Consider the following 281,376-nt stretch of genomic DNA (forward strand, 5'->3'; position numbering starts at 1 on the left):
TATTTAATAACTCGATGATGTACGGGCCTCTGATCATATTTTTACAAGCTTTATATTGACTTCATTCACTTGTTAGTATGTGTGGGACAAATCTTGCAACTGAATTTAAGACCAGTTCTCCTCAACCGATTGAGCTGAAATTTGGTATACTTATGTAAGTACGATGACAATGCAATATTATGGTACCATTGAGCTGGTCTGATAATGGAGTTGGGAGGTGGCCATAGGAACTCCTAAACAAAACGGCGGAAACTCATCGAGTTTGGGTTCGTTGGATTTGTCTTTTCGAGCACTTTAGTGTTAGATAATGTCCAGGGTCCTGAGATTAAGATATAACTAAAAAGTGTAAAATAATAGCGCAAACAGAGAAAAAGAGGAATAAATGCACGATACAAGCTTTCGAAATTCAGAATTAAAGCTTGTTTTTAAAAAAGTTTATTTTTATTATTATTTTATAAACTAACAAAGAACGACGATGAATGAAGGTACTTTTAACTTTATAAGCCCCTTATTTGCAAACAAATACAAAAATGTTCAGTTAATTTAGTTTCCAAAAGAAAAACACATTGGAATCGGTTTATCCGTTAACGAGGTATGATGAATTTCAGACATAGTTTTTATACTTATGTATATAATCATCATACCTCATCATAAAATGGTGCCAAAAAAACAGGAGTACTTATACAAGTACTCCTGTTTTTTTGGCACCATTTTATGGTTTCACATTTCCACCATCATCGCCATTAGGAATTTGATACGCAGTGTACCTACAACGATCTTAAAGTACACATACCCTTTATGGTCGTCAACCCTAACGTGATCACACACCGCGAGCGTTCGCTTGAAATGAAACAAAGTAATACAATTTGATTTTGAGATTAATTCTTTGTCGTAAAGCTCATTTTTAAAAGAAGAAAGTAAGAAATCACCTTTAAGTTAATAGCAGACTTATCAACTCGGAAAGGGATCAACACCATATCACATTTCGCGCGCTGTTATTGCCTTTCGCGCGCTATCAACCGCGAGGCAAGGCGTTTACTTTACAGTACGGATAAGCATGCGGTGCAATACGGAGTTTCATACAAAGAATACTGACCGCCTCGAGTTGTTTCGGTTACGATCCCTTTGCGGGTTGATAAATGTGCTACGTCCTTTATGTTCACACTATCATAACTAGAAAACATGTCAGGTGTGGAAATATTATTTCTCTCCTATAGATTAATGTTTGTAGAGCTTGTGGAAACATGACGGGCAATTTAGTTTAGGGTTTGTTTAGTTTGAGCCTCTACATTGAGTTATATCAATATAGGTACTTAGGTACTATAGTGATTGTTAGGACAGTAGCAGAAATGATAATTTTTAGCATCAGCATCGTGCCAATTATTTTTAGGGTTTTTTTCATGATAAATTCCTAATAACGGCTTCATTACCCACTTACAATTAATGACAAAATACAAATATTTCAGTACTTAGGCCCTAAAAATGTTAAGGGCAGACACGAGTATGTAACGTAAGTGCGCCTATTAACGACCCCCCTAAATTTGTATTCTATTACCGCCCTATTTTTCTTTCTTTCATAAAAGACATAATAACAGGTTCCAGAAAACACGTTACTTAAAAAATATCTAGATATGTTTATTGACTATCAAAACGATTAAAGTTTGTGTTCGTAAATAACCAGTAAACGAAGTTATTTCACATTAAATGGGACGCGCCCGCAACGGACGCACTTTTCATACTGACACGCTCCCAGCTACTTAAGGTGCACCTTGTTATTAATTAGCGATTTTAACACATTTAAAATGAGTATACCAACATGTTTTTGCATAACAATATTAATTCGTACTTTAGTTTCCTTAATAAACCCTCAATATAGCCCTCTTGCTGTATTTTTGTGGATTAAATACAATTTTAAATAAGGGCGGTAATAGAAACACTTTTCATAATTTGGTTTCTAATACCGACCCATGGCGTTGTTAGAATTTTGATTAAGTTTCTTATTTTAGTATTTATATCTTTAATTACGCATTTAACCTCCACTTTGTTGTCTTGATAGATTCATAAGAATATTTCACATAATTAAATCAATTAACGCCATATATTAATTGTCATAGGTTTGGCATAAAACTGCAATGAACATTAAAGAATATCTCTAATAATGTATGACAATAGATTTTATAAAAACCTGTTAAATTCTATTTAGTACTTATTTGATATAAAATAAAACCTAATAGAAATGATACTTCACTGATCACGTCTTCATTAAAGTAGATATTTTAGCTGGTTACTGTTTTTTTTTTACGGTCGGTAATAGAATAAAGTAATATTCATACTTAATTCTATTACCGCCTCATAACTATAACGCCACCTGCGAAGACTTATAAGCCTGTATTTTGTATATAACTAACATTTATGACATGACACCAAACCAATCATGCGTTATCACAACTACTATGTAACTTTTTAAGATCTTTTGGATTAATAAAAAAAATTAAAATAATTTTATGTATAGACAGTGTCCAATTGTCCATAGTTTAAATTAAAATACACAATTACACACAATTAAAATCAAAAACATCAGTCAAAAACGAATTAAAAATTATAGTCAAATGAAAAATAAAATATTAAATTTATTTATTTATTTATTTAAATGAAAATTATTTTTTATTAAAACTCAAATAAACATAGTTTAAATAATGACCCCCACTACTCACTAGAAGACCGGGTATCGCGTAATCAAGTATAATTGAGGAATTAATTATTCTACTATTTCTGCTTGATTATTTATTTATTTTCGAGAAGCGTGCCTTTTCTCTTTTAATAATAAAAAAAAAACTTGAAAAAAGAAAACAAATTTAACTAAAACTAAAAGCAAAACAAATTTAACTTGAAAAAATCACGTGGTTCCCGAGCCTGTGAGCGGGAATCGAACCCGTGCCTCTTGGAATATACCCAATTGAAGAGCAATATTCTTAGCGGTCGGTAATAGAAACAGAAAAAACGTTAATAGAAACACACCTCGTCTATAGGTCGGTAATAGAAACAACTGCTTTTTCAGATTAAATTGCTATTTATTAATTATTGTGTGATTAAATACTCATTGTTACTACTTGAATTCAAAGATTACTTCATCATTGTTATAAATAAATTAAAGTGTATTTTCTATCACCACGTCTTATATCTAATTTTCTAACGTTTATCCGAAGTCAGCTTAAACTGGCGGTAATAGGCGCATTTACGTTACCATCTTAGACTGCATCTCACTTAGCATCAGGTGCGATTTGATCAAATGCCTGCCTTACTACATAAAAAACCACCCCTCTTAAAATTCAAATTCGTTTACTGGTACAGTACCATCAAATATAATATTATGAAGTCAATGCGCAGTACACATTGAATGTCACATATGAAGTAACTCGCAGATAACTTAATATTAACAAAGTTGTACCCACAAATATTAATGCGTGTTATTCGTTTATTAGGTAACACGCCCCAGCATCAATCTAGATCAGTAATACATTTCTAGTTTTCAAAGGGCAATGACCCTAAATGGGAAAACTCAATGATCCACTTTTGGGGTAACTCCATACAGATGAGCTAATTTGTTGCAAACTTTTGTAAATTGCTTTAGGAATTTAGACATTAGGGACTTTGTTTTATTCAAACGGGAAGCTATGATACGCGCCACGTTGATTGGGTTTATAATCGCTAACTTTGCATGTCATGTTGGAATATTAAGTGGTATATTCTGGAATAAGACAAGACAAAAGTAAAATAGAAGGACACGGGTCTTAACTCTACATTTAAGTCATACATATTTAAATGTCGCGGTAAGACCCGGGTCATTCCATGACAAATGTTACCGAGGGTGAAAAACTAAATATGTTCTTTTCGCATTAAATCTGATGAATTTTGAAAGTAAACATTCCAAATTATAATGTGCAGCAAAAAAAATCTGAAAGAAACAAGTAATTTTTAAGTTATTAGTCTTCAAAGTCTATACTTAAGTCAACTGTCTGAATAATCATTTTCTCTCTAATTATTGGTGATACGATTTTTAAAAAACTATTAATCTGTGAAACGTTTTGCCACTATATGATTCGAGGGTATTTATCATAGTATTGGTAGAAAGCGTCATAGTCCCAAAAAAATGGATAATCATAAAGTTTTAAGTGTGTTTTCTTGTTACTTCGGCGATGTAACACCCGAAACAGAAAAACAGGTATTTGTTTTATTATTGTACCTTACACATGGATTAGGGTAACAATATTTGGTAAAAGTAAGGTCATGGTAGTAATGATTTCAAATAGTAACTAATATCTGAGCATGATACTAATTTAGTATGTTTCTTTCTTGATTAAAAACTGTAACACCCGAAACGTTTCGGGTATTACATTTTTATTTATATGTCGATAATGTGTGTATATTGCTTGGAGAAGTGAAAAAGTATTACTGTGAGGGTCCTTTGACCTCCCACTAGCGCTGACATCGGAAAAGGAGTCATATTTCTCAATTTAAGACTTTTTTGAAATGTCGACTTGACACTAAAATTAAGGTATTGCTAAAAAGTGTCGATGTTTGACATTTCCAATAAATATCGTAATTAGAAATTAAAGTAATGCTATTTCAAGCCAAAAACAATAGAAAAAGCTATTTTCTGAGGAAAAATTAAACTTGAACTTTGTATATTTTTTAAAAAAAGCTGCTTCGTAATTTCAAACCAGAATTCGCTCTATTTGTGTTTATTTGTTGTACTCCTTATTTTGTAGTACCTAGAGACTAATAAAACACCGATTTTATCTATAAAACGAGTTGAATTTTCGTACTCGTAACACCCGAAACAGAACCATTGTAACACCCGAAACAAAGAAAAAAATTATAAAAAAATAGTAAAACGTTTTATTTAACAGTGATTGTATGTTACATGGTTTGTAAATGTCATACTTTAGAAGTCCTGTAAGTTTTAGGTATGATTCCTTAAGAAAATTCGCTAAATTTCGAGTAAATGCAGCAACAGTCAGAACATAGAGGCAAAATCTCGTAACGCCCGAAACGCACACTTTTCGAATCATATTTTCGTTATCCTACATTCTAAGCTGTACAAACTTTATTATTAAGATAAAACAACAAAAAACGGACAGATTAAGGCACTAACAATATTAAAATACTATTTCAAAATACATGAAATTGTTGAATATGTGTGTACGAACGTAACACCCGAAACGATGGAATGACCCACCCGTGTCTTTTTATTTTAGTTTGAAATGGAACGCGAAAGTTTAAAATATTATAAGACAAAAGTAGGATTTATAAGTATCTAGTGTAAAACCTACTCGTAGCTATGTATCAGAGCTCGCTTATGATTATGATTTATGCAAATTATAAGAAGTTTCATGGTCATCAATTAAGGTTCATGATATAAAATAACCCAAAATTATGAATATTCAATCTACGAGTAACTTTAGATTTTTGTCGGTAATTTTACAAACAATTCAAGCAATCACAATATTAATTTATTCTAAAATTCTTAATTCTATTTTGAGCGTCGTTTCAGGATACGAGCCTAAGTATATTTGAGCAGTAATTTGTCTCGGGAGTGTCCATGAAATAATTACTGCTAAATATCGTTAAGGAGAAAAACTTTTACAGCCTATGAAATTCTGCGAAATATTAATAACATTATTTTACGGTGATTATTTTTATACTTATCATTGAAATCAGGTACGTAAAATGGTGTATAAATGTCGCAGGTTAAGTAGCTTTGTTTTAAATTTTCGCAGACACAGAATTTGGTCTAACTGACCCTTTTGCAATCTGTATAGGAAATTATAATAAATAAGGGGCGATTTTCTAATGTAATTTAGTTCAAGTCGATTCATCTTACATCTATACTACATTTTTTAACAATAAATTCTATTATGTCACTTTAAAAACTTTAATAAAATAATTTGTCTCTGACTTTTTAAAATATAATTTATGATAGAGGCGAAAAAAGAAAACCAATAAGTAGGTAATATCACTTGGACACGAATGAACCCACTATTATGTAAGTTAATTCGTTTTACTCAGCGAGTTAAATTCCCGTCTGCGAGTTACATGTTACTAAACTTTTAAAATCATTCAAATCCCTCGCTCGATCATATATCATAATCTAGACATGCGAGCATGAGCTTGTGGTAATAATCCGATTTGATCTACTAAACTTTATTTTTATTTATGCTAGCTTACAAACTGTCAGACTGAGCTACTTTCATATAATATGGTTAGTAGTGATATTACACGAAGTTTTGAAGGCGCAAAGGACGTAAGAGACATATTGTGAGAAAAGTTACAGCAAAGATAAAACAAATTTACTGGACTCAATCTTACAATCTACGTAATAATTATTTATCAATTGCCAATTAACAAACAGAGTAGTTATCAAAAGTAATCCCATTTTACATGGAAAAACACATTGTACATTAATTGGCATGACAATTTGATCATTGAAATCATCGTGGAAATCCTTGGGGGAGGCCTTTGTCCAGCAGTGGACGTCTGCTTTGATCATAACTTACGTTTCATTGAACTGTCAGTTTCACCAACTCGGCATTAAATTATTATTTTTACTCTTAAGCTTACCGTCATGTCATGATTGATTTACTGTCTAGTTTACCAACCCTAGATTAAATTATATTTACTCGTATACTGTTATGTTTGGAATCATTTAGTCCCGGTAATCGAAATATGGCGGATATTTGAATTACACGAAAACGTTTCACGAGTCTCCTGAATCACTTCAAGTTAACTTATCTTATCTTTTGCTTTCATGTTTTTGAGATTAAAAGAACCCGGTGAAGGTAATCAATTTAAAGATCAGTATTGGGTGCGGTTAAGTTACTTAAATGAAGGCGCCATGGCAACCAAAGACATAATATTCAATCTACCCTTTCCTTAATGGTTTGGTTTATTTTAACACTAGGTTTTACCCGTGACTTCGTCCGCGAAGATTTCGATAAAAGCTATAAGATAGTGTTATTGATTACCGAGAGTTTAATAATTTAGGATGTAAGTTACATTAAGATTTTTTAAATATTTTTCTCTGTTATAAATAAATTATAGCTTACCTCATAATATGACATTTGATTGTGAGTTACATAAACATAACTTCAAAACACTAGTTAATAAATTCGTAGTTAAAGATTATTATTATGTGGTTAAAGCTTTAACTGAGATCGACAACTTAATTAAATGTCCGTCATCGCTATAAGTAGTGGTCACTAGAGTTGTGCTGAACTGATTGAGGGTTTATTTTTAATTGCCAGATAAATATTTCTCTGAATCGTGTGTTCGAGAATAGTTCGATGGGGTAAACTTTACAACTAAAATAAACTCAGTTTGTAGGTTTCAATACAATGTTACCTACTAAACTTTTTTCTCCCTTCTATTACTATTTATTTTCTCCCCTCACAATACCCTTTTAAAGCGAGCCATTAAGTTTTCACTCGCAATATTTATTCATAAAGAAAAGTGTTGTAATTTTCTAAAAGGCTTCTTGTGTTTTTTGTCTTTTAAAAAATGAGGCAATATCTCAAGTTCACGTGAACACCAGGATTTGACGCGCAGTGTAATTGTTGAGTGATGGTCGAACAACCACGGTTATGATGTTTTATATACAGAGTTAGGGCATCAAACTTAACTTTTTTAGAAAAATAGCACATAACCACAGAATAAGACATAATGCAAGTCAGTGCCAAAGCACACGATGTAGAAATGCGTAAAATTTCGTCCAAACCAACACGTGCAGCTTTCGTGCGCGATGGCGATCATTATGTCGTGTATGAATTTGTAGCGATGAGTTTACATCAACGCGTCCTGTCATTGGTCGCGGCGATCTATACACGCGCAGTGATCGCCATTGCCATTGCCATCGCGGACGTGATTTGGAAGCTTTAATTAAAGTCCACGGATTACGCGTGTCGGCCGGTTTTATTCCAAGTAATATCTTCATAATTCAGACATCATCATCTCTAACGACGCATATAATAAAACCAAATAAAACAACATTTTACAGGCAAGGCACGCGCTCGCAATATAATTGACAGCCTTCAGCCTGAGTCCTAACCCTCATAATACTTAGGTTTATTCCATAATTTCACAAATAAGAGACACATTTCTACAAATTACGAGTTTCGTACGTGATAATTGCTTTGTTAGGACACTTATCACATGCCTCGTCTCACCCAATAATGTATGATTTTAATTAATTTTAAGCCTTTCTTAGGTAATCTACACCTACCTCATAATATTATACAGGATATTAATATTATTACTTATTAAAAATACAAATTACGAGAACAATCAAGTAATAAATAATTGTGCTAATTAATTTTGAAATTAGTTTCAATCCCAATTAGACTTGGATATTAACAAAGATGATAATCTTTATTAATTTGATGTTCTAATATTAATAACATGTTATATTAAATCTCATGATAATAGAGTCAAAATAATCGCGGTCGCAAAACTAAGAGCATGTAGTTACCAGATAATAACCTTTGTGTAGAAAATGGGTTAAGAACATAATTATGGTAGGTAGTTAAACGTAATTTTCTTATAAGCACAATGATATAACCGACGATTAAACTTATAATTCTAGATTTACCTAGATTAAAATAAAAGCATCTTGTAACATAAGAGCCACAAAAACCAGCGCCGTGGCCTTCGTCACCGTGGGCCACGGCATATGCTGAGTGGGGTCCCGTTGTAGTGGGCATCTTGTTGGTGAATGGGTGGCACTGCTCAGTTTACTCTTGTTTTTATTTTATTTTTTTCTTCCATTATTATGTGCCACTGTCTATGTAATTGCTTGTATTTGTGTGATGTCCATTATAATTTATGTATCTTTCTTTCTTTCTTTTAAAGACCGCAGATTACAAATCACTAATTATTTTGGTTAACCCCTCTTAGTAAGCTAAATAAATGCATGCGTGTGGTGATCGCTGGATACAGCATAAGAAATTAAACCTTCGAAGTCTTGACCAAAGTGGAAGCAATTATGACATGATTTTTCCACTTGTGTGGCTGTGTCATATTATTATCTAAAATCTCTGAATTAAGAGAGACGAACTCTCGAAGTAATAGTCCACTGGGATCCGATTAAGCCATATCAGGCACCATATTGCAGAACGGAATTCAAAATTCGATCCAATCTCAAGCGTAGAGTCTTAATATAATTTGTTAAACTTCAATGTGTAAACCGATCACAGAGCAAACCTATAACTTAGTTAAATCGAGGTTCGAGAACAGTTTTGTTAACGGACCTTAAACTTGTTACAAATCGCACGACACGGAAGGAAGGGTCAGTGCTTACAACTAAACTCCAAACATGTACCCAAAGAAAGTTACGAAATATCCGTCCGTACTTCCGTATTATTGTGAACGCAGAAGTTTGTCTGTTTGTGTTACCTTTTCACGCTTAAATCATTGAGATTTATATAATACTTGGTAAGGAACTGCTTTGAGACCAAGGGATAAACATACTACGATAATATTTTCAATCCAATAAACTCATAATTATAAAGCTGAAGAGTTTGTTTATTTGGTTGAACGCATCAATATCAGGAAACCCATTTGAAAAAATAGTTTTGTGTTGGATAGCCCCATTTATCGAGTCAGGCTATAAGGCTATACATTATGCTACGACCATTTTTGTATTTTTTGGAAGCTCTTGGCCTGTATCTCACCTGATGGTAAGTGATGATCAGGCCGAAGGTGGAAGGTGAATTAGGGGCAAAGCATCAATGAAAAATATTGCGAAAACGGGAAAAAATATGATGTTTCTGTGATATACCGAAACTCACAAGGCCAAAGTTGCTGGCAAAAGCTAGTAATACCATAATTCATTATGTGGCAGTCAGTAGCACATGCTGACGCGACGGAGGCGTGACTATAACCCTTTTCAATGAGCTGCGAGAATGATTAATCTTCATTTAGCATTGTGTATCGAGCAACAGAACGTATAATGAACTCTGGGCTTTCTGAATTCTATACGTGATAACAATAAGTAGAAGGTGAAGATGGAAATTATCATAGATCGGATCAAAAGATATTATGGGGAAAGACTGTTTATTTCAGTTTTGATTCGAATAAAAAAACCGCATGACTTTAAGCTGCAATTGCATAGCAAACTACCGTATGATGATCATTGTCTAACTGCTCTAGCTGTTTGTGTATGGCTGGCCTATTAAAATCATGTTGAATTAATATTGTATTTAAAATAATTTATAAATATTTTATTAATAAAAAAATAATTTATTTAAGGTGATTGATGAAATTACTTAGAAATGAAAAATGAGACTGGAAAATTTTTACGTCTTAAGCATTTAGTACCCAGTGTAATTACTATGAGCTTACCTTAAAATGTACCTTTACGAGGCTGTAAAAAACCTATTTCTATGCCAAAAACCGTGTTACGGTCGCTTTAAATACAGATTAGGGTGAAAAAGGTTTGGAATCGGCGAGTGTGACGTCACAAGTACTAGCGGCGTAAGGGGGGGCGGTGGGGGCGGTCCGCCCCGGGTGCCAAGCATCAGGGGGTGACACAAGTCGCGCAGATTAGTACTCACTGGCGCATCTGCTGGCTTATCTGCGGTCTATGTCATGATACGGGGGGGGGCGATTATCTGATGGGGGGGGGGAGTGAGATCGCTCCGGGTGTCAAAAGATGGTCGAAAACCTTTTATTCTATGGAGTTTCAACAGATTCGATTTTCGATTCGATCAAAAAGTGCCACTTGTCTAGACCTACAGGCGACACTTTGGTTACAGTATTCCAACTCGGCCATATTTTTGAAAATTTGCTAAACATAAAAACCTGTTACATTAATTTCAGGCGGGCGAAGTCGTGGGAAAAAAGTGGTATAAAACCAGCTTTTGCCCACGACTAAACTTGTATAAAACAATATAATTTTCATTTCAAATCAAACTGACTGAAAATGACTATTTTTGACAGTTATTGACTAGTTTTTGACCAAATTTACCGTAAATGACGGTCAGTCAAATTCAATCACTTCAGTCATTTTCAACACTAGGCCACCGACGTCTGTTCGGCACATTCGCGACACCCCCGACTTTTGCATCTCGAGCGCATCCCGAGATTTGAAATACGAAGGAAGCTCGCGTTTCGTCCGTTTATATGAAGTTACAATACTGTATGATATTATTACCGTGCTTTGGTGTCCTTTGATCACCCATGGATAAGAAGTCCACTTTGATCACCTAAGTGATCTTACAGGTGATCAAAATGCAATAGACCTTTCTCTTCAACCATTTAAGGTTTTAATATCAAATGTTTGAGATCTCTGAAACGAATTTAAAAGTTTCACAAACGCTAATGAAACGTGAGATGTGTTGACATTTATTAAATACAGGATTTTAATTTAAAGTTTACTCTTTGGTCTTAAACACAGATGTAGCTTTTACGACTCTGGCTTGTTACCGCGACGTGCGCGAAGAATGCTGTGTAAATTATATTTTTGGATGAAGATTTCTTTTATAAAGTATAAGAGTTACGACAGTCTAACATATTTCTGTTAGTAAAAATGTTCATAAAATAAAAACTACTCAACCAAATTAAATTTAATGTTTTATGGGACTAAATGGAAACTATACCGCGTGCGATTGTGGTCAAATACCTGTCTTGTTATGCATAAAAAAAAAAAAAAAAAAAAAAAATCTCATGAATCGAATCAGAAATCTCGACGAAATCGGTGTACATATAATATGTTACAGTCAAAACTCATAATCGGTTAAAACCTCTTTTAACTGCAAAAATTAGTCAAATGAGTTTTTCACTGAAGATGTCCTTGGTCAATATCACTTTTGTCTGATTTTTCCAGTCAAAAGTGGTTTTGACCAAGGGCGTTAGTCAAAATCATTTAACCAACAAATACCAACCGCATTGAGAACCTCCTCCTTTTGTTGAAGTCGGTTAAAATACACGAGTTACGACAGTTTTTGCTTTCTTCGAATCGGGATAATAAGGCTTTATTGTTGAACTATTCACGTGTCTAATATTTATTAGGTACTATTGACAAAGTAAGTATCGGCCGTTTGGTGTAGTGGTTCAGAACGGACTACTATGCCGAGAGGTCCCGGGTTCGATTCCCGGCCGAGCAGAAATTGAAATGATGAATTTTAATTTCTGACGATATTAATACTGACGATATTGAGATTTAATGTGACGGGTCTGGGTGTTTTATATGTATGTATTTAATATGTATGTATTTACAAAAAAAAAGTATTTAAGTATGTTTATATCCGTTGTCTAGTACAAGCACCCATAGTACAAGCATTGCTTAGCTTGGGGCTAGCGGCGCAGTGTAAAATGTCCAAGGATATTTATTTATTTATTTATTTATTTATCTTTAAGTTGAAAGAGGGCTGTAAAGAATCAATTTAAGACACGGTTTTGGTTCTCAGAATTTGCTGAACAATCCCAAATGTGTCAACAGCAGAGCCTAGACAATACCCAGTTTAATCTATTTTATAACGATCTCAAGTCTTAGTTTTTGTAACAAAGCCTGAGTTAAACAACTAAACAATAAACTATTGATTGAAGTTAAGCCTAAAGTTTGGAACTGAGAAAAATTAAATTAGATTTGGAGTTTGCATCTGCCAAAGACGGGTTAACACTATGGCTGAGTTGCACCACCTAACTTTAACGTAACGATAACCGATGTTTTTGTATGGAGTTTGACAGTCTGATGACAGTTTAACTTTCCCGCGGGACAAACTTTACCTTCATTGGTTGGGTTTTTATTGGCGGTCAAGCTGTATTTAGATCTTGGCTACACAGGAATTGCAGCGGTGGGAACGAGAGGTGGGAATAGTCCCGTAGACTTTTGACGTTTGTCAAAGTTAAAGTAAGATGGTGCAACCCAGCCATGTATTGAAATTAGTTTACATTGCAGTCTAGATATTGCTGTAGTCGTCGTATACTGGACATATTGGGAAAGTTTGACGTTCCCTATAACCGATATTTCTCCCGGGACGCTCAGTGTTTACTAAGATTAATGAATCCGTTAAGTTGTTGAAGAGGCGATAATGCCCTGGGGAAATAAGCATGCTTTCTGCATAATAGCCAATACGCTGTCAATGGCGGCCAGTAAGGAAATCCATGGTGGAGTTTATAAACATAGGGGTATTAATAGGGACGAGTGGTTTTCAATTAGATTATTCCTCTTCCCCCCGGACCACCGAAAGGTGTTGACGTGCCTTGTGCTCTGTTATTATTTTAAAAATCAAAAATAAATCTAAATCAGTGAAATTTAATTCGTCTACAATAATAGGAGCGCATAACAACTGAGGAGCTATTGCTGCGCCCCGTCGTTCCGGTTTCTAGTCACGCCCCTGCTGCGCGTGATTTGTCACTCGTGACACCGGACGCCGCGCCTACTGCGTGACGCATTATCCCGGCTGCTAATCGGTGAGTCGCTTGCGCAGTCTCCGCCCAAACGCATTACGCACGCATTAGTCACTCTACTACCTGCTCACTTCTGTTGCCCTGGTACTTCATTATGGCTTCGAAACACAACACAAATGTTGATGTAGACAGCGACATGTCAATCTGCATAGCGGAGGAAGAAAATACGCCGCCTAACTTTGTAACGCAACGCTCACAGAGGCGCGAAAATAGAGATCCGTCTAATGAAACAATGAGTGAACAATTCAACGATTTTAAGGAGGAAATGAGAAAACTAGTCACATTCTTTATAACATCACAAAAAAAAGAACTTTCAGACATTAATTTGACTCTCAAGGAAATAAAAGAATCGAATCAGAGCATACAAAGTTCAATCGCTTACTTAACAGATCAAAATGAGGATTTTAAAAAGAAAATTGCCTTAATGGAAAACCACATTAAGGAAGACAGGCAGTATATTGGGTTCCTCGAGGAAAAACTGGAAGATCTGCAAATCGGGAGCCGAAAATCTAACTTTGAGATGAAAAATGTGCCCAGAAAGGATAATGAGAATAAACAGGATTTGATAGATATGGTGCTCTGCCTATCGGAGACTATAGACTGCAAAATTAATAGAAGTGACATTAAAGATATCTACAGACTAAAAGGAAAAAAATCGGAACAGAAAAATACACCTATTATAGTGGAGACTACGTCTGCTCTGCTGAAGGCAGATGTTCTAAGAATGACTAAATCCTATAATATTAGAAACAAGACGAAATTATGCGCCAAACACCTTGGGTTTAAGACTAGTGAGGACACGCCCGTATTCCTGTCGGAGCACCTGACCCCCAAGGGTTCTCGCCTTCATTTCCTGGCAAGAGACTTGGTTAAGTCCAGGGGTTACAGATTTTGCTGGACGTCCTACGGGAAAATATATGTACGGAAGACTGAAGAGTCGGCAGTTATTCTAATAAAAAGTGAAGAACACATACACAAACTGCTCTCACAAGACTGACTATCTGTGAGTTATATAAGTTATTTATATTTAATTATATTTTGTCTATTACAGTGTACCCCTTGTCTGATAAATAAGCTTTTGCTATTAACTATCACTTTTATGGTTCACTGTATCTATTGTTTAACTTATAAAGCTATCATTGTAACACTTTTAAGTAGTGTCCTAATGTTTTTAACTTCACAAAATGAAACATATTTATTTCAAAGATGTCTGACTAACTGTCACATAATATGTAATACACTCATTTATTGTTTGAATAAATTTTTAAATACAATGGATCGTGCGCACAAACAATCACACACATACACATATACATACAAAATTACACACGCATACAACTACACATATCAAATAAACATATCACACACATATCAAATACACATATCATATAATGTTAATATATACAAATTGTCTTATCTTATACCATTCTCCACCCAAACCACCACATATAGATGCTCATATCATATTTCCGATATAAAGCTTACTTTATATTACAAAACACATCCTCTTTCTGATACTATGACTAGCTTAAATATTTCTTATCAAGTAAATGGGTGACGCAATAACTGTAAATAAAGAATTGGACGCGATAGAGATTGCACGTTCGTTTGAATGTGATGTCTCGAAGCTTAAGAACTACATTAGCGTTAAAAAAACGGACTTCACTATAATCTCCCAAAACATACGAAGCATATATAAAAATCTTGACGACTTTCTGTTAACGTTATCTAACTTTGAATTTGAAATAGACTTATTAATTTTTACAGAATGTAGAATCGATAATAACAAACCTATACCTCAAATTTTAAACTATCAATCATATCTTACGAAGTCGCAACTTAACCAGAATGACGGTGTTGTTGTTTATATAAATAATAACCTGAAGCATAAAGTCACTGAGATACAACTAGCTCAGGCGTCCTGTCTCCAGCTTCAAATATTAAATCAGACTATATTGTGCATTTATCGATCGCCTTCTAATGTTAATGCAGATGGTTTTATAGACTCTCTTGGTGCTCATCTAGAGACTATCAATTCTAGCAAATGTATTATAATTGCGGGAGACATCAATATTAACATTGCATCTAAGTCTATTGAACCACCACATGAACAAAAAAACCGCATGAGTTACATGAATATGCTGTCTGTCTACGGCATATTAGCTGGTCACACAATACCTACACGAGAAAAGAATTGCTTAGACCACTTTATGGTAAAAATTGATAGAACCAAATTCTGTGCAACTATAACTGTATTACAGACTAGTATTACTGATCATTACACGACCTTTCTCACTATAGGCAAAATTAAAAATCACCAAACTGCAAGTAAAACTACTTCAACTATAAATTATGAGGCTGCCATAAAGGACCTTAAATCTAAAAATCTCACAGAACTGCTTTACTGTACCGATCCAAATTTAGTGATTGACGGCCTAATATTTAAATTAACAGAGACAATAAAGGACAATACAATTATTAAAAAGATACCTAAAAAACATCGTAATATTAAGCCATGGATCACACCTGGAATTCTTCGCTGTATACGTAACCGAAACAAACTGCAAAAAAAACAAAAGACGAACCACACAACGACATACATAAAATAACATACATTAGATACAGAAATTATTGTAACAACCTTATCAAAAAACTTAAAAGACAATATGAACGAGAATTACTTAGTAAATCTATAAACAATAACAAGTTACTTTGGAAGAACATAAAAAATATCACTCACACTAGCAAATGTAACAGTAATAATTCGGAACTAATTAATGTCAAATCATCTCCAACTGCATCTGCAGATTTTGTTAACGACTTTTTTGCGCATATTGGTGAGCAGTTGGCTAAACGCGTGCAGACGTCTGATGATGAACGGAACACTTACTTACGCGACTTACCAAGTCAGCCTAACTCTTTTGTCCTATTGGACACAGATCAGGACGAGGTTGGTAGTATTCTGATGTCGCTTAAGTCAAGCAGTGCATCTGGCTGGGACAATATTCCTACTAACTTTCTCAAACACATAAGGTCTCATGTTGTACCGATTATAACCCACTTTGTAAACCTCTGTTTTAACAAGGGAATTTTCCCGTCTTCACTTAAAAAGTCAATTATAACTCCAGTTTACAAGGCTGGGAATAGAGACAGTGTAACTAACTATAGACCTATATCCGTCTTGCCAGCTATTTCAAAGATTATAGAAAAATTACTTAACTCTAGACTGCTTAACTACCTTAACAAATACAACATCCTATCCTCTTGTCAGTACGGCTTTAGACCGGGAAAATCCACTGAAGATGCAGTTTCTGCAATGAGTTCGTTAGTGGTAGAGCAACTAGATAATAACAAGAAATGCATAACTGTATTCCTTGATTTACAAAAAGCGTTTGACACTGTCTCTGTTCCCATACTTGTACGTAAGTTGGAAGCTGTTGGCCTAAAGGGAACATCACTTGATCTGTTTAAGGACTATCTGTCTGATAGGCGTCAGAGAGTGAAACTGGACACTTATACTAGCGGAGATGTTGTTGTGTCGTACGGCGTACCACAAGGGAGTGTACTTGGGCCAACACTCTTTCTCGTTTATATTAACGATCTCTGCACTATGAACATAAAACATGCCAATATCTTCTCATACGCCGATGACACTGCCGTGGTTTTTAGTGCTGATTCCTGGGACGCTGTTAAGTCTAATGCTGAGAGTGGACTTGAACTAATAAGTAGGTGGTTACGTAATAATTTATTGACATTAAACACCGCAAAAACCAACTATATCTGTTATAGCATCTACAGCAATAAACAGCCTTCTGACGATCTAAGCATAAAAATTCACAACTGCAATGCTGTTGATGCTGATAGGCTGAACTGCAGCTGCCCGAAAATTCAAAGGGTCGAGCAGACGAAATACTTAGGTGTTTATGTGGATCAGCGACTGTCTTGGTATCCGCATCTAGAACATGTCATCTCAAGAGTCAGGAAGCTGACATGGATATTTAAGACCTTGAGATATGTGGTGCCTGGAACGGCTGTTGATCTACTGAGCTCAAACAGAGATCTTTTCACAGAGATCTATATTTCGTTGGTTCAGTCTGTCTTAACATATTGTGTACCAATATGGGGAGGTGCAGCTAAAACCCGCTTCATTGATGTAGAACGGGCCCAACGTAGCCTAATTAAGGTTATGTATTTTAAAAAGATTAGATTTCCAACACAAATTCTTTATCAAATTAGTGGCCTTCTTTCAGTTAGGAAGTTGTATGTGCTTCACACAGTTTTGAGAAAGCACAAATCCATGCCTTATAACCCTGACTTCACCAATAGGAGGAGGAAAGATATTGTTGCACATGCTCCTAGATTTAAAACCTTCTTTGCAAAAAAGCAATATGATAGGCGTTCTGTGTATCTCTATAATTTACTAAATAAGGAGATTAATATTTATGACAAAAATTACTTCGAGTGCAAGAAACTTTTAATGAAATGGCTGAAGCCAAAATCTTATGACGACATTGAGACAATCTTAAACTAAACTAATAAAAAATAAATAAAAATAAAACACACATGTACACATTCACACATACCTACACTCACTCACTCACATACACACTCACACACACACGCACACTCACACAACACACACACACACACACACACACACACACACACACACACACACATACATACACTCACTCACACATACACTCACTCACTCCGCGCGCGCCATCCCCCTTACTTTGTTACTACAGATATGATACTTAGTATACCTAGTTGATATTATGTAGTATTAGTGCTTACTTTTATTTTTGTATAAGTACCTATTGAATTGTATTTACGCACACATAACATTCCAAGGAAGAGCGATGTCTCCTGGCACAGGCTTCTTTAAGCTTAAAAGGAGGCATCGATCACTATTAATTATAAGCAATTCCGCTGGTAATGAAATAAAGATTTTATTATTATTTATTATTATTATTATTGTTAAAGTACGAAGTACTTAATGACTTAAGTTATCCTAGTAATATTATAAACGCGAAAGTTGGAGTATGGATGTTTGTTCCTATTTCACGCAAAAACTATTGAACGGTTTTTTATGAAACTTTACAGTATTATGAATAACATACTTAGGCTTTAATTTATAACGAATTGAATTTCACACAGGTGAAGCCACGAGCAAAAGCTAGTTTGCTATAATAATGATTGGATACGCTCGTGCGTAACGGATTTTCTACGTACTTTTTCGTCGACAGAATTTGAAGTCTAGCCTCGAACTGAGTCGAAGTGCAGACAGCATCACAAATCAAATAAAATAGATCCAACTGGTAAAAGCTGTTACAATTCAATTTTGAAAAATGGGGTTTTCGTCAACCTCTCGCCGCAATCGCTTGCTGGAGCGAGGGTAACAAGATGAACTCCTATCGAAGAGATACGTAATAGAAGATAGAATCAGTAAGTTTACACAAATTTACTGATTCTATCTTCTATTACGTATCTCTTCGAACACTAAAAATTGAATCATTGATTTTTTTTGTCTTTCCCTATGTATAATCCGATCTTTTTTTTGTTTTTTTTTAATTTCTTTATTTGTATAGACTATAAAATAGTGCTTACAAATCCTCAAATATTTTGCTCTTAAGGAGCCTCTACATCTTTTTACCCTACCAGCGCTTCGAGACCAACATTTGGCAAGTGCTGAGAAGAAGCGCCGCAACAAACTCAGTCACCACTGTCTGCCGGTTAATATAAATAAATAGAAACAGCTTTAAAACTACCCAACGGATTTTGATGCGATTTTCAAGAGGAAGGTTTTTAAGCATAATACATTGTACCTGTGCGAAGCAGGGGCGGGTCGCTAGTTGATAATATTTTGGTTGGCATTAAGGGCAAAAGTGGTTTAGTTTATCAATAGTATTTGCGAATACACAAAATAATTTAATAAATAATTTCACTTTCAATTACCTATACGTAAAGCCTGGTTTCAACCTAAGCATACTAAACTGAGCGTTTCCAACTGTAGAACGGAGAGGTGATGTGGAAATAACGGTCACCTCTCCTCTCCTCCCGTCTTTGCTTTCGTGGAAACCGGGCCTTACTCAGTGAACTTTTAAGGATGGTCGTTGTCTGATATCTCATTTAGCCTAGGCGCTGATCAGTGACCACTGATTTTTCGTCGGCCGAGAGTTTAGTCGGGCAGTTGAACAGAATGGGCATGTATGGAAGTGCGCACATAACATCGATTGATATAAATTAGAATCGGGCCCAACTATCAGTCGACTAAAAATCGGTGGTCTGCTTCTAGGCTATAAAGATTTAAAATCCGCAACGAGGTCACTCGGCAGAAGATGAGGTCCTGGGTCTTCTGTCCCTACCTACGTCATGAGCCCTGACGTACAATTCACATGAAATACGTCTTTTATACCCTTGTTTTAGGGGATTGGGCCGAACCGGGGGAATCAATTCAGCTGCTGACGTATTTGGACGATTTTTCACGTCTTTTGAGACACCAAGCGGTAGAGATATCATCTTTTTAGTGTGAGATGCCGGCGTTTGGGGAAATTACAGTGTGTGTGCGATTAAATGCCAGTGTGTGCGCGATTAAGGATGAAATCTAATACTTTTAAGTTACAAGCTTTTTACTGCGCCTTTCTCAGAACAAAATACAAAAAATAACTAAGCATAACTAAATCATTAAAGCTATTTTGATGCCACAAGTATTTAAAAGTTTTATCGATATCGATCCTTTAGCTTATGCGTAAAATAGTACAAACATTGATTATTCGTTCATTAGGGTCTAAAAATAGTTTAAGACGTATTACTATGTAGTTTGTAATATAATTGTGATAATGACTGGGTAATGAAATTGAAATTCTATTTAGTCCGTTAGATAATAAAAAAAAATTCCACGTATTTTTTTTAAATAAAAAATCTACATAATATGCGTGACGTAACGCGCCATTTCAACTCAAGGTAGCAAGTTATTATTTAATTATGAAAGAAAATAAAAAATACGTGTCTAATATTTTCTAATTATCTGTCTGACGGACAAATAATTGAAATTTTGTCATCTAGCCTGGTTCGACAGAAGCTTGGATAGATTACTCTCGGAGATAAATGATCATTAATTTTTTACCTTTGAAGAAATCAATTGATTAAACCAAAGGTCAATGCGCCATGTTCAAGGCTCTTTAACTTTTTCAGGTCGTCGGTCCACCGCGAACACGATGCATGTCTGTGAGCAGTCTAGTAGACTGTTCAAACTGTTCATGTCGATAATAGGGGAGATTTAGGTACCTACAGAACTTTACGTCTGAGGTTGGAATGGTCATTAATCAACATATCTCCAACTTTCAAGTCGTTGAAGTTGAACAACTGTGCGACCTTCGTTGCTACTAGGGATTGCAATCCGGTATCATTTTCAATCCGGCCGGATTTCACCGGATTGACGCTAATCCGGCCGGATCCGGACGGATCCGGCCGGATTGCAAAGTAACTTGGTCTAGTATTTAGTGATTTTAAGTTTTGATAACAGTACATAAAAAGAAAAAGGAAATACGTATTTATGCAAAATAAAGTCACTTTTATTTATATTTTTCGGTATTAATTGTAATTTTTGGTAAGTAACTAATTTGTACTAATAAAATTATGAAAATTCTAAATAATAAAGTTAGTAATCAGTCTGACTCTCACTTATTGATGTATGTAAGTATCTAAAAGTACTTAAGTAATAATACTATTAAACTCTTATTAATAATCTAGGTACACAGACTTAAATCAACAAAACAGTCTTTTAAATTTGTACCTATAAATTCAACTTCAGTTCTTTTTAAGAAACAATCTGACTCCTAAGAAACAATAAAACAAGAAGCATTTATTTTTTGCAAAGGAAAATACAATGTAGTGTCGCGGCACGTCTAGCGATCTGGCAAATGCGCGCGCGCTCGAGTTTCCCAGTTCACGTTCGCGTATTTTTTGCTTTACCGGATCCGCCACCGGATCCGGCGCCGACTCACCGGATCCGGTAGGTCCAAAAACACACCGGATCCGCCGGATTACCGGATCCGCCGGACCGGATTGCAATCCCTAGTTGCTACTATTGCGGTACATGAATAACAATTTATAGCTACGAGTATACTAAGGAGGTTTCTATACAGGGTGGAAACGATAAGCCATGATCTCACTCGAATATTTATAAACTATACAAGATATCAAAAAACTACTTACTGATCCTGAAAGTGTTTCATGAGCTCTATCAAACGGTATCAATAATAAGGTTACAGAATAAACTGGATCTATCCGAAAATTCAAAGTTTCCAGTATTTCGGTATCTCGTATAATTTAGAAATAATCGAGTGAGAACACTTATCGTTTCCACCCTGTATATTATCTTTTTCGAATTGCGATATTATACCTACTCGTAGTAATAAATTTGTAAATTATTTAGATATTGCAATAATTGGATTGTTGACAACTATTATCCAATTATTCCAAGCCACAGCCTCTTTATTGCCTTGGAACGGAGATAGGTTAAATTTCCTGAAAACTCCAACTTTAAGGCGCTTTGAAATCAATTAAAGTTAGACAAATGAGTTCGCGAACTACACGGCATTGGTTCCTTTTGTTATACAAAATGCATGGTGAGTCGTGTTTTCGTACTTCGAAAAATAAGTCAATTGAATTTTCAATTCAATTTATTTATTTAAAGATAATAACGATCCTCAATTTTGCTGTCAAGTACTCCAATATTTAATATCAAAATACTACGTATTTTTTGGCGTAAACTTTTGTATCTATCTACTTGGGATATTTTCTCATACTCGTGAGCTCTCGTGATTAAATACTTTAGTTTCCGATCGCTAACTCTACAAGTCTTTTTTTTGGAATCTTCTACCTCTTCGATAACTAAATAAACTGGCCAGGCGTGTCAAAATAAGTTCTCAATCCCTGAGGGGATAGACATCTGCGATGGACCGGATTCCACACAAGCCGAGCCACAGTAAGGGTATAAATAAACTCCAAGTCGTAATGGCTACTTTACGCGTTTGCGACTTTGATCTACGTTAGCAAGATGTTTCGGTCGTTATACATCGTCCGGGTGATTAATTTTTACATAGCATTCTTATGAGCCAAGCACACGACGCGCTGCGGTGGCGGTGCGACGCCGGAGCGGTGTCGCTGCGTCGTCTAACTTTTAAATACAGTTTGTGAGGCGCGCTGAGCTTTGCATTTGTGTAAGTGATCACCAAAAGTAGAGTCAGACGTAAAGCTTTAAGAAAATTGCAAAAATGTATGTTTGTATGGTAAAATTGAACAAAACAACAAATTAAAAAGAATTAAACACCTTACGTTGCTACCGTACAAGCTAAAAAGCAGTGATACCTACTTATAAACTGTTACACCTACACTAGCCAAATGCAAAGCTCGGCTTATGCCTCGCGAACTAAGCCTTAGTGTGAGTTTACATCAAACTTCGTCACTAGCGAGCGCGTTAAAAAAATATAATATGATTTTAGTTCTTGAAAGTTCCCGCTAGGGGCGCTGTATAATCCATCATACATTTAATGTCACTTTTTTACGCAGTCGACATCGAATGACTTACTTGACTTAAGGTCCTATAATGTCCTCATCGAGTGGACATCGCACAAGTTCATCGCCATCAATAAAAGAAGAAGAAGAAGAGTCGACATCTAATGCGTTTGACGTAAACTCACACTACGCCCCCTGTATATCTGAGGTGGGAACTCAAGCGGTACAACGAAAACTTTGCGGTGCGGCGCCGCAACGCAACGTGTGCTTTGGCTCTTACATAGCTTTCTTAACGTGGAGAGATTAAATTAATACTTCAACATTTTATAAGCCTTTCGGAATCTGACAGCAGCTGGGTTTGTTGCTTTGCTTGTTTTTAATTTGTTTAATAAATTCTACTAGCTACTCCATTTGGGAATACCGTTTGCGTATGTTCAGGTGCATTTTTGCTGCCGCTTAAGAATAAAAGAAAAATTAATATTTCGAATAGAAGTTTAAATTGTTTAAATACTTACCTATGCAAAAACTGAACTCATGTAGACTGGTAGTACCTACTTATTTGAAAAAACATGAATGATATGTTATCTTGCATATCTAACCCTTGAGTTTTAAGAAAACTATTCCTAATATTAACCTTATCTGCAGTTTATACTTGCAAACTTGCTTTTTACTTACAATACCTTTAACATGCGGGCGAAACTTGCGCTTGGCTGGCTTTTCTGAAATTCGCGTAAGTACAAGATACCAATTTGTCTGCAGCTCTAGCGTTAAGGTATTTTTCGTTTAAAGCTTCTAAAGAGCTTGAGGATTTAACCTTTTACATGCATTTGTTTTAGTAAATACCCAACCCTTAATAATAAAGCAGCTTTAGTAATACCGTAAAAAAATCAATTTTCTAGATGTGCTGTAACATCAAAGATGTAATGTCTTGAAGATCTTGTTCGGTGTTATTTTTTAATTTTCTTGAGTTCAACATTAAATAATTATGTAAAATAGATTCGTGGAAAGGCTATAAATGTTATTTCTATTTGTGATGTATTTGATACTGTTTTCGACGAAATAATTAGTCACTTATGTGTATTGTTGTTAAAATAAACATGGGTAAGATGGTTTTCGGTGAAATGTTACATCGGGGAATTAAAGCTCGTACTTATTTCAGGCAATGCTAAGAATTGAAAATTGATTCTTTGTCTTTCGATTTTACGTGTAAAATCCTAAATGGTATGTTATGAATAATTTAGGACTTCATATGTACAGAACGTATTAAATATTAATAATATTCTACAGAATTACTGACTGAAATTGACTCTAATTGGGATAGAACCCGCGATGTCTAACAAAATGTCTCGATAAAACAGTTCACTGAAAAAATGTTTAGTTACTGCTTACACAAAAGTGATTTGCGAATTGAGGGTTAACCTATATCCAAACCAATATAGTTATGCCTTGTTTGCTGCCTTATTATGCATAATTAATATTATGTTAACTGTAAAATAGTAATGTTTAATTTACCCAAAATTTTATGTCTCATAACCAAAGTCAGAGTAAGTAGTTAGTAACCTCCAGTGTATAAACAGTTGTAGCCATATATCTTTTTTCAGTGTGCTTTTGTAACAATTCAATACATTATACATACCTACTTACATCATGTATGTAAAAGGGACACAGTAATCTCTATTTAATTTATGTTCATGGTAATGCTCCAGACAGCGACTCATACTCAAGTTATAGATTTCCCGTATCCCTCATGCGTCTTTATGGGTATTTTAGATGAAATGGATACCGCGTCTAAGTACCGATAAAAGATAAGTACCATAGCGTTTATTCTTCATAATATTATATTGGATTCATAAATCACAGCGGCCTGCAGAAAATGTCGACTTCTACGACGTATATAGGTACCAGAAGAGCATAGAGCATTTAGCTGAACAACATTACTGGGAAATTTAATTTTCGGCTGAGTTTCCCAATTAAATTACAAATATCTATAGGTAAGCCTCTCACTAGGGGAACAGACGATTTATTGAAGGTTGCGGGAAGTATCTGGATGCGGGCAGTGCAGGACTGGTCATTGTGGAAATCCTTTGTCCAGCAGTGGACGTCATTTCACTGAAACGAGCGAAACTATAGACAGCTTAATCTTCTCAGAAATGTTCTATGAAACGCTGTGCTGTGTATTTAAATAGAAAAAAACTTAGTGCGCCATAAACTGTGTTTATTCCAGAGCTTCACAATCAGGTCAATTAAATGTTCCCCGATTGAAATCTCAATCAAACAGAGGCAATAAACAGTGAATGTTTTTTTTAGTTTTTACAGTCGTGGCATTACTCTACTTTAATCATGAATATTGAGTTCCTTTTTATGGCAATCTATTAAGTTGATAGCTATAAAGTTACTATTATTATTGTTGTAGATATAGCTTTGTTGTTCTTTCTTTAAAGTGCGTGTGTGGACACAATTTCGTGCTTATCAAACCTTGCAGTTTCGATTTTAGTCTCCCTTTAATTCTATGTACCTACTTAATTTTTATATGCATATCTAGTTAATTCGTTTCAACATTATGACATCCACTGCTGTACAGAGGTGTCCCGCACGAATTTTCACAACGACTTTTCCTGTACTCATTCTTCTAATAATGCTGAGTCATTCGTCATTTCGCACGATTATACGACTTAGCAAAATTCGATTTTACCTAAATGTTTTAGCGTCAACTCGCAGACAATGAATAAAGTCTTTTTTGCACTTTGTAGTATGTGTGCGGGTTGACGACAAAAAATACATATTAAGTAAAAATGGGTGCCAAATCTTTTTCGTGCGAGATGACGAATAACTCGCCCTGTTTGATACCCCTTCACCATAACGCCTAACGAGTTTAACATAAAATTTACCAGAAATCGTTTTCTCATAACATTTCGCAGACGTAGGGGGTACCAAAATTACCGTATCAATATTAATTACCTCTCGTATATTAATCCTGGCGCCTAAGACTTTTCGGAGCCAAATCCAGCGAACATGTTGTTTAAAATGCTAATGAGTTTAATTTAAGGTGTCTAACGCGCGTAATTATAAACAGTCGTTAATTTAAAGTTGTAGGCATTCCTATTTTACTTAGAGTTTTGAATTAAAATTATTTTAAAATACTTATACTATCTTCTGCCCGCGACTTCGCCCGCATGAATTTCAACCTGGAAAATTTTTCAAAAAACTAATTTATTATTACCAACCAAAAGCTAGTGTTAGTCTTAGGTTGAGTTGCACCACCAAACTTTGACCGTAACTTTAACGATAACCGGTGATTTTTGTATGGAGTTTGACAGATTTTTGACGTTTGTTACAGTCAAAGTAAGATGGTGCAACCCAGCCTTTTTGCCAGTAAGAGAAATTGTTGATGCCCACAAACTTCCACCTTATAAATAAAATAAACATATCAGTCTCTGGGTCTCAATTTCTACACCAAAATCATAATACATCGGTTCAGTGGCTACAAAGACAGACAGACTTACTTTAGGATTCATAATATTAGTAAGGATGAACATAAGAGGCTTAATATGAGTTTTTCTCGAAAGCTTTTGATCGTTAAACACATTGTTGTTAATAATGTCAAATGAAAAAGTAATTGCTTTTCCATTAGACATAAATTAAGCGATTCATTAACATATCGCCATGCGGTCCAATCTCACACTCGTTCGCGTTAAAGCTCACACCAAAAGCTTTATAGAATGACTTTGAAATATTGGGCTGAGAATTAAGAGCCATCCTTTACGTACCTACTTCAATATTCATAGGCCTCTTGTTCTCCACATTTGAAAGCATTATAATTTAAATAAATTCATAGGTATTCGGTAGTTAGATTTGATTTAATTTTTTATTCGACTGGAGTACACATATTTTTTCAGTGTTGAAATTATAAGTAATTTCAACACTAAATTATAGGTAATTTCATGCTAGGGCATGACCTATTAGTTTCCTTCCCCAAGACTTGTCAATACTATACGAGTATACCTACCTAAAATTAAAAATAAGAATCAAATAGAGATTGTAAGGTTTTTCCTTATTTGATCTCATGATAGATCTAACAAACATAAACCGAATTATTATTATCATTAATAATTAATGAATGATTATTAATCTGCAAATCCTTTTGTTTCAGCGCACTCCATCATGAAGTAACGCCAAGGAACACTACAATGCCTTCCAGCACCCAAAATGACTTACAAGTGAAGTGAATGCCAAAAGTGAAAATGCCGTATCGAACATTCAATGCCAGCCTGCCCGACATGAGTTGGAACGAGAGTGAAGTATGGGGAGTGTCTCCCATAGACCTGGATGTGTTCTACAGACCAGATGTGGTGATTATAGTGTTGTACGTGGCAGTGCTGACGGCGTCGCTGTCAGCCAATACGCTGCTCATCTTCATTGTCATCAAGTTCCAGTATATGAGAAGGTAAGATGTTATCACAGATCACAGAAACTAAAGGGAGTGACAAGGGGGCGTGACCGGTGTCGCAGCAATATGCCCAAAAACAGAACACGTTGCTCGTGAAAGTAATGATGACAGCAGCGACGTCATAATGTAAATAGTTTACATTGTACTACACTAAAGATTATTCGAAAGTTGAGTACTGATATTTTGATTTTTTGATTTTAATGCGACACTGAGTTTCGAACTCTGCGCATAGTTGACACGGTCTCTCTGTATCCGTATGGTTGTTATAAACCTTTTTTGAAGAGACGGTGCTGACCGAATTTCAATTCTTTAATGAATTTTTATAACCTAGAGATCTAGTAGCACAGGAGTGTCCCCCTCAAGACGATTCAAGCGAGGATCGAGCGAGATATTTGACAACTTATTCACGGTTTGAATTAATGGGCTCCTCTTGGAAACATTTTACATTAAAATCTTTGTGGTGGGATTTATTCATTGGAATTATCGTTAAGTGCAATACCTAATACTACGAGTACATTACTGGTATACTGAATTACGTAGCTGTATTATTGTGGTCTCAAAGTCTCGTTAAATAAAACTTCATAAAGTTAGCTGTTTTTCTTTGTTATCATCCTTGCCATTAATTGAATTTAGCAAAGTTAAACACGTTGGATGCCACGCGGCTTACCGGCGAACAATAAAACTAAAGTGTCTCGGCAGTCAAGGACTTAAATAAATTGTGTTTTATGCAGCATTATTAAAACGCTTTTGTTCAATACCTAAAATGCCTTAATAAGTAAAACCAAATGCCGTCTTGAAATTGTATTTAGATTAGCGTATTTATCAAAACGGGGAATTCAGAATACCTTCGCGGCAATTAATAAGAACGGCGAGGTAATGGAAGCTTGCTTTTCTTTATTAATTTCCCTTCAGAATCCAATTTAATTGCAAAGTTTTGTGTTTGATTTATTTCTGTCGCTTGGAATTTTTGGGGAATGAAATGTGCCTACTCCAACTGGAAATTGGGTTTTCTTTTGCTTAATACCTATCGAATACGTTTTAGTGAAATATTGATACATCGTTTCATCGAAATAGTTATATTAAACTTCGTTGGAATCACTTCAAATCATTTACAAAGAAAATAATGAATGAATCTCATTAATGCTGTATTGGTGATATTATTATTACTGGAATAACTCTGTCAATGAGAGCATGAAATAATAAAATGAAACTTGATTTTAAATTTCTGGACAACATCACTTATCTATAATAATTTATCTTTGACACATTTATCTCAACCATGCCCAATTCTGTTTATGTTAGTATAGTATTTCAATTCCGATAAATTGCAATATACATTGCTATCCAGGCTATATTAACGTATTATTGCTAAGCTAAATATATCAGAACTAAATTGCTTACAACATGTCTCTAATATCAAACGAAATGTGCCACTTGAACAAACAATATTTGCCAAAATAACTCGGTAAGTAATTCGGATGAAAAATCACAACTTATGAAATAATATCAAAGTAAAGTACAGAAGCATGGCAACACATTTCGTAAAGTACTTCGGGCCGTTTGTGAGGTTCAATAAATTACCAAAAACGTCTTATTTCTTTCAAAGTAACACACGTCTTGAAGTAGTAGAAAAATGTTAACACAAAGTGAAAGAAGTAACTCGTAAACTTGTAATATTCTTCTTGTACTGTCTTGTGGGTTGAAAGAAGCATTAATGTAATAACTCTGGTGCCAGATAAAAAGAAAAAAATGCATTGTCAATTTTAGAGCTCATGTGCTAGTGCGGTATTAAATTAAAGCATTGTCAAATTAATCAAAATAGAATAGAATAATATAGATTTATTTCGGTAGGTTAAGATCCCGTAGTTCTTGTGTCAAAAGTTTTCACCATAAATACCTAATTTAAAGTGACTCCTATGGTGACACATAACAGGCATTTTGTTTTCATAGGGGCCACTTACAAATTAAGGATCGACGGTGAAAACAGGCATACCTAACACTCGTCAACCCTTCGCGTTTCCTATAACTATGACTTTAACTAGATGTCGCATAATAAACTACAATTACGACATCATCTCCACCGTACACCATAACCCACAGTCATAACCCCTTAAATTCCTCAACAATGGTCATAGTTATCTGTCAAAACAAACAACAGAAGGCGGCATATCAACAAATAACGGTTAATTATAGCTCCACGCTTCAGTAGGTACCTATTTAATTTCCAATGTCATTCAAGCGGCTTCCAATACAAGAGAGTGCCCGAAATCCAAATCAATTAAATCCACAATCACTTCCTACTTCAGTTTTGTTTATGGACAATCCTTAAATTTATCCACAAAATTTATCCACAACTTCCGCTGATTGGATCCTAGTCGGGAATAAATGGCAGATGTTTTAATAAACAGCTGTGCCACAGTCCAGTGAAAACGGACAGAACACAGCGTCCTTAATAAAGTACGTTTTATACAAGCACAACCTAATATGGCTGCATCTTCGTTAAATTGGATTGACTAAAAAAACGTCTATGCGATTGACTATAAACATTTTGGTGTCAATTTAAATTCGGTTAAGTTCAAACAAATACCTACATTAATCATAAAAAGACGAAATCTACATTCATAATTTGAGCTCAGTTAATACAATGAACAAAAATTAACCTTTCGTATGCTTTAGCATGGATATAACACAATTACTCTCGGATTGTGTCTGGATTCTCGTCATTCGATCGAGGAATGATTCTGAGTTTACATCAAACGCGCTCATAAAAAATATATGAAAATTTTAGTTCTTGAAAGTTTCCGCTAGGGGCGCTGAACAATCCGTCATACATTAAATGTCATTTTTTTTAATGTAAACTCACACTCAGCCCTCAGTTCATGATTGTATTATCCTAAGCCGTGACTTTAGATACTCTATCTAAATATTAAAGACTGGCTCTCCTATTCTATCTGTACTCCTAGGGTAAGATTTAAAATCCTTCTTAATAGCTCAGACGGTCAGCAGTTAACCCTCTTGAAACAAAGGAAGGTCTTAATAAATTGTCACCACGTATACGTGCATAAATTACACTGAGAATTTAGGGTTGTCGTTACACTATGGGGTTTTGTCATAGTCATTAATTTTACTAAAATTTTTTGTTGTATAAAATGTACAGTCTGAAAGGCTATTAATACTGTAAATTACTGCTAATTAAGAGAGTGGTGCTCTATAGAAAATTTAGATGTTGGTAGGATGACTGAAAAAATTTACGGTCTTGTACCTACTTACCTGGATTGCTATAACTTTCAGTAAAGATAGATAGTTATGAGTAGAACACACTTTATTACACAAGACAAGAAAAGAAAAAGAAAAAAATATATACAAAAGATAAGGAACAATTTAGGCGATATCTTCCAGAAAAGATAGTGGCTGTGTTAATGTAAGTACGGGCTAAATAATGCTTGAGTTTGAATCCTACCTAAATACGAGCATAAAGCCTGCTTTTTAATTAAAAGAATAAGAATAAGAATAAGAATAAGAATAAGAATAAGAATAAGAAATTTATTCATATTTAAAGTTACGAAGCCTTGAGCCTACTTGAGTTACATAACCTAGAGCTTGTTTAAGAACCGAGCTCTGAAAGTGTGTTTAAAGCCTAAATCTCTCTGTAATGCGGCACACTAAGAGTAGGTAGAACTTCACTACTAAATTGTATTAAAATTCCGCAGTTTAATTGGAGAAATTGTATTTTAGCCTCAGGAAGGTTTTCAATTAGAAAATAATTATGTAGATGATAAATCAGTAGTCGCAAAAAAGTCAAGAAAATATAATTAAAGTTAAGATAACGTAAAAATACTATTTACAAAAGCAAATAATATCAGAATTTATGGGTTCTTCAAACTTAAACCACCATAATTTTCTTCTACTAAGTAATACTTATTTGAATCTAATGAGAAAAATATGAGATCCGTAAGTACCTTTTCTAACTTTGTACATTATTCTAATGCAAAATTCTAGTAAGTCTTTGCATTTCTTCTCAACTTAAAATTAAATTAAAAGAGTCTCAGTTGTTTGATTGTTTTTTACAGTCTAACTTGTTTCGTAACACAGGATTGCTCGTGGCATTATTCTAATACTTTAATATTCGTTTTATAAGATGATCAATGAAACTTATAAGTAAAATGAAAGAACTTTTACATTAGTTACCTACGAAATAAGCATAATTTGAATAATCACGATTAGATACTGGATAACAAAACTAAAACATGGTTACGTAAACGTCTAGTTAACTAGATACAAATAATGATTTCTACTTATCATAATAGTTATCAACCACTATTCTTGGCGTGCAGTAAAATGATCGACAAACGTAACATTGCTTGTATTTTATACATACATACTTGGAACGTCCGAACTCTGGACTCTCGCATCAAAAGAGTGCAGCTGTCTAAACCAGTACACTGTGACGATAAAGATGAAAGTCAGCGGATGTAATTGAAACGTACTTATGTAGGTATGATTTTAGGTCAAGAACATGGCATTAAGCCAAGAATGTAGCTCCATTCAAGGAATGTAATGCATGCATGTCAAACAAACATTTCTGCATTATCTTTGGTAAACATTTACAAGTCCACTAAAAGATGAATCGTTTGAATAATTTCAACATTTAAGAAGTGTTCTATTTAACTTTAGTTTCATGTAATATTTTCAACTAAACTGGAGCCACACCATTTTACAATGCTTTGCTTCTATTATTAGTTGTAAAAACGAAAATAATAATTTTTTGGCAGATTGAGTATCATAGAAATCCAAGATAGCTCAATTTGATCAACTACTCAACACGCAATATTAAATCGTAAGTAATCATGTATTCGTATTTTTGGTGAACGCCTTGATATCTGAAATGTCGTAAACAAAATGCTCACAATTACTTAAAGTGAGTTCTCAAATAGTGACGGCAGAGTAGAATACATTTGTCACCAACCCCTACTCTTCCCGCGGGTGTCGTAAGAGGCGACTTAGGGACTACACATCAAACAGAGAATGGGCAGCAGCACTCTCTGAAAAACATCAATCTTTTAAACTGCGATCTCCAACCCGCCTGCCAAGCGTGGAGATTATGGCAAAACCCTCCACTATAGTGGAGGAGGCTCATAGTCCAGCAGTGGACTGTAAACGGCTGTCGATGATGATGATGATGAGTTCTCAAATAGTGAACAATTCCAGGATCTACATAATAGTCCAAATCACTAACAAATCGTCTCACATCGCCTCACTCTCCATCAATCAAGATTGATTTGAAACGCAAAACCCTGTACATACCGCGGAGAAAAAATCACTATGCGGTTTTCCCAATTCGTTCCCAGCATTAATCAAGCTGATTGCCCAAATCGAAACACGGTTCCGAGCTCCGGGGCAAGTTAAGCTGTAAGACCGGGTTTCCACCAAGGAGCAGAGCAGAGAAGTATTTTGAATAACCAATCAGATTCCATTATTTGCACAAATCTCCGTAAATTTCCACAAACAAGTGGAAACGGATCGAGCGGAGAAGAGCGGAGAAGTGTTGGGCACACTTGTTTTTCTATAATTTAATATCGAGTTCACATGTAATTTGCTTACTTACTTAGTTTTGAATTGTTTTAGTGTTCACTTACCTACCCATGTTAATTTATTTAAAAATGTTTTAGCAGTAGAATGTGTTTCTTTAATTGGCTTATGTTCAAGTTGTATCTTCCTGCACATGTATGTACAATTAAAGCTGGGTTGCACCATCTTACTTTAACTTTGACAAACGTCAAAAATCTGTCAAACTCCATGCAAAAAACACCGGTTATCGTCATAGTTACGGTCAAAGTTAGGTGGTGCAACTCAGCCTAAATGCTGTTGAAACATTGATAAATCTATATATATATAAGAACCGATTTAGCTGAAAATTGTCAGGGAGGTAGTTTAGAGCCAGGAGAAGGACATAGGATACTTTTTATCCCGTTCGAAATTAAAAAAAAGTCTGCTTATTTATTGCCATTAAGGCGGAACAAAGTTCGCCGGGTCAGCTAGTAAATAAAATAAAATATAGAATTTGACAGTGGCGTGGAGAAGAGTAGAGAAGAACGAAGAAGAACGGAGATGTGCAGTGTTTCATAGAAAGCAATAGACTGACAGCTGACAGCTCCGCACAGCTCACACATCTATTGTCTCCTCACCACTCCGCTTTTCTCCGCTCCGCTACGTGGAAACCGGACCTAAACCGTAACTCATTTACAGCCGAAACCGCTCGTAACATTAACCACGAGGTTATGAAGCAGTATTAAAATATCAAACTTTATAAATCGCACCGTAATTTGAAACACGGCGCTGATGGAAATGGCGGTCGACTAATTGACGTTATAAATCTGTGCTTTCAACTCGCCAGACTTGAATGAAGTCGGTTAAAAATGGGGTTGACTTATAGCTTTTTAATTAAGTATGTATAAGTAAGTATTCCAAGTTTCATAATGAATTTATATATAAACTTACGAGTATGTAGGAAAAATGGATTCAATACTCTATCATCACTATAAAACAAAGTCGCTTTCCTGTCTGTGTGTCTCTATCGCCCGTATTCACCACATTACTATGAGGTCTCACAGTGCGCGTGGACGCACAGGGTGACACATAAACCAATCACAGAGCTCTATTCAACGCTGTGCGATCGATTTGCTGCTTCACTTAAGCAAGCATCGTTTGTGAATGCGGGCGTACCTACATAATGTATGCTTAGATCTTTAAAACTACGCAACGGGTTTTGATGCGGTTTTTTTTAATGGAGTGGTTCAACGGGAAGGTTTATAAGTACTGTATTTATATTTAGCACCCGTGTGAAACCGGGGCGGGTCGCTAGTTGATTTCAATTCAAAGTGTGTACAAGGTCTTACAAATAATAATATTTTTTTGTCATTACTGTGAGCCGAATTGAAATTCTTCGTGGATTACTTTAGAAGACTTATGAATGTTTGTCTTATAAACAATATGATTAAATACGAGTAGTTTATACGTACTCATATTAGCTTTTTATTGTCGTAATATTCCTCTAGATTGTCACGAGGGAATTTGATCCTGAACTTCTAAATCAGTTTTGATTAATTTCGTATCGGGGTTCAAGTTTTGCTTCTCTGGGACTAATTTACCTTCATATTCATATTTTGATAGATTGTTCAAACACTATGCGAAGGTATTTAAAGCTGGTTAACTTTTAGGTCAAGTTTCTAATTTTTATACTAGATGTATAGGTTGGTACATACGTTAATATTTTTTTTACCCTATACTGTTAGTGACAACGTATTTAACAAATAAATGCCTACGCATTCCCTAAATTTCCAGTTGAGGAATTAGGAAAAAGCAATTTCCGGTAAAATACACCCGAACGATGTTTCAACCAACAATTTTCGCACCGCTAGTTCTCAGTGTTTGTTTTTAATCTACATTTTTAAATTGCTCGCCGCTTGAAATAAAATTACCGTGATCCCCTGCTTATCCTGTACCATTGGAAGATTAAATTGACAATTTGTTGCTACAAATTTTTACACTAAACTAACTTGAATAACTATTTTTCGGACTAGGTAATGAAAGAAGGGCTTAAAGCTTTCAGGCTGAAAATATATTAAATTAGGGCGTGCCGATAATGATGTTCTTGTAAGCTCATGAAATATTATAAGTAATCAGCCTAAGACCTGAACTACATAATTGCGACATTTATATTGTACGAGTAATTACTCACAGTAAAAAAAAAGCCCACAAATCTAAGAAAAATAGCACATTTGAATCAGTGTTGACATTAACATCAACCTAATGTACACCAATCATTGGCTAGCCGCAATGTACCTATTATAATTAAAATAATACAATCAATTGAAATCCAAATTCCATTTGGATTCCATTTCATCAAATTATCAGCGACATGACGAAAACTAGTGTATAAACATGTATACGTCTCAAAAAACGAGGTTATCCAGTATAATGGTGTAAATTCTGAAATAAAAAATTGACAGGGATCACATTATGCCATTATAGCGATAATGTTTACGTAACACCGTGATAGCACAGTATATTATGGTGATAGTGAATGAAGCGAAGTGTTTAGATGCCTAGATATAATCAATGCAACGCGGCCTCGATAATATATGGACTAAATTAATATAGGTAGGTTGACTGATTAACATGCACGTGCTTACTGCTGTCTGCCATTGTTGATATAATGCGATATCATTATTAAGCAAACTCAAATGATGGCATAAAAAACAAAATTAATAAATGACAGAAAACTAGGCAAACTATCTCCATGACTCTACATACTGGTTGTTTACTCAAACAAATTGTTATTGGTTAATAAACAAAGCGATTCCCGTTGATTTATATTTACAGATTTAAACCGCGGTAATTACATAAATAACAATTAATACCACCCACTAATTACGGTGCTGTAGGGGATATTTTTCGATTCTATAAAGAAGAATACATTATTTAGAATCTTTATTGCACACAAAAACACGGTACAAAAGGCGAACGTGATTCCGTGTGATATTCTTTACCAGTTAACCTTGCTTTTGAAATCTGTAACCCAACTTTTAAACTGTCTACGAATTTAAACAATATAGCTAGGTATATTCCAATATCGATCTGTACCTCATGAACAACTTTGGTCTTCGAATCGTTTGCGTATTCGACAAAATTCGATACTCAACCTTCGAATTACACGATAATGTGACAATTTTGATTCTCAAAATAAGTTTCGTGCAACCATTTCTCATACTAAGTTCACTTTACGACAAGTTCACAAGGGCGGTGTTGTAGTTTTCGTACTAAATCTTTTGATGGCGATTCGAATAAGCAAACGATTCGAACTCGAAAGTTTTTCGTGCTAGCCGTACTGATGTCGAGTCGATAACCAATTTTTCATTGTCTAAAGACCCAGCTGTCACTATCCAGCGGACACCGTCGTCAAATATTTAAAAATAAAGTAATTTGGGAGCGCGCCGGCGTTTGATTTTAACTTTAAACGACACGCTAATCACTAGGTGTACTTTGAAAATTCTTCACCTTCATTATCGGCTTATGTCCACAGACTGGAGTATAGTAATTAGCCAATCTAAGAATAAAGCAATCTTGTTAATAAGATGTGTTAAAATCTACTGAACTTCTGCGTGTTCTGGTGGTTAGGTCAAATTCTGAGATGAGACATGGATTATAAAATTACTTTTAAAATTAAATAGCCAAAGTTGCTTTTCTACCGTATTTTGACGCCAAGCGGTAGGTTTGACTACCGCTGGGGGCAAATATTATGCGAATATAAAACACTATAGCTAAGAGTATAAGCTAATAATTCGTGGGTCGAATCATGAAAAGGCATAACTGATTTTTATCAATTTTACAGGAGCGACGTTAAAAGATAATTTGATGGAAAAATCCATTCGGGCCCATTTTACCTGTCAATGCTGGTTTCCTGAAAATGAATTCAGTTACGATTTTTTGTGATATTATAAAATGCATGTTTTTTAATAACATGGGTATGTTAAGCCATTGAACGCCGAGACGCTAGACACAATGGAAATTGTATTGTTCGAGGCTCACCGGTGAGCCGCGTGGCGTCCAACGTGTTAAACTCAATATCGCCATTTTGTTAGATACGCCTTTTCGTGATTCGACCCACGAATTGATTAGAGTCTACCGTAGATGGGATACCTAGTATTGAAGGTCTATATGCTCTTTTCATTAGGAAAAACTCGACTAATGAGGATAGTTCCAGAATAACGGGAAATAGCGTTGCGGATATACACAGAAGATCCCAACGGGTTGAAGTGTTCAGTGCTATGTCATCGACCCCAAGGGATTCGGACTACGTTCAATCCGAATCGTCAAAATACGGATTTAGGAAACTACCAGAGAAATCATTTAACGGATATCGGATCTAGTGCGTAAACTAACATACAAATAGCTCTACCGTTATTTTGGATCGTATTATCTCGGATTCGGATCGGATTTACTGCCAAAACAAACTAAGACGATACCGATACAATACTACGTTGCTTAAAAAGTCTTTTGTATATTTATTTGTTAGGTGCGGGGGTATGACCTCATTATTTCCCCTGGCTAAGCCCGCCAGCCACACAAAAGCTGTTTAGTGAATTTTGGTTATCTCACTGTTGTTTATTGGCTGATTGATGGCCTTTCCGATCTGTTAAAGTTAATTTATAGCAGACGTTTATTGCCCGTTACACCACGGTTTAAGACCAAACGATATATTGTGTGTTTGGCGAAGAAAACTGGACATTAAAAATTTTCTATTTATTGGACAAAGGCTTAATAAATTACAACCTATCACGTGGGTGTAATTGAATGCAGCTCAGTGATTGTTATCGAGATTTCAATGTAAGCCCATTGGATCGTATTATTAAAGAGTCTTGAACTATTAGAGTCTATTTTTCTACTTCTTTCAACAATGTAAACGCTTATTTCTTCATATAAGTTATTGAAAATCTGCCCTATGATCTATAAGTTCCTTACAATATTGGAAAATATTTTAAAAGTTTACTAACTGATACATTATTAAGTTTGCTATGAACAATATTTCTAGTCACTACTTTCTGATATAATGTTCACCAATTATGACAGACAGTTTTAATTTATCCGTCTATTGGGTATTTAAATAGAGCTACAAGTCTTATATTTTAATTAGGATTGAAAATATTGTACTACGAGTACCTATCTATACTAATATTATAAAGCTGAAGAGTTTGTTTGTTTACTTGAACGCGCTAATCTCCGGAACAACTGGTCCGATTTGAAAAATTCTTTCAGTGTTAGATAGCCCATTCATCGAGGAAGGCTATAGGCTACAACATCAAGCTACGATCAATAGGAGCAGAGAAACAATAAAAAATGTTGCGAAAACGAGTTTTCACGCGTACGTAGTCGCGGGCACAGCTAGTTCATCATAAATAATGTAGGATTCTAATAGTGAAATATATTTTCAAATCGTTCTAATAGTTTCAGAGCATATTCAATGCAAACAAACAATGAAATCTTTCCTCTTTACAATATTACTGTAGATTTTCCTGTCTCAATGCTAGGAGGAAAAGCCGCTAACACGTTTGGTCTGAATAAAATCGACATTCGCGACACAACCGCTCATTCATTTGGGTTCAGTCGTCAGAGAAAGCCTTGACCCGCCCAAAACGTTCTGAACTATACAGATCAGGTTAGGTTATCTTTGTACGGCGCCGCGACACGACACACCCAGGCCGTGTATTTCTAGCCTAACTTACGAGCAGTTCGCCTTATTTTGACCTATTATTGAAGGTGAATTACAAAAGCTATAAAAACCAAGTCCGTTATGGATAGGAATAAAGATACAAGTACCAAAGTAGCTAGTGGTATTTAAAAGTAACTCCCTAAAGATATTATTTTGAATAAAGCCAGTATCTGAGCTAAGGATTTTTACAATGGTCCATTAACATAAATATCTTTACAACACAATACGATTGTGTTATATTTTTGAACCTAGATACAGTTAATTCGCAAATAAAGATTGTTATTATCATTATTTGCGTAAGTACAGTCTTCTTCAAAATATAATAATACATTCCTTTTGATCTTTTTACGAAAACAGTGTCATGTGATATCGTCAGCTCTTAGACGACCTATAAAACGTAATATTTCGAAATAAATAACGGCATGTAAGGCCCTCCGCAAACGAGCGAATGCATTAAAATTTGATTAGTGGAGTTAACGATGTTTCCATCTTTTAAATACATCACAAAAACCAACCGATGGTAACGAGGTCAGTGCCCTGAGCATGAAGAGCTCTTGTAATCGTATTCCTTCTAAAACGGCGGGGGCGTTATTTTGTTTTAATAAAAAAAAACATTACTCTAGTGATTTTTTTTTATGTGATAGGAGGCAAACGAGCAGACGGATCACCTGATGGTAAGTGATTACCGTCGCCCATAGACACCCGCAGCCTTTAAGGTAAAGATACGCTCTCCTCTTGAAAGCTTGCAGGTCGTATCCGTCCGGAAACACCGCAGACGACAGTCCATTCCACAGTTTGGTTGTACGGGATAACATAACGGGAACGATATTTGTTAGTGTTCTCGCTACAGTGTACGAAATTCTCTAGTAATCGTTTTCCTTATACAACGGTAACGGTAATAAACGATTACCATACCATAATAAGGAAAACGATATTTTATTCTCTCTATGGTTTTTATAATTATCATTGCTCTATCTTTTTTTACAAACGACAACATCTCAGTGTTAGTGTGGATTTGTTGTTTTTTCAGTAATTTTTATATAAAATACAAAAGTCTTTATTAAAATGTAAGTCATAGGATACATAGATCTAGGTCTTTGTTTTATAGATATAAATGGATAAAGTTTAAACTCTATAGTAGTTTTAGCAACTACAATAGCACGGTGATTTAAAATTTGGCCTGTTTTTGAATAATAATAATGAAGAGATGATATTAGAAGACGATTTACAATATCAAAGCTAACTAAATCTGTAACTCTGATAAATCCCTGAAAATTATTTCTTTAAAGATGACTTTTGTATTGTGTGCGGAGACCCTAAGTGTAAATACATGCTTCGTCTGTAATGATTGTGTGTATACCGTTTTAACATTGGTTGAGCTTCCACATTTTCAGGAAAATACACCTTAATTTTATTCAGCTAAGTACGATTTTATATTTTTGCAAACCGAAAGATGTCCCTAGATTATATCGAAATGGATTACATAATATTTGAAATTGGGGTGGGCATTTAACGGATTTCGATTTAATGACAAATGACTTTTAAAAATAAGGTAATGTTAGTTTTTAACTAGAATATGATTGGACATTTTGATTTTATTGAGTCTTATGTCTGTTGACCCAATGGCAAATGTACAATGCATAATTATCTTAGTTTGGGACTAAGGCTCAATTGCACCACCTAATTTTGACAGTAACTATGACGATAACCGGTGCTTTTTGTATGAGATTTGACAGATTTTTGACATTTGTCAAAGTTAAAGTAAGATGGTGCAACCCAGCCTTAGTGACCAAGTGCAAAATGTCAAACGGTAACAAATTGTTACCCCTATAAAATGTCACAATAAAACATTTTTCCTACTGAATAGAATTGCTGGAAAAAGCACAAAAACACCCATTTCAATTCACGCCGCCTTCACCGTATTAAACGTATTTATTGCACCGATTTATATTGACCCGAAACCAGTGATCCTTACCAATGGGTGGAACGATTAACCTTTTTAGGGCCAGTTCGTGTATGTACCCCAATATATATGCAAATAAATAACATAGCTAATGTACAGAATCAAGTGAAGGGTTGAGTTCCAATCGGAGTTTTATGAAAAGATTCTTTAGTGGGTTTCACGGGGAAACCCTTTGATGTGAATGTGTAACTCGCAAACCATGAGCGTAGTTATTACTCGTATGTGTAATTGGATACCTATTGCAAAAGGGCAGGTAATGTTTTTGTGAGTATTGCGAATGGGTGTGTAGGTATTGTTTTTTTACGTATTTCATGATCTAGTGGTTTGATGTAAAAAGGTTCGAAACCCGCCGCGCCGCTGCAATTTTGGTTTACCACAAGGGGTTACTAAATATTAGTAGTGTTTATTTACAAATTACTAAAATTACTAAATAAAAACGCTTTTTCTTTAAAAAAAATATTCATCTTTACATGTGCGCTTAAATATTTTAAGCTACCTACCTACGCAACGGATTATAATGCAGTTTTCAGCAATAGATAGAGTGATTCAAGAGAAAGGTGTTTATGTCTAATACATGCCACCCGAGGCCGGTCGCTAGTGTATTAATAAAGACAAGTGTTTGTCGCGAATGAGTTTTAGTTATTTTAGTTTAGTATACGTCACAAAAAGATATACCACCTTATTTAAAGTACCTATTACTCGAAGTCAGCCGAGAGTGGCGTGCAGTAAGAGATACGCTGGAAAATAACCGACGAGCAGTTCACAACGGAAGCAATGAAGTGTAAGCCGCTTATTGCAAGAACCTCACAAGTTCACTCGACCCTTAGAGGGCTGGTTCCTCTGATTAGTCCGGGATTACAGGGAGCCGCAAGTACACCACGTGCTGGGTGCAAGTTACAAGCTCTGACAAGTGCAAGGTGCAAGTTAAAAGTTGTAAAACATGCAAGGTGCAAGTTACAAATGTAAATAGATCATGAATGGCGTGTTCTAAGATACACGCTGGAGAATAGTCGACGAGGAGTTCACAACGGAAGCAATGAAGTGTTAGCCGCTTATTGCAAGAACCTCACAAGTTCACTCGACCCTTAGAGGGCTGGTTCCTCTGATTAGTCAGGGATTACAGGGAGGAGGCTTGGCGAGCCGCAAGTACACCACGTGCTGGGTGCAAGTTACAAGCTGTGAGAAGTACAAGGTGCAAGTTACAAGCTGTAAAAAGTGCAAGGTGCAAGTTACAAGCTGTAAAAAGTGCAAGGTGCAAGTGACAAACTGTGACTAGTGTAAGATGCAAGTTACAAGCTGTAAAAAATGTAAGATGCAATTTACAAGCTGTGACAAGTGTAAGCTGCAAGTTACAAATGTAAATTATATGCCATTTGTCCGTGGTGTACTATCTACAGGAGCTTGGCTACATAGGAGTTGCAGCGGTGGGAACGAGAGGTGGGAATAGTCCCGTCATCTATATCATATTCTTAAAAAGTTACCTAATAACTTTTTAAGTCATATGTCTCCCACTTGGCCACAGAGGGGGGTCGATATTATATTTCGATCTCCTCCTATATTCTTCTCATTAAATTCATTGGGGTTTTAAGACAGTAAGTTATCCCGGGACTCTACAATCTTCTCTCGTTAGGTTTTATTGGATGCCAAATTGTAGATCTTGGCTATACAAGGGTTACATTGCATGCAGTGGAGGGAAAGAGATGGTATTATTCCTGTTAAGCTGAGACAAAAAAATGCAATTGCTATTTGCATAATGTCGTCGCGTGTCCAAGGATAGTTTCACTTTCCCCGGGGCAAACTTGGCCTTTACTGTTTGGGTTTTTATTGGCGGTCAAGTATAGGAAGGGTGGAAAAGGTCCCGCAGGCTAAAACAGGATTTTCCTTTGAACTAAGTTTTCGTTTGACCTCAATACCTGATGGTTAATATCGATTGGGATTAAGAGTACGTTAAATTAGCCTATTAACTTCACCTTTTACTTTTAAAATAATTCAGTTTTGGATTGAAATCGGAAGCACTTTTACACGTCCTAGTATTTTTTGTAACCCTACAACGAATATAGGTACCACTAATATAACCTTAACTCTTCCAAAAATTATGTATTACCACATAAGTAAACGCGTGAGCATCATAAATAGCCCTCAGGTTCATTTATTTAACCACACAGAAGACTTTTAGGTACATTATATGTCTTGAACCGACTTGATCTTTGACTGAAGCGTTTGCTCAAATCTACATACAAATACGAGGCGAGATTAAAGCATGTTCTTAGACATTTGGCAAAATTATTTTGATAAAATATGTGCTATTATTGAAACTACTAAATTAACTAAAATATTATTGACCATTTCAGAAAACGAAATAGCTACCATTCAAGTAATCTATTTCATAAAGTAGGTGATGCACTGAGCCTGAAATGTAAGTTATAGTTACGTATCTTCTTTAATCATAAAGGTAGCAGGAAGGCGCTGTACTCAGGCCGCTACCAACCAGGCAACATGGAAAGCATTGGGGGAGGCCTATGTTCAGCAGTGGACGTCCTATGGCTGAGATGATGACGATGATGATGATCTTCTTAAATCACGAAAGAGTTACTTATAATCTCAAACAGGTTCGAAATTATCATGGAAATTTCACATGTAAGATTCCCAAGTCCTGTTCAAAACATTGGCAATTTCAAAGTTATCAAAATATTCTATTTCAAGCACGCTCCAAAAGATAAAAAAGGACAAAAGATTAATGACGATCCCTTAATTACGTCAGATTAAATTATTCCAGAGTTCAGCCGAATCGTCGGAGGAACGTCCCCCGAGATTTTACTTTGGCGGGTCAAGTGCGAGTTCATTTATTTGTTTAAATTTAATTAAAAAGATAAGACAGATTGGATAGACGATGTCAGGTTTGGAGGACCCTGCTTTTAACTGTTTTTAGATTTGATTTCTAGTCACATAAAGCAATAGTTATGAGGATTTTTATTTATTAATTAAAACTTTTATGCACATAAAACACGGGAACTTAATGCCAATAATTCTTAAATTATGACATCATGACCGTGAAAAACAGGAATTCATTTTTCACAAAACTTACAATTCTATCAAATAATGTCAGAAAATCTTAAAGTTACGACCCAAGTTTTTTCTGAATAAGCATTTTATTCAGAAAAACATTTTTTGGTTAAGTAAATGTGAATGTTTTTATTTATTTCTGCGGAACCCCATGGCTTAAAAATACAGTTTAACAAACACACCAAATCCGGGACATTGGGTTACAGAGAGTTTATGCAACGAGAGACACCTCGGACTTTTTTGTATAAAATATTCCGTAACTGAGGGGAGTGTAAATAATGCAACTTCATTTACATGAACGAGTAAAGTATGAATATATACGAGTACGTAGGTATTTTATATCCCTAAGTAGGTAAGTTAAGTAAGTTTGTTTTTATTCAACGAACCAGCGCCTAATCAGCGGTAGAGTATATAACTTTATACAGGGTGACTTTGCAAACAATTCGCAGGTGCTCATATCTTAAGTTTTAAAGGATAAGGCTATTTCCACGCACAATGTCGATTAAGTTTTGCAGTTAACTGTGTGCACGTATTTTTACATGAACGAAGTAAATTATCCACGTGTGCCAATTTTGAAACCAAGAGATAGAAATAATTAAATATGAAAAATGAATTTTTGTTTTGTTTACATAAATCGATTAAGTTATTGATTCTGAGTTGCTCCTAAAATTAGGCAACTGTTTGCAAAGTCACCCTGTGTAAGTACCTATAGCATTAAGGGGCAAGTACCCTATCTACAGCTAACCAACTCCTGCATTTCTAGGAGTTACAGATAGAATTATAAACAACGTAAAAAATTACATTAAATGCGTGACAGATTGTACAGCGCCCCTAGCGGCTACTTTCAAGAACTAAAATCTTCATAGATTTTTTGACGCACTCGCTAGCGAGCACATGTAACGTAAACTCATGTAAAGCACACAGAGCGTCGATGTGACGTCACGGCTGCCAGGTGCGCAGTTAACTCGACCAGGTTGTACCTATTCTAGATTTCCTTATAAGTTCGTTAATAATCTTAGTTTTACCATAACTTTGTGGCAACCAAGATTATGTTTGACATGTCGAAAATTAATTTCCAAGTGATTAAGTGTCTCGTCTCGAACTATGTCAGGCGCAGATTATCTCAAATTACCCACAAGTTATCGTGATTAGCTCAGACTAATCTACATAGTTTTAGAGGTTAAGGTTAATGGTTAAGGCTGGCAATTACTTTTCTAGGAAGATGTCTTACTTAAATTATTATCAATCAAGATAAGCTGTCACAGTAAATTTTAATTTAAACGTGTAGGTCTGCTGTTTTTGTACCTACGATAAAAAAATTCGTAGTCATATTAACCCTAAGTTTTATACGAAAGTCAGATCGCACATTCTTGTTCCTTGTTTGACATAAATATCGTGTTTTTTGACATGCAGGCAATCTTTCAGTCAATTTGTATTCCAGAGGCTCAAAAGTTTTATGTGATGACGCGTTTTTGAAGCATAAAGGTCATAGCAGACTTATCAACTCGGAAAGGGATCAACACGGTATCGCTATTCGCGAGCTGTTATCGCCTTTTGCGAGCTGTCAATCGCGAGGCCAGGCGTTTATGTTACGGTGCGGATAAGTGTGCGTTGCAGTATGGAATTTCATACAAAGAATAGGCTGACCGCCTCGAGTTGATACGGTTACGATCCCTGTCCGATTTGATAAATCTGCGACGTCCTTCACTCGGCAGTTAATCTGATCTCTAATCTTGCTTAATTTATAATTATTTTCAACATTAAAATACGAATGAGTTTACTTTATAGACATTCAGCCTTGTAGGTTAATGCCTTGATCACACGTACCGAGCAAACGGGCGAGACAGTGCTCTCGGCCGAGTACTCGGTGTTTATGAACATTACGCCGAGTGCTCGGCCGAGCGCTCGAGTATGTGACTCGCTCACCCAACTGTCTCGACCGAGTAAACTTTTTACTGTCTCGCCCGTTTACTCGGTACGTGTGATCAAGGCTTAACAATATTGAAAGCCATACATTTTAGGTTTACTCTACAATACGTGTTATTGAATCGGGGGAATCCAATAAATCGTGGGAAATATTCTAGCGCAGACAGAATTTTATTTATTCCGCTACACTGGATTTCTATTTTCCGTCGCTTATTTCCGATTTGGCTTTTGATTTGTGGTGAGACAGTATTTTCATCATGTTGGCAGATGAGTACACAATGTTGAAGTGGTGGGAATAAGAAGTGGGAATAGTGCTGGCATAGACATGCGTAAAATTCTTTATTCATTGTGTCAACGTACGTTCTGAGTCTTGTACAGATAGTTAACTTATGTTTAGTGGTATCTTACTAAAGCTGAGTTGAACCACCTTATTTTAACCGTGACTATAAATATAATTTAATATTATTATGGTGTTTTCAGTATGGAGTTTGACAGACTTTTGAAGTTTGTTCAAGTTAAAGTAAGATGGTACAACCCAGCCTTGTAGTATTTATACTTTAAAATAAACCAGGCCTGAGATATTTTTTGCAAAATAATTCTTAAAATTGAACAGTGACATTAAGGTTAGAATACCAAATAAAAGGGAAAATTTGAAATCCTATCAATTTGAAATGCAGTCACCCGTAAAAATCTCCTGAACAATTCAAACAAATTGGAATTTAGAAGGCTCACACTCAAATAATCAAATAATACGTATATCAGTCAAAATATAATTTAGTTACAAAATAACGCTCAAAACTAAATATCACGATTTTATCCTATTCTGTTAGTCTAAATATTGAAATTCAATCAATTACACCCCTCAATGCTTAAAATTGAATCCATTATAAGGTCTCTTCTCTAATACGTACCATTACGTAATCGTAGTACCTATTTAAGGGAGATACATTAAATATTATCTAACACAGAGATAACTATAATTTCTGTGCCTACTCCATTGTACCCCATGTGAACCCGTTGAATAAACCAGGATGGATTTAGACCTATTCAATATTGATTTGACGTTCCCAAAGCCAATGGGGCTCGTTAGCCAATAGATGAATACCCTCAGGTCAAATGGAGTGAAAATTGCATTTCTGTGAGATTTTCTCGCCTTATTTCGTAGCAATCCATTTTGAGAGTTGTTCTAATGAGATTGTTAACTTTGAAGATGATTTTTAGATAAAACATTTATTTAATCGTTAATATTGTTCTTCAAATCGTTGTCGCCGCTTTTATATGGACTACTACTATACTATACCAGAGATCGCAGGTTCGATTCCTTCACAGTATAAACTGCGTGCATGAATATATTTGTTTGTATCAGTCTGGGTGTTTTCTATCTACATATCTTAAGAAATCTACCTCTCTATTAAGTAATGTTTATATCCGTTGTCTAATACAAGCTACCTTTAACTATTTACCCATAGTACAAGGTTTGGAGACTAAAGCTGAGGTGTAAAATGTCTAACAAAAAAAAAATAGACTCCCCATTAGTAGACGGATCTCCCAAAAATATTCAAAAGAAGGAAAATTTGCTATACGTCTAATTTTGAACCCTACACATATATTATCAAACTACATTAAAAGCTTCCATAGTCAAAGCATAAATAAAAGAGCAATAGCTCACACTGCTAGTCGAGTAGTAGAATTATCCTAACGGTTTTCTACACACTACTGAAATAAATTACCGAACATACCTCGAAACATCAATTTGCGGGCAATTCTCGGCCCTCTGGTTTGGACTTATTGAGAAACATTTGCGAAATTCCCGAAGCATTATAGTCCAAATTTGGTTAATGGTTTCACATTTCTTTTGCCCACGCTCCTACTTGACCTATGATGGAACAGGGCATTGGGAATATAGTTGAGGACTACCCCAATATCGAAACTTATTGCTTTTTAACCTCGTTAGTCCCCTCGTACTCGTACAAGTACATACTAAGCATAGTAGTTCAGACCTGACATTCAAATTACAGAGCAAGAGTAACTGCCTACTGTATTTACCCAAGTACTAATTTTTCTACACAAAAACAGTCGTTTTGCTATATTTTGTTTTTGTAAAGTGTAGAGGCGATTATGCAAATAAATATTGTAGTGAGGTATTCCTTGAAGCGCACCTATTTTGAAGCGCATCTAAACTACTTATTCCTCGAAGTATAACCTAACCTACCTATCTATGCAAATGGCTAAGTAAGTCCTTACAATGCGTATATTATATACACGAGTAGACCTATTTTACATACGTGGCAGTTTTTATTTAAAATTTTGGGTTTATTTTGTACGATAAGTCTAGGTATAAAAGAAAATTATAACTTATTTGAGAAGACAATGACTGTCTCGAAATTTAATATTCAACATTAAATCAAATACCTAAATATCAATTAGCACCGAAACAGTCGCTTTCAAAGGAAACATTCCAAGTGAACCATTACAAAAGATGTTTGCGAAATAGGAAGAATAATTGTATCTTGCGTTTGTTTGAAAGAAATTAAGGTTATATGTCTAGTCAAGCAACGCTTCTTTGACGTTATGTCTTTAGAATTTGTTAAAATTAATTATCACCCTACTTTACCTAGCAACATATTTATTATTTCCTTAGATTGCCTGAAAGAGAGTGTGACCTAATTTCACCGTAAAATATCTACCACCTACCTAAGTGACGTACCTAATGCACCTAAAGTTTTGTTCGCGCACTGAATATTATCCTACAGATATGAAACCTGAAAACACATTTAAATGACACTTCTATGTAGAAAATAAAGAACTTTCATACCTAAAACAGCTTGCCACCGACAACGTCTCGGAAATGTGAAAACACTTACCTGAAACAAAAAAAAAACAGTATTATTATCAAGAAATCTTCCAAAGCACGGATATAGTAATAAACAGCACTGAATAATGACTAAAGCACGACAGAAGAAGAATCTTGCACAAACTACATACACAAAACTAGCAAAAAAAAATCTCTATTTTAGTTCAAATGGGACGCGAAAGTTTAAAATCTTATAACACAACTAGCACCTGCCAATTTAAATAATCTAACTACTAAAATAAAAACCGTAATCTAATTCTAATACAGTTCAATCTAACTTGCTAAAATGAAACCAATAAAATTCTATAGATTAACGAACGAATAAACACGAAAAAAGTTGGTTAACTTTCATTAATAAAGTCGTAAAGCGTAATTAACTGGACTGTAACGTCTTCACAACGTTTATGAGCGTCTATTTCTGCATTTTGTAGGTGTATCCGTTTTCCATGGCAATGTAAATACCAGGGCCGGATCTACCATGTGGCTTTTTGGGCTTTAGCCCGGGGCCCCGTGGATTCAAGGGGCCCCCCAGCTAAGTCAAGTCAAAGTCAAAAATAGACGATAATGCGAAAGAGTATAGTAGGTGGGCCCCTAAATACTCTTAGTATTAGCCCAGGGCCCCCTAAATAACTCACGGTCCGGCCCTGTTAAATGCGAGTTTTTATTCGCATGAACTGCGTTGATCATGTTGTACGGTTATTACGCTTTTGTAGTCGTTTGTCTGGCTTCACATTTTGTTTTTGGATGGACTATTGACGGGTCTTTTGGGTTATTTTTGTTCAATCATTTGTGTAAATAATCCGGAGCTATTGCAGATTTAGGGACAGGGTATTTGTTCGGAATTAATTGATACAATGTAAATGAAATTTTAAACTTTTTAATTATTATACCTTATGTATCGTCTATTGTGTACGCAAGTATTTATGTTCAGAACACATTAACACAGTGTATTTACACTTCTGTACAAGCACGAAAGAACTTTTGGTACTAGTTCAACAAACTGGTTACTGCTAAGTAATGTTTCTCGTATTATTACTTTCATTGTTAAAAAGTTGTTACAAAGTTACCATTATTCTCAGTAAAGGTAATCGAACAAAAGAAACCAGTGAAGAAAAGTTGTTTGAGTAAGGTAAATTAAGTAATATAAGTAATAACAATACTTTATACCTACGAGTACCTAGTTCACATTCACTTAATGGACTACCTAAGTTAGCTTATTTTTGTCCATTATTTTTGGACTACAGAGTTAAAATTATCACTTCACTTTAAAATATTATACAGAGTTAAAGTTGAATACATGATGAGACATGTTGACAGTATACTAGTAAGTACTAATTTAGTCCAGAAAACAAATATGTTTTTGATTCGATTTTGATAAAAGGCAACACGTATCAATCAGCACTTGAAAATTGCAAAAAATCCAAATCAAATAAAGTACTTATCTTTCTATATGTATTGAGCGCGGTCATGCAAGGGTTAAATTCCGTTTAGTCATTAATTAAATGGACTTTTTAATCATTTTGTTAGACGAGGGATGTAGCCTTAAACTTTTGACATGCATTAGCCTGAGTTTTTGGGCAGATAAGCCTCATTGTCAGGGTAGGGAAGCAAAATTCCCCATAAATAGGGGTTCTGAAATAGGGCTTTGCGTAAATTCATGTTTGAAACATTATCATCAATTTTTAAATGCTGTACGAGTAATTATGTAATCCTGTACTATATTATCAAGAATCCCATGTTATTCCAATATCTATTTATCATATCATCGTCTACTCAAATAAATACCAACATTTAATTCGCTTAGATCGGGGTCAAGTTAATTTCAAAAGCATGAACTTTATGACCGAAAATCGCCTGAACAAGGGTTGCCAACGTTAGATTTTCGCATTAAGCATTTGCGGTAATGCTTAATTAAAAACATGTCAGATTAAGCTTGTTCCTCTGGCTTTTCCATGAATATTGTTTTGTTAGTTCAATGAAAGTGTAAATCTCATCATAATAATAATATCATCATTATTAGTTTAAACGGAAACGAACTAAAGACAGACATAATTATTATGTGAAGAGAGTAATCAGTGTAAATATTGATCAATTTGATCAATCTTGAATGCTAAATGTTGTAAGTGTCCTTGTGAACGCAATCGTTCAGAAAACAGATGTGAAAATTGTATTTAACTCTATCATCAAAGTCGAGCTGGTCTGCATTAAATAAATATCGCAGACTGTAAACTGAATGTATCGATGCACAAAAAACCGTTCATTCGTGACTATTCAACGTTTTGAAACAGAATTTCCTGTAAAAAGTTTATTGAAAAGAAACTGACATAAAATTCATATTTACGTTAGCTAGTTTACTAATATTTTGTGCGTTTTGTAAATAGCAATGGAGCATTTTCCGACCGTAAAAGCTTTTATATGTTTCTGAAGTAGAAAAGTATTTGTGTTACACTTGATACATATACAGGGTGTGAACGATAAGTGATCTCATTCGATTATTTCTAAACTATACAAGTAACTAAAAACTGGTTACTGATCCTGAAAGTGCTTCGCGAAGTCTATTAAACGGTATCAATAATAGTTTTATAGAATCAACTGAATCTATCCGAAAATTCAATATCTTCCATACATTAGTATAGCCATAGCTGGGCACCGTTAATCAAATAGTTAACTTCGTTAATCGTTAAACCGTTACTAAAAAAGTTAACTTCGTTAAACGTTAAAACGTTACATTTCGGATGATTTAACGCAAGTTAATGTTAATCGTTAATCCGTTAACACGTGATAATAAAACGAAAAAAATAAGTGTATGCAAGGTTCAAATAATTTCGAAAGCTTGTATCGCGCATGGAATTTATTCCTCTTTTATGTTTGCGCTACAAGCTTTCGAAATTATTTGAACCTTGCATAAGTACAATATTTTTTTTCGTTTTAGTACAACTGTCTTTCAGAATAAAAACTTGTTTTTAAAAAAAAGTTTTTTTTTTAATTATAATTTTATTATACACTTTTTAGTTGTATCTCAACTCAATCTCAGAGCCTTGGTACAATTACTATACAATTTAGCACCAAAGTGCTCGAAAAGCTGCCTTTCAGAATAAAAACTTGTTTTTAAAAATAGTCTTTTTTTAATTATAATTTTATTTTATACTTTTTAGTTGTATCTCAATTCAATCTTAGAGCCTTGGTACAATTACTACAATGAAGAATGTTCACTAATTTTGTTTTTTAGCTTTCTGTATTCTCTGTTAAAAATAAAAAATGCACGTGAAAGAATTATTTCGATACGACAATTAGTTTCCAAGATATTGAATTTTAAAAGTGCGGGCGGCGGCCAGCCCGTCATTTTATGCGCGTGACGTCATATTACAGTGACTGGCTCATATTTGTATGGGTGGAATCTTGCAAGCTGAATTAAGACCCACTTCCAGGCAACCGTTTAAGCTGAAATTTCGCAAACACATGTGATTTGGATGACCATGCAATATTATGATGATATGGAGCTGATCCGATGATGGAGCTGGAAGGTGGCCATAGGAACTCTATAATAAAACAACTTAAATCCATCGAGTTTGGGCTCGTTCGTTTTGTATTTATGAGTACTTTAATTCTATATAGTAATCAGGGTCTAATGATGGAGCTGGAAGGTAATTCGCAATAAAACGACACAATCGCATCAAGTTTGGGTTTGGTTCAATTTTAATTTCTGTGATGGGTCTGGGTGTTAATATGTATAATAAGTTTGTATTTACAAAAAAAATGTATCTAAGTATGTTTATATCCGTTTTCTAGTGAGCGGACACTGTGAATGTACGTCACGCGGGGTCACGTGACCGTCGGCGGGACTCAATATTTAAGCGAACTTTGAATGCCTATAAAATCATAACTACTGGGTATTTTTGAATGAAATAAAAACTAATGTATTTGTAAATGTAAAAGCTTAACTGTAACATAGGTTTCAAGTGATTTTGCATACCTAGTAACATTCTCAATTTAGCACCAAAGTACTCGAAAAGGCAAATCCAACGAACCCAAATTCGATGCGATTCCGCCGTTTCATTTAGGAGTTTCTATGGCCACCTCCTGACTCCATCATCAGACCAGCTCAATGGTACCTACCATAACATTGCATTGTCATCGTACTTACATGAGTATACCAAAGAAGAACGGTCACGCCCCATACAAAAAAAAAAACCCAGACCCAACAGAAACAAGACATACCTCAGTTTTTTTGTCATGTCTTAATTAGTTAAATTATATATTTTTTATATTCGAAATCTAAGTATAACACCAAAATATTACCCTTTGTTTTTGTTCAGGCGTTATACAAAAACTAATACAAAATGCCTATTTATCACCAAAATTGGTAAATGTATGTACCTAAATGTCTATTACAGCTGCTATGGAATGTATCTAGGTGACCTGGAGATACAGCCGGATTATACAGGATGGAAACGACAAGTGATCTCACTCGATTATTTCTAAACCATACAAGATAGGTATCGAAAAACTAGTTACTGATTCTGAAAGTGCTTTACGAGCTCTTTCAAATGGTACCAATAATAGGTTACAGATTATGGAAGCGGAAGGTAACATTGAATTTTTTGATTTTGTAACTTATTATTGATACCATTTGATACAGAGGTCATGAAGCACTTTCAGGATCATTAACTAGTTTTTGATATCTTGTATAGTTTTAAATAGTTTAGAAATAATCGAGTGAGATCACTTGTCGTTTCCATCCTGTATAATCCGGCTGTATCTCCAGGTCACCTAGATACATTCCATAGCAGCTGTAATAGTCATTTAATTAGGCAAACAAAGGGTAATATTTTGGTGTTAAACATAGATTTCGAATATAAAAAATATATAATTTAACTAATTAAGACATGACAAAAAAACTGAGGTATATCTCGTTTCTGTCGGGCCTGGGACACAGATGACCGTTCTTCTTTCAGCTCAATCGGTTGAGGAGAACTGGTCTTAAATTCAGTTGTAAATAAACAAAAAAAATTGCATTTTTTTATATCGTTGCGTTAGTGATCTGTAGGCCTAGTATGCGCGCCGCGATAAGCGGTTATCACGCCATTTTATCGATTTTACCCATACATTTTGACGTCGATAAAAGTTATCACGGCGCGCATCTTTGGTCTACTGGTTACAAAAACTGTTATTTTGGGTTCTAGAAGTTCTGGAAGCCCGAACGTACTTGTCAGAATGCGTTTTTCAGCGTGCCTCTGTATCTTTTTGGTAAATAGTAGGTACTGGATTAACGATTAACGGACTTAGGATAATTTAACGGAAGTTAACGAGTCCGTTAACATTTTTTAAAGTTAACTTAAAAGTTAATCCGTTAATAGAAATGTTAACTTCGTTAATTAACGATTAACGGATTAACGAGTTAATGCCCAGCTATGAGTATAGCCACATGGCACTCATCTTTTGGCAATACCATAGCAATTAAAGCAAAACACGTGTATTTTTAATTTCCAAAAATAACATAAATTATGAGACGAATATTTCCACAATGCTATAAAGGCGAGTTACTCGTGTATAGTATTATTACTAAAAATACTTCAATGTATGTGACACATTAAGGCAAATAAGGATTCCCAGTCCTAATTTCATGTACAAACTCAATGATGAGGAAAACAGACACTCGTTAGTTAAAATACGTCATCATCATTACGGAATATATTTTGATCTTCAGACGCTTATTTTCCAGTCTGTCTGTAATTAGCAATTATAGAAATAAATGCTGGAAGGTTTTGTAATATTTCGCTAATTTGCGTAAATGATAAAATGAGGACTAGGTTCACGTACCGGATAATGAGAGCGGTTATAGCAGATTTGAGTCCCACTGGGGACAAATGTTGGTGTTGTTAGCTAACTAGCATTGTATACGGAGTTTAGAGATTATGGTTAATTAGTGGTTGTGTGGATGATTTGTGAGTTGTTGGAACAATATAATATACTACCAGCCGCCCGCGACTTCGTACGCGTGGATCCCGTTCTACCCCCTTAGGGGTGGAGTTTCGTAAAATCCTTTCTTAGCGGATGCCTACGTTATAACATCTACCAGCATGCCAAATTTCAGCCCGATCCGTCCAGTGGTTTGGGCTGTGCGTTGATAGATCACTATGTCAGTCAGTCAGTCACCTTTGAGTTTTATACATAAAATATATAGATTTACCTAACGTACATAATTATTTCAATAGCCCAACGATGTTAGTGCCGATTCAAGGGTCGGTTGTTCAAATCCGGTCGACCGAATGACTATTCTAGTGAGCCCACTCAACACAAGTATAAAGCTCAGCTGGAGGGACTATTCGTTCGTTTCAGCTGAAAGACGTCCACTGCTGGACAAAGGCCTCCCCCAAGGATTTCCACAAAGACCGGTCCTGCGCCGCTCGCATCCAGGCACCTCCCGCGCCACCTTCACCAGATCGTCGGTCCACCTAGTGGGAGGCCTGCCCACGCTACGTCTTCCGGCTCGTGGTCGCCACTCAAGAACTTTCCTGCCCCAGGGGGGACTATTACTTGGGATTATTAGCTTCGTTAGTTTCAGCCAAATGACGTCAAAGGCTTCCCCTAGGATTTCCATACCGATTCTTCCTGCATGTGCTGCCCGAATCCAGGTACTTCCTGCAACCTTCACCAGATTGTCAGTCCACCTAGTGGTGATCTGCCTTTACTACGTATTTCGGCCCGATTGTCTTATACAAATTGCTAATACTCTTAAAAAATAAATACATTTAATTATTTAAAAAAAACGTACCATCCCTAGTTTTCTCTTTAGTCCGCAGCAAGCTTTCGACCGACTTTGCGTTAGCAATCTCATTAATTTTTCCCTACTAAAGTACTTGAACAAACATTTTAATTGCTTGATGAATGCTCGGGAAAGTTCAGAATTGAACTGACAGTTTTTATATAGTGGAGTTCTTTTAGTTTTTTCTTATTCCTATCTTCCGTTCTTGATGAGCTACTTTGATATTCAAAGATTTTTTAAAATTATTCTAAAGTTTTTTATAACCTGCCTTCGACGTAACATAAACGCAACAAGGCACAGGCCACGCATAAAGTGATAGAACCTAAAGTGTGCCCTCAAAAACTTCTTGCAGGTCAGGTCATGTTTTATGTCCCCGAATTTTCGACAAAAATGAAAAAACAATATGTATAATGCGTCGCAAATATCTTTGTCTCGTAGAATCTTAGACGTACGAGTACACTGGAAATCCATTTAATCACTTAATTGACCCTAACTACTTAACAAAACTTACATTCTTACCGCAGACAATAAATCATATAAATTAGTGGGTAACCTAACTACTTTAACTTTAGAATTTAACTAGCATTAAGCTAAGCACTGAAAATTACCTTACATTAAAGTTTAGCACCTCTTAGAAGGTAAAATTTAATTTAAATACCATCTAATGTCCTTTTATGTTCTGGAATGGCATTACTAATGTTTTAGTCATAATATAATTACCTTTTACTACAATGATCCTACAAATTGTATTAAATGAGTTATTTCGTTAAGAATTCGACGAAGTTACACTGTAAATAAGATTGAATAACTTTAAAACTCACCATTACAATTTGTTATTAAATTTTCATTCAATATTAAGATTTACTGAATTCCAAAGATTTTTTAGATTCATAACCCTGTACCCAATTTTGTCTCGAGTTACAAATATTTATGTTAATTTATATAAATAAGAACTTCTTATAATTTGTACCATAATTAATGCCTAATGTTATCAATGGGAGAGCCTCGAGAGGTATTTATTTATTTACTAAGCATATTCTATTTACTATTTTTAGATTCAAAGAAAAACAATCGTAGTTCGTAACTCAGTAAATTTTTAAGTTGACTTGCGATATTAACTTTATAAGTTAAGACAAACTACTTCAGTTTCACAAACACTTTTCAAACTTATTGTCTAAACTTTTAAGTGAGACATGTAGTAGGAACTGCAGACATTACAGAAAGTTTTATCATTTATATTTTCGAACTGTGAGAACGAGTAGTTTTGACCGTATTTTAGATATTTTTGCTGATAGAAACGAACGTCGAACTTTAAAAACTAGGTTCTGCATACCAAAATATAAATTTTGCACGCGTACTTTCCTCTTCCATTCTTTTTTATCTATGGAAAAACAAGATCATAATTTTGCAAAGATTTCACTGACTTGGCTGTTTCTAGCTAAAGCCGTAAAATCTTGCGAAAGTCTAAGACCCTTGAGGTAAACAAGACTGATCACAACCCCTCAACGTGAATGAAGAGTTAGAACGACTTCATTACCCCAGCCGCGGTAATGGCGCTGTCCAAACGCCATTTACAATGCTGACCGAGAGTTCCGAGGCCGCAGCGACTAGTCATACCTAGACGCCGGTATTTGGATAAGGCAAGAGTGAGCGCGAGTAAGACAGTTAGAGAGCTAATTTCAATATACTAGAAAGCGAAATTTTCAGGAAAATTACAGCTATGTTCCTTATACATAGATTTAATCTAAAGAAACAGTCAAAACGACTTCATTTCACAGGCATATTTCACGCAAAGTAAGAGCGGGCGTGAGTAAAAGAAATATTATAATAGAGAAATTTTAAAACAGTTTTCTGAGGATTTCAGCTGCTTTTTGTATGGAAAAGCTATTTTTTTCTTTCGATGATCTTACAGTGATTTATTTTTTCAGTATGAATATTAAAAATAACCACGTGTACACAATGATATCATTTAAATAGAAGGCAATAACAAAAGGGTAAAATAAAGTAAAGCCAACTACGCTCTTGTCGCTTGTTTATTCGTCTTCTGTTGAAGTTTGATAACTGAAATCTATTGAAAATGAAATCTATCCTAAAGGTAAACTTTAGGACTAAACTTAACTTCCAAAACACGGAATCTTGTTTCTCTTCAGACAATTAGGTAGACTCAGACGGGCAATGTCCTAACCAAACTAGGAATAGTAAAATTACAAAGCGATTGTCCCCGTGAGACTTTGAATTGCTTTACCTACGACGCTACTTTATACTGATATCAACCTGAATAAGAATAGATTTTAATATTTAACTAGCAGCCGCCCGCTACTTCGCACGCGTGGATCCCATTTTACCCCCTTAGGGGTTGAATTTTGCAAAATCTTAGTGAGCACCTACGTTCTAAAAGGAACCCCCATGCAAAATTTGAGACTCTTAGCACTTGTAGTTTCTGAGATTTCATGATGAGTGAGTCAGTCAGTCAATCAGTCAGATCTTTCGCTTTTATAGATATAGATCTACATTTCTACTGAGTGGGTGACCTCTGCCTTAGATGACATTAAGAATTCGAAAAAAATGTTGTCAAAGACGTCACCCACCTCTTTGACATCTTTTTTTCCATTGTTGTGATGATTAATGTATAGTTCCAAAATACTGAACTGTCCTATCCATGACATTGACAGTGGAGCGCCACCGTCAATACCGGATCGCTGGTTCCGATTTTTGCCATGTTGGAAACCATATAGTTGAACGATGGTAGCGCCCCCCTGTCATTGAGTTTGGTGGGACAGTTCAGCGTGGGTCATCTATATGTGTGTATTATTTAGTTGTCAAACAATTATTTTTCTTTCTTTCTACTGTGTCCGCGCCTGCCTTAGACCAAAACGTCTGTCTGTTCGTCTGTTGCAAAACAGACCATTTGTTGCGACCACTTGATACATTATTCAAGTCTGTGTTCGAAGGGTTTCCTCTGTTGTGTAATATTACGACTACACTGGTACTGGCATATTGATGGCTGGTTATTAATAAACTGGGGAGTAATTATTGTAAGGTCATCAAGTAAAAGGTGCTTTAGAAATTGCTAAGATGCAAAAATAATTTTTGAGGGTCGCTATACTATTATTGATAGCTTCAGTAATTAATTAAAGGAAGAGAACTGTGCTTTAATGAAATATACCGTGATTTTTTTCAGCAGCTAATACATTTTACTGGCTCTAGGATCTAATTGTGATAACAATGATTTCGTTAAACAAACCTTGGGATGTAAATTATAAATTGAAAGGTAAAATTTACCTTTAATATTTAATATTACATCGCTAGTGTTACTAAAACATCTGTTATACAGATAAATACTTAAGTACTAACTTTCTCATTTCAATTGATGTGGTTTCTTCAGTTACTATTTTACTAAGTTACTTAATTAATTTTATAGTCTACACTGCACTCGAATCTAGAGCGCAGAACAATTTTCTCGGTTTCCAAATGACATAATTTATTCACCACAATGCAGTCTCGCTCTATTACATACTCACATTGCAAGTCAACGAACTATGGGAGCAATATTTTCCAGACAGTTTTCGTTCATTATAATATTTAGTTATTAAAATCGCGTCTGGCGCCGATGTTCGTAGCTTATGTATATTCATAACTGTTTATTTTGATCGAAAATTGTGTCGATCACAGAGAATTGATAATTAGTGGTGATGAAATAGCACTCTAATTGTACAAAGCACCACATCATTTATAATGCTCAAATGCACGATATTCCCTGCTATTTAGTGTTCGACCCAAATTCAGCCCAAGCTCAAAGTAGGAATAGTGAAAAGGCTATTCATAAGCTAGCTCATAACGTCACTTGCCTCTCTAACTGACGTAACTGACATTTTGAGGTGATTAGACAGATCGATTCGTCTTGCGAAATTGATTAAGATGGTGTAGATAACGCAGTTTAGAAAAAAATGTCAGATACGTCAGTTAGAGAGGCAAGCGACGATAAATTGCAAGCACTTTGCTGGTGTGAGTATGATCATGGGTTAAGTTTTTTTTTACATTTTTATGGAATGGACATGCAATAAAAATGTAAAAAAGCTTAAGCAAACGTAAGTGGTCTTTTTCTACCTAATTTATTACGTCATATTACATTATAAAGCAAGTACTGGCCGCTAAGATTTTTCCAAATGATAACTGACAGTCATTTGTTTTTTCTTCTCGAATATTATGACTTACTTGACTTATGGTCCTATGTCCCCTAGATGGGGCAGAGGGCGTCCACAACAGTCCTCCATCGCGTTCGGTCTTGAGCTATGTGTTTGATCTCGCTCCAAGTCTTGCCGATCTTCTTCGCCTCGTCTGCCACAGTGCGCCGCCAAGTTTGCTTGGGGCGACCACGTTTGCGCTTTCCTTGGGGGTTCCAATCCAGAGCCTGCTTGGGGATGTGATCGGGATCCCTTCGGAGAGTGTGGCCAATCCAGTTCCACTTGCGGCGCTTGATCTGCTGGTCGATCGGAATTTCGTGGCAGCGTTCCAATAGCTCGACGTTGGAGATTTTCTCAGGCCAGTATATGCCGAGAATTCGGCGAAGGCAGCGGTTGACGAAGACCTGCAGCTGGTGCGAGATGACCTTGGTGACCTTCCACGTTTCACACCCATAGAGCAGCACGGATTTAACGTTGGACCCGAAAATTTTGATCTTGACCCTTCGGGTCAGTTTCCGTGACTGCCATACGGGGCGAAGTTGTGCGAAGGTGGCTCTAGCCTTGGCAATGCGCGAAGTGATGTCCTCTTCGGTACCTCCAGTCTCTGACACGACGCTCCCGAGGTAGGTAAAATTGTGGACACGTTCCACATCCTCTGCACCAATCCGTAATGGTGTGCAATTCCTCACTCCAGATCGCATCTCTTGGGTCTTCCGGCAGTTAATTTTGAGCCCCGTGATGCCCGCCTCTCGATGTAGGTCATCAATTTTGGATTGCATATCGTGATGCGTGTGGCTCAGCAAACAGAGGTCATCGGCATAATCTAAGTCTTCTAAGACTCCGATTATACCCCACTCTATTCCACGCCGTTGGTTTTGATATGCACGACACATGACTCCATCCAAGACTACCAGAAAGAGAAGCGGCGAAAGCAGGCAGCCTTGCCGGACGCCCGCATGCACCTCAATGTCTTCGGAGATGAGGCCGTCGTGAGTGACTTTACAAGAATATTTCTTGTAGATGGCCTTCAATAGGTCGACAATTTTCGGCGGGACACCAATGTCAGCGAGTCGCGACCATATGCTTGCCCACTTTAGCGTATCAAAGGCTTTTTCAAAGTCTACAAAGGTAAGATAGACTTCCCTTTGCCATTCTGATGCCTGCTCCAAGATGATACGCAAAGTATTGATCTGGTCGGTGCACGAGCGGTTCGGGCGGAATCCAGCCTGATCCCTACGCAAAAGAGGTTCAACGGCCCCCGATAACCTATCCAAGATAATCTTGCAGAAAACCTTTGACGGTATCGAGAGCAAAGTGATACCTCTCCAATTGCTACACTGGCTTAGGTCCCCTTTCTTTGGCACAGTATTTAAAACCCCCTATTCCAGTCGTCTGGGAGTTCCTCTTCCATCCAGATGTTTTCGATGAGAGGTGTCAGGACGTCGGCGGCGGAGTTTACGTCGACTCTCAGCATTTCTGCGGTGACAAGGTCGAGTCCTGGGGCCTTGCCAATTTTGAGGGACAGGATAGCCTTGGCCACTTCGTCGCGTGATGGTGGTTCCACATTGATGTCGAGCAGCCTAGGTGGAGTAGAGGTGTGCTGCGGTGGCTCAGGCGTGTTGGTGGCTGCAGTCAAGGTAGGGCGGAAGACCTCCTGAAAGTGTTCACGCCATCGTTTCAGTTGCCCCTCAGACGTCACAATAAGCTGCCCGTCACTTGACTTAAGAGGCTTCTTCTTTGGTCTACTACTTCCTGCCAAGATTTTTGTCGCTTTGTACAGCTCTCTCAGATTGCCAGTGTTAGCAGCGAGTATCTCGAATATTATACACGCGCCAATTTCCGCGATTCTATTTTTGAACACGCAATATAAAATAAAATATTAAAACGGATACAGAGATGTCTGGATGCAAAACTCGCTATATTGATTTTCCAGGATAAAATTGTAAGGAAGATTTAATTTGGCCGCTGTTTCCCATAGGAACGCTCCGGAACGTTTTCGTTACCAATTTGTTTTCTAATTCTTTGCTATTGGACAAAAATACATTTCTTATTTTTAATATTTTATTCATAGATTGAATTTTGATTGAAATTTGATTTAGTCAGATCAAACAAAATAAAATGTAATGGATTATTTTGTAACATGAGATAGAAAGATAGAAAGGATTTCATGAGAAGTAAAGTAGTAAAAAGAACACATAAAACCAGTAGTAAAAAATAAAGAAATGCATAATCAAATCACAACTTTTCTCATACTATTTTTCAGCTTCATTCATGATACCTCAACTATGAACTCTTATGTAAAAAGTTAGGAAGTAAATTATTCCTCAGAGCTCTGAATGTCCGGATTAACAAGATTTCGCGTCATAGACGCAGGGTTTCACAGCAAGTGCTCGTAAAAGAGGGAGGATCACTTTGAATAGAGAACTTTATGTTACACAAGCATAATTTTCCAGTTATTTTTGGAGCTATTTTCCGTCTTATGGGCCTTGTATTTCTTTCATGTAGTTGATAGATCAAACTGTAGTTGATAAATCAAACTCCTAGTACCTAAATTCGGAAATTCAAAACCAGTTTTAAAAACTTATCATTAGAAGATAAACAGACGTGCTGATCTATACATAAAATTCTACAACTCTTAGTACTGCATTGAATGCAAAAATGAAATTCATTATATTTTTGTAAGTAGGCTCTTAAAGCACTCTTACATGTAGGGTAAAGGTTGCAGGTTTTGTACCCTCATAAATGAGAAATAATGTTATTAATAAATTAAGCATCGTTTTAGCCAAGCGCAATCCACAAGAACCAAAGAATAATAAACCTAAAGATATCAAATCAATCTGTTGACCCAATTACTTTCCTCTGCAGTCGAGCCGAGAATCACATTTCAAATCAATCTGCAGCTGCCACCCGACTGGCTAGAAATATCGGGATATTGACTCGGCTGTCCAATGCAGTACATAACTGCGACTGACGCGGGACCCTTATGCAAGAACTTATAGATTTATACAACGTGGAATAGAATTACAAATACTAGTAAAATCGTATAAGGCAAATAAAAGGCACTCTTACAAGGCTTATAAGTCGATGAAGCACATGATGTGCCCTGCGTGCTCAAACAACTGCACGCAGGAAGATTTAATGAATGCTACTGACAACGCCACTCTTGTAGCAGAGTTTTAGGCTGACACTTTGTAAGTTTGTTGTAGACACGACAAGAAGATAGGGCTAAGACGCTAAAAACTCGCTTTTGAGATTCGAAGTTTACTTTCAAAGTTTTATTTATTCAGTAAGACCCTTTTCAGGGCGCTTATACACGTCCTAAATAGCTTGCCCTAACTACCACTTCGGGACAACATACGGGCTGGTGCTGAGAAGTGTCGGAAGAAACTTAAGTAACCTTTGTCAGCCCTTTTTTCAGATCGAGCACAGATTCAGTACCTACTTGAATTGGTTCAATTTAGATACTTAGGTAACAGATCAATGCAGATTCTGCCATACAGAAGAAGAAACGGCCATGCATGTTCTTTGCTCATGCGGCCCGCTTATGAGCAAAAGAAGTATCCATCTCGGGCGACACATCATGCACCCGGATGAGATAGCAGATATCACGCTCCAAAGAATCTGGAAATTTATAGACTCAACGGGACTAAGCAGTGAACTCTAAAGACAAGGGCTGCCACAATAGATCAAACCTGGTCGAGCTGGCGCAAATGAAGGCCCAAAACCAATAATAATAATAATAACAGATCAATGCTTAATGCTAGAGAATTACACGTATTTATTTGAAGTCACAAAATGTATTTGTTTTTTATTTAAATAGTGTCGATATATTCAAGTAATTTATTACGTGTAGCTTTTAATCAAAAACTTTGTGGTCACTTTAATTAAAATAATATCAATATGCCCTCTGCATTTGTGTTACGAATCGAAAACAAACTTGTTCTGCTGGAAAATTCCATGAAATAATAAATCTGTAATGCCTTTCTCGTGAATGCTGTAAATTAAATATAATAAAATTATAATTGAATAGGACTTTTGTCACGTTTTCAATCGTCATTGAGAAGGCGCCTGATTTGTGATCTATTTTGGGACGACTTAGTAATTGTATGAAAGCTTCGGAAAGGCCGCGCGAAATGCGATTGTCAAGAAACGTATTTATTCGTGAATTGTATTCATTACAATTCAGTTGGTGTAAAAGGTTTTGAATGAAAGAGGTAGTGAAACCGTACTGTAATGAGATTAAGTTGAGAATGGGCCTTGAGCTCCTAGGATCAGAATTAACTTTGACAATAATAAATGAATAATACATAAAGATAGAGACAGTGTCGCCCATGGAGACGCGCCCCACTAATTTTTGGTCGGCGGAAGCGCGGGGCGGAATTTTTCTGAGTCTTACTAATACTAATTCTTTTAAAGGTCGATATCATAAATTTAAAAAATAACTTGATATTTCCATAGACTTTCCTTAGTTCTAAGCTATTTAAACAAAAAATAAAGGGTGTCGATTATTATACATTGACTCTCTCATTGTTCGATGAGTTCATCTGAAGCTGTCTTTGTTCGATGAAGACAATAAAGTGTTTTCCAACGTGCTAAAATCAGTGAATACAATGAATTCTATTATCATAACAAAACATTTTTAATTGAAATTTTTATTTTGTGCCATTTGTTTTTGATTTGAGATGTTACAACAGGAAATAATCAGCCGAAGCACTTGTTTTTGTTAATCCACTTGTCTTGTATTGTCCACTAGAGTAGAGTATTTCCCCTAACACTAAGCATGACAATAGTTATGTATAAATTCTGTGATATGACACTTTAATAACTTTAATTGTAAAGAACAGAAGCGAAGAGTTTATCGACTATAATTTTACGCATTCTTTTCAGTTTTTAATCAGCCTAATTTCTTGTAGAATCTAGGATTTGATACGATTATACTATAGTGAACTGGCTGTTACAATCAGGGTGGGTATTACCAGCCTATCATCGGAAATGGGCAAACTTCGATTGAGTTTCGTCAATAAACTTTTAATGAAGGCTAAATTGCGACAGGTGCTGTCCAGATTGACAAATTAAAGCCTTACAATGGAAATTTTGACGTGAATCTATCACGAAGATGAATATTGTTTTGCGTTGAAAGAAGAATCGTTAATTATAATAAAATTGTCATCATAAATGTATTAGAGAATTCAAGTAGAAAATAATAACACTACACTGACAAAGTTTGACTGGCACAAGAATAAAGACTTGCTCGTAAAAAGTATTGGAAAAACATCAAATTCTATAATAGGAAGACTATCCAAAGTTACAAATGGAATATCTTACAGAATCAAAAGAAAGATCATGTGTGATAGATGAAAAAGATGTACTAGATGTACAGTCAAAAGAGTAAGACACGGGTTTATTAATGAGTTACATTATGTACTCACGGCTTGACGTTTCGGCTGCGATGCTGCAGCCGTGGTCACAAGCAGACTGATGGCGGTTCGCGGCGTCGTCCGTTCGGGCGGGCTTGAAGATTTTCAACTACCCTCATATTGTCATTTGTTACACTACCACTAGTGATGTTACCACGCGAACGCGAAAGTTTAAAATCTTAGTCAAAAGAGTGATAATAATGGAACATCGACAATTCAAATAATGTAGAATATTCTTGGGTTAACATATTATACAAATAGCGTAATATATTCGGTCGTGAATGCGTCAAGCTGGCGTCTACAAAGTTCTGATGTTTCGGTCGCGACATTTGCATCTAATTTACATAGATAGAGCAGTTATTTGACTGAAAATCCACATTTGAATGGTGCAGTTTAACTAGGAAGTTTGTACATGAACGACTTTGAATTTTAACACAAGTAAATAAAACCTAACTTCCTCTAATATCATCTACGCACGAGGTATTGACTATAAATAAATATAGGTTAAAATAAATAATAGTGAATCAACCCATATCCACGCAAAGCTTATATTTTTTCTCAATTTTGATTTAAGCTCGCTAATTGGCTAATTAAATTTGTACACGAGTAAATAAGCTATTTTGAATAATTGTTTTACCTATTAAAAATACTACCTTTTAGTCGTAACTCGTAATGTGTTTGGACACCAAATTCCAGCAACATGTGCCAAGTAAACAATAGAAATACGAAAAGCCATCGTTCGTTTGTTTCAACGACAAGACGCCCACTCTGAATTGTCCCATTTCATCGTCCCAAATGAAAATCTTTTCTAAACGTCGTAGAATGGCAAAATGCTTCGTCATTTGTTCAGATTATCCGAATATTTACTGTACCGATATGATCTTTATACAAAACATAACTAAAGGACCAATTACTCAACTCATAAGACGTTGTAATTTATAAGGAAACTAGCGGCCGCCCGCGACTTCGTACGCGTGGATCCTGTTTTACCCCCTTTTCCCGAATTTTCTTTGCTATAAACCTCACGGAGCCCGAGACCTTTCCAACGAATGCAAAACCGTGGAAATCGGTTTGTGCGTTCTGGAGTTATAGCATCAGGGAGGAAAACCCGACTTATTTTTATATAGTAGATATCGATACCCATTTTTTGTTAGGGTTCGGCTGGTTTACTAAAACTAGGGCTCTTGTACTAAGAGGCACTACAGTATAATGTCAAAAGGGAGGGCAACCCTAATTAACTACGAGTATAAAGAGCAAAGTGGGCAGTTATTTGTAGCTTTATTTTCTTACTAGCGGCTGATATACTCGTAATTTGTCAACAGTGAGTAGCAGTTTTTCGCTATGATATTATTCTAGTATTTAATATTATTATTATTGAGTAAAGCTAACTTATTAATTATAAAGTTAATAGAAATTCAATGCCCATAATTTGTTGAAGAAGATACTAGTGATTAATAGATTTTAATGCCGTTATAATCATGCGTCGCTTCGCTTTATCAGAGTAACTTCACGAGGAACAAAGTTTTAGGTTGACAACCTTTAGTAGTTAGGATGATTGATAATTATTATTATAGTAGTCAGTTCTGAGAACACTACTAAATTCAGGACTCGAGAATATCAATCAACACCACAATATGAATAGGTATTCTACGCAGATGTCGAGACAAAAGATCAATTAATCGTTTGTCAGCTGTTTCTAAGGCTCTACAAGAACTCAATTGGAGATAGAATCTGCTTTTAGCTATATACTCAAATATGTAGCAAGAAACGAAATTCCCGTGTAGGTAAAGTTTGGAATATTATTATTTGCCTCGGTTTATTAAGGAGTACTCGAGTTTACAAGCAAGCCAATTAAAGCAATAGTTCAGTGTTGTAAAATAGTTTGTTGCTACGAACGTATTTGTATGAAAATATTATAACGTTGACATCTATTTACCCCTCTCAACAACAATTTTATGGAAGATCAAAAGAGTATAAGTTGAGTAGTTACTACTTAAAGAGTGACTTACAGACTTATAGCCAAACTTTTAAGAGCAACTTATTTTATAAGCAGTATCCGAAGAATTAAGCTCACTAAAAATAGTTTCCAGAATCCAAAGTCGAGTTATTTTTTAATATAGAATACTTCAGCTTTATTTATTAAATGCTACATCCCAATTTTCCTGTGAACACATTTAGGTAGATAGAATTTTAAATATAAAAAATATAAAAACTTTTAGGCCGTCAGAAGCCATTAGGTGCCGTAGTAGTAGTAAACGATAAAGCAAAATGGCATTTGTATCGTTTGCGTCATGAAATTGGAAAGCATTTTACGTAAAATGTGATAAAAATCTATTGAAATAACTTGTGAAACTTTTTCAACTGTAACATCACTTGGCACATGTTAACATAATTATTGCAATATTTTTTATTTTTATCGATTTGAACTTTAAATAGGTCTAGATAAAATATCATAATATCGCTTAGTAAGGAAAATCATGTACTTAATGTGTATGAAACTCTCGCCTACAAATAAAATTTGGCTTTAATTTCTCATTAAATTTTTACCTTGTAACTGAGCTTTATCTATTAGTTGTCAATCTGCCAACGTACTTACTAATGATACCAAGAAAAAGTACAGCTTTTTGCGTTTGACATCATCCGTATGTTTTTTTTTTAAAGTGCTCTATAGCCGAAGAAGGTTCTCGGAAATCCCAGAAAAGTTGTGTATTTTAACATTTTTGTGTTTTGAAACATTCTACAAATTACGTTTACTGTTTGTTTACAAAAACCCAGTTAAGAATATCGAATAGTCGGCCGTTTGGTGTAGTGGTTCAGAACGGACTACTATGCCGAGAGGTCCCGGGTTCGATTCCCGGCCGGGCAGAAATTGAAAATGATGAATTTTAATTTCTGTGACGGGTCTGGGTGTGACTATATATAATATTTATGTATTTAAAAAAAAAAAAGTATATAAGTAGTATATCCGTTAAGCTAGCACCCATAACACAAGCATTAAGTTGCTTACTTTGGGGCTAGCTGGCGCTGTGTGAAATTGTCCAAAGATTTATTTATTTATTTATTTAATATAAAAGTGAAATCGTGTTTACATTATTGCAATCAATGTCCATAAGTTTTATCACAAAACTATCCTACGTAGGTACCTACGTAATTAAACTTTGATTCAAGTTTATTTAAAAAATCTTTTAAAACTCGACTACCTTTTTCCGACGCCTTCGGTCTACAAACTTTTTCGTTTTTTAAGCCAATAGAAGAAAAGCAAATCAAATTATTCAGAATTCATTTACCTAACTTCCTATTCAGTTCAAGGCTGAATCGACATATTATTACATTACCTATTGACATGTCAAACTTCGATCAATGTTAGTAAAGTAAACGTTAGTCCTTTGAAGTTGGCGCAAGTTTACAAAGGGGTATTGGTGGTACAAATCAAACCAAAGTAATCTACTTACTTAATTTGGGTCAAAGCACAAGCTGAATGTGACTATTCTATTGAATTTATTGATTGTTCAGAACTTGGAAATGTCACTTTTAACATGTTGTAAAGAAAAGTTATGCAGTGAGGATACGTGCAGTCATAATTATTATTATCTGCTTGCACTGTTATGAACAAATTACAGGAATTGTAAAAAATTATAGACAAAGACTTTTAGGCTGGGTTGCACCATCTTACTTTGACTGTAACAAACGTCAAAAATCTGTCAAACTCCATACAAAAATCAACGGTTATCGTTATAGTTACGGTCAAAGTTTGGTGGTGCAACTCAGATTTAGTCTTGAACTAAGATTTTGATTGCGTATCATTTACCCAATTGCTACTCATTTAGAGCGGATGGAGCAGATGGTCCGTTAAAGTTTTAATCGAGACACTTAAGGTGGGTTGCACCATCTTACTTTAACTTTGACAAACGTCAAAAATCTGTCAAACTCTATACAAAAAGCATCGGTTATCGTCATAGTTACTGTTAAAGTTAGGTGGTGCAACTCAGCCTTATAATACTCATATCGATTAACCCATCAAACCCTAAACGGTTGCATAAGACCGCGTAAAAATTGATTTGTATTGTGTCTCGAATTCTCGATTGGCGAGGTTTGAAGTGTTAAGGAAACCGATAATTCGTTGTCACTATTTATTGTTCTTTAAGTTAATCAACCCATGCGCTCGGAATCATTTATTTCTAAGCAGTAGTAGACAATAGTAGCCTGTAATTGGAACCTATCGGAGCCTTCCGAAGCGTCTGTTCAGACAATAGCTGAATAGGGTTTATCGGGGCGTAGTAGATCTAGATTCTAGAACATTCCCTGCGATTGGCTGAATGACGTCTCATCTGTGAATGACTGGTACCCAAAGATACAAGCCTTAACCTTAGCCTTAGCTTAGTTTGGGACTAAATGACGCAGTGTAAAATGTTCAAGGATATTTATATTCTTATAGATGTTGCCCTCGACTTCAGCCGCGAAAATATTTAGCTCACGAAGGGTTTATGGGATTATAAGTAATTGGTATTTACAAATTGCTAATATTCTTTATAAAAAAATATTTGACGTCTAACCTAAACCTTCATCAAATTACTCTATCAATTGGTGAAATTTAAATTTTTCTTTAATCCTTTTTCGACTTTCCATTTCGATACAGGCAACATCAAATTCAAAGGTTCTTTGCTCTCCTTTAATTAAAGAGTCAACACCACTGAACCGTAGCTGTAAATTGGTTGGAGTAATTGATTTGAATGCTTTTTGAGGTCTCGACCGTTAGGACCGGCGAGGTGTTCGTGAAGTTCGGTCGTTACGCTCGATTTGACGAATCGCAAGTCATTGATATCGGTCTTGCTCATAACTGGGCTTGACCAATTATTTGAGATTTGTTAATTGCTAAAAATAAAGTTTGGTTAATGAGAAACAAATGACCTTTCAGTAATTTGCGACAAAAATGAATCGCGATTTTTGTTTTGGAGAGAAATTAAATCGACTACATACTTATTTTCACTTTGCTCAAAAGAAGGTTTTATTCCATTTCAATATTATACTCATATGTATCATTGAATACTGTACGGACGAGGAGCTATTGTATCAATGTTTAATTCCGTAGGCACTATTGAGCTCGGAAACGTGCGATTCAAAAGCATTGGTATATTAAATGTTACACTTTGGAATCAAAAGATACTTTGAAATGGTCGCTTTTTGAAAATAAATGAATATCTTTTTATTTATCTTCCGTTATGGGATGACATATCAAATGGGTATTACTTACATTTTACTTTACATAGGTTGGGTAACTTTAACAAACAAAAACACCAGTTATCGTTAAAGTTACGGTTAAAGTTAGATGGTGCAACTCAGCCTAAAAAGTGAATGACGTTTAAAATATGTACCTATGTTGAAACAATTATTTTACCACGTGATTATTATAATTATAATGTCAATATTACAAATGTTTACATAAATTCAAAACTAATAATCAGCTCGTACTGATTCTGGGAACGAACATTATCTCGATTAATGGAGAGAATGATTCAGAACAATACTTCATTATTATTCATCAATTTAGGTTATGCAAATTGGAAACAATCTAAGGATGTTAAACAATTTGGCCTATATTCAGCAGTGGACGTCTTGTGATCGAATTTAAATCTTATAATAATTATCTATAAATACCTATTAACGATGTTTTTAGGATTTGCGAATTAATTAACATTGAGTTTGAGCCTCTACTACGTCAGCTAAATATGAAATTGTTTATTTTAGTCTGTAATTTTGCAAATAATTTGTACTTAAAAATCAAAAAATCAAATCAAAATCAAAAATATTTATTCAGTTTAGACCACAAGTGGCACTTATGAACGTCAAAATATAGTAATTAATAAAAAAAGAAAAGTAGCCCTTATGGGGCACTTTACATATCTGTTTATCTTCATTCGTTTACCTACTGTCTATCTGTGCGTTGTAGCTTCTGAAATCATGTTTATGGACATGATTGTATCTACTTGCCCCTATTAATATAAAAATAGCTCTCCGGCCTTTATAGTTTCAGCTGGATAATATTTTGACAATCGCTTAGAAGTCAGAACCCTTGTCTAAGGTCAAACTTGATGGAGGGTAATCACGAATACCTTGGTAAGTCATGCATAATAATTTGGAGGACAATCTTTGACTAGTTATGTAGGTCAGTGATCATAAGAATGTTTTGGTGCAGTCGAAAATAAATTAAAAGAGGTAGAGACCTCCTCAGGCAGTTAATTTTTCAAGTGAAAAGTCACGATTAAATAAATAAACTTTGAATTCGAAAAAGAATTCAGCAACTTTCTTTGGGAGTTTCTCCTAGCTCCTTGGGGAGATTCAAATTCAATGTTTTTTTAAATTGACTCAACTTTGAAAGTAGACCTAGAACAAGGATGATGACTATCAGCTGTAAAAATAATCGTTTGTCTTACAGACAAAAAACTAAAACAACAAGTTTCCTCCAAGTGTATCTAGCTACCAGTGCTAAAACCTTTTTCATCTCATTTTAGAAAAAAGTTTAGCAATTGAAAAATACTTTACATTCAAGAAACGTAAATAAGCAAGGTTCAATTTGGGCTATCTAAGTAAGAATTTGCACAGCAGTGCCTTGAATGTCTGCCAGCGCTCATTACTGGCAAAATCAACTCTATCGAGTTCCCGACCCGACCACCTATTTTCGTTTTGCGATTGCAACGCCAAGATAAAACGGTTAATCAATAAAAAATTTGAGCTCATTCGATGTTTTAGAGTCGTGTTTCATCACGAATCACGATTCAGGATATCTGTAGGTCAAAATATTTGATAAGATTTCGAGAACGATAATATAATAACATATTATTGTACAAGAATGTTCCAACTTATGACTATTATTTTTGACTTTAGTAACAGTACTGTGGAATAGACCAAGCCTTGTATCAGTCTGTGTAGGTAAGGTTAAATCTCTTGGTAATAAATGTGATTCCTAAAAAATATAAAATGGTTCAAAAATTCAACCCATGGATAAAATAATTCGTTCAGTATTATCCCATCTTTATATGATGATGATATGGTCGCTGCAAATTTTAGAATCGTAAAAATATTTTTATGTGAAATACATTCCTAGGAAAAAATAGCTTGCAGTTAAGTATGGCTTGATTAACATTGTACAACTAGTCCTAAGTTTATAATATTTTGCATTGCTTAAAAATAAAATGTTTGTCAAGTTCTTATTGGGTATCGTTGCTATTATCCTTTGCTGTCCCGTCGGGACGATGAGTTTTTGATTACTCCTCAACCGATTTAAGTCGCATCACTCAAAATATTACGAGGTCCCGTTTTGGCTGACATCATATTATCAAGGTCATTAAGGAATTGAAAATTGCGAAATATTTTCCCAATTAAAATAAACGTTATGGAATATTTTTGGTTAAACTTAAAAACAATTACATTAAATTTTGAACTGGCTTAAGGAATAAACCCCTTGACTTGACATCCTTTATGTTCCGTTTTGTTTAAGTTTGTTTTAGATTATTTATAATTTTGCATTATTCCTTCGCAATATTCGCAAATTCCTGAAGTAGCAATGGGCAGGGCACATAGTACGCAGAACTGACGGCCGATGGGGCAGCAAGATTCTGAAATGGAGGCCGCGTACCAGAAAACGCAGCGTGTGACGTCCACAAGGTGGACCGACGACATCATAAAGGCAGCAGGGAAGCGCTGGACGTAGGCCGCTACCAATCGATCAACATGGAAAGGAAAGCATTGGGGGAGGCCTATGTTCAGCAGTGGACGTCCTATAATAGAAGTGCCCATTATTTCTCGTCAAATCAGATTATTAATAAGAAGAGGAATTCGGCGAATTGAAGCAAAAATAACCAAGCAGTGCTAGTCAGCGCTCTAATTATTGAGTAGGGGAAGCCCGGGCAGCGCGGATAACTTAAGAAACGTGGCAAAAAAACCACATAAATATGCAATCAACAACAGTCTCTTAATTAATAATTTGTATCTTAGGTAATCATCTTTGGAATTGTAAAGAATAAACTTAGAAACTTAAACAAATTCTACAATAAAAATGTCATTAAAAAAAAGTTCCAACTATCCATTTTGCCCGACCCCCCTGGGCAAGACGGATATGTACAGTAATAACTGCTTTAATCATTGCAATCATCACAATAATAACTGTTTATGCCTGAATATAAGTTACAATCATCGTGTGCCCACTTCTTGCATTGATTGCACTCTATCCAATCCTCGGTAGGTGGTTCAGTGTATTCTTCTGAGCACACAACATAAATATTTTGTTTTCTCCATCAGATTTTTGTTTTTGGTCATTTTTCCTCTTGACAAGTCTTGTTTGGAAGTTCTTGTTTTCAGATGTGTGGTTTTGTTAGGGCCTGCTATTCAGTTATGGCTGTCTTTACCTATCCGTTTTGCCCATATCCGTCTTGCCCAAAGCACCAATATTTAAAAGTTGTGTACCCACCCGTTAAATTTCTACCGGTGAAAAAAGCAACACACACAAATTAAACTTAATTTAACATGCAGTTAACTAAACAGAGTCTATAAGTCAACACTTAATACGTAATACAAGAAATCAACACACATACCTTGCCAAAAATCGTAAGAAAACAGCCAAAAATTTTGATTTCGAATTGACAAAAAGTTCACGCACGTATTGTTTTGGTGGAACTATCATGGCGTGGCTGTGTTGCTGTTTTACAGACCCGCAAACGTCCAGTAGCGCCATGTGTTGTAGGTTTTTAGTAAAATCGATTATTCTTCTTACCCACATTATGCTTCTTGCCCGGGCTTCTCCTACCCTTATTATATTCCTTCCATATCGGTTATTAATAACTGAAAAAGTAATACAACGAAGTATAAATCATAAGAATTCAATTATTTCAACATGCCGATAGTTTAAAACTAATCAATACTTTATATTAATGGTGTATTATTAACGACCCGAGCTGAAAGTTTCAAGGAATTCCTGACGCGCGCATTTGGCGTTTTGTTTCGAACCTGTTGAGGAGTTTTTAATTTAGTAGGCGTTTAGCCTGGAGTTTTAGTTAATTAGGGAGTAAGTTTTTTCATTAACAGTCTTTGGGCTGAGCCAATAATATAAAATAGTTAATCATTGTGTACTTTTAAATTGATGAATTAAGATTTCCGTATAGGGTAAAATAGTCAAAATCCAGAGGATTGAATAAAAGCATCTTCTACTAATATAAAAGCGAAAGGTCACTGATTGACTGACTCACTCACTCATTATGAAATCTTAGAAACTACAAGTCCTTACAAAACGTAGGTGCTCCTAAGACGGGATTTTGAAAAATTCAACCCCTAAGGGGGTAAAACTGGGTCTACGCGTACGAAGTCGCGAGCGGTTGTTAGTTATGAATAACATGATAAGTTAAATATGTCTACATTTTCTTTGTAGCTCAAACTCTTTAATGAAAATTGGGCACTCTAAAGTTAAACTTTCTTAATGAAAATTCGCAATTTTACTCGGATGTAATAAAAGTGATGAGTGTTTCGTAATCAGATCCGTTGTCTCAATTCTTTATTTTCCAATAATTCCTACGATTCGGAAATAAAACTCTTTCTGGGAATTTCAAAGTAATTAATTATACTGTTTATTGAGCATCCTAACGTATTTTGAAAGTATCTGTTTCTTGATCAATCACCAATTACCTAGCCCCAGGCAAAGCAAAACTCAAAAATATACAGGGTGACTTTGCAATCAGTATCCAAATTTTTAGGAGCGGCTTTGAATCAGTAACTTAATCGATTTACGTAAAGAAAACATTTTTTATTTTTTTTTATCCGCTGTGCGCGGTTTCAAAATAGGCACACGTGGATAATTTGCTTTGTTCATAGAAAAATACGTACACACAGTTAACTGCAAAGCTTAATACATAGACATAATTAATGGTATGCGGAAAATAAGCCTTAACCTTTAAAAAATAAGATATGGCACCCGCGAATTATATTTTCTATATTTCTTTTCGCGAAAAATACCACGATTAAAAATAATTAACATAAAGTTGTATTGTTAAATTGTTCAATTGAGCTATTTAAAAAAAAATTGGATACTGATTACAAAATCACCCTGTATAATGTACCTGCCTACATAAAGTCCATGATTTCTGGTACGTGCTAGTCAAACTAACATTTGCTCCCAGCGGAATTCGAACTGGCAACACAGCTGGCGATGTTTGTTGCTAAATGCTACGCGTTTGTAGTCCGTTGTATTTGGCAATTTGGTTGGTTTCGCATACGTGTGTTTAGTCGTATTTCATCGTTCTAAATAAACAAAATATTCAATGTGCGTTTAAATAGCGTGAATACAATCAGAAATGAGGAGATCCGTAGGAGAACCAGAGTGACTGACATAGCCCGCAGAATCACTAAAATCAAGTGGCAGTGGGCGGGGCACATAGCTCAAAGAGCTGATGGCCGCTGGGACAGGAAAGTTCTTGAGTGGCGACCACGAGCTGGAAGACGTAGCGTGGGCAGGCCCCCCACTAGGTGGACCGACGATCTGGTGAAGGTCGCGGGAGGTACCTGGATGCAAGCGGCGCAGGACCGGTCTTTGTGGAAATCCTTGGGGGAGGCCTTTGTCCAGCAGTGGACGTCTTTCGGCTGAAACGAACGAACGAACGAATAGGTATGTGATGCACCGAGAGCATTGTCTTGGATGTTACTTGATTTCATCATCATCATCAATATCATGTCCTTTAGTCTTCACTGCAGAAGGACAACCCCTAATACCAAAGGCAAAAGGGAGGATTTGGGCTACACTCCCTTTGCTGTCTAGATGAGAGACATGTTTTCTTACTACCTATTCATAAAAATTCAAAGAACAGGTTAAGACAATCCTTATGAAAAAAGGATACCTACTATAAAGTAAACGATTATTTAAATGACGAGTGCGTGGAATTTGCCTGCCTAGCTCGCACTTATTACGTGTCATGTAAGCTATAAATTACAGTATCTCATTGAAAAAGAGGCTGAAAAAGGTGACTGAGTTTCTTCTGCCACTTCTTCTCAGCACCAGCCCATAATGTTGTCCCGAAGTGGTGGTAGGGCAAGCTATATTTGGGACGTGTATAAGTGCCCTGGAAAGACCCTATGTACTGAATAAACTTTTTTATTTTATTTATTTATTTACTTTGTACTCGGAAAGAGTAGGGGTTGCCTTATTCTATCTGTCAAAACCACAAATTAAAATTTGTGCTAGCTTAACCTAACTTTTCACACACACGCGAACTTCGAACGGGCTCATGAACTTTATTCGTATTTTTAATGAGATTGTTACTTTGTTATCAGTAGTTAGCTCCAGTACTCGTTTAGTTTGAAACTAGGGTTGCGACCTTAGTAGTTAGCCCCAGACAAGAAAAAAAGTTCAATTATAGCTAATTGGTTTCGTTAGTGCGCGGAGAAACTTATGAAAACATGAAAAGGGCTGTAGCGTAGTAAACGAGATCTTTGAATGAAATTTTTGACTCTTATATAGCAGTCATTAGGAATACTTTTATCGAAGCAAAGTAGTGAATTAAGGGATTATTCTCAAACGTCCTCTATCAAATTAACGATCTCTATTACAATCTTTGTGATGCTAAACATTATAGGTACTATTGTACCGATCATCGCCTACGGTGTGTAAACAAAGGAAAACGGTTCAATATACAAACAAATGTATATTATGAGAAGACACAGGTTGTAACCAGTATGACGTCTTGATCGTTAAACAACGATTACACGTCACTGTGTAAATTAATGATGAGGCATAGATATGATAGATAGATGCTCGTTTGCCTCCTGTCACATAAAAAAAAAGTTCGCAATAAGTTGAAACCGTGTAAGGTACGAGTTGCTAGCTCTGAAGCTGAAGAGCTTTATTCTTAAGAACTATGGTCGGATTTAAAAATATATTTTTGTCGAAGAAGGCTTAAGGCTACAATCACCCTACATCCGATTGGGGCGGAGCTGTAAAATGTTGCCCAAAAGGGAAATATTACTCAAACTATTTTCTGCTAGTACGTTATAAAATTTATATTTCGGAAGAATTTTATCTAGTTATTAACAAAATTGACCAATTATGTTCATTCGATTTACATGAAGAAGGCACTGTGTGTATATCATACTTTTGTTATTGTGTTAACAATATAAAAAGTTAATTCCTAAAAGAAAATATTACCTATCAAATAATACTAAGCCAATAACCAAGTTTCTCATATTTTATTCTTTCTATTTCATCATATTTTATCCGATACTTCCAATTCTCGTGTGTATTTTATTAGGATAGACCAAATAAATTCAAGATGCCTTATTCCCAGCGGTTTATAATATATTATATTTGCTATAAAATATTCTTGATATTGTGCTACGCCTGTGTATAAAAGTTCAATTCATTTTAATATGATATTAAAAGGTCTAATCTATTAGCTCTCAATTTTTCAGGAAGAGTCTTCGTCGCTACTAGATATAGGTACGGTTTAATATAAATTTTACAACTCTACTCTCAAATATCATGAGTTTATATTTTGTAACGAAGTTATCCTATTACCTAGATCCACTCTATCTTTATAACTAGCGGCCGCCCGCGACTTCTTACGCGTTTTACCTCCTTAGGGGTGGAGTTTCGTAAAATCCTTTCTTAACGGATGCCTTCGTCATAACATCTACCTGCTTGTCAAATTTCAGCCCGATCCGTCCAGGGCTTGGGCTGTGCGTTGATAGATCACTATGTCAGTCAGTCACCTTTGATATTTAGATTTCATCCAAGAATCAACCACTGTTCGTTCAGTAAGAACTAGGTTTACGATTTCTGATACCTAAACGTGTTAATGTAAAAAATACTGTGTGAGATCAAAGTTCAAGCTGAAAGCTCGCATATTGGAAATTTATTCACAACTTTACTAGAACTAAAACGGCACGTACGAGCCACCCACGAGATGTTGTGGCATAAACGCCTTTATTTTGATGCCCGTAAATTTCATAATGGGACGTCAAGTTTGGGAAGTTTAGTGCTAAGTGCAACCAAGTGGACAGAAACTTTAGGAGGTAGTTCGCTCTAACGATCGTCAGCTTACAACGATTTGCGGTCAACGACTTTTAAAGCTCATGTGCTTTTAGATAACGTTGTTCGCGTATATTCTGGCTTCTTACAAACAAGCCTTATAAATTATAAGGCTTGTTTTATAATTTATACTATTATGTATGAAGTAGGTATAAGTATTGTATTTTGACGTTCATTAGTGAAAATTGAATAAAATATTTTTGATTTTGAAATAATTTCAGGCACGGATTTTAAAGGGGGCGCCAAATGGAATGAAGGGGTGCTTTGTGAAAAAAAAAGGTGTTTTAGCGCAAGTTATTCTATCGTTAGTTAATTTGAAACGCTCATGTCATCCCTTTGTAATACATCAAAGTCATGTGTGCGTTTTTTAGGCATCTCAAGATGCCCCAAAAAAAATTACCCCGGTTAAAAAAAATTGTTGATACGTGGCTGGTTATTTTATATACGCTTGTGCTTACGTCGTTCTGCTATTATGAAGGCTTGCATGACTGGAGTCACTTTGTCTGGAGGTTTTTGGTTCGATTGGCAGGTAGGGTAGAATACACAGTGCATAATCAGATTATGTCCCGATTTGATTATAACATTTCAAGCTTGAATCAATCGGGTTGTCCGTAATAGGAATGCTTCGAAGGGCACGTTAAGGTACACTATAAGAGATCAATATCGGTATCTTACAGCAAATTATTCATGTTAAATTACGTCATACCCTCCAAACGCGACGCCCAAAATATGTATGATTATTTTTATAATAAGTCAATAATTATTATAACCTTTATAAGAGGCTAGATACTTTATGTGATAGAAAAAAAGAAAGCAGATATAAGGAAATTGTGAATCAAACGAAGTGAATTCCAAGAAGAAAAGTTAATCAAGCTTGAGTTAACTTTAACTTCTAATATAATATTACCAAATCTGTTTTCCCCTCCTAAATAAGATTTCCTCAACAAGTATTATTTCCCGGAGGGAAAAGTTACCAACCATATTGATGTTAAAGTGAATAATCTGCAGATGGCATACGAGTAATTTGCTATTAATATGTTTAATGTAAGATATATCGGACTGTATAGTTACGGGACGCGAGACTGAGACTAGTGTTTTACTACTTTTTTCAGTGATTTCCCTTTATTGAGACCTGTTAACTATGGACATGTTTGGTATTGTTTACCTCTGATTAATATTAAGTATGTACAAATAAATCGCTAACAATTTACAATTAAGGTATCATTATTTATTGCAGTATCAGTTAACGGACCATTTAAAGCACCTAATTACGTCTGCTGTCATAATGTTATGTACCTAACCGGTGGCAAAACTGTTAATATTCTTGCCATGAAACCAAAACGATTTCTTCAACTGGAAATATAAACCAAGACGGGATGATCTAAACCCTTATATCGGGCCTTAACGCCGATAGTCACGCCTCATCGCACACAAACCTCATCTCTGAGACGTGAACAGGTTAACAGCTATCTTCTTTAATTTCTCGATCTAATCAAATAAGTAACACATCGATATTTTTACGATTTTGAAAAGCAAACATCATATTCCGAGTCAGTGACTTAGTAAAACTGGATTGCTTTTTGCGGCTTGCAGACCGAGAGCTAAACTGTTATTACAGATCAGGATGCATACCTACCTGACGCAGTTTTCCTTATGGGACGGGGTGATTTTGGGCGATTTTTGAAAGAGAATTATGTAAGTAATATCAAATATTTGGATATAACAATTTAACATAATATCAAATAGGTATTTGATAGAATTTATTGAACCAAAATGGCACGTACTCAGCGTGTGTCATGCTCTACTGAAATTGACGCTGCCTAGTAGAAACCATCTTGAATTTAGCTCAACTATACGACTACTAATGCGGAAACTTCTGCAGCTTTATTTATGTGAGCGAAGTTGAACTTTATTTATATGAGCTTTTGGTCTGTAACCCGAATTATACCTTTGATTTGGGAAAGAGTTGAGATTTTCAAAGCTAAATGACCGCGCAATTTGTTTTTTTTCTGGGACCATCAATCGAGTACGTCAAAGGCAATTCAAAGCGGTTTCACGGTGGGTTGTGTCATCAATCTCTTTGAACGATTTGGGATCTCTAACAGTTCTGCAGGATTATCTTATCTGTCATCGATCGAAATCACTGAAAGGTAGCGATAGTGATTATAGAGCGATTTCGAAATCGTGTCGTGGAAGTTTAGGGCGCTTTATTTTAAACGATTAATTGGTATTCCTACTTCTAGTTGTATGTTTTACAAGTTGCAAAATTTTTGTTACTACGACCTAACTATTTTGTGGTAAAAATATTCTTTGTTTGTACTTCATCGTTATATTTTTGTTCTAACTTTTGAATTCTAGGCGAAACTAATTACCATTTTGCTTTAATAAGAGTCTACAATAAATAGTAACTTTAAGCAAAACACTGCTGAAAACACACCATTCCTATACTACCACGCAGTTTGAAACATTTTCTGCTTGTTTCCTTTACCCAATTCCTTTGAAAATTGACTGTTACTAAGCACGATACGTTTTGTTCGACCAATTTAATTTAATTTTCAAGATAATTACTACAAGCAAATTCCGAATTAAACAAACGCTTCGTAATACACGCTCTACTTTTTCCTTCTATCTTATTTCTAAAAACAAGTATATTCTATTTTATTCCATTCTCTGCGGAGCGCTACCACCCTCACAGTAATGGCACCAGCATGAGACGCTAGTGTAGTTTGTCCATTTAAGTCGACTTTTGCAGCGTCATTTCAGAGAAAGTACACATAATTTGTCATTTAGTGTCAGGGTTCTTTTACTAAAAGGAATTACATGGTTGATAAAGTGATGCATAATTTTCTTTTATCATGAGGATGTTTTGCTTTCATCTGTGTTACCAGAAACTGATAATTATGGCGCAGTTACACTATGCGAGAAATTGATGGAACTTTTGTTCCATCGCGACCACGCGCACTCAAAAATAATTGAAGTGCGTGTTTTACACTGTATGTCTCGATCAATTTTCGGCATAGTGTAACTGCGCCATTATAGAAGTGTAGGCAAAAATTCATACGGTCCCCTAACATGGCACAAAACTCTTTGGTTGAAGACAAATATTATTCAGGCAGATCCAAATTATCACAATCCTCAGAGACCGAAAGTCTAAAGATAGACATTCGATAACAGTCTATAGCCCTTGGGTAATATAAATCGTTTCATAATAAGATCATCAATAATATTTCGTCTTTACTCCACAATTGATTATTCCGTATTACCTCAAGGTTGATTAACTAGTTAGAATTGATAATAAGCCTGCCTATCGTACTCTCTTCATGAAATAAAGGAAAAAAACAAACATTTTACTTTGTAAAACGCAATAATTCTAGGAATTAGTTTACTAAAGTACGGCCAACGAGAAGCGATACCAAATGTAAACAAACCCAATGTCATGGTCATTTGGAATAGCAGGGGTTTGATTTTGACATATTTTGGCGGGAGAACGAGACATTACGACAAATGCACAAGATGGGAAGAGACAGAATAGATTGTCATTTTGACAGTCGAATCGACCTTTTGTATCGCTGCTAGTTGGCCGTACTTTAGGTTTGGTACTATCGAATGATATAAATTGTAAAGTTGAGAATCAATCTAAAGATTTTATCACCAACCAACCAAGAGACCTGGAGACTGAAATTGTTTCCATAAAGGTGGACATACACTAGAGCATTTTGTCGACCATTTCTGTAGTGTAACTTTCCTACAAATGGTTCAATATAAGGTAAAAGATCAGTTTCTAAAGCACGTTTACATGGTTCTTAAAAGGTTAATGCAATAGATAATAGAGTATATCATGGAGCGGCTCGTTGTTCTGTTACAAGTAAATACTCTAGTCTAAGCTCACCTTAATTAAGGTTTTTATTATTATCGTATAAGTCGATGATAGGGCTCGGTGACGGTTTACTGCTAATGACAAGAATAAAAGTAAGTAGAAAATCGGAGACAAACAACAAAACGCCTCGTGTTCGTCACGAAACAATCCCGGGATTTATACCTCGTCCTTGATGAAAATATGGTATTGTTTATGTAAACGTAGTTACGAAAATTAACAATTACTAATATTATAATGCGAAAGTACATAATTGTCTGTTACTTTGAGTCCCGAGAAAGAACAAATGATAGTTTTAATCCCAGTTTTGAAACAGAGACACGCGCGTTAAAAATTATCTATGACAGACATTTCATGCGAAGTTAAAAATCTAGTTTAAAATAACACGGATCTGGAGGAGTGATCAAAATCGCAAGAAACCTGTTTCTACCATAATAGTGTAGCAAATATGAAGTTAACGTTAAATGAATAAGGATAAGCTTTAAATAAGAGAGAGTCTTCAAGGTCTCATGAATGTTGAAAGTCACGTAGTAGAACCCATTCTTAGGCGATTTAAAGCTTATTCTAAAGGTCTAGAAAATTCCCAAAGGTTCTGTGCACTTATTTTCGTGACTTTAATATTGCTAACGGGGTTATTACCCGTCTCGCTAAGCGCAACAAACAGTTGTTGCTCGCCTCATTTCCCACTATACAGTTGATACAGTGTGTTTGGAATAGGGCTAGCGATAATTTAAGGCGATGTTGTGATGTCAATGTTATCGATAAAAATGCCCCAATAAACGTGCCCGTCAAAACTGAATTAACTAAAAACTAAAATTCATTATTTTTTTTAAGTTTTTTGGTCATTATTTTTCATTTTTGTGTTTTTTTAATGACACATTATTGGCTAACATACTTATGCAATTTTTTATTTATCAATACAAACAATTTTTATGTAGAGTCACATAAAAAAATTAAGCCCCCCCCATTCCAAGAGGAGGGGGTGGGCCCACATATGGGGGCATTTTTGTCGATAAAATTGACATCACAACATCGCCTTAAATTATCGCTAGCCCTATCCCAAACACACTGTATAATGGCGTCTGCACAACACTATTCGCAAGGCAGATTGAAACTGATGTTTCTGGCTTGGACTTTAGGGATCTGTAGTGAAATTGAAGAGCAGATAAAATTTAGCATTTTTCCCTTCGGACTATAACAGGTTAGTGTAAGAGTACGCGTTTAACTCATGTATTATAAAATTTCATACTTAATAAAAATTCCTTACCAGAAAATATTAAAAGTGACTTTAGATGAAGTAATTGCTTGCTTCTAAAATATTATTAAGGTAACAACGTACAACTACGGAACCCTACACTGCGCGTGCCACGACACGCACTTGGCATTTTTTTATAAATGTGTTATAATAATAAAATGTGTACTGAACCTTAACCTGAATATCCTACTTCCTACTAATATTATAAATACGAAAGTTTGGATGTCTGGATGTCAGGATGTCTGGATGTCTGTTACTCTTTCACGCAAAAACTACTGAACGGATTTTGATGAAACTTTACAGTATTATTGTGTATAACCCAGAATGACATATAGACTATAATTTATGACGATCTGTGACAAACTAAATTTCACGCGGGTGAAGCCGCGGGCAAAAGCTAGTAGTTTATAATTAAGTAAACCTCTGAATCCATTCGCCAAAAGAAAATGGAGCCACATTCCTTGGATGGCCGCTCTAGTAAACATATTGCGTAGTTAAAACAATAAAATATCTTTGGATATTTTACTGCCATTTAATCATAAATTACGAGTAAGAACGATGTTATATTGAGAACCAGATTCCAGATAAATCTACCTAAGGATGACTTGCATACATTTTAAATTAAATAAATAATAAAATTGTGAACAATCTAAAACTAACGGTATCGATAAAGCTAATGAGCTGCTGTCATAGTGACATTAACGTAGTGTCAATGTCACACTAGAAACGTCAGGTTAGCGGTTAGAGGAACGCGCGTGGACGACTCCCCGCGCTTTTGTGCTAATTGATGAATTGTAATTTAAAATGAGGCAATATTGTATAGGTAATGTGAAAGTAAAGTATCCAGTGTTTTATTTATGAGAAATTGAGAATAGATCTACCGGCTCCTAACAGTTGTTTACGCTAAGATTGTGCGGGGAACGAACTCTAGAATTCTAGATCACTGGCATAGTACTTGAAACGCGAGCCAATAATAGGTCACGCGGCCGCCTAGTAATCGTTCGTTCGTTCGTTTCAGCCGAAAGACGTCCACTGCTGGACAAAGGCCTCCCCCAAGGATTTCCACAAAGACCGGTCCTGCGCCGCTTGCATCCAGGTACTTCCCGCGACCTTTACCAGATCGTCGGTCCACCTAGTGGGAGGCCTGCCCACGCTACGTCTTCCAGCTCGTGGTCGCCACTCAAGAACTTTCCTGCCCCAGCGGCCATCAGCTCTTCGAGCTATGTGCCCCGCCCACTGCCACTTGATTTTAGCGATTCTGCGGGCTATGTCAGTCACTCTGGTTCTCCTACGGATCTCCTCATTTCTGATTCGATCACGCAGGGAAACTCCGAGCATAGCACGCTCCATCGCTCTTTGGGTGACCTTGAGCCTTCTTATGAGGCCCATAGTAAGCGACCACGTCTCAGAGCCATACACCATCACTGGCAACACACACTGGTCAAATACTTTTGTCTTGAGACACTGCGGTATTTCGGACGTGAGAATTTCGCGAAGCTTCCCGAACGCTGCCCAGCCGAGTTGGATTCGACGATTAACCTCTTAAGTATTAAAGAGGCGATTGAGCGTAACAAAGGCTCTAAAGTGTTCGCTAGGGATCTGTCTGTTGGCCAAAGTCAACTGACCAAGCTGAAGACCGAGGATGGCAGAGACATCTCGTCGGGGCCTGAGTTATTGGAAGAGGTTGAGAAGTTCTACGGACAATTATACACGAGTGTACGTACACCTGTCACAAATCTAGCCGAAGACCCAAGAGCTAGACTGACCCGACACTACACCGAAGATATCCCGGACGTCAGCCTGTACGAGATTAGAATGGCTCTCAAACAGCTGAAAAACAACAAGGCACCGGGTGATGATGGAATCACGGCTGAGCTTCTGAAAGCAGGCGGAACGCCGGTACTAAAGGCTCTTCAGAGGCTGTTCGATTCCGTCATACTTGAGGGAAAAACGCCTACGGCATGGCACAGAAGTGTGGTGATACTTTTTTTCAAAAAAGGCGACAAAACCTTGTTGAAAAATTATAGACCCATCTCACTTCTGAGCCATGTCTACAAGCTGTTTTCGAGAGTCATCACGAATCGTCTCGCACGCAGGCTCGACGACTTCCAGCCTCCCGAACAAGCCGGTTTCCGAAAAGGCTTTAGTACCATAGACCACATACATACGCTACGGCAGATTATACAGAAGACCGAGGAGTATAATCAGCCACTTTGTCTGGCGTTTGTGGACTATGAAAAAGCCTTCGACTCGATCGAGACCTGGGCAGTGCTACAGTCTCTCCAACGGTGCCAAATTGACTATAGATACATCGAAGCGCTGAAGGGCTTGTACGAAAACGCCACAATGTCGGTCCGCCTCCAGGATCAGAACTCGAAACCTATCCAGTTGCAGCGAGGGGTGAGACAGGGAGATGTCATATCTCCGAAACTGTTCACCACCGCCCTGGAAGATGTTTTCAAGCTTCTGGACTGGAGCGGATTCGGCATAAATATCAACGGCGAGTATATCACACACCTTCGTTTCGCGGACGATATCGTAGTCATGGCTGAGACCGTGGAGGACCTAAACACAATGCTCGATGGCCTCAGTAGAGCCTCTCAACAAGTGGGTCTTAAAATGAACATGGACAAGACAAAAATTATGTCAAATGCCCGTGTTGTACCCACTCCTCTGAAGGTTGGAGACACTACACTCGAACTTGTTGACAATTATGTATACCTGGGACAAACAGTCCAGTTAGGTAGGTCCAACTTCGCCTAGTAATAAAATGAAATAAAATATTCTGTATTATGTATCTTCTAAAGTAATAATGACGGCACGTAAATCTAAACACCATTGTCTAAAGTTCTTGTAAATAGAGCTACTTTGGAAGAAAACAAAATATTGAACTATTCCGCTAAAGTCTGACTATTGTTCAAAACAAGTAAGTTTGAGGAATCGCCTTGATTTAAGCTGACAATTTCAGACTAATTAAATAATGTCAATCAAGACTTAGCACGTTTTAACAGAATAAAGGGATTTAAAACTTACTAGTTTGTTTTAGTTCGAAATCTAAGTTAACTCAAGTAAGTAGATTTAATTATTTGCATGGAAAATCTCAACACAACGTCGGAAGTAAATTGAATTTATTATCAGGTCTTTGAACCTGTCACGAGTCGCACAGAAAATGGATTTTAATTAATACGTAACCGCGACTGAAACCTTACTAGACGTAAGGTTTAAAACTTGGTTAGCCTTGATGTTTATGGTTAAATGTAACAAGCCCTTATATTTACATAAATACTAATTTTCTGTAGCTGTTACAAAAATACAATGTTACGAGTATGCTACGAGTACGCTACGAGTGCGCTACGAGTGCGCTACGAGTACGCTACAAGTACGCTACGAGCACGCTACGAGTACGATACGAGTACGCTACGAGTACGCTACGAGCACGCTACGAGTACGATACGAGTACGCTACGAGTACGCTACGAGCACGCTACGAGTACGATACGAGTACGCTACGAGCACGCTACGAGTACGATACGAGTACGCTACGAGTATGCTACGAGCACGCTACGTGTACGCTACGAGTACGCTACGAGTTCGCTACGAGCACGCTACGAGCACGCTACGAGTATGTTACGAGTGTGCTACGAGTATAGGGACACACCATTTTATTAAGCTTTATCACTTACCGTCAGGTGAGATACAGGCCAAGAGCTTCCTCGTTGTGGATAAAAAAAAAATCATCCAGTAGCACGTCCTAAAAACGCTTGCTTACGCGATCTCCACTCAACTTCGCTCTTCAATATTTGAGTGTAAAACTAAACTACAGTGGTCATATTATTATTAGAAAAGAGCCAGCAGCACAGCACATTCTTCAAGTTTTTGTTGTAAAATTGCAACTATTTCAATTAAGACACCATATCGTGGATGTGTTTCAATATACAAAGTCAGTCTAGCACTCTTGATCGTGACTCAGGTGGGTACCAAGGTATGGCTCCATTACCTACCTTCCAAACACTAAACGCGTAACTACTTCGGTTTAAAAACGATTTTAATTCTTGTGTATAGAAAAATGACGCCAAGATAGTTCAAATATATTATGAAAGACGTTGATCCAGAGTAAACATGATATGTAGCAGAGTCAAATTCACATTGATTTATTCTACTGTGTTGTTTTGTGACGTCATAAATACAGTTTATCACATCATCTACTGAGTTTTGTGAACTCTGTACCAGTTGCTTAAGAAACTTTGTCCTTATATAAATGTAAGTAGTGTATGTAAATGGTAAAAGTACAAAACAGCTTTTAATAAAATACATTGTATTTTGAGCGTGCCCAAACAAATGTTTCGACTACCCAAGATAGTGTCAACGAAGAGGGCCGACCCCAAATAATAGGAAAGAGCAAGGAAAAGAAATTATTTTATTTTGATACCTTTGGACCACCAATATTTAGCACACCCAAAATACTCGAAAAATAGTAAAGATATTCATTAAATAACTAATACACAAAGTGCGTTAAATTAACGACTAATTTAAAAGTTCGTGTTACACCGTAGTGTTACAGTACGAAAGAAGTACAAGACAAGGCAATAAATTATAACTTGGATAATCATAAAGGCATTTCTTTTAAAAACAATATTAAAATACATAATCCGATTCTCTCAAACAAATCTAAGTTTTTAATCTTTCGCCCGAATTCAAAGTAGGTGGTCTTTCTTTATCAATAATTGCTTAAATTGTGTTATACAAAGTTATTATACAGGCTGTAAGAGCACTGCACACTGACACGAAATATAGGGACGAAGTTTAAAATTGAGTAAAGTAGGTATTTTTCCCCAAACTTACAATTAAATAAATAGATCACTTAATAATAATTAAACTCATAAATCTACTAATACACGGCACAGGTGGAAAAGTTTACGGTGGCTGATGTCAAAAGTCAAATGCAGAGCTTACTATCCAGTACTTAGGTCCTTTCCAGGGCGCTTACTTATGTCTCAAATATAGCTTGCTCTACCACCACTTCGGGACAACATATGGGCTGGTGCTGTGAAGAAGTGGCGGAAGAAACTCATGAGCCAGAGCCAAATATTTAGAGTAAAGGAGTGTGAAAAAGAAATGCACAGAGAATTATGTATTTTTTCTTAAATAATACAATTAATTATATTGTGTTATCTACAGTAGTCTTCATTTAAAATGTTGCCCCTCACATCCTGTATATCCAAAAAATTGAATCTCGTTTCAGTTCAAATCCCAAATAACAGAGTTTCAGCCTGAACTAAGTGAAGAAATGTATTTCTAAGTGATCCAAGATAAATTGGTTTTAACTTCAGCCATTTCAGTGGTGTAATCTTGTAAGTTACAGTAATTACTTTTTACACTGATTCTTTCAAGTTTCATTCTCTCATTAAATTGAAAGATTAAGGTCTAAAAATAATACCGAGATAAAGTTTAGCTTAAAATATTTCTTCTTCTAATTCTAGCCATGACCTTCAACTAAAATAATATTTTTAGGTGAAAAATATAAGTAAATGTTAATGTTTCAGGTAAAAAGTGATACCTAATTAAAACTCGCACAAAAAATTTTACCTGACATGAAATATTTTTACGTAGCAACGCCCACACGATGGCACTGTGTGGTTTTCATCAATTTCTATTTGGGATTTTATGTTATAGAAATAAAATAAATTGAAATCTTTGATTTAGCATACTAGTGGTACTAGTGAAACCTGCATTTTATTCTTTGTTGGGTTTACATTAAGCTGTGCTCAAAATTATAATGTGCAATTACTTTGAAACCTTCTTTATTTTCTTCAACAGTCCCTGCCTTGTTCATTATTTTTCAGAAACGAAATTTTCTTAACCCTAAAAATAAACATTGTGTCTTGGGCTACAGCCTTAAATAAATAAAACTAACTGAGAATCTTTTCTTCCATTATTAAAGCATTAAAACCAATATTTGAGGTTTTTACGCAGTTTTTAGTTGTTTTCAACACCTCAAATTTAATAAAACCAACCTTCGTAGAAACTTGTCTGATATTCGCAATTCCCGGAGTAAAAGGCGCAAATAGAACATTTTTATTGGAGCATAAATTATTTCACGGCCAAATCTACTGTTAAGTTTTTATGAGGTTTTTTCTAAATGAGAATTTTCACCTTCTGTTAAATGAAATCGCTTTCATACTTTTCTAGATAAGATATAAGCTTGTTACAATAAAATACTCGTATATGGAACATTTAAAATAGAAAAATACCGGCCTCAACGCGACATTTTTATATGAGTTACATTATCCCAACTAATATTATAAATGCGAAAGTAACTCTGTCTGTCTGTCTGTCTGTTACGCTTTCCCGCTTAAACCTCGCAACCGATTTTGATGAAATTTGGCATAAAGATAGTTTGAGTCCCGGGAAAGAACATAGGATAGTTTTTATCCCGGTTTTTGAAACAGGGACGCGCGCGATAAAGTTTTACTGTGACAGACAAAATTCCACGCGGGCGAAGCCGCGGGCGGAAAGCTAGTGTGTTAATAAATGAAATCTTTTGTAGAGCATTTAGTTTTAACGAAACGACATCAAAACTGCGCTGGATTGAGTGCATGCTATCTACACTCGGCATCAAATAAATCGCACCTCCCGCGACAAGCACTTATCAAACGTATGCATCCCCACTTCCCAACAACATTGGTACCATTTGAAAGCCTAGTTCTAAACTTCATTTCATTAAAGGAAAGGTTTTTACCCCAAAAATGTGTTTAAAGAAGGATCCAGAGTCACTTCTTAAAAAAATAGGAAGTTACGCTTGAGCCAACTTTTATGGCTATAAAACTGTTACATTGGAATTAATTGCTAAGTTAACTGTCAAAAACGACACGTAAGATCATTATTTGGTTTTATAACCACAAAAATTGGTCTACTTGGTCCCAGAGGTGACCCCAAGTGAGGCCTTTTTTCAAGTCACATCTATGTTACCTGTTATTTGTTAATAAAAAAATTAATGTGTTTTTCTTTAAGTTTATTTATTGGGCTTTCAAATAACAACAATATTGTTGGGGCACCATGATTGTGTCAGAAGATAATCTTTAAAGTAAAAAAAAAAAATCGCGTCACGGATGGTGCGACTTATTTGATGTTGAGTGTAGTTCTAGGCTATTATGGTAGCTCTAAATTAGAGATGTGACAGCTGCGTCTGTTGTTAAAGACTTAAAAAGGACATGAAGTTTGGACGGCCACAAGGAGTGGCAAACTTTGGCTTTAAATGGGGATAGCTGTAGATATTATTTAGGATACCTTTGCGCAGCAGCGAATATAAAATAATGAATGAAAACATTATTATTTTTGCTACATAAGAGTGCCAGTTCCAATTTGTGTTAAAATATGAGGGCACTTATCATTTTGGTCCCCATGGCTTTTATTCTCCGTAAAATAATAGAAACACGAGGAAATTACAACAATTTATAACGTTTTTCTTCGCAGCACTACCATTAGGTATTACAAAAAGCTCTATCTTGATAATGAATAGCTTTTTGGTTTGGAAGGACTTTTATTTCGGATCGTGTGTAAATTTTTTGCAATAAGGCTATTAAAAAGCACTTAGGTATATGACCTAAAACTGTATTACTACTTCATAAACTTCCTAAATAAACTCTAATAATTATGCTTAGAAAAATCGGCACAAGAACGAGTTTCTATTGTCAGCTAGCTAATCATGGTCGAAAATTACTAAATCTACGAGTACTTTCATATGATACAAAATAATGACGTAGGCGTATCCTAAACTAATAGTTTAAGGCTGGGTTGCAACATCTTAATTTAACTTTAACAAACGTCAAAATTCTGTCAGATTCCATACAAAAAACACCGGTTATCGTCATACGATCAAAGTTAGGTGGAACTCAGTCTAAATATTATTGCCTGATGTTAGAGCTAAATTTGGAAATGACTAGTAATACAAACCCTTTCAGGGTTCAAATAATTGAGGGTTTTATCTCCAATTTTATGAAAATGTGGTCAAAATTTTGGTCGAACTATCTAGTATCATAGGGTCAGAGTCACCATTTACGAGTATTACCTAGCCATCTGTTGTTTTCCTAGTTTATCTAATGGCGTTCTAGATAAGACAAAATATTTTGCATAGACCTTAGATCGAGTAAATGAAATGAGAACATGACGTAGTGTTTTACCTTAAATAAGAATGTAGTAAAACAATCATCAAGTCCACTTTATAGTTTGTATAGTTTGTCTTAGTAATATAATTTTTTATGTTGTACCTTTTATGATTTTAGCATGTGAATATTTTACAGCTTTGAATTTAATCAAAAACAATTCCATAAAACTGCCTAAAACAGGACAGTTTTATCCTGGAGTATCTCAAAAGAATACATTTCGCATAAAGCAGATTTTGGTTTAACAACAATGTTTATAAAAATGCCCTGTAGGGATGCCTTACGTTTTTACACGTGGCAATCCACAAAGGGGTTGTAAATAAGAATTGTTCGTTCATAAAATGGCATACTCGTGAAGTGACGTAATCGAAAACGTGTAGACTTAGGCACCTGTCATGTGGGTGTGTGAGTGTATCAGGTGTGTTCGAAATTGAACATCGTCCCGAGTGGCTCTTTTAGACAAGTGCAGATCTTTTTCGACAATACCTACTAGTTAGTAGTTTTGGACAGCACGAACCCAATTTATGGAATTTTATCGAGAATTTAGTGCAAGTCTTAGGCTGAGTTGCGCTAACATACTTTGACTGTAACTTTAACAATAACCGGTATTTTTTGTATGGCGTTTGACAGATTTTGACGATTGTAAAAGTTCTATTAGGATGGTGCAACTCTGCTTTAGTTTTAAGCTTTTGGAATTCGCTCGTGTTGATTTCGTTCTGATAAAATGTTCGTAGCGTCCTACAATCCCAAACAATCTCACGAATCTAGAGGATTCACAAAAATATTAATTGACCTTTCACACGAGTATTCCTAAAGGATATGAACTTTTGGGTTTCAGTAGAAACATTTTTATTTTTCAAGTTTTTATACAAAAGGCTATCAATAACATATAAAACCGAAACAATGTACAGAAGAATATATTATTAAGCTCTTGTGGATGTAAAAGGTCTTCACGGGGTAACGGCCGCGGGCTAATGTTATAAACAACGCCTTCCGGGAATACCCTTATGTTTTTTCGAGCACAATACGCCTATTGTGAATAACAATTGACAACATTCATGAAACAGCGGGTGATCTGACGCAATAGAACAAGAGAAAAAATTATATACCTACGTGTCCATTTAGGTGGAGGTTTATTCACTAAGGCTGACCACATAACTTTGACCGTAACTATAACGATAACCGGCATTATTTGTATGGAGTTTGACATAATATTTTAAAGTAAGATGGTGCAACCCAGCCTAAGAGTATATTATGTACAAACAATCCTACTAAAGTTTGTATGGATTAAGTACGTGTGCTTGTTACTTTTCCGTGCAAAAACTGTTAAAACGGATTTTGATGAAACTTTTCAGTAATCTTGTGATGATGTGCGACTATGTGTGTGATAAATTGAATTTCATGTAGGTCAAAAAGATAGTGGTATCTAATAAATTCCACTTTTTCTATTTGTCACGTTTTTTGCACTCTAACTTCTGAACCATTTCTTATATTTTTGGATATCTTATATTTTTAGGGTAATTTAAAAATGATAAGTATTTATTAACTACCTAAGATAGCTATTGTTTAATTTGAAATGCCGTTGACCGGACTTATTGCTAGCCAATTACTAAAAGTCGCCAAGTTTACCAATTAAGAACTTGCCAATTTGAGATTCCCTAGAACTCAATGTTCTTTCATTAGCAAAATGTCATAAGTAGGAAAGTATAGCCAGTTTAGTTTCTTTCTGGAATTTGCTAAGAACGCCTAGCTACCGAGGAGAAAAAAAATCAGCCTTACACAAGCTTTATTGCCAATTAGCAATATTGGTAGCTTAACTCCTTTTCGATATTCGCCTTGATCTTGAACCTCACCAAGGTTAGAAAGAAATGTACCTACTAACATGAAGTTTTAGAAATACCTACATACTAAGTACCTTGGAATCTACCCTTCATACTGAAGACTGCCCCTAGTAGGGCTTATAAGGATTACGTGGTCTACGTAGTATCTGTAAAAAGTTGGGCAGAACTGTAATACAATTTAGACCTTAGCACATCACAAAAAGAACTAGAGCACCGCAAAAAGTCCGTGGGTATAATCTTTTTGTCGACGAGCCTCCGTGGACAAAGGCTGAAGTGGTACTTAGGGTATTTCTTCTGTGCTTCTGTTTAAAATAAACATTTACTCTTTGGGATGAGTAGAAACAAGTTTGGGAAATTGAGATTTCACTCAGAGATCCAACACTCGATATTTTTAGATCTAGTAAGTTGTGTGAATTTATGTATTCATTATTGCTTTTTGTAGGTGATCCTCAAAACACAGTCGTTTTGCTTTATTTTGTTTTGTAAAGTGTAGAGGCGATAATGCGAATAGATGTTGTAGTACCTACCTATGTTAACGGCTAAGTAAATCTTTCCATACATTGCGTATTACATACGAGTAGACCTATTTCACATACGTGGTAGGTATTTATTTAATACTTTGCGTTTATTTTGTACAATAAGTCTAGGTTAAAAGAATAATTTACCTTAGAAGACAATAAGACTTCTCTACTTAATGCACCTAACGTGACCTAAAGCACGGTAATAATATCATATAGTATTACCGTGCCTAAAGTTTTGTTCGCGCACTGAATATTATCCTACAGATATGAAACCTAAAAACGCACTTGAATGACACTTCCTATGTAAAAAATAAAGAGCTATCATACCTAAAACAGCTTGCCACCGACAACGTCTTGAAAATATGAAAACACTTACCTGAAACAAAAAAAAAAACAGTATTATTATCAACAAGTCTTCCAAAGCACTTCTTATTACTATAATAATCGGCACTGAATAATGGCACATAGTACGCAGAACTGACGGCCGATGGGGCAGCAAGGTTCTGGAGTGGAGGCCGCGTACCGGATAACGCAGCGTGGAACGTCCACCAACAAGGTGGACCGACGACATCATAAAAGTAGCAGGGAGGCGCTAGACGCAGGCCGCTAACACTAGATCAATATGGAAAACATTGGGGGAGGCTTATCTTCAGCAGTGTACGTACCTCCTATGGTCGAGATGATACTGATGATGATAAATTACTAAAGAGCTACAAGCACGACAGAGTGGTCATTAAGTAACAAGAAATAGAATAACCGATGAATTGCAATAGGGATATGCATCGATTTTAAAAGTTAATAAATTATGTTTAAATAAACACTTTTGTTGAATCATAGAATTTCTGGAAAACTAGTATTGAAACCGGACTGGAATCGGACCGAAATATTATTTCGGATTGAAAAATGTTGTTTACTAGTTTTTTTTTTTTTTTTTTTTTCATTTATTGGGGTCAACAAACAGTTTACACAATGAATGCTTATGAGCTATATACAATTCTAACTTAGATAATTGTGAAACCAACATAGTTAACCACATATTACTATAAGAGTACTTAATTAGTAAGTTGAGAAGCTATAATTAAAGAAAAACAATTATAACGTAACCTAGTCCAACATTCAAACCATTATGCCTTCTGTTAATTTATCTAATACAAGTTTTTTATATGTGCTGATTTTAGAAGAGAATATATCTATGTGATTAAAATACTTATTATATATCTGCGCTAGTCTATACGATGGTGAACGCTTTCCAGCATTAGTCCGACATATATCTTTAGCAAAAAGTTTAAAAGTACGGCAGGCTCTCATGCGTGGCCTACTCGGTACTTGATATCTTATCCTATCTGTAATACTGATACAATCATATTTATTATGACAAAAATCATAAAGCAGGGTAGCCTGCAATAACAGTCTCCTAGTTTTAAGGCAGGGCAACTCATACCTTTCCAATAATCCAGAATAAGGCAAACGGCCACGATAACATTTATAGTTCATACACTTTAGGTATTTTTTCTGTACTCTTTCTAGACTATCAGAATATTTATTATAGTAAGGATCCCAAATAGGTATGGCATATTCCAACTGAGAACGAATTAAAGATTTGTAAAGATGAAGATATGTAGCTGGTTTCCTAAAATTGTTAGCAGATCGCATGACAAAGCCATACATTTTGTATGCTTTGTTACAAATATTTTCAATATGTGAATCCAGCGTAAGTTTACAGTCTAGTGTAACCCCTAGGTCCCTAATTTGCTGTACTCTATTAAGATTGACACCACAAATTGAGTAGTTGTACTCTGTAAATAATCTTTTTCTTGTAAAAGTTATGCAGTTACATTTATTCAAGCTTAGTTTTAATTTATTTTTATTACAGTATTCCGTAAATCGGTCCAGATCTTGTTGAAATTTGAGGTGGTCAGAAGTATTATTAATTGTACGATATATCTTAAGGTCGTCTGCATATAATAAAAAGTTGCAATGCTTAAAGCAGTCAGTGACGTCATTAATGAAAACTACAAAAAGGAATGGGCCCAAAATTGAGCCCTGTGGGACACCAGAAGTTACAGAGACAGTTTCGGATTCGTGCCCATTGATTACCACCTTTTGTGCTCTATTTGTCACATAAGATTTGAACCATCTCCACAGATTCCCCCGTATACCATTATAGGCGATTTTTTCTAGTAATATTTTATGATATACCCTATCAAATGCATTTTGAAAATCGGTGTACACACTGTCTGTCTGTTTGTTGGAGTCTATATTGTAAAATAAATCGTTGGTGTACACTACAAGATTGGTAACGGTAGAACGTCTACGGACGAATCCGTGTTGTTGTGGAAGTATGTTATTGTGGAGAAGAGGATATACGATATTATGTATAAGCCTCTCAAACAGCTTCGCAAGAGTGGGTAAAATGGAGATAGGTCGATAGTTTGCGACGTCTTTCTTAGAACCGGCTTTGTGTACTGGAGTTTTAAAAGTTATTATTTTCTCAAATGCATTAGCGAGAAGGAGAACTCTACTACTAATGTGTTCTATGAAATACAGATACACTAGTGATTAATTTCTTAAATAATTTGTTTGGAATGGATGAAGAAAAAAGAGTAAAACTGCAAGTAACGAGTAAGATCCAATTAAACCTGTCTATGCAGCACGAAATGATTGCATATGTTACTTAATTTATTCGGTAATATCTTTTAATTTGTAGCTTGAATGGTTTTTACATGAATCAGATTGTAAACTTATTCCAAAGTAGTAGGTATATTAATGGTTTAAAGGGTAATATTAAACGTTACAAAATCATTTTGCACCCGTGTAATTTATACCGACAAAAAGAAAAGGATTGTTTTCACATTCAACACACATTGCACACTGGCGGTTGTGCACATGTGATGTGATGTGGGTTCCCATAAAACAATCCTCATAATCTCCTGCCCTCGGTTTTCCGTGTCCACTTTGGGTCACGGATTTTCCTAAATCCTTTTTAAAAGGTGACCCGAAGGTGGAACGTGTTTTATTTTGAGACATAGTAAAAGTGAAAGTAAGAATGTTCTTATTAACCGATTTATACACAAACATTTTTATTTTTATTTTTAAACGAAAAGTTTTCCTAATAAAAAACGTTGATGCTCTGTCATAGTCCCTACGTTTATTTGTTTAATCTTAGTGCCACATTATAAATTGTTGAATAAGGCGAACTTAATACTTTTGCCTGTTAAACTTCGGATGAAACAAATAAAATTCGTTACATACTTTAAAATTATCAGGGTAGATATGTACTACCCTAACATCAGGTGCGATTGTGGTCAAATACTTGCCTTGTTATGCATAAAAAAATGTGTAGGATATTGTTTTGTTACGACGAGTATAATCGTTAGCGTTCCGATTAAACATAACATAAGACGCTGTTGGAAGATGTCCTACTAAAACTTTCCTTTGACTATGGTCATAAGACCCAAGCCTCTCTTACTATCATTCACATTAGCAAGCTCTAACTTCGTGTCTTTGTTCCAGCGTCACCAACATATTCCTGGTGAACCTATCGGTGGCCGACCTGCTGGTGACGCTGTTCTGCATGCCGGTGCAGATCGCCAAGTCCGTCACCCTCATCTGGTACTTCGGGGAGGTTATGTGCAAGACTGTCAACTTCCTTCAAGGTACGTACTTAAATTTAAACTCATTTATTTTCGTAGAAACACGGTAGGATAAAATGTAGAACTCTTTTGTCGACAACTAACTATACCAACATTAAAAGGAAAGTTTTGTATTTTGTATGTTTGTAATGAATAAACTCGAAGGCTGAGTTGCATCACCTAACTTTGATCGTAACTTTGACGATAACGGGTGGTTTTTGTATGTATTTTGACTAATTTTTGACGTTTTTCAAAGTTAAAGTAAGATGGTGCAACCCACCCTTAACCTACTGGCTCGATTTCAAAAATTCCTTTACAATTAGAATGCGCTACCGAAAGCTAAGACACCTACATAAGATGTCCCAATGCTATCATTCTGCACATCGTCCCTAGCGAGATTCAAGCTGCTACACTAAGTGGCAGTCAATCTTAAATCATAAAGATCTAGGTAATCATCTGAGTAAGCTCACTCAATTCCCCCTGAAACAATGGCGATAAATGCGAGCCCATCCAATTAAACAAAATCAGGATTCATTGCAAGCATTAGTCTTGTGTCTGTTAGGCGACGTGCAAGTCTGAGATTAAAGTAGAAAATAAATCAATTTAGATGAATATGAATCCAGTAAGATAATTTAAGTTGGTACTTATTTTGTATTTATTTAGGTTTTTGTCTTGACCTATAAATCTATGAGTGTTACATAATTGTAGAGATAAATTGGGATATTGATAACTAGCGACCCGCCCTAACTTTTCATGGGTGCTAAGTTATACATATAAATCTTCCGCTCGAATCACTTTATCTATTGAAAAAAACCCCATCAAAATCGGTTGCGTAGTTTGAAAGTCCCTAAGAATACATAGAGACAGACAGCGGAAAGCGACTATGCCTACCTAGTGATAAGCAATAATAACCAAAAAAAGCAGTAAGAAGATTAAAGAGTACATATCATTAAGCTTTGTAGGTCGCAAAAGCAATTATTGTAGCAGCTGATAAGAAAAGAAATATGATATGCTTTTGTTTATTTTCCTCCCCAGCACCTTTCACAGCTAACAAAGGTTCCCATTAAGTGTGATATAATGTACAGGCGGAAGCATACTAAGATAAACACTGTGGTATCATTAAGTAGGCTTAACAAAGCGGTAATAGCCGAGTGACGAAGGTCTCTAAAATAAAATAAAATAGGTTATTCAGTACACACAACCACACTGTTAACTATCCATTTCCGTTTCTCTCTCTCGCTCTCATCAAATGGTGATTCTTTGCGAGACGACATGACAGGCAATGGATAGTTAACACTGTTGCCGATGGTAAATACGCCCTTTCCCCAAATATAGCTTGCCCTACCACCACTTCGGGACAACATATGAGCTGGTGCTGAGAAGAAGTGGCGGAAGAAACTCAGTCAGCCTCTTTTTCAATCAATACAGTAATTTATAATTTACATGGCATGTAATAAGTGCGATGGAGGTAAGGTCCACCACGCACTCTTCTCATTTAAATAATCGTTTCTCTGCCGCTATGGACTATATTTGAAACTGCCTAGCTCACACCAGTACATATCTTGTAAAATCTTTGAAAAGAGGCTAACAATAGTGACTGAGGTTCTAGCGCTGCTTCTTCTCAGTACTGACCCATATTACTGTCCCGAAGCAGTAGGGTTGGGACGTGTAAAAGTGCCCTTTGTGAGCCTAATCGCATAAATAAACAATTGGAATTTAAGGTGTCGTGAACTCGTGAACCGTCTCGTATCACAAGTATATTTAGCTTGCCACAAGAAATTAAAACATACGTGCTGTTTTATTACAACAATGTATGTCTGACGCCCTGCAACAATGTAGGTATGTACTTAAGAATCAATTTGAATCCAACAAGGTAATGCTAATTACTAGCAACAAACGAGGTCAAGCTTTGTATAAGCATTTAACGTAATTGCTTAACTTAACAATCCCGAGGACAGCTTTCTTTATCCAATACAATATCACATTTTATACTTTTTTATATTCAAAAAAGTTCTTTTGTATCTTTAGCTACTTTAATTTTCACAACACTTAAAAATATGATAGATCTAGGCACACACTACTCGAATTTAATTAGAAATGAAGTATCTATGTAACAAGTAATATTCTGTGGAAACAGCTAAAATTAGACAATAATGTGCCTTACATTTAACGTTAATTTTTAAGCAAGCAAAGAGGATATCACAATAACTTAATTAATTTATCTTAAGATTAGTTTTTGCGCCCTAAAAGAATAATAGTTTTTCCAAACTGACAACCGAAATAGGTACTCCACTCACGAGATACACAATTTATCCAGCAAAATATTTCAGCCTAGAAATAAACCAGACAAACAATTTTTGTCAGGTCGTGTTCAGTGAACAGACACTTCAATAGCGCGTTACTTGCCGACGACATTGACAGTGAATCAAACTTTAGTTCACTAAGTTGCCTGGCGCGTCGCTAAAGTTTGCTTTGGTAACTTTGGATATAATGAAAGTGACTATAGATTTATTTGTAAGTTTTTAATGTAAATGCATTATGATAGGGCGTCTTCTAAGTAGTATGTAGTAATACTATGACGTATCTATTTATTTACAAAAGATACATTTTATGTTTATAAATTCGTCACCTGGTATTGTAACACTTTTTTTTCTTGGCGAGATTGAATACTTACCGATTTCCACAAACAAACATTCCAACTGACTGTAAGGTCACATATTACAAAGTGTACAGTATTTCCTTTGTCACTTGATTGTGTCGTCGTTAGAGATTCACTGAATTTAGATTAACTTGTATTAAAAATTAATTACGTTGTTTTGGTGAACAGAGCAATAAATAACCTCACTTTTGAATGTCTCCGTTTGACAGATCAATGCGTTACGTTCCATTCTTTTAGTATAGAAGAAGTGTATAATGAAATTAAATATTCAACACTAAATTTTTATAAAACTTAATATTTAGGCTCTTTAATTTAAATTCTAGCTATTTCTAGTATTTTCCTCAATGTTTATATTAAAATAACATTGTAATGTATCTTGATCGATCATGGGTTCGGAACGTTCTAGAAATTTGACATATTCTGAGCGAAACGAAACGCGCGAGAGACGGTCCGAATACTATGAGTGAAGTTTCTTCTGTTTCTAAAAGTTAAATTAATTAATTAAATTTAAATCGGAGGAGCAGTTTTGTGAGTTCTCATATCGAAATTATTCAATAAGAGGCTGGTTGACTCAAATAGAACTTATTAGAAATAGAAATAAAAAATAAAAATGAAGAAACATTTTTATTGTTTGTTATTGTTGGGTTTGATTCGGACCACAAGTCACAGGTGATGACCGGCGCTTTTTGGAGTGTCCTTTCCTTTTTGCTTGGTTGTCCGTGCTCGCGAGTGGAGGTTCGGGTGTGCGTGGTGTCCTAGTGTCCCGATTCTAAGGGGTCTGAACCGTGCCGATTCCCAAATAAACGGGCAGGGCACGCATCGTCATCCTCAGCGAAAATAAGGGAATTCAGAAATAAATCCGAAAGCCCCGTAATTTTGCGGACCCACTACCACGTGCTACGCTTAGCCCCACACTTAATCGAGATTTTGGTTGGGCAGTGCTCGGTGGCGAGCTCTGCGCTGTGTCCTGCTTTAGCGGCTGTCGCCGGATTTTTTCCTCCGTTGAAGGAGGTGTTTGGCACCGGCTGTCCCGCAGTGCCAGACGCTTGCTGCGCCCGACGGGTGCGGAGGGGGTTGAGCCGAGTGGTGGTGACTAGCGCGCTAATTCCGTATTCTTAAGTATTTTTAATCCATACCAACCAAACGGCCCAACGACCCATCCCTTTTTTTTTTTTTTTTTAAATTTTTTGTGTCTCACCCACAATAAATTGTTATCAATTTAAATAATTATTTTTATTTTGCTCCGGCAAAAATTTCTTATTTACAGTATGTACCCTTTAAGTTACCTATAAGATTTGCTTAATTTGCAGTATAAAATATCCAAGGAATGTTTGTAATTTACAACAAAATTTTAATCGCAGCGACTGATTTAAGGGTTACAGGAATACTTTTAAAAACCAGTCACTAACTTCAAATGTAAACATACATTTTCAATACATGAATGTAACTCTACTTATACAGGTGGGTGAATGTAACTACACTTATGCAGCTGCTTTTTGTTTTGTTCTAAAATTGCCTCTACTTTTAGTTATGTCACTACTGTGAGCAAAGTGCCTAAAATCCAGTGTCAGGATTGAACTAGATTCCATTGTCAATATTCGCGCGTGAAATAATAATCGGTGACAGACGTAGTTCAACTTTTACGGGAGAATGGAACAAAACAAACAATGAAATATGGATGCCATGACATGGAAAACTTTCATAGAGCGACAGCGAGAAAAGTGAGAAGAATTTTTACTTCGCACAAGTTTCTGTAGGATTTATTTCTTTTTCTGAACGTAGGCTTTGAAATAAATACACACTTCTACAGTCATTAATGCGTATAAAGGGGTGTTTTCAGAAAAACTTTCCCTGCAATTTATTCCATATTTTATTCAAATTATGGACTATCCGTTTTTACGGGAGAATGTAACAAAACAGCAGAAACATGAATGTGCCAAACATGAAAAACATTTTTCAAGCGACAGCTAAAAATACTAGAACAGTTTTTACTTCGCAAGGGGTTCCGTAGAATCTGTCTCGTTTAATTAAAGTACTGTTATTTAAATACACACTCACTCATTATTACGCCGAAGGAAGTATATTTTACAAATTCTCTCTATTCTAATTAGATGTTTTTTATTAATATGCATGCATTACATACCTGACAGACAATATTTATATGTATTTAGTATCTGACTGACTCAAATTTTCTAATGTTGTTTTGCACATGGTTTTATGTGCGTGTCTAAATTATTCTCGTTTTCATAAACTCGACAGTGTTATTAAATTTTCAAAGTTTTTCGGGTTATAAATTAGATTGACCTTTAACAAGATTGATTTGAGTATTCACCGAGGGAACCCTAAATCCATCAATGGCGCGACGAGTTTTTCGCGCTAGAATAGGTTTAAATCTGCTGGGAAATACGCATACATCGCTTTTTTTAAGTATTAATTTGTTTAAGCACTATTTCGGTACACAACTTTTAGTAATACATAATACATCGTCAAAAATGACAACTTTTTGGTTCTATGACGAAGTAAGAAAAAAAAGTAGGTTAACAACTTTTTTCCATTTTTTTTTTCACCCTGCATAACGTCGTAAAAGCAATCATTAGATGTTTTTATGTTGTCAATAGGGCATTAAGTACTTACTTATAGAACAAAATGATTGGTAGTGTCACATCTTTAAAATATTTATTTTATCAACCATAATTTTGATCGCATAATAATTATTGTCTTGTAACTAAATTAATATTATCTATGTATAGCTGTTGGTTGGTTTCTATAAATAAATAAAATAACGAACTCGTCTATTTCCATCCAAGTATGTAGCGTCTCAACCAAACTTAGGCGGTTAAACAGCAGCCATGTCGAGTCATCCTACGCGACTTTCACCGCAAAAATGTAATAATGTGCCAAATAAGCCTTTGTGTTATTTGCGTAGTTTGCTGGGTATATGCAGAGCAAAGCCGCGATCACACACAGGCAGTAAAGAATGTAGGCATTAAAATCTTAGTGTTCGTAAACACGTAGTTCCCCACCCGTATACTTATAAGTGTCCTTTGATTATGTTTTAGATGGAAAATTAAGTTAATAGTACGTAGATGGTTTTTGTCCCTTTTGGAAAGTAACTAGCTTTTGCCAACGGCTTCGCCCGCATGAGATTCAGTTTATCAAAAATCGTTATAAAATACAGCCTTTATGTTATTCTGATGTATAAACAATAATACTGTAAAGTTTCATCAAAGTCCGTTGAATAGTTTTGGCGTGAAAGAGTAACAAACATAATAATATTATCCATACATCCTTACAAACTTTCGTATTCATAAATTAGTAGGATAAGCGGTTGTATAATACTATTGTATCTCAATATCATCCTCGTTCGGTTAATTACGTCATAGGCATGAATCACCTAGCCTGATAGCTATAGACGATCAAGCACGGAAGTGGGCAAGACGATCGAGACTGCTGTAGCCTGACATCACTACTTGAAAATTGACATTTTTTTTCTCCGGACATACTATTTGTAACACCATTATAACACCATATTAAATACTTGTTTCATGATTATTATTTTAATTCTAATGACATCATAACTATATATTTGACACTAATTGAAATTGAATTATATGTTTAGACGACCAATACTGCTGGAATTTATTTATTTTTTATTTTATTTTTTGTTTGTGGGTACGCGTGTAACGCTCTGAACAATATGGGTGAACTAAATTGTCTAATCGCGCGCAATCAATCATTCGATTGCACAAACCGGTTTTGCGGGCGTCGAGACACTCTTTACGAATATTACACATTAACACAATATTACTTTACCATTACTACACACACACCTATACAAACAGTTTTATCTTTTTATTAGTATTCTTTTCATTAGTATTCTTAATAAACGTAGTCTTATCATCCTTACCGATTTACCGCCTTTTGTATTTATCTGTGCACTAATATTACTATTTATGTATGTTTATCTAGACAATTTTATGCAGCTTAGTATTTTATTTATTTTACCGATGGTCCGTGACCCTCACTCGGCATGGGGCACACTGAAAACCAGCGCCGTGGCCTTCGTCACCGTGGGCCACGGCATATGCTGAGTGGGGTCCCGTTGCAGTGGGCATCTTGTTGGTGGATGGGTGGCACTGCTCAGTTTACTCTTGTTTTTATTTTTTCTTCTTCCATTATTATGTGCCACTGTCATGTCTATGTAATTGCCTGTATTTGTGTGATGTCCATTGTAATAAATGTGTCTTTCTTTCTTTCTATAAAAATACCAATGAGAAAAAAAAGAAAGATGAAGCATACCTATCAACCCGGAAACGGTAACCGTATAAACTCGAGGCGGTCAGTATTCTTATTTTTTTATAAATATCTTTATATGAAACTCCGTACTGCAACGCACACTTATCCGCACCGTAACGTAAACGCCTCGCCATTCCTACTATAAAGACACCACGAAATAAAACCTTTCCGACTAGGTACAACGACATAAATCCCATTTCTTTATGAGCCAACATGGAGCAATAAATAATTACAATTAAGTAATTAATATTGTTAAGAAACTAGCACCTTTTTCTAACCCTAATACTAGTAATTCATACAGACACGCACGGCAAGAAGAAACAGCTACTGAACGAAAGAACTTGGGTACTTGGAAGTAGTTATGTCATTGTGTAGAACGAAGTAAAGCATAGAAGAATAAATAAAATAAATAAACAAATAAATCTTTGGACAATTTCACACAGCGCCAGCTAGCCCCAAAGTAAGCAACTTAATGCTTGTGTTATGGGTGCTAGCTTAACGGATATACTACTTATATACTTTTTTTTTAATACATACATATTATACATAATAACACCCAGACCCGTCGAACATTTATTTTGAAACTGAATATTAACCAACAGGTAAAAAACGCTAGCGGGCTCTGCAGGCCTGATACTCGTATTTGTCTGAACAGTCTCCCTACGATATTCATGTGGTGTGGGCTTCAAATCGCCTTTTTCACCATCAATCCCTAATTTTAAGTGACCTCTATGGTAACTTCTTCTTCCTCGTTCCCTCACTGATGAGGATCGCGACCACAGATAGTGTTCCTCCACAGTTCCATGGTAACACATAACAGGAATTTTGTTTTCAAAGGGGTCACTTAAAAATTAGAGATTGATGGTGAAAACGGGCATTACTCTACTATTTTGGAACATCAAGTCAAAAAAAAGTTTCCTAACTTTAACACACAAACAATTAATAGACAGTGAAATCAAAAATATTTTATTCAATATTTACCACTAGTGGCACTTATGAACGTCAAAATACAGTACAAAAGGTAGCCCTTAAGGGGCACTTTACATGTCTCCTTATCTTTGGGCTCTACCAGACAAACAATAGTAAAGAGCAAATGGAGTGTCAATGATTATTAAAAGTAACTTTCAATATTGGAAATTGTGCGAGGATTAAAATACAAGGAATAGTCTTTATGAACAAATTAAATGTTTGACTTTGACAAATGATTGTCCATTAAAGAACCTACTTTGATTCATCAACTAATTCATCAAAGCCTATCTTGGTTCCGATCAAAATAAATGTTAGCTATCGAAATAAATCGACTATCATTGTTTGTTACAACGGACTGTTAATTATATTAATACAGATATTTTAATAATGAAATTTTAATAAATAAATAAAAAAGCTACTTGATGGACTGATTATGAAGTTAATAGGGGCCATGTAGATAAACGCCTTCTATGTAGGTAAGTCGAGTAAAAGATACATACAAATTACAACGTACCAAAATTACACGAATACTATAAGAGCACTTTCAGATTTAGGCGATTTCGCAGCGCGACAAACGCGCGACAGACGCGCTGCCGAAAATTTCATACTATGTGACAGCTGACGCCTCCCTTCACATTACAAAAACGCCGCTGCCGCGCTGCTGTCGCGCTACTAACGCCCTAATGTGAAAGCTCTCTAAATATTTTCCACACAGTTACAGGGCGAGTTCTTGAGTGGCGACCACGAGCTGGAAGACGTAGCGTGGGCAGGCCTCCCACTAGGTGGACCGACGATCTGGTAAAGGTCGCGGGAAGTACCTGGATGCAAGCGGCGCAGGACCGGTCTTTGTGGAAATCCTTGGGGGAGGCCTTTGTCCAGCAGTGGACGTCTTTCGGCTGAAACGAACGAACGAACAGTTACAGTGTCTACTGACTACCTATTTTTATTGCACTGTATCAAATTTTCAATACATGTAGATACAAGCAGGCCTGTTCATCTCCGCGAGTTTAAATCGAAAACAGAACACGCACGATGGCCCACCTACAGGATACCATTCGACAAGGCCTCACATACGAGCGAACATTGACTCACGCACGCGTATTCTTGTGTATGATGGAAGAAAATAAAGAAAATGGTGTACTAAATACTGTCCAGTATTTAACTGCCTAAATAATAATAAAAACACAGAATGTACTTTTTTAAGTTGCCTCAAGATACTGGGAGGTAAATAAGTCCTACCTAGTTAGGTAATATAATTCATGATAATTCATGCTAAATCATGTATTTCCTCCGCCATTTTCCGCAGTTTGGCACCTCACGTCACATCATTTTACCGAAGTCAGCCCTATAGCTTCGGCGCAGTGCCGATCACTGACATTTGTCAACAAAATGGTGCTTGACTCTTGAGACAGGCTAAATTACACCATATTGTTAATGACATTGAGCATAATTTTTTTTAAATACCTTCGCGAAGTAAAACTTCTGTACGTAGTACTTATTATTATTCTGTGATACAAGTAACAAAGCTTCTTTTGTGTTTTTCTCGTTCACTCTCCATTACTCACAACTGACCAGTAACTAAAGATTATAGCGCCCCCTAACAGGAATGGACCCACATTAATTCAATTTATGGGAACATTCTTACCACAATGTGATACGGGTTACTGCGGTAACAATAATGGTAACAGGAAGATAATGTAATGTTGGACGGGATCACACAAAGCGAGAATTAATCGTATCACACAACCTCGAGACACCTTACTGATGTAATATCGTATTACTTTTATGATATTTCTATTAGTAGAGGGAAACATTTTTTTATGATACCAAGATACAAACAACGGAACATCAAGGTAAGTACTGTAGCAACTTATGTAGTTTAATTAGTTATATTATGCAACGAAAATGGTTACTGTAGATTTGTAGACACTCGCTGAAAATTGGTGCCTAGTAAAGCTTGAAGTTGTTAGGAGTATACTTGTGTAACGAAATAAGTATGAATATTTTTTCTAGTTTTTCTGAGACTTTTCTTGTTACGAGATTTTAGTTTGGAAAAGCCAAACTGCCAGCTGGGCTGTGGGAACTAAAAGTGTATGGAAAAAAACACACCATTTGTCATGGTTCCTATCTCGTGAGAAACCAAATCCTTGTGTTACGAGACTTAAGTGACATAAGATAGCAAATTGTTATCACCCGCATTTCATTTGTTTTCCAGACGTAACATCAACTATACATACGAAAGCACATAAGTAAAGACTGTAGCATCTTACGTTTTGATAATAGGTGTATTTCTAAATATATATAAGTCAAAGGTGACCGAGTGACTGACTGACTGACATAGTGATCTATCAACGCAGAGCCCAAACCACTGGACGGATCGGGCTGAAATTTGGCCTGTAGGTAGATGTTATGTCGTAGGCATCCGCTAAGAAAGGATTTTACGAAACTCCACCCCTAAGGGGGTAAAACGGGATCCACGCGTACGAAGTCGCGGGCGGCTGCTAGTTGTAACATAAATGTATAGTCTTTGCAGTCCCACGCTTTACGATTTCTCCGGGTATATCCCCATATAGCCCAGAAAGCGCTTAAGCCGCGTTAGTGATGGATTACTACTCGCTACTAAGCTAAAGTGAGTGATAGTGTGCCCTAGAACATATTAATTTATCGAAAGGAAAACTGCTCAGCTGTAACCTTTTACTCTGGATTTTAAGTGATGCTTCCTTGTATGAGTTTTGTGAATTAAGAGCTAAGGTTTATTTAATTGAAGACATTTTGATTACAAAAGTCAAACTTTCGATATCACATAACGACAGAGTTTTAGACCTAGAATTATAAAAGTTGAACCTGAGATTTATCCGTCTCATGCCCGTTTTCACCATCAATCCCTAATTTTTATGTGACCCCTATGGTAACACATAACAGAAATTTTGTTTTCTTAAGGGTCACTTAAAAATTAGGAATTGATGGTGAAAATGGACATCAGTTTCCTAAACCATATTTTACCATGTACAATTAAACATAAGTTTGCTCAATTCTCTAGTTAGATACATAATAGCTTGGTGACGAAAGTTATTTATTTGTAAGGAAAAAATGCCAATTTTTATCGGCACGGTCTAGATAACAAGAAAATACAGTGACAGATTCTTTGCAATTTCGCTTAAAAATATTGTGTTTACGACCCAATAAAAGAAACTCGGGCGTCGAAACTATCGCCTACCCCCATTCTCCGGCAGTATAGATGGCCCGGTTTGCTTGATGGCTACTGGAATGTGACATATTTCGTCTTCTATCTAAGTACCTATAGAGATATACTTTTTGTGGTCATAACTCAGCCATAGTTATTTATTTAAGGAACACAGTGTATAGTACAAAGATTTGTAACTCTAATACATTTTTAACGCCGGTATTTACAAACGATGCTTGCTTAAGTGAAGCAGCAAATCAAACGCACAGCGTTGGATAGAGCTCTGTGATTGGTTCATGTGTCAGCCTGTACGTCCACGCGCACTGTGAGACCTCTTAGAATGTTTGTGAATATGGGCATAAAACAATTACCGGTGTTTTGTATGGAGTATGACAGATATTTCACGTTTGTTAAAGTTAAAGTAAGATGGTGCAACCCAGCCGAAGTCTCACAACTTACACAGATAAATAACATGTGTCCACGACACTTACAGCGAATATCTCTAGAGTATTCATATCATAGCGGTAGTATTTCAACTTAACAACCCACGCTACTACAATTGATTGAATTAATCTTAGGAACCGGCAATAGAAAGTCTGTTCAAACATTTAATTACAATCTGAATTGGTTAGCTCAGATTATATTTGCTCAGCCAATATTTGCCTCCGCTATCTCAAGGATGTCTAGGTATAAGGAATGAAGCTAATCATTCCTGAATTACTTTGTGATGTAATCAAATAAAGAGGACATTTATTGTTGAACTTTCTACGAATTGACACGTGTGTTTTCGATAATTATTATTGTAAAGTTATTACCTGTAATCAAAACAAGGTAAAGGAAATTGGAAACCTGAAGGTTTGGTTAGTTAGTAGACAATGCTAAATAATTTTGCGGTTCAAATCCTGCCCGGGGAAAATGTTAGTGTAAGGGGCACGAGCATTTTCACGAATGATAGTCTTTCGTGAATGTTCATTCATCTTACTATGTAGTACAGTAAAGCTGAGTTGCACACCAAACTTTAACGGTGACTATAACTATAACCGGTATTTTTTGTATGGAGTTGGACAGACTTTTGACGTTTTTTAAAGTAAGATGGTGCAACCCAGTCAAGTATGTTTACTCAATATAGCCGCCACAGTACAAGTTCTGCTTAGTTTTGGGCAAACTTATTAATAGTTTGTACCTACACACGGTTAGTATTCCTCAATAAATAAACACAAGAAACCTTATTGATAGGTAAAAAATAAAAAAAAGCTAGGGACTGTAATTCGCTGCCTGCTGCTGTCTTTCCTGAACACTATAATCCGGGCCTTTTTAAGGAGAGAGTGAATAGGCACTTACAGGGCAGATATACAGGGTGGAATTTTGTAATGCCACCTGGAGGGAAAGTACTAAAAATACTGTAGATAGAAAATTTTACTCAAAGGAAACATTCCTTTATTTTTGAAAAGAAAGAGAACTGCATTCAAAGATTTCTCGAAATTTTTTGAAAATTCACCACCATACCATACAATTTTCTGTAAATAATTAAAATAATTTAAGATTTTATGGTTTTCCTTTCATTTGATTTATCAAGTTAGTTAGAGAGATTTCATCCTTATACTTAACCCTAACGATCTATGCAATAAAAATACAGGGTGTAATTTTTAACAGATTTTAGTTGGTTCGATTCCCGGGCGTACCAAGCAATTTATTAGAAATCTTTGAATGCAGTTTTATTTCTTTTTAAAAATAAAGGAATGTTTTCTTTGAGTAAAATGTTCTATCTACAGTATTAAGAGTACTTTCCTTCCATGTGGCATTACAAAATTCCACCCTGTATACCATCCTAGACTGCATCTCACTGAACACCAGGTGCGATTGCGGTCAAATACCTGTCTTGTCATGCACAAAAAAGTCTACTTTGAGAGCCGAAATTCGCGTTAAGTTACATCATGAATCCAGAAATAACTTACAATCGAGTTGTGAAGAAGACTTCTCTTTGCCTGAAATTAGATCTGTTACGGGCAGCCTCATTTATTACGACGTTTCGCAAATTGCCTTTCGGTTCTAGATTATTTCTTGTTAGGCTCCAGCGAGAATCGTATGGTTAGGTCAAGTGCAATATAATATAATAAATGGAAAATTAGATAACGATTGTATTCCTTGGGATTGTTGGGATGTACGTGATGTTTTGACCTAGATATTAAGTGCCTATTTCGTTGATTGCTGATAATATTCCTGTATAGCTATCTTAAAAGTTGGCCTTGAACAACATAATTAATAACTTAGGCCCAGAACAGACGGTAAACGAAACTGCAACTGCTAGTTACTTTTGAGTTGCATCTAAGTTTCTTCCGAAGCGTCCGTTGAGAGACCACACATGACGCGACCAGTTTGAAACTTTCAGTTTCAGTTTCATTCATCAGAATCTTTAGATAGTTGCAGTTGCGTTTCACCGTCTGTTCTGGGCCTTATTCATCTAACTTGACAGTCTTTAGGAATCCCATAGTAGTTACAAAACACGTTTAGCGAAAAGTTTGGAGTCTTAAAAGTACTTTATCTACAATAAGGAAGCCCTTGGCCTGATGGAAAGTGATGATCATTAACCCTCGCCCACGGCGACTTTTTGTAGCGCTGCTGTAGCGCGTTAGTAGCGCGTTGGCATCACTTCTGTACTGCGTCGCAAATGCGACTAACGCGCGTTAGTAGCGATGCTGTCACTTGTTTACGAAACGCGCGACAAAAAGTCGCCGTGGGCGAGGGCCCTTAGTGCAAGTAGTCAATAATAATTATTTGATAGAGACGAATAAAAAATAACCTTTCAACAGGCAAACCTAATAATTTGTTATTTATAATGATCATTTATCATGCTTGTAACGTGTCTAAATCGTCAAAATAAGACGTGATCAATCAATCAAGTTCAGACAGCCAATAAAATTTAATTCTAGGTTCTAGTTTATTTTCCTATGCGTACCTACCCTACCTATATTGCTCTTGTGAGTTCGTGAAGGTGATTAATATTTCAATATTAGCCTACGTATGGTGAATAGTAAAACGGTGAGGTGTTCACAATTACGAGTAAGTAGCTAGAAACAGAGACTTTGAATGTATAATGCTATGTTTTACATTTAACTCGACATTGGCTATTTTCCAAGTAATTTAAGTTCAAACAACCGATTTGTATATTTACTACTATTATTAAAACTCATTTTGTGTGATTTTTTATTTTTTCATGTCCACATTTTAAGAGTCTGTCACTCGTATGCACAGAGAATATTCGCACTCTGCAAAAATCATATTATATTTTGCTTTTTAATATTTTTAGCCGTGAGTTACTGATCATTAGCATAAACATCTTTTCCAACGCATTGAGCAAATATTTTTCTTCAAAAAATCCGTTTTCGATCTAACCAAGCGTAAAAAACACTTATATTGCAAAAACCCACATCAGCCAATGAACTGGCATTAAATGAAAATATTTCTGAGATTTAAGTATTAAATGAAGTCACAAATCTGTCGGCATTAGATTTGTCAAAGGAGGTTCTCTTAGAACAGGATAAGTTGATTAAAATAGTAAGACACGGGTCTTAACGCGACGTTTATTAATGAGTTACATTATGTACTCACGGCTTGACGTTTCGGCTGCGATGCTGCAGCCGTGGTCACAAGCAGACTGGCGGTTCGCGGCGTCGTCCGTTCGGGCGGGCTTGAAGAATTTCAACTTCCCTGACCCATATTGTCATTTGTTACACTACCACTAGTGATGTTACCACGACACACAACACTCACAGTATCCGTATTCGTACGTATTCGTATTTGGAACGCGAAAGTTTAAAATATTATAGGATAAGTTGATTTTCTCAGAAGTCTGCTCCAGATTATGTAGATCAGAATGATCTGTCAGCCGGGCTCGGGAATAATAGCTTTGTTACAGCAGTAATCTTTTTTATTGGCGACCTAAGTGGATAAAAACATGGTGTTGCCGTCATTTTTACGCCAAAGATAAGGATATTTCGGGATTATTTTATTCCTTGTTGAGTCTTTGGCGGGTAAGCATTACGCAATCGTGTACAATACGGTAAAAATAAATACAAGTACCTATTCCCGCGAGTGTTCAATATAGTGATACCTTAAATGATCTACTATCTGAATCAGTATGGAAAGTACAGGCTCGCAGACTACAGCTTTGATCAATTATCGGCCGTTTGGTGTAGTGGTTGGGAACGGACTACTATGCCGAGAGGTCCCGGGTTCGATTCACGGCCGGGCAGAAATTGAAATAATGAATTTTTATTTCTGTGATGGGGTTTTGTGTTACTATGTATGTATTTACAAAAAAAGGTATTTAAGTATGTTTATATCCGTTGTCTAGTACCCATAGTACAAGCTCTGCTTAGTTTGGGACTGGCAGCGTAGTGTAAAATAGGGATATTTATTATTATAATTATTTTCAGCTTTATCCCATTTCATACCGCTGGTAGAAAACCACTATCTTGAGGTTGTGATTGTTTGAGGTGCGAGTATTGTCCAAAATCCATATTATTAAAATTATAAATGCGAAAGAAACTCTGTCTGTCTGTTACGCTTTCATGCCTAAACCACTGAACCGATGCTGATGTAGAGATATGAGTTCCGGGAAAGGACATTACATTTATTCTCGTTATGAAACAGGGACGCGAGCGATAAAGTATTTCTGTGACAGATAAAATATCACGCAGGCGAAGCCTCAGACAAAAGCTAGTGTAAAACATAATACGACGACCAACAAAGCCAATGTCTTCGCAATTGTTTGGCAAGGTGCTAAAGTTTGGAGGGGCTAATTTGTCAATTTACCGGTAACTTGGTCCCTGACGTCATTTGGGCACAGGTAGAGGGCCGCCATCGGCTAAATTTAGGACACCGGATAACTTTACATTGAATTTTTCCTGGAGTATGATTCAGCTTTGATTTGATGCAGTATTTTATGAGAATACTAATGTTATTGAGAAAAAAATACTGTATAAAAGTAGACACACTTGTAAATCTTTAAAAACCCTTCTGAGCGATTTACTAAATTCGCACAAATCCGGGGAATCCCGGCTGATGGCAGCTTTAGGTAGAGACAATAGACCCGAAACTCGCAATGCTAACCTTTCGGGGCAGCTGGGGTCACGTAGGTTAAATGAATGACATAAAACAAACAATAAAACAATGATTAAAATGCCAACCCTTACATAAACATTTCTATTATCTTTCTTTTCCTTATTTCTGTTCAAATTAAAGTTTATCAAACATAATGTTTGGGATGAGTATATCATTCTAAGAATATAAGTTTAATTTTTTTTTAAAAAGGTAAAAGTACAAAAGGTAAAAAAGTTAACATTGCGAATACCTATACCAGTGCAGCGACGGAAACCTTGTTGAAAACAAATGAATAAATAAGCAACGCGCTCACAAGTTCTACGAAATAAAGGCACACGGTGTTGATTGGCTCTATATTTCCGATGTAAATCTTATTTGTAAAGCCTTGGATACACTAGGGAATAATAACTGTACAGGATGTCTTATTAAGTATAGATAAAAAAAAGGTTTGATTCTACTGCTCAAATGTAACAATTTTCATGAAGAGAAGGAAGTTCAAATCTAAAAAAAAATTACACACAATATCATCACTAATCAGCTAACTAGTATAGATAGGGACGTCATTTTTTTTTGAGAATGTCGATATTGTTTCTACGGGAAAGTTAATGCATTTGAGCAGTAGAATCAATCCTTTTTGTTTGATCAATACTTAAAAAGAAACAGTTAAATAAATAAAATAAAAAGACACCCTTTAAGTTGTGTACTATAACATCGCTCAACAACGTAAGTAGACGTCTGGGGGGCAGGCTTGTAAAAAACGGCCCATATGTTTATATCAATACGGAAAGAGTTACTTCGCACTCGCCAGTGAGTGCGGTAAAAGGAGCACGAACCGGCCGTCATCTTCGAACCCACTTTCATTTGCTAGAGTTTATACGAAACACGTTTCGACACGTGTTGGGTGTGTAATCACTTAGGTCTAGCTAATAGAAGTAGTACATGTTAAATTAAAACGATGGTGTATTATAGACACCTTAATCCGAATCATCAGAGAGGTTACTAAGCCCTTTGGGAAGAAGTCGGAACTCGAATACAATTTTATTTTGACTACGAAATCGCATACCACAACATACATTACAAATCGTGTAAGTAATTCATAAGGTTTTAGCAATAACAGAGCTTATTCTTATCTTTTACGTCTCAAAAAAAGTGCCGTTTAAATCTAAGCCCTCTTTTCCGTCCATTCTTTGATTCACGGTCAGAACTCTATATTTTTGTATATCTTGTAATTTGTATGATCCTATCCAACTATCCTACTAATATTATAAAATGCGAAGGTTTGGATGTCTGGATGTTTGTTACTCTTTCACGCAAAAACTACTGAGCGGATTTTGATGAAACTTTACAGTATTATTATTTATAACCCAGATTAACATATAAGCTATAATTTATGACGATAATGTAACCAACTAAATTTCAATAAATAAATGAGACGTGGGTAAAAAGCGCCATCTATCGTCATTGGTTAAAATCTACAGCACTGGACAAAAAATTTTGACATTCGTAAATTATTCATGGGGGGAAGCCGTGAAACGCCATCTATCAACATCATGTGCAATAAATATTTATATCTCCTTCCCTCACAGGAGTGGCCGTAGCCTCCTCCGTGTTCACCATCACAGCGATGTCGGTGGACCGGTACCTGGCCATCACGCAGTCCCTCCGGCAGCCTTGGATGCCGTCCCGGCGAGGAGCGTGTAGCCTGCTCATCCTACTGTGGTTGTTCTCGCTGGCCATCTTCGCACCACTGCTGGCAGTGACAGCAGTGGAGAGAGAAGTGGTGCCTTGGCTCTCGAGGACGAGGAATGGATCGGTGAGTTTGACAAATTACTAATACTCCCGTTAGCCCCTCGTACAAAGCTAAATATGCTTGTGTCACGCACGAGTGAGCTTACCACAGTAGTCGAGCGGCAGAGAGGACCGAACCCGCGTTCCCCGGATCACAAGTCGGCCAGTCCGACCCCTTTACCATTCGGCTATCGTGGTATTGTAACACTTGACACGCCATCATGTGATTCATATCTCTATAATAGTCAGAATCAGTACATAGCTGTATATTCTGGCCATAGGAGTCAAAGAGAGACCAAGAGGAGGTAAGTCCCATTTAAAGTTCTTCTTTGGAACTTAATGGCTGTTCGCGCTGGCCATCTTCGCACCACTAATGGCCATGACAGCAATGAAGAGGGAAGTGGTCCCTTGGCTTTAAATAGTCTAAATTTTTAATGCAAAATAGCCTGTATTACAACTAGATAAGATGCCACCGTGTTTAGTTTGATGTGCTGTCGTTTGTAACTACTATGGTAACTGTATAATTTGTAACCTGACATACCAACTGGAAGCCTAAGTCTAAATAAAATTAAAGGAACTTGAAGAAAAGTAAAATTCGAGTGCTATCCTAGCTAGTAACACACACTTGTGTGTAGTAGGTACTTCAGCAATGGGGATAAGAATAATTCCAAATAATTGAAATAATCCCTTTTACAAACATCACGCTACAAAAATAAGATGATTAATTAAAAGTTCTCAGAAAAGATATTCGCTCAGTAATCCTGCCATCTCAGAAACACGTCTGAAGTTAATTTCAGCGAATGTCTCAGTGGGCTAATTCAAATGCATTTGTCGAGAGTAGAAATCGTCTGTCAAATAATTTTCTAGTAATCAATTTTGAACTGATTGTCAAGGTAATACAGTTGAAAATTGAATATCAAAGCCAGACTACGCCTAATGTCAGATCAGCCGATGGTAGATGCCAAATTTCCAATATCGCGTACGAAGACGGAGAACTTTGTCAATATAGTGGTACATAAGGGTCATAATTAGTGGATGCCGACGATTTTCGCGCTGTCATCTCAACGACTGCCCACCCTTGTCGTTAGAGCAGTCGACTGGATAGAAAGCATGGAATTAACATGGTGATTGATAAACTAGGTGCAAATAAGCATAGGTATTTTATAACCACAGAATGCTTTTTGCTTAAATTTGAAAATAAAGGATATTGTTCTGCGTCCATACATCGTTCGCCCCAAGACCCCCAAGCAATGAAATAATGATTTTTATATGTGAAATTACTTAACGATTGTCACCTTATACTCCACTAGCTTTTCGCTCGCGGCTTCGCGCGCGTGGCCTACATTAGGTACCTACATATTTTACGGAACCCTATTATTTTCCAAAATAAAATTTAGCCTGTTACTCGTGGATAATGTAGCTTTCGAATGGTGAAAGAATTTAATAAAAACGGTCCAATAGTTTTTGAGTCTATTCATTACAACCAAACAAACAAAGTTTTCCTCTTTATAATATTAGTGTAGATGTTACGGCTAAAGATAGGTGTGAACATAAACTTAAGATTAGCCGGCTAAACTTAAGTTTATCTTTGATGAGGTGTTAATGTTAGTTTCTTCTATCTTTAGCCGGCTAAACTTAAGTGTAACCGCAGGCCCTTGGCTAAAAATGTAGAAGGAAATTGAAAAGGAAACAATGTAATAATGTTTACTATTTTGACACGAAAACTTTAATAAAAATAATCACTTTGATTACACATGTACTTTTATGTACCTATGTAGGTATTCAAAATTACAATTATTACAATAACAAATTATTAATTACTTAAAACAATATCTACCTAATCATTAAAATAAAATAATAAGGAACCATTTGGTCATTACAGAATCTTCTGTAGGTATTTAAAATTACAAAATAAAAGTGCACGCGCGTTGTCTCCCCACCGCCCCCTCAAGCCCTCCGCCGGCCTGGCGCGCCCATCGAACACATTTTTAGCCGTTTCGTTTTAGCTAATGTGCACATTAGCCGGCTAAAGATGGAATATCACGACGCAAACTAACATGTTATCGAACTTCAGCTGCTTCTCGAAGATATACTTAAGTTTAGCCGGCTAATCTTAAGTTTATGTTCACAACTATCTTTAGCCGTAACATAGATACTTAAAGCACGGATAAGCGGGAGATTCGTTACAATAGGAAAAATGCTTCAGATTTTGAGGTTATTAGCTTAACAGAAGTACATTTCCATTTTCTATCTTCTATAGGTACTTATAATAAATCTGTAGAGAGGTCAACTCTGTACATGAAATATATTTTCAAAATAACTATCAGGGGGTGATACTGATGCCAAAAATGCAATCAGTAAAATTTTTGTCTGTCTGTATGTTCCTTATAGAAACAAAAACTACTCGACGGATTTTAACGAAACTTGGTACAATTATTCTTCATACTCCTGGGCAGGTTATAGTATACTTAGGAATTCCCACGGGAACAGGAATTAGCGGGAAAATCCTTTTGTATGAAAAATCTAAACCGCTTAAGTTAGACGCTTTAAATTTCGCACGTAGGTACTTTAGTAAACTAATTCCCACGGGAACTGGAATTCGTGGGAAAATCCCTTTGTATGAAAAATCTAAACCGCTTTAGTTAGACGCTTGAAATTTGACATGTAGGTATCTTAATAAACTTAAAGCTTAGTTACAACAGGATATTGCAAAATTCCCACGTGAACGGGAAAAAACATTTGAACGAAAAAATCTAAACCGCGTAAGATAGATGAAGGGGGTAAAACGGGATCCACGCGTACGAAGTCGCGGGCGGCCGCTAGTTGCTAATAAAACTATTTATTGTCAAGAATTATATGTATAATAATGCGAATTCCCGTTCCCGTGGGAATTAGTTTACTAAAGTACCTACGTGCGAAATTTAAAGCGTCTAACTTAAGCGGTTTAGATTTTTCATACAAAAGGATTTTCCCGCTAATTCCTGTTCCCGTGAGAATTCCTAAGTATACTAACTATAACCTGCCCAGGAGTATGAAGAATAATTGTACCAAGTTTCGTTAAAATCCGTCGAGTAGTTTTTGTTTCTATAAGGAACATACAGACGGACAGACAGACAGACAAAAATTTTACTGATTGCATTTTTGGCATCAGTATCACCCCCTGATAGTTATTTTGAAAATTATATTTCATGTACAGAATTGACCTCTCTACAGATTTATTATAAGTAGGTATAGATATGTAGGAGAGACGTCTTAATTACACTTTAAATCGTAGATCGATAAAGAACCCCTTTGTCAAACCGTATGAATAGCAGCAAATAGAACTTTGCGTACCTATTGGAAAAATAGGAATGCCTACGGAAAAGCCAAACATTTTTTAAAAAGAAGTTAATATATTTTACTTACATTTAAATCCAAAAATATCTTTATTCCGACCCAAGGGTAAGTAGGCAGTTATGTAGGTATAAATGAAAATACGTATGTAGGTACTTATTATTTATTAATGGTCATGTTCTACATTTTCTATTAAATATGGGCCCAATACATCAATGATGTCGCCATCACAACAAAGTACCATAAATGGTTTAACGAGATTCCGATATTTGTATAGGGAATAAGTTTTTTTTTTGGTATGCATAATTGCTACTTTTTTGCACATAAATGTATGTATGTACCATCCATGATGACAATAGCCTTTCTTTGTGGTAAATTGTTTCCTGGCTTCCCGAAAAGAGACTGGAACATAAAGGTTTCTTTGGGCTACTTCCTCTCTACTAATATGTTGTAACCCTAAATGTGCTGGTACGAAATGTTCCTCCATCATACTGCGTGCTTTCATTACATATTTTGTAAGAGTACTCCTTGAAATGCCAAGTAATGTAGCTATTCTGTCATCTGAATCACCGGTCCTCAGCTTCATTAAATAAGCACCAACTGTAGTAATTCGTGCTCTCTGATAGTATCTATGGCAAAGAAGATCTGAAGGACGAATCTGAAAATAAAATAAAACATCAGATTCACAGTTCAACAATAAGAAGAGCAATATTTATATAGGATTAACGACTTTTGTGTGTAACGGAATAGTAAGATGAGTGATGAAAGATAATTTATGATTTGAACGCTGAATGATGAGGAATGATTGGTCTATGGAGGAAACGAAAGGGATGAATGAGGAACGAGGATTGAGAGTGAGAATAGTGGTAGTTTAAAAGAGTAGTCTGTTGTTATGCAGGAAGTATAAATAAAACTTTACTGAGTTTATTTGGCTCAGGGAATTTTTAACTGGCTTTATAATAGTATAAATTATGTTTAATATTATGTAAGTAATAATATTGCAATATTTTAATAATATAAGTCTATTTGTATTATACAGGGTGGAAACGATAAGTGATCTATAACACTTTTAATATTGTGTGGCTGGCATACATTTAGTATGGAGGCTGAAAACATTGAATTTTCGGATAGATCCAGTTAATTCTGTAACTATTTACTGATACCGTTAGAAAGAGCTCGTGAAGCACTTTCAGGATGAGTAACCAGTTTTTCGATATCTTGTGTAGTTTAGAAATAATCTGTATGGATGAGAGTAGTGGCAGATTGAAAGCAATGGAAGGAGTTGAAGGATGGGAAGGCTGATTCGGAAAAAACCTTTTTTATTATTATAATAAACCGGCATAATTATTTTTATGTATTATAAAACTGGCAGGGCTCTTACCTCTCTGGGTTGAATCCAATTTCGAACAATGTTTAATATATCTTGATTATTCTCTGTATCCAAACAATGACTTCAAGTTCGCAATAATGAACAACCACATCCAACACAAACTTGTTGGTGACCTACCGGGGCACCGGTTGGCATATCTGGAGAGTCTTGTGAAGTAGGTGTGGTATCTCTTTGCAATAATGAGTGACAAGCCCCACAGATGTAGTCATTTGCAGTAACCTGTTTAAAAATAATAATAATTAGAAATAAGTTTAAAAAAATTATCAGTTTTTTAATGTCCCGCACTTAAATTATTTTATTTTAGTATTAATTTACAGAAACCAATAACTTTACAAGAATTAGACTGATTGTATAGCCAATAACATTTTATTAAATAAGGACTTTAGCGTGCATTACCTCTAATGGAGTTAGTCGTTCCACAATTATGTTCCTGATGTTAATATGATGTTGAGTGTTAGTTCTCAGGGACATGAGCTGATGTGAACGTGTTCTAGGCTCTAGTGTTCTACTGCAAAGCACACATTTTCTGCTAAGATTTGAAGTAGATGCATTTGTGTTGTATCTTGGGCTTGGGTCCAACATGTTGTGCATATAAGATCATGAGCTGTAACCTGTAAAAATAAATAGATTCATTGCATGCCATGCCACACATACTCCTGTGCGTTGAATAAATTGAGCCGCAAACCATAAAAAAATGATAATTCAATATTATGTGCTGTTAGTAGAATTTTGGGTCAGAGGGTAGGGTTAAACAGCTTTAGTAAATAAGCATTGTTGTTATAATAATTAATTATGACGTGTTACAAACTTAGTTACAAAAAATAATAATCTAGTAGTCTTAGTTCCAAAAAACAAAACAAGCTTTCATTGAGAGCAGGGAGATAGTGTCAAAGTAAATAATTCCTTAGATTTACACCAAAACCAGCTGGATTGTCAACATAATTGTTGTTTCGCTTATGCCTCCATTGCGCTGTACCATCGACTAGTTTCTTACAATCGAATCGGGCCTGGCTGTCCACACTGTCCAGGGTTGAACCACAGATAATAGCGGAACATTCATTTCAAGACAACCCGCCATGAGAATGGCAATTCAGAAGTTTGGCAAGGCTAGTACTTATTCATAAGATTGCAGAGCAAAATGTAGGTAGGTACTTACCGATCGAGGTGCTGCCCATTGTTGTGTATAATTAAGTTGCTCATTTTCTAACACCATAGAACCACCAGCCGAGCCTTGGCCGAGCCACACAAAAACAGTAAATCCCAGGCTGAGTATGTCGTTATTGCAATCAATCAGAGTCCGTTTGAATAGCCAAGTTTGTAGTTATTAAAGTTCCGAAAATAAAAGCTAAAACACAAACGAATCACAAAGAAGGATCAAGCAAGACAGCAACACAGCAAGAGTGAGTGAGAGAGAAAAGGTGATGCGAGTGAATGACAATTTGACTAACAAATAGGGATGTCCATTTAGAATAGACATAATCGATTAAATTGATCGTTTTTGAAAAATTTTATTTTTAAACATTGTGTTGCTATAAATATTTATTTTATTTATTTAATAGGACAACCAACAAGACATACACTGGAAGACAATCAATATTTACAACGTATTTAACTTAATCTAAGTGCTGCCTTAATTATAGGTTGCCACGGCATGCAATAGTGGACTTATACATAAACAGTGTCTACACTTAAAGAAAAGAGTAAATATGTAAATGTAGGTAAATAAATGTGATTAAATATACATAAAATGCAATAATCCACTGAAGCGCTGCGGGCGCGGCGGATCTGCGCCCGTCTAAAGGTCTAATGATTAGACTCTAGTCTAATCGATCATACCATTATTTACTTAAATCGAATTAAAAAAGCGCATCTCTGTCTCTGCTCTGTCAATATGTCGGTGACTTTGATTTCGTTTAAATACTTTTAAAATATTTTTTCGAACTGCAACTTGTCCGATAGGTTTGGACACTTGCAAGTAAATAAATAAAATATACATAAAATTATGGTACATACTAAGTCTTTGAAAATCTTAGGGCGATTTTTATCAATGTCCTTTGTCTGCTCGATTGCATTGATGGTAAGGAGCAATGTTTGGTATTATCTTTAATATCATTGGTAAGGAGGGACTGTTCTAAATACATATTATGATAGTTGAGATGGTTGAGAATATTTCCGGGTCGATCGCTTCCACCTTCGGCCTAGATAGTACCTACCTACCTACTTATACGCCAAACTATCTTATGATTGTTATGCATTGTTAAGTAGGGTTATAATACCTAATTATGATTGTTATGCATTGTAAGTAGGGTTAGAAATAATTATAATTTACATAAGCAGCAGGTCGGTTATTTTTATTTAGGCAAATGTAATATTTTAAAAGACAATACGTACGATCAGATATTAAGATCAAAGATAAAGATTTCTGCTGTGAAAAAAAATATAAAACAGCTAACTTCTATATCAAGTTCCAACGTCGCTATACGTACCTACCTACTTAATGCTACTGGATTATATTATACGTTCATAGCTCAGAAGTTTAGTCCTTTTTCAGCAGTGTTTAGTAAGAATATTATTACAAATGGGCTTTTAGGGATTTTGTTCACATGGAATAAACGACAAAGTTCTTAGTTACTTATCCAATAGGTAGTAGTAACATATATGTAGAAAACAGGAACTTAGATGCCAACGAAAGAAAATAGGCTATCAAATGTTGTTTTGGGGACTTACCTTTATAAAAATATCACATTTAAAAATTCATACCATTTGTTGTTATTTAAAAAACAATGTCAATTTTGACGATTAACTGAAAGTCTATTATCTATGAATATAGTAGCGATATATGGTATCCAGCGGCAATGGCAGTGCAAAATTTTGACAATGACTGTAGTTATCATACTTCGAGTTTGTCCATGGAGACGGCAAAAGTCCTTTAGTTGGCCATAAAGTAAACTTAACGGAAAATGTTACTTAATTGATACCGAGGCGCAACCTGGAAGCATTGCTAAGTGTGCTCCTCGTTACTGGTTCATCGTTCGTCATCGTCATTGTTCGTAAAAACCGGGTCGCGGCAGGCAAATAATAAAATTAGTCTTATGTCTTCTCCCTTATTAACTTCGATGGATAAATAGCTAAACCTCCTTGCGCGTAACTGACGTTTGTTGGAAAACCGATTTTTTCAGGCCATCGGATTTTAATTTCAAAAGTCATTGACCAATCCCAGTTCATATAATAACTATTATGACGTTTTCTATTGGCCAAAAGATTTAACTCTCTAAAAATCCGCGTGCAACCATATCCTGCTTAAATATTGTGCACTTTATTCAGCACAGATTAAACAAGCTAAATGACAAATAGAATAGATTGAAATGACAGATTGCACTTGAATTACCCTACAGGACGTATGATTTATTACTAACGACTAAAAATAACATTAAAAGATTAAGTATATTATTTTCGAAATAAAAAATAAATTGATGCCTGAATTTAGTTTATGAACTACCTACGTTTACAGCCCGTTTTCTTTGACTAATATTGATAGAAAGCAAAAAAACACTTTAAAGGAACCGTAAATTTTGAAGCTGAACTTATTTCTAAAGTTCACTTACTCCTTGTGCTTCAAATAATAACTGACAGGCCCGAAATTTTGTCAGTCATCAATTTTGTGAAAACGTTAATACGAAATTCCTAACACCTAATATTTCTCATGACTCTCCGTTTCTCTAACAAAATAACAGGAATATTATTTTTGAGTTTAACTGCTTTATGGGAAATATTTTACACGCATGAATACCTTTTTGAATAGCCACGTTGCTTCTACGAGTAGGTATACCAAAAGTACCTATACGAGTACTTATATGTATCATGTGTTAAGGTAGTTTCAGGGGTTGCCTTTTTCTTATAAGACCCTGCATATTTAAACTGAATGGTCCTGCAAAATCACTGGGTCACCCGAGTCACGTCCACAAGCACACTAAAGGGCATCGTGTCCACGAATACCAAACAGTCCTCCATGCCCAGAGCGGTATAAGCGTAAATATTGCGTGGGACAATACACAACACGTGTTTGTTCACACAATATTCCAGAAATACAAACTTCAATGATCTGATCAAATATTTTCTACGTAAGTGGGAAGAAACATAATATAGTTACTGTCAGTAGATTTAGTACAATGTAAGAATCGACAGTGGCGTAAATCTTTCTGTATTAAAATCATAATATGGCGAAAATCATGACTTAGAGTTACTTTCAGCTAGCAAGTACAGAAGACTGTTTGCAGTCAGTTAAGTTTCTTAAACTGTCTTTAAAAAAGGGGGAGATTCTCAATTTGTTTGTATGATTTTTATCATCATCATTAGGGTATTTAGTATCCATTGCAGGAGGACGACCCTCTTACCAGAGGCAAAAAGTAAAGATGTCAATTATCTAGAGATGTCAACAAGCGTATTTTAAGTGAATATGCAGTAAAGGTATTTCGCAGACGACCTCACGTAGGAGCAGCAGACGACTTGTCGGCGCGACACTGCTGGTTGCTATGTATTTCTTATGAAATTACCATTCCGTACTTAGCGTCACGTCGGCCGAAGGTATTTCATAAAAATGCATTGAAACCAGTGCGTCACAGCAACACGTCGTATACCGCTGCTGCGTAGGGTCAGCTTCAAAGTTGTACCTAAGGCAAAATGTAGTAAACGATTATCTAAAGCCTGGTCCGTGAGCACGTAGAATTTTGTCCAATGACCCCAAGCTACCCATCCTTATCGCTCGCGCGTAATTATGTTGCTGTCTCGCTCGCACACTCACTGCGGGCGCCCGTCGCACAGTCGCGACAGCAATATAAAAAATTACGCGCGAGCGATAAGGATGGGTAGCTTGGGGTCATTGGACAAAATTCTACGTGCTCACGGACCAGGCTTTAGTAATGTTAAGAAAAGGGAGCATGATTACTGGATCCTTACTGAAACTAATTACAATATTATTATCTTAGACCTCGTAGGTGGGGTAAACGTATTTGTACGGGTAAAGCCTAGAGCAATTTGTATGTGTCTTTTGTGTTACAGTTATTCTGTCTTTATTGACGGTGTTACTTCTAAAGACTACAAGGATTACTTACGATTTTAATTATAAAACTGGATTATATTACTAGCGTTAATGAATTAAATTTTCTTCAATAGATATTTATTTTGTCGGCCGTTTGGTGTAGTGGTTCAGAACGGACTACTATGCCGAGAGGTCCCGGGTTCGATTCCCGGCCGGGCAGAAATCGAAATGATGAATTTTAATTTCTGTGACGGGTCTGGGTGTTACTACTATGTATAATATGTATGTATTTAAAAAAAACAAAAAAAAGTATTTAAGTAGTATATCCGTTAAGCTAGCACCCATAACACAAGCATTAAGTTGCTTACTTTGGGGCTAGCTGGCGCTGTGTGAAATTGTCCAAAGATTTATTTCTATTTATTTCGAAAGCCTAGGATCAGATTTAATAATTTACTTGTAGAAGTTGTAAGAATTATTTGAGTATGTACCTAATATACCTTCACGAAAATTTATTATAAGATTACGAATGAGCTAAATATAGTTTTAACTAGATCAAATGTTTTTTACCTTTGTGTGGTTTTATACGTTTATTGAATCTAGATAATAATATCTATTGTTATGATTTGGGGTTTGATTCTCAGCTTTATACACACACTTTAGTAAACACACCCTATTATTCAACCGAAAAGAAATCTAGAGGTCCTCTCTGTACGAAGGGCATGTTAAATCCGTTCGTTTGAGCCACGTCAAACACAAACCTAGATCTTAGGATAGGTCTGATACTGGGGTGGCCTCGATTGTTATAACCCTACGATAGTATGAATAAAGTAAGCAAATAACATCAAGAAAGAGGCTCTTACTTGAGACCTAAATCTATCTCTACTTCTATACTAATATTATTCATGTGAAAGTAACTCTGTCTGTCTTGCTTTCCACTGACTAATTTTGATGAAATTTGGCATACAGATAGTTTGAGTCCCAGGAAAGGTCATAGGATAGTTTTTATCCCGATTTTTGAAACAGGGACGCGCGTGATATAGTTTTTCTGTGACATACAAAATTCCACGCGGCCGAAGCCGCGGGCGGAAAGCTAGTTCTTTAATAATGGCGTCAAAGCAAATCATATGGGACTTCAGTCTCGATTCTAATAATAAAATTAAAGTTGTAAATATACTAATTATGAATTTCAGCAATATAAAAAAATACATTATACAAATAAAGCATAGGAATAAAAGACACAAATGGTGAATTTTCACTAAAGTCTCTTCTTATCCATAGGTAGAAAGGTTCCAGGCCTGGTCATTAACGAAATGAACATTTCCAAACGATTTTCCTTCCTGATTCTTTTGAACAGCCTTTTCGTTGTAATTAAAAGGGAATGTTTTTTTCTGATAAGAAACCTGCTCCAGCTGCCATGGCTGTGATTTTAGGCAAGATTACTCTCAGTTAATAAAATTGAAGATATCTACCAGAGTAAATACAAATGAGTAGGTCATCTTCATAGAAACGCACGGGCGCGGTTTGTATGTGAGCGCGCCAACACGTATGCGGCGCGCACGCACACACTGACAAAACTTAGCGGTGATTAGCGGGGAGCCAGTCGTGGTTGCGCCGAATTTTGTCAGTGTGTGCGTGCGCTCCGCATACGTATATTGGCGCGCTCACATACAAACCGCGCTCGGTGCGTTTCTATGAAGATGACCTACTCATTTGTATTTACTCTGTATCTACCAACGACTTTGAATTTCCAGATCGGCATTTCGTTGTAATAACCGCTATTCCAAGAAAATTCCAACCTTAAGGGTGGCCAGACCACCCTTTAAGCTATTTTGGAAATATTTATTGAACGCCAGTTAACGCGAGTATCTCATCAATTTCCTTCCTAGATTGTATTGCCTTTTAAAGGTTTATTTAAGCTAAATTAATTGGAATTTTTCTATTAGCTAAAACAACAAATAATTTCTTTAAAAGGAAGAAATTAATAAACGATATTTGGTATTATTAATGCAGCGGTTTACCAGTGTACTTTAAATAGTAAGTTGTAGAAAAGTTTCAGCTTAGCAAAATTACAAAAGAAAGGACGCGTTTCGTACGAAACTTGGTATAAATATGGTAACGTCGATTGCTTTTAGTGATGAGTGTTCGAGGGATCAAAAGTCGATAGTTAATTGTAAATATTATATCTCAACAAATCTTGGGTAAAGAACAAACTACAACTATTTTATGATGAAGACCTTTTCATGGCACGTTTCAAACGATTAACTGAGTTCGTAATAACTTATCTACTTTTTATAAAGAGGGGGATAGAATCTTGTTTGATTACAAAAAAAAAAATTGTATCAAATATAATTTCTACCATGACTTGAATTTATTCAAACTTTTTTCATATTCTTGATACAAAATGTAGTCTTTTTACGAGTATGTAGTATATTGCCCACTGTAAACAATACTAATATTATATGTTTTAATTTCATCTTATTTGTCAATAAGGATGTTTCCTGGGTAAAAAGGCAAGAGTTTTAATTAGTCCGTCAGTTAGCTTATCAAAAACTACTCGACACCTATTTTTCACTTTTTAAAACTAATGAAAATGTAAAGAGATAAAGCGTGCCAAAGTTCTAAAGAAAAGGCCCATGACGTCAGTGAGTGCGTAAAAGTGCAGCACTTTGTGATGTCGCGCGGAACTTCAACGCACTATTACTTTGTAATTGTTTGTTTGATTGACAATTAAAAATATACGTGTCCAATATTTTTTTATATTTAGTTTTTTCAGGAAACTAGCCTATTGAATCTCATCACTAAGCTGCCTGCTCGAGAGAAAATAAACATTGCGGGAAAGCTTTCAAAGCTATGGAAATTAGTTGCAAGTTTCGCGCTGGCACGGTATTGAGTTGTTTAGTCTTGCACCAACTAGTTACTACCTAGACCGAGCTAGACGACAAGTTTTCTATTTAAAGTAAAACTTAAGATCTGCTCGCAGCTGGTACAGATTAAAAGTACCTAGTTGCTTTCAATTTGTTAATATTAATTAATAAATAAAATATAAATACTGTAAGTTTTGATTTTGTGATTCAAAGAGTTGGTTTAACCAAATACTAAACAACTCAATACTGTCTAGCCTTGAGTAAAACGCTGGTTAAACCTTGTCCAAGATGCAATAATATTCTGTGTCCAATTACCTACCCAATTCGTTTTAATTGATTCAGCAGATAACGTGCAAGTCTTCCTAACTACTTACCTCTTTTTATCCGACCAACCTAAAAAAAATGATAAAAATTAACCTGTCATTGACTATACTATCAGTCTAACTAACATTTTCAATGTATCGCTGTTGGTTTCTATAAAATAAAATTGTGAAGAGTTGGATACTTGGTTGTTGTAGATAGAGCTTCTTCGTAGGAGATACGTAGATAAAACACCAGACAATAGTTGATTAATATATTTGATGTTGTTCGTGCAACAGTGGTACAAAGAGTGAAGTAATAATTAATTGAATATAAAACGAAGACTAGTTATTATGATAGAATATTACAAATTAGGGATTGGTGCCGAGTGCAAAAGACAAAGAAAAGTTATTAGGTACATGATTAATCTGTCCTCAATATTTGGTACATACATGGTGTGATGAGTGCATAAAGTATGATGCAATCATATTTTATAATTAACTGAGTACAAAGTAGGCACAATATTCCCCCTCCTTTTTTTAAATTTTAAAAATATTGCAAAAACATTTTAATAATATTTTAAAATTGTTAGTATTAAAAAAAATACATTTAAGATGAGAAAAAAATTAATACAATTTAGGTCTCAAAATAAGATTAGGTAGAATATAAAAATGTTGTATAAAAATGTGTATAGTTAAAGTGATTAATGGTATAAAAAATAATTATAATATTTAGATTACATGATAGAGATTAATTAGGTACTAACGCAACACTTTTTCACTTTACATCACTTTTCACTTTTTTGCACAAACTTTTTTGGCTGCCCTCATCAGGCAACGGTGTAGGCAGGAGCGCGCGGCATCGGCTGCTCGGGCCCCCTGCGGCTGGCTCGTGGACCTCGCAGTTCTCGCCTCAGCATGTGGGTGAACCGTTTTTTGCAAAAACGGAAACCCAGGGCACATATTGATATGAGTAATATGCCCACGATGACTATGGTTAGCACGTCCAACTTGCTATGGGTGATTTCGTGGAATAAATTGGTGTCTGCTTTATTCCCAGCTCCATTTTGTGCTATTATAACTTCTTCACGGCTCTGACTTTTACCCATGATTATTTTGGAGGAGTGTAGTTCGCTGATCGAAAGATGAAAGCGTAATGAAAATCATGAGATGAATTGATGAGCTTGTTCATCCAGCCATAAATCGCACTGAAGGCTTTATTAGGCGTCCAGATCGTGTTCTATGCTGACTGTTTTGATTGTTATTGTTTTCCATACTGATTTTGATATTAGATTCTGAGCTTGGAATGCGTGGGCTGGACTTATTTGATTGAGCGGGTTGGGTTTCTGTATCGCTGTGTACCAAAAATGCAGGTTTGAGTCGATCTATTGAAATAGATTTTATTTCCTCTGATACCATAACTTTGAAAACTTTTTTTCCATGTTCAATGACTTTGTAGGGTCCACAATAGGGAGGTGTTAGAGGTCTTGTTACATGATCGCAGCGGATGAAGACATGTGTGCATGTTTCTAGAGCTGGGTGCACAAACATTTTGTTTTGTCTGATTGATTTCCTTGGAACTGAAGATAATTTACGTAAATGCTCTCTTATGTTACGTAATAAGGTTTCGTTGTCAGGGATATTCGGCGTCGTCGGCTCGAAAAAATCACCTGGTAGCTTGAGAGTCGTTCCATAGACGAGTTCAGCTGCGGAAATGTGTGTATCGTCACGTAGACTGTTTCTTAAACCCAGCAGAGTAGTAGGCAATTCGTGTAACCAATTTTCGGTATTTCCACGGGCCATTAAAGCTGACTTGAGTGTTCTGTGCCACCTCTCGACCATACCGTTAGCTTGCGGATGGTAGGCTGTGGTATGTATTTTCGATATTCCCAGGCGTTTAGCTAAGTTGCTAAATAAATGCGATTCAAACTGCCGTCCTTGGTCAGTTGTGATCCTAGATGGGCATCCAAATCTCGTAATCCACTGAATGTAAAGTGCTTCTGAAACGCTTTCAGCGGTGATGTCTTTCAAGGGTACCGCCTCTGGCCATCCTGTTGCTCTATCGATCATGGTCAATAAGTACTTGTAACCTTGGCAATACGTCAGCGGTCCCACGATGTCTACGTGTAAGTGTAGAAAACGATCACTATGCGGAAATGTTTTGAAAGGAGATATTGTGTGACGATGAACTTTAGATTTTTGACAATCTAAGCAAGTTCTTGTCCAGTTGTTGATATCCTTATTCATGGATTTCCAGAAATATCTACTTGTAATCATCTTTCTTGTAGTGCGCGTGCCGGGATGACTCATCTCGTGAATCGTTCTGAATGCGGTAACTCGAAACTCCTTTGGTAAGTAAGGTCGCGCTGATTGTTTTGATGTCTCGCAATAAATAAGTCCATTGCAGTTTGGATATTGAAATGTTTTGAATTGTATATTATCAGATTTTAGCAATTCTTGTAGCTCCTCGTCGTTTTGTTGAGCTAATGATAGTTTGTTGTAATTCAACGGTGATGGCATTTCAATTTCTTCGATTCGGGAGAGAGTGTCAGCGACTACATTTTGAGATCCTTGGATGTGTTCAATTGAGGTGCAAAATTGGCTGATATAGTCTAGGTGTCGAAGTCGTCTCGGGGTATCACTGGTGCTCGTAGCTTGTTTATGTAGCGCAAATGTGAGCGGTTTATGATCCGTGAATATTGTGACTTGTTGGCCTTCGATCATGAAACGAAAATGCTTGACTGCCATGTAGATGGCCAACAGTTCTCTATCATAAGCACTGTATCGTTGCTGAGCTTCACTGAATTTAGATGAAAAGAAACTCAAAGGTTGCCACTCTCCCTGAACTTTTTGTTGCAGCACTGCTCCTGCACACGTTCGGGAGGCATCTGTCATGATAGCGATGGGTGCACCGGTGACTGGATGTGAAAGTAATGCAGCTTGACGTAAACTATTTTTGCATTTCTGGAAAGCTTCTCTAGCTTCATCAGTCCAAGTTATTTTCGTTTTGTCTTTACGTTTCGCATTATGCAGATAGTTGTTTAATACAGCTTGGTCTTGAGCGGCGTTTGGTAAATGTTTACGGTAAAAGTTTAACATTCCCAAAAAACGACGCAGTTCTTCGATGGTGTTTGGCTCAGGAAATTCAGATATGGTTTTAACTCTGTCTTCCAACGGTGTAATGCCTTCTGTGGTCACTCGGTATCCCAAAAAGTCGATTTCGGATTTCCCAAAGTCGCATTTAGCGAGATTTATAGTTACTCCGTATTTATTCAAACGTTCAAAAACGATTTTCAGGTGTTCTCGGTGTTCAGAAATTGAGTTTGATGCAATCAAGGTGTCATCAACAAAATTGAATAAGAAATCTAAGCCTTCGAGGACGACATGATTCATGAAACGCTGGAAGGTTTGGGCGGCGTTTCTTAATCCGAAGCTCATGCGTGGGAATTCGAAAAGGCCAAACGGTGTGATTATGGCAGTTTTCTCTATGTCCTCCGAAGCGATGGGAATAAAATGGTAGGCTCTATGCAGGTCAATTCTTGAAAATATTTTCTTTCCCGTGAGCAGGTAAGTGAAGTCAGTTATACGTGGGATTGGATATCTATCTGGTTTTGTGATAGCATTCAAACCACGATAGTCGCCACATGGGCGTATTTCTCCATTCTTTTTGTTCACGACATGCAAGGCACTGGACCAGCAACTTTTAGAGGGTTGACAAATGCCGATCTGCTGCATGTAAGTAAATTCCTTTTTTACTTTTTCATACTTCTCAGGTGGTAGTGGGCGAGCGCGGGCGAACACTGGTGGGCCTGTAGTCTCAATATGGTGCACGACACTATGCTTCGGTGTGTCTTTATAACATACTGGTTTTGTGATATCTGGATATTCTGATAAGAGATCGTAGTACGGGTTTTTGATGTCGATTGTTTTGATCGAAGCGTCAGTGCAATTGACTATAGATCCGTTGACGTTTAGACTTGTCACCGAGTCCATAAGCTTGCGTCCGTGTACATCAACCAAAAGTTTGTGGTGGTCTAAGAAATCTGCTCCTAATATAGGTTGTTTGACGTCTGCCAATATAAAGGTCCATGAGTAAGGTCTTCGTAATTTCAGATTTAGCACTATGTTCTTGGTGCCATAAGTACGAATTTCAGTGCCGTTGGCAGCGTATAATTTATATTGTTCACTGTCATTGTGTTGGAAAGGCTTTTTCTTGGCGGGTAGAACAGATACATTAGCTCCCGTGTCAACCAAAAAACGTAGACCACTGTTTAAGTCGGTCACGCATAGGCGATGTGAAGGGGAGATGGTGCAGACATCCGCCACTGACTGCACCAAATCTAGTTTCCCGAAGTCTTGGTATTCATTTTGTTCCATTCGCACGGCTCTGTACATTTCTTAGCTCTATGGCGAAAACGCTGATGATAGTAGCACAGCTGCTGGCTCGAATTACTATCGGTGTGACGCGTCATTGACCGGCCTCGAGATGTCGATCGATTATTGTAACGATGTTTATAAAAGTTATTTTGCCTAGGTCTTGATCTTTGTAGTTCCAAAACTTGTAAACTCAACTGGGCGATGTGCGCTTGTAGTTGAGTGATGTCATTCGATGTCGAGGGCTGGTTGGTGGTTGAAACTTCTGATAATTGCAGCGGTCGTGTATTTTCCAAAACGGTATCCGCGATGGCCGCCAAGTTCTCCAGATCCTTGACTACACTGACAGCCAACACTGCTCGAATAGATGATGGTAGGTGGCTTTGCCACATCATGCTCAAAGTGTCGTCTGGTATTTTTCCCCTCGCCAAATCACGCATGTGACGCAGTAGCTGCGACGGTTTCTGGTCTCCTAGGTCAATTTCGCTGAGTAATTTTTGTAACTGTCGATTTTCTGACTCTTCATATACGGCTAACAATCTTGTTTTCAGAGCTTCATATTTCTTGGATTCCGGTGGTTTCAGTAAAATATCACTTACTTGTTTTATGACGTCTTTTCCCAGTTTGGTTACCACTAAGTTGAATTTTGCCTCGTCGCTAATTTTCTGTGGTGTCAAAATTGCTTCGCACTGTACGAACCATAAGCGTGGTTGATCGCACCAGAATTCAGGAAGTCTTGATGAAACTGTGACTGCTGATATTTCAGATGTTTGCGAGGGTGGTTCTTGATGCGCCATTTTGATGATGCAGTGTCTTGTATCCGTAGCTCTCCGGTTTTGAGTTGAATCCCCGTGACTATGCGCCTCTTGAAATCTCAAATCGGTGAGATCCGCTGGTGGAAGGCCAATTTGAGATGTGCAATCACGGAGATCACGTCGGGGTCACCAATGTGAAGAGTTTGATACTTGGTTGTTGTAGATAGAGCTTCTTCGTAGGAGATACGTAGATAAAACACCAGACAATAGTTGATTAATATATTTGATGTTGTTCGTGCAACAGTGGTACAAAGAGTGAAGTAATAATTAATTGAATATAAAACGAAGACTAGTTATTATGATAGAATATTACAAATTAGGGATTGGTGCCGAGTGCAAAAGACAAAGAAAAGTTATTAGGTACATGATTAATCTGTCCTCAATATTTGGTACATACATGGTGTGATGAGTGCATAAAGTATGATGCAATCATATTTTATAATTAACTGAGTACAAAGTAGGCACAAAATAAATAAATAAAATTAAAAAGATCTAATTTCCTAGTACTTGGGCTGAATATTAATCAAAAGTCAAATAAATCTATCCTCCTCCCTCGAAAGGATTATATTCGACCCTCCCCCACTTTGTCTGATTGGACGTCTGTGACTTCTAATTTCAAAAAGTAGTCAATAATTAATTTTGAAAGGAATAATTCGTAGTTTTTAATTAAAGTTGACCTTTGGTTCTTGTTTCTGGAACGGCGAAACAAGTTGTTGTTATGTAAAGTTTAGAAGCTTTCATTCATGAATTTAGCGAGAATTTTTCACTCAAATATTTTTTCGGCGAAAAGCTATTAGGTATATCTATTACAAAATACATCAATTGCCTAGAGCTAATCCCTAATGAATGGAGATCAAATTCAAATTCAAATTATTTATTTGCTTATAAATAGGATAAATACTTACATAAAATGTAATAGTATTTTATGCAAAGTGCAGTCCTATTTAGCCTATGACCTATGTCAGGTCAGTTAGGCTACATATTTTTTTAAAGGTTTCAGTGTTTTAAGTTCATAAGTTCATAAGTTTATTCCATTTAAAAACAATATTACATTGTGTTGGAAATAGGTACAATAATAAAATAAAATAAGCATAATAAATAAGCATGCAAAATTACAATTAATCAGAATCTATACCAATGTCAAAATTAACCATGTCAATAATTAATAGCAATATTATACTTGCAAATAAAAAAAAAAAAAATCAAAAATATTATCTTATACATGTCGCCCATTTGCGACGACACTGTGACATCTCGACATATACGATTTTTTGTTTTACCGAAATTCTGAACCGCGATCTTGCGTTCTATTATCTCCAAAAACAGGGTATTTGTTACTCCAAAAACAACAATACTATGAGAGAAAGAGACAAAATATTACGTTATAGCGCTGGCTCGTTCGGCGATCTAGTTGGCTTCGACACTGTGACAGTTCAGTTGCCACCTGCGCTTTGAGATGTGAGGTGCTCCTCGTTTTTAAGAAAAACGTGACATCTAGAGGATACCGCGGTATTGATGACAAAGGTAAGTTTTTAAAATATTTTTATTTTATTCGACAATGTGGCACGTCATACTTATCACAGTGTTCTTCCAAAACAAAAAGCAAAGTAAAAGATAAATTATTTATATGTCACGTTATTCTTGTAAGAAAATCGAAGTATCATCGGGACATCTCAACTAGTAACGTTGTAGATGATGAAAATTTTTCCTATATTAGAAATATGTTGTAGGTCATTTGTTGATGTTCTGTTATTGCAGAATACATGTTATTGAAATTGTATGGTATATCTACTTGTCACGTTGTATACGCTAAACAGTAATACTAAACTCCAGATATCATTACAGATGGGGACTAGCAATGCAAAAAAGCAAAGGTTAACATTTGTGGCGATGCACTGCCTGAAGGAATTCCACAACCTAATCCGACAACATGACTAACAGCGCTATGCGAGCGCTGTGAAAGTGTCTCTTTGAGCTATAATAACGTCGGAACTAATATGAGTAGATGTAGACTGATAAACATACATTCGTTTTGAAGAATAGTTCAAATACTAGAAATACAGTGCAAATAAAACATACTTATACGACTGTCTGTTTTTACAGACACAACAAGCAAAATATTTTATATTAACATACGATAGCCTTAGATTAGCTTAATCTAAGACGATAGCTAGCAAAATTATCTATTAGTAGAAGTATGCTAGAATAGCAATGCGTTGGATGACCCCAGATATTTATTTATTTATGTAATTATTCAATGTTACTTAGCTGTATTGGCTATGTTTTGCTTTCTGCAAAAAAAGTATTTTAATGTTTTAATATAATTACAGATAATCAGCAATTGGTGGAATTTTATCGCTTCTTGCCCAAATATACTTTGGCGGGCGCAACATTGTTTTGTATAATAACATTGCAATAGGTATAACTATTTCAGAAAAACTACGCCAGTAAAATGGTTACATTATTTATAAATAGTGGTTGTTATTTTTCACTATTAATACATTATTTAAATAACTTTTATAAATTTAATTTTAAATAAGTATAAAAAATTAAAACACCCTAAAAGTTACCAAAATGTCGTTTTTTTGCCATTTTATGCGCCGGAGACGGCGATTTTTGCTTTGATAATTTTAGGATTAAATTGTCATAACTAGTCAGTTAAAAAACATCTATTTACTAACCTAGTAGGTACCTACCTACAATTTTTTCTTCTGCATACATACATACTTAGTACAGTTTCTCTTACTGTGTTTATTTTTAACTAGTAGCTTACGTGGTTTTACTTTTGAGAGTTTTTCGTTTATTTTGATAAGCATTCGTTTTTAGAATAAGAAAACTTAATGTGAGCTTAAATATTGTATGTATACAACTGTCTGTCTACTTAGATAATATTTTTATAAGTGCAATTTAACATGGCAAAGCGAAATATTCGCCTGTTCCAAAAATTACCTCATTTTTACTGATTGTAATGTTATTAAAATAAAATAAAAACTTTCAAGATCAACGTGTTATCTAAATAATGACTTATATAAATATATTTTTTTACATCATCTACAACGTTTAAAACGTTTTAATTTATCCTTCAAAAAAGTTGTTTATTTTAAAGTTTCTAAATCAAAACCGTTGCTTTATCACTTGGCATATCTGTTGAATCGCCTACCTACGTACCTATTTTTATGTAACACCCAGTTGAAAAATCACTTTTTTGTAGAAAGTAGAGATCGAAAACTTGAATTCCTAAACGCCCGTGAAACCGAGCTCACGTATGTCAGCTAAAGGCTTATCATTAGGTTAAATGAAGTTACATTTCGAAAGTTTGAGAGCATAATTAATTAAAATTAGGGTCTTAACATGCGAGATGAAATCTAATCTTACGGGTAAAGCCACGTTTCATGAGCCTTCTTAGAGCCTAAAAACTGTCATAAAGGAGCTTCTGAATAGAAAACTTCAGTAAAAGATCGTATCACCAACCCTCATGATCTTAAGTGTTATGTTACAAAGAGGTTTTAATAATATTGAGGTCACAGAACTCTGAAGACTCCCCGCAAACTTTTTATTGGTTGATAGTTTGGTCAGACGAAAAAAAAAGAAGTCTGCGGGGACTCAAAAACTTAATTAAAATACCATACAGTGAAAGAAATGCCAAGGTAGGTATTAAATAACGTAATCTTATGTAAAACCTTATTGCCGTTTACAATAAAACTTACTAGTTGAATTCAACACTTCAATAAATTTTGAACTATCGTACTCAAAAAAGTTTTTGCAGATAATGTAATTAAATAGGATGATGAAAAAAAAAAAACAATATCAATTCAACGCACAACAAACGCTCGGACATTCTTCATTCCGTTGATATAATCACTATCCTTTCACGATCCTATATAAAAAGATGCCAACAATGACGTTTCACGCTTAGTCACGATTGTAATTACCCAGTATTTGCCGAAAATAAATAACGTGGGATAGCCTCAGATAGGGTTGCCATCTCTAAACTTTAGCAACCAGGATCAGACGCGAGAATACCCTGGATTTTGAAGCACAGAGCCCGAATAACAACAGGTTTTTATAAAACTTAGTCACGTCATCCGACATTTCGCACCCTTCCTGGAATAAGTACGCAAGTGAAAAATGTCAACTTTTCAGGAGCGTAAAAAAACTGTCCTAAAAATTTATTACCATTATTAAAAATATGTGTTATACATCAAAAGATAGCTAAAAATGTCTGTGAGGGGCCTATGTATTTATATTTAAAATACACTTAATAGGTTTTAAGAAAAACTTAAAAAAGAGCGTTGCGTACTTATTCCGCGAAACATATTTAACACCTTGTTGTTGTAATTATGAATATTGCATTGTTGACATGTAAAGGAATACATGCTGTTTGGTATTATTGCAGATAACCACTTATTGGCGTTCAGATTTAGTCGTGCATTCAACGTGTAAGTGTAGTTTACGTAGTTTTTCCTCGAACTATTCGTATCGAAATAAATTCGTAAAAAGGATAACGTACTTTTACCTTGTGAAAAATTACATAACTTATGGTTGTATTTAAAATTATAGCTTTATTCAAAATCAAAAAGTTACAATATTTTTGCATAACTATATTATAATTTTCGAAAATTGCATTTTTAGGGAGAGACGAGCTATCAAAAGGACTAATGCCCGTTTTCACCATCAATCCCTAATTTGTAAGTGACTTCTATGGTGATACATAACAGGAATTTTGTTTTTATAGGGGTCACTTAAAAATTTGGGATTAATGGTGAAAACGGGCTTAAAACTCATTTATTTTTGCAAGTAGGCTTTTATAAAGCACTTTTATAGTTTTACACTCCCCAGTATTAACCCAACCACTGCTTCAGGACATTTTTTTTTACGGAAGCAGTAGATAGATATTTTGTAAAGTTACCATTTAAAACAGAAAATCCACAATCACCATTTGCAGACACCAAACCGAGGAATGAACTGCCGTTTGCAGTATTTGCGGACCAATACGACCTAAAACCTTTAAGAGCAGACTCTAATACTTTAAAGACAATCAACGCACCTGTAACTCACCGAGGAGCGGGTGTCTATGGGCGGCGGGTAAACACTTACCATCAGGTGATTCATCTGCTCGTTTGCCTCCTTTCCCTTAAAAAAACAGAAACATAACCACACAGGTCCGTTCAATTAGAAAGGAAGTTACAGAAATCACTAGACCTAAAAAAAGATTAACGAACACTCAGATTTTTTTTTATTAAAAAAGATACCTACCTGAAAAAGAAAAAGAAACAAGACTGACAGTATACCTACTTACCTCATCATGCGGTCGTCTGGAATAATACGGAGACAACTCGCGCACGATTATAATATTTGATGCTTTGTGTTAAGGTTCGATTTATATTTCACTGAATAACGAACTGCTTGTAGGTTCCCAGCTGCAAGAAAACCCGAGAAATATTATAATGAGATGAAACGTGTTTGCTTCATAGATGACATTATGAAGATGGTCTTCAGATTTATGTGACAAAAAATGATTCGGATTACCGGAGTACGACCTTTTATCAGGAGTGGACTGGTCAATTGAAGCTATAATGCTATAATTTAATGAGAACTTACAGAGCAGATAATAATACATCTGATGTGACCATCCACCAGGTTACACTTCAGAGAATGTGCGAAGGAATTACTCGACCTAATTCCACCAGCCCCCTTCCATCATCAGACGCTGGTTAACGTATCATTCCTACATTGTCGACATTCCACCAGCTTGCACTAAGCGTTTCGATAAACTCTTTTATAATGCGAACAGGTCGCTGCCTGCTGCTGTCTCTCCTGAGCACTATACCGGACCTTATAGGCACTTACAGGTAGATATCTATCATCTTATACTGCATCTCACCTAACATCACATGCAATTGCGGTCAAATACCTTTTGCTACCTAGTTCTGCGTTGAGTTTATGAAGTCAATAGAAGACAACAAAATATAAGCTAGTGCCAAAGTAGTTTTAGGAACCTTGATGGAACAGTCCAAGCATTGGGTATTGAATGGAATTTGAGCACAGATTTCAATGCAATGTGAATATACCACAAAAAAAACCAACCATGAAACGTAATATTTTCTTATACATCTGATCAAACTTTTTGATCCCCTTGGCTGGAGCTTAGCGTTAAGTACAGTCATGGCTAAGATTCTAATGGAAATAGAATAGAAAGTATTTATTTGTTTCAAAACAAAACCTTTGGCTGATAAAAAACTAGTAAGGATGGAAAGATAAGTAACTCATTAGAAAAACATTGGATTAAGATACGGCAGGATTTGATTCACATTGACAAAATACAGATATAGGTTGGTATACTATCTATGTATAGATACAGAGAAAAAATACATCATCATCATTTCAGCCACAGGACGTCCACTGCTGAACATAGGCCTCCCCCAATGACTTCCACATCGCGCGGTTGGAAGCACATAGTACGCAGAACTGACGGCCGATGGGGCAGCAAGGTTATGGAGCGGAGGCCACGTACCGTAAAACGCAGCGTTAGGACATCCATCCACAAGGTGGTCCGACGACCTGATAAAGGTAGCGGGAAGGCGTTGGATGCAGGCCGAGTAAAAATACAATATAATTAATTTAGCGATGCCTCTGTGAGTGCAATAAACTGCAGCCGTTCACTATCAACTAGATGAAGGATTTGAAACGAAATTAATTGCTAAAAAACTCAAGTGCTCTCTAAAAACTATTTTTTTTACCACGTCTTGAGCTATGTGGTGCTTTGAGTAAACTGGATGAAGCAAATGAGAAGAAGTAATGTGAAGAATACCAACCTCACAGATGTTCGAACACTGTGAACAGATTTTTCTATTGTGATCGCCATAGCTGGGCACCGTTAATCAAATAGTTAACTTCGTTAATCGTTAAACCGTTAATAAAAAAATTAACTTCGTTAAACGTTAAAACGTTACATTTAGCAAGATTTAACGCAAGTTAACGTTAATCGTTAATCCGTTAACCCATTAAAATAAAACGAAAAAAATAATTGTATGCAAGGTTCAAATAATTTCGAAAGCTTGTATCGCGCATGGAATTTATTCTTCTTTTTAGCCAGATAGTTTTGACAGTTCCAACTCCTTGCCAGACAGTTTTTTTAGGATAGCTGCCAAAGCCACGATGACCCAAACTTCATAATCCACCAACATTCTAACCTATATTGGAAGCATACGCTGACAAACTTTCAGCTTTTATAAAATGACGTTGGTCTGGCGTTCACCAGCTCTTAGTCTATAGTATTTCAATCTCAGAGCCTTGGTTCAATTACAATACAATTTAGCACCAATGTGCTCGAAAAGAAAAATCCAACAAACCCAAACTCGATAAATTTTCACCGTTTCGCTTAGAAATTCCTATGGCCACTTCCTGACTCCATCATCAGGACCCTGGACATCATCTAGTACTAAAGTGCTCGAAAAGACAAATCCAACTAACCCAAATTCGATGCGATTCCGCCGTTTCATTTAGGAGTTCCTATGGCCGCCTCCTGACTCCATCATTAGACCAGCTCAATGGTACCATAATATTGCATTTTCATCGTACTTACATAAGTATACCAAATTGCAGCTCAATCGGTTGAGGAGAACTGGTCTTAAATTCAGTTGCAAGATTTGTCCCACACATACTAACAAGTGAAGTCAATATAAGCAGGCCTGTTCATCTCCGCGAGTTTACTTCGAAAACAAAAAAAGCACGATGGCACCCTACAGGAGTACAATTCGACAAGGCCTCACATACGAGCAAGCATTGACTCACGCACGCGTATTCTTGTGTATGATGGAAAAAAATAAAGAAAATGGTGTACTAAATACTGTGCAGTATTTAACTGTCTAAATAATAATAAAAACACAAAATGTACTTTTTTAAGTTGCCTGAAGACACTGAGAGTTAAATAAGTGGTTAATATTATTCATGATAATTCATGCTTAATCATGTATTTCCTCCGCCATTTTCTGCAGTTTGGCACCTCACGTCACACATTATTTTACCGAAGTCAGCCTGTGTGTGTGCTTGACTCTTGAGACAAGCTAAATTACACCATTAGTTAATGACATTGAGCATACAGCTCCACGCAACGCGTTTTTCTAGTGTTTTTCAACGTGCATGCTGTATCTTTTTGGTAAATAGTAGGTACTGGATTAACGATTAACGGACTTAGGATAATTTAACGGAAGTTAACGAGTCCGTTAACATTTTTTAAAGTTAACTTAAAAGTTAATCCGTTAATAGAAATGTTAACTTCGTTAATTAACGATTAACGGATTAACGAGTTAATGCCCAGCTATGGTGATCGCCTAGCTGTCTGGAGAGACGAATAGGTGGAAATCTATTGTTGCAAACCGCGTCGTGGAGAAAGTCGAAAACGTTTATAATAATTAATACTATAATTCATAAGAAAGCTGATACAGCTCCACATTTTGGATTATCAAGGCGAAACTATTGGCGAGAAAATACGTGCACAGATGTTTCAATTGTGCTAAATTGAATGCTACTGCCAAAGTACAAATAATGGTAGATTTACCAGAACAGCAAGTATCTCAATCTAGACAATTCATGAACAAGGGAGACGATTTTGAAGGACCCTTTTAAATTTTGATGTCCAAGGGAACAAAACTATAGAAGCCCATAATATAGTGATATTTATTGTCTGCATGACTACAAAAGCTACCCACATTGAACTCGTTGGTGACATCGCTTCCAAATCCTATAAGGTTCACACTCGATCAACCGGCGTGCAGCGATGGCGAACAATGCATTTAGGTCTGGTCGCCATCGCTGCATGCCAGCTGATCGCGCTGTGATCGCGTTGGTTTGGCCGAACCCTAAGTCTAATCGCCATCACTGCACGCCGGCTGATCGCTTGAGATTGCGTTGGTTTGGCTGAACCTATAAAGAAAGAAAGAACAGTTTTTATTTGGTCCAAAACTTATAGGTGCTTTTATACGCTTTGTTGAAGAGTGGCCGGACCTGTGAAGCAACCAAGATAGGAACATTGTCTGAGCCAGGAGTTTCATAAGGCCTGGAAATAAATGCAATTTACTGGACAAATAGCGTCAACACTAGGATAGGCACTACATTCCAGTGGCAAGTACAATCTGTGGAGGTCTGCGGAAGGTTGGCGTCCGGTCGATCAAGTACCACCTGAAAAGAATACAGTCAGTATTCCCTCATCGTACATACGAAAAGATGGCAACAGTTTTGAATCAGGTTGTTGCATTTTTAAACGTCTGACCATTACGAGTATGTCCTTTTGATTACAATAATCCTTAAAATACATATAAAAACTTGTATCATTCTATAATTGGGGACACACCGATTGTTGCTTACTGCTCCAAAAGACGTATAGATACATACCTTGTCACGCTGGCAATACACGCATAAGCTGATAAATTAACTCATGCGGCTCTGGAAAGTTGAAAATTTATCACGATAACTACGATAACGATTCACTGAAGAGAGAGACAGAATTTAAAATGGATCTTGTACTCATAAAGACCGATAATTTTACCACGTGGTAAGTAATCATTGGGACGAATTTTTGATAAACACACAGTCTTACAGGGGTATTTAGTGCAAAAAGTAGTGGATTGGATACTTAAATGACTGAAACTTAGTTAATTTGTGCTTTGTTAATGACTTAATTACATCTAAATAAATGTATCAATATCGGTATAAAATACAACATCGCCAAAAGTTTCGCAAAATATTAGCAACTAGACTTGCACAAAGATATCTACGTATAAAATAACGTATCAATTGTTATATATTATAATGCGAATAAAAGCTTCGTGGAAGAATTAGGCATCTAGACTTGCACAACGTAATGTGCACAAAAGTTTCGTGGAAAAACTACGCAACTGAACTTGCACTACTATACCCACCAAATAATATCCTAAAATAAGTATGCAACAATAGATACGCGTAAATGTTTTTTAAAGTCTTCGTGGAAGATGTATGTAAATATTAATATGCTATTATTCATACGGAACTTTATTAAACAATTAAATGCAAATATATTTCCTTCGTTTTTGCTATGGAAATTTAGATATTTTAATGTTGCAATATTTTACATATTTGTACATAATTTCTTCATTTTTAAGAGAAATATTATGAAAAAAATTGACAATATGTATTACTTCCTTCTCGATTTTTTGGTGCAATAAAAAAAATATCGCACAAGTGGACTTGCATACTTCTTCCAGGGGGGGTGCGATTTGCCTAAGATTTAATTTTTTATACCCGGAGAACAAATGAACCCCGCCCAGACGCTTCCCGGACGCCCCCTAAACTAGGACAAGTCCGGGGAAACCCGGACGGATGGTAACCCTAGCCTCAGACAAACGTATCGCAATAAACTCTGTAAGTGCTTGTCAGGGACCAATATTGGGCCGAGGACCATTCGAGTTAGCGTTGTCTAACGGAACGTTTTGTTTTTACGTGTGCTTTGCTCATTGAATGTTAAGTGTGATTTAGAAGGTGCTTAGAAAAGGGACACAACCTATTGCATCTATAAGAGAACGTATACAACCTACATTGCAGCCAAAACACAATACTATGACATTTTACCATGTCGAATGCACGCTAAAAATCAATAATTCAATGGTCACTACATAAATGGTATCATGATTTAAAAAATATCGCTATTTAGCCTATTTATCTAACTGGGTCCACGTTGTATAACTGCCTAAATTGTAAGACCTAATGTGAATGTGCTAAACGATTAGAGTATTTAGTTTTAAATAAAAGCTACCTGTAACTTATAAATACCTAAAAAAACAAACAATAAAAAACATACAATAATAAAATAAAATACAGTGTATAAAATAAAAATGCACTAACCTTTAGCACCAGCCCGATGCTCCCTCCGATGTCTGGAACCTGCTTTACTCCACTGGATACCAGCTGCAGCACGAAAATGTAGAACACTGAAACGATAAAAAATATTTATGAAGTGTTTGTCTAATCAGGGTATCCCAATTTTTTTTGCCAAGGAACCCTAATTGATTATACTTTTCCTAGCGGAACCCCCGTACTACTCCGCCCGCACGCCCTGCCCCTCCCTTGTGCGTAAACAAGTCGGTGCGAGCGAACTACGTCGGTCACCAAACGTGGGATAATATTTTTTACGGAACCCTTGCGGCCTTTCCACGGAACCCCAGGGTTCCGCGGACCACCTTTCGGGAACCGCTTAATCTACTCATACCTACTCGTAGTCTAGTAGCACCTACTGGTAACAAGAGAGAGAGTAAGGCTGAGTTGCACCACCATAATTTAACCGTGACAATAACAATAACCGGTGCTTTTTGTATGGAGTTTGACAGATTTTTGACGTTTGTCAAAGTTAAAGTAAGATGGTGCAGCTCAGCATTAGACTTAAGATAGTCTAATGTTGGCACTAAACATCTTTGTTTAATCACAATCATCAAGTACAGCTAAAATTCTAAAACTAAATAAAGGAAACAGAATCGATTAATAAATACAGATATTAATAACTAGCTTTCCGCCCGCGGCTTCGCCCGCGTGGAATTTTGTCTGTCACAGAAAAACTATCGCGCGCCTGTTTCAAAAAACGGGATGAAAACTATCCTGTGTCCTTTCCCGGGACTCAAACTATCTCTGTGCCAAATGTAATCAAAATTGGTTGAGTGGTTTAGGCGTGAAAGCAAAACAGACAGACAGACAGAGTTACTTTCGCATTTATAATATTAGTATAGATGATAATAAATAAGATAACTAACCTTAAGCATCAAATGCTGCCGCCGCACGCCGATGCCTTATTTAAGCTGTTTTGCTTTTGCTTTGCTCCTCGGTTTGTGTAGCCCTTGGAGCAGCCACAGAGGCCCCAGCATTGGCCTATTAGCTGAAACGATAATAATAATCACATTATTATTTAGATTTCAGTATGGACATTCACGGCACCATCACTAAACAACTTTACTAACTAAGCCAAGTTTAATGTGTGATGGAACAGTCAATCAGGGTAACTTTGTTCATCAGTATAACATTGGCTCAAAATACAGTGTGAGTCACGTTAAAGTGTACATATGAAAATATGTGAAACTAGACCTATTTTTATCGACAAAAAAGAGGTCAAATTTTTTTTTAGATTTGTTTAAAAATTTTTATAGAATTTTATTTCTTCCAATTACTTCTCGTAAAGAAAACGTAATAACTTTTAAACTAAGAGGTATATCCTGATAAAATAAAAACAGTAATAATGCTAAATAACAGGCGATACTAAAAAAATACATAAAATACCCAGAAAATGCCAACAAATAATAAAAAATGATACTTTTTGAAAAAAATCTGCTTTTAAATTCGTGTTTTTTTGGTTATTTGATAAATTTCTCCAAAAAATGCCCCTATAATAGGTAGTTTTTATTACTTTGTATTATTCTCTATCGTATTATCTTTGTAAAACCAAAAAATTGCATGTCTCTATCCCTATCACAACATTTGCTATGATCGTTTGAACTAAGCCTCTCCGGGCGCGCCATTCAACGCTTCGTTAACAACGAAACTGAAAATGGCTCTAGATACAAATCTTTGATCAAAAATTCAATCCAAAATTTTGATAAAGACAAGTTAGATTTCAAATAAAAACCAAAGATTTCGAAGTAAAATAAGCATATCAGTTAAAATTAAAATTGTCTCTACCTATAGCGGAGAATAATGTTGTGGCAGGCCTTTGTTCAAACGATCATAGCAAATGTTGTGATAGGGATAGAGACATGCGATTTTTGGTTTTACGAAGGTAATACGATAGAGAATAATACAAAGTAATAAAAACCACCGGTTATAGGGGCATTTTTTGGAGAAATTTATCAAATAACCAAAAAAACACCAATTTAAAAGCAGATTTTTTTCAAAAAGTATCTTTTTTTATTATTTGTTGGCCTTTTTTGTGTATTTTGTGTATTTTTTTAGTATCGCCTGTTATTTAGCATTATTACTGTTTTAATTTTATCAGGATATACCGCTTGGTTTAAAAGTTATTACGTTTTTTCTTTCCAATAAGTAATTGGAAGAAAAAAAAAATCTATAAAACATTTAAAAAAATCTCAAAAATTTTTTGACCTCTTTTTTGTCGATAAAAATAGGTCTAGTTTCATCTATTTTCATATGTACACTTTAACGTGACTCACACTGTATAATTGTGAATTATACACGTGCTTCGTCCTCGAGATTAGTATACTTACCTATTTATATTAAACCTAACTTTATAACAACACTATGTAGTAACGCCTAGCGTAGCCACTTTTGCACTTAGTTTAAATTTATTTATCATTTCCGGTTGAGAATTTTAATCTTCAAACGGAAGTGATACAACTGACTATAATTAAAAAAACGAACCGGAAACACTATTTTCCCCCTCCAACCGACCCCGCCTCTAAGAGACACTGTGGCGCTCTCGTCATTCGCAAACTAGTGCTCAGCCACTTCGCACGCTTCATTCCAAAATGCCGAAAAGAAGACGTGGAGATACCATCGAATACCTAGCAAGCAAATTGAAGAAACTTGAAAAGAAGATGAAACACTCAAAAAGACGATCGATGCTTTCGGAATCATCTACCAGTACATCGAGTTCAGAAAGTTCATCAGCAAGCTCCCGAAGTCCTTCACCAGCTCCACAAACCCTGTTGGCGTTATCCCAAGGTTAGTTTTTACAAAAATGCTACCCGCATTTTCGACACCCATGGTGTCTTTCCAGTCTACACGACTGATGTGAGGTGCAGTCGCCTCAGAATGTATGCGGTTCTGTTGGCGTTATCCCAAGGTTAGTTTTTACAAAAATGCTACCCGCATTTTCGACACCCATGGTGTCTTTCCAGTCTACACGACTGATGTGAGGTGCAGTCGCCTCAGAATGTATGCGGTTATCACTGCAACATTCTGCACCCATGGTGCCACAACTGGTCAATGTGACAATTTCAAAGAATGCATTTCCAATGGAAATTTTCTGTTGCATTCGACACCTATGGTGTCATCAGTACGAGAAGCTGAAATCAGCGCCTATGGCGCTTAAATGTTGGCGTAACACCAATATAAGTAAATCCGTTCTATTCTCAAATCGGAACCAGCGGAAAAAAGCCTCTTCAATGGGTCCAGACCCTGCCATGCCTATACCTGCATCGGTACACGAACCTATCGCCGGGACATCGGACAGTGCGCCCGCGAAACAGCCTCAAGAAGCCGCGAGTGCTGAAGTTACGCAGACTCCTGCAAGCTTGGACACAGGCTTGGACCCTGAAATACTGGATATATTGGGCATAGATCCGACCGCTACCGTAGAATATGGGCCTAATATTAACGAGGAGCTAACCGCCTCAATTATATGGCCACATCGGGTCTTGATAAAGACACTCGCAAGGAGTTATTACAAAAATATCTCGTACCCGCAAAATGCAAAAACTTATCCGCCCCTCAAATGAATCCGGAGATAAAAGCCGTAACTCCGGAGTACGTGCAGAAGCGCGATAAGTCGATCGAAATCAACCAAAAGGAACAAAATGTAACCGAAACCCTGAAAATCGTCTTCAGATTTGAAGGCTGACTCCGCCAAGAAACCCAAAAGCAAGACAAGAATTTAAACCGCAAGTTGGGCACCGGGAATCGTCGGGCGGCGCCGGGCCCGCCGCGACACCAGCCGCCTGCAGCTCGAGCGACGACGAGCTACCAGCCGCCGCCGCCGCCGCCGCCGCAGCCAGCGCGCGGCCACTACTCGACCGTGTCGTCCCATCGGCGCAGGGAGACAAGGAGGCGCTAGCCGCCGACGAGGTACGCTACGCAGGTAGACTGCGTCATTTTTATAGTCAGTGGTAGCTCATCACACAAGATCGAGCGGTCCTTTCATGGATTGACGGATATCAAATAGATTTCGATGAGCCGATCAGTTAGACCCTCCCGTTACACTAGTGACTGATTCTGAAAGATCTCATTTTTCAGAATCTATTCAAAATTTACCTTCTATTGGAGCTATTTCTCTGTGTGAACCTTGCCAAGGCCAATATGTTTCTCGTGTATTTCTGGTACCTAAACCTAACGGCAAAATGTGATTTATACTAAACTACTTTTGCCCGCGGCTTCACCCGCGTGAAATTTCGTTCATAACAGATCTTCATAAATTATAGCCTACTATGTTATTCTGGGTTATAAAAAATAATACTGTAAAGTTTCATCAAAATTTTTCAGTAGTTTTTGCGTGAAAGAGTAACAAACATCCAGACATCCAAACTTTCGCATTTATAATATTAGTAGAATTTGAAAAAATTAAATAAACATAAACGTTAAACATTTCAAATCAGAAGATTTGCGCACAGATTTAAAACTAGTCACAAAAAAGTCCTATATGATGACTATAGATCTTAAAGATGCCTATTTTCTAATCAACATTCATTCTGATTCACGAAAATATCTTAGATTCATTTTAATGGACAAATCCAATCCGAATAGTGAGCAAATGTTCGAATTCAACGTTTTACCGTTTGGGATATGCACAGCACCATTTTACAAAGTTAATGAAACCTGTTGTAAAATTAAGAACTTGTGGTTTTTTGTCATCCATTACTTAGATGACCTATACATAACCGAATTAAATTAGGTACTTGAAATGCTTAGAAAGCGTTCAAGTTACTAAATTATTATTACAATCTTTGGGGTTTATAATAAATGAAGAAAAGAGTAAATTAATACCTTCCATGAGTTGCAAATATCTCGGATACATAATTAATAGAAAAAAGCGTTCTCGCATCAAAACAAATTATAAAAATTAAAAGCCTAAAGAGGTGCAAAATTCGTAAATTTGCTCAACTAATCGGATTGTTAGTCTCAGCCTGTCCTGCAATTGAATATGGGTGGTTATATACCAAAGAATTGATTAATCTTAAGGAACACGATGACTATGACAGGGACATGAATATTCCAAATTTTTTACATTCTGATTTAGACTGGTGGTTACAAGCCATCGATAATTCGGTTCACCGAATTAAAGACGATAATTATCTAATGTAAATATACTCTGACGCTTCAACAACGGGGTGGGCAGCGACTTGTGATGGTCAAACAGCGACCGGTCAGTGTAAATAGTATAACTCGAAGTATTTGGCAGTGGTGTGAGGCTCGCCATATACATGTTACGGCAGCTTATGTAAAATCGTCCGACAATGTTATAGCCGACCGGGAATCCAGACACTCACATCCCGATGTTGAATGGGAAATATCAAGCATAGGGTTCAAAAAATTAACTAAAACACTGGCGTTTCCACAAATTGATTTATTCGCAAATAGACCGAATAAAAAATGACACATAATTTATGCTTCATGGGCCCGTGATCCTGACGCCTTCGCAACGGATGCTATCACATTCCAATATTCAATATCCAATTATTTCTTCTATGCGTTCTCACCAGTGGCCATCATCTTAAAATCCCTTAGAAAAGGTATATCTGACAAAGCCCAAGGTATAATAGTCGTACCAGCCTGGCAATCGCAACCGTGGTACCCTTTATTTAGACGTCTTGTTATCTCTGATATCTTTCTTAGTTCTTAGTTCAGTTCTTAGTTCATCAGATATAATAATTATTCCTCATTGATCCAGCGGGAACATTCGCCACAACCTTACCCTGGAGGCCGCGCTCTTATCCGCGCGGGGTTCTTACGGAGAGATGTCCCGCTAGCTGCCATAGATGTCATGTTGGCTCCCTATCTGAGAACACTTTAAAACAGTACGATTCCTGTCTGAAAAAATGGTTTGCCCTCTGCAATGAATATAAAATTGAGATGTATACACCTAATATTCCGAATATAATTCAAACTCTTAACGATGTCTTAAATACTGGCAGTCAATACCAAACTATAAATTGTCATAAGGCTGCAATATCACTTTTAGTAGGGTCTTTAGAAGACGACTTGTTAACAAGGTTTTACAAGGGCGTTCATAAACTTAAAACGCCATCACCACGATATAAATATAACGTGGGATGCAAATACAGTTTTGGATTACTCATCTTCCTTGTATCCAAATGACGAAATTAAAAGCTTTCGAAAAAATGTGCAACTTTGTTAGCTCTAGTAACCGGACATAGAGTTCAGACTCCATCAAAAATAAAAATTGATAATTTTGTAAAACTATAAAAACAACTTGTAATCAAAATTCCAGAATTAATTAAGTAAAACTTCCAGGTTCCTTCCTGGTTATATACAACCAACATTACACTTGCCTTTTTTTTTTAAGTAGAGTCTCTATATGTCCAGCACACACTCTTAATTCATATATAAATAAAACTAAAGATATAAGAAAGTGTAATACCTTGTTCATTAGTTTTAGAAAACCGCACATGCCTGTTTGTTCTCAATCGTTAAGCAGATGGATCAATGCAAGACAGTGGAATTGACATCTCAATTTATTCCGCTCATAGCACTCGTCATGCATCAATATCACTCGCACACAGAGACGAAGTCAATATTGATTTGATAAGAAAAACTGCAGGTTGGAGCGGCAATTCCACAGTCTTTGCCCAAATCTAAAATAGGCCTGTGATAAACAATGATTATACTTTGCTTGCGCGAACACTGAGTTCGTCAAAAAGATAATTTAAATTATTTTTCGTATGCAAATACATTTGATTAAATAAAAATGTATTTGTATTTAATAAGGCATAATATTTCCCTAACTAATTCTCTCAACATCTACATAGTGTTGTTATAAAGTTAGGTTTAATATAAATAGGTAAGTATACTAATCTCGAGGACGAAGCACGTGTATAATTGATGATTAAACGAACTTACGTAGTACGTGAAGTTCGATCACAATTATACTAAGTGCTTCGTCCGAAGAGATTAGTATACACTCTCCCTCCCACCCCAAAAATGTTAAGTAACATTTCCCGTGAAGTTATGGAAATATTACACTCTCAACTAAATGACGAGAGCGCCACAGTGTCTCTTAGAGGCGGGGTCGGTTGGAGGGGGAAAATCGTGTTTCCGGTTCGTTTTTTTAATTATAGTCAGTTGTATCACTTCCGTTTGAAGATTAAAATTCTCAACCGGAAATGATAAATAAATTTAAACTAAGTGCAAAAGTGGCTACGCTAGGCGTTACTACATAGTGTTGTTATAAAGTTAGGTTTAATATAAATAGGTAAGTATACTAATCTCTTCGGACGAAGCACTTAGTATAATTGTGATCGAACTTCACGTACTACGTAAGTTCGTTTAATCATCAATAAGATACTTTTTCTACGAGCTTTGTGAACAACGGGTAAAAATACAAAACTTATTTGAAATAAATAAAATGAAAGTAAAAAACAACCTAACATCACATTTAAATTTTGAGCAAATGTTAAACTGATGAGCAAAGTTACCCAAGTTGACTACATTTCACGCGAACCGCATCCATTCAAGTCATATAGCAGTACATTTAATCCAAATATAAAGAAAATCCAAAACTTGACTTGATTTTCGCTGTCCGCTTCGCGTGAAATGCCCCTGCAGGTATACTTAATTTTGAATTTAAAAAATAATAATTATCGTATCAATGAATCAAAATTTTTTTTTCAATAAATGCAAGGGAATATCAAGTTTTCAGATTAATACATGCGATACACCTTAACAGGATAAATAATAGTTTAAAAAACTAAAAACACGCTTTTAATTACTGCACTAAAAGGCAGGATCCTGGACATCATCTAGCACTAAAGTGCTCGAAAAGACAAATTCAATGAACCCAAACTCGATGCGATTCCGCCGTTTCGTTTAGGAGTTCCTATGGCCACCTTCCAGTCCCATCATCAGACCAGCTCAACGGTACCATAATATTGTAATGTCATCTAAATATACAGTATGTCCGGGCATGTAGTGATCAAACTTTAAGGACGAAATCTAGGGACAATTTTATCGATAAAAATACTTCCAATTTGGGGCTTGACCCATTTATCGCAAAATTACAAGGATTTTAGTTTTTAATTTTTAGTTTTCACCTCTTCCTTCAAAAACAAGTGAAAGCGTGGGTAACCTAACACTAATAAGCAAATATTTTATATCATGCGATAGCCAATAAAATTATCTATTAGTAGAAGCAGAAAACAGACACAAGTTTCATACATTTTATGGAAGTGAGAATGGATTTAATTAGAAAAAGACATGATTTTTTTCACTTATTTTTCAATTATTTTCCAACACAAGAAAAACCAGGTCGTTAAAGTATGTTTTATTTGCATTGTATTATTAGTGTAACGAATGTAAATTTATTAGTCTACGTCTATTAGTTTTGATGCAATTGTTGAACATTTTTTTTTTTTTTTTTTTTTTTTTTTTTTCGTCGGGAAATGCTTTGCGCATACCCACTGGTCTATGGGGACGGCCAGTGGGTTATGTGGGACTCTCCCTCTCCCCGCCTACCCACTAAAGGCGGGGCCTACCCACTAAAACCCGACGGTTTCCACCAGAGCCCAAAGAAACGGAGCCGCGAGTTATTGTCCTGGTTGGACATTCGTCCGCAGCTCCGCCTCAGGCTAGAGGCTCGCTCACGAGCAAGCCTCTCTGGCTTCGAGGGAACCCCCAATCCCCTCCTCCAGTTGTTTTTTATAGAGGTTTTCTCCTCGCGGCCCTGGTAAAACAGGACCCCCGGCCCGCCGTAGCGGGTTACGGTCTGCTCTATGCCGCTGCTCGGTCAGCTCTGCTGATCAGAGAGGTACCGAGAGCGGCCCTCCAAAGAATGGGCCCGGGCAAACGCCCCGCCAGCCCCCACCTGTGGGGGTTTTTAAAGATGTCCCCTGCATCGTGGCCCGGGCAAATGCCTCGACGGCCCCCGGCCCACTCAATTGTGGGTTACGGGTTGCCCGACAGGCCCGCCGAGTTGACGAGACCTGCCGCGCAGGTGAGAAGTTAGCCGCCCGCGTGAACAGACCACGCGGACGTTGCCCAGGGTGCACCACGAGGAGGTCCCTCACCATCGCACCCCATGCAATTGTTGAACAAAGTTACCCCTTCCCAGCCGGATAGCGCTGCTAACATGCGAAAATGCACGGCCTAAAAGAATCATACAACCTGTTCCGACGCGCTATGGAACCGGCTGGGAAGGGGTATCTTTGTTCAACAATTACGTCGAAACTAATAGACGTAGAATAATAAAGGACAATGGGCAAAATGGTACCCGGCTCCAATAGATATGTGTCTAGTATCGTTTGAAAGGTCTTACCAAGATGAACAACTTTTACTATGACCACCAGCCTCAGATCTGGTTGTGTACGAAGATATACATACTTTTTTGCAGAATGGTACCCGGCTCCAATAGTTATGTTTGTAGTGTCATTTGAAAGGTCTTACCAAGACGAACAACATTTACTATGGCCACCAGCCTCAGATCTGGTTGCGTTCGAAGATAAAGATACTTTTTGTGTAACCTAAGTATCATACAGTATGAAGGGGGACGCGCTCAGGGCAGGGCACCGACGAGATGGTCGGACGCGGTGAGGAAGACGGTGGGCGGGAGTTTGCATCGTGCGGTCCACACAGCTTATGACCGCAGTCTGTGGAGGAACACTATCTGTGGTCGCGATCCTCATCAGTGAGGGACCGAGGAAGAAGAAGAATAACTATCATACGTGTCCATCGTATGGTACTTAGGTTATGCGAGGCAGGAAGGGTTTACTGCTCCAGCATCCTTCCTTAACTCTATAATTATTGATGGGGATAATTGTGAAATAAATATTTTTATTTAAAGAAGTACTACCCCCTTATTAATAAAAAGTTACACCTAGGAAGAACCTTGGATTAAAATGACATTTCCATACCAAATGACAATTTAAGCCAGAATTCAACTAGGGTGTAACTTTTATTAATAAAGGGGTTAAAGTTTTATTACTTCTTATGGGTTTTATTATGAGTTGCTAAAGCGAATAAACCCACAAGACCCAATAAGTCCACCCACAAGATGGACCGACGACCTCATAAAGGTAGCGGGAAGGCGCTGGATGCAGGCCGCCACCAACCGGCCATTGTGGAAATCATTGGGGGAGGCCTATGTTCAAATGGACGTCCTATGGCTAAAATGATCATGATGATGATGATGAAAGCGAATAAAGGGCTAATAGCTTGGGTAGTTCATCGTAGGTATAATCCTTTCCTTTTCAATGCTTCTTTTAGTTATATTAATAGATTGTATTCATAATACAAATTCGTATACATGGATGATTGTGTTATACTTTCATTATAATACTTAGTGGAATTACTGCTTTCAAAACGTGAATTAGAACTGGCCCCATAGCAGACATTTTCCTACGTCTAAAGGCCTTTTAAAATATATATTGGTTATGGCTATTGGAGCGGGTACCACTTTCCATACATTTGTGCCCATCATCCTTTACACTCGTTTTGTAGAATAGCTCAAACACTAATAATACAATGCAAATAAAACATACTTTAACGACCTGGTTTTTCTTGTGTTGGAAAATAATTGAAAAAGAAGTGAAAAAAGTCATGTATTTTTCTAATTAAATCCATTCTTACTCCCATAAAATGTATGAAACTTGTGTCTGTTTTTTACTTCTACTAAAAGATAATTTTATTGGCTATAGCATGATATAAAATATTAGCTTATTAATGTTAAGCTACCCACGCTTTCACTTGTTTTTGAAGGAAGAGGTGAAAACTAAAAATTAAAAACTTAAATCCTTGTAATTTTGCGATAAATGGGTCAAGCCCCAAATTTGAAGTATTCTTATCGATAAAGACTAAGTTGTCCCTAGATTTCGCCCTTAAAGTTTGATCACTACATGCCCGGACACACTGTATAAAAGGAGAAACTGACTGACTTAGTGACATAATTATCAATGCACAGCCTAAACGGCTAAACATAGGCACTTGAAATTTGGAAGGGACGTAGCTTAGGTACCGTAGAGGTGCACTAAGAAAGGAATTCCCGAAATTCCCACGGGAACGGGAATTAGCGGGAAAATCCTTTTGTATGAAAAATCTAAACCGCTTAAGTTAGACGCTTGAAATTTGGCATGCAGGTACCTTCGTAAACTTAAAGCTTAGTTACAACAGGATATTGCAAAATTCCCACGGGAACGGGAGTTAGCGGGAAAAAACATTTGTATGAAAAAATCTAAACCGCGTAAGATAGATGAAGGGGGTAAAACGGGATCCACGCGTACGAAGTCGCGGGCGGCCGCTAGTACCAAATAAGAAAACTGGTTCAAAACACGCGAGAAAAAGTAATAGGCAGTTTTTAGGTTTAATTTCGGAAAAAAATTAATAAAAACAAAAATACCAATTAAAGAAAAGTAGCTTACTTAGGGTCAAATGGGCAAACTAGTATTCTTAAAATGACCTCACCTATACACCCACGAAGTTTGTCTAACCTTCCACCAAACACCCTGTATAATTGCCAAGTTTCATGAAGATACAAGAATTAGAAGTACGTGTAATAAATAAATAGATAACTGACCTTCAGCATCGGGTGCCGCCGCTTTGCCGCTCGGTTGCTGATCAGCGGCGCTCCTCTCCGCTGCATGAGAGAATGCGCGCAGAGGAAGCCCAGCAGAGGGATACACTGAAATGATGATAATATTAATTTAATGCACATGATTTGTAAAATTACCAGGTAATATCAGGCCAGTTCATCTCCGCGAGTTTACATCGAAAACAAAACACGCACGATGGCCCACCTACAGGATACTATTCGACAAGGCCTCACATACGAGCGAACATTGACTCACGCACGCGTATTCTTGTGTATGATGGAAGAAAATAAAGAAAATGGTGTACTAAATACTGTGCAGTATTTAACTGCCTAAATAATAATAAAATAAAAACACAGAATGTACTTTTTTAAGTTGCCTCAAGACACTAAGAGGTAAATAAGTAGTTAATATTATTCATGATAAACCTTCAGCATCGGGTGCCGCCGCTTTGCCGCTCGGTTGCTGATCAGCGGCGCTCCTCTCCGCTGCATGAGAGAATGCGCGCAGAGGAAGCCCAGCAGTGGGATAGACTGAAATGATAATAATAATAATTTAATTCACATGTTGTAAAATTACCAGGTAATACTGGTACACTCGAGATATTGTACACACGGCCACACTGTTAACTATCCATTTCCGTTTTTGCTCTCGCTCTAATCAAATGGTGATTATTTGCGATAGAACGAGACGACATGACAGGCAATGGATAGTTAACACTGTTGCCGATGGTACAGCATCATCTAGCCGAAGTAGAGTAGAGCTAAAAATTGAATGTGTAAGGTAGTTATTGTTAGATTGATATAATAATTTAACTTTTTTTAATTTCAATAATAATTGAAACAGTGGAGCAGCTGCATTACGTAGACGTAGCCCAGCCCAGCCCAGTCGTGGCTTATTATTTGAAACGATAATAATAAAAAAATAATCTAGTCTGACTAATATCAGCACACCTACAGCTGATATTTCACAAGCATTAACTAAGCCAAGCGAGTGAAGTTTCCGATAGTATGAATGTGGCATGATGCAAAAAAATCAGTTATACATTATTGTTATTTAAAATAATTAACTTTTTAAAAAAATAAAACCGACTTCAAATGCGTGAACACAAAAAAAAACTAAAAATTGAAAATATTGGGTATAAAAAAGTTCATCCCCAATTTTCCACCCCTGGGGGTGAAAGATTTTCTTCAAATTCGCATGAAACCACCCTTTTGATAATACCTATTCGAAAAAATAATCGTTCAAATTGATTTATAATCGGCGGAGATATTGCGTATAAAAAAGTTCATCCCCAATTTTCCACCCTTAGGGGTTGTTTTTTCTATTATTAAATTTAAATGGGACCACCCTTGAGGTATTACCTATACGCAGAAAAAAGATTTGTTCAAATCGGTTCATAATTGGCGGAGTTATCGCGTAACAAACATAGAAAAAAAAAAACATACGGGTCGAATTGAGAACCTCCTCCTTTTTTGAAGTCGGTTGAAAATCAGCCACCAAAGGATACATAAAAACTTCAAGAAACTACAGAAAGGAGCACGAAGTTTGTAAGCAAGTTAGCAAAAAAGTAAAATTGACCTTTAAACTGACCTCTTACCTCTAGCATCAGGTGCTGGCTGACTGACGGCAGGCAGGAGAAAGCTGCTTTGCCGCTCGGTTTCTGATCAGCGGCGGATGGCTTTTCAGTTGAAAAGAGAATGCATGCAGAGGCGGCCTGGCAGTGGCGCATTGGCTGAAATGATAATAAAATTAATTTAATTCACAATCACGATCTGTAAAATTACCAGTATTAGCTACAGCTCAGATTTTGTACGTCATCATCTAGCTAGCGTAAGCGTGTGGGGTAGTATTACAGTTAAATTGTTATACAGTGTGAGTCACGTTAAAGTGTACATATGAAAATAGATGAAACTAGACATATTTTTATCGATAAAAAAGGGGTCAAAAAATTTTTGAGATTTTTTTTTTAATTTATAGATTTTTTTTCTTCCAATTACTTATTGTAAAGAAATCGTAATAACTTTTAAACTAAGCGGTATATCCTGATAAAATAAAAACAGTAATAATGCTAAATAACAGGCGATACTAAAAAAATACATGAAATACCCAGAAAATGCCAACAAATAATAAAAAATTATACTTTTTGAAAAAAAATCTGCTTAAAAATTCGTATTTTTTTGGTTATTTGATAAATTTCTCCAAAAAATACCCCTATAACAGGTGGTTTTTATTACTTTTTATTATTCTCTATCGTATTACTTTTGTAAAACCAAAAATCGCATGTCTCTATCCCTATCACAACGTTAGCAATGACGTTTGAACTAAGCCTCTCCGGGCGCGCCATTCAACGCTTCGTTAACAACGAAACTGAAAGTGACTAGATTTGTAATTTTGATAAAGACAAGTTAGATTTCAAATAAAAACAAAAGATTTCGAAGTAAAATAAGCATTTTAGTTAAAATTAAAATTGTCTCTACCTGTAGCGGAGAAAAATGTGGTGGCAGGCCTTTGCTCAAACGATCATAGCAAATGTTGTGATAGGGATAGAGACATGCGGTTTTTGGTTTTACAAAAGTTAAACGATAGAGAATAATAAAAAGTAATAAAAACCATCTGTTATAGGGGCATTTTTTGGAGAAATTCATCAAATAACCAAAAAAATAAGAATTTTTAAGCAGATTTTTTTCAAAAAGTATCATTTTTTATTATTTGTTGGCCTTTTTTGTGTATTTTATGTATTTTTTTAGTATTGCCTGATAATTAGCATTATTACTGTTTCTATTTTATCAGGATATACCGCTTAGTTTAAAAGTTATTACGTTTTCTTTACAATAAGTAATTAGAAGAAAAAAAAATTCTACAAAAAATTTAAAAAAAAATCTCAAAAAATTTTTGACCTCTTTTTTGTCGATAAAAATAGGTCTAGTTTCATCTATTTTCATATGTACACTTTAACGTGACTCATACTGTATAATTATTCGAATCATTTTAATTTCAATATTAATGCAACAATAGGAAACATCTTTGGGGGTTGGTGATTGCAGTGCAGGTGCATAAATCCGTACCGCGCGGGAATAACTTGACATCTCGACCTGCACTTTTTTTTTTTTATTAGCTTAAACGTTTCCTCTACCTAATACCCTTCTGGTATAAAAAACTCAACTCGAAATACCCAAAAATACTTGAAATACAGCTCTTGTTCATAAGTAAATATCTCTAATTTAGGCAATAAATATTTGACATAACGATATATCGTCAGTTGCAGGTTCACTTGGGGTAACTGACAAAATACAGTTTTTCAGTAGAGCCGTTTAAAGTTTTTTTTCGTCTTAAATCGGAAATAACTTTTTTCCTATTTAACCTTTTTTGGATCTGTTTTTACAGAAATGCTTAGAATTCTACGCGGTTTTAGATTAAATAAAAAGAATTATCTAATATGTCTTAGTTAAGGAAATAAATTGCAGTTACACCAATGTATTTTTGTACTTTTGACAGTTACACTAATTTTAGACCAAACTTTTGGAAAAAACATAGGTCAAATTGGTGTAAGTACTGACCAAAGTTAAAACAATTTGATGATTTTCTGGGATTTGGTTACTTAGTTGCTGTATAATTTATGTAAAAGTATTAAAAAATAAGAGAATTCATGAAAAAAATAACATTTTGTCGTTTTCTTTATTTTTTTTTAAATTTTATTAGAAGTAACTTTTATTTTATTCATTAAAAAATGTTAAAAAAAGCCACGAAAATTAAGAAAATATGTGTGTTTAATTTTTTTAAGACAGATATTGAAATTACTAAAGTATTACTGTGAAACTAATTTATTTGAATATTTTTTTAAGCTTTGACTTCATCATCATCATCATCATCATTTCAGCCACAGGACGTCCACTGCTGAACATAGGCCTCCCCCAATGCTTTCCATGTTGATCGATTGGTAGCGGCCTGCGTCCAGCGCTTCCCTGCTACCTTTACGATGTCGTCGGTCCACCTTGTAGGTGGACGTCCCACGCTGCGTTTTCCGGTACGCGGCCTCCATTCCAGAACCTTTCTGCCCCATCGGCCGTCAGTTCTGCGTACTATGTGCCCTGCCCATTGCCACTTCAGCTTGCTAATACGTCGGGCTATGTCAGCGACTTTGGTTCGTTTACGGATCTCCTCATTTCTGATTCGATCTCGCAAAGAAACACCAAGCATAGCCCTCTCCATAGCACGCTGTGCAACTTTGAGCTTCTGTATAAGGCCTATAGTGAGAGGCCACGTTTCCGAGCCATAAGTTATCACTGGTAACACACATTGGTTATACACTCTAGTCTTCAGGCATTGAGGTAATTTGGACGAAAAGATGTTGCGTAGTTTCCCGAACGCTGCCCAGCCGAGTTGGATTCGACGATTGACCTCCTTCTCGAAATTGGACCTACCTAGCTGAATCGTTTGTCCGAGGTAGACATACTTGTCGACAATCTCGAGAATTGAGCTCCCAACTGAAACTGGGTAGGGCGTAACATGGACATTCGACATAAGCTTCGTTTTGTCCATGTTCATCCTCAGGCCTACCTGTTGGGAAACTCGATTAAGGTCTTCGAGCATTGTGCCAAGATCTTCCAACGATTCTGCCATGACCACAATATCGTCGGCAAACCGAAGGTGAGTGATGTACTCGCCATTAATGTTTATGCCGAATCCTTTCCATTCCAGGAGTTTGAAAGCGTCTTCCAATGCAGCGGTGAACAGTTTCGGAGATATAACATCTCCCTGCCTAACGCCTCGCTGCAGTGGAATCGCCCTCGTGCTCTGCTCCTGTACTCGGACCGACATGGTGGCGTTTTTGTACAAGCACTTCAGCACCTCGATATACCGATAGTCAATACGGCACCGCTGGAGAGATTGTAACACTGCCCAAGTCTCAATCGAATCGAAGGCCTTCTCATAGTCCACGAACGCCAAGCATAGTGGCAAGTTATACTCCTCAGTCTTCTGTATAACCTTCCGCAGCGTATGGATGTGGTCTATGGTACTATAACCTTTTCGGAATCCGGCTTGTTCGGGAGGCTGGAAGTCATCGAACCTACGCGCGAGACGGTTCGTGATGACTCTCGAAAACAGTTTGTAGACATGACTCAGAAGCGAGATGGGTCTGTAATTCTTCAGCAAGGTCTTATCACCTTTCTTGAAGAAGAGCACCACCACGCTTCTGTTCCATGCCTCTGGCGTAGTTCCCTGGATTAGGACGGAGTTAAAGAGTCTCTGAAGGACTTTCAGTATCGGTGTTCCACCCGCATTCAGAAGCTCCGATGTTATTCCGTCATCACCCGGTGCCTTGTTGTTCTTTAGCTGTTTGAGAGCCATCCTAATCTCGTATAGGCTGATGTCCGGGATATCTTCGGTATAGTGTCGAGTTAGCTTAGCTCTTGGATCTGAAGTTGAGCTATCAACGGGTTTGGTGACCGAGGTATATAGCTGTCCATAAAACCTCTCGATCTCACCCAGAACCTCGGCTGTTGTTGACGTTACACTACCGTCCGCCGTCGTTAGCTTCGTCAGCTGGCTTTGCCCAATAGAGTTGTCTCTTGCGAACACTTTGGAGCCTTGGTTCCGCTCTATCGCCTCTTTAATACTGTTAGTATTAAAGTTGCGAATATCATGTCGCAAGGACTTCCTTATCTGTCTATTGAGCTGCCTATATGCCGTAGCGTCAACGGAGGACTGCAGCGTCATTGCACGTCGTTCTGCCATGAGGTTGAGGGTGTGGTCGGTGAGCTTTTGCGGCTTGTCTTTACGACGAGGTCTAAAGAATTTTAGCCCAGCCGCCTGGACAGTTTCTACGAACCCGTTATTGATCTCATCCACTGACTCGAAGTTTTCCAGGCATGCAAAGCGATTTGTCAACTCGAGCTGAAAGCTCTCGGGGCAGAGCAAAGCTTTGACTTACCAATACCGTATTTAGCTCTACGGGGCAACTTAAACTGAAAACAAAATGGATTTAATTTCCCACCTCTTTATAGCAATGTTGAATTAAGGTCATGAGTACTACAACAGTAAAAGTAACAGAGTAACAACAGGTTAATGTTAGCAACGCGCAGTGACGCCTAGTTGGCTGAATAGTTTGCTCAATTGCAATATTTTTTTTTGTTGAGCTAACTTTAACTTCTTTAACTGATACTGCTGGTATAATAATAATGTAATATGTCTTAAAACTTTCTAAATTCCTATTTCATTTTCATGTTATAAACCTTAGCAAATCAGTGTAATTGCAAAGTTTTGTAGCAAATTTTTTACATTATTACAGATACCCCAATTCAACCTGGTAAAATTATTACAATGTCAGTTACACCAAAATTGTGAAGGAAATCTGAAAAGTTCACACCTGAAAATGTCCGTGTAATTGTAATTTTTTTAAAGCTAGAATTTTTTTACGTATACCATTCGAAAGAGCAGAAAAAACTAAGAAAAACTGTATATTTAACTCAAAAACCGTATTTTGTCGGTTACCCCAAGTGAACCTGCAACTGACGATATCGTCAGTTGCAGGTTCACTTGGGGTAACTGACAAAATACAGTTTTTCAGTAGAGCCGTTTAAAGTTTTTTTTCGTCTTAAATCGGACATAACTTTTTTCCTTTTTAACCTTTTTTAGATCTGTTTTTACAGAAATGCTTAGAATTCTACGCGGTTTTAGATTAAATAAAAAGAATTATCTAATATGTCTTAGTTAAGGAAATAAATTGCAGTTACACCAATGTATTTTTGTACTTTTGACAGTTACACTAATTTTACACCAAACTTTTGGAAAAAACATAGGTCAAATTGGTGTAAGTACTGCCAAATTTAAAATAATTTGATGTATTTGCTGGGTTTTGTTTACTTAGTTGCTGTATAATTTATGTAAAAGTATTAAAAAATAAGAGAATTCATGAAAAAAATAACATTTTGTCGTTTTCTTTATTTTTTTTAAAATTTTATTAGAAGTAACTTTTATTTATTCATTAAAAAATGTTAAAAAAGCCACGAAAATCAAGAAAATATGTGTATTTAATTTTTTTAAGACAGAACTATTGAAATAACTAAAGTATTACTGTGAAACTAAGTAATTTAAATATTTTTTTAAGCTTTGACTTACCAATACCGTATTTAGCTCTACGGGGCAACTTATACTGAAAACTAAATGGATCTAATTTCCCCTCTTTATAGCAATGTTGAATTAAGGTCATGAGTACTACAACAGTAAAAGTAACAGAGTAACAACAGGTTAATGTTAGCAACGCGCAGTGACGCCTAGTTGGCTGGATAGTTTGCTCAATTTCAACATTTTTTTTGTTGAGTTAACTTTAACTTCTTTAACTGATACTGCTGGTATAATAATAATGTAATATGCCTTAAAACTTTCTAAATTCCTTTTTTATTTCATGTTATAAACCTTAGCAAATCAGTGTAATTGCAAAGTTTTATAGCAAAATTTTTACATTATTACAGATACACCAATTCAACCTGGTAAAATTATTACAATGTCAGTTACACCAAAATTGTGAAGGAAATCTGAAAAGTTCACACCTGAAAATGTCCGTGTAATTGTAATTTTTTTAAAGCTAGAATTTTTTTACGTACACCATTCGAAAGAGCAGAAAAAACTAAGAAAAACTGTATATTTAACTCAAAAACCGTATTTTGTCAGTTACCCCAAGTGAACCTGCAACTGACGATATCCAAAGAATATTATTCGTACAAACATTTATATTTCGATTTATCAATGTATGTCAGAACATGTATTTGTTAATATCTCCACTTATACATTTATGGATTTTCGTTTTTAATTTGACAAAAACAGTTATCAAGTTATGATCCCCTCTGAGTACTAAACATATCCATGATATGTGCAGTTGTCTAGTTATGCACACTGTCAAGAGTTTGGATACTTGGAGTTATCCAGCTATTACATTCGTATAATCATATTTTTATATGTGTCATTAGCAGTTTTTAAAATATAACATTGTCAGGATTTCGAGTGTCTTTAAATATTTTTTACTTAGCAACCCCTGAAAATGTATTTTTAATATATTTAAGCGTTAAATATTACTTTTATTACTATTTTCAATAGTTTAAAACTAAATTAACGTTTAAATAGCAAGTTGAAAGTAGAAGGATAAGTTTAGTCAATAGGTAGGTACTATCTACTAATGTTTTTTCATAACAGACTAAGATTTCGTTTGACAACCGAATATAAGTAAAAAATCTAATAATAAACTTTTAGGTCAACTTTAAGTTCCGGATATTTTTTATAGTCTATTGACATCAATGACATTAATTAGGAATAATGATGAGGTAAGTAGGGTCGATACGCCAGATCTCGTCCATTTAGTGAGTTGGTAGATTTGAGGAATAAAAATAATATACAATTTTTCGTAATCATTTTGAACGAAAAATTGTTGTCATTATGCTCCCTTTAGTCTTTATAAGTATAGTATTAAACTTGCTCTAAACCATTAGAAGTTTTAATATCTTTGTAATATTAATATAATTATATAGAAAAAATGCATTCAAAATCACTAATAATTAATAACAGCATGGAAATAAAAAAATATAGATAAAATCTTACTAATTGGTATTCAAAATATTTAGGTATCACACTTAATAATTATAAACATACATTTATATTTTAGTTTATTTCATTTTTTTAAATTTCAATAGTATGGCTCAATTTGCAATAATGGTCTCCTCTCTAGGCACAGTTTGCTTTTTAATATTATTTACAACGTCTGTATTTAAAAAAATGTCGTGCTAATGTGGACGCAAATTGGCTATCACAAAGGGTAAGCTACATTTGGAGCGTGTATTAGCGTCCAGGAAAAGGCCTAAGTACTGAAAAAAAACTTTGTGTTCGATAAGTCATGTAAATAACGTTTTAAATAATATACAACATGCATTGTTTTTTATATTTTAATATCTTAGACCCAGTTAGACCAGACCGCGATCACTTCTGACGCAAAGTGGAAATTTCATTGTAGTAAATTCGCATCCATCTTATTTTAAGTGACATTTAATAAAGTACAATCACCGATATCATTATCCGTATTGTATGGTTCATGGTTAAGGCTTAGAGACTGTGGTAAATCCCAAACTAGACCTAAATATATTAAAAACTTACCTTGAAACGCGCACCTGCTCACGTGGGATTTATTTTTGGCAAAAACGGTAGCATGCTATAAGATTTTTTTAATGTGGGTTTACCTGTCATACATTCAGGGAATCATAGCAATAGCTTACGTTCTAGAGTGATCCATCATTTGGACGTGAACTGGACGGTGGACGCGAAAGGGCGTGTCGACCTTACGCAAAAATATATCCAGTTAATTTTAATTATTTTAAGCTTAATGGTAAGCCTAAAATAATTAAAATTAATTGTGCTTGTTATGAAGCATGGCTTTTGTTCTTTTATTTGTCTTTTTTTTAATTTTAAGTAAACGTACAATTATCTGATCAAAAGCAATCATAATCTGCGATTATATTTGATTTTTCTAATAAATTTGTTACTATTTCATTGCAAAAGTGATAAAAATATGTTCTATTTTTATGTTTTGTTTTTTTACTTAAACTTCATTCAAAATAATTAACTTAAATCTAATTTTTACACCTTAAAAGTTTGTTTTTCTTTGGTGAATAACTTGACAAGTCGTCGGTACACAACTTGACAAGTCTTTTTTTTAATAGATTAAGAAGATAATTTAATCAAATTCTTACGCCAATCGAAAGATACGCATCAAATTAGCTTATTTCAATCATAAAAATATCAATTATCATTAATTCCGATTTACCAGACAACTCTAAACTTTAAAATCGCTCCCCTGAAAAGTACGCAAAAATGACATGTCAAGTTATTCCCGCGCGGTACGGAAATTATAAAGAAGTATAGCAAAAAATCAACAAATATGCAAACAATAAATAGTAAAAAAACATAGGGGCTTATTGCCTAAAGTTACACCCGTTGAACATTAACATTTAGTGTGGAAATTTGATTATAAACCGGTGTTTAACGGGTGTTTAACTTTTTTTGTATTAAGAGGGTACAAAGAGTTTAACTTACCTTTAGCATCAGACGCTAATTCTGACGCCGCGACGTCTGATGAAGCCAGTCTCTTTGCTCCTCGGTTGTGGGTAGAACAGCTGCGTGACAAACGTAGATCAGCAGTGGCTTATTGGCTGAAATGATAATATTAATTTTATTCACATAATCTGTAAAATGACCAATATTACCTACAGCTCAGATTTTGTACAGCATCATCAAGCGTAAGTAAGCAAAGATAAAAATATTTGAGGTGGTATTTATTGTTAAGTTAATAATAAATATATAACTCGACCCATTTTAATTTCGGTTGGTGAATGCAGATGCATATAAAGAAGTACCTAGAGCAAAATAGCAACATAAATAGGCAAACAACAAATAATAAAAAACCCATTAAACACTTGTTTAAATTTTAATTTAGTGTGGAAATTTCATTTTGAACCGGTGTTCAACGGGTGTTTAACTTTTTTGTATTATGAGGGTAGAAAGAGTTTAACTAACCTTTAGCATCAGAAGCTGATTCCGACGCGCGACGTCCGATGAAGCCAGTCTCTTTGCTCCTTGGTTGTGGGTCCCCGGAGGAGAGCAGCTGCGTGACAGACGTAGCCCAGCAGTGGGCAACTGGCTGGAACGATGATTATAATAATTTACATAATGTAGTCTAACTATTAGTTCACACGGCATCATCTAGTCCCTAACTAAGCAAAGTAGGTAAAATGTAAGACAGTTTGATTGGTGGCATTATAAAATAAATTATTGTCATTTATTAACTATTTTATGTAAGCAATATTAGCCACTTAGGTATACTTAAAAACTTCAAGAATCAAAGCAGTAAGAAACACCAAGTTTGTAGACAATAGCAAAAATAATACATAAAAAATTTAACTAACCATATGCTTTCTTTTGAATAATTTCGTTGCCGGTCCAATGACAGTTTAACTTTCCACCGGGACGAACTTGACCTTCACTGGTTGGGTTTTTATTGGCGGTCAAGCTGTAGATCCTGGCTACACAGGTTGCAGCGGTGGGAACGAGAGGTGGTGAATAGTCCCGTAACCTTAAGGACTAGATGTTGACACCGACGTCTGTTGGAGAAAGCCGCTTTGCCGCTCGGCTGCTGATCACCGGTGGTTGGCTGCTGCATCAGAGGAGCAGGCCCAGCAGTGGCCTCTATTGGCTGAAATGAGAAATAATAATAATTTACATAATGATATAACAATTTAACTATTAGGTAGCGATATTATCACCCTACATAAGCAAAGCTTGGAATGGGATGGAAAGTTTCATCATCATCATTATAATCATCACCATCATCATAATCATCATTTTAATCATCACCATCATCATAATCATCATCATCATTACCATCTTCATCATCATTACCACCTCCATCATCATCACTATCATCATCATCACTACCATCACCACCACCTTCATCATCACCACCCTCAACATCATCATCATCCTCCTCATCATCACCACTGTCATCATCATCACGGCCATCGTCATCAATATCATCATCATTTTCAAAATCATTAAAAAACGCTACCTTATCATCAAAACTATCATCACCACTACCATCATCGCCATAATCATCATCAGCCATCATCACCACCCTCATCATCACTCATCACCACAATCATCATTGCCATCATCATCACCATCGTCATCACCATTATCATCATAATCATCACCAATCACCACCCTCATCATCAATACTATCATCATCACTATCTTCATCTCCATAATAATCATCATCATCATCACCCATCATCACCACCCTCATCATCACTCATCACCACAATCATCATTGCCATGATCATCCCCATCATCACCACCCTCAAAATCAGTAAAAAACTACCGGTACAAACACTTAATTTGTAGTTGTTAGCATAAACCAATTTTTTTACAAAGTCACCACCCTCATCATCAATACTATCATCACCACCCTCATCACTCATCACCACAATCATAATTTCCATCATTATCGCCATCATCATCACCATCATCATTGGCATCATCATCACCATTATCACCAGTCACCACCCTTATCAATACTATCATCATCGTCATAATCATCATCATCCATCATCACCACCCTCATCATCAAAACTATCATCACCACCACCATCATCACCATCATCATCACCATCATCACCGCCATCATCACCACCATCATCACCGCCATCATCATCACCATCATCATCACCATCCTCATCATCAATACTCTCATCACCACAATCATCGCCTTAATCAACATCATCATCATCCCCATCATCAGCACTGTCATAATCATCATTTTCAAAATCGGTAAGAAACGTTACCGGTACAAACACTTAATTTGTAGTTGTTAGCATAAACCAAAAATCTTTACAAAATTACTAACCTTTAGCATCAGACGCTGACCCTGGTGTCTGATGACGCAAGCTGATTATGCTCCTTGCTTCGGGTCCAAGGTGGAGCAGCATCAAAGATGTTGTAGGCCCCGCAGCCGCCAGCTGAAACGACAAAAATAACAATGTCATTAAAAAAATCTCTAAGCACGAGAACCACCAGGCAAGATGGCCGTCGAACATAAATGATGATTATTATTATCACTCCCGCTTCTTTATGTTTATGACGAAGATCCCAAAGTTTCATTTTGTACAAAGCACACTATTCGAAGAGAGATGTAGTTAACGAATCTTCCGTATAATTCCAAGAACAATACAAAAAGCAGCAAATCTATGAATACCCACAATCTAAAAATGAAAAATCTTATGAGCCAGTTCTAACTATAACAATATGTCTCCAAATCACATGGAAATCAACGTTTTGTAATTATATTTTAACTATTTACGTAAAAATGGGTCTTGCAATCCGGCGGTACCTTATCATAAAGAGGGCAGAAGAATAGCCCGCCTCACCAATATTTTCACTATTACATTACATATTTCGCAATTTCGTCACAATTTATTATGCGCACCCGCCGTTCTATTTGAGATCTCGACTGAATATGAAGAAGGCTTGGGAGTGGGGTTCACAATTCGAACGTAACTGATGCGCGCATTTTAAATTTCGAACAGCGAGCAAGCATTTTTTTTTAAATAGCAAAGACAACAAATGAATATAGGGTTTGGATGTAGCAAAGGTGGTGCAAGTCATAGCCGAATTTTCGAAGGCATTTTGTATGGAGTTTGGAATTGAAAATTTTTAAACTTGTGGGCTAAATGGGCAAAATTACTTTTTTTCTCTCATTCAATAGGCTACGGAAGGCAATTTTGCGATAAAACCCCCTGTTTGGAAATACGAGCGATTTAAGGTCATTTTAAAAATATAACTGGATTATAAAAAGGAACACATTAAAGAAAATTAGAGCACATTAAAAATCAATAAAATATTTTGTAACTTGGACCACCGCTTTAAAAATGTACGTCGATATGCAGCAAGCTCGCAACCAGTATTTGTTTGCTGTGTACCCTGCTTTATTTTTATTAATGTACTTTGTCATAATGAGTAAAAATAAAAATCTTAAACCGAAACACTACGTTAGTAGGTAGGTTAGCAACAAAATAAATAGAGACATGAAACTAACCTTATGCATCAGGTGCTGTCGCCGATCTCTGTTGGAGAAAGCTGTTTCACTGCTCTCTTTCTGATCACCGATTGCACCTGCAGAGAAAGCCTGGCAGTTGCATATTGGCTGAAAAGACAACAAAATGATCATTTACATACTAAACCATTACCACTATTACGTATGAATGTGATGAATGGTGATGCTACGGCATCATCTAGTCCCCAATTGTGCGAAAGCTAGTAAAATGGCATCATTGTCATAAAATTATCATGATCATCATCATCATCAGCATCATCGTCATGATAATCATCATTTTTGTCATGATCATAATCATCATCGACGTCATGATGATGTCATGATGATCATCATCATCAACGTTATGATGATGTCATGATGATCATCATCGTCATCGTCATGATGATCATCATCATTATCGTCATGATGATCATCATCATTATCGTCTCGATAATCATCATCATCATCGTCATGATGATCATCATCATCGTCGTCATGATGATCATCATCATCATCATCATGATGATCATCATCATCATTGTCGTCATGATGATCATCAACGTCGTCATGATCATCATCATCGCCGTCATGATGATCATCAACGTCGTCATGATCAACATCATAGCCGTCATGATGATCATCATCATCATCATTATCATCGTTATGATGTCATGATGATCATCATCGTCATGATGATCATCATCATTATCGTCACGATCATCATTATCATCATCGTCATGACGATCATCATTGTCGTCATGATCATCATCATCATCATCGCCGTCAGATGATGATCATCATAATCTTTATCATTATCATCACCATTAACAATTTACCAGAGGTAAAAAAACCAACCGAATTGAGAACCTCCTTTTCTTGAAGTCGGTTAAAAAATTGGCCTACACTAGCCAGACTGTTTTGGAGTATGAATATTGAATATAGTAACTAAATATAGGATTGCTGGCATTATAATATCATCATTACATAGAAAAACAACAACTAACTTTAACTATTTATATTGAAAAACTCAAAACGCAACAGTATGAAAAACTAAACATTTGTAGGTAGGTGAGCGAAATAAAAAACCTACCTACATCTTAAAAATATTCAAGTTGAAAAATAACTAACCTTTGGTATCAGGTGTCTGATGATTCAAGGCAGCATCAAAGATGTAGCCCAGCAGCGGCAGTCATCTGAAACGACAAAAATAAGAATTTCAATAAATATTCTATTCATATCTAACTAACCACACAGCAGGTATAAATTTTCACCGAGAAAGATGGCCGTTAAATGTAAAATAAATTACCCCCATTAATAAAAATAAAGACTATAATATCGCATTGAAAATATTGAAATCAACATTTGCCACAATTATTTCAACTATTACAAAGACATGGGCCTTGCAATCCGGCGGTTACATTAATAAGAGGGTAGGAGAATCGTAGAACACTTACCTTTATCGGTGGTTTCAAAATGGCTCGGCCGACGCAGTATAAAGTATTTATCGTTGAAATTGTCCCATTATCCCGCCTATCCAATATTTTAACTTTTAAATGACATATTTTGCAATTTATTTACAATTATAAAATATACGCACCCGCGGTATGTCGAAGAAGAAGGCTTGGGAGTGGCTCGAACGACGACCGCGTGAAAATTAAATTCCGAATGCAGCGATGCGTGTCGAACTCTAGCTTTTGGTTTTTTTTTATATACATTTTTATGGCAAAGAAATTAACTACAAAGTAATAACGTTATCGTTAATACTTGTAACATTTATCGTCTTTGCAAATTTTTTTTTTATTTATTTGCAATAAATTTTAGAGCTTTATTTGTTAAAGTTTGTGGTAAATATAGCAATATACCCTTGATGTAAATTTTATGCAATTTTCCGGAGTTGACATAGAGTTTTGAACAAATATTTTAGTTGTATTTTTTATATTACGAGTATTTTATGATAAAAGATAATAAAGTTAAATTATCTTTCGATTCTTTATTTTCATTTGTCTGTCATCTTCCACTTTGTAAATAAACTTTGAAAAAAGAACACACAAGCATTGTAAAAGAAATAGTTAACTAAAGTAATTAGTGTTACCAAGGGAAAATAAATAACGTTTCATTTTCGCTCGATTTTTCTCTCTGCATTAAACTTAGGATGGTTTATTTTTAGTCTTAATCGTATTCTAAGAAGAGCTGGTGATTTTAATTGCTAGCGAATGTCAATTTATGTAAATTATTCAAGTAATCCAAAGCGAATTAACGTGTAGAGTGACATAATACATGTACTTATAATTAAAGTTATTATTATTGTTAGCTATTCCATACTCAGATCACGGTGTTGTGAACAATAATAGCCTAATAGAACGTTTATTACACCATAATATTATTAGTACAATCAACATCGCAGAGACTGGCATATTGTTGTGAATAATGTGATAATAAATTAATATTCATACGTAACTGATGCTACCTACATGATGATTATCTTGACAAATTGATGTTGATATTATTAACTTTCCTCATTTAGATTGTATGATATCTATGAAATTATAATTTTAACGTGACAACATATAAAATGCCATTCAACTTGCTTCCTTTGTGAACGAACGGACCAGCTGACAAAAGCGCTGGTAAGCGCTTATATGTTTCCAGCTTTCTTTCTGTATACGGCCTTACAAAAAGTCTTATTCAGATTAATAGTTATTTAATTAATCCATAAATAAATAAATCTACCGTCAGTTCTGCGTACTATATGCCCTGCCCATTGCCACTTCAGCTTGATAATCCGTTAGTTTGTTTACGGATCTCCTCATTTCTGATTCGATCTCGTAAAGAAACACCTAGCATAGCCCTCTTCATAGCACGCTGTGCAATTTTAAGCTTATTTATAAGTTCATCCACAAGGTGGACCGACGATCTCATAAAGGTAGCGGGAAGGCGCTGAATGCAGGCCGCAATCAACCGGCCATTGTGGAAATCATTGAGGGAGGCCTATGTTCAGCTGTGGACGTCCTATGGCTGAAATGATGATGATGATGATGAAATAAATAATTTACTCGTAACGTATCGATATACATTTGCCTCTTGTTAATATTTTAGATGATATCTATAGCGCTAAATTATAAATTATTTTTAGCAATGGCAATTACCGGTTGCAGATTAAACTTTCCATAGACAAATCCAATAAACACACAGTTTAAATGGCGCTAGTAGTATAATAATATTTAAATGTTGGTAAGTGTTCGAGCCGCCCAAAATCATTGTCATTAAGTGGCGTGATTTCTGAAACGGCCAATCAGAAGAGTGGCGTGATTTCTGCAATGGCCAATCAGAAGAGGCCTACGATCGCATGATGATATCCAGGCACCCAATGGACGCTCGGCTACCTCTACCGTTAAATTTTAACTTTTGTATTTGTCAAATTCGTAAATCACTTCATTAGTCAATTGCTCAACCAACAAGCATTTTTTATAGTAAACGGTAAATACGTATGATTTTAATATCTTACAAAATGTTCATTGATGGGTTCATTAATGTTAAATAAGCATGAGGAAAATATTTTTTAAATTATTAATACTGAATACTGATATACGCTACGACATTCATAGGCTGTGGATAGGCGGCGCTGCTGCCTATACTGGGTTATTAGTTCCGATTTTTGCCACTTTGGAAGAACACTGAAAATGTCTTTTACAGGAGGACGCTACAATCGATACTGGGATAAGAGCAGATTTTTGCCACTTGACGTTTCAGAATCATTAAAGTAAATATAATTTGGTATTTGAAAGAAAATTTAGAAAAATTATCGGGAATAAATACTGACGCCCGTAGCACACCTCCGCCGCGAAACCATGACAGCGAAACTATTTCAATATACATCTCTGCGTTTACTTGGCCACTTTGACAATGTGGGGATATGATTTCAGAGCTGTATATTGAAATAGTTTCCCTGTCATGGTTTCGCGGCGGAGGTGTGCTACAGGCGTGATACAAAAAAAATCCATCCTTTATCATAAAAAATCCATGTCAGAAGCTATCAATATTTGTTGAGTGTGCTGAGAAATGAAATCAATTCTCACCACGTTCCTCTTGCGAGGAAGGGAATGCCCGCATTAAAATCTGTCACGTATCCCTAAAATATGCAGTACTTTTCATTTTTATTACACGATAACTTCTGGGGGATAATAATAATATGACTGTGGTGGGAAATGTTCGACCATTTCTTTTCCGCCGTTTATCTTATTTCTTTGCCAATTTGGTGACGTCTTTACCGACATTTTTCCGCGTTTTATCTCGAAAAGGATGGATTTTCACGTGTAACCAGCTCGTGGGAAAAGGAATGATAAAAAAACGTGTATCAAAGTATTGTTTGTTAGGATAAGAAATAAGTTGGCTCTTTTTATATTTATTCTGATCTATTGTATTTGTGCGATAAGCGCAGAACTGACGGCCGATGGGGCAGCAAGTTTCTGGTTCGACGCAGCCACCTACAAGGTCGACCGACGACCTCATAAAGGTAGCATGAAGGCGCTGGATACAGGCCACTACCAATCGGTCACTATGGAAATCATTGCTATGTGCTATGTTCAGCAGTGGACGTCTTAGAGCTCTATCAAATTACACAAGACAAGTCGTCCGTTTGCAGGACCGCACACTCTGTTGGTAATTGTAATTGATAGTCATTTTTCCAACGCAGAATGTAGGCAATTAAATTTTCTGTGTGCGGTTCTGCAAACAAATGACAAACGTCCGACACAAAACGTCTAATTTGAAAGAGCTCTTATGGCTGAAATGATGATGAATAAGAAACACTAATGAAGGTGTGGCACCTTATTACTTAGTACAAGCTCCATCGTAACAAAGATTTTCAGCGCGGTGTGTCGACAGGACTTCATTGATTTACGTACCCCACGTAGTGCCCTCAGTGAGGTAGTTTAAATCATGTTTACTCTTAGGTCACATTGCAAATTACCTTCCTAGCTAACTTACGTGACTAAACTAAGTTCTAACGAACTTACCTATAACCTACGTAACAATCTCACCACTGTTAGTTATCAGCTTACTCAACCAGTAAATAATTTGGATAAAATGCCTTACGATTTTTATTAAGAACACGACAGTCAAATTAAAAGCTAATGCTCAATATTCTTAAGACAGACAGAAATGCTCAATATGTTTGCTATGACTTTTCAAGCTTTTACCTAATTTCTGGCTAGTATTTGGAGGAGGTCTTTATTCAGCAGTTGAATCTTTATACTTACGTGGGCAGGCCTCCCACTAGGTGGACCGACGATCTGGTGAGGGTCACGGGAGGTGCCTGGATGCGAGCGGCGCAGAACCGGTCTTTGTGGAAATCCTTGGGGAGGCCTTTGTCCAGCAGTGGACGTCTGTCGGCTGAAACGAACGAACTTACCATAGTTTGTACATTATACTTACTTCTAATCTTCCTTGTCTCTCAGGTGTGGGTGGAACGCAGCATCGAGTTCTGCACGGAGAAGTGGCCGAACTCCATGAGGAAGGAGCTCTTCGGCACCTTCAGCTTCATCCTGGTCTATGCCGTGCCAGGTGAGTAACTAATGCCCGTTTTCACCATCAATCCCTAATTTTTAAGTGACCCCTTTGAAAACAAAATTCCTGTTATAATAATACCATAGGAGTCACTTAAAAATTAGGGATTGATGGTGAAAACGGGCATAAGTAAACTGTTTTTTTTTAATGTTTTAAGTGGGTATAGCTACCCACATAAAACATAAAAAAATATGTATAAAGGTACAAGTTGGTAGCGGACGACATGAGGCAGTAGCCACAAACAGCAGCGGACAACGTGTCGTAGCGACTACTGGTTGTAAGAGCGCTTTCACATTAGGGCGTTAGTAGCGCGACAGCAGCGCGGCAGCGGCGCACGGTGGGCTGATATTAGAGCTTCATAGACTTAGCGTCGCTCAAAAATCAAGTGCCTAATTTTGAAAAAATAAATATGTCAATGTGTTCCTTTACCAAAAAGGAATATTTTATGTTATGTAACGTTTCTTGATAAAGTTATTATTTAATAAGTTATTGACAATTTCCTTTTTTTTTGTATGGAGCTCAACATTTATTTTTATTTTATTCGTTATTCTTAAGCTTTCTTAAGAAATTGACTTTTGTATTATGTAACGCAACATATAAGCTATGTTATCACCAAGTGTCGCATTTCGGAAATCTTCGGAACATTGTCATTTTGGACTTTATCCTCCTGGGGCCCAGGAATTATTTTTATCGTGAATTCATATGAAAACTATCCAAATAGTATTAATAATTGATATAATTATCTTAAAAAATAAAATAAAAAAATTTATCTGGAAAACGGCAATTTTCTCAATGTCATATATTTACGACATCGGTTCCCAATGTCAACGACTTTTTTATTTCATGTACAGGATGTCCCGAAATAAATTGCACAAAATTAATCCTAGTTAAGTTTCTTGACTACCTACAACGAATTTGAATCGATTTTTGAAATATATTGAGATGCCAAAAATTTTTTGTACATATTTTTAATTTTTTTTCTGCCTGTACTTACTTTTTTTTATGCAGTGGATCCAAATATTGATATTTTTTAAGTACCTTTTCGTTAAAATGTAGCTAGATAGATTCTTTATCAAGTTTTATGTCATTTTTGGGCAATAACATTGCATCTCTATTTTTTTTTAAATAGTATTTCAAAATTTTATTGCATTTCATATGGATGACTCAAATTAAAAAATCCTCGTGATAAAAAAATGCATCACACCAATGTGTAATTAACATTAAGTGATGTAGATAAGGTCAATAGCAATAAAAAAAAATAAAAAACAATTTGATTAAGTGCCTAATGAAATTATTTTAATTTCATAAAAAAAATCAAAGTGACTTGAGGTGTTGATAATACTTCTGGGCCGACTTTACCAGTAAAATCGAGTTTTGAGTGTTCTTATATGTTATATTCGCTTATATCTACCTAAACAAATAAGAAAATAATATCAGATTGTACGCTATTTAATAGAAAATGTATAATGTCATACAGGTATTACACTGGGCTCTGTCAGTTTACACTAGTAATTGGGACCTCATGTAATACCTGTATGACATTCAGATTTCACCATGGTTTTCGTAGTTTTCATACGTATTTCCACAATCAGTGATACTCAGATAATAAAACAGTTCAAATCCCAAAACGAATAATAACAAAGGCTTATAGAAATCGTTCATATTTTAGTAAAAATTTCATTATTACTAACCACTTGTTCCCGGTCGCTGCGCCGTCGCTAGTTCAATTAAAGATAAAAACATACAAATGTCACTTCACTAGCCAATCACAGCTAAGAATGATGGACAGATGCACCATCTAACTAACTAACGTAAAAGTTCTGGTAAATTTCAACAGATAGCGTTGATTTATATTTTTTTGTTTTATGTAATAAATATATGACGCCAGGCCCCAGGAGGTTAAAATAAAAAAAAATAAAAAAATAAAATAACTGCCAAATTTTGTAAAAGTAACTACGCCAATGTGTTCCTTTGCCAAAAAGAAATATTTTATGTTATGTAACTTTTCTTGATAACGTTATTATTTAATAAGTTATTGACAATAATTACTTTTTTTTTGTATGGAGCTCAACATTTATTTTTATTTTATTCGTTATTCTTAAGCTTTCTTAAGAAATTGCTTTTTTTATTATGTAATGCATCATATAAGCTATATTATCACCAAGGGACGAATCCCGGAAACCCTCGGGACATTGTCATTTTCGACTTTAAAATAAAATAAAAAACGAAAAAGAAAACTGCAATGTTATGTACTTTCTTCCGTACTACCCTAACGAGGTGAAGAACTAAGCGCGTTTTTTATAGTGGTGTTCCCAGGAGGCCTAATCCACATGATTACTAAGGTTACTAAAATATAATATTTGTTTTATGGAAATGAAGCCAGTTTGAAGTTAAGTTTATTGGTTAGACTCAAGAGCCACTTTCTGAATCTACAAAAGTAAAGCTTTCTATCTCAGTATCAGCCTAGACATCAAATTGATCATTTATAGTGGACTTTTTGGTGGTGTTGAAAACCTTTCTTGATGGCAATTACGTCTAAATTATTCATTTATTTTGATATGGCTTTACAAATCACATCGCTGCTTGTGTAGAGCTGCCATTTATCAACGATATTATTTTTCTATCTATCAAGTGAGAATCAGTTATTACGAGATTGTTTTGCTTCCAGAATTACGATCTATTAAATTTTCAATTTCCGCGTCCATGAAGTTTTTTTCATTGATAACATTAAAATAGGTCGACATTAATTAAATGCAGCTTATTTTGAATAAAAAAAAAATGGGTCTCCTTCATAAATTTGAAAAAGAAATGAGTCGATAGTAAAAAGTGGAGCTAGAAACCTTATTTTCCCTTATCCATTTTATCTGGAGACATCAAACCGAACGTTCATTTGGGCACTTACAAGTTGTCCTAAAACGCTAGAATCATCATTTTCGCAAATTTTGTTTCGCAGACCAAACTATACTATCCCGACCAGGAACATAAAAACCCTCGCCATGTTGCGGAAAAGTAATGGTACTAATTTCTTTTAATGGCAACAGTAACTGAAAACTTCATTGACATGTCATCTTGCATGTCAGTCTATTGCTATATTCAAAGTGTAAACAAACTTTATTTTAAATGTGCGCAATTGATTTTGTGAATTAAATTGCTAAAATCTTTTTATAGTCGTGAAAGAAAAGTGATTCACAATGTGTTAAAGTATTTGTCGAAGAGAAATACTAAGGGTTCGGTCAATATTTTCATTGAATAATGTGTCCGACAAAGGTTGTCAAATTGACTGACATGTTTATCGTATAGTACAGTCCACTATGAAAATTAGCTGTGGTTTGTTTCAACTACCTATTTTAAAAATTTTTGTCACTTTCGTGTTGAATTTTATGGAATTGGGAAAGAAGTACCGAGTTTGAAGCGTTCATGAGCAGACATTGCAGTTGAATATTCAAGTTCTGAATTTGATTATTGATGAATAATAAAATAAATCCTACCAGCTCGATTGATGGTTTCATTTAATTTATTTAAACCAGGTTACCTATAATAATATTTTTTCGTTAATTTATGAAATATCAAATTAGCCCGTAATCCTGAATCCTAAATACATAAAGTTAGCCTATTAATTTAACACAGGTACGACTGTACTCAGTGTTGCACTATCAAATGCAATTGACGCGCCTCTATGCCAGGGTTTTTATGTTCCTGGTCAGGCTATACGTACATGGATCTCTACATACGTATATGCCTGCAAGCATACAAAATTATTGCTCACGGAAAAGATATTTACTTCCAATCAGAAAGTACTACAACACCTCGTTAGGGTAGTACGGAAGAAAGTACATAACATTGCAGTTATTTTTTTCGTTTTTTTTATTATTTTAAAGTCGAAAATGACAATGTTCCGAGGGTTTCCGGGATTCGTCCCTTGGTGATAATATAGCTTATATGATGCATTACATAATAAAAAAAGCAATTTCTTAAGAAAGCTTAAGAATAACGAATAAAATAAAAATAAATGTTGAGCTCCAAACAAAAAAAAGTAATTATTGTCCATAACTTATTAAATAATAACGTTATCAAGAAAAGTTACATAACATAAAATATTTCTTTTTGGCAAAAGAACACATTGGCGTAGTTATTTTTACAAAATTTGGCAGTTATTTAAATTTTTTATTTTTTTTATTTTAAAGTCCAAAATGACAATGTTCCGAAGATTTCCGAAATGCGACACTTGGTGATAACATAGCTTATATGTTGCGTTACATAACACAAAAGTCAATTTCTTAAGAAAGCTTAAGAATAACGAATAAAATAAAAATAAATGTTGAGTTCCATACAAAAAAAAAGGAAATTGTCAATAACTTATTAAATAATAACTTTATCAAGAAACGTTACATAACATAAAATATTCCTTTTTGGTAAAGGAACACATTGGCATATTTATTTTTTCAAAATTAGGCACTTGATTTTTGAGCGACGCTAAGTCTATGAAGCTCTAATATCAGCCCACCGTGCGGCGTTTTTATGATGTGAAGGCATGCATCCGCTGTCACATAGTATGAGATTTTCGGCAGCGCGTCTGTCGCGCGTTTGTCGCGCTGCTAAATCGCCTAAATGTGAAAGCACTCTAAGGCTTATTGCAAGCGACACGTCGCCTGCAAGTATTTCATAATACATAAGTGACGTCATGGCGACATGTCGTCTGCTGCTGCCGCGTGGAGTCGGCTGCTAACTGATACCTTTAGTGTACAACACGGTCAATTTAACTACGCACCTGGTGGCCTTTACGTCATATTCCAGCGAGATGCGCAGTTAGCTCTATCGGGTTGTATTTGGCATTTACATGCTCCTAAAAATAGTTAAAATAATATTTTTAAAAGAAAAACAACTTTAGTTAAGCTTCTTATCAACAATAACTGAAATTACCTATCTAAAGTTAATTGGACGCTTAGCAAGTCTCTGGAGATGTAAGATTACTGTCTGAAACATTTCTATCTGAAATGTTCTCTATATTTTTGGTTTTCGAGGGATTGAAATTTTAATGATCATTTTTAAGTCGGAATGTTGATAAGGCTTTGCATATGTCGCAGGCAAATTGTATGATTCCGCATTTTACAAACGGCGTCGTCAGTTCACAAACGTTCGCTGTTCTATGAAATGCCGAAGGCAAAATGTAAATTGCCTTGGCACTTTATAATATGCCACAACATTTGATAGACAATTCAATCGCCGTTTACAAAATGCCGCGGCAAATTGAAGAATTTAGTTCTTTTTCTTACCACGCGAGGCGCTGCTAATCAAAACAAGAAAAATGGCGTCGAGTAGTGGTGTTGTGGTACAGAATAATATTGAAAACAGTGCAAATTCTACGTATTTGAAGGACTTTTCACAAGAAAAGTTTTGTTTTAAAGACATTTACTATAGTGAATTAAGAAAATTTTACGATTCGCAAATAGGAGCAGTGAAAAAGCCGTGGACAAATGAAAAGATTTTTGAGGTTATCCGGCACGTAAAAAACGCTAAGGTGACAATGGAATCTGGTGCTCGGAGGACTGCTGCGGAATATTATTGGTATAAAAAATATGATGTAATGAGTATTGGCGATGTGGACTATCTCATCCTGAAAAAAGACAGCCCTGAGAGTCCAACGGTCCGGGTCATACCTATGGAAGACTATTATGATATATTGTTAGATATTCATAGGGAATGTGGACATGGTGGTAGAGATAAAATTCAGTACCAAATTAAGGATCGATTTATTATTGTGAGAAGAGCAATTGACTTATTCGTATCATTATGTCCTATTTGTGAATCCAAACGTAACATACCAAAGAAAGGTATTGTAACTAAACCAATTATATCCCGAGATTTTAATGAGCGAGGTCAAGTTGATCTGATTGATCTACAGTCAGCACCAGATGGTGAGTTTAAATGGCTTCTCAATTACCAGGACCACAATACTAAGTTCATTCATCTCCGACCACTTTGTTCCAAAAAAGCAAGTGAGGTTGCCACTGAGCTCCTCAAAATATTTCTGGAATTCGGGGCACCGTATATCTTACAAAGCGATAATGGCAAAGAATTTACCGCCAATATCATTGAAGAAATGGTGAAAATGTGGCCTGAATGCAAAATAATACATGGCACTCCGCGACACCCACAGACCCAGGGTAGTGTTGAGCGAAGTAACCAAGATGTTGAAAACATGCTTCGTGTCTGGATGCGAGATAATAATTCTACCAAATGGGCAATGGGTTGCTTCTTCGTGCAGTATAGTAAAAACACATCTTTCCATAGAATTATAGGAAGATCACCATTTCGTGCTCTTTTTGGCTGCGAGCCAAAATCTGGTCTACGGAGTTCTAGTATTCCTTTAGGAATTCTTAAGCATATCACAAATGAAGAACAATTACAAGATGTTTGTGAAGGAAGACAAGTTGATAATCAAGGATCATTTGATGAAGTTGAAGTTATTCAAGTACCCGAGTCGTACGAAAATGATACTGCAAATGTTGATAGTACTTCGAAAAGCACAATAACTATTTCAAATACAAGCTACGAACATGAACCAGAGGTAACACTTGTCGTAGACGAATTTGCTTCCACTAATATGTTGCCAGAAAATATGAATTTAATTTTAGATAGAAACTCCAAAGAACATTTAGAAGATGGGGATCACAACTATTCCACACAAATCGCAACCAGATCTGTAATCATACATTCTAACGAGTTAATCACGTCGCCTGTGTCAGCTAATGCCCCTATTTCAAATAAGAATACAAATATTTGTACAATTATTGAACTGCCAAGTGACTTGCACGAGAGCGTAATTATGCCAAATTCCGTGATGCAAGATTCAAGTGAAGTTACTGCTCTTGATCCTGATTTGAGATGCATTGTTTGTAAAGATGGAACTAGTGGAGCCCACCAATGCTGTTCTTGTTTTAGACCAGTTCACACTATTTGCGGAGAAACAAATGGTAATGAAGGTTATGGAGCAGATGTTCTGTGTTTTTTATGTAAACGAGAACAAGACATACAATCAGAAAGGAACAAATCGCATCAAGGCGTAAAACGAGCTGCAGATAAAATGATTACTGATACGGCTAAAAGACTCCCAGCGCTAGACATAGGAGATAGTGTTTTTCTGAACGTTCCAAATATTGATAGAGGGCCCATAGATGCTAAAAATATTACGGGGAAAATATTAGATAAGAGACACGGCGTTTACCAAATTGGTACAAGTAGTGGGGTGATCAAAAACTGGTTTTCGCGGCAAGAATTACAAATATCGTCGAACAAATACCTCCAAGAAATCCCGCACAACATTATATCATTGAGAGAAGCTGTTTCAAAGGAATCTCTATTTGGCGGACAGGGCTTTAGCAAATGTTCATGCAAGCCTGCTAAAAGGCAATGTCAAAATAACAGATGTGTATGTTTTAAAAAGAATGTTCTTTGTGGGTCCAAATGTCACTCAAGTTTGACATGTGCAAATAAATAATTGTTTTCACTTTTTAATTAATTTTAATTTGTTTTTATATGTTGTATTTTCTGGGTTTTAAGACATAGCAAGAAGTTACTTATTCCCTATTTACATTATTTATGTTATAGTTTTATGTAGGTACCTACCTACCCGTTTGTCTTTAATCGAAATAATATTCATAAAAGTTGATATTGTTACGTAGTACGTCATCAATTTAAATTCGTTTCGTATTGTTTTTGTTACGATAATATTTTAATAAGTTTAGATTAAGAATAGTATTTTAAGTTTGTCCTATTTGAATAGTACTTGATTTCTGAAATAAAAGTCTGATTTGTCCAACATGTGTTTTATGATGGTCACCCTACTGCAACAATCTTAAGCGAAATGTTTTCAATTGAACGAGTCGCCAATTTGCCTTCGGCATTTCATAGACCAGCGAGCGTTTGTAAACTGACGACGCCATTTGTAAAATGCGGAATCATACAATTTGCCTGCGACACATACACTAGGTACGTAAGGAATTATTCAAAAGAGTTAAACGTGCTCGTTTGCATTTCATAAATATACCGACTTGAGAAGTAAACTCTTGGGTACGGATAGCTGTAACACGTATGTGAGTACATACCTGGTCTACTACTGCCTACCGAATTTACCTTGTAATGTTTTTGGGCATCTCTTTGACGATTTAAATTATTTTTATTAAGACATCTAAAGTTATTAGTCTTTCACCATTCACGCTCGAAGATTGCCCAAGTACTTAATATAAGAGAGACTGATAGAATTTATTATTAACGTTCTTAAAAGGGTCTTAGGATATAAATCTAATTATTAGAATTTTGCTAAAACTACTTTCACCAATGTTCGATAAAAAGCACGTTTAATTCTTTTCATCTGTACGTGACTTAGGTCCAAGCTATTGACCGACTTTACCAAGGTCTGGCTTCGTGATAGAGTCCAATCACGCGTTATTTATTTACGTTTTTATAAAATATCGCCGCCATTAACCCATTATAGACTGAGTTTTCTTAAAGTGTCAGATTTTTGTTTTTTTGAAATATGTTCATAATTATGGTCTACATAATGCTATACAAGCATTAAAAAAATGATCCGACCTGTAATCTAGAAAAAAAATGCTGGTACCATATGGTACCGCTAGCCTCTTACCGTGTCAGTCTGTTAAAACATAACTTTATCATGGGCTTTATAAAAATAGGGTTAATTATATATTTTATTATTATTATTATATGTATTAATATACAAGCAAATAACAGAAGTGATATTAAATGTAAAAAAAACTGTATATTGGGTAAGGAATATTCATTTTTATCTTTGAATATTCAAAAATTTGGAATGGAGCTTGGCATTGCACACTGCACTTAGCCCCATGTAACATTTCCTATACTCTAATATTGTTCGAGAGTTGCAATTATCTCAAGTTCGTTCTATAAATATCTGCTTCGTTTTGGGACCTTCATCGTCCTCCAAAACTGCCAATGTTTCGTGTAAATTACATCTAAAATAAATAAAAACCCATGGTTTTGTAAAGTATAGGAAACTATTTTACTTTATCTTCCTGTATACCTTATATACCATTGAATATATCACATACTTCCCAATAAATACAGTAAAAACTAAAAATCATAAAATAATTAAAAAGACACGGTAAGCGGCTAGCGGTACCGTACGGTACCAGTAATTTTGACATACAATATTTCCCATTATTATTATTTATCGACGTAGTTTTACACCATTTCACAATAAGAGCACTTATGGAGAATACAAGATTGTAACAAAATCAGTATTTCACTATCACACAAAAAAAATATGATCACTTACTTGAATGGCGCGTCAATTTTTAAGAGAAAATTTTGATGCGCTCACTTCAATCATTAATTACACACAACTGAAAAGAATGACTGTAAATTTTTTTTCCTAGAAGCATAGACCATATCTATTGGCTACGACTTGCATCAATCAGAGCACTGCATCTTATCACGTGTTAATGTATAGAGCCAAATTAAAACACACAAAAAAGTGGTACCATATGGGACCGCTAGTCTATAATGGGTTAATATAAACCGACCCTTTTCAGACGTATGAGTAACTAAATTCCGCTGTTCCCACACGGCCACGGGAATTACTGGCACATAAAATTCCCCCATAAAAATTCTTCACATTACTTCCCAAATTGAAATATGACTTGAATATTGTTATTACTCCTTAATAAAATGGCAAATGGCAGATGTTCCGAAGCAGGGAAATTAAAAATTCTCGGTTTATTCCGGAATCTGATGGGTTTGTCAGATTTCCGGACGTGGAATTTGAAGGCTTGTTTGCGGTTGATTTGATATTTTGATGTGAAAAGTATTTTTTGGTGAGGTTGTTATTGGAATTCGGTTTGGAAGGAGGAAATATTTGCGATGTCGCATTAAAATGATTTGGTATTTTAATGCGACATGGCATAAATCTCATCCTTCCTTCAGTCCTTCTTTTTGGTACTCAATAGTTTTAACGATAAAAACTCAATTTACAAAAAAGTTTTCACTTCAAAGCTGTGTCATTATCATCGTCATCATCTCAGCCGTAGGACGTCCACTGCTGAACATAGGCCTCCTCCAATGCTTTCCATATTGCCTGGTTGGTAGCGGCCTGCGTCCAGTGCCTTCCTGCTACCTTTGCGATGTCGTCGGTCCACCTTGTGCGTGGACGTCGCACGCTGCGTTTTCCGGTACGCGGCCTCCATTCCAGAATCTTGCTGCCCCAAAAAAAGCTGCGTACATGAGATACATTTTATTTATTTTGTAATAATAATAATAAATTATAGGAATAATTAATATAATAATTTAAGGGATAAGTTCGTTTGATCCGCCAAATGACGCAGAAAAAAATAGAATTGTGTAATAGGTAACAAAAACTTTTACAAAATTCACGAGCGGTTCAGATAACGTTAGTTGTTACTTGTAACAGAAGATTTCGAGGTAGCACTATTAAGTGTTAATCAGGAATACCACAGGTAATACTAAATTATTCATAAAGCAATGTTTGAATGATTTGAAAAAAAGAAATGTTATAAACATTTTTAAAGTAAATAAAATTTAACAGACGCGAGTACTTTATAAGCAAAAAATATTTTGCGGTAATATACCACCTATTGAAATACATTGTAGATACCACAGCATTTTGCCTTTATGTATCGTGGTTCGTACAGATCGTGCTGACCAAACATTTCATTAAGCCTTGCGGGCTCACATCCCGCAACCACATTAGCTTTGTACTGGGTAGTGTGGTCTGTAGAGCTGACCACTATTGAATGCACACTCGGCATCAGAATGCAAAGCAGCGGTCTTGTACAGTCATGGTCAAAATTATGTTTAACTTTAACCGGGCATATTATTATAAATCCGTAATATAATTCCGTGAAATTGAGAATTCACAGTGACATAGTAATTATAACACTCAAGCTCACTTAAGAAACAAAAACGATTTTAGATTTTTCGATCTTAGAATAGAGGACTAATTTGCCCTTATGTTTACTACAGTGTAAAGTATCTTTAACTTAATTGACTTTCTTCAACAATTATAAAGCAATTAATGTTCCACATTCTAACTAAAGATTACCCAAAATATTTGGTTCGAGCGTAGCAAATATTTCAATAAACCTTTGTAAAGTAATTTGTAATTTTCAATTCAGTTCACCTCTATTATTAGAATAGGCAATTTTTTCATGAGGCCGATCAGAGCTAGCGGATTATTGAATATAAAGGCCGTACTTCGCTCAAGTACCGTACTCTAAGGGATTACCTTCAGCGTCAAACACAATCCGATTACGTCTTGTGTAACGATCTCATTATAATATCGAATTTAAAGCTTAATAAAAATTATGTGACATAATTGGCAACCATTTTTATCTTGTAAAAGTTACGTGGAATATTCTTATCAGGAAAAAACGGAATAATCTGACACCCTTAATTAAGCCGTTTTACCTCAAGGGCGGCATGATTTTAATAATTTAATTTTCTTCCTCTTGTAGATAGTGTGTACCTAGGTAGGTAGTTAATCAGAAAAATGAAACAATAATGTTTCAACTAAATACTAACAAGGGAAAAACTAAGGTTGACTAAAATTTTTGAGGGATCTAATACTTTTTTTTTGAGTTTTTTTTTTACATAAAACTGATAATCGATCATTTACGGATGGCTCTAGTTTTGTGAACCAGGTTGATTCTATCTCATACATACGATAAGACATCATAAGTATTTCTTTTATCAGTGGGTTCTAAAAAGTGTCTCAATATCATACAAATAATTCATTTGTAAGCGTATAAAAGTTTAAAGCAAAAATGTATATCTTACTTTGCCCTCGACTGTGTCTAAATCCCTTTTGATCAAATTACAATTTAATAAAACGTGACTCTTAAATTAAAAATTATTGTAATGGCGTTCATACGGATCGTTAATTTTGTATTCAGATTTATGTAATTACGGATCCTATTTCGCATTCAAATACTCCGCATTAAATTATATTTCAATTCGAAATAAAACGATAAGTATTTATACAGAATTATCAATAGTCTAATAAAATTGTATTTGATACATAAAATTATTAAAATTCCGTCCTGTCTAAAAAACATCCTTTCAAATAAAACCAGTATAATAATTTTATTAGTAAGATCTTACTAACAATAACGGAAAAAGCTTTTGTGTCTAGTTTTACCTATTGACAACAGTATTTTCTGGCAAATGTTTGTATCCAAACTGTATCTTTTAATTAACATCTTTTCCAGGAAAATATAACTTTATTCGTAACTAAAATTAATTGTAAGTTTCCATCCAAAATAATTACTATTCAAATAAAGTTTAAGTTTAAAGTTTAGTATAATATTATAACTTATGAGACAATAAGTCTGTCTATTTTTTTAGCGCAAATATACTAATTCTTTTTGATCAGTGAAGTACATAAAAAGACATAATTCTGTCGTTATTTAATGTTGGTAAAAAGAAGTACCGACATCAATTGCTGCGTTAAGAATAATACTAGTATAGAATTATAATTACTCATAAACATCAAAAGCAGATTTAAAGCAAGTTATACTTATACTCTCGCATGAATGTCCACGTAGACAAGTTTATACAATCATGAATTACTTGAAATTCCTCGGGCCTATGTAATAAAACAAAAGTGTCCCTTTCCCTTTCAAACAAACAATTTAGTGTTTACAGAACCCGGCAAATTGAAAGTACACATGTAGAGGTCGAATGCTCAAATAATACTTACTTTTGTAAAAAGAGTTTCAAAACTTTCCAAATGGAAGAGGCATTTTTGAGTACACACGGCCACACTGTCCATTTCCGTTTTTGCTCTCGCTCTCATCAAATAAATGGTGATTCTTTGCGATAGAACGAGATGACATGACTGGCAATGGGCAGTTAACACTGTCGCCGATAGTACCTATCATAATATTGTCAGTTTTTTTCAACTAGATACCAAAGAAATTATTTTTTATTTTTCAGGGTCTATAGTTGTGGTATCGTATTCACTGATGGGGCGCCGACTGTGCTCAGTGCTGCCGCCCTTCGACCAGACGGAGGGAAGCGCTAACAGCCAACAGGTGAGAAGAATAATTATTATGGACTACCCGCATTTTTTTTATTTAACTCGCAAAACTGGATACAATCCATAAATTCAAGTTGCAGGAAAACATTGTAACTAACTTAGCCTAGATTGATCCTACTAGATGCAAGCACAGCATGCACATTGCAGACAGCACGTCTACTACTTATACTACTACTGCAACTCCACTACTAATATAACGTGAAAAACATTTTTCTTTGTATTAAAAAGTTATTTATACAATTGATAAAAATTCCTTGCGGAGTCCTTTTTGGGCAGCGTTCGAGAGTGGACGTGCACAACACGTGCGCCAGACGGTCCGACCCGAAAAGACCCTTGCAACTTGCAAAGCTCTACCGCGTATAATACAAACGGTCGTAAACCCAAAGTGCATTTTAAGCCGTGGAACGTAAACCAACAAACAAACAAAGTGATCAAAAATAACATAAGTACAAATCAAATTTATTAACATAATTAGTACAGTGCTGCAATCGTGATAATCAAGCGAAAACTAACCAAAATTAAATAATATGTAAAAATTAAACATAAAACAATACAGTGTTACAATAGTGAGAATCCCACGAAAACAAATCAAAATTCAATAATATAATAGGTAACAGTGTTACAAGAGTGATAACCCAAATATATAAAGCTCGATTCCTATTCTTAAAACTAAAATCGCAAATATTCTGATATACTTTTATCAGAACTAGCATCCAGTGTTAAATTTAGTATTAAAAAAAAACGCAGCATATGTACTTATCATAATATAATTACATATTTTTACTGTATATTCAATCATCTTCTTCCAAAAAAAAAAATTAAACTAAATTAAATAAATTAATACATGATATAGGAGGAAAAAAAAATCCGCCAACACAGTGAGTGGGAAAAGCCTCCAGGTACCAGAGCAACACCTAAGTCAAAGGAGTACAAAATCAGCTAAATCGGCGAAACCTGGTGAGATCTTTCCTTATTTTTCTATATTGACATATCCAATATCTACTGTGTTTACTCAAAAACTTAAAAAAAAAAAACAATATTTAGGTAAACATTGTTTATACCAAAATTAACGCGCATACGAGCGCACAACTTACTGTCAATATAAATCCCAGTCGCAAAAAACAAAAGCAGTGTGTTTAAATCCTAGCTAAATCTGAGGCGCATCTCTTATAATAACTAGTACCTAGGTAGATTCAGTATTTACTTTGCTAACTAAAGATAACAACTAGTAGCCCTTATTTACTTCTCATTTTACATACCACTTTAATATCAAGGAAACGGACCTTTGTGCCGTAAAACAATAAATAGTCGGGGGAAAAAAAAATCACTGTATCCCTACAGATGTAAAGTCTTCAAATACATTCAAACAAAAAAAAACCATTGCACCAACTTTCCAAAGGCATATCCAGGAAAGGTCAACCAAAGAAACATCCTGTCACCATAAAAAGTTTCCAAAAAGCAATAACTTAATTCTAATATTGGACTAACAACAGAAGATACACATTTAAAACAAATTTCTCACGAAACGCACACAAATTATCCCACAGAAACAAAAGCGAAACCTTGCGTAATATAAACAAAAGAAACCCAAGGGTCAGCAACATCTGCACACAGCTGTAATCCATTCAAAAGTATAATTACAAAAAAGAGGCGTCCTCACATAAAACTTTTGCCAAGGAAGAAAAAAAAAACACAAAAGACCGAGTAGTTACTTTCACAATACAAAGTTAGTTGATTCACTTTAGTCTTAAGATACTAACTCTTTAGTTATAAGCCCTTTTCCACAGCTCAAAGAACCAAAGTTAAAAGAATGGAGGCTTCTATTTTCAAAATACCGGGCGACGGAAATTGCCTGTACCGGGCAATAGCTCACCAAATCAATGAGCTAATGTATCTTACACTTGATCACAAGGCAGTCAGGCAGGATCTCGCACGCTATGTCGAAGAAAACCAAGCAGATGAAACAATGAGGTTAGCGATTGCCAGCAATTTCTATGCGACGGATACTATTCCTACAGACTTACAATATCGCGATTATATAGCCAAGCAATACAACGTTGGAGAATGGGCCGGTACTGACATAATAATAGCAGCAGCTAATCTCTACCTAGTGAACGTCAATATCCATCAAGCTCTTACCAACTCCAAAATAGTTTTCAAGCCAAAAATCCCGGAGGATTCAGTAGGAAATATCAATCTTATATACGACGGCAGCCATTATGACAGTCTCATAGACTTGAATCCGGAATCAGCAGTCCTATCACCAGCCACAGACCCTACTCAGATAGAAAATCACCAAAAATCAGACGACCAGTCAAGCAGCCCGATCAACACACCCATGAGCATCGAAGATTGCGCGGACGACACAGGTTATCGTCTTATTAACACATATACTAACCCTGCAATGAATGAGATGATCGAACCGACAAACCTAAGACTTGGTACTTGGAATATCAGAGGCGCAGCGAACCCTAAAAAGAGACATGTCGTCGATAACTTTCTACACAAAAACAATGTTCATATCGCTTGTCTACAAGAAACCCACATGCGCAACGGCACTTACAAGTCAAAAAACTACCATTGGATATTATCAGGGTCAAACAAAAGCCGCGGTTTGGCAATTGCGATAAGGAGAAATACCCAGCTTGAAATAAAAGACAATATAAACCTCCCCAACATCATGGCCGCCACTATAACTAGTGGCGAGAAAAAAACTATTTGTTATAACAACTCACATCCCTAACAGAACATCAGTCGCCACGGGAACTGTTTCCGGTATCCTACAAACAATCAAAAGAAAACCAAAAGAGGCCACCCTTATAATTCTAGGAGACTTCAATGCACACATAGGGTCACTTGACGTATGCGACCTCCAACAAACCGGCCAAGTAGGAAACAACTTGTTACACAAAGTGTCTAATGACACAGGAAATATCATTATAGATATCGTCAGAAGAGAAAGACTCTGCATAGAAACTTCATTTGCTAGACCAAGCTGCAAGAAAACATGGAAATCCGGAAATAAAATCTCGCAAATTGACCATATAATAACGAAAGCCAATAAGAACCACAAAAAATTCAAACTTATTATAGGCACAACACATCCCAATAAGAAAATTTCAGATCACAAGTTGATAGTGGGCGAACTCACTACACGCGACTCTACCACCATCACCGGCCAATTAGAACCGAAAGGGACTCCAACCAGAAAATTGGAATCTAATAAGAAATCTACTGCTCTATCTGAACCAATCAAGATTAACAACCGATCCTTTAACTACAGGCACATGAACTACGAACTCTTACAACAAGAACATACTTGTGACAAATATCGCAATCCAAATATAGTGATCGTCGCCTGCTACCCTGGGACAACATAATGGATATCATGAAGACAGCAGCAAATAATATACTCAGAAATAAATTAAATATATCTAGGAAACACAGAATAGCCTTAGCCAAGCTGCAAAAAGCCAAATTCCTTTACAAATTGTCACCAAACCCATCAACACAGGCGAGTCTAAAAACATGCCGCAAAAACATCGAAGCTATTGTGAGGAAAAACGAGGAACGTGAATTTAAAAATTTTTTCAAGGACCTTAATAAGCAACACCCATCGCAACGTATGAGAATAACTTATAGTTACTACAAGAGATTTAAAACAACAGAGAAGTATAAAAAAAAGAACAAGTATATACCAATATGTCATTGGGAAAACGAATTAACGAAATCAGAAGGACCCGCCATAAAAACTTACGAAAACGAAAACATTAACCAACGATGAAGTCAGAGAAATTATTACAAAAATGCGAAATGGCACTGAGCCAGGAATGGACCAAATAGTTACCGAACTGTTCAAAGCAATACCAAATCAACTGCTTGAGGCGCTAACAGAACACTTAAATAATGCCTGGAAACACAACATAATCCCGGAAAGTTGGACTCGGACCGTACAAGTCCCAATACCAAAAAAAATGAATCCACAGTGCATCGGTGACTATAGGCGTATTTCGATATGTAATACCGGATACAGAATATACGCCAACTTCCTTCTTAACCGCTTAGACACAGAGATCGAAAGCCTTGGTAGTTACCAAGCAGCGTTTTTAGAAAATAGATCTACAGATGACCACATCTTTACGCTCCGAAGAATCCTTGACGAAAAGTGGAGAGAGGGCACAAGAACGTATGTCATGGCAATTGACATGGAAAAAACCTTCGACACAGTTGATTTAAATGCCCTTAAAGAAATACTTGCGTCCAGAACCAATAAAGCCCTGACCAATAGGATTATCAAAGCATGCATGAATGAATCCACATGCATCAAATGGTACGGACAGCAAACCAGATTTGTTACCAAAGGGAAGGGAGTAAAACAAGGCTGCCCACTGTCCCCTCGTTTATTCACCATACTAATAGATGACGTCCTTCAAACACTGCAAGAAGAAATACCAATACTACGACTAAACCAAGACTCACACATTACGTTGCCCATCTGCCTATCGTTTGCTGACGACCTGATCATACTAGGGACGAAACCTAGTCAACTGAAATCAATCTTCAAAAATCTCAAAGATCTCCTACTAACAGTGGGACTTAAAATCAACGACACGAAAACAAAAATCCTCATCCGAGATCCAATCAATCCACCAAACCTCACACGGTTCATTAGTATAGCCGAGGGAATAAATATACAGCCAGCGAAAGAAATGAAATATCTAGGGACCTGGATAACATCTGGACACAGCAGAAAGGATACAATAAAAGCCCGCTGCAAGCAAGGGGTTAAAAACTCTAAAACACTTATACCCTTCATAAAGAAAACCAAAATGCAATGGGAAACGGCCAGGCTACTATACAAAATGATCATAGAACCAACCATGACATATGGTATAAAGGCCGCATCCATTACCAAAGCAAACCGCTCAATGTTTAGGAAATACGAACGTGTTATTCTGAAAGACATGCTGAGCTATAGCAAAAACCCCCCAAAAAATAAAAAAGTGCACCAACTTCTGCAAGGCAAAACAATATCTAAGAGAATCAAGTTCCTCAGGATCTGCTACTACGGCCATGTTTTGCGACGACCCGAACCACATATCCTTCACAGTGCTATGCGATTTAAGGCAAGAAGATTAAAGATTGGCAGGCCCATATACACCTGGAAAGACACATTAAAGCAAGACTTAAAATACTACCGAAGAACACGAAATGAGTGGACTCAATTAGCACTAGACAAAAAAGAAATAAGAAAAGCAGCACAGGAAATATTCAACCTTGAAGAGACAGACAGCGAAGAAGACGACCAAAAACCAGAACCGCAGCCATTGATGGAACAATGAACCAAGAAAAGCAGCTGTACAAACCAATAACAAGTAGGCAACCACACCAAAGGCCAGACTGCCCACCTCATCGCACCAACGCTCAGTCCTATCAACGATAAACCCGTCTTTACCTATTTTCCTAGACCAGGCTCAGGATGCATATCTACTTGGTTGTGGTCGACCGGTTGCGGTTTAAAGACGCAGCGGCTAGTCGGCCGTCCTCTCCCATCCCAGAGCGTGTCCCTCCTTAAAATTGTGCCTCCTGGTATGCCGGTTTGACCGGAGCAGGCCTCGTCCTGGCTGGGTGAGCACTATCGTATCGTATCGTATCGTAATTGATAAAAATTCCTTGCTACCTTGAGTGATAAACCTTACGAACACAACGTCTAACTGAGGCCAAAAAAGCATTTGCACTGTGATGTCAATAAAAGGATACACAGACACAAAACTTACGCTCGTATTCACAAACATTACTATGAGGGTCTCACAGGCTGACACACGAACCAATCACAGAGCTCTATTTAACGCTGTGCGTTCGATTTGCTGCTTCACTTAAGCAAGTATCGTTTGTGAAAACGGGCGTTAATCTACTTTCAATTTATTAATTTCTCATTGTTGCAAAAAATTCATTCCAAAACTATCGCATGTAGTGCTGTTTTTTATTTTGGAACTGAATAGGATCACGATATTCTAGCACTCGTAGGGATCGAAAGGGATCGAACTAGCCACCTATTGAATCGGCAATTCGATGCTGAAATTAAAACATATAGGCCATAAAAATATTTTTCATTTGTTGCTCTTGCCCTTTTTTTATGGCACTTATTATCGTTACACCTACTAATATCGTACATTCCCGAGTTATGATAAAATGGATTAAACTATTGAAAAAAAAATTGAAGGTCACAATGATAAATCGTAATTTTAGAATTTAGAAAAGAAATTCCAAAAGCTTTCATAATCAAGGTATCGATACTTTAATTCGGTAACCTGCGAAGCTTAACAAATTACTTTTTGATGAACGACAAAAATTCCGTACCTAATTTAGATTTTCCAGGTTATTATAAATTGTAAGAGTAGGATCGTTTAAATGAGTTTGCAAAACAAAATTGTTATTGGTACCTTTTTTACATTATCATAACCGCTTACCTACCATGTCCTTCTGGAAAAGGTGGGCGCTGGGATCGGCGCTGGGATATTTAAATTATTTCAGACCCTACTATGCGCATTCTTTAAGCAATATTATACCTATAGACCCCTGGTAAAAATGTGCTTTGGGTCATTGCATGGATGCTATAATAGGGTATTTCTTCGGAGGCAGAATTTTCGATGTCTTTGGGTATAGTTCTGTAACCAACTAACAAAATGGCATGCAATATTTTTTTTCGTATAGCTTAGCTATAGCCCTATCTGGCGCAAATTACATTTTTGACATAATTGCTGTCTTTATACAACATAAAAATATTTGAAGTATGATTCTCTGATTCATATGGTGTGTCCGTTAGCAATTTTCCGGAACAAAATAGTTGATGTAGCATTTTCCTTTTGATATATCAATATAGATTAAAATTATTTCGAAAGCTAATGAGTTGTCCTTCTACAAAAAAAATGTGTCATAATTTTAATTAACTTAGTTTGTTCGCAAAAAAATAAATAAGCAGTGTCCGGCATAAAATACTGATTCATATGGCGTGAGCTGTTCTTGACCATAACTGGTCAGGTTTTAATCATGAGAGTCTGGTTTCTGGCGTGGAGGCAAGCCCATCTTGCAACGGATGAGCTAGAAGGCAGACGTGGAGCTGGTTGGCTTAGAACCCGGTGTGACGAAGGCAAATACTTGATTCATCTGTGCTTGGTTCAGGTGGCATGCTGATTACAATGCCTACTTTATAAAATTACATTATTGCATTAAAAATCTAATCTGTCTTTCTTGTGATGCTTTTGGGTTATATATTCATGTAGAAAAATGACAACACTGTAGTCTGTATGTATGACGAGTTTTGCTCGATTTTAGGCAAAAAACTGATTTATATGTGCGTGATTCATATGGTCAGCGCCCTATATGAATCATAAAATTAATTCGTTTTTGGTCTTTCAAGCACCAAAAAAGGGTTTTTTAACTAAAAATGACATCCCAGACTGCATCTCACTTAAGACCAGGTGCGATTGTGGTCTTTTTATGAATAAAAAAAACATTATCATTTTTGTGTTAAGAATAATTTGTGGTTAAACAGTAAATAAGTAGTATATCCGTTAAGCTAGCAACCATAGCACAAGCATATTTGTTGCTTATTTTATAGCTAAATGGCGCTGTATGAAATTGCCCAACGACTTATTTATTTTTATTATTATTTCAGCTACACTTATGGCGTCCATAGCACATAATAATATACTGCTGAGCATAGGACTCCAATGATTTCGAGATTAACTGATTGCCATTGCCACAACCTCTATAAGCTCATCTCACCTTCTTCACCTTGTAGGTGGACGTCTTAACAACAATAGCTTGGATAAGTGATACAGCTCGGTAGTGTCATCTAAAATACCTTAGTGCCATAAAATGAAAGTCTACATCCAGTGTGTGTTTATCAGTGATGACAAATTGTACTGAAAAGCGGCCTCTCACTGTAGGCTTACGAACCACAAAGTTGCATAGTGTACTATGGAGTGGACTATGCTTGTTTTTTTTATGCAATAGAAATTGTAATGAGGAGATCCGTAAACGATCTAAAGTCGCATGGTGGCATAGTCCGATGTTTTAGCAAGCTGAAGTGATAATGGGCAGGACACATAGTATACAGAAATGATGGCCGATGGGATAGCACGTTTCTGGAATGGAAGCTACATGCCCGAAAGCTCAGTGTAGAACGTCCTCCCACAGGAAGGCGCAGGATGCAGGCCACTACCAAGTGGTCATTATGGAAATCATTGGGAGAGGCTTATGTTCAGTTGAAATGATTATGATGATGACAAAATATTAAGGATGTATACTAAAGTTTCAAAAAAATGTTTTTTCACGAATTATTGTGGAATCGTTGCATTTTTTCATAACAACAGATCATTGTTTTTGTTATAATATGATTATTTTCTTAATTTAGAGCCAATTGTACATAAATATCATAAATTTTATTTCTATTTTTGATTAATATGTAACAAATTTTGATTCATATGGGCACAAAATATTTGAACGTCGATATCTTGAAAACTACTTTACAAAAACGAGTCCCTTATCCAAATATATGTTATTGGGTGTACCTATTTTCATATGACTCTATGTTACAAACCTAAAATTGAATTTGAAATTTGTCCATATGAATCAGCCGAAGAATGCGATTCCGAAGAAGTGCCCAATAATCCCATCAAAACATAAATGTGTAATGAGCGCTAAGTTCAATATTAACTCGTGACACACTAAGGGCCCTCGTCCACGGCGACTTTTTGTAGTGATGCTGTCGCGCGTTTCGTAAACGAGCGATAGCATCGCTACTAACGCGCGTTAGACGCATTTGCAACGCACTACTGAAGCGATGCCAACGCGCTACTACGCTACAGCATTGCGACTGTATCGATATGGACGCGCGACCGTGTCGGACGACATCGGGGAGAGAACGGAGGGAGGGGCTACTGAATCGCGTTTGTATCGCGGCAGAAGCGCATTTATATGGGCGAGGGCACTTTTTTTTTTTTTTTTTTTGAAGGGACGCGCGCTGGTAGCTTGAGGAGCTTTTCCAGCTTCACCGGGCAGAGTGGCGAGTACAGAAGGTACTCTAGCCGTTTGGCGATCGTCGGTGCGCGTGCCGACGAGGCCGAGTGTGGGCTTCGCGTAGCGAAGCCCAGGCTCGTCCGCGTCGGTCGCTGACCGACGTTCGCGATCGGGCCGTATCGAGCGCATAAGGCGCCCGATCAGTGGCGAACCCAACTAGAGGGTTGCCCACCGCGGTGTTGGACCAAAGTCCAGCCTACGGCGGGCTCACTCTAGTGGGCCCGATCGAGGGGACTACGGACGCGGCCTGAGGGCGCAACGGTAGGCTCGGACCTCGGCTCAGGCCGTGTCCGGGGGACGGATAGGGGGCGAGGGCACTAAGTGGTCAATTGATTTCTATTGTGTCTCGATTCACTGGTACTTGAAGGGATAAGAATGTGTCGTCATTTATTGACTTCGCAGGCCAAGCTCAAGATTTGACTTGGCTACTTTATTGAATAGGCCCAGTACCTTATTCTGGGTACCGTACGTAGTGGCGAAGGTCGATTTAGCGAAGTACGTTTTGGCGAAAAACATTCATTGTGGTACGCTGGAGCGAAAGGCTACTGAAGCGAAACACTCGCGGCCGAAAAAGTACCTACTTTTGCTGACCTAGGAGAGCTTAATTTTGATTTTATTTTTTATCATTGACATTTAGTAACAATTTAATTTCATGAAAATACATGTTATTTCGTACATTGTTACCTAGGTCAGCAAAAACACTTTTTCGCCGCGAGTGTTTCGCTTCAGTGGCCTTTCGCTCCAGCGTACAACTATGAATGTTTTTCGCCAAAACGTACTTCGCTAAATCGACCTTCGCTATTACGTACGGGACCCCCTTATTCTTAGTACTTCAATAATTCTCTATACCTTTGTATCTTGTGGTTCCATATAGCTTATATCGGCTTTTCATAGCCATTAAATTCTAATTAAGCCAATAAGTTACTTAATGAACGATACCAAACTTCGAATACAAGTCTTGAAGGTATTTGAAGTATTTTGCTCAGTCTTGACTTGCGATGGAACCATTTATTTCAAACAGTTTAAAGGTGAGATAGGAAATTCTACAATTTATATCTTAGTTATGCAACTATAGTTTAAAATAAAAAAATAGATAGTAATTAAATTATATCTAGTATTTCTCATGAACCAGTAAAGTAATCGCACACAGAAATACTTGGAATTGACGTAAGTTTCTAATTTTCCCTCAGATTTAGTATGATACTAATAGTTCTTGCGCTGCTTCTCCACAGTTACTGGCCCTATGTATTGTCTTGAAACATAGACTGTTTCGATAGAATGGGATGGGATAATATGTAGGGTAAAAGTAATGGGACGACATGTAAGTGCAGAAAATAAATGACTTTTGAATCTACTAATCTAGACAATCAGTTAAAATATTCGGGTCTATGTGTGAATGAGTATAGAGACTTAAAGGTAACACTGTCACGCGTGGGTTATCAGGTTCAATTATCTTGAAATATTATTGAAGCATTAATAGTATTATGGAAACAATTGAAAATGTCATCGCCTGTGAGGAGGGTCTGTCGACCTCCGTTAGCGGCAGGCCAATCAACCGAAAATACGAAAGCTATTATTTAAGTTAATATTGTACCTTTGATTACACAATTTACTGTTTCGCAAATCAATCTGTGACTTATATAGAATTTTGGTACTTTAATTATTACTATTTATTGAAATAAAACAGTTAATTATAGTTTAAGTTTGATTTGGAAACTAAAACTAGTTAAAATAAATTAATGGCATTGGCAAACCTTTGATTTGTAAGTATTTTAAAATCAATGTAGGTATGATAAGTTTTAACAATATCCATCCATTGATCTTACAAGCTTAGGAAAGTCTATAAATTCTCATAAGTTCCACACAGCTTTTGAATGTTTTATTATTCAACTAGCTTTTGCCCGCGTGAAATTTATTATGTCATAGATCGTCATAAATTATAGCCTATGTTAATCTGGGTTATAAACAATAAAAATGTAAAGTTTTAACAAAATCCGTTCAGTAGTTTTTGCGTGAAAGAGTAACAAACATCCAGACATCCACACAAACTTTCGCATTTATGATATTAGTATGAAGTATGATATGTTATTCACGAGTACATATCTTTATTAAAGCTTAGAAACAAGAGAAAAAGAAAAAAACTATCTGAGAATGATTGTCTCGTAAACAATATTTTTGCAATAAATTGGAGGAGACCCTTCAAGAGAAAATATTATGTATCTCGCAATATGTAAACATTTATTGTTCAGTGAATCATGCAAAAAGGTAATGGAAGGACAGTTATAGATGATTGATTCTATATTTGGATGAAGAAAGGTCCAGAATGTTTGGAAACTAAGGCTGAGTTGCAACACCTAACTTTGGCCGTAACTTTAACGGTAACCGGTGTATTTTGTATAGAGTTTGGCAGATTTTTGACGCTTGTTAAAGTCAAAGTAAAATGGTGCAACCCAGCCTAAGGGTCGACCTTGACTAATAGTAACGACAATATTAATAGTTGTATTTTATAAACCACCCGATCGGATAACATTGTGCGTATCCACGAAATTGAAACGAAATAGTCATTGTTCATTTATAGTTAGACCCTCTTCATAGTTGTTGTAGTGTTCGGTGAAAGAAGTTAGTCAGATGTGTATAATGCAAATGTTTTTCATGTCAAAAAAATTGTTGGAAAATAAACATATTTTTCTGCTCCCATGCTAGAAAGAAAAGGCCAAATTTAATTAATAATAAACACAATATTTAGACACGCGGTAGCGTGTCAAGCCAAGTTACTACTATAATAATATTGGCAAGGAATAATTTTCTTCTCTCTACCAATTATCTACAACAACACAACACGTCTCTATTATCCCTTACACGCCTAATCCTTGATGTACATGATTCGAGTTTGCGATACGCGTGCGTTTCAGGAGGGAAATGTATTTAGGCTCTCGCGGATTGCGTTCAGCCACGACAGGGAAAAGCGCTTTTACACTTCCCACTATTATTATTAACCTACCACAGCTTTGGGACAATTAATTGGGCCGGTGCTGAGAAGAAACTGCGCAAGAAACATCGTATTTAACGAATAAAGCGTCAGAGTAAACTAATGCCCGTATTCACAAACGATGCGCGCTTAATGAACGCACAGTGTTTAATAGAGCTCTGTGATTGGTTCGTGTGTCACCCTGTGCATCCACGCGCACTGTGAGACCTCATAGTAATGTTTGTGAATACGGGCGTAAGCTTGAGTGAGTCTGCTGTTTACGTTAGTACGTCACTTACATAAGCCGCTCGCACGTGTACCAACGTGATGTGATATTAATTGGACGGTAATTATGAGGAGACTCGCGCCAAGACGATATCAAGCTAAGTAGATTGATGGCTTTGGAGTCGAGAAACGCGATTCAGTTTGAAGAGTTAATTAATTTACAGCGAAGTTTGGAGACGGAAGGCGTTGAGGAATATTTGGTTCTGGGTGGAATTAAGATGTCTATGGTTAAAAGTATTTGTGGTTTCAAATAGCACGCAATCTGGCAATGGTACTTTAAAAATAAAGTTTAACCATCATCAGGTCATTTTGATCTCCACTGTAGGAGCACGACCTTCTTATTTTATCGGAGGAAAATAGAGAAGGGATTGGCCTACACTTCTTATCGTGTCGACAACAAACCTACACAGTGTCAGCCCAAAACTCCTATAGGAGTATCGTTATTTTGCGTCTTTTGGGTCGATTTTCGCAAATATCGGTGACCAACTATTGCAACACATTTTCTCTTAATTCCAGAGGATACGCCTGGTCCGAGAAAGGAAGAGGGTGGCGTGGATCCTGCTCCTCTTAGCAGTGCTATTTGCTCTCTGCTGGCTGCCGTATAATATCCTGCAGCTTTTGGTCGACGTGAACGCGGTACCGGTGGATTCAGTGTCGAGCGCGCTGCCGTATACGCTTCTTCTGGGTAAGTTGTCATTACTTGTGCCTGCATAAGTAGTTGTTCAACTGTTCTTGTTCATATAAAGGTATGACATACTTTGTGTGGATGACGTCTTATGATGATCTTCTAGACCAAAAACCTTCTTACATGATTTTGCTTGCTGAAGTCTAAGAGCTAAAGCACTAGACGCGTTGCGGTGGTGGTGCGACGTCACAGCAGTGCAGCTGCTGCTGAAATATTTGTGGCGGACACACGAGTGGTGCGGCGCCGTGTCGCGCGTTACACGGCGAAATCTTTTCGTATGCTTTGGCTCTTAGCAAACCATCTATAACACCATGACTTTAGAAGTAGTAGACTTTAGTTCTATTCTACTCCCACTTATAGGCCAATCGTGTGTATTCCAGGGCACGCGAACTCGGCCATCAACCCGATCGTGTACTGCCTGATGACGCGCAACTTCCGCCGCTCGCTGCGCAAGCTCATCTGCCACGACACCGGTAACATAAACTCTAGTACTCTACTCCATGTAAGTTCATACAGATGTACGCTCGTTGGGTGCCAACAATTCCTTGCTATCTAGTACAATTTATAATTGAATATTAAAATTGTAAAAAAAAAATATTAAAAAAAAAGTTAAAGTACTTATTAAAATTACAAGCCTTCGTTTAAAATGTAGGCTATAAAAATTTAGGTCACACTACTTAAGTCGTACGTATTGGTTGATTGATCCTACAAAATACAAATTGAAGTTCACAAAGGCTGAGCACAAGATCTTGAAACTCAAAACCTTGCGAACGAAGAAAATTCAAATTAAGTAGCTTCTTAGGCAACATGCATTTCTTCCTTAAAAAAATATTAGATTTCCTGTGCCTTCGGCTTTTGTGTTATTTGAGACGGCATTTCAATCACATTTTGACACCTAGCTAAAAGGAAAACATTAATCTCACTTGATTTAAGACATCGTTGAAATAAAAGGCTCACTTTGCTCCAGAATGACTGATCAAAAGATTGTTATGTCAGTTTGGAGCACCCAATTTAGCGTGAGATATAATTTAAAAACATTCCCATAAAATACTATGAAACAAAGAAGCGAAGAACATCTTTCTGCGATTTTTCATCGCTTTGTAAAAGCTTCGTAATTTCACAAAGAGATTTTCTCAATGACCTGTAGTCTTCGTTTGTTTTGTTATTTGGTGTTTCTCGACGAGTTTCAATTAAAGAAAGTATGCTTATGTCCTAATCCATCGTAGATAATAATATATAATTATTTGGCGATTATGAACGGAAAAAGTTAAGATTAAGAATGAAATAGGACCTCGCGTTTTATAAATATTACTGCATAATTAATTTGCGATTAAGTAATGATTTACAAATATGATGATGCAATTTGCTTTCTGCTAATTTACGTGGTTTTTAACCTAGTATCAGCAAAAAAAATAGAAAAAAACAGTTAAAAATTATTACGGGAATTGTTGTCAACCAACAGCTTCATGGTAACAGTATTTAAATTTATTCATGCTCTTTAAATAAGTTATTAAATTCAATAAAGTAATATTACTTCTGAGCTTACGCTTTTAAAAATAATTTATATTTTCAGTTTGGTGTCTTTCAACTAAAGTTCCAGTTAATATTTCCGTTAAAATTATATTTTGCAGACGCCACGCGCTCTGCGTGCTTTAAAATTTCAATCTCTGACAGTTTCTACTTCGCGTCATGCTTTCTCTCGAAGAAATCATATGCTTACGCTTCTCACACTTAACGCAAAAATTAGACACCAACCTAATTACCTAACAGAAACGCCCGTAACCTAACATTTACTAATTACAGCAGGCTTATCCCCAACAGATGCGCGGATTGCATCAAAAGTCAACCACGTGTAGCTCGCGGACTTGCAGCACTCGGACTTGTAGTACGCGTACTTGTACTACACTGCAGTGCCGAGGCAGTCACCGGCGATGCAGCAGCATCCAGTACGGAAGGAGTGGCGGATGGAATCGGTACCAGAAGTCGCCGCAGTTTTTGTAAATGACACCAGATTACGAAATTCCACCCTGTATAAAGCATCTTTAAATTAATGCTATTATTTATCATTGTCACTGGGCACAATAACCTTCATTTCGAAATCGCTTCGCGGTGCGAACGGTCACGTACTTTGCAACTTTGTCTTGGCACTCTGATAATTTTGTAGTAAACGATAAATGACTAAATACCTATATCGGTTTATTTTATTTTAATGTAAACAACGAAATTATTACGAATGTGTTTTAAAGGAATCGAATAAAAATATTATTATGTTTAGTAATGTTTTTTATTAAATACAAAATTGTGGTTTAGTCGTAGAGAGTAAGCAAAAAAAAGGGCAGGTAATAATTGTAAAAAAAAAAAACATAAATAAAAGCCTAATGCTAATGCAACGAGCAACGATAAAAATTTAAGCTTTTAGATTTTTAATTCTTATTCTAGACCTGGCATTTAAATTTATTATAATTATGTACAATAATAATAATAAAGTTTAAACGAATTGTAAAAAAGCAAAGTAAAATGTATGTAAGGTATTTTTATACGTGTGTGATGTTTCAGTAAATAAGGCAATTGTAATTACATAGCCATTGAAAGGTAAAACTTTTTGAAAGTAAATGGGTCTTCAATTAGAAAAGTCAAATCCATTTGATTCAATCCACAATAAATGCAGTCTTAGTTCTTATTTCTATTCAAAATATATGTGTGAAGAAATAGCGTTTTAGCAATTAATAATAAATAGTATGTAAAGATTAGTTTCTGTCCACTACCCAGTATTCTGTGAGCATTCATATAAATAAAATAAAAATTCATAATGCAGCAAGTTGCTGAGGATTCAGTGCTAATTTACTATTATTACTTACAATTATTGTAAATATCGTTGTATTAATATTTACTTAAGTAAGATGTATACATATTATTATTATTAAAAAATAAAATGGATTCATAACGTAGGTACCTACGGTCTACAGTTTACATAAACTAGGTACCAAAAACCAAAATAAACTTTCACTGTAGTTCAATTTGGTTTTGTGGCGAGTTAATTCGATGCCGAGTATACATTTAAGTTTATTTTTAATCACAATGAACATAAGCTAAGATCGTAAAGCATTTTAATTAGACTACGCATTTAATATCTAGTCATTTTTAAGTACAAAATAAATGATTTTGACGTTTGTTGTATATTTTTATAAAGATTGTAAATAGTTATTTAGAATAATTAAGAATGGATCAAAGAGATTATACGAGTAGCTGTCGACTATTAGCTAGACAGTTTGAAGGGGAAGTGTATAAAACATAATATTTTAAGAGCTATGCTTATGGCCGTAGGACTTTAAATTATATTGATGATTTTGACCACATTTTTGTAAGAAGTTGACTAAAAATTATTCATTTACTTTGTGTTGTCAAATAAATCATGACAGTTTCGATTACTATTATCATACCTACCTCCATAGGATCCATTGTATAGTCATATTTTTATTTATGTAAAATGGTATAACAAATAACAAACTGTACGTAATACTGTTGATGTATTTGATTGTAAATAAATTATATTTTAGAAAAATAATGGATTTTCATTTTCTACTTCTAGCTACTCGTAGATGATAATAAAAGCATAAGTAAAATAGGCATATTAAAGTTTTAAAAAATCTCCAAAACCTTAAAAAAGTCTGTATTGAATAGAACCATCACAACGTCCACGACTAAATAGATTTTAACTCAAAACCTTATTTACGTCATGATATTCATAAATATTATGGAAACAAAAAAACATTATGTTTTATTACATATTTAAATAGTAGACTTGTTTAATACACATCTTGTAATAACATTTTAAAACAGCGCATAAGCGTGCGCTACGAAAAATATTCATTTTCGTAGTCAGTCGTAGACTAGCTCGTAGCGTTCGTAGCACCGTAGCGACTCGTAGTTCGTAGCGTTCGTAGCACCGTAGCGCGCTCTCGTAGCTTTAACATGAACTAAGAGTACTTTTACCTGCTACAAGTCTACGACTGCTTAGAACCATTTAGAACTGACTTTGGGCCATTATGGTTTATAATTTTGGCGTTTAAGTAAATTTATTAGCTAAAAACTAGGTTTCGTCTCTTTTGACGACACTGGATGAAAGGTTCAGAAGCTTTTAGTTTACCATTGGTTAGATAGATGGCGTTACGAGAACAGAAAATAGTTGAAGTTTGGTTTTTAGTTTTTGTTTTTTGTTTGCAACTGTGTTTGCACTCTTAGTAGGTACCTAGGTAGAAAGTGATGATGAGGTTTCAGAGGAGGACCCAAGTTACGAGATCGAAAAGAAACATATTTACTTATTTACAGAAACGTAGTAATTGGTATTAGCTGATTGGATGTTATAACTATATTTTTTGTCAATATTTTTAGCTAAATTTTTAAATTTTAGTTTTTAAGTCATTTTAAGTTAATGTATTATTATAAAATTTATTCTCTAATAAATACTCCTTAGGCTAAATTTTATGTTTTGACGGATACACATCAAAAAAGTTATATTCATTCTTATATTTTATTAAGATTTTACTTATTTGCTACTCAAAATAAGTTACAAACTTTCAATACGGTCTTGGTAATTTCGAGGTTTCAGTCCTATTTCGAGAAGTTGTGAAAAAAAACTTTGTAATTCCTTTATGTTTTTATATAAAATGTATGTCAATTTTATTGAGTGGGGAATAAAGTTATAATTAATTGAATAAAGTTATAATTAATTGAATAAAGTTGTTATTTGACAAAAGTTGCGACTTATTTACGTAATGTATAAGAAATAATTTGTAATAATAAATAATGTATAAGAAGGTTGTCTGGAAGAGATCGCTTCATAGCGATAAGACCGCCTAGTTGTACCTTGTGTGTTCCTTTTCTTTCTGTTCTTATCTTTGGTGTGCAATAAAGTGTATTTATTATTATTATTATTAAATAATTGAGACAAATATTATTATATCAGTTTATTTGAATACTTAATGCTTGCGTAAGCAATTAAATTTGGACCACATAAAGTTTATTTATGGGATGCCAACGTTCTTACTCTCATAATTTATTCGGTTAAAGTTTATTTAAAAAAAATCTGCGGCCTTATTGCAGAAAGGTGTAAAGTAAGAATCAAAAAGAAGAGGCACATTCGAATCATGTGATAAAAGAAGAATAATAGCGTACATTACTTACAAGGGTTCACGTCGGCACGTGTTAACCTTGATCGTGAAAAATTACGCAAATTACTACAAACATTTATTTTATTTGAGGACATTTCTTTTGCTAATCAAAAGAAGCCGTGAAGGTTTGGAAAAAAATCCCGACGGTACAGAACGTTGTTAAAAACAACATAATTTCACAATAAACATCCTCAACAAAACCTTCCTTTATCCTGTGTTTATTTCATTCGGCAAACAATGATAAAGACTAGCTTTTGCCCGCGGCTTCACCCGCGTGAAATTGATTAATCACAGATCATCATAAATTATAGCCTATATGTTATACTGGGCTATAAACAATAATACTGTAAAGTTTTATCAAAATCCATTCTGTAGTTTTTGCGTAAAAGAATAACAAACATCCAGTTATCCATAAATACTTTCGCATTTATAATATGTATTAGTAGGATTAAGTATAGTAAGAAAGAAGTAAGAAGATGATAATAAAATATACTCCAAGGTTTAAAACTAATACGTTAATCATTTATTTCATACAATGGCATGGACAGCTTGACGCAAGCCTCCCCAAGGAGAGCCATGCCGACCTCTATCAAGTCACTGCCTCCACTTAGAGCCATGTTGTTTATAATAAATGGTGATTCATCAATTTTGTCACCTATTTAGCCGGTCCACTGTCACTTTACTGAGATACACATTTTTTTCTATTAATCATGATAAATGTGCTACAGTTATGTCTGAACAAGGTCAGTTCAACTAGAACGAAAATAGGTATTATGTCGATCATTTCTGAATAGTTAGCTGGCATCTAAATGTTTAATATTACACGTCACTTATGGATATTTTTTTTAAATCTTACGAAATGATACTCGTAGATTAAATGGATGTTGAAATATTTCAAATAAACATTTGATCGATTGCTATCTGCATATTTTTGATATTAGTATCAAATAATTTAATATTTCTAACTTTAAGCGATAAATTTTCTATCGTTTCTGACACCTAATTTCAAACTGAATATATTATTTCATAAATATTTTCATCAAAGTACCTTCTAGATATATTATGACACATTGCATATATTATGACACAATATTAAACTACGAGTAGGCGTCATAATTTCAAAATAATATGAGATCAAAAATGAATTTATATTACCATTTCTGCATTAGATTACTGCCAAATAACTTGCTTTTAATAAAAAACACATATCAACCGAATTGAGTACCTCCTCCTTTTGTTGAAGTCGGTTAAAAAAAATGAAATTATCTTTTCCAGAAAAGAAGTTGATCAGTTCACGTAATAATACGGAAATAATACCTACCAGCCGTTGAACTAAAAATAATTAGCAGTAACTACTAACTGGTTGGGGGTGCTAGGTCAACATGTTAAATATCATTAATATTTTATCCTCCAGTATCTTACATAAAAATAACCTAATTACTTATAGATTTTTTGTACTTTTAACATACAGCCAAAATATCGTTGCCAAGGTTTTGTAAGCGACAGCGGTATAAATTATATCATGAAAATGAGTCTTCATTTGCACGTTTTAGGCTGGGTGGTACCATCTTACTTTAACTTTGACAAACTTCAAAAAGCTGTCAAACTCCATACAAAAAGCACCGGTTATCGTCATAGTTACCGTTAAAGTTAGGTGGTGCAACTCAGCCTAAGAGAGCTTAAAATTTTAGTCCTCCTTAAATTCGATCCCTGTGTATTTACCTGCTCATCTACCTCGGTTACAGGTGTTGATATTGGTTTAATCTGTTAAATCCTACGTGACAATATCTAAGTTTAACGTATTTTAATATCTAGTCGTTAGTGAGTGCTTTATTATTGAAAAACAGTTTTTTTTTGTTAACTTTGGCTCGAACTTGAAGTTTCATGTTCATAAACTCTGTATAAGATGCCCCCTTGCCACTACCGCAAGACAAACTACCAGACTAAACATTTCTGTCTGACTTATAACTTAGTAACGTCGACGAGGAGCAAGTTCCAACTTTGGTAATAACATGGTATCCCCTCAACTAAGTAAACATAATGTTCGGTAGATTAATGACGCTCTAGTTGGGCATGCTTTCATTGACTACTGAGTACTAATTATTTACAGTTCAATGAACTAATTGTCGAAGTTAAATTAGACCAAGGTCTTATCAGGCGACACACTGTCGTAATAACTTCACGTTAGAGTCAGATTTTCAAATTTAAATCTCTACTTATTAGGATTTTGCTAAAGAATCCACGTAAGCGTGTCTGCCATATGATTTTTAAAATGTATTATGCATCAGTAGAATGAGTTCAAACTTGCTAAAACTATTTATTTCTAAAACTCAATTAAAAAATAAGTGTTATTATTAAATGAATAACTTATGAGAAAAGTGTACTTACATTATAGTGAAGTAGTATTTTAATGATGAGGGTGAATGGACTTTACCTGTCTAGCTCGTTATTTCATATCTAAAATTATTTACGCAAACAAAGCCTGACTAAGGGGACGTACTTAAAAGGGACGTACGGCACCTTGAAAGGGCCAATAACCTAATAAAGAAATTGAATTTCAAAGGCGTGCAAACTGAACCCTACACAAACTTGTTACCGATCTAAATATAATATTTTGATTTCGTGTGAATTTATGACTAGGTGGACCGACGATCTGGTGAAGGTCGCGGCAGGTGCCTGGATGCGGGCGGCTGGTCAGACTGCAGGACTGGTCTTTGGGGAATGCCTTTGTAAAGCTGTGGACTTTATTCGGCTGAAACGAGCGAACGAATTAATGACTAAAGGATAGTTTTTTACTACCGTTCGTGAATTTAAAGGACAATTTGGATGCAAACTCTTCCTTCTTCAGCTTTCTCTTGCGAGATTCCTTCTTGGTGATGATCACGCAGTAGGCGAGGTCGATGATGAACCACAGCAGCTCTATGATGCTGATGATGGACCCGCCCACGCAGAGGCCGAATATCCCTCCGAGGTTTGCTGGACAATACAAAACGATAATGTTCATAAAACCAAACATAATTATATCTTACTAGCTGACCCGGCGAACTTCGTACCGCCTTAGCGTAGATATTTTCTTTATATTTTTTTCCGTAAAAACCTTGTACAGAGTATTAGAAAACTACAAAAAAAAAATCAGCCAAATCGGTCAAGCCGTTTTCATGTTATGTCGTGACAACGAAAAACGGGTTTCATTTTTATATATATAGACTAGCTGACCCGGCGAACTTCGTACCGCCTTAGCGTAGATATTTTCTTTATATTTTTTTCCGTAAAAACCTTGTACAGAGTATTAGAAAACTACAAAAAAAAATCAGCCAAATCGGTCAAGCCGTTTTCATGTTATGTCGTGACAACGAAAAACGGGTTTCATTTTTATATATATAGATATCACTCATAGGCTTGTGTAACTTATTATTTTATTCTACTTGTATCATAAATAAGCTGTATGTTTTCCTAATAAAGAAAATAAATAAATAAATAAATATCTCTCGCCGGGTTTCAATGTTCAATTACAGTTGACGCAAAATTTTTGGTAGATGTAAGCATAGCTAATTGGTAAAGAATATACGGAATTTGATTAGACTTTACAGTATATTACATCTAAATAATATAGGATTTACAACGATCTGCGACAAGCTAAATTTCACGCAGGCGAAGCCGTGAGTAAAAGCTACTAATTTATATTATTACATTTATACCTTCATATTTACACTACAAAAACATAACTCTAAGGCGATTATCACACTGCACCGCGCTCCGCCGCGGTACGCGGGACGACAGATTAAATCATTATTATGCAAGTACCTCAGTTTGTATAGAAAACGCGCGGCACAATACACTGACAACGCGTTTGCGCGCGGGATTCGTTATATGTCGCCACGCGGACCGCGGCGGAGCGCGGTGCAGTGTGATAATCGCCTAACACCAGGTACAGTGAATTTACCTAGCATTTGGTCCCACGAGTAAAGCACCTCCCGCCGATACTTCATGCAAGAGTTATCGGCGAAATGTACCAGAAACCAGCTGTAGTGGCTTGACGACCTGAAAGAAGGCTTTACGGGTACTCTGACTTGACTTCAACTTATTATAATAGCCGCCCAATTCTGTGGAAGCGGTATTCAAACGTGAAATGATGGATGGTAGTCTAAATATTATGAAATGTTACAATGAAACGTTGAAAGCATTGATTTTGGTAACGGACCTTAAAAGAGTACGATTTATTTCCACTGATATCATTATACTTGCACAATATTGTACGAATTATAGGTCTATTACTTTATGCTTTACGTGAAAAGTGGAAAATGTATCGCCATACAGAATTTAATTCTCATTAGCGACACTGTTGATTTAATTAGGTATTTGAGATTTAAAGTAAAAAGTATTTATTATTTCACCAGTGTGCTTACCATGAGTTTACGTTAGGTGTGCTCGTTAGCGACTGCGTAAAAATATGACATTAAATGTATGACATATTGTGTAGCGCCCCTAGCGGCTACTTTCGAGAAATAAAATCATCATAGATTTTATTGACGTATTCGCTAGCGAGCACACCTAACGTAAACTCATGGTAAGCACACAGTATAGTTTAATGTTTCTCATTCCTTATTACGTCTTCTTTAAACTTATGTTTCTTAAGTGCTTTTAATATCAAAATAACTTTTAATATTTTTATGTGTATTTGTTAAAGATAAGTGAGATGTAAGCTGGGAAAAAATACCATCGATATTCGAATGTGTTATTTTTTAGATAAAAAAAAATAGATGTCCATTCCAATATTTTCTGAGCGGAGCGCTCAGTTCTCAGAAGGGTCATCAGTACGAATTTATACTGTGGCTGCTCATTTTTCAGTAACAATTGGGATAACCCAACCATAAATAATTTAAATACACTTACGCGCTTTCCTTCTCCCGCCTGATGTATTTCACGTACGTTTCGTACTCGACGTAGTCGCACTTTTGGTAACATCCACTTTCAACTGTAAGGTCTTTGAGCGTGGATATCATTGTTACTGAAAAATTAATAAAATAACACCAATTTATTCTCTGTAAGCATTAGCATAAAAAGTTATTCAACTCTTTTTATTGGCATTGCTAGTCTGTAGGTGTGACAAATTCGTATTAAATTGCCTGACCGATTCTAAAAAAATCGCTTAAGGTATCGCTACACTACCTCTGGAAAATATTATTATTCTGCCAAGCGCTAATGCCTAAAGTATAAAATCTGAACTAAGATAACCTAAATACGAGTATACGTCAGTTATTCAACACTAAAAATGTAATACCCTAGATCAGTCTTTCCCAAAGTGGGCGATAACGCCCCCTTGTGGGCGCTGCAGGCCTAAAGGGGGGCGGTACGAGACCCAGAAAAAAAATCGGGACGTTGTGTAGAGGCTTGGGAGGCGTCATCTACTAGGAGGACTCTTAGACATCGACTGAGCTCGACTCTTGACTACAAAAATAGGGGGCGCTAAAAAATAATTTATTCTTAAAGTGGGCAGTAGACTAAATAAGTTTGGGAACCACTGCCCTAGATAGTAAGATTCTTATTAGCTAGATAAAATTGAAGTTTTATTATTCAAGAACAAGTTTAGTAAATTATTTCTCAGAATTTCTGAAATGGAAAAATAAAGGACTTAACCTTTACCTAACTAAGGTAAGCTACTTATTTACATCACTTACTTATTTCGGCTTATTTCTAGAGATAATGAAATGAAATATACAATTATTACTAGCTCTTAATTTGTAAAAAGAAACTAGAGAAAATAGAACCAAATAATATCTGATCGTCAATGTAAAATTATTTTCAGAATAAGCGCCACTTTCAGTTTTTCAGACTAGCTGTCATGTAAAAAGAAAATACATTTTCTTACCTAAAGTACTATGAACGCAAAAAAGTCTGTCCCAAGTACATTTAGTTGTAATCGCCACTTGTAACTCTTCAGCTAGAATGGTAAAAGAAATTTGCATTTTAGCTCGGAGTGAAGTTGTAATGGAAGTAAATATTGGATTATTTAACATTTTCAACAGAAACTGCACTTTTGCTAAATTGAGAGTCTTTAAAAATATAATACTTACAAGTATAGTTGAAAGGTACACATCGACAACTGTCAACAACTTTCTGAAATATCGCCACAGTCAGGCATCCTTGATAGAAATCAAAAATATTATTTTCCTGAAAAATAACAATACAATTTGTTAAAAAAGCACACAAATTTTGTCATGAAAGTACACGTGTCTACTGTACTAAATAAACAAAAAATACTTATTTCAAGCCTACAATGCAGTTGTAATTAGATAGTAAATTATGTATGACAGGTCAGCCTTATCAGGGTTGCCTACAAGCCCATTTTAAAATTCACTCATATAATGTAAAATAGAAGATTAGATGAATCTCGTATTGATCTAGTTTATAACTCTTCCTCCATTCCAGAACCTTTCTGCCCCATCGGCCGTCAGTTCTGCGTACTATGTGCCCTGCCCATTGCCACTTCAGCTTGCTAATACGTCGGGCTATGTCAGCGACTTTGGTTCGTTTACGGATCTCCTCATTTCTGATTCGATCTCGCAAAGAAACACCAAGCATACCGGAAAACCACCACCCACCACCTACAAGGTGGACCGACGACATCGTAAAGGTAGCAGGGAAGCGCTGGACGCAGGCCGCTACCAATCGATCAACATGGAAAGCATTGGGGGAGGCCTATGTTCAGCAGTGGACGTCCTGTGGCTGAAATGATGATGATGATGATGATAACTTTTCCACCTTTGGAATACGAATAAAAAAGTAACTAACATGAATTTCATCATGGCAATTCATTTGATAATAATGCAGGATTTAAAATGTTTATATTATGACTTGGTAAAACCTAAACCTTTTTTGCACCAGGGTCATCAAATTAGAAATCTAGTTTGCTGTAAGTAAAAAAAACATCAACTTAAGAACGACTCAGAAATAAGACGCTAAAAGGTAATTTATTTCCACTCGAGTCTGTGCGAGTAACACCTGCAACTCTGTAATTTCCGAGCAAATGGACCGCGAATATTCGGTTTAGCTCGGACGGGGCGGCAGATGTTACGCGAATATCGCTCTGTCCAATACCTACACTGTATTTGATTTGCACGGATTAGTGTACAGTGACAATGTGTGTATTGACACTTGATAGGGCAGTGGTGCGGTAAATCACGTTAAACCCAATCGGTCCGTCGAGATCCGTTTGATTCAAACGCGGAAGTGTCGCTTTAAAATTGGCTGAGAGATTCTGGGAAACACTCTGGCCTGGACTTCTGGGAAACACTTTGTGTACCCTCCTCTTAGTAACACAAGGCTCCTTTGTTTGAGGCCGTGACATTGTCGTGGTATTAACCTATCAAGTACAAGCCAATCCAGGCATAATAGAAACCGAGGCTGGCTGTCTCATGCGACGGGTTAGGGTTAAGGATTAATTAATTTCCAGAACTGAACATTTCAGACCTAGGTATTTACCTGTTTTAAAAACATTTTAAGAGTATATTCGTTAAATTAAATTTATAATTAAGTTTATTACTTGAGAATTCCTGGATTGATTAAGGTTAAGGTTTATTCATCAAAATTGGTTTTTTACAGTGATTTCTTTTTTTCAGTTGACATTTTCCATGGCATTTTTATGTGCTTTTGGATCACTCTTAAATATAAATAACCGTTCATGAAACGCATAATAACCGCAAAACATTTTAAATTGGCTAATAGAATGCTTCGGGAAACGATTACGCTTTTTCTTCGGCCTGAAAATGGCTTCACTCGCTAAATCCCGACTTTTTGTGGCGCAACACAACTCAACTGACAGCTGGGATGCTTACGCTACACTAGTAGAGAGTCGATAAGCTATAAAATTATACGTAAAATCTAGTCCACAGTTAGCTTTTATAGTAAGTATTCACTTGTACATGAGTACAATGAAAAGTAAACTATGAAGCTATGAATAATAAGCAAACTATGAAGTTTTGCACATTATTGTGTCTTGATCAAAGTCACAATAATGTGCAAAACGTTTAACAGATACGAGTATGAATGATGACTATGAAGAGACTGACTGTCGAAAAAATCTAACATCATCTATATTGACTTGCATTATTTACCTACGTTTAGAACTAACCCTTGAGGAACCGGTGAGGAAGACGGTAGGCGGAAGTTTGCATTGTGCGGTCCACACACCTTATGACCGCAGTCTGTGGAGTAACACTATCTGTGGTCGCGATCCTCACCAGTGAGGGACCGAGGAAGAAAAAGAAGAACTGATGATTCTGATTATGATTCTGAACTAACCCTAAACACTGTAGAATATTTGTAGTTGTTGCATATCTGATTTTAAATACTACCGTTAATTTTAAGTTATTCCTTGGATGCAGTATAACATCGTCCTTACGATTGGCTCGCCCGCTGTTTTCAATTTATACTGCAGCATTTCCATCCCAGTGGAGCTTCAAAACGGCACATGTTTTGCGGTCCGCAGTCACTTGTTTAGAATGGAACCGGACTAAGGCAAAAACTTGTGGACTTTTTTGTATGTAGCTGTTGAAATTATCTTTTTAAATCATAAATATTTATTTTAAGTATAACCTTTATTCCAAATTCAATAAGCTTCATTATACTATCATTTAAACTCATCAGAAGGAGCTACTAGAGAGGATATGGGTATGTAAATAACTCTACATTATTTCACAATTTCAGCTTGTGACAGACCTTTGCAGTAAATCTCATCCAAGGAAAGCTACGTAAGTTCCTACGATGTCTGCCTTTTTATCCATATACTGCTAGCTATATTTTTGAGATCATCGGCTCTACGTACGTACTGCCTAATAATAAAAAGTAAAAAAACTAAAACCCAACTACGACAAAAAACGACGCTGAAAAAGTATAAAACAAGATTTTCAGAATACTGAACTGAACAAAGTTGCTAATATAGTTGCATAGTAATTTTCATGTTTGGAAAACCGCAGTCACACGTTGTCAAAGTGCTACGGTAGGTAGGTACTCGTATATGTAACGTGTGACTACGCCTTTCCAAACATGAAAATTACTATGCAACTATATTAGCAACTTTGTTCAGTTCAGTATTCTGAAAATCTTGTTTTATACTTTTTCAGCGTCGTTTTTTGTCGTAGTTGGGTTTTAGTTTTTTTACTTTTTATTATTTGTACTATTTTGGTGATAAAGTGTATTTGTGGCGCATAATATTACCAAAAGTTAAATTGATGAACTAATAAGTAGTAAAGAAGCTATGAACGCATAGATGTGAATTATATGCAATCAGCCCATGAATACAGGTAAAGTCACAAGCAAATGCTAGTAATATATATATATTCAAAATGTACAAGTAAAGCGCTTTCAAATGATACCAAACACGGCATATTTATCTTAACTTTATTTTTTTACTCTCTATGTTTTGTCCGCTAGAGGGCGCGACATTAGATTTTGTGAAACCCCATGTAGCCTATAACCAGCGGACAATTAAGACGCTTCTAATGATATGTCATTTGTCGAATTCTGTTAAGTAGTTTAGAAGTTACGAGGGTACACATGAACATACATACATACATACATACATACATACATAACCTGTCAAAATCATAACCCTCCTTTTGCTTTGCCGCAGCCGGGACAGCGCTAGACGCCTACTTTTGCAGGAATACCTGACCTTAATAGAATTTCCTATTATAGACCAAGTCTTGGCGAACGCATTGTAGGATGCCTCAAAGCATAACAGATAGATAGAGATATTTAATAGTCTTTCGCCATAACAACAATATTAACAGAATTGTTGTGTTCCGGCAGTTAGAGGTAAGATAGCCAGTTCCTCCGTGGTTGAGGATTCCGGGTGAAGCTCGCTTCCACGTTCGGCCTGATCGTCACTTACCATCAGGTGAGATACAGGCCAAGAGCTTCCTCGTTGTGGATAAAAAAAGATCACTACATTAACCGAATTAACTCACGTTGTTCAACAAGCACTTCCTGCTACCAATAGGCAGATCCTTCACATTGTCGGAACTGTCGATCGCCCACACCTCCACGTTGACGTCGTAGAATGTGGACGCCGAGAGAGTGATGGAGCTGTCCAGAATGGTGATGCTGTCCTTGTGGTCGAAGAGGTAGAGCTGGAACAGAAAATTAATCCCATTCATATTTTAAGTAATCGTGTATAACTACTCAATCGGATGTCAACTGTGGTACCTATCTAATAAATAAATAATTTAAAGTAATAATTTTAAGTTAATTAAGCTATATTTTATTACAATAACTATACATCAATGATACTACAATTTAAGTAAAGCATCAAATAACAACCTGTATATTTTACAAGGTTTTGTATTTTTTTTTTATGAGGTTTTTTTTCGTCTGGCAGCCCTGCCTGTCAGACGTACTTAGATCAGCTGTTAGATTAATTTTAAGATAAAATTATAAAATAGTCGTATTAATGTATCAAAATACACTTAATTAGTTAAATAAATGTGTAAATATCGTGTACAAGTGTTTGCAAAACTGGACTTTGTGTAAACACATAGTTTTATGGAGATAAAATCGGCGACCAAATTGACAGCTACGACCAACGTACAAAATTAAATCGGAGCCACCGTTTAAACCAGGGGAGTACTGTTTTCAAAAATACTGTTTACTTTAGGTCTAAATATTTTAAATATTAATTTTGTATTTCAAAATAATTGATATTGCAATCTGTTTGAGGTTATATTTTTGTGGTTTTCAATCATTAAACATTGCTTTGTCACTTTCTTTATGGGAAGTAAATTGCAATCAAACAGTACAACAATATACTCCACAAACCTCATGAAAGTGAGATTCTATACAATTCATTACGATTCGGCTCTGTTGTGCCTCTCTTTACTTGACAATAAGTGGAAGTAAAGTTGAAGATAACAACACCTTGGCCGCAGACAAACTTACTCAGCACACTCAACAATATACTTTTTGACACCCCACACATCTTTTGTTTGTTTGATTGTGTAAATTGTTAATAGGTAGTAAGATGTAATTTTAAACCTTGTTGAAAGCTAAAAATATTACCCGCAGAAAAAAAATACAGTATAGTTTTCAATATTACTATTTGATTAATAATAATTTATAAAAAACTTTTCATGATAGTTGCATTTTGTGGAGTTAAAATTATAACTAAAGCTTAAAATTTCAAATTATAACTGTTATAACTCGTACCCCCTATTTTGCATAAATATCCACTGTACACTTCCTTTGGATAATTTCAGACAAAAACCACATTCAACATGCTCACACGCAGAGCAGCGGCACAAGCCATTGAGCTGAAACTTAGGAGGGCACTCGAGGAACTGAAACAGAGTCAGGAAAGCTGTAACCAACTCATTAGGGAAAGAGAAGAGAGTGAGGAGGAAATTACCTATATAATAAAAAAAAATACTGAACTGAAACAAGAATTGGCAGAACTGCATGGCCGTCTCCAGGAGGTAACCGAACACCGTGATGAACTACTGCATAGAATCAGTACCTTCGAACAGTGCAGCAATATCTTTGAGCAGACCTTGATGCGCAACAATGAGTTAGAAGCTGAACTGAGGGACGCAAATAAGACCATACTGCACTTCGAAGAGGAAAGAAAGCAGCAGGAGTTCACACACACTCTGAACCTCTACGAAGAGCTAATTGGAAGCCCTGGTGGACGTGCAGTGCTTCCAGACCTAAATGTATCTTGCGACACCAAATTATCTGAGAACATTAGTCAACCATTAACTTTTTCTAGTAGAAATAAATTTAAAAAATATGTTAAAATTAATAGGTTTATATCTAAAACAAAAAAATTAATAAAACAGCAAGAACAGTTTCACAAAAATATTCTGTTAAGGAAAAAGAATTTAGATTTAGTGGACAGTTTAGAAATCTACCACAGTAAATTAGTAGAGAGTAGGTCCACTCATAACTTGGACGTTGAAAGGTTGCAGGCTGAAATCACAAACTTGCATGACTCGCTTGCATCCATAACAGCTAAATATAATTCAGCCAGGGAACAAATTAACGAACATATCCTGGCAGCAAACAATCTCTTAGATCTAGGTAATCCTACTACGGATTTTAAATCTCTGCCAAATATACCAATGCCAGTAAGTCAGCAACAAACTGATGGCGGCTTGCGGCCTTCAATGTCTGCAAAAACTGAATTCTTAAATGTAAAAAAGTCAAACAATGTAGTGTTATTCTCAGATAGGCTAGGAGTTGGTTATGGCCCTATATTGCATAAAAAATTAAATTGCAAAATTACAAATAATTGTATGCCTGACGCATCCTTTAGTCAATTAATAAATGACATAAAAAAATGTAAACAATTACATAGCAAATCTATTTTAATTTTAATGTTTGGAAACAGCCAGAATATTAGTAGGAAAAATATTTTGCATAATTTTTCCACGCTGGCCAGCCTTAATGTTGAAAAGATATTTATTTGTGCCCTGCCATACTGTCAAAATGGCTCCTCAGATAATAACAAAAGTATTCACTTACTGAATACTTTATTATATAATTTGACTGTTCGTCATAGCGACAAGTTTGTCTTTTTCGACACTAATAAATTTATTAATAATAAGTTCTTAATGACAGGCAGCTCTTTACACCTGCCCCAAAGCATGAAATTAAAACTTGCTACTTTGTTAGCATATAATATTAACTGTGTTATTAACACAAAACTTATTAAACATTTTGATATTATTAGTAGAAATACTAATATTTCTGTGACGACCTCTGATTTAAACTGAGAGGGACGACAACAGACAGGTCTTTAAAAGGTTTTAATATTGTTCATCAAAATTTACAAGGCCTGGCTGGCAAAGAATTAGAATTAGAATTGTTTTTAAAAAAGTACAATGTTCACGTATTATGCATAACAGAACATTGGCTTAAAAAATATGAATTAATGTTTTATATAGGTAATTATAAAGTTTGTAGTTCGTTCACCAGGGAGTCGGCTATTAGAGGGGGGTCACTCATACTATTAAATAACCAATTTAAATGCAAAGAAAGGAAAGATATTGTTTCACTCTCAGTCGAACGAACTATTGAGCTTGCGTGTGCAGAGCTAGAGCAGTATATAATTATAAGTGTGTACAAGCCCCCATCTGCAAATTACCAATTATTCGAATCCACTATGGAGGAAGTCTTAAAAAAGGTATTTAAATCAAATAAGAAAGTGGTTGTATGTGGAGATTTTAATATAGATTTATTAGATAATACTCAATATAAAATAAGATTCTTAAACCTGTTTAAATCTTTTAACTTATTAAACCTCTTCAATGAGCCTACTAGAATCACTCCAACATCAGCTACTTGCTTAGATAATATTTTTTGTAACTGTAATATTCAAAGTAAATCAATAATTAATTGCCTTAGTTCAGATCATAGTGGACAATTGGCCACATTTGAACATCATCATGTCCCTAGTACAGTGGATGTTGTTTGTAGGCCAATAACAACTAATCGAATTGACAAATTCAAGAAAAACATTTGTGATAGTATTGATAAACTTATAATAAATGACAATAATGTTGATCGAATGTATGAGGATCTATTCAGTGTAGTGAGTGATGAGTTCAAAACCACATTCCCACAGAAAAAGATCCGAATAAATTCGATAAAATGTAAATTTGACGACTGGGCTACAACCGGCATTCACAAGAGTAGAAATAAAATGTATGAATTATATAGACTTAAAGCTGATACGCAAGATCCGAATGTTATAGAATACGTTAAAAATTACTCGAAAATATTTAAAAAGGTTTGTGTGGCTGCTAAATCGAATCATCTTCGAGACATGATTTTGAATTCTAATAATAAAGCTAAGGCTACGTGGAACATAATAAATAAACAAACATGTAAAAATAAATCGAAGGATAACACCTTCTCACTGAAAGTCGGGAATGAAGTTATAAATTCAGATACAGATGTTGCAACCACATTTGAGACATTCTTCTCAAACATTGCGTCCGAAACAACTAAAGCATTAAATTCATCGCCAATTCTTGCAGAGTCTCTCTTAAAATCTAATGTCACCGAGTGCCAGTCTCTACTCCAGTTCAGGCATATAGATTGTAATACAGTAATTAAAACCTTCAGAGAATTGAATATGAAAAAAACCGAGGACCTTTGGGGAATCTCTGTCAGTATTATTGGGACAATTATTGACACCATAGCTCCTCACCTTGCATTCATTTTTAACACATGCATTGATCAAGGTTGCTTTCCTAGTTTAATGAAATTAAGTAAAATAATCCCATTGTTTAAGGCTGGTGATAAATGTGACCCCTCTAATTTTCGGCCGATTTCTATTTTACCAGTACTTAGCAAAATTTTTGAGAAAATTATATTTCATCAACTTCTTTCTCATTTTATTTTCAACAAATTACTTCACAATAAACAATTTGGTTTTACCAAAGGTAGAAGTACTACTGACGCTGGAGTAGCACTACTGAAACACGTCTTTGATGCTTGGGAGAGTAAAAAAGACGCTGTTGGTATTTTTTGTGACCTTTCAAAAGCGTTTGATTGTGTAGACCACCAAACCTTACTAAAAAAATTGCGACATTATGGTGTTTCGGATGAGGCACTTGATCTGTTGAACTCGTATCTCACAGGCAGAAAGCAAAAAGTTTGTATTAATGGAACTGAGTCTTCTGGAGCACCTCTTACCATGGGTGTGCCGCAGGGATCGATATTGGGACCTTTGCTATTTCTTATTTATATTAATGACCTTCCCTACTTTGTAAAAGATCTATGTGATATTGTGTTATTTGCTGATGACACATCTCTCATTTTCAAAGTTGATAGAGGTAAAGTAAACCTTGATGATATAAATGACACACTCTCACAGGTTTTGCATTGGTTTACTGTTAACAACTTATTGTTAAATGCAAACAAAACTAAGTGCATTAAATTTACCTTACCTAATGTGAGGCAGGTTCCCACACAATTGATGGTGAAGAATGAACCATTAAATAGCATAAGTTCCACAACATTCTTGGGAATCACTTTAGACTCTAAACTTCAGTGGGGTCCTCATATTGAAACCTTGTCAGCAAGGCTCAGTTCAGCTGCTTTTGCAGTGAGAAAGATAAGGCAATTAACTGACATTGAAACGGCAAGGCTAGTTTATTTTAGCTATTTTCATAGTATAATGTCATACGGCATATTGTTGTGGGGCTCAGCTGCGGACATTGAAACTGTGTTCGTTCTGCAGAAGAGAGCAGTGCGGGCCATTTATAACCTTGGACCCCGATTTTCCTTGAGAGAATTCTTTAAGGAGATTAATATACTGACAGTAGCTTCACAGTTCATTTATGAAAACCTTTTATATGTTCGCAAAAATATAGAGCAATTTACTAGAAAGAGTGATTTACACAAGTTCAATACAAGAAACAAAAATAAACTTGCCGTTCCAAATTTCAGACTGCACAAGATTGGTAATTCATTTATGGGGAAATGTATTAAACTTTTCAATAAATTACCACAAACTGTTGTAGAATTGCCCATTCATAAATTTAAAGCACATATCAAAAGCACCTTAATGAAAAAGGGCTACTATAAAGTTGATGATTATATAAAGGATAAAAATGTTTGGAATGTTTAACTGCCTAGCTCGCATTAATACTTATGACTATAATTTGTATATTTTAAAGACTGTAAAACCTTGAAAAGGAGGCTGACAATAGTGACTGAGTTTCTTGCGCTGCTTCTTCTCAGCACTGGCCCATTTATTGTCCCGAAGCAGTGGTAGGGTTAATATTGGGACGTGTAAAAGCGCTTTTTTAAAGCCTATTTGCAAAAATAAATGAATTTTATGAATTTTTATGAATTTTATTAGTCCAGTCAATAAAGCATTATAGATGGAAAACTGTAGAACACAATTTCTGACTTCAGGACTTTATTTAGACTAGTCAGGAGGTGAACATAGCAAAAGTCCCCGCCCTTAGCCCTTGAGCCGGCGGGAAGAGGGGGGTTTAAAGGTGCCACTTTTCGGTTTTTCGCTTAATCCTCGGAAACTATGCGCCCTAGTGACATGACTACTATGAACCAAAAAAAGCATATTCAATTTGCTACAGGTGAGATGGAAAAGTTTTTCTATGAATTGTATAGTTTTCGCGGCATCTGCTCTAGAAGGTCTGTAATATTGGAAATTTTATTTTTATCTTACATGTTCCCATCAGGAGAAAATCGACTAAATCAACATTGAGCAATCATTCTAGACATGCGGGAGCATGTTAAGCCTAGTTCCAGGGAGGGGACTGCACCGTGCGTATATTTAGACGAACTACTTTGAGCCATTTTTGACTCCGCATCACTCAAAAACTACTGTGCATTAACACTTCAAATTTGGTTCATGTGTTGAGACTTGCAAGATATACATCAGTTTCAAATTTCATAAATATGCCTCAAACGGTTCTTTAGGTATTGACGTCCAAAAATCTACATGTCTGACCTATAGACCAAATTCTAACCTCTTCCAGATGACCTCGAAGGTTCAAATTTGGCATCCAGAAAGGTAGTTATGTAAATACAAAGGAACAAATAAAAAACCAGTAAATTTTAACATTTCACATGTGATAGATAGATTTTAGTGTTCTAAATGTCGATTTTTGAACGTCAATACCTAAATAACCGTTTGAGGTATATTTATGAAATTTGAAGCTAATGTATATCTTGCAAGTCTCAATACATGAGCCAAATTTGAAGTGTTAATGCACAGTAGTTTTTGAATGATGAGGAGTCAAAAGTGGCTCTAATTGGTTCGTCTAAATATACGCACGGTGCAGTCCCATCCCTGGAACTAGGCTTAACATGCTCCCGCATGTCTATAGTGTTTGCTCAACGTTGATTTAGTCGATTTTCTCCTGATAGGAACATATAAGACAAAAATAAAATTTCCAATTTTACAGACCTTCTAGAGCGGATGCCGTAAAAACTATACAAGATATAGAAAAACTTGACGGTCTCACCTGTAGCAAATTGAATAAGCTTTTTTTGGTTCATAGTGGTCATGTCACTAGGACGCATAGTTTCCGAGGATTAAGCGAAAAACCGAAAAGTGATACCTTTAAACCCCCCTCTCCCCGCCGGCTCAAGGGCTAAGGGCGGGGACTTTTGCTATGTTCACCACCTAACTAGGCTAAATAAAGTCCCGAGGTCAGAAATTGTGTTCCACGGATTTCTCTCTACACCGTCGTTAAGGCATTCATTGACTGGACTATATTCTATTTCCATGAAACACAAAATGTAACGTAGCGTAGCGTGGGCAGGCCTCCTACTAGGTGGACCGACGATCTGGTAAAGGTCGCGGGAAGAGCCTGGATGCGGGCAGCGCAGGACCGTTCATTGTGGAAAACCTTGGGGGAGGCCTTTGTCCAGCAGTGGACGTCATTTGGCTGAAACGACGACAAAATAATAAATGTTTAAATCTTTGGACAATTTCACACAGCGCCAGCTAGCCCCAAAGTAAGCAACTTAATGCTTGTGTTATGGGGGCTAGCTTAACGGATATACTACTTATATACTTTTTTTTTTTAATACATACATATTATACATAGTCACACCCAGACCCGTCACAGAAATTAAAATTCATCATTTCAATTTCTGCCCGACCGGGAATCGAACCCGGGACCTCTCGGCATAGTAGTCCGTTCTGAACCCACTACACCAAACGGCCGAAAATGTAAAAATCTTTTTAAGATCCGTTCTCAGTTTGATTGGAACTTTTCAAGATTGGTAGATTTGGTTCTACGATAGTAGAAAAAGAGAATGGTTTGTTTTGAAGTAAACTGTGATTCATCGTAATATTTTTTTATGATCGACCGTTCCAATATAGATTGATGAACTTGCGCCGAAACATTAGGAGAGTTGAACCATCTAATTAGAAAGTGTCAAAGTAAATTAATATTTTGCCTCAAATTTAGCACCGTCCTCCGGGGATACTTTTCTAAAACTTTTGTTCATTACTTTTTTAGCTGGTTGCTTTAGTTATTTATGAAGCCTGGGTCTGGCATAAATATTTTTATTTTGTAATTAAGTCTACAATATCTTAAATACATTCTCTCCACTTCAAAGGAAGGTAAAGAAAGGAAATTTAATATTACGATTTCAATGATAATTAATTGTAATAATCGTGAATAGGCACACATTTAATTAGAACTCCTTCTTTGAATATCCTGAAATAAATTGTTCTTAGAACAAAGTATAATTTATCTACAAATTAAATTTATATCATTCAAATGCCACTTTAGGATGTTGATTCAGAAAAGCCGATTATATTTAACTTTTCCCGTTTTGATACTATTCACAATGATTCAAATTTATATGAGTATTTGTCATGTTTAGATGCTAATAAAAATGTTTTTGTTTGTCTTCAATGCGATAATGCCCGGATTTGAAGTTTTAAAAGACTTAGAAAAATATGAAATCATAACAAATAAACTCGTTTGTCTCCTGTCACATAAAAAAAAACATACTCAAAAAATTAAGAAAAGGCATCCCATTCAGATAATTTTTGAAAATAAGTAATTCGGCTAATTTCAGTTAAAAGCGCTTTTCATTACTTTTAATGGAGAAGGTTACGCGACGACAGCGAATCGTTTAGTATTTTCCCGGTTCTCCTTTTTAGGGTTCCGTAGCCAAATGGCAAAAATCTGTCTGTCCGTCCGTATGTCACAGCAATTTTTTTTTCGAAACTATAAGAGCTATACTGTTGAAACTTGGTAAGTAGATGTATTCTGTGAACCGCATTAAGATTTTGATGCAAAAATAAAAAAATAATAATAAATATTGGGGGCTCCCCATACTTAGAACTGAAACTCAAAAATTTTTTTTTCGTCAAACACATACGTGTGGGGTACCTATGGATAGGTCTTCAAAAATGATATCGAGGTTTCTAAAATACTTTTTTTCTAAACCGAACAGTTTGCGTGACAGACGCTTCCAAAGTGGAAAAAAGTTGGTACCACCCTCTAACTTCTAAAATAAGAAAATAAAAAAAAGCATTATGATGTACATTACTATAAAAACTACCAACGAAAATTGTTTTGAACGAGATCTAGTAAGTAGTTTTTTTTAATACCTTGTAAATCGTAAACCGCTTATTACGGTATAATCAAATAACTTAAATTTAAAAAAAAATCATAAATCAATGGTACGGAACTCTTTGTGCGTGACTCCGACACGCTCTTGGCCGGTTTTTTATTATTGTAAAGTATCACTAGTGGGTCTATTCCGTAAGTTGACATTCCTATTTTCAGCTCTTTCCTTCTCTCTTACACCTGCATTACGTAATAGTGTAACGTAAATACGAAACATTGTTGCGGAATGGGCGTCCCTGATCCGAACTGAGCATTGCTCGTACAATATTTATTTACTTTTGATGTTTCCGAAACATTGCGAGGGAATTGGAAGCTCCTTTGATAGAACTGGCGGTTTCCTTGTGTATGTGGTTTCATTGTTACAGACGAGAACATCAAGCTAAACACTGGCACCTTATGTATTAGCAATAGATGCTATTTTTGTGTAAAGTTTGCAATTCCTCACTGTACACTAGCAAGATTTTCAAAATAGTGACGTAAAATATCACATATTTTGCTTCACAAAGGAAGTTTTCGTTAAAAATTTAATAATGTTGTTATGTTTATTTGAAAGAGGATCTATCTTTTCAATCTTCGCAAAACTTATAGTTCCGTATAATAAAGCGTCTCAAAGAAAATTCTTATGAGTGTGAGAAGGCTAAAACAAGGTGATTCTGAACGATTGTGTTTAGCTTTCAAGTCAATAAAATCGTGTTGAAAACATAAAAAAACCTTATACAATTTTATAGCAGTGCCCGAGTGCCTATATAGGATTAACATTAAATTGATTTCGACAAAAGGTCTTTACACAACGGTCTTTTTAAATCTAGAGCCGAATGACGTAGTAACATCCATTGCCGAATTCCAACGTGGACAAAATTCGTGAAACGCCTCCGTGACCTGATGTTAGGTGTAGTTTACTCTTTCTATCTGGAAGTTTGTGGGTTATATTCTTGAGTTGTGAATTCACAAAAAGGAGAAACATTTTGTTTAGAGATTGTATACAGAATAGTCAGTAGGTCAACTAATACAGCATTAGTGTAGAGTCAGTTCACGATTGTTGATACAAGTTTCAAACACCTGGCACTGTGAAATTACAGTAAATTCATATGAACTCGCTAAAATAATGTTTTGTATTGTCTATATTTCTTATTGTGCATGGTTTAGATTAAAGTTGTGGATGCTTATACAAAAACGTTTATTATATTTGTCAAAAGAACAATAGTGTCTGAACAAACCTCAAGAGGATTTAAGACAACTATAATCAAAGATGTAACGGTTAATATAAAAAAACTCAAGGGAAAAGAAATTTTCTCACAATTTTTATCTGCTTCCTTTACTTCATTTACATAATTTGCTTGACACTGGCCTGCACAAATGGCAGTTCGAAGGCATAAAGAAAAGAAAAACCCTAATCAAATTGGGCGAGAGATTGGGTAATAAGCAGAGAGGGCAACAAATTGAATTGTTCGAATTTCGATCGTGGGTTTAAACCCTGACCGAACAGAGGGATGATATAATTTGAAAGCGAAATTTTTGTGTAGACACACACATTGGTCAGACTAATTTTATTGCCCTATTAACTTTCTTTTTACACGGATAACCAGATCACTTAAATTTTAGTCAGTGTATCTAACAAATGAACATTTAACTAAAAAGCTTAAGAGTTCATTTAATTGTATTTAAGTAAAATATCATTCTTATGAGTTTATTGAGATTTTATTTAATTAAAAAAGTATGCATTCTGAGTTGAACATTCTTAGCACGTCATGTTTTCCACGTTCATTTTTAATTTTGATGAACAAATTTTAATATACTATGTATGTATAGACGACAGCACATCAGACTATAATTTTTGTTGCAAACTTATCCTTATCACAATTACTTTAGAACCCACAGTGTTCAGCTTTATTATGCCGTTGTTTTAATACCTACTATGAACATTTAAAACTCTATGTTTATATTCCCGAGCTCATCATACTTTTATCAGTAGCAGCTCATATAAAGTTTGCCACCGGGCTTATTACGAGTAGCTCCCTAGAAGAAGTTTGTTTAAACTTAGATCTTACGAGTATGACAGTCTAGAGATTCGCACAATGTGTTTAAAAGACAAATATTTATATTACAAGCACAAGCAAACCTTGTACAGTCGACAGCATACCAAGCTAAACATTGCAGCTTCTTTATGAAGTTATAGGAGCTATTTTGCTGCTTTAATTGGTCTGATTTCCGATGGCTGTACTTGTTGAGCAATGAAAATAAAACGTTTAAAGTTAACCTATATTTTTTCATAATTTACTTTAACATAACCCAGCTATATTTATTACTAGCTTTCCGCCCGCGGCTTCGCCCGCGTGGAATTTTGTCTGTCACAGAAAAACTTTATCGCGCGCGTCCCTGTTTCACAAACCGGGATAAAAACTATTCTATGTCCTTTCCTGGGACTCAAACTATGTCCCTGCCAAATTTCAGCAAAATCGGTTCAGTGGTTTAGGCGTGAAAGAGAGACAGACAGACAGACAGACTTTACTTTCGCATTTATAATATTAGTATAGATTATATTAAAAGTACCTACTTCTAGGTTATGATTAGGTATTTCTCAAATAGTGAAAGTAACATTATTATTTTTTATTAACTTGCATATTATTATTTGCATTTATTTTTACTTTTTAGAGTTCGATGATATTTTTGCGACTCTGATATTCTTAAAAGAACAAACTTTTTCAAAATAGACACAAAAATGAATCGCATTCCCAACGTCAACAATTTTTTTGGTAGGAATGCCGGGCTTTCGGTTTTGTCTACACAATTTCAACATGTCACAAATATCATACTTATTATTATTCTGTGCAAATATCAAAAATTGCTACTCGCCGGTTCAACTCCAAAAAAAAGGTTTTGGAATGCACAGTGTATTATTTGAGCAAAAATAACCTTCCATTGTGAAACTTTACAATATGCGCTGGTATTTTTCGAGAACAATTCTTAACAATGCGCAAGTCTGTGACCCTTGTTTATATGAGCTTATGGGTCAAAGTATCCAGTTTCTAATAATGAGCTGCTGTAACTTTTGCTCATGTGCCCGGATTGTACCACCAAATGAATGAATTTTTCATACGGTTTAGGTTTGTTACATTTTGAACGATGCAAACTTTTATGTGCTCATAAAAATGCTATCATCATAGGTATATTTTCAGCGTGCTGGGAAGATCAGTTTTCAAAACATGAAGGCGTCTAGAAGCAACATAATATAATTTCTCTAGAATTAACTACAAGGAATGTAATTCATAATTTTTAGAAAATAATGTGCGATTGTTGTCAAATACTTGCGTTGTTCTGTATAAATTTAAAAGTTTGTGTTTTATATCGCGGCAGTAACATTAAGTGCACATTTGCTACAAACATACATGGGCTCTACGTTGATTTACCTGTTTACTGTACTGAATAATGTCGCACTTACAACGTTCACAAAAATAAAAGTGTAAGTAGGTACTTATACTAGTTTTTTGGGGTCTTGCTCTATAATAATGATGCTGGAAATACCTACATATAAACAACGCCTCAACGTGACCACGACCGCTCTGCCAAGAGCGAAACGAATAAGAAGAAGGAAATATAATAATATATAAATATCGATGAATTTCATTATCAATTTGAAATATGGTTATATAAGGTGATAAATACATTAAAGTGCGTACCTTATTCTATTATTCTGCCTTAATTATTTAATATCTTAGCGTACTTAATTACCAATATCGTACCATTAGCAATATTTTTGCTATAAGAGTTTTTTTAAATAGTCCTCACGGGAATTAAATCTCTGGTTGCCAAAAGGTAGGTAATATATTATTCAAATCACTCCATCAATGAAAGGAATTGAGAGACGAATAGATTTTGTTTTTCTTGTATTTTTCTTATGGATACTCCCAAGTTCCTGATGCTACCGTTAATGTAGTGAATTTTACATAGAATTTTATATTAGGGATAATCGTTATTATAAGAAATTTACGATTTAACGTCTGTGTGTTCTTCTCAGAATATTAGTTATTGGTGTAGCCTTGAATGTTATTATTCTTCTGCATTCCTATAAGACTCGGCCGGCTTTCTTTTTCAAAATGATCACATTTTTTTCAGTTTTCAGATAAGTATCAATATCAATATTTCGGTTGGAGTAGTTTATTCACAATTAAAAAGCATTAAGTTGCTTACATTGGGGCTAGCTGGCGCTGTGTGAAATTGTCCAAAGATTTATTTATTTTATTATTGTTTATTTATTAAAAATTTCCGAACCGTCGTTTTTTAAGAACCGTCACAGCTCGATAACTATCCAATTTCGACTCCTGGTTCATTGAACTTAATTTGTTACTCTAGTTTATCCCTATTCAAGGAATATGTCGAGTGTCCCAATCACCCTGTGTATACCTAGTTGTTTGCTCAGAACCTATTAATACATAAAAGTCACGCATAAAAAAATTCGCACATTGATAAATTCACTCTGGTTTACTAGTATAATAGTGCCTATTACACCCCTAACCACTAAAATAAACCAGTCATGCATAGTTTCCTCGTACAAATTACTGGTAAGCACCCCATTTTGGCAAGCGTTAACGCAACATACGAGCACAAATTCACAAATCTCATTCCGACAAATCGTGAAGGAAAAAGCAAAGAAGCTGTTTCTCATAATATGACTAGATGACAAGGGTTGTGATAAAATCATAAACAGTTTAAGTTTTTCGCTTAGAACAATATTGCATGCTTCTTGTTTAGAAACATACTTAAATATTTTAGGCAAGCAATTCCACCGCTTATAATTTTAGAATTTGTGTCACAATTTACTTGGGCACAACTTGTTATTTATTTATTTCATGTTGATTTGGCTTAATAATATGTTTTTTACATAACACAACTTGATATACTTTTTTGTTTTATTAAGCTTGAAAATATCTGAAAATCGTGCGACTTGCAACACCAACCTTTTGTGAGCGTCTTCACTTATTTACTTGGAGAAGAATATACCATTTAAAGACTTCATAACTTGTAGGGCTTCAGTTTGTAAAATATTGCAATATTTCTCAACAAAACACCTAATAAGTAGGTAGCTATTTCAGGTAAAATGTTTTTCAGAGGCAAACAACAATATTTTCCAGTAAAATTATATCAGTAAGCAGATTAGAGGAGAAAGTTACATAGGGGCGTCAGGTTAGGTACCTAATTCCAGGTTTTTAGAATCGAAATATTTTCGTTCGTAAATTGAGTTTTGCTGGGAGTCGTCAAATTTCTGTAATCTGCCCTTAAAATTACCTCTCAGCGACGCTAAATCAAAAATAAAATAAGTCTTTGAAAATTAATGTTAGCAAAGCAAATCACATTGTTGGATTTGTAAATCTAGGCGGAGTTCACAGACGAATTCAATATTTGACGTTGAAATAAAGCTGGTGCGTAGGTTAAGGTACTTTATTAATAGGGATTTTACTAAAATATTTTGTTTGGTCTTTGAGTACTTATGGTTAGAGAGATAAATCTTACTAATTAAGTTTTTGAAAGGAATATTACTTTATCGCTACTGTTATTTTAATGGGCACGAAACGACGTTACGAAGCGTAATGTAGCATGTTACAAAGCAAGCTTATGTGTAGTCAGTATGGAGAAAATAGCGATCACCACGCTCGCTACAAACGTTAAATTATGCCTCGTAACGCCAGTCAGTGCGCTTGTCTTTAAGCAGGATTCAGCAGTACGTAATATAAACAAAGTAGGTACCTATTAACTAGCTATTATCACTACCCCGAAACCTGAGACGCTACTTTTTGGCTTCAACTATTTTTGATACTTGATTTATCACAGCCCAAGAGTTTGGACGTAACCCGAATCCCTGCTGGGACACAATAATGCGTGGGCAGAAGGCACTAGTGGGCGTTAAGTCCGTGAGAAAAGGCGTCTGTTACTACACTATAGAATTACACGACGAAAAACTTGTTAGACACAATTTCATGTTCCTCATATAGGATTTCAATGACGTAAAGGTAATATTTTGTGGCGCTATTTAGATAGGAAATAGTTTGTGCTTTGGATAACAGATAAGAACCTATTCAAGTTAAGTTATAAAACACTTAGTTGAATAGAGGTGGACCAATAATAAACACAATATTTGTAATGCAAGAATCAAACCTGGGACCAGACGCACTTCTCTCAAAATCAAAATCAAAAATATTTATTCACTTTAGACCACAAGTGGCACTTATGAACGTCAAAATGTAAATAATAAAAAAAAGAAAAGGTAGCCCTTATAGGGCACTTTACTCATGTCTCCTTATCGTTTGGGCCCTACCAGCGCTTCGAGACAAACATAAATGGCAAGTGCTGAGAAGAAACGCCGGAACAAACTCAGTCACCACTTATTGCCAGGAATTATCTAACGGTAAGAATAGCCAAATTTAAGTACATCAAATATGTGCAGACTGAACTGACCACGCATCCTTGTCATCAATATAGTCTCGAACCTTGTAGTACCCTTTGGACATAAGGGTATTTTTATTTGTATCTTAAATTCAATCAAATCTGTCATCAAAGTTATTCCAAGGACTCGCAAAATAAATTTACAAACCGTGAGGGTATATCATCGTAAGATCCACTCAGCTTATGACCACAGTCTGTGGAGGAACACTATAATTATGTAGTCGCGATCCTCATCAGTGAGGGACCGAGGAAGAAGTGAGAGAGGGTGTAGGCTTCTCTAGGCATTATATTTGAACTGAAAAATTAATGTATTGTCAGATAATAACCATAACTTTTATGTACTTATTTACTTCAGTCATGGGAATCGAATCAACTGATCTGTCCCGGGACAGTACAAACACACAGCTTTTGCCGTTTAGGAATAACGAAGTAAACTCGTATAGGCTTTTGTTATACGTGAGATATTTCTTAGAATCTGATTCGGAGATATAGCCTTTATCCCCTACTGAGAATAAATGTACAAACGACGGCAGATCAAGATGAATAAAGGATGGTTTCGAACTCTGATAAAGATGTAATAGGTACGATATTACAACAAAAATTTCTATTAGGTGCTCTCTACTGTACTACAATGTATTAACCTTACAATATCGACATATAAAATGGTGCTCAAATATATCTTTCTAAGAACTTATTCAAATACTAATAGGATTGAAGCATATCATACTTACGAGTAAATGATATTATTTTATGAGTTCCTAGAAGTCTTCTTGATTATTTAGTCAGAAAAATCATATTTCAAATAATCAAATGAAAAGAGTACGGTATATTTAATTCTTTAAATATTTAGTAGATAAAGGAAAATTAAGGAATTAGTAGTTCGGTAGAAGAAATTGTACAAAACCTTACATCGATAAATTCATTGAGTCAATGACCCCAAGATGGAATGGAATCAACAATCAAAGATAATTGGTTTTGAAATCGACCGGATTTCTGTTATTTGTCGATCAATGAATAATTATAATATTGCAAAGTTAGTACAAATATTATTAGGACCCGGCACAACTTTGCTCAGTAAACAATAATGTTATCCCAGAAATACACGTCATTAAATATAGTTAATACTGAAATAACATAAGACGTATCCAATCCACTTCAGTTTGAAATAATATTTATAAACTTTGAATATTATTTTAATGAACAGAAATCAGACAAAGTTATCAAAGTGTAAAAATGTCGGCGATTCCGTGGAGGGTAGTTGAACGGGAAGCATGGTCGATCTGTTTTAATGGTTTCAATTTATTATTTAATGGACTTTAGTGTACAAATTTGGTGTTATTTTGTGTTCTAAAGTGCAGTGAAGTGATAAATTATAAAAAACATTGAAATACTTCGAATTTGAGCGCGCATCGAGTGTCGAGTGGGTTGTCGTATGAACAACCCGCTTTGGACCCGGTGGCGTCTCGAAACCTGCTTACGGGCATACTTAACTCCACGGAATCCATGAAAAATCAATAGAACTGAAACACCCACGTTCTATTGATAACTAGGTATGTCAATATTTTTCACTCGACATTGGCAGAAATAAACCTCCCAGAGAGGTTTGGTTGCCACAAATAAAATTAAAAAAAAAAAAAATGTCGGCCCATTTATAACGCAAAAGGTTAAGTAAGGATAATCCGCGAGAAAACTTGTACCTATTTTCATTTTTTGTATTAGGTAGGTACTTTAGTTTCAGTCCTTGTATTTTTATACTTATTAGCAATAATTCAAATATACAGTATAATAAGATGGTTACATAGTAGGTATTCAACTGGAATTTCATTATTAAAATTTTTCCAGATTTTTCAAGCCATCAGTTTAGTTTTTAGAGGGACGCCCTACTCGAACAAAAATTGGCACTTCAAACTTTAATAATTTGCAAACAGATCCCTAAATCCCTAAGAGTAGGCGCACACCGTTGATTTTTCGTCGGCCGATAGTTTAGTCGGGCAGTTGATCAGTATGGGCATGTATTGGAGTGCGCACACTACGCCGATTCGATTTGGCCGATTCTTCATACAAATTAAAATCGGGCACAACTATCGGCCAACTAAAAATCAACGGTGTGCGCCTACTCTAAGCCATTTCAAAAGACCTATCCAACGATACCCCACACAATGGGATAGAAGATGAAAAAAAATCATCCCCACTTTACATGTAGGGGAGCTACCCTAAAAAAAATTTTTTTTCAAAATTTTATTCTACCGTTTTGTCGGCGTGATTAATATGCATAGGTACCTCAACAAAATTACAGCTCTCTAGTGCCAGTAGTTTCAAAGCAAAACCTCGGACAGACAGACAGACAGACATATCGAAACTATAAGGACTACGGAACCATAAAAACCAGATTTAAAACGTTTTTTCGTAAACAAAAACAGAGAGATGTTTTTTCATTTTAGCGTAGTGAAAAATCACTCGACGCAAGAATGAAGCGATTTTTTTTTCAGTATTTCATGCAAATATTTTGTTCCTACTTATTTTTCTATTTGTTATACGGACTCACTTTTCGACGTCTCTTTTTATTTTACACGTAAAAAGTGACATCAGTGAAAAAATCTGTGATTAAAATCGGAATCATAGTGCGTCACTTCCCCAGCCCCAATCTTAGGCTGAGTTGCACCACCTAAATTTAACGGTAACTATGACGATAACCGGTGCTTTTTGTATGGAGTTTGATAGATTTTTGACGTTGGTCAAAGTTAAAGTAAGATGGTGCAACCCAGCCAATAAATTGATTTGTACTTACCAGTGCACTGCCGCTTGATACAGCGCCAGTGGGGCATATATAGTCAGTGTTGATCTTCACCATGAGCCCTTCAGTGGTTTCGATGCCCGATGCGTAGGCCACATCTTTGACATTGCTCCTGAAAATATTATTAAGTCCTGAACTAAAATTTTCATATATTTTTTTAATGAGCGCGTTTGATGTAAACTCACAAGCCTTCAGAGAGCCTAGTGTGAGTTTACATTTAATTAATTTTTAATTTTTAATAATATCTTTGGACAATCTCACAAGCCATCTAGCCCCAAAGTAAGCAATTAATATGCTTGTGTTATGGGTGCTAGCTTAACGGATATAGTACTTATATACTTTTTTTTTAAAATACATACATATTATACATAGTAACACCCAGACCCGTCACAGAAATTAAAATTCATCATTTCAATTTCTGCCCAGCCGGGAATCGAACCCGGGACCTCTCGGCATAGTAGTCCGTTCTGAACCACTACACCAAACGGCCGACAAAATACATTAAACGCGACGACATTAAACGTCCTCACTAGTGAGCGCGTAAAAAAGTGACGTTAAATGTATGACGGATCGTACAGCGCCCCTAGCGGAAACTTTCAAGAACTAAAATGTTCATATATTTTTTGAACGCGCTCACTGGTGAGAACGTTTGATGTAAACTCACACTTAGCCCTCTATTGTTAGGCACTGACGCAAACTTTCTGAAACATTATCCTTTTATGGCTGTCAGTTGAACCCTAAAATACTTGATAGTGAAATAAATTTGAATTTATTGATACGGTTTTTCAGACATAAAGTATTCATGTACAAAATTGCCCAAATTGTATGGAGGTTGACTACATTATTTATTTGGCTTATTTTCTTTTCTTTATAACTATAAGTGTAATTTTGAACTAGCGTACGTTTTTGAATCTAATAGACAAACATAGGATTCATACTTATATTTATTTACACTAGACAATTTAATCTCATTACTTTTGATATTACCTTTAATAGGATTTGTCTAGACTCTTTTGTGTCACAAATACAAAAACTGATATGTGAGTAAAGTATTTTTATTTTACTTCACACAAGTTGTCCAGACAAATAGATTGTATAACCAATAGAAATTGCTTTCTCTCTTAAATACCAAAGCCGATTATTTTATTTTACTGAATAGAAAGAAAAGATATGGCCAAATTTGGTCCAGTTTTAGTACAAAAAGTAACTAAAATTATTGGTCATATCTCAAAAGTATGTACTTAGTAGGTTTCTTCGATGCGTCTTTTTAGTTCATCTACCTCCAGTGTCAGTGTGACGTGCTAACTTTGGGACATTAGTCTAAGGCTGAGTTGCACCAACCTAACTTTAATGGTAATAATGACGACAACCGGTGCTTTTTGTATTGAGTTTGACAGATTTTTGACGTTTGTCAAAGTTAAAGTAAGATGGTGCAACCCAGCCTTAGTAGAAACTCTGACACCGCGATGCAGGTTTGTAGGCGCGGTGGCGTGTGCCATAGTAAGGTAGTTGTCAGCGCCATCTGTTGAGTGATGACTGTAGTGGCGTGTCGATAGATGTCGCCACAAAGGTATACGCACCTAAAGTAGGGGATGTCGAACTGGCAGCAAAATCCGTGGTACGTCTGCACCTCTCTGAACATGTGGCTGCAGTTGTAGCTCCGTGACCGCCAAATGCATTCCATTAGGAGCACATCGCATGGCTTTCGCAACTGGGAGTAGAAATATTATCTTGAAATAAGGTTTTTATGGTATTTCTTTAATGTGGATTAATGAGTTTTGTATTCCGTTTGAAGCATGTAGTTCGAATAACTAACAACATAATTTATTGCAAAGGTTTTGTATTTCGTTTGAAGTAGCTCCAGGCCTGTTCATCTCCGCGAGTTTACATCGAAAACAAAACACGCACGATTGCCCCCTACAAGAGTACTATTCGACAAGGCCTCACATACGAGCGAACATTGACTCACGCACGCGTATTCTTGTGTATGATGGAAAAAAATAAAGAAAATGGTGTACTAAATACTGTGCAGTATTTAACTGCCTAAATAATAATAAAAACACAGAATGTACTTTTTTAAGTTGCCTCAAGACACTGAGAGGTAAATAAGTAGTTAATATTATTCATGATAATTCATGCTAAATCATGTATTTCCTCCGCCATTTTCTGCAGATTGGCACCTCACGTCACATCATTTTACCGAAGTCAGCCCTATAGCTTCGGCGCAGTACCGATCACTGACGTTTGTCAACAAAACTTCTGACAAACTTGCTTGACTCTTGAGACAAGCTAAATTACACCATATTGTTAATGACATTGAGCATACATTTTTTTAAATACCTTCGCGAAGTAAAACTTCTGTACGTAGTACTTATTATTATTCTGTGGTAGCTCGAAAAACTGACAACATAATTTATTTCAAAGTGATCGGTAAAGAAGGGATTCCGTTTTTAGGCAGTTGAGTGATTATACTCTGACTACAAAGAATAAAAACATAAGACAAAGGCCCTTGAAGTATATTTTTATAACGTTTTACTGCACTTGACTCCACACTCACTGCATAATAGGATTTGATTCAAATCCTTTTGCGCGGCAGATCGTGACCTTTTAACGAAGCCCAAGAATAAAATATTTCCCCAGTAAAGTTTTAACTTTCCTTTGTGTCCTTTAGGACACTGTGTTAAAATAAGATAAAAATATATTGTAAAGCATATAATATAACCTACACATTAGCCTTTAAAGTTTATAGAAGGGCAACTATCATTTTTCAGCTTACCTACCTCACAGTTAACTTACTTAATATTTTCCACCTACAACCTCATTCGGCTAAGAATATAAAGCTTTTATACAGAAATTGACCTTGGTATACGAACGTGACGTTAGAACGTACTTAAAGCAGTTGAATACTAGGATTTTTACCTACATGTTACGGTGTTCCCTCACCTGTAGCATTCATCCATATGGTATCCATATAGCATTCTGCTACAATGGTGGCACCAGCCAATAATTATATTGTCCCGAAGTGATGGTAGAGCAAGCTATACCTATTTGGGACTTGCATAAGCGCCCTGGAAATGGCTTTAGTACTGAATAAAAACTTGACTTTGAATGTTTCATTTCAGATTCGATTCAGAGCTTTTACAATACCGACTGCCAGATTTGAGAAACATTTCCTCTCATTTAACATTTAATTTTCAGATTGGATCGTTACTAGTAATGTTCGGTTCTGTAACATTACAGCTTGCGCATGGTAGAGCTCGACTCTGTAACGCCACATTACAGACAAATATTTCAGGCGAGGGAATACCTTAAGCCTAGTCGCAGACAACAGACGTGCTGTTAATCAGTATGAACATTTATGAAGGTGCGATTGGTATCTTCCGATTCTTCATACAGATTAGAATCGGGCCCAACTATCGCAGGACTAAAAATCTGTAGCCTAAAGTAAAAAGTAAACTAACTTACCGTTTCAAGCAGCCTTGAGTAAGCATATCCCATGCTCTCTAAGAGTCCATGCATCTTGATAATCTGATCTTCCGGTACATATGAGGCAAGTTTCACGCCATCTATGCTTTCGTAAAAGGCTTTGATTTCGTCATTGCTGAAGCCACGACGTTTGCTGAAAACACAAGTTTTATTTTACGCTCTACTTGCAAACATAAAATGAGTTTTGAAAGTTTTTATTCCATGCATATCACGTTTTTTTAGGCATCATCTTGCCCTTTTTGCTATCGAACATTGCTGCAAAGCAATCTAATTTAGTAGCGCAGCAAAAATGATAGTTACGTTGATTGAAAATCGCCTACACACTACTATTCAGCGCGTTCCGTTTGCCTGAAAAAGTGGGGTGTATAGGCTTTAAAGTGACAAGGCCAAATACTATACTCCTAGCGATGAGCATCTATGTATGTTAAATCGGATACGTTGTCTGAAATAAATAAGTACATAAATAATATGATACCTAAACCTTGATCATGAATTTCATCATCATCATCATCATCATCTCAGCCATAGGACGTCCACTGCTGAACATAGGCCTCTCCCAATGCTTTCCATGTTGCCCGGTTAATAGCGGCCTGCGTCCAGCGCTTTCCTGCTACCTTTATGATGTCGTCGGTCCACCTTGTGGGTGAACGTCCCACGCTGCGTTTTCCGGTACACAGCCTCCACTCCAGAACCTTGCTGCCCCACTGATCATGAATTGATCATCTAGTTACTTTTATAGGTTAATAGCGTACTCCATGCATATGTTTGCCTAATGTCAAATATTGGCCCCGCGATACTGGCCACCATGAAGTTTTATTTTACTTTACCAATTTTGTTTCACTTTTGTTTTTGCTCTCGTCTCGACTCTCGATTTTTTTGTTTTTTTTTTCTGTTGTTCGTTTTTCGAATTTCCACGAAAGTGTTGGGCTACGAGTATCAACAAACCCCCAACAAACATTTACGAAAAACGTGAGCTCAATTTTGTTAATTCAATGTTAGGAAAAATATTGGGTGTCTGAGCCATTGCTTTATTTAAAATATAAGACGTGATTTCGTTTCTTTGGTTTGATATTCTTTGAAACGTTCAATAATTTGTGCTACATCAAAGAATTTCCAGGTTTATTTTAGGTATAGGTATTTATAAAAAGACGATGTATTTTCGTATCCGTATTATGAATTCTGAATTTCTGGTTGAAATCCGTATCTGAATCGTTCGTTCGTTCGTTCGTTTCAGCCGAAAGACGTCCACTGCTGGACAAAGGCCTCCCCCAAGGATTTCCACAAAGACCGGTCCTGCGCCGCTTGCATCCAGGTACCTCCCGTATCTGAATAATTCAACAATAATAAACAAGAACAGTTTCCTTTAGGCATTTCGCATTTTTAAACATTGCGTTAAGTTTTTATTTAAATGCTAAGTTCTAAAAAAAATTTATTGAATTAACACGTTAACTACCCGTAGTAATACAAAGAACCTTACAATATGTTCGTGATGTTGACAGTGTTCGGTCCATACACGGCTGTGGAGTCGCACACCGCCACTGCCGGGAAAGGCACGTCCGACACCGAGTAGCGAGTTGACTCCACCTGAAAGCGCGTGACAAGTTCTGTTTAGACAAACTTCGTGCTTCCCACGAGCGATCTTTAAAAGTAAATCAGGGTACTCATCTAGCCGTGTAGCATATAATGTATCAGATACTGTATCAAGTGAGTACATAGGCACGAGCCCGCTGCGAGCTGCTCGCGCGTGGTTTGCAGGGAGATCATAGCGACCCACCGAGTGGCGGTATCACTGCGAGCACAAAGGCGGCTCGCAGTAGGATCCAGGAGCTCGCAGCCAGATACGCGATGACCGTCGACGAGCCGTACTCACTTGAAGGTTGGTTACGTTACATGCTACGTTACGTGCTATATGGCAGGTGAGTACCCTGCCCAAATAATCTAGGTTGAGATACACTTTGAATCAAAGAATCCCAATAGGTACATGAAAAGGAGTAGGTATTGTAAAAGTTGATGTAAAGTACTACTACTAAAAACACTACGCATCAGATTAGAATTTTTTGCGGAAAAATCATCTTTATCATTCCAGTCACAAGACGTCCACTGCTGAACATAGGATTGATTCCACATCGCCCGGTTGGTAGCGGTCTGCATCCAGCGCCTATCTGCTACCTTTATGAGGTCGTAAGTCCACCTTATTAGCATCTAATAACTAAATGTGTTCTTCTCATTACGTTACAGAGGATTATAGTTTAAAATGTTTAGCATTTCCAAATATTGAAAATTCTAGTTTAAATGGATAGGCTCTCTACTTTTTTGTCATTGAACTTTTTACTTGCTCCAAGCGCAAAATTTTCCTTGTCCAAAAGAAGTAAAATCGTGCTTGCGCTAAAGATTTTCTCCAAAAAAAGTTAGTTGAGTAATGGCTATCCATCAATGTCGATTTAATAGATGAAGTTTCTTAGAATTTCCCATGCGGTCCGAAAGCCTGCCAGTTGCAAAATTATCGTGCATTAGGTTTCGTGCATATATTTTTCTCTCTCAATGTAATAAAATCTATTTTCATAATATAATTATGGGTAGTAACTTGTGCACCTGGGAGTGGCTAATTTTGTTGGCGAGAGCTTTTATAAAAGCAAGTAAATAAATAATATATTTGATGCCTGAAATCTTCGAAGATCTTGACTTCAAACTAAATGATTTTACTGGAACCAAAAATCCCTCGACGAAACATTAGTTCCGGGAACAATTTATTTTACAATGTTTTTCCTTTAACAGTTCCCGTTTCTGTGAAATGTTGATTTAAATATTTATGAATAAAAATACCTACTATCTTAGAAAAATAAACACAGTAAAACAGAAAAAGAGTTTTTAAAACGTTACAAAATGTATACCAAATCACAGAAACATACCGTTGTATTTTATAAGCTACCTACTGCTTTTTATAAGGCGGCATGAATATTAAGATCTAAAAAAGGAAATAAATATGGATAGGTACTTCAGCTGAGCTGAATATCTGAGCGAGAAACTTTAATATACTTAGATATCCACAAACAACTTCTCGAAGATTCGGTAGACATTTTTATTCAGTTGGAAACAATTCAATTTGACTCTGGTCAGAGTTTGGATCTAAGATTCATAAGTTTGTTGCTTTCAACTTGGGATTCTTTTTATGTTATTGCCTTTATTGTATTAAAAAGGCGTCTTATAATAATTTTGATATCCATAACTATGAAAATGTTTCGTGACAAGGAATTCATTTGGGGCGATTTTATTTCTTGGAAATAACTTCTTGCAAGAAATACGATTTATTAAATTCTTTCTTTGACACAAGTAAATCTTGAACCGAACATAATACAGTTTTTACAGTAAGTACATAATTATTTATATTATGTTTGGATAGTAGGTATAATTATTATGGTCTAAATACACTTCTGGACACATCTATTGTTGATATCAAACAATCGAATACTAAGAAAACTTGGTTTTATTGGTTTACTTGGATTTAATTCTTGAAAAAGTGATTGATATCTTTGGTTTTGCAACAAACATTACTTATTCTTAACATTAAGGTGAGGTTCTATCATCATCATATATGAATACTTCACCTGAAGTCGCCGCCCAAGCAAGTATTATGTCAATCAGCCTTTAAGCTTATCAGTACATATATTATGTTAACAAGTGATGTATTGTCATATTTATCAATGTACCAAGAGCTCCGGGGCGAAATCGGGGCGTTTAAATTAATGGTGTATAATTTATTAACACTAGAAAGGCCGCCGTCCCATTTTTGTCCCACTTGCGAGTTTGATCGTCTCTAACTTTTTTATTTTTTAACGAAAGTCCATGAAACTTTTTGACTTTTTCTGATTTATTGAGTTTTATCATTTTTTAATGTTTTTGATACTATAATATTAATAGAAAAAATTTAAAAATCGGTTTTACCTAGAAGCGCCACTGGGTCAATTTTGTCCCACCCTGGTATTTGCAACAATAATTCGACGAAGAGTGCTTGTTTCGAGGAGATACGAGAGTGTAGAGGTGAGGAGCGTTTAGGTGACTCGTGACAATGCAGAAATGTAAATATATTGTACTAGTTCTTGCCTGTGACTTCACCCGTGAGAAATTAAATTTATCATAAAGACCTAATTTCTTTACATTTATCGTTGTTATTTGACCAAATAACTGAACATTATTCTAAATTATAGCCTATATTATGTTATTCTGAAGTATTAGCAATAAAACTGCAAAGTTTTATTAAAATCGGCTTAGTATTTTTTGCGTAAAAGAGTGAAAAAACATCCATCGATATAACCATGAATCCATACTCACTAGGGTGGTCCTTATTTTTCGACTTTTGAATTATCCCTGGGGCACTTTCTTATTCGATTATATACCTCTAAATATGAAATTAGCTTTTTTTGTTTTTTTTTTGGTTAAGATTTAGAGGTCGCTACCAGCTGTCAAAATATTTACAAAAAGCTTTGAAGATCTTAAATCATGGTTTCATAAATGTTTTATTTAAGTGTTTATTTCACATTTTAGGTGCAAATGAACAACGCATAGATAGAATAGACAATCGCTTCTTGTCCCCTTCTCCCCTCAACCCCTCTTCTGTACCGACCATGGTACCGACGCGTCGAGATACTAACAAGTAAACTCTTATATCTTAAAAATAATTGATTCAAATATGTACATTGTACATAATATCTTAGTTCATAGCAACAACAATAATTTGTAATATTTTTATTTGGCTTTGGCTTTAAAAATAAATGAATCTAACAAATAAAGATTTTTTGTTTTTACTTAAAATTCAAACCTTGGTAGCGACCCCTAAACGTCTTTTAAAAATAAAAAAAAAAATAATGAAAGACTTTCATATGGTATATATTCAAATTACGTGGTGCCCCGCAAAATATAAGAAAAAAATTTTTTTTCGTACGAATAAGGACCACGCTAATACTCACTTAGTTCAAGTTCAAGGCATATATCCACCCATACATCCTTCATATTCATTCATCAGTCCATCCATCCTTCAATTCAGCAATATTTATTAACTTTTACATTTATAATATTAGAAGGAAGGTGGCTTTTAGACATTGGCCAGTTCATACATTGTATGATTTGATAAATTTTTAAAATGTGTGACTTATACAATTTTGAAAATTAAACGTACAAACTTTTTATGTTAACTGGTAAAAAACTTCACTGTGTGTGTACGGATAACAGAAAAATAACCATACCTATAGACATTCCTAAACACATAGTACACCAGAGAGACAAAAAAACCATACAAAAAAACTTTGTGCAAAATGTGCACTGATATTTTTAAGATTAAATTTTTCTTTCATAAATAATAATGACTAGTTAAAGTAGTAATTTCATAATTTTAATACAGTATAACACCATGTAATATGAGACTATTTTTATATGAAACCAAAAATATTTAACTTAAATTAATAATTCAAAATTAAAATTGAATACATTTATATTTTTAAAGAAATAAGTACATATTGATTTAATTATATAGATAAACCTTTTTTAAGGATACTACTAATAGTTTTAACCATAATGTTCATGTCTGAAACTAAAAAATGTTACAAAATGTATGCTGGGACAAAATTGACCCAGCGGCGCTTTTAGGGGGGTCGCAATCTTCGGCACTTCTAGTGTTAAACAGTCACGTTTTGGGCAACGGGCTTATGATTTGAGAGGCCATCTAGTTAAGTTGGCAATAGTCATGATTTAAATCCCACCTAAGGCACCTAATATTTTTAGCAAGGATAACTTACGACAGTGAGAGTAGGATCGATGACGAACTTCATCCAAATCATATGGCTGAGGAAGGTGCACAGGATCAAGCAGACGATGATGATGGTGATCCATATAAGGTGGACGGACCATCTGCTGCTCTTGTAGAAATAGTACACGCCGTGGAGCGTGCTATGCTTGCAGAACGCTTTGAACTTCCTGCTGGCAATTTCTTTTATTTGACGCATAGTCACTGAAAAAGTAAATGGACATCGTTTGATGGAGCCCGATATTTATAAGGACGTAGCACATTAATAACCAGGAAAGGAATCGTAACCGTATCAACTCGAGGCGGTCAGTATTCTTTGTATGAAACTCCATACTATAAAACACACTTATCCGCACCGTAACGTAAACGCCTCGCCTCGCAATTGATAGCTCGCGAAAGGCGATACGGTGTTGATCCCTTTCCGAGTTGATAAGTCTGCTATGAGCTAAAGGTAAAAGCAAAAACCATTTGTTATAGCTATGTATGGAAAAATTCAAGTTTTGGATTTATTTCAGGCAGGTACCTGATCTGTCACGAATACTTAATTTGTTACAAAGATTTAAGTCGGCACTCTAAATGTTGTTATTATTCGAGTATTTTTCCAGTAGGTAATTAAAGAGTTTGTTTCTTAGTAAGCTTCGAGGGTCAAAAACCAGACTCTTTTGATCACCTTTTCCAATCTAGAGTTTTCTAATAAGTAACGTTTTGCTGATTTGGTTAATTAGAGTAATTGTATAGTAAAAGTTCTTAGTGTAATTGCACCTGAGTGTGGGCTGTTTATCTCCAAAGCCATGTTAAAACCTGGTAAAAGCTTTTTTACGCGCAATGAAACTTTAAGTGTTCATTAAGCTTCTAGGCATGTGCTTGGGGTGTGCAATTCATTAAAATATAAGGTTAAAAGCCTATCAAAACGAAGGGTAAAAAAAGCAATTCTACAAAAAATTCTAAAATAATTAAATTATCAGAAGCAAAATATTTCAGTCTGTATTTTTCCACTCATAGGTAATAATTGACCCTCAGACATTATACACAGAAAAACCTTATTATAATGGCAAACATTTTTTCTTATCATTGCGAGTACACACATCACACGTTGTCTGAGAAAAATCTGAGTTAATGTAAAAATGACATGCTTTTTGACATTGCATGTGATGATGATTTCGGTCCAATAAACCCATGATTCGAGTAGATGTCAATAATGGCCTAATCTAACTGGACGAGCTTTCGGCACAGACCACACCACAGTAGAAGAAAACGAATTTTTTTACTATCATTTAGCATTTACTCAATAACGGGAAAATGTTTGCAAAAGAAAATTAAGTCTTATTCTTTTGTTTAATAATTTAAGTATAATCTTATTTAACTATTTTTCAAACATTATAAAAGCTCTTGTAGGTTTCAATAAAAAAACTAATCCATTTACCTGATCATCAATACGAAGTTGGTTTTCTCACTTATTGTTGTCTTCTACTAAACAAAGAAATGCTGAAAGTAATTTGTAATTAAAACACCATCAGCTCACTCAATTGAAAGAAAGTTTGTCCAATTCAATTCCAGTTTTAATTATGCGAGACTAACCACCACCACCACTATCGTAAAACATAACATAGATTAAAAATGTAGAATGTACTTAATATTATAGTATCTCATTAACCAATAGGTACCTACAATTTTTTCAGACATTATCGATTAAGAATTTTGCGTATAATAGAAGGCAAATGAGATTTTACAATACCAAAATTTGAACAAGAAACATAAACATAATTTCTTTTACATCAAATCCATCAAAAGTTTTAATTGAGAAAGCAAAGAATGCTATCTTCTCAAATCATTATTGAGTCCCATAGGATTATACTTTCTCCAAAAATAATTAGAGCATTTTTTCCTGAAAATGGATTGGTTTAAATCAGTTACCTACTTTGAATGTAATTTTTTGATATTATTTTTACTCAAGAAATGCAAAAGCCTACGTGTAATGAAAGTCGATAAAGGGACAATCATAGAAAAACTGACGTTATAATCTAGAACTAGATAGTTACGTTGGTTACATCTGGGATCGGCAAATCCCTATTATTTTGGATCGAGATTAATGAAGTTTACCAGCAGTAGTGGGCTAAATAAAATTGAAAAAGACAGACAAAAATGTAGAGTGACCTACCTACTCGCAGTTTATTTTTACCCTACCATCACTATGCATATATCCATATCGATATTAAATTTTGAAGGACATTCGAACCGTGCACGCCTCAAAAGGTAATAATTGCATTTAATTTACTCAGCACCGCACTCAGAAATGGCCCGCATTTCATGAATAATTGAATTTTACTCTTCAATGTTAATAAACATAATGATACTTTATACAAAAAAGATACAATAATTTAACAGTAAAAGTAAAGTGTTTTTTCAGGCAAAAACAACATTTACGCAATATCCTTCTATAAAGTACTTATTCTATGCCAGAAGTACAAAATATGTGGTCCGATTAATATTTTAAGCACAGATAATTTTAAAAGTAATTTGTGCTTTCCAAATTAATTTAAACCAATTTTGTTTAAAGCGTTGATTTATACCGTCGGTTGTGTTGAACGAGGTTCACTATTAATTAGTGTAATGTTTTGGTAGGGGGAAGCACAGCATTTCACCTTTGTTTGTATCTTCTGGTAGTAGAGTAACAACAAGTCATTAGTGAGTAACAACTATTTACTTGTAACACATAAATTAGTAGCTTAACGAGTGTTTATGGTTGAGTTACGAATTTTCCTTACATAGTCAGCTCATGTTCAATAACTTTACCATAACTAAACAGTTGGTATTTTAGGGATATATTTAACATGATAATATGATAATGTGATGTAATTGATTACAAATAATTTTTCATTTGATAAATTAAATTAAAGATGTATACAACTTGTCCATAATTTCCAATGACTCAACAATAAAAGCTGTTATCTGGCAATCAGAAAGTCGTGGGTTTGATTCCCAGCTCAGACAATAGATTTATGCCTAGTTTTTAAAGTGGTTTAAGATTTTAGAGCATCTTTTAAATCGAATTACTTAGCGGACCGAACCTTTAACTTTAATATAAATATTCAACTCATCAAAATTCTTTCAATAAAAAGTGGCCAAAAAAAGAGAAAATATATTTCTTATTTGAAAAGGCTAATTAAAATATCGAGGATGAAGAAATCCAATCGCTGTTTCAGTCTCGAACCTTACCTACTAACGAGTTTAGCTATCAGCAGGCATAATCAAAAATTCGATTAAAAACTTTTGTTGATGGAAAATTTTAAATAACGACAATTTATCGTGACCTTTCAGCTTCTACCGTTATTTCTTGTTTTTAATTGAAGATAGTAAATATCTTTGTCGTTATGAAATATTGATGAATAACTATGATTAAATTACAGACTGTTGGCGATGAGAAATACGAGTATAATTGAACATCGCATTTAGGAAACATAGTTTTCGGCAATATTTTTTTTGAAATGGTTCTTAATAATCATACCAACTATTATATTAATGAAGTACCTACAATTAACCACAAAACTTTCTTGTCTTGAAAGCTTAATGTGGGCGTAGAGTTGAACTGAACAACTTCAAATTGTATTCAGTACTAACATTGTAATTAGAGCAATCAATAATTTTGATAGACTTGGGAAGGTGTAGCTAGGCTAATGGATCTGAGAAACCTAATTTTAATTAATTGTGTTTGCTGTCAGTTTCATATCATAGCTAAGGTAAAATATTGCTTTTGAAATCTTCGATTTTTTGACTATTTATTAAGTAAAACGTATATGTATATCATTATCTCACGTAAGTGAATTATAATTCTTGTGAGAAATAAAGATCTTAAGGCTTGGTATTTCTGCTAAAGTAGGTATTTCGCGCTGTCAAAATCTGCGCGCGCAATTCTTCGCCGAAGACAGCGCGCCAAAGAGCTCCCGCCACAATTTCCAGCTACACAGTATAGAAATACGCAGTTGGTTAGGTTTAGGTTGACTTCCTTCCCTTCAAGCGTCACACTCACAACACTTTCTAATACAAATCATATCCAAGTGATACAAATTAAAACAACTTTCAGAGTTTTTGGAAATATATTCTAGAATCGAATAAATATAAAATATAACTGCAGAAGTAAACACGGTTCAAAGTGGCCGTGGCGTCGCCCGACCTTCTGGAAGTTCTGCGCCGGCTTAAAGAATTTCAAGATTATGTCACCCGATCTATCGGTAGGCCCTTGGGAGCTTGAGCGATTGGAAAAACATTTTATGATAAGTTACTCTTAGTAGCGATTATTTAGAGCTTGGATAATAAATTATAGTTGTTGCAATTCACAAAGCTTTGCATGTGGTTAATAACATTAATCAGTACACGCATCAATTTTGTGCAGTCTCTTTGTTTATTAATAAATAAAAATATCATACTAAAATTTTGCAGAAACATATTTGTTTGTATTGGTCTGGGTGTTTTCTTTCTATAATATGTATGTATGACGTATGTACGGGGTTCTGTATCGAAAAAACTATGAGCATCACACGCGGTTACCTGCGTACCTCTGTGCACTCATGGGAGTTTAAGCAGAGGTCCCTAGAGTTTGACTTTGTGCTTTGTTTATAGTCATTACCTACGAAGCAGACTGATGGGAAACTGCACTGTCTTGAATTCGAAAGGGTGTTAGGGGAATTCTAGGAATAAATACAGAGTCTCCTCATTGAGATTGAGACATTTCAATTTGAGATTTCACTTGACATTGTACACAATCTGACATGGAGTTTTCAAACACTTGTAAAAATAAAAAGTACCTAATTAAATCAAAGGCACTAAGTAGTATTGATATCAACTTCGAAGAAAATGACTGCCAAAATTACTTTCTACCCGTTCCCCACGTCTTTGATGAATTATATTAAGGAATTGTTAATCTAAATTTCAAGTAGATTGAACCAAGGAATCACTTTGTCCCATACAAACTTTTCCCCCTTTTTTCACCCCCTTCATTTCATGACCCCATTTCGGAAAATCTTTTCTTATGAGATGCCTACGTCATACAAAGAACACACCTTCCAACTTTCAGGTCTCTACGATATCCGTCAGTCATTTAGGACAAAGCATTTTTATTAGTTGTCCAATACTCTATCGTTCCAGGTATGTCATTGACAGGAGGGCGCTACTATCTTAATGGGTTATTCATTAGTCCCAACTTTATGCCACTTGACATTTCAGAATCGTTTGACTTTAGATACCTAAGCGATTTGATATTCGGAGTCTTTTAATGAAATCAAGTTCTGAAATAACTTGAGGTGTTGTACCCGATCAAGCTTTTCATTGCAGGACAGTTAAATAGTTTTATTATTAGTTTCTTCTCTAAGTCTTAATTTGTTAGAATAGGTAAAGGCTCCATGAGAGCAAAATTTAGCTTTATAATAGTTTTTAATTTTTTTCTTGAAATATTTGACGCCTTGTAATCTCTCGTTAATATAGGTCCACACAAATAAAGAATGTTTGACTTCGACTTTAATAATTATGCTCTTACATAATTATAAATAAACTAGCTTTCTGCCCGCCGCTTCGCCCGCGTGGAATTTTTCGGTTTTTATATAACCTATTACACTCAGATATAATGTGGCTTTCTATTGGTGAAAGATTTTTTAAAATCGGTTCAGTAGATTACCCCTTACAATTTAACACATATACAAACACACAAACTTAACCTCTTTATAATATTAGATATAGATAGGTAATTTGAAACCCTATTTTTTTTTTTAATCTTTCACAATCCAAAGTAATATTTACTGTAAGTAAATGCTAAATAGTAAATATTAGTTTGGATTGTGAAATATCCTACTAATATTATAAAGGTGAAAGTTTGGATGTCTGGATGTCATGATGTCTGGATGTTTGTTACTCTTTCACGCAAAAACTACAGAACGGATTTTGTTGAAACTTTACAGTATTATTGTTTATAACCCAGATTAACATTATGACGATATGTGGCAAATAAATTTTAATAAATAAATAAGACGTGATAAATAAATAAGAAAAGCGCCATCTATCGTCATTGGTTAAAATCTACAGCACTGGACAAACTACGGTAAGACGTTTGTAAATATTCATTCGGGAGAAGCCGTGAAACGCCATCTATCAACATGGGTAAAACGAGGTAAAACATCATATCTAACGGGGGCAAAACGAGGTCCACGCGAACGAAGTCGCGGGCGGCCGCTAGTTTATAATAGGTAGCTTTCCCTTAGCAACCTTATTGGTATTCCATGTATGTGTCTTTTAACTGTTTTCTGTTAAACATTTCATGTAAAATTTGTCCAGTTATAACTCTATTTACATCTGCATCTGTAAGCAAGGATTCATATTCTCCAGCCCAGATGCCGAGTAAACAGAATCGTCTTTCAGTGACGTGCAGCTGCCCCTATATTTGACCCACTGACCTAATTTTTTATTATATATTTGTGTCAGTGTGCTCTTCTAAAGAGTGTATGTAGGTAGGTACTATTAAAATGTAATTTTAACTCTTTGGTTTTGTCTCATATTTAAGGAATGTACTATGTATCATGAGTAGAGTCTTAGTTTAAAAGGATGCCAACGATTTAAATTTCAATAGGTAGACAAAATTCATAATTCTTAATTATCAAAAATTTTAGCTTTCTTCAGTACCTAACACTGATATTATTATACTGTGACTCATCAAAGTCATTATTGTCAAAAATATTGACAAATCGCGAACTGTCACAGCCAAAAAACTGACACGCGTCTGTCCTCCGTAAGCGCCACCGCGCGACTGATTGAGATTGTCCAAGCCGTCATGGGCGATTTTTTCCACATTTTTTAACATAGTAACTAAATAAGACGCAATATAAAAATTTCATCCGTTAAAAGCCCTCAAGTTATTTCTGAACTTTAGTTTAGTAAAAGATTCAGAATCTTAAATCGCTTATTTTAAAAATAAAACCATATTTAGAAAACGAATAGAGGTAACTTTGGGAATTTATTCTATCGAGTCAACTTCATCAAATCGTGTTTCCATCCGTTAATAGCCCTAGAAAATATCCTCAACTATGCCCAAAAAAAAACTTAGCCTTTAATTTTACTGTTTAGTACCTCAAAAATGAAAAATGAAAACCTCATTTTCGCCATTTTCTCTGCTACCCGGCCTTAAACCATAAAACAATTCATAATAATAAAGAAAGACCAAATTGTGCCGTTCGTATTAAAAACTCTGTATTTTATTTGATTATTCTGTTTTTTTTTCCTCATCAGAAAGATGAATAAGAAGAAGAAAACTAATCAGAAAGTTTTCATCAAAAGTCTGAAGAAGGTAATCGAAGACATCACAACACTACATGGCACCAACCACTTTACCCATGTGAGTGGTAGGAGCGTGGTGGGCTGGTCGGTTGTTTTCGTTGGCAACATCTTGTTTACCGCCATCTTCATCATTATAGCGAAGGAGAAGTACGATGACAACCAGATTGTTACTGCAGTAAGTACTAAATTATTATTTTAAATACATTATTTTAATTTATTTATATCAGTCAATAGCTCTTTACTGCTTTTGTAAACTGATACTAGATACTAAGTTTTTTTCATCTAGCCTACCTATCTTCTTTATTGTTATATCGTCAGTCCATCTCACGCAATTTTACCTTTGGCGTACTTATTTTACAGATAGACGCTACCTGTAACGTGAGTCAAGCTCCGTTTCCAGCAGTCAGCATTTGCAATTTCAACATGGTATCCAAAAGAGAGTCAAAAGATATTGAAAAACTGTTGTAAGTTACCACTTTAAACAATTTCGTAAACCTTCATTTGTATAGCAGAATTAAACGCGTTTGATTACGACGTAGATGTATCTACTTAGTTAGACATATGCCCGTTTTCATCATTAATCCCTAATTTTTAAGTGACCCCTATGAAAACAAAATTCATGTTATGTGTTACCATAGGGGTCACTTAAAAATAAGAGATCAATGGTAAAAACGGGCATTAGGTACACCTACAATATTAAGGCTGGGTTGCACCATCTTACTTTAACTTTGACAAACGTCAAAAATCTGTCAAACTCCATACAAAACGCACCGGTTATTGTCATAGTTACAGTTATAGTTAGGTGGTGCAACTCAGCCTTTGAAGGCTTAAATCTCACAAAACTCTCAACTTTCCATGAAAACAAACTAAAGATTTAGTTTACTTGATAATTTCACTAAGCTCTTAATTTTGATTTTATTAGTAGTTAGTTGTTTTTATTATCAATTCTAGGAAGAGCCATAAAATACCTCAAGCTGAAATAAACGGCTTCTTCGGAGCGTTGCCGAGTCTGACAAGTTTTCAAGTGAATAGCACGCTGGTTGGGAACTACACGAGAATCCTGAATATTCTGAAACATCATTATTACACTATAGATTCTATTATGTCTGAGGTAGGAAGCTAGAATATAATTAAAGGGGTGAGTGGACAAAGGTCTTAACTAACAAAATTAGTTAGGAGTGTTTGAAAATGTTAATCTGCTCATACCACATTTGAATCCTGGAATGTATGAATGCTTGCCAGATAACACCTTTGTTAAGATTTGACACGTAACAAAATTGCGTGTTTTGAGCTCATTAGTCGATTTTATCATCACTTAAAACCTATGTTCATGCAAAAAAGTCGATTCTTCAGTTTTGTCAGATAACACCTTTGTCCACTCACCCCTTCAATTATTTGTGATTTATTTAAAGTTATGCTTCTAATTTAGAATTAATTTAGTGTCTTCTTACAATTTAGTAGGTATTGTTATTTAAGCACTAGTTTAAAATTTAATACCAATAACTAACCTTGTCTAATACATAATTACTTTTTTATTTTGAACTAATTTTCGATAATACCGCCTAAATCGTGCATCTTGTTGTATTCCATCTGGTTAATAAAACTTAGCGATTAGAGTCGCTTCCAGTGTCTAAGAAGCTCAGATGAAAGAGCAGTCGAAAGATCGTGGCTTCGATTCCCGCCTTGGGCAGTTCGATTTTTCAAGTTGTTTATTCATAATTCAGTCGGCCGTTTGGTGTAGTGGTTCGAAACGGACTACTATTCCGGAGGTAGCGGGTTCGATTCCCGCACAGTACAAACATTTGTGTTCATGAACATATTTGTTTGTATTGGACTGGGTGTTTTCTATGTATAATAAGTATGTATTTACAAAAAAAAAGTATTTAAGTATGTTTATATCCGTTGTCTTGTACCCATAGTAAAAGCTTTGCTTAGTTTGGGACTAGAAGCGCAGTGTTAAATGTCCAAGGATATTTATTTATTTATTTATTTATTTATAATTCCATCTGATTGTTCAGTTACAAACGCACATCTGATTTAAATACTTGCTCTATTAGATTTTCTAAATTATTTCTCCGCATTGCAGGTGCGCCAACAATGTGAAGACCTGCTGCTATACTGCGCCTTCAACAGAAAGGAGAAAGATTGCAAGAACCTGTTCTATATGATCAAGACGGTGGACGGCCATTGTTGTGCGTTTAATTACGGCGGTGTCACCGACACCAGCGAAAAGTGAGAATGCATTGTTAGCTTACGAGGGTGTATTTATGCATTATAGCTGGGCATTAACTCGTTAATTAACGAAGTGAACATTTCTATTACGGGTTAACTATTAAGTTTTAAATAAACTACTTAAAAAAATCGAACTGTCTTAGGCGGGACTCGAACCCATGACCTTCCGCTTGTCGGGCGACTGCTCTTCCGCCTTAGGCAGTTCGATTTTTTCAAGTTATTTAGTTAAAATTTAGTTTTAGAAGCGAATCTGTTCGCTAAGAAATTTTAATGATTTAAAAAATGTTAACGGACTCGTTAACTTCCGTTAAATTATCCAGAAATTCCAGACCCAAAACAACATTTTTTGTAAGCAGATCACTGAAGCAACGATACAAAAATGCAATTTTTATCACGTGTTAACGCATTAACAATTGACATTACCTTGCATTAAATCTTCTGAAATGCAACGTTTTAACGTTTAACAAAGTTAACTATTTAATTAACGGTGCCCAGCTTTGTATGTATATGGTATTTATTTTAGAGCTTAGGCAGTTTCGCACTACCAAATCTAAAACCGTCAATATAAGGGTCTAATAAGCTCTATCTAGATAAATCGGATGACGCAAATGGGATCTAGTGCGTAACCTACCATAGAGGAGACCAAGGAGAGTTGTGTCATTGGCGATTTATGGAAACCTATTAGGTACAGATACTAAGATCAAATTGTTGATAAAAACTTACTGAGTTACAGAGCTGTTTCAAAAAGTGGGGCATCTATCCTGGACTTACCCTAATTAGCGAGCTCGCAACAGCGCGTATTTGGTAGTTCGACACTGGAACTAAAAAACGCGCACAGTTACGAGCTCGCTAGTAGTTAAAAGTTAAAAAAATCGACAATGTCACAACATCTCCTTTATTATAACTCACCTCGGTCTCCCCTAGAAATACACGTTGTACTACGTGTAGTCCAGAGCGTATTTTTACAGATTCCGATCGAACGTTGTGAAACCGTCCCAAAAGTCGGCATCGGACTATTCTAGGATCGGTAGTTCAATTCCTACACGACCATTGGATTATAGTGGTGAACCCATAAACTTACCAGGAGCGGTATGGGAATAATAAGTAATTATTTTGCGCACTACAAATTATTTATTGTTATAAAAAATCACAGATTTCGTGCCTCAAATAACTAACATTGGAAAAGAATCTACGGAATTCGAAAAATTTTCGCTGAGCGACTGACTGACTTTTCGAGATTTTTCCAAAAAGGTTAGGCTACAGGCGAACCCTTAACCCGACGTCAGAACTTATTTTATGTTATTTCTCTTCTTATATCAAAAAACACATTTTATTTCATGTAAGATTTATCCGGTGTGAGACAGCGAATTTCAAATCGGAATGGATTTCGTAATATCTACCCTTTGAAGCTCGGAATCGATTTTGTTTGTCAACGAGGTCTTTTATGTAACAGAAAGTCTGTCTGTCGTAAGATATGTTTTATCTATATTATACAGGGTGTTTCTTGTAAGGTGTCAAGCCGAAGGCAGGTGATAGGTGAGGACTAGACCTATCGATTTGACCCCCATGTATGTTCTACGATTTTTCATAGTTTAGAAGTTATCGTCAATTTTGTGATTTTTTCAAATTGTATGACCCAGGCTTTAAATTTTTTTATCTTTTTTTTGGGTCGACTTTTCTCAGATTTCTTTTTTTTGACAGATTCCCTATTAATTGCAGATTTTTGAAAAAAATAATCAACTTCCTATCTTTGATGCAAGATACAAAATTTTTGCTAGAAACATAAAAAATATGCTATTAGCGGAACATTCTAAAATTTTCAACTTAAAAGTTAAAAAAAAAAGAAGAAATTCCATAGGTCCAAAATAATTTTAAAAACTGCGCAGTTTTCTGAACTTTCATAATAACACAAAAAAACAATGTACTTAATAGGCCATTATTTTCTGTAATCGCTCCACTAATGTGGTAAGTCGGAGATTCCGTTACATGTTTTTGACTTTCTTAGGACTAACTAATGATTGCAATTCTCTAAGTTTACGTTACTTAGAACACATTTAAAGACAATAACTGAACAGATCATTTTTTTATCCACAACGAGGAATCTCTTGCCATTCATCTGACCTGATGAAAACTGATGGATGATCAGCGAGCTTCACTCGGAATCCTAAACCACAGAGGAATTGGCTGTCCTAAATAGGTGGCCTTACCACTAGACCACAGTGGTGGTTGTTACTTTACGATTAAATTCGATATAACTACCTACATATTAGAGTGTGAGAGAAAGGGAAAGAGTTTGTGTGTGTGTGTGTGAGAGAGAGAGAGAGAGATAAAGAGAGAGAGAGCAAAAATGGGTGTAATGATTTATTTTAAAGTAAATGTTCATAATGTCCGCCGTTGACCTGAATGCACATTCGACAACGACGCAAAAAAAATCTTCGTAAAACCTTCTTCTTCATTTTTAGATGATCAAACGAACTTACCAAGTGAAGTTCGATCTGAATTATCCTGTTTTCGCCGAAGAGATTTATTTTACCGTGTAGTACCCCTGTACGACAAGCCAATCCGCACACAATATTCAGCGTAGTAGTAGTAAAAAACAAAAGAGCGGGCAACCCCACCCCTACCACGCTGTGGGCTCGTTGTCCGAGCGGTCTCATTATATTTAGAGAAGAGATGACATTGACGTTTACCTCCAGGGAAGAAGATATAGAAATCTTCGGGTTGGGAGGGACCTTAAATCTCTTCGGCGAAAACAGGATAATTCAGATCGAACTTCACTTGGTAAGTTCGTTTGATCATCTAATTATCCTGCTTTCGCCTCCGAGATTTATTTTACCGTGTAGATGTTTAGAGCATGGATCAATGTCCATGTTAAATGGTTAAGAGAGTAAATGTCAATGTACTAAATACATAATAAAGCAATATTTTTGTATTATAATCGTATTGCATCACTTATTCATAACAATAACAAGTATCACGGTCTCAACAAGATTTTGTTCATTATAGAGTATTATTATATACATTTATTTGTACTTCTATTAACTGTTAAGTACGACTACTGATTGTAAAAAGTTGCCAAGACAGTTGACAGAGCATCCTGTCTATTCAGCACACTGGCTAATTGTGTCAACGTTGACAGCGGCGCAAACCGCAGGCCATACTGCCGCGTGTCGCGTGCTGTGTGGGCCGAACGCCCTCGTGTCGACACTCCTTTCCTATATTTATCCAGTTTCATCTCAGAACTGAGCTTGACGACGGTAGTGGTTAACACCGAATCGATCACAGTGACTGCAAGGCTAACACTCTGATTGTTGTAAAACATAAGCTCACTTTTTGCATTTTAATTAAATAAATAAATAATGTGGTTAATTAAAACTTATTAATTTATTTGGATACAGTTTGACCAGTATTCCAAAACAGTATTAATTTGGATTCCAAGTAACACTGTTGCGAGTAAAAAGTTTGGTTTCTATTTAATAGCACTATTTAATAGCAATCTTTTGATTCTTGAAACCTGACCTATAAATTATAATATTTATTTAAATAATTATATATTTCAATAAATCATATGATTTCACTAACGATATTGCTAAGCGGTGGTTATTTAATGTTATTATAGGATGCACCCGACTTTAGAATATGCTAAGAAAATAGAGTAAGGTAGGTACAATGATGTAATTGAGCATTGTAAAAATATTTATTTGTCAGTCATTTGGTGTAGTGGTTTCGAAACGGACTACTATGCCGAGAGGTCCCGGGTTCGATCCCCGGCCGGGCAGAAATTGAATTGATACATTTTAATTTCTGTGATGGGTCTAGGTGTTACTATGTATAATATGTACTTATGTATATAAAAACGGTATTTAAGTATGTTTATATCCGTTGTCTAGGACCCATAGCTTTGCTCTGTTTGGGACTAGGAGCGTAGTGTAAAATGTCGAAAGAAGGATATTAAAATTTATTTATTATTTGCGGAGTGTATAGCGGAGTCTGGTACGTTTTGTTTGATCAACGACTGCCAAATACAAAACTCACTGCCAAGGAAAGGTAAGCTTAAATGGGCAATATGGTACTACTGATGTACCTGTTGCCCCGGCATTCTATTTTATTTTTATTTTTTATTTATTTATTTATTTATTTATTTATTAACGTCTAAAAAAAAATGGTCGCCATTCTAAGGCGAATTAATTGGAATTAATTCATGTTAATCGTGTAGAAATCTCTACGCCAGACGATAAAATATGAATTATGACTAAATATCAAACAAAGTTCAAGAAACAAAAAATAGTTTTATGTCATGTACTGAAACCAAAGCGTCTAACATTTTCTGAGACAATATTAAACCAAGCTCCTACTCCGTGTCTTTATTCAGACACCTTGATTCAGTCAGCTTCAGTATTATGACTGTGATGATTGAATTTTTATAATCATGTTAAGAAAAAATAACAAAATACTAATTCTCAATTTATACTTCATAGAAAGGGAAGAAAGACTCATTCATTATTATGAGTTTGTGGCAGCGTTATCGATTCGTAAAATAATATCGCATTATTTTTTGGTATTATTAAAAAATGTCCTTAATCTAAATTGAAGGTTACAAGTAGTGGTAGTACTGGTAGGTACCTACATAATACATAGTTTATTTTATGTGGTTGATTCGTTCTTTGACTGACCAAAGTCCACTAGTCCGGTTGTTATTACAAGCGGCCCGATTTTTCCTGATTTCTTTTTTGATGCGTCAATAATTTTCTATTACATTGATTACAATGTAATTATTATTGTGTTATATTTATAAAGACATAGTTATTATCGCTTTAACGCATAATTAGATACTTTGCTTGTCTAAAAGATTTAGCAAGATAAGAAATGATTCAATGTATTTCATGATGTCGCATCTCTTCTTATGAGAATTCTAACGTTATACATAAATAATTTATACGAACCAATTGTAAAACAGTACATGGAGTTAAAACTGACCTTTATTTTTTTTTTTTTTGTAAATAAATAATAATAATGATGATGAAGCCTTACTTTGTAAGACTATCAATAGTATTATTAGCATTAATCATACATTGATTAGTAGGTACAAACCTACATAATAATGTTTTTCCAATACAAGAAAAAATGACATCATCTTATGTACCGATACCGATACAGTTTAAGGAAGCTCTTAGATTTTATCTATTATTTATAGATTTATAGATACAAGCTGGTGAGACGTCATGAATAAAAAAATAAACTTTGTAAAAATATCAGGGCTAAAGCAAGGCCGCAAAGAGACAAACAAAAATGTTGCCTGTTTGTTCAGATACAAAACAAACATCCGTTAAAATAAGACCATAATTCTATTTGCCTTTCAATGGCTATCGTGTTTATGTAATAAACATATTATATTAATAAGTTTCTTTAAACCATAAATGAATCTTTTGTTAAAAGTTTAATTGCGGTTAAAATATCATCCCTTTTGAAGTGCTTAAACCACATAAACTTTGTTTAGCATCTTATATAAACGCTATCTAAGTCCACCATCAAGGAACTTTTTTTTTTTTTTTTTTAACAAGTGGGTAATCTCAGAATGTACTCGTATCGACGGATGCGATTAAGAATATTCTTAATATCAACGTCTCTGCGCCGACGTGTATAATTATTTGTTTGTATAATTAATTATGTTTACTCGCATGGTTATGATGATTATGAAAAAAAATCATCTGGGTTCGATTCGGGAATCGAATAGGTATCTCGGTACAATAAATTCTGTAACCGGATAATAATATGTACATTGCATTTAAAATAAAAATATTTTAAGCGGCCAGCACATACCTGTACATAGATGGCGCGTCGTCTAGGGACGCGGGTTACCTTGGTGTTCTGGTCGGTCTTTAATGGCGCTTCCCGCGTTGCGCTGGCAGCGCTGGGCATGCGGCGGCGGCGGCGCGGCGCTGCGGCGTAAATAAAGGCGCCTGCGCTTGTGGAAGGCGGCGTGGTTGCGCCGCGGGCGGGTGTTAGGTCTTAGCCCATCATACCATACAGCAGGGCGTAGCTTGTCGGTACGGCCTCTGTATAAAGCCTCGATTCACACAGTTATGCGAACGGCTAAAGCTTAAATTATATATTCAGTGCAGCAGCCTGGATTAGTTGTCATATCAAATAAATACCTCTTTTCCCGTTTTAGAGGATTATAATGAGTTATAGTTGTCGACCGTCGATGTAATTGGTCGACTGACCGGAAATGTAGAAAGATCTTTGTAAGTTTCCAACAAAAAAATGTGATACTGATAAGTACTCACAATCACAATGTCAGTTAATATGAGTCGTTGCATAGAAAACACGACATATTGTCATACTTCATATATAAAGTAGGCATTTATTTCCACTTCGACTCGGTTCGGTCAACAAACCGGCCTAAGGTTTATTTAGGATCTTTTATTCTGACCTTATAATAGCAAGTAATGAATCTACATAAATGCACTTTGAATTTTGATCTGATACTTATTTCTTTCTTACTAGCCTTTGTATTTAGACCAATATCGATTGGTGTAATGTATAAAAATACGAAACAACAAAATTATTCAGTTACCCTTTGTAGCATTGAACAATGTGTATGGCCACAGGGTCATCGGTCGTTATAAAAGCAGGCGGAGGCTCGACTGGGGCGAGTGCGTCCGCGGCGCCGGGTCATCATGCTCCAAGACGGTTGATGGTTCATAAGGTGTAAGGCCAAGAAGGCAAGCTCTTAATGTGGGTAGTTTCGTAGAAACGCAACATTTTTCTGTATGAGCTCATTATGTTCTGTTTTTACGGCTTTTAAAAATGGCCGAAAAGAAGATACTTAACTCGTAAAAGTGAATAATATTACAATACCTGGCTATCTCGGTAGTTAATATCTCGTTTTTACTCGCTAGAGCAAAAAACGGCTACTGGTTAAAAAATAACCGAACATAAAGTGGCTGCTGGTTAATATCTTGTATTAACGCTACTGGTTAAAAAAATGACCCGCAAAAATGACCGAATATAAAGTGGTTGCTGGTTAATATCTCGTATTAACTCGCTAGAGCAGAAAATGGCTACTGGGTAACATCTCGCATTACCTCGGAGAAAAAAATGGCTACTGGGTAACATCTCGCATTACCTCGGAGCAAAAGAATGGCTACTGGGTAACATCTCGCATTACCTCGGAGCAAAAAATGGCTACTGGTTAACATCGCGCGTTAACTTGGAGCTAAAAATGGGTCAAAGTTACGCGTCGTGTCACAACGCTTATAATAAAAATGTACGAGCACTTACACAAAATAGTTGTTACAACCAACCTTGTGTTGGGTCTAATTCTCGTCACTACACTGCACAACTTAAAATAATTACGTTTTTTGTCGGTAAAAACGTCCTGGTGACGTCACTTAAGCATTTTTCTTATACTGCGTGCGGTCGTTGCGCGTGCGCACAAAGGAATGAGACCGCTCGGACAACGAGCCCACAGCGTGGTAGGGGTGGGGTTGCCCGCTCTTTTGTTTTTTACTACTACTACGCTGAATATTGTGTGCGGATTGGCTTGTCGTACAGGGGTACTACACGGTAAAATAAATCTCGGAGGCGAAAGCAGGATAATAATTTGGTTTTGTGCTTCAGTCAGCTTTGTCCGCAGTTCATCAATATTTTCATATTCCCTATTGTATACCAGATGAAGGGCAAGAGCTTCCTCGTTGTGGATAAAACAATGTTCTGTTCAGTTATTGTCTCTAAATGTGTTCTACATAACGTAAACTTAAGGGATTGCAAACATTACTTAGTCCTAAGAAAGTCAAAAACATGTAACGGAATCTCCGACTTACCACTTTAGTGGAGCGATTACAGAAAATAATCGCCTATTAAGTACGTGTTTTTTTGTGTTATTATGAAAGTTCAGAAAACTGCGCAGTTTTTAAAATTATTTTGGACCTATGGAATTTTGTTTTTTTTTTAAACTTTTAAGTTGAAAATTTTAGAATTTTCCGCTAAAAGCATATTTTTTATGTTTCTAGCAAAAATTTTGTATCTTGCATCAAAGATAGGAAGTTGATTATTTTTTTCAAAAATCTGCAATTAATAGGGAATCTGTCAAAAAAAAGAAATCTGAGAAAAGTCGACCCAAAAAAAAGATAAAAAAATTTAAAGCCTACTAGGTCATACAATTTGAAAAAATCACAAAATTAACGATAACTTCTAAACTATGAAAAATCGTAAAACATACATGGGGGTGAAATCGATAGGTCTAGTCCTCACCTATCACCTGCCTTCGGCTTGACACCTTACAAGAAACACCCTGTATAAAGCTCGATTACCACTGACTCACTCACTCACTGATCAGGGGTATTTTTAGGGTATTTAGAGGGGAGAGGGGTACAATTGTTAGTGTTTGTTTTAAACTAGATTTTTCGACTGCCAGCTTTACTAGATTTTTTGAACCAAAAAACAAAATGGCGGCACTTTTTGAAACTCCAACTTTTATGTTTTTCATCCTGAATTTTTTCCTTTTTGGGAGTTTATTAGGGTTGCCAAGGTGTGTTCAAAAATGTGAGAAAAAAATGGAAAAACAAAATGGCCGCGCCGCCATCTTGGATTGAAAATGCGATTTCGGGGTGTTTTTAGGGAGGTGTCACTCCGAGATGCGCAATTGTTTTTGAAAATTTCTTTTGAATATTTGTGACATGTATAGTCTTCTTAAGAGCCACATTCACAGATTATCAAAAAACAAGATGGCGGCTGAGCCGTCGGCCATTTTGTTGCGATCAAAAAATTCCCAAACTTTGGTAGCAATTTTCCGGCAGATGGCGACACCGGAGTAGGGTACAATGTTCCGGGCCATTGTTGGTCTGTTATTCGAGTGTTGCCATGAATCGGAAAAAACTACCATTTCGGTAGAAAATTTTCCACCACGGCCCCGGATAGTAGAAAATGGAAATTTCCAAAAATTCCAAAAACTTGGTATGCAGTTTGGTGACGTTTAGGGACCCGAATGACATTTCACCATTTTTATGAAAAAAGTCTGGCAACACTGAAAGTTATGGGGAAAAGATTTTTTTGCGACATGGGTGACTTTAAAGTTAGTGACAGACAGAAAGAATTGTGGCAGAAAAAAAATAAAAATGACGTTTGGTCGGATATACGACCCAGATTATGGGAAAAATCCGAAATGTCAAAAAATCAAGATGGCGGCGGTGTGGGCGGCCATTTTGTAAAAAGTTGAAAATTTCGAAATTTTGGAATCCATTTTTCGAGTAGTTGGCAACACTTTAGAAAGTCGAGTTGTATGAGGCGGTTGTGTGTCCTGTTGAGAGGTTTCGTTTAAGTGAATAAATTTCTCCAGTGTTGCCATACCTGAGGAGATTTGGTCCAAAAATGTCGAAAGTAGAAATAACGATTTCCGGTCAAAAATTTGGATGACGCCTCCTGCAAAAGGGTCGTACAAATGACATTTGACCATTGTTATCTCGATCACCTGGCAACACTGGGAGTTACGGGGAAAAGTATTTTTTTCGACATGGGTGTCTTTAAAGTTAAGGACGGACAGAAGGAGATATGGCAGGGAAAATCTGAAAATGGGGTTTGGTCGGTTATACGACCCAGATTATGGGAAAAATCCGAAATCATGGAAAATCAAGATGGCGGCTGAGCGGGCGGCCATTTTGTAAAAAGTTTCAGATTTCTGATTTTTCAAATGCATTTTTCAGGTAGTTGGCAACATTTGGGAGAGTCGAGTTGTATGGGGCGATTACGTAGTTTATCAAGGAGTATTGTTTGGAAAAACAATGATTCCCAGTGTTGCCATACTTTGAGAGTTTTGGTCCAAAAATGTAAAAAATGGAAATACCGACTTCCGGTCAGAAATTTGGATGACGCCTCCTGCAAATAGGTCAAACTAATGACATTTGACCATTTTTAGCTCGATGACCTGGCAACACTGGGAGTTACGGAAACTCAAAATTTTGGGACATGGGTGGTTTTAAGGAATTGTTTTACGGGATTGGGTTAAGTTAGAAAAAAAGTAAAAATGGGGTTCGGCGCGGAAAATGGTCCAGATTAAGGCAAAAATGCAAAATTTTGGAAATCCAAGATGGCCGCCAAGCGTTCACCCGTTTTCATAAAGGGACTAAATTCTCCATACAAATTGTATGCAGGGGGGCTTAGCTAACGTAGAAAAAGGCGAGGCCGAAGGCCGAGCGATAGTTTAAAGCCTGTGAGTCGCCATAGATTTATTTTTAATGCGTCAAAAAAGGACTAGAGCCCAGTGACAGACAGAAAGGCGAGGCCGAAGGCCGAGCGATGGTTCAAATCCCGACAGTCACCATAGATTTACTTGTGTTGCGTCAAAAAAGCAAAAGAGCCTTGCGACAAACGAGAACGCCCCCTGTAATTTTTGCGAGGCCGAAGGCCGAGCTCCGAATGCGAGGCCGCAGGCCGAGCGCCGCGTAGGGCGAAGCCCGGAGCGGCCAGCATCGCAGATCTAGCTTTTGTAGCCCGCGTAGCGGGCGACCAAAGCTAGTTTTTTCTATAAGACTAGACGAGTAATAAAAATCTGAATAGTTTTAAGTAATGTACTCTTAGGAATAGTTTGTCTGCTTCGTTTCCTTTTAAGAAAAGGTCACACTAAGCAAAGTCTAGCTTATAGTTTTATATTATAGAAAACTATGGCTTTGTAATTACAATTATTGTGCATTAACAATGCAAAATTGTACACCCGTTATTAGAATAACTTAGTTTTTGAGGTGTTCACAACTATTTTGCCCTGTCACCTTTTACCCCGGTGCTCCGTCACTCGCCTAAGTGGGAGGAGACTGTGGGTTTCCGGACAAAGCCTTCTCTACCACAGCTCCTCCCGGCGCTTGCCCGCCTACACGGCGGGCCCTACAAGCCCCCCTTGCCCTGTCACCTTCTCTAACTCACCTTAGAGACAAATATCTTATCTAGTGGTGGCATAGTTCGTAAACGACTCAATATTCGTCGCTACTTGTAGTAGTTGCTACCATTATGTATTCTGTGTAGTAGTGAGAAGTTCAGCGTGTCACATAAGCGTCAACCACACCAACACACGTTTGACAGGTCGTGCGACCCATGACAGTCCGCGTGAGCCGTCATTGGCCTATGATCGCACCGGCGATGGCGATCTGCACGCGTTGGTGTGGTTGAAGCATTACAAAACCTGAGCGGTAACACATACGGTTCGGAAGCACTACAGCAGGCACTGTGTAATTTAATATCCCTCAATCAACACACCGACCCTACATCCGAGCCGACCCGCTACCACATTTTGTGGGTGGGCCAAGAATATTGAGTTCGAAAGGTATTATTATCTATCTCTATATCTACATGAATCTTTGTTGAAATATAAGGTTGAGACCTACGTCATCTTCTGCAATTGACAGCCCACACTCGTGTTTATAAGGCAGCCTTCCCACCAAATAAATTATGTATTTTGTGTACCTTATGCTGTGCTTAGTATACAAGTTGCAAGCAGGCATATGAAATCAGTGGGCAGTGGGCTTTAGATCCACAATATTAATATTGATGTGACCGAGTAGGTTTTTCTTTCAGTCCCCTCATGGAAAAGGACCAAGACTTCGAATATTATTACGATGAGGAAAACGACGGGACCGGGCCATCCACACGAATGATGGTCGTGACTTCTGATTTTGGCAGGTATTACGTAACTTTTAAAAAAGAAAATACAATAAATGGAAGATGCCAAAACGACAACTACTAAAACTTAATCGAATATTTAACTTAATATAACACACGTAATTACCTAATTAGGTACTATTATGCAAATTATGAAAACAGTACCTACCTAAGTATCTGTAATAAGTTTCATAACGCTCGTGTCCAATAACGATGATTTGAAAATTCAATAAATGAAAATTTAAAATGAATGAGGCCAGAGATTAGATTTTAAATTATAATTTAAAGATCGGAATTGGCGTATCGGTCTTCAATTTGCTATTCGATTTCACGATTAGTCCAGTTTTTTCGATCCAATGTTGTCAAGTATGAATGACTGGCTGTGCCCGCGACTTCGTACGCGTGAAAACCCGTTTTCGCAACATTATTGCTCTGCTCCTATTGATCGTAGCCTAGCCTTCCTCGATAAATGGGCTATCTAACACTGAAATAATTTTTCAAATCGGACCAGTAGTTCCGGAAATTAGCGCGTTTAAGTAAACAAACAAACAAACGAACAAACTCTTCAGCTTTATAATGTTAGTATAGATTATACCACGCAGATTGTCTTGAAAATAATTTATTGCAGATTATCCGGCCTATTTGTGATCTTCGACGTCGAGCCGGGCGACTACCCCGCATATTTAAAATTGCCATACTACGGAGCTAAGGTATGACCTATTAAATCTTGTCTCAGAGTCTCAAGGTCTGAAGTTAATACTAAAGCAAGTAAGTATTAGGGCACATACTGCGAAGAACTGATAAGGCTTGAAAGGTAAATGGAGAATGTTTACTGAAGAGTGTAATTGTTATAGCTCGAGTGAATGAGTAACACTTACAAGGTGGACGGATCACAAAAGTGGTTTGGAGAGTCTTTGTAGCTATACTACAATCAAATTATACTACAATTATAGCCACGATAGCCTCATTTAGCTCATAAAAAAAATGTGAACAGGTTGAAATGGCAATGATGGTCTGGACTAGCGATTCGAACCGGATTACGTGGTTGCGTCATTAGGTCTTAATAAGTGCTCTACTTACGTAGCTTATATTCCCTAAGTCGTGGGCCTTCTTTGATGAGTAGTAATTTGACCGTTTACTAGTCTCCACGGTATAATCTTTACCTACTTTGTTTGGCTAGGTAACTTGTGTGTATAGTTGTAGAAAAAAAACTAATATCCACATTCTCGTATTTCTTGCAGATTATAGTCAGCGACCCTTTTGATTATCCCGAAACCACAACCAAATACCATTACGTAATCCCCGGGGAGAGCCTGGATCTAAAAGTCGAACCCCAAATATTCCAAACCGACAACGCTGTTAGAAAAGTTAATCCTGAAGAGAGAAAGTGTTGGTTCCACGACGAGGTGACGCTGGATCATACCAATCGGTACAGCCACGAAACTTGCCGGACAGAGTGTAAGATGCAAACTTACGTGGACCATTGCGGGTGTATACCTTACAAATATCCTAAAGGTTGGTAAAGTCTAGTGTAGTAACCAAACCGAAAGTATTGTTTTTCTGATATGTCATATTAACGACAACAGCCTTTTGTTTCCTCCAAAGCCCAGATTGTTCTGAATATTTTTTGTAAAAAAAAAAGGTTTGATTCAAGCCTGCAATATCCTAGCTAAACAAAAAATAAAGCCTATGTAAAGTTTAAGCTATTAATAAACTCTATAATTCAGTCACGTTCAAACCTAGACCTCGACATTTGGGACCTCGAGTGGGCTCCTCTTGGAATATTTTAGATTCTGTGTACACACCACACAGAAATCAACAGCCTGTATCATGGACCGGACCTATAAAAAAAGTCGGACGGATTCTCATCAACAAAATACTGTGACATTAGGATACACCAGCTTGCCTGTACGTACAGGCCGGCACGCACACATTCACACCCTGACGCACCACTTCGAGTGCAAACTTCACACAGTTGACACATTTAGGCGGCGAAAAAACAACACGAATACGACATGTCTTGTGTGATGAAATTGTGTAAAAACCGTTCTGTTCGAACAAACAAAAATTAAGGAATCACATTTACAGGTAAAATAATAATCTAATCACTTATTTCCCGACATTAAAATATTGAAATTAATTGAAATCAAACGTCATTCACTCGAAAAAATAATACGTCAAAGACCAGTGTTCTCAGTTATTTACGTGGGAAAATTACCCGAAATACGGGAAATTAATAATAATTTTAGGACTTTTTAGTTATTTATAACGCATACTATAGAAATAAAATAATTAATCATAATAATTGTGTTTTAATGGGATATATTTTCATAGGCAGATTTGATCCTTCCCAAAAATGTGGAACTGCGAAATTCAAATTTTCTTACATTGATTACAAGTCAGTGTCAGGTTATATGTTAAAATCTATCAGAGATAATAATAATTATATTGATGATGCATAAGATTATGATTATAATGTACACAAGATTCGTAATTTGTAACTGCGTGAATCATTTTTGATCAACATTATGTACATACCCTGACACTGACTTGCAAACAATGTAAGAAAATTTGAACATTGAAAATTTCGCGCCTACCTCAACGCATTTACCTTTCATGCTTTTCAAATTCTGTCTACATTTCCAAGTAACATCTGCCGATCTATGTTTTTCTTAAAATAAATGGGTAAAATGTTTTGGCTAACATGGCATCCCTAAATTCACTCACACAATAGACAAACGCCAACATTTTGCGTCACAGTTTTGTTGTAGCGCGAGTTCCGTCCGCCTTTTTTTATAGGTCCATGGCCTGTATAATATTTTTGTTACAAGAATCATGCTACGCACATTACGATATCTCTCTGTAATAACATTTTGAGGGTCATTTTGAGTCGAATTTGTTCAATTGAAGGTCTTGTATTTCATATTTATTTATACTTTTGCACATACAACTGTACAGTGGCGGACTTAATACCAGGTGGCATTATCTGCCAGTCAACCACAGGTCGAGTAGAGAGACTAAGGCGGTGCAATAAATATGACGTTTAATTAATATACTTACATAGCATTAGCTAAAATAAATATCATCACATCTACACACAATATAATTATCATATCACATAATTATGTACTTCAATCTTATAAAACCTGTGCGTCTATATTTTAAGGCATTGCGAAAAGAGACATTTGTGTCTTTGATTTGATTCCTTTTCATTAGATATTCCATAAAAAGCTCCGTTAAATATTCTTCTATTATAGCCTGACCAGGAACATAAAAACCCTGGCATAGAGGCGCGTCAATTGCATTTGATAGTGCAACACTGAGTACAGTCGTACCCGTGTTAAATTAATAGGCTCACTTTAGGCTAATTTGATATTTTCATAAATTAACGAAAAAATATTATTATAGGTAACCTGGTTTAAATAAATTAAATGAAACCATCAATCGAGCTAGTAGGATTTATTATTCATCAATAATCAAATTCAGAACTTGAATATTCAACTGCAATGTTTGCTCATGAATGCTTCAAACTCGGTACTTCTTTCCCAATTCCATAAAATTCAACACTTAGAAAGTGACAAAAAAAATTAAAATGGGTATTTGAAACAAACCACAGCTAATTTTCATACTGGACTGTACTATGCGATAAACATGTCAGTCAATTTGACAACCTTTGTCGGAAACATTATTCAATGAAAATATTGTCCGAACCCTTAGTATTTCTCTTCGACAAATACTTTAACACATTGTGAACCACTTTTCTTTCACGACTATAAAAAGATTTTAGCAATTTAATTCATTAAATCAATTGCGCACATTTAAAATAAAATTTGTTTACACTTTGACAGCAATAGACTGACATGCAAGGTGACATGTCAATGAAGTTTTCAGTTACTGTTGCCATTAAAAGAAATTAGTACCATTGGTTTTCCGCAACATGGCGAGGGTTTTTATGTTCCTGGTCGGGCTATAATATACTCAACATCAAATAAACCGCACCTTCCGCGACGCGAACTTTAAAGATTTTTTTCTAACACAATCATGGTTCCCCAACAATATTGGTGTTATTTGAAAGCCCAATAAATATCCTTAAAGAAAAACACATTTAATTTCTTAATAAATGATTAACATATACCATAAATGTGACTTGAAAAAATACCTCACTTTGGGCTCACCTCTGGGATCAATTAGACCAATTTTTATGGTTATAAAACCAAATAATGATCTCACGTGTCCTCTTTAACAGATGGATCGCGATTAATCCCAACTTAACAGTTTTATAGCCATAAAAGTTGGCTCAAGCGTAACTACCTATTTTTTGAAGAAGTGACTCTGGATCCTTCTAGAGACACATTTTTGGGGTAAAAACCTCTCCTTTAATGAAATGAAGCTTAGAACTAGGCTTTCAAATGGTGCCAATATTGGTGGGAAGTGGGGATGCATACGTTTGAAAGTGCTTGTCGCGGGAGGTGCGATTTATTTGATGTCGAGTGTATAATAACATCGTGGGCGTCTAATATTAATATACTACAAATCGTCATGTAATATAAATAAAATGTATTAGTGTTATTGGAATGTAAATGTAACATTGCTAATTTTTGAACCTACATTCAGAAAATAGCTCTTCCGAATACAATCTCTCCTGCCAACTTTTGACACCTTGCAGCAGTTCTTAAAGATCATACGGCCGGACTTTGCCATTACCCAATTGCTAACCAACCATGGTTACCACAAGGCATACCTGAACCGTTTCCATATCGTCGCAGATGACCGCTGTCCCTGCGACGACCAAACCCCGCAAACCTGGGAACACCTACTTACTCAGTGCCCTAGATTCACCACACAAAGATTCGCACACGAAACCACTTCCCGCTTGTTAAGAATTAACCCCTATAATCTCGAAGAAATTACCAGTAAAAAAGACACAACAAAAAGTTTTAAAGTCTACGTATACTATCATACATTGTTAGCAGTCTAAAAGATTTTAACAAAACTTAAACAATCATACACTTATAACATCAATCACTGCCTTGCAATTGGAGTACTCCACTAGCTCCAATTGCAAGTGCATTCGCATAGCACTTACTTAAAAAAAAAATACCTAAAAACCTTAAAGTAATTAAAATTGCACAAAATTAGGCAGCTTAAAATCGACTTACAATTTCTAGAAACATCGAAAAAATTAAAATTAGAATTCTAGACATCACTAATTTTCAGATGATACATAAAGTTTGCTTAATATTTCATAGGAATTCTAGACATCACCAATTTTCAGATGATACATAAAGTTTGCTTAACATTTCATAGGAATTACTCCTTAATTGACTGCCAAAGCCTTTAATTCACAAGTGACTGGTTGTTTCGCAGAGAATTCCAAGAAGATTTGCGAGTTGGAAGACTTGAAATGTCTAAACAATGTCACAGGTAAGTACATAATTATCCGAAACTCTTGATTTTGTACTTATCATTAAATGGATACCTGAAACTGTTTAATTTTGATTTAATTATAGCGTCAGTTCCAGCACAAAAGTGACCTGCACCTTTGAAAAACTTGGTAACGGAGATTTATTTCCATGAATTCTCTACAAAATGTAAAGTTTCTTGTTAGCTCGAATTATGAAACAACACTGAAACTTAGTAACTAAACAATCAAACTTAGTGCCAGGTTTGTTTTCAATATTAATTAGACCTATACCAACTTGAGTATGATTGACTCAAACTGTCTTTAGAAGTGCTTAACAAGCCTTATAAATATTCCGGGAATTTTAATTTTCTGAACAAAACACTGCCTTTACTAACTGCTAGTTAAAGTTCAGTCAGAACTTTCCCAGAAACAAACCCTAGTCGACTTTTTGAACCTCGTTAAGTCTTTATCAACTCGGACTTGAGGAAACATAATTCACAAACTAGATACGTGTTATTTAGGTTTCCGAGAAATTGGTCTCCCTGTTGAAGTTTAGCAGATTTTGTTTGCTTCGTTATCCTGTTTCCCGGTCCGTTTGTGAATCACAATATTTTTTGAGGATAAAAGTGTAAATATTTTGAGTCAGTACAAACATTTTCTAAGTCAATGGTATAATAAGCTGCAGAGGGAAGTGGTTCTTATTGGCTTTTTCAGTAAGCTAAAAATTTATTGACAAAAATTGGGTACTTCTAATGTACATACCTACTTAATTAAGGAATGAACAAAACTTACCTTGACTCTTGTGACTTGAAATCCGAAAATACTGTAAATTGTTGAACGGGATTACCACACCGAGCCACCTTCTCCTGAGATCTTGAAGGCGTGGCTGCTCTTCCAAAGTACACCTAGAAGAAATTAAAAAAGTACTAAACACAAACAAAAAGTAGCACTGAACGGGATATTCGTATAAATCTACCCGATACTGTTGATATAGCCACTGAACAACCGTCTCTAACCGAAATGGATTCAATTTGCAAATTGATTCATTCATGAACAGTTGCACCGTGTAAACTTTGAACTACTCCATTCCTACAGTGAGTTCGCGAATGAAAATATTGCAATCGTTTTAAAGTGAGAATCTAGATTAGATCTTTCGGTGCAGTCCTGTTGTCCCCCCTGGTTGGCCCCCCTAGGGGAGCCAACAGGATTTCGAAATCCTGTTGTCCCCCCTGGCTAGGGGAGACAACAGGACTAGATTTTTAATCAATGATTTGAGGACTGTTGTCCCCCCTGGCAAACATTATTTAAAAGCCATCAATTTTTATAACATATAAGGACTGGAGTACCTGAATGTATGCCAAATTGCCAAACTGAATACCTAAACGTATGTCAATTAATAAATAATTAACATTTTGATAACGAAAAAAATATAAGTTCTTGGTACCGGTACTATTTCTGAATATTCCAAAATCTGCTTTACTTGTTTTTAACAGATCGTTATGAATTATCCCTACTAAATAAAATTATAAATGCGAAAGTAACTTTATCTGACTGTTTGTTACGAATTCACGCCTAAACCATTGAACCGATTTTGATATTTGAATAAGAGATAGTTTTGAGTCCTGGGAAAGGACGTTGGACAGTTTTTATCCCCGTGTTTGAAACAGGGGTGACAGACAAAATTTTACGCAGACAAAGCCGTGGGCAACATACATCTCACGATTTCCATTTAACACAGATGTTTAGTTTCCCAAATTAGCTGAATTAGATTTCTGTAATATTCGCTTTAAATTGAAATCAATTTATCTAGAATCACTAGTATCTTGTAATTAATAATTTAATTTTACCTAAGTAATACTTGTCTTTGTAGTAAATGATAATAACGTGTCTATCTATTCAATATATTAATTGAAAACTTAAGTATATTTCTGTAACTCTATGTCATAAAGTCTAGTCTTTATAACAACATGAAAAATACCTTACCATCTCTAATAACAAATGGAGTCGACAGTACATCAGATGAAATTGTCGTTGAAAAATAATATCTAATACAACAACATAAGATACGTCAGTGTTTACTGGATGTGCCGTCGCCTATAGTTAGATATTATAGTTAATACAAAATAAAATATTAATCAAATCTATTTCAGTTCACATATCCCGAAAAGAGATGAACTGCCACCCGCCCTGCTACGTGGAGTGTGCCGACAAGAAGTTCAGCATGAGGGTAGATACCAACACTATCGAGTCCGACTCCGATAATATACCCGACAGAATCAAGTGAGTGATCCAGAAAGGAAACTTTACCTTTCAGTTGGAATTTTAATTAACTCTGGAATAAAAAGGGAGGGATTGTTATTGTACCTATTATTCCTAATTTTTGCAACCTGCCTCTCAAAAATTAATTTTGTTGTTACCGGCATAAAATACCTAATTAGAATTTCATAAAACTTTTCTAATTTCAGAAATAAATATAATTTGCGGCAATTGTCAGCTGCGCACGTATTTTATAGTCAGTCATCGTGCAACTGCTACAAATTGTCTTTGGTCATTGATATGAATTACTTTATTGGTATGTAATTTCCATGTCACTAACTTGAACTACTCCTGTTTGGGTTGGATATTTGGTATCAATGTGACGTCACATTTGTATCGGTACGGCCTCTGTGTTACGGATATTCACAGAATTGGTACTAAAGACACAGTATCAATACGTTACTAAAATACCAACCCAATCAAGGAATGTCTCGACTAGTTTGCCATCAGCTAACCAACTAGTACCTAGTATATACATACTACAGACTAGTAATTTCACTTGACCTTCACTGGTTGGGTTTTTATTGGCGGTAAAGCTGTAGATCCTGGCTTCTTATGAGTTGCAGCGATGGGAACGAGAAGTGGGAATAGTCGCGTAGTCATTTCATTTACATAATGCACAATATCTGCATGCATACCGGTCACTAAATGCACTGTAATGTTACAATATACTTCTGAGCAATGCTATACCGTAAGTTCATTCCCTTATTATATTAAATGGAAATAAAAGAAAACTTTCAGCACCAAGTTTTGTGTTCAATAAGTCATAAACTTGAGAGCTTTCTCGGATAAGAGAAGTTTCCTCGGAAAAGTCTTCAGATAATATTACTGTGAATATATCTGAATTTAAGTTGTAAATTCAATTTGGTTCGTCAAAATCAAAGAACGTTAGATATTTGCATTGAGGATTTGAAATAAATAGTAATAAACCTTGTTATATACATTAATTTAATTTCTCAGAAATGTTACCTTTGCTGTAAAACGCTTTATATAATATACTCTATCAATCACTCAAAATTGCTGGATAGATTTAGTTATTCATCAAAGCCGCCTATCTTGATAAAGTCTTATGCTCAGAACTACGTCTCAGAAAATGCTCATGCCTTCTTCAGTCATTGCTTAAATGGTTTACAAGTTTCCTATAAATGAACAATCAATCAATACTGAAACTCAATAAAAGTCTTCAGTGTAACTTGTACATGACTGTGATTTATAGAACAATAATTCTCTATAATTATGTAACATAATATTTGTCTGTATTATTTGATAAAAGATGTTTTGTGATTTGTATTCGTTCCTAAAAGTACTGAATCATTTCGCCGATTGAATTTTTATCGCGTGGTGTTCACAAACATAAGATGAGGTTATTGCCTGCTTCTATACACATATGACTATTCGTGTCAATAGTTAGTCAAGTTTTATCGACAAAGCACCGTTTCTTCATGGTACGAATTATATTCCACAAATGTATCACTCAGCGTTCATTTCCCGTGTGCTCAAATAGTCAAATAGTCTCCAAATGCATTAAAATTTAAAGCTTACTTAGATTAATATTTCAGGCCTCAGGGACTTTAGGTCTCTATTCGTACTTTAAGTTAAAGTTTGAGCCATATGCAGCATGACAGAAAGCATTACGGTTAGAACAAAAATTGCCAAATGATCCAAAAGAAAATCTATTTACTAGATTAAAATTTACTCGTAGATTAATGCCCATTTTCACCATCAATCCCTAATTTTAAAGTGACCCTTATGGCGACACATAACAGGCATTTTGTTTTCATAGGGGTCACTTTAAAATTAGGGATTGATAGTGAAAACGGCCATAAGACTCCTAGAGTTGCCTTTATTTATAAGTTTGAGGAAACAATCCTAAAGTCAAAGCATTTACATCCTACTTTTCCTAACAAAGTAATTTGTCTATGATAAGAAATGAAAGCACCAAAGCTCTGGCGCCAAAAACATTCTAGATTGAAGTTGTAAAGATGATAGTTTTTCTGTTTGTTTCTTTATTCGTACAATTTGGCGCTTTCGTTTATCGGCTCAAGCTCTTCACAAAGCACTGATTTTGATCAAAAAAGCCCTTTTTTCCAAGTAAAAACCACCTTGCTACCCAATTACGGCGCACATTACGCATTTTGTAATAATAGTATTATGTTCGTCATAAATAAGGATCATAAGCAGCTTTTCGGCTTTATCATTAATTAAAATGCGAACATAATGTAATAAATAATAACGTTATGTAATATTTTTGTTTTCAGCTACTTACGGAGGAGTGTTCTCGCTAGCTTTCGGGGGATCCATTATTACTGTGTTTGAATTTTTATTTCTGCTCATTCGTTTCGTTAACACAAATGCAATGTATTTGTATGAAAGATTTATGAAAAATAAAATTTCGCCATCACATTAAGAAAAATGTGTTGTAATTATCTATTGTCCAAAAAACTGAAGTAATTGCTTAGGTAACTGTGACTTTTTTGCATACAAAATCAGTAATTATTTAAAAAACTATTTATATTATATTATGCAATAAATCTAGGCCACTTTAAGATGAATTATTATCATAGATATAGTTAACAGCACACCAAAAATGTAATTGCACAATCACATTAGTTTTAACGAGATTAAATGCCATAGTGTTAACACTTTACTTGGCTGGTGTGCCGTCTCTTTTTATTTATTTCGTGCGCTCTACTCTAAGTTGTAACCCACACTTTGACATCAACAAGGTTTTTCCCTCTAGTGGCAAAGTTCAGTCTATCAATCCTTTTAACGTAAGCCAAATGCTTCCACGATGAAAAGCAACACAAATATACCACCTGAAAATCGTCCATTTTGTAAAATTGCGGAATTGTGATTCCAAGCCGTGCCAAATATTTGAAAACGTGCCAGATGTACAAAAGCAGTTCTAAGAAATCCTAAGGTTTTTTGCTGTCAATGACCACGGAGCCAACGACCGCTAAAGCCAATCGCTTATTAAATTGTCAACAAGTTCGACTTTCCAAAATTAATGATTGAAAGACAATGCTTAATAATTTAATTTCATAACTAGTTGAAATTGCTACCTTTGTCTTCTTTTGAACGTAGCAATGGAATTTCATTTATTATGACGCCGTTTTAATTAAAAATATCAATATTAAATACAATTGTATCTGAAAATTGTCCGTATTCAAAGAGATATTATCTATATATCGGTACATTCCAATTCAATTCTGAGTAAATTTTCAATTAATTTTGATATCAACGTATTATTTTGCTTTTCTAAAATTGGAGAGATAATATTTTTTATTATTAAAAGAATTATTCCTCGTATTGACGAGGAAGACATCAAGCTATTTTTTAATGCATACCAAACTAGGCAGTTATTTGACCGCATTCGCACCTGGTGTTAAATGAGATTCAGTCTAGGATGATACTCACTGTCGCCCTGAAAAGGTCCGGATTATAATGTTTGGGAAAGACAGCAAGCACGCAGCGAATTTCAGTCCCTAACTGTTCGCATTATAAAAGAGTTATTTTATTTGAAAGTTATGTTAAAATGAAATACTGAGCCCTAATAGGCTAAGGCTAAGTCTTAGGTCAGACTAGACTCATCAATAACTAGTTCCAGCTATTATTGTAACTATTGACCGTTATTACTCTATCACTCATAATACCAACCCATTTAACCAATCAGACACTAGAGATGAGACCTAGACAACTTCAAAACAACTTAACCTTTGCACACATCTCAGTACCATAATATTGCGCTGTTACTTTGATATCAAGCCGTTAGGTTAAGTACGGTCACCCTTGAGCCTGCCCCGCTTGAGTGCGCTTCAGGGGAGTTATGACTCCTTCAAACAACCCAATCTTGGCGGTAAAATGCAGGCATTGTTTTTTATTGTATAGGTGAGGTCTCTAATTGACACCTACAGAAGTGCGAAGATTTCGTTTTTGTTTCTCGGAACAGAAATAGAGGTATTGAAGAAAAAATAGAGACTAATGGTTAAGGGACTCTAGAGTTTGTTTGATATGAGTTTGCTAATGTTTGGGATCTAGTCTGAATGGCTATTTCGCAGTAACAGTTGTTAGGTAAGTACATAACCCCTTTCTAAAAGTAACACACGTGTTGTAGTTATAATAGTTTAATATTGTCATTTTTATACTAAGCGTCACATTATAGGTATGTATAACTTTTATAAATAAGGAGGTTAGTGTTTTTAGTAAAGTATTATTGTTAAATTACAGACTATGGCACAGTGCCGTTATTTGCTGTGGTCACTGGTCATGTATTTTTGTAGAAACCCTTAACTAACATACGTTTACGTCTACGGTTACGGTTAGTTTCGGCCTATAATCAGTATGATATTGGAATGTTCAATGTTCATATGAAATTGGTATTACCGCTTTAAGCCTGAATGTCAACATGACTGACCTATTAGTCCAGTCAATGAATGCCTTAACGACGGTGTAGAGAGAAATCCGTGGAACACAATTTCTGACCTCGGGACTTTATTTAGCCTAGTTAGGTGGTGAACATAGCAAAAGTCCCCGCCCTTAGCCCTTGAGCCGGCAGGGAGAGGGGGGTTTAAAGGTACCACTTTTCGGTTTTTCGCTTAATCCTCGGAAACTATGCGTCCTAGTGACATGACTACTATGAACCAAAAAAAGCTTATTCAATTTGCTACAGGCGAGACCGTCAAGTTTTTGTATATCTTGTATAGTTTTTGCGGCATCTGCTCTAGAAGGTCTGTAAAATTTCAAATTTAATTTTTGTCTTACATGTTCCTATCAGGAGAAAATCGACTAAATCAACGTTAAGCAAACACTATAGACATGCAGGAGCATGTTAAGCCTAGTTCCAGGGAGGGGACTGCACTGTGCGTATAATTATACGAACCAATTGGAGCCACTTTTGACTCCTCATCATTCAAAAACTACTGTGCATTAACTCTTCAAATTTGGCTCATGTATTGAGACTTGCAAGATATACATCAGCTTTAAATTTCATAAATATACCTCAAACGGTTATTTAGGTATTGACGTTCAAAAATCGACATTTAGAACACTAAAATCTATCTATCACCTGTGAAATGTTAAAATTTACTGGTTTTTTATTTGTTCCTTTGTATTTACATAACTACCTTTCTGAATGCCAAATTTGAACCTTCGAGGTCATCTGGAAGGGGTTAGAATTTGGTATATAGGTCAGACATGTAGATTTTTGGACGTCAATACCTAAAGAACCGTTTGAGGCATATTTATGAAATTTGAAGCTGATGTATATCTTGCAAGTCTCAACACATGAGCCAAATTTGAAGTGTTAATGCACAGTAGTTTTTGAGTGATGAGGAGTCAATAGTGGCTCAAAGTGGTTTGTCTAAATATACGCACGGTGCAGTCCCCTCCTTGGAACTAGGCTTAACATGCTCCCGCATGTCTAGAATGATTGCTCAATGTTGATTTAGTCGATTTTCTCCTGATGGGAACATGTAAGACAAAAATAAAATTTCTAATATTACAGACCTTCTAGAGCAGATGCCGCGAAAACTATACAATTTATCAAAAAAGTTGACTATCTCACCTGTAGCAAATTGAATATGCTTTTTTTGGTTCATAGTAGTCATGTCACTAGGACGCATAGTTTCCGAGGATTAAGCGAAAAACCGAAAAGTGGCACCTTTAAACCCCCCTCTCCCCGCCGGCTCAAGGGCTAAGGACGGGGACTTTTGCTATGTTCACCTCCTAACTAGTCTAAATAAAGTCCTGAAGTCAGAAATTGTGTTCTACAGTTTTCCATCTATAATGCTTTATTGACTGGACTATATCTAATTGTCATTTTCTTTGAAGTCTCTAACAACACCACAAACCTCGTTTACAACAAAACCAATCGCTGTGACCCAATTATCTCACATGTTATCCAATATCCTGTTAATTACCCTATTAATATTCCTTTGGCGGGAATCCGTTTTGATCCTTGGTTGTGCTAACAGAAGACTTGGGAACATAGCGATTAATTTATGAACGAATGTGGTATTTGTAGCCCACTGGCGATAATGATTTGACATAGCATTGGTAGATAGGTTAATACACCGTGGTGGACTAATCATTTCAAATTCACCTGAAGTTATGTAGGTCATAAGATGAGTAGGCCTATAGAAATGCTTGAATAGAATTATGGGACGGACGGAATTAGTCAAGTTAAACATTGAGGCATCTTAAAGCATTAACTTAGGTGCGCTATTTTTTGCTACAAAAATGTAGAGTCTTAAGTGCTGTCAACTGTATCTACTGCTGAACTAAAACTTCTTGATAAATTTTGTGACCAAATTCAACTTTCACGAAAAGTATTAGCACAATAGTATGAAGTAACACAATATCTAATTATGTACTACCTATGTGTTAACTCCTATAATGAAATAATGAGTGTGCTTTTATAATGAACTTAAAATAAACAATTTTGACCTCGATTAACCCGTTATGACGTGATGAACAATCAAGCCAGCCTCTTGTTTACGAACCCATCTATCACAGTCAACCAGACTGGAACAATTCATGACTAGACTTAGCCCGCGGCTCTGCTTGCGTTTTACCTCGTTAAAGCCACAATACAATGCATCGCTTTTCCTGGAAACATTGTATTTGTCCGCGGTGATAGAGTATTGCAATTTGTTCCTGGAAATAGTATAGACCTAAGCGGCATTTTTAAATTGACTAGACTAGGTAAACAATATAATATTTGTAAATAAGTTAATGAACAAAAAAAAATGATTGGTAAAGACGAAGGTGACAGATTTTCTTCTGTCATTTCTTTTCAGCACCAGCCGATATGTTGACCTGAAGATACTAATAAAGAATTTTAATTTGAACATGAGTAAACATCTCGTGATCGACGTAGTTCACTTACACCTGTTTGCTGACAGTTGAAGGACGGATTTGGGTTGAGATTGATTATATCAAACGGGCCTTAGAGCACCCTTCCGAACAGCACCGAGCCTAAGTAGGTACACGAACGTGCTGTTGGAGGATTCAAATTGAGTAATTAATTTTGAAAATACTTGGTTTTAATTCATTAATTGCACAAAATAAAAGCTCCTTGAATTTATTTTCGCCTGTTATAATTAACGATTTTACCGACGACCTGTTATAATAGCGAGTGTTATTGCTTTTTTAATTTCACTCACTCACTCTCACTCACTCACTCACTCTCACACACTCACTCTCACACAATAACACGTTCATTCGTTTGTACTCTAATTGTTATGTAACACTGTTTTAAACTAAATTTAAGTCTTCTTTTTCTTGTTTTAAAAGTTTTGGTTTTGTTTTAAAAGACTAACCAATCGGACCAAGTCATTGTATTTAAATCTTAGTTGAGGAATCACTGGCTACTAAGATACAGGTTGTAACCTAGTTTAGTAGTCATGGGACCCCCGATTATCATGCCACTTTTTATAACTTTTGCATAGTAATACATGCATAATGTAACTTTTGGTTCAAATAAACGTTTTTATTTATTATTTATTTATTATTATTTATTATTTATAACGATTATTGACACCTCGGTCGAGTGATTCGCACTCAATATAGAGCGGTTGCCAGTTCAAATTTCATTAAAATACGGAATAGTAACTATTAATTTGCCAAATATTTGTGGAGCGAACAGGAGCATGAGAGTTGCGGGTAAATTTAATTAATCATGTAAATAGTTTTGGACTTAATTATTGGTTTTATAGCTATTATTAGTTTCTATTCGAATAACTTTGCTACCCAATAGAGTGGGAAATAAAACAAATATTCACAGTTATAAGTTGATATAATTTTAATACCTTAATACATATTTATACACAATAAATAAATTGATACATATTTACATACCAATATCCTGATATTTGGGTATCTGGGGGCACGGTAGTGCCCCCACCAAGTCGAGCAAAAAAGCGGCACGGCCGTACCATCCTTTTCTCGAAGCAATTCAGGCCATTTTCGACCGCCTGTAACTTCGTTGTGGATAAAACTAGAAGGCTGAATTTTCATTAGCTATGCAGGCATTGTAAAGACACGGTATATTTAAAATTTCATTCAATTTGAACCAGTAGTTTAAGAATTATAACGGGTCAAAGTTACTTAATTTTGTCACTCACTGACTGACTCACTGACTCACCGATCATCAAAACTCTAAGGCACTTCTAGCAGACCTAGAAGCTTCAAATTTGGAATATAAGTAGTGTTTGGTGTATGAATCAAGGAAAAACTAAAATATTTGGGGGCACGGTAGTGCAACCGCCAAGTCGAGTAAAATTTTTCAATTTCGGTCCAGTTTTCTAGATACATAACTGCTGTCTACAAAATACAAAAAGAAATGAGATCCCATCAAAAACAATACTTGTCAAAAAAACCAAGTCTCGCAACTCAGTTGTTCTACGGTAAAAAGTTGTGAGATCCATGTAATACCAAGTCCAGGCCAGGAAATCTTTAACGTTTTACATAAATATATTGACTTGGCCATCGCATGAAAAT

The 281,376-nt window shown here is 35.8% G+C and overlaps 3 protein-coding genes and 1 long non-coding RNA gene across 4 annotated transcripts; 1 reads left to right on the forward strand and 3 right to left on the reverse strand.

Moving 5' to 3' along the window:
• Window positions 1-27,138: 27,138 nt before the first annotated feature.
• LOC135071289 (QRFP-like peptide receptor) lies at window positions 27,139-203,901 on the forward strand. Its single transcript, XM_063965079.1, has 8 exons — window positions 27,139-27,430; window positions 97,104-97,246; window positions 115,020-115,246; window positions 174,923-175,028; window positions 188,022-188,119; window positions 200,978-201,146; window positions 201,527-201,648; window positions 202,950-203,901. Exons 1-8 carry the CDS (start codon window positions 27,213-27,215, stop codon window positions 203,145-203,147), a joined length of 1,281 nt encoding a protein of 426 aa, XP_063821149.1. The 5' UTR covers window positions 27,139-27,212; the 3' UTR covers window positions 203,148-203,901.
• LOC135071292 (uncharacterized) lies at window positions 118,725-121,349 on the reverse strand. Its single transcript, XR_010257235.1, has 4 exons — window positions 121,101-121,349; window positions 120,341-120,555; window positions 119,936-120,163; window positions 118,725-119,212 (listed from the first exon to the last, which is right to left on the reverse strand). It is a non-coding gene; the product is annotated as an uncharacterized LOC135071292 (long non-coding RNA).
• A 5,186-nt stretch (window positions 203,902-209,087) lies between the features above and the next one.
• LOC135071401 (uncharacterized) lies at window positions 209,088-212,482 on the reverse strand. The gene is made up of 5 exons (XM_063965193.1): window positions 212,392-212,482; window positions 212,187-212,258; window positions 211,211-211,325; window positions 210,261-210,358; window positions 209,088-209,293 (listed from the first exon to the last, which is right to left on the reverse strand). Exons 3-5 carry the CDS (start codon window positions 211,318-211,320, stop codon window positions 209,088-209,090), a joined length of 414 nt encoding a protein of 137 aa, XP_063821263.1. The 5' UTR covers window positions 211,321-211,325; window positions 212,187-212,258; window positions 212,392-212,482.
• A 3,794-nt stretch (window positions 212,483-216,276) lies between these two features.
• Window positions 216,277-239,926, reverse strand: LOC135071402 (uncharacterized). The gene is made up of 6 exons (XM_063965194.1): window positions 239,891-239,926; window positions 239,640-239,746; window positions 238,142-238,295; window positions 236,257-236,387; window positions 234,671-234,788; window positions 216,277-216,447 (listed from the first exon to the last, which is right to left on the reverse strand). The coding sequence occupies exons 1-6, from the start codon at window positions 239,924-239,926 to the stop codon at window positions 216,277-216,279; spliced, it is 717 nt and encodes a 238-aa protein (XP_063821264.1).
• Window positions 239,927-281,376: the final 41,450 nt, after the last annotated feature.

Source organism: Ostrinia nubilalis, chromosome 4 (assembly GCF_963855985.1).
Source record: "Ostrinia nubilalis chromosome 4, ilOstNubi1.1, whole genome shotgun sequence".
Classification (NCBI taxonomy): domain Eukaryota; kingdom Metazoa; phylum Arthropoda; class Insecta; order Lepidoptera; family Crambidae; genus Ostrinia; species Ostrinia nubilalis.

Bases quoted from the DNA above. Each gene is read 5' to 3' on its own strand.
- LOC135071289 (XM_063965079.1), top strand. From the start codon at position 27,213: ATGCCAAAAGTGAAAATGCCGTATCGAACATTCAATGCCAGCCTGCCC. The intron at 175,029-188,021 runs GTGAGTAACTAA...TTTATTTTTCAG, and splicing joins CCTGGTCTATGCCGTGCCAG to GGTCTATAGTTGTGGTATCG. The intron at 201,147-201,526 runs GTAAGTTGTCAT...TGTGTATTCCAG, and splicing joins GCCGTATACGCTTCTTCTGG to GGCACGCGAACTCGGCCATC.
- LOC135071401 (XM_063965193.1), bottom strand. From the start codon at position 211,320: ATGATATCCACGCTCAAAGACCTTACAGTTGAAAGTGGATGTTACCAA. The intron at 210,359-211,210 runs GTAAGTGTATTT...GCCTTCTTTCAG, and splicing joins AGGCGGGAGAAGGAAAGCGC to GTCGTCAAGCCACTACAGCT. The intron at 209,294-210,260 runs GTAAATTCACTG...TGTATTGTCCAG, and splicing joins CTCGTGGGACCAAATGCTAG to CAAACCTCGGAGGGATATTC.
- LOC135071402 (XM_063965194.1), bottom strand. From the start codon at position 239,926: ATGATCTCCCTGCAAACCACGCGCGAGCAGCTCGCA. The intron at 236,388-238,141 runs GTAAGTTAGTTT...TTCTACTCCCAG, and splicing joins ACTCAAGGCTGCTTGAAACG to TTGCGAAAGCCATGCGATGT. The intron at 216,448-234,670 runs GTAAGTACAAAT...TTTCTGTTCCAG, and splicing joins TATCAAGCGGCAGTGCACTG to CTCTACCTCTTCGACCACAA.